Source organism: Miniopterus schreibersii (genome assembly GCF_964146895.1).
Source record: "Miniopterus schreibersii genome assembly, chromosome: 10".
Taxonomy (NCBI): domain Eukaryota; kingdom Metazoa; phylum Chordata; class Mammalia; order Chiroptera; family Miniopteridae; genus Miniopterus; species Miniopterus schreibersii.
The window spans coordinates 60,294,736-60,583,093 of NC_138110.1; the positions used below are offsets into that span (position 1 = coordinate 60,294,736).

At 44.5% G+C, this 288,358-nt stretch overlaps 5 protein-coding genes, 1 long non-coding RNA gene and 2 pseudogenes across 17 annotated transcripts; 4 read left to right on the forward strand and 4 right to left on the reverse strand.

Moving 5' to 3' along the window:
* Positions 1-913: 913 nt before the first annotated feature.
* RALY (RALY heterogeneous nuclear ribonucleoprotein) lies at positions 914-126,456 on the reverse strand. Of its 8 annotated transcripts, XR_013999636.1 has the most exons (10): positions 125,986-126,456; positions 55,420-55,684; positions 54,214-54,286; positions 53,982-54,029; positions 51,841-52,004; positions 51,016-51,129; positions 50,633-50,805; positions 49,370-49,418; positions 47,888-48,048; positions 25,799-26,146 (listed from the first exon to the last, which is right to left on the reverse strand). XR_013999636.1 is itself a non-coding variant. In XM_081148931.1 (9 exons), the coding sequence occupies exons 2-9, from the start codon at positions 55,673-55,675 to the stop codon at positions 930-932; spliced, it is 996 nt and encodes a 331-aa protein (XP_081005057.1). In that variant the 5' UTR covers positions 55,676-55,684; positions 125,986-126,456; the 3' UTR covers positions 914-929. The 8 variants fall into 8 exon arrangements, 7 of the variants coding, with proteins under 7 accessions (XP_081005057.1, XP_081005056.1, XP_081005058.1 ...); XM_081148931.1 differs by lacking the exons at positions 25,799-26,146; positions 49,370-49,418 and adding an exon at positions 914-936; XM_081148930.1 differs by lacking the exon at positions 49,370-49,418.
* On the forward strand, positions 20,543-38,730 carry EIF2S2 (eukaryotic translation initiation factor 2 subunit beta). Of its 2 annotated transcripts, none has more exons than XM_081148935.1 (9): positions 20,543-20,723; positions 25,622-25,799; positions 28,002-28,105; positions 31,213-31,348; positions 31,991-32,091; positions 32,708-32,856; positions 34,849-34,905; positions 37,514-37,599; positions 38,252-38,730. In XM_081148935.1, the coding sequence occupies exons 1-9, from the start codon at positions 20,709-20,711 to the stop codon at positions 38,425-38,427; spliced, it is 1,002 nt and encodes a 333-aa protein (XP_081005061.1). In that variant the 5' UTR covers positions 20,543-20,708; the 3' UTR covers positions 38,428-38,730. The 2 variants fall into 2 exon arrangements, with proteins under 2 accessions (XP_081005061.1, XP_081005062.1); XM_081148936.1 differs by having other exon boundaries at positions 20,582-20,783; positions 25,536-25,799.
* A 107-nt stretch (positions 126,457-126,563) lies between the features above and the next one.
* LOC308562615 lies at positions 126,564-127,539 on the forward strand. Its single transcript, XR_013999638.1, has 2 exons — positions 126,564-126,639; positions 127,219-127,539. It is a non-coding gene; the product is annotated as an uncharacterized lncRNA (long non-coding RNA).
* A 56,709-nt stretch (positions 127,540-184,248) lies between these two features.
* Positions 184,249-220,546, reverse strand: CHMP4B (charged multivesicular body protein 4B). The gene is made up of 5 exons (XM_081150034.1): positions 220,188-220,546; positions 189,431-189,608; positions 187,616-187,730; positions 186,350-186,476; positions 184,249-185,124 (listed from the first exon to the last, which is right to left on the reverse strand). Exons 1-5 carry the CDS (start codon positions 220,375-220,377, stop codon positions 185,057-185,059), a joined length of 678 nt encoding a protein of 225 aa, XP_081006160.1. The 5' UTR covers positions 220,378-220,546; the 3' UTR covers positions 184,249-185,056.
* Positions 197,463-199,707, forward strand: LOC308562801 (small ribosomal subunit protein eS1-like; annotated as a pseudogene). The gene is made up of 4 exons: positions 197,463-197,532; positions 197,774-198,348; positions 198,759-198,860; positions 199,703-199,707. The product of its transcript is annotated as a small ribosomal subunit protein eS1-like (transcript).
* A 7,283-nt stretch (positions 220,547-227,829) lies between the features above and the next one.
* ZNF341 (zinc finger protein 341) lies at positions 227,830-267,054 on the reverse strand (the record flags this gene model as incomplete). 2 transcript variants are annotated; one of them, XM_081149549.1, is made up of 15 exons in its annotated part: positions 227,830-232,112; positions 233,854-233,924; positions 234,180-234,291; positions 237,356-237,488; positions 239,089-239,185; positions 245,095-245,303; positions 248,629-248,819; positions 250,250-250,443; positions 252,122-252,212; positions 253,545-253,740; positions 256,016-256,267; positions 258,667-258,816; positions 261,252-261,448; positions 263,694-263,804; positions 266,969-267,054. In XM_081149549.1, the coding sequence occupies 15 exons, from the start codon at positions 266,997-266,999 to the stop codon at positions 231,583-231,585; spliced, it is 2,565 nt and encodes an 854-aa protein (XP_081005675.1). In that variant the 3' UTR covers positions 227,830-231,582. The 2 variants fall into 2 exon arrangements, with proteins under 2 accessions (XP_081005675.1, XP_081005674.1); XM_081149548.1 differs by lacking the exon at positions 266,969-267,054 and having other exon boundaries at positions 263,694-263,847.
* LOC308562987 (large ribosomal subunit protein eL29 pseudogene) lies at positions 254,309-254,853 on the reverse strand (annotated as a pseudogene). Its single transcript has one exon. The product of its transcript is annotated as a large ribosomal subunit protein eL29 pseudogene (transcript).
* Positions 267,055-273,163: 6,109 nt separating the features above from the next.
* PXMP4 (peroxisomal membrane protein 4) lies at positions 273,164-285,924 on the forward strand. Its single transcript, XM_081148437.1, has 4 exons — positions 273,164-273,429; positions 277,276-277,338; positions 280,957-281,155; positions 283,821-285,924. Exons 1-4 carry the CDS (start codon positions 273,317-273,319, stop codon positions 284,082-284,084), a joined length of 639 nt encoding a protein of 212 aa, XP_081004563.1. The 5' UTR covers positions 273,164-273,316; the 3' UTR covers positions 284,085-285,924.
* The last annotated feature ends 2,434 nt before the right edge of the window (positions 285,925-288,358 follow it).

Consider the following 288,358-nt stretch of genomic DNA (forward strand, 5'->3'; position numbering starts at 1 on the left):
TCAGGTAAACGTCAGTGAGCTTCAGTGGGATTTGCTGGAAGAAAATTCTGTGATTTGAGTGGTAGGAAAGGTGAAGGCGAGAGGAAGCCAGTCACTTCTCAGAAGGAATCAATGCTACTCCGTATAAAGGGGTAAGAGATGGTAACAGGCTAAGAAAAACCTTAATAATTTTGTTTATTTATATAATGCTCTATAATTTTCAGTCATTTGTTTTTGTATCCGGGCCTGTGCATTTGCTGACTTTTCCTCTTGAAATTTTTTTTTTTTAGCAGATCCCCATATGGCCATCTCTTTCTCGTCCCCCAGGTTTCAAATGTCTCCTCCTCAGAAACGGCTTTCCTGGCAAACTCTTTCATGTGATTCCCACCTCACTGCCTATCACGTCACTTTGTTCTCTTCTGAGAATTTATCATTACTTGAAATTACTTTGTTTACTTGTTTTGGTCTAGCTACCCAACCATAATGTAACCTCCATGAAAATATCCCATCTGTCTTGTTCACTGTTATACCCTCAATATCTAGAATAGTGCCTGCAGAGCAGCGGGTGTTCAATGAATAAATGCTGAATGAGGGAATATATGAGTGGAGTGTTAGGGTTGGGAAAGCTAGCCAAAGAAAGCTAGGTAAAATTGGAATGGGATGCATATGGCCAGAAAGAAAAGAAATAATCAGGAGAGGAAATTGAGACCAGTAACCAAAATCTTCTGAGAAGTGGAAATAAATAAAAATAAAAAAAACAACCACATTTTGTTTGATACCTCCCAACTTTCATTATATTCAACAAACTTTTGGTAGGTACTTACATGTGGTCTGCATTATGCTAACTGCTGCGGAGACACAGATGAACAAAGTCGTAGGTTGAAAAGGATGGGGAGAGGAAGTAAAGTCAGGAGTTGCTCTCTCCTGAGTTCTCAAGCCATTCACCGAATTCACCATCTGATAAGGAGACATAAAAAACAGCTATGTAAAAATGGGGCAAGGACCATGAGGAGTGTTGGTGAATTTCAATAAGGGGAACATGTCAGGGGAAACTACAGAGGAGGTAATATTTGATTTGGGCCTTGCAGATAAGTAAAGAGTTCATTAGGTGGAGAGGGAGAGTATTCCAGGCAAGGAAACAGCATGAGCCAAGGCATGGAGGCATGAAAGTACTTGCTATGCTTGGAAAACAGCCAGCAGAACAAATTATTCCCTGTGATGAGAGTAGTGTGTGCATGGGGAAATGACTACACATGAGGCTAGAAACATGGGTGGAATGAAGTGGTGAAGGGCTGGCCTTATTATGGGACATTCCACTGAATGTGCATTTAGCTACATAGGAACCACCTAGATTTTGGAGTGAAATTCTTGGATCAGCCCAGCTGGAATGGCTCAGTGGTTGAGTGTTGACCCACGAACCAGGAGATCACGGCTCGATTCCAGGTCAAGGCCCATGCTTGGGGTTGTGGGCTCAACCTCCAGTAGGTGGTGTGCAGGAGGCAGCCAATCAATGACTCTCATCATTGATGTTTCTATATCTCTCTCCTTCTCCCTTCCTCTCTCTGAAATCAATAAAAACATATTAAAAAAAAATTCTTGGATCCTCATATGATGAACAGTGTTATGTTAGCAAATTCTCTCCATCTGTGACAAATGTCAATCAAAGGCCTCTTGGCTTGATGCCCAGAAATCTCAGTGTACCTCATAGGTGTGGCCTCAATACAGTCCAGCTGAGGGTTTGGGAGAAGTGCTAGGCCAGGGTATAAGGCCCTTAACACTCACCCAAGGTCAGGATGAGATGCTTTCATCCCATCAATGGTCTCACACAGCGAGCCCCAGGCCATTCCCCACATACTCCAAACCACAAGACTTCCAGAAAGCTAAGACAGGGGAAGCAGCCCAGGGACTAGGGTGAGACAACGAAGGCATGCATCTTTGTTTTTTTTTAAGTTTTATTGATTCTTTTAGAGAGAGAGGAAAGGAGAGGGAGAGAGAAATAAACACCTATGTGAGATCGATACATTGATTGGCTGCCTCCTGACACCCCCAACTGGAGATTGCACCTGTACCACGGCGTGTGCCCTGACTGGGAATTCAACCAGCAAACTCTCGGTGCAAGGGACGACGCCCAACCAACTGAGCCACACCGGCCAGGGAGGAAGGCATGCATCTTGAGTGCAAAATTCAAGGGGCTGCTGAAATAATGACATTTTAATAAAACATTAAAAACTAAAAATCTATTCAAGTGAAATCAATGATCAAGTGAACTCTCCTCTGTTATTCTATTATCCAGCTCACTATTCAAAGGTCATATGTGGTCTTGGGGTAAATCTCTCATGGGTTCTTCAAACTTCTCCCTGAGATCAGGAAATGGGAAGCCTAATTAAGCCAGCCCTAGGGAAGTGAAATGTGGAAGTATCAGCACCACCCACCCCAGTTAATCTGGGATCTACACAGAAGATGGGGGAGCCTACATTTGTTGCTTACTTGAAGCACTCCCCTGAAGCTGGAATATCATCAATGTGGATCTCTACCCATAACTTGGCCTACTGCCTTTTCCTGGAGAGGCTTCACACCCTGGGAACAAAGTATGAAATAAGCCTTGCTTCAGTGTTTGATGGGTTAATCTGCTTGAGGAATTAACTGTCTTATTTTCTGTGGTGTCAGCCATTTCTGTACTTCGTGAAAGAATGAACCATTCATATCTTCCTTCACACACCCCCTCCCAAAAGAGCAACCAGGGCCTTTTGTTCTGGAGATCAGACCTTCTTTCACTTCAGAAAAAAGAAAAAAAAAAATCAAGAGGCTTTTGTTTTTGAAAGCAGCCCAAGGTCTTAGAGGTGATAAAGTTGTGCTGAGAGAAAAGGAGGCTTTTAGGATTAGAGGAGGGCAGAAAGAGAATTTCCTGAGCCTGGCTCTGAAGGGGGTGGTGCTAGAGTCTCCTTGTGCGGTCAGATCCTGCTCCTCCTAGTCCCCCACAGACCTCTGGGACAGTAGGACCTTGAATGCAGATGACTGTGTGCTCAGGGAGGTGCGCAAAGGCATAGCTATTTGAAAGCCCCAGCAGAGGTCTCCGTGGCCCCGCTAGGTCTAGAGAAGGAGACCTAGAATAGAACATTGTCACTGGCAAAGAGCACCAAGGGTGGCAGGCACTGACAGGAAGACATCTCCCAAATACCTGTAAGCTCCTGAAAAAGGACCAAGGTTGGACCAAGGTGGATGGGAGCCAAGGATATTTAGAAAACTGAAGAAATGTGACATTTAGATGATATGTCCTTAATGATACAAAGTTATTCCTGTCAACAGTGTTTAACACCATCCTTCATACTTTCAAGTATGTAGGTTTCTTGGCTCAAAGAAACCTCCAGCTTGATTTGTTTAACCCTGTTTCTCAGAAGTGAGAGGCTGGAAGTGTTCCCAGATTTATGTATGTAGGCGTGCATGCTGCTCTGTGAGCGTGCTTCACACCTGAGCACCATCTAGTCCCTCTCCCTCCCTTGCCAAGTCAATGGGAGTCTGAGTCAAAGGTAAATTTGGGCAAGGGATATGCCCCGTAAGTGGGAGGAAAGGGAGCTGGGCAGAGTGGCACACAAGACAGGGATTGCTCATTAGTGGGGATCCTCAAACCTTGCTGTGAAACCCATCTGCCAGTCTGCCCTGCCGCTAGGTTGCCACACCAGAGCTCTGCTCCACACTTTGGGGAGAAGATTGAGATGTCTTCTTTCAGTTGGAGCTCTTTGGAGAAGACCCAGCAGCAGGAAAGAAGGAGAGAACCTAGGACCTATAATCACCAAATTGGGGACTGGAATGTTTAAGGAATGTCTTTTTGCAATGTTACTATGTAGTTTTGGCATAAACTTAAAATATATTCAGAAACATCTATTCAATTCACTAGCTAAAATGCTCAGGGATTTAGAGCAAGAGAATGCTAAGTAACTGAGGTTTAGCTAAAATGATTTTTCAGTTTTTACCATTGAAGACATATTTTAAAAGCTAAGACTACTTTTCTGACATTTGGTGATTCAGTTATTGGGGGCTTAGTTCATGCCATGCACTATACTATGAAAAGGATGTAAGACGCTGTCTCTGCCTGCCACGAGTTAATAGGCCAGTTAACAGTATTTTCGCCCAGCCGGCGTGGCTCGGCGGTTGAGCATCCACCCATGAACCAGGAGGTCACAGTTTGATTCCTGGTCAGGGCACATGCCCGGGTTGCAGGCTCATTCCCCAGTAGGGAGCATACAGGGGGCAGCCGATCAACGACTCTCTCATTATTGATGTTTCTATCTCTCTCTCCCTCTCCCTTCCTCTCTCTGAAATCAATAAGAACATATTAAAAAAAAATTTTAAAGTAGCAGTATTTTTAAAAATATATTTTTATTGATTTTGAGAGAGAGAGGAAGGGACAGGGAGAGAGAGAGAAACATCGATGTGAGAGCAAAACATCACTCGGCTGCCCCCTGCACATCTCTGCATGTGGACTGGCAAACTTTTGGTGCACAGGATGACATCCAACCAACTAAACCACACCAGACAGGGCCTGAGGATGCTTTTATTAATTCTTAGAGAGGAAGCGGGGAGAGAGAGGGCAGGGGGAGAGGGAGAGAGAGGAAGGAGAGAAACATTGATCAGTCGCTTCCTGCACATTGCTTCTCGTACACACCCTGACCAGGATCGAACCTGAACCTAGGTATGTGCCCTGATGAGGAATCAAATCCAAAACTTTTGGTTTACAGGACAACACTCCAACCAGCTGAGCCACCCAGCCAGGGCTAAATCTTTGTTCTTTTTTATTTAATCCTCACCCGAGGGTATTTTTTCATTGCTTTGCAGAGAGAGTGGAAGAGAGAGAGAGAAACATCGATGTGAGAGAGACACAGATTGGTTGCCTCCCGCACACGCCCAGGCCAGGCTGGGGATCGAGCCTGCAACTGAGGTACGTGCCCTTGGCCGGAATTGAACCCAGGACCCTTCAGACCGAGGACTGATGCTCTAACCACCGAGCCAAACCGGCCAGGGCAAAATCTTTCTTCTTCTTAAATGTAAGTACTTAGAGATATAAACTCCCTAAAGACTGCCATAGCTGCATTCCATAAACTTTGATATGTAGTTTTATCATTCCCTTCAAAATATTTTCTGATTTCTTTTTATTTCCTCCTTGTCCCATGGATTAGTAAAAGACATGTTTGCTTAATTTTAAAATATCTGGAGATTTTCCCAGATACTTTTTCACTTGACCTTAGCAAAAGGCCGAGAAGCAATCCCCAGATTCTTTTTCATATTGATTCTAATGTGATTATGTTGTGGCTATATAATAGGTAAAATAGCATACTTTGTATTGTTTCAAACTTTAAAATTGTATTGATACTTATTTTATGGTGTGGCATATGGTCTGTATTAATATTACAGGTGTACTTGAAAAGTGTATATTTTTCAGTTTTGGGTGAAGACTTCAATAAATGGCAATTAGCTCCAGTTGGTTTACACTGTTAGTCATGTTTTCCTTACTGATTTTGTGACTACTTGTTCTGTCAATTACCAAGAGAAGGGTGTTGAGAACTCCAGCTGTAATTGCATGTTTGTTTACATTCTCCTTCCATCTGCCAGTTTTACTTCATATATTTGGAAACTTTGCTATTTTATGAATACACATTTAGAACCACAGCCATTTTTTATACATTAACAAGTGTCCTCTTTATCTCTGGCAATGATCCTTTATCCTGAAGTGTATTTTATCAGATATTAATATAGTCACTTTGGCTTTCTTAGGGTTACTGTTACATGAACCCTCCTCTTTAACTTCCTGGTTTTCTTACTGCTTCTTGCATGGGGCTGCTATTTCTGCTTGTACCTTTATTCCATTACTCCTCTGGAAGGGCCTCTTGAAGGTCTCCATCGTAGCCCTATGATTCCTGCAAGGCCAAGCTCCAATCCTACTTACTTCCCAAGGCCTTCTCCTTCTTCCTTCTCCCTTTCCCTGTGTTATTACAGCTTCCTGCTTTGAAATCTCTTTTGTCACTTTAAATATGCTGCCTATTTTTTCATTTTTATGTTTCATATTTAGATTCCTTTTCTCACCATAGAACAAGAGTTCTCAAACTGTGATCCAAGGATCCCTTGGGGTCCCTACCTTTTAGTGAGTATATGAGGTCAAAACTGTTTTCAAAACAATACTAAGATATTATTTGCCTTTTTCACTCTGATTTTTTCATAGGTGGAATTTTCTAGATGCTGCATGACATATGATATCACAACAGGTTAAATGCAGCAGACATGGGAATCTAGTTGTCTTTTATCAAGCCAGACATTAGAGATCACAGAAATGTAAAACAATGCCAATCTTTTCATTAATTTTCTGTTTTTTGTTTTCTTTTTACATCGTGGTTCCGTTTTGCAATTATGAATAAAACTGCTATATTTCTGTTTAATGGCATAGATAAACTTAGTCTCTTTTTTTTTTAATCCTCATCTGAGGATATTTTTTCAATTTCCATTGCAGAGAGTGGCGGGGGAGAGAGAGAGAAACATCAATGTGAGAGACACATTGATTGGTTGCCTCCTGCACACATCCCGACAGGGGCTGGGGATCCAGCCTGAAACCGAGATACGTGCCCTTGGCCAGAATGAAACCTGGGATCTTTCAGTCTGTGGGCCAATGCTCTAACTACCAAGCCAAACCGGCCAGGGCAATTTGGTCTTTTTGTAAAACTGTACGACCCTTATATTACTGGGAGAGAAAACTTCTGGTCATTAAGTATATTTACAAATTCTGCCTTCTAAATAGATCCTAAAATTCACATTCCAAGTTTTGCAAGACGGCCATGATATGCAAAATGTAAAGTCATCATGTTGAAGTTTCTCTTTTACCTATGCTATCAAAATGCCTCCTTAAAGCCATCTTGATAGCCTTGCTGGTGTGAATGCATCCCATAAGTAAACTGGTGCAGTCTATTCCTCTGCTGCAGGGTTTCTCAAGCTGGGGGAATTTTAAAGGAGATTATGTGTAGTTTAAGAAAGATATTCAGTATACTGAAAGAGACATAGGTTTTAAAAACCGGAAAAATGTGGTCATCCTCACAGATTTTGACCATTTTTCACAATTTTTTGTTTTTGAAAGTATAGTTTTCATAAAACTATGGTATTTATGTTGTTGTAGGCATATTGTTGTTATTTTTAAATAAGTAAATATTTAAAGTTTCTCATTCTCAACTTCTAACATGGTAAATATTACTAGATAAAACTCACATAAACAAAAGCTCTTTGGGATCCTCAAATTTTGTGGAGTATAAGGAGGTCCTGATGTCAGACCGGTGTGGTGGCTCAGTGGTTGAGCGTTGACCCAGGCACCAGGAGTCGCTGGTTCAATTCCTGGTCAGGGCACATGCCCGGGTAGCGGGCTCAATTCCCCTGCAGGGATTGTGCAGGAGGCAGCCCATCAATGTTGATGTTTCTCTCTCACTGATGTTTGTCTCTCTTTCTCCCTTCCTCTCTTTCTAAAATCAATAAAAACATTTAAAAAAAAAGAGGTCCTGAGACTAAAAGTCTGAGAATTTAAAGAGGGCAGGAAGCAGGTCTTATACCTCTGTGAATCTCCATTGCCATGCACGTTGTAATATTTCAATAAATATTATTTGATTATGAAAATGTGGAAATTTGGAGCATAGATGTAAGTCAAAGTAATTTTTTTAAGGGGACATTTTGTCATCATCTTAAATGTTACATTTTTACTTCCTAGGTACAAACTATACCTAGCTATACCTTACTTGTTTCTTCTGCTGCATGTTCGTGGATGAAATAAAAAAATGAGTAAAGGACACTATTAAATCTGAGGGAGCTCCTGGGCTGTCAACATAGGGGAGAAGATATGATTCAGAAAAGTTTGAACCCTACAAAAAATTTACTGGGAATGTTAATTTGCAGAAACCCCCATTATAGAATGAGAAAGCTTTAGTTATGAGGGAAAAACAGTGTCATAAAAAATGCCCAAGATTAAGGAGAAACAGCTGCATTAAAGAGCACCAACAATTTGATTTTAATTGCATAGAAGATAATTGGCCCCAATTGGCCTGTGAAAGATTCATAAACAAAAGAACACCAGGGGGGAAAAACCCAAATAATGGTGCAAGAACTGTTAAAGCAAGACAATGAGATTCATTTCAGCCTAAATTATCCCTTAAGTCACACTGTCTGCAAACTAGGAAAACATTTCAATTAAAGTTTTCTAAACCTATCTTGGAGCTTTATTTAAGAAGCTGTAAATATATGAGATTTTTTTTTTTTACTTTTTAAAAAAATGTTTTGACTTTTTGGAGAGAGAGGGAGGGAGAGGGGCAGAGAAAGAAACATCAATCAGCTGCCTCCTGCATGCTCCTTACTGAGGATCAAGCCTGAAACCTGGGCATGTGCCCTGACCAGGAATCTAACAACCTCTTGGTGCATAGGATGACACTCAACTGAGTCACACCGGCCGGGCTATGAGATTTGTAATTCTCATCCTTAACAGGAGATTTTATATTTCCCTATTCTTTGACCTAAGATTCTCATCATTTTGGTGTGAAAGCTTCTGAAAACATCCAAAAATATTTGACCAGTTTTAGATTACGGGCTTAAATTAAACTGATTGAATCAAAGCCTTTCTCTAAAACCCAATTTTCATCAAGTCTTTACTATCTATCTCAGAGACCAGTAAACTTTCTGTAAAGGCTTTGTGGGCCATAAGATCTCTGTGGCAACTCTGTCTTTGTCAGAAAGCAGCCACAGAAATATAGGGTTTCCCAAAAAATGTATGCACACACTTTGAATAATTATAAAGACAGTGTTTATTAAAATACATTTCATTTTAAAAATTGAGCTATCAGCTGTTAAAGTGTGTATACATTTTTTGGGGCCGGAATGAGCAGACATGCATCCCTCACCAGAAATAGCCTCTTCCCTTCATCCTGCCTTTCCAAGTCCTACCCATCGTTTGGGAACTGGCTATACTTTCTTCATGAAGCTTTTACGGGTAACTCCAGTAAACATGCCTCTCTCCCTTTCCTCAACCCTTCATGATTATCCATAGCCCTTACTATAGCAAAATATTCTGAAATTTTTTCAGATCACTTAGCCAATGACAACACTATAATACATCAACTTATGTAGGTCCCTATCTTCTCTAGGCAAATCTTGCCTGGAGGGCAGGAGCTTACAGAGATAGATTTACTGAAAAGCTAATTTAACTTTCAATTTAGGGAACTTACTAGCTTAGGTCACTGTACTTAATTCTGTAATTTAACTTTCAATTTAGGGAACTTACTAGCTTAGGTCACTGTACTTAATTTTGTATTTATAATTGTAGATTCTTTTACTTACAGAGGGCCTTCAAATTTATGTGTTTCAGGAGCCACAAAACCTAGATCTGCCTCTGGGCCCACTACAAGGTTGGTACAGCAGAGATTCCTTTCATTTTGGGTAGGGGAGCACCTGTGACACCCCAAACTAAATGTGATGCCTCAAATAAAATGACCTAAATAGTTAGAGTTTTATTCTTCTCAAATATCTGGGGATATTATTTTCTAGTATTCCTCCAGAACTTCACTATAAAGAAAACTCATAATGTCATTTTATACCATAGGTATAGATGGACACTAAAGACTTTCTCTCTCTCTCTCTCTCTCAAGGTAATAGATGTAAATAAAAGTCGTGATTAAAAGAAAAAGTCACATGGAAATATAAGGCTCCTAAAAACTATAGCAGGTGTATATTTTCACACACACAGAGTCTTTTTTTTATGAACTTTTTGTTTATTTGTTTGGTTTTGTTGTTAAATATATCTTTATTGATTCCAGAGGGAGGAAAGGGAGAGAGAGAGAGAAACATCAATGATGAGAGATTCATTGATTGAGCCCACAACCTGGGCATGTGCCCTGACCGGGAATCGAACCCTGATCACCTGGATCCCAGGTGGACGCTCAACAGCTGAGCCACGCCTGGCCGGGCACACAGAGTCTTAATAACAACAAAAAAAGCAGTGTTCTCCCCAAAGCCTGAGACACCCTCCAGAATCTTTTCCTTGCTTCTTTTTTTTTCATATTTACCAATATTTTCCTAAATAAAATATTTATACTATTTCTTGATTTGTAAATTTTTTAACATTTTAAAAATTGATTTTGAGAGAGAGAGGAAGGGAGCAGGAATGAGAAAAACATCGATGTGAGAGCAAAACATCGATTGCACACCATTGACTGGGGACTGAGCCCACAACCTGGGTATGTCAGGACCCAGAATCGAACAGGCAACCCTTTAGTACACGGGATGATGCCCAACCAACTGAGCCACATAAGCCAGGGTATTGATTTGTAAATTTTGAACAGTACTTAAAAAAGATCAAGATTCAACACCTTATACTTTTCCTCCCTTCAGCCTCCCAATATTGTTATATCACAATATTTTAAATTAATCAATGTTGCATGTTAACCTTATTGTGGGTTTTTAAGTATGGTTTACTTCTGAATATATAGTTGTATTACGATTACATTTTCCTTCTTATACAACCTTTAGTTCTTCTTGAAATTAATAATTGACTTAGTTTTTGCCAAATTTTCTTTATCAGTATCACTAATTCTTCTAGATTCTCCAATAGAAATGTAAAATGCCTGTATCATTTACAACACTGCCAAATATGTCAGATAATCTATCAGTTTCACTGGAAATACTCCCCTGGAGCACTCCTTTCTTCAGTCTGCCATATAGCTGTCATCTTGGTTTTTCCTTTTGCCTCTTTTCCTAAAACCTGTCTTTGTCTTTCTTGCTCCAGTAGAGCATATTTTCCAAGTGTCCCAGGAAAAGTTAGGGAGGGGAGTAGTAAATTTTTGATCCTAGCATGCTTGAAAATATCTTCAGTTGTCCCTTGTACTTGATAACATGATTTCACATAGAATTCTAGGTTGAAAATACTCTCAGAATTTTGAAAGTTCTATTTCATCATCTTCTAGCCACCAGTGTTAATGATGAATAGTTACTCTTATTACCTACCCTTTCATAATAATCCATTTTCCTTTCCCTGCTCCTCTTCACCTCCTATCACCAAACTTTTTTACTTTCTCTTTATCCCTTGTGTTTAGAAAGTTCATGACGATGCGCCACAGTGTTCTTGCTTTGGGGTTTTCCCCTTCCTTATGCTGGGCACTCAGCAGGCTCTGTCAATCTGGAAGCTCATGTCCTTCAGTTATCAGAGATCTCGTAGTTTCTTTGATAATTTCCTTCCCTTCATTTCTTCTCTATTTCTGGAACTCCTAATAGCTTAACGTTAGACCTTGTGAATTCATCTTCTATCTTTTCTCTTATTTTTCATTTCTGTCCTTTTGTTCTATTTTCTAAGAGATTTCCTTAATTCTTCTATATGTTAATACTTCTATGAATTACTTATTTTTGCTACTATATTTTTAATTTTTCAGTGCTTTCTGATTGTTCCTCTCTTGGAGCATCTTGTTTTGCTTTATGGATGCATTATTTTATACTGTCTCTCAGAGGATGCTTATTGTTTTTTAAAAGACATTCTTCTCTCTATATTGTCTGTTTCCTCTCACTTTTTTCTTTTCCATTTCAATTTGATGCTGTCTTTCTTGGTGAAGGTTTCTCTCAACTACTTGGTGATCCTTTGCTGTCCCTTCTTATTTAAGAGTGAGTCAAGCCCGCCTGGCGTGGCTCAGCAGTTGAGCATCTGACCTATGATCCAGGACATCACAATCCGATTCCCAGTCAGGGCACTAATATCAGTACCTATGGATCTTTCTTCTGGAGTTATTCAATTTTAAGTTTGTCCCAAAATTAATTCTCTGCTATTCTGCCTGAAGAATATAAGCCTTGCTGTTAAAATTCTTGGAGTAAAACAGAGCAAGATGATCAGGTGAGTTCATCATTAGTACATAGACATTCATCTGGTCTCTGCTTTCAGTGTGGTATCCAGCCTCCCCAGCTATAATCGTTAGCTGTGCCTAGTATATCAGTCTGAGTCTTATCTAGTTAAATTTTTCCCCCCACAGAATAAACCCCCAGGATTCTGCCAAGGAGATGGAGAGCTAGTTGCCTCATTAAGCAGGATGAGGAAGGGAACAGGTAGTTTCTTATACAGACTTTCAGTCAACTCCCTTCTTTTCAGCCCCTCACATCTCTCTGCTTCTGTAGTGCCTGCTCCTTCCAATTCCTGACATTCTAGTGTTCTGCACTATGAAACTGCTTGCCTCTTGTTAGTATACCCCTCTCAAGCATTTGGAATTCAGTTTTCTCAGCTCAACTTTCCATCTTCCAAAAATGTGCTGATATCCCTCATTTGCTATTGTCTTTCTTATTCTCCTTGTCCTCACGAGCTGGTAACTTTAAAAATATTAACTCACTGTAATTTCAGTGACTTGAGAATGAGAATAGAAATAAACATGTGTTTAATGTGTCCATGTAAAACAAGAGTTGCAAGACTGTCAAGATGCTCATTCTTTTGCTCCTGTAAAGTGTGTCAGAACTAGAAAATTCAGAGGTAAAATTCCACTCATGAGGCTTATGTGGAAATAGCTTGGTCGGAGAATTGTAGTATCTGTTTTCAAGTCCTGTTACTATCATTTCTTGGTTGGCTGATGTCAGGTTAAGTTACATTTTCTGACTGCTTCTTCATGTGTTAACATGGTGATAATCATCCCTACACAGCCTATCTTACTTGTAATGACCAAATAAGATAATTGATATAAATGCACAAATATACGTCAATATATATCATTTATCATTAACTAATAGACAAAGTCAAATATATTTTGAGAGGCAGTGTAACAGAGTAGAAAGAGTATGAGCTTCAGAGTTACAAAGACCTGGACTCAAATTCCATCTCTGTCATTCACTGTGTGATCTTGGGTCACTTAACCTCTCTGAGCTTCATTTTCCTGTTTATAAAATGAGTATAATATTATTAACCTGACAAGGCTGTTGTGAGGATTAAATGAGATAATACATGAAACACATCTGGTGTAGGATCCTGATACTTGGTATGTATGTTAATTCTTCAGATGTTAATTCTTCCTTATTCCACCAATTTGGGACCAGCTTTCTTACGCTCACATGAAAACCCTGAGCTTGTATTTCCTCAATTAATGCTAAACAGCATCAGTAATTAGCATCTTAGGTCATCAACAGTCCTCATAAAGGCTGTTTTATTTGCTGCTTTCCTGGGACCAAATTATGAGGCAAGCAGCTCAAATTGAAAGAATTCAGCATACATATCCTTTGAAGTGGTAACAGGTTATTGCTGAGGCATCGTTAGGAGTATTTTGTTGTGAAATAAGACGCGAAACTTACAATGAATATTAAAAGATACCAGGGACACTGGAATACTGGAAAAATAATACTCGAAAAATTATCTTAAGAGTAATTGGTTGTTGTTTTTTCCTTTCTATTTGATCCTCACACAAACCCAGAAGCTGGGCAGGCTTTATTATCCCGTTTAAAGATGAACAAATCAAGGCCTGAGTAGAAAAGTGACTTCCTCAAGATTTACTAGTCATCAGGGAACAACCAAGAACTCCGATCTCTCCATTCAATGGTTTTTTTAAACAATATTGTGGTTAAATACACATAACATAAAAGTATTCATCTATGACTGAACATGGGCTGCTTCCACCTCTTGCCTACTGTGAATAATGCTGCTATGAACATGGGTGTACAACTATCTCTTCAAGACCCTGTTCTTTTGGATATATACTCAGAATTGGAATTGCTAATTCACATGATAATTCTATTTTTACCTTTTGGGGAACCACCATACTATTTTGAGGAACAGCCATACATAGAGGCTGCATAATTTTATATTCCCACCAACAGTGCACAAAGATTCCAGTTTCTCCACATTCTTGCTAACATTTGTCATTTTCTGCTCTGTTGTTGTTCTAATAGACACCCTAATGGATGCAAGGTGGTATCTCTCTCATTGTGGTTTTCCTAAGAGTTTTGAAGTCTTCTGTAGAGATTCCAAAACACTAAGTAAACCTGGGTAACATCAGCAATAATTTAAAACATTAAAATGCTACTAGATTTAAGACATTGTAGGAGGCAACAGTACACATAGGACCTGCCCTCAAGGATTTTATATCTAGTTGGAAAGAATACATGCATATAAATAACAATGCAAGATAGCATAGTCAAAATGATATAAATATTAGATGAAGACAGAGAAGGGTAAAATTATAGTAGGCTGGGCTGATTAGAAAAGGCTTTTAAGAGCAATTTTAAAAGGGAGGGTTTAATTTATCCAAAAGAAGAGACAAAGAAATTAACTTTTTATTTCTAGTATTAATTCATGCATTCTTTCAACAAACATTTATTGGGCTCCTAATCAGTTCTAGACACTGTGCTGGGTTTGGGGGTTATTATGACTCTCAAGAGCAAGGCAATGTGTACATGGTGTGCTGAATCACTTCTTTCTTTTTATTGTGGTAAAACACGACATGAAATTAACCATCTTAACCAATTTAAGTGTACAGTTCAGTAGTGCCAGTAGTGCTAAGTATATCCATATTATTGTGCAACCGTTCTCCAAAACTTTATCTTCTTGCAAAACTAAAACTCTATACCCATTAAACACTAACTGCCCATTCCCTTTTCCTCCCAGCCTTGGCAACCACCATTCTACTTTCTGTTTCTGAGTTTGATACTGTAGATACCTCATATAAGTGAAATCATACAAAATTCACCTTTTTGTGACTGTCTTATTTCACTTAGTATAACGTCCTCAAAATTGAATCACTTCTAAGGGTCTGCTAATCTATCAACAAGAATGTTATCACCTCCTTTTGCAGTGAATCATAAAGGGAGTATGTAAAGCACATTTTTCCCCAGACTATATTCACACCCAATTATTTCAAATGGAATATAGTTAGGAAGTTTGCCATTTTCCCTTGGGAAGGAGGCTACGTTCAAGCTAAGGCTGTTGCAAGCCAGTACTCAGCCCTCATCTATTACCTCATATGGGTTCTTGCATTCACAAACATGTGCTAGGCACTGGGAAAGCAACAAAAGATGAGTAAGGCACAGATCCTGCCCTCCAGGATCTCAAAGGTAGCTATAATATATGATATGGGCTGTAATTGAGTAATGAGAGAAGACAAGTTGAAAGGAATAGCTTTTCCCCCACCGCCCACTAAGTAAATCATAGACTTCTTTTAAAAAGTAACATCTAAGCTGGATCTTAAAGAATGGGAGGAGTTCATCAGATGGGGAGAGAAGAGACAGGCATTTCAGCCAAGGACCAGCATGTTCAGGTGATATTAAGTGATTTAGTATAGCTGGAACTTACAACACAAGTATTAAGAAAGGTACAGAGTAGAGTGCTGAGGAGAGCTGGAGAGGCAGACTGTGGATAGTTTTATTCTAAAGGTAAAAGATATTTAACTGATCTTTAGGCAGGGAAGCAGCATGATTAGACTTTTTAAAGGAAGCTCCAGGCCAGATGGAGGATGAACTGGAAGTTAAGAACCAAGACTGTAACATTAATCAGAGAAGGATGTCAGCTAGTTAACCAAATGGGGTCTCACAGACCCTTGTGGTGAGCACTGGAGTTCAGGATCTCAGATCTGGCCTGCAAGACAAGAAATCTGATTTTCCTAATGCATCTAGCATGGAAATATACTTGAGAACTGATTCACAATAACCTAATTTGTAAGAGAATGTGATATTAAGTATAATCCTAATTTACTAATACGCATTCATTCATTCATCAAACACCTATAAAGAATCTACTTTGTGCTAAGCATTATTCTAGATTCTAGGGACACAGCTGTGATGAATAATTTCCTGCCCTCAGAGTTATATTCTAGAGTTTAATATATTTTCTCAGTGTCTAAAATATTTGTGTTTGCTGTCCAGAGTACTTCTTCCCAGAACAAAGGAACGAAGGAATCTAAATTAGTAATCAAAATGTTGTTTGGTGAATGATGAAAGAGAGATGGATGATATTAAGGTCCATTTCATTCAGGAACCAGGTGAAGCCTAAGAAATTATCTATGCTTTAGGACAAGTGTATCTGCCAATGGCTAGTTAACAATGTTCTTTGGGTTTACGATTTCTTGATCCTGAACATTGCTGGATGAAAAAACATGGCCAAATCCTGGCAGATTCCTCTCTTTCTGGGTTCCAGGTAAACCATTTCAATTCTAGTACATTCTTTCAGACATACTGGATTACAATTAATTTTAATTATGTTAGCTTTAGTCATTTTTACTATATATGATTAAATAAAGGTTCCAACTTCAACTATATTACTGTAAGCAATCATGCTAAAATTTTGGACAAAACCAGGCACTCTGCTAGATGCTGGGAATATAGAGTGAACAAGACAGATTTTGTACCTATCCTCAAGGAATTTATATACATTCTAGTAGTGAACTGGGATCACCACTAAACAAATGACCAAAAAATTGTGGTTATGAAGAGGCAAGAGGAGAATGCTGCAGTATCTGAGAGAGATGAAAATCACCTGGAGCCTGGCCGGGCATGGCTCAGTGGTTGAGCCTCCACCCAGGATCCAGGCGATCGGGGTTCGATTCCCGGTCAGGGCGCATGCCGGGGTGGCGGGCTCGATCCCCAGTCGGGGGCGTGCAGGAGGCGGCCGATCCATGACTCTCTCATCATGGATGTTTCTCTCTATCCCTCTGCTCTCCTCTCTATGAAATCAATAAAGATATATTTAAAAAAGAAAAAAAAAGAAAATCACCTGGACTAGGCTAGTGGCATTGGAGATAGAAAGAAATGGTTGGATTTAAGATTTATTTTCAACATAGAATTAACAACATTCGATAATTAATTGAATGAAGGTGAGGAAAAGGAAGGAATCTAGTTAACTCCTGGGTTTCTGACTTAAGCAACTGGGCAGGTAATACCCTTAATTGAGATGAGGAAGACTTGCACTAGAAAATACCCAGAGTTCTGTTTTAAACACAGTAACTTTGAGATCTCAACAAACAAATGTAGAGAAGTAGCACTTGAATATGTGAGGCTGAAACTCAGAGGAGAGGTTTGGGTTGAAAATATGGATTTGGAAATCACTGACATAATGACAGTACTTGGAGATAGTATTTTCATTAGAGTATATATAGCCTGGTCAACTTGCTTAGAAATGGTGATTCCTAAATCTCCTCAGTGACACATTTTCTCAGAAATCTTTTCTATATCTGACTAAATAATTAAGAATCCATTCCTGCTAGTTTAGTTCTCAAAGAATGACTATTCGAGACTCCTTTGGGGGCTCCTCACTGTACCTCTCTGTCTACTACATGAACCCAAAGATAAATTCAATTTCAGAGTTACTAGCTGCTTTTCATTAATATCTCAGTGACTTGTTCCCCCCCCCCCCCCCCCCCCACAAAGTTCGTGGATGCTCACGGATGAAAAGGGTTGAATAGGTCTGGATTTCTATGTGGATTATAATTATGTTTTCTGTAAGTTAAATATCACCTACAAGGATGTATGGGCTTGCTTACCAAGTAGAAAGAGTACTGGGCTAAGACTCATGCGATCTGGGTTCTAGTTCAAGTACTGTCACTATTTAATTTTAAGTCACAGCCTCTATAGGCCTGCTATTTTATGGGTCAAGTGAAGAGACAGTGGTATATTTTAAAGCCTATGAAAACATAAAATTTAGTATACAATTGAAGATTATAATCATTAGCTTACTACTGGGCAGCTGGAGATCTGGGGTGGTGCTAAGCATCAAGAATGGTCCAGAGTAAAGATTCTAGTAGTCTGTTTCTGGATTTCTCACTATTTTTGTGGACTCTATAACTTGGCTTCTGTATCTATAAAAGAGGAAAATCACAATGATTTCCCTCACCATTATAGGAAGAAATTAATAAATGCCTATGTTTTGCAGAGATTCCTAGATGTGACTGATTAGAAAAATACAAATAATGATTTGTATTGATGCTCTTATTAGCTAAGTCTAAGTAGGATCTATCTCTTGGAAAACCTGGAAAAGCTTAGCTACCATAGCTTTGTGACTTTTGCCAACTCCCCAGGAAATTTTGGCTTTACCTGGAAAACAAACTACTACCTTTGGGGAAATCTCTGAAGAAAATCTGTTGCAAGTGCCAGTTTAGGGAGGTCATGCCTTGTACCATGCTGTAAAGGAAAAGAAATTTTTTCACAAAAGTGATCAAGACAATTTGCTAAGCATATCAGCATTTCCCAAACAGGGAATGGAGATACAAGAGGCCCCATTAAGACTCTGTGTATCTTTGTTAGTGTGAACTGAGCAACTTAAGGGTGATTTCCTGTGAGCTCCTCTCTACCTCTATCATTTTTCTCCCTTTGTTTTCCCCTCATTTCACTTGTCTTGTCTCAGTCTTCATTTTCCTAGTTGGACAGGCATTTCAAAAACTTAGGCCACACTGCTTCCTCTCTCCTCCTCAAGGCCTTCCCACTTAAAGTGATTTGGGAATTGTCAGGCCTTAAATATGTTATGCCTCTCCCAGGAAGAAAAAATGGTATATATCAGTGGATTTCGATCAGCGGTGATTTGGTAATGTCTGGAGACATTTTTGGTTGTCACAGCTAAGGGGAGAGTGCCACTGGCATCTAGTACAGCAATTTTCAACCAGTGTGCTACAAGAATTTTTAAAACATGTAGTACCTGTCTATTTAGTCAGGGGCACTGACCTCTTTTCTTTCACACTGTCAAATAAATAAAAATGACACAACAATAGCCATCCAGTGTGAATGAATCAAAGTTATACCCTTTTTTTTGTCAGATGGGAAAAAAATATATTTTTTGGTGTGCCGCAGAATTTTAGTAATTAGTTTATGTGGGATGAAAAAGGTTGAAAATCCCTTATCTCGTGTACAGAGGCCAGGGAGGCTGCTAAAAATCCTACAATGCACAGAACAGCTCCCCAAAACAAAGAATTATCTGGCCCAAAATGTCAACAGTGCTTCTGTTGAGAAACTCTGGTACATACAGATATCAATAAAGATTACTGAGGAGGCAGTACAGCCTCCTTATGGATGCAGATCCTTAGGTAAAGTGGCAGACACTGGCATCAAATGGTCTGGCCTTCACTGCCCAGGTTCCCTGCTTTTGCTGGCTGTATGATTTTGGACGAATTATTCAATGCCATGAAAGCAGTTTCCTCATCTGGAAAAGGGGCTAATAAAAGTATCATTCTGACTAAGCTGTAAGGAACCTAATTTTACCTGCCCATGCTTAAATTAGAGACCAGTACCCAATGGAGAGTACTAAGTATTCGTGGATTGACTCCCACAGGTGTTTTGAGGCCTTAAGCAAAGAACACAAATTAGGTAATAGGAAGCCCAGTGAGGAGAAAAGCAGCCCCTAATAGTGGGGGCTAGGCTGACACTATCCGCTAGGATAGCTGCCCTGTTGAACATAACTTCACAGGACATCACCACCAGCCAACGCCACTCTGTGACCATGATAGATTACGACAAAAACAAAACCACTCTTAATCATGTCTGAATACAAGCAAGAAAGAACTGTCCCAAACACCAAAGGACCAAATATCCCCCTACCCTGCCTTACGTAAGGTAGCTTTCGCTCTCTCCCTTTATAGATTAAGAATAAATACCCCATCACAAAACTACTTCCCTCCTAATAGCATCCAATCCAGAGAGAAGGCCTGCGTCCTTGAATCCTCCCCCAAATTACTTAACACAAGCCCAAATTCCGTAAATTCTTTCCAGCACCCTCTCTACGAGCTACCCACTGTTCCTCATGCAGCCTCCCCTCCTAGCAATGAAACAAGCCCACCTTTGTTCAACTACGGGGGTGTTCTCGGAGGTATTTGGGTGGAGGGCACTGACCAAGTGAGAGCTACCTAGAGGGTAGCTGCTATTATTATGCCTCGAGGGGAATTCAGGAAGCGCCCACAGCGTCGAGCGGACTTCCTAAAGCAGCGTTTCGGGCTTCCCGACCGCCTGCCTCTTGCCAGGCCCTTTTTCCTCAGGCTCCGTCTTTTCACTTTGGTCTGCAGAGAGGAGGCTTTTGGAGTCCGGCCTCCCGAGGTGAAATCCTGTCTTCCTTTCGATTTCCCAAGAAGTAACCTCCCCCCTCCCCAGCTCCGGCTCCAAGTCAGAGTTCCCGAAACACTACAGCACCCCACAGAGGCGCGGCGCGGGTAGAGCAGGAAAATGAAAGCCCCAGCTGGCTCCTACTACGGAGCGCCGGTATTACCCACCGCCCTAACCCGGGAGAAACGGTCCCGAACTCGCTCGATAGGCAGGGCAGGGCAGGGCAGGGCAGGGCAGGGCAGGGCAGGGCAGGGCAGGGCAGGGCAGGGCAGCGCGGCCGCTCCACCGGCGGAAGGCTGAGGTAAAAGTTCGCGCTCGCAAAACCGAATCTTCCCGGCCGGCTTCTTCAGACGTCACGCACGCGCACGGGCGTCTGGGCGGCCGCTGTGGCGCGGCCCGCCTCTTCCAGGCGGACTACAGGTCCCGGCTTGCCCCGAGAGGCGGCGTCGCCGGGGAACTCGCGCCAGAAGGAGCACGTTGGGTCAGCTCCGCCGCGCGCTTGCGCACTGACGGGCTCTGCGCAGGCGCATTTCCAACGCTTGGGAGTGGAGGGCGGGGTGTTGTTCCCTTTCGCTGATGCAAGAGCCTAGTGCGGTGGTGGGAGAGGTGTCTGTGAGATCTGTGCTGCTGCTGAGGCCTGGGGTTGACCCGTCCGACTTCTCGTCCGTGCCGAGCCTTCTGGAGCCGCAGCCATGTCCGGGGACGAGGTGAGGGCCTAAGCCTGGCGTTAGGGCTGGGGACTGAGGCTGGGAGCCGAACCCATCCTCGTGTGGGAGACCGGGTGTGCGGCCTAGCGGCCGGCCGCCATGTGGGACAGCCGGGCCTAGGCAGCCCGGAGCGGTGGAGCCGGCGAGGACTCCGGAGTCGCGGGCTGGGTCGCGTCCCGCTCTCCTCAGGGCGGCGGTGCTGAAGCCGGCGTTTCCGGAATGGAGAGCACATTGAGTCGTCCACCCCGGATGGGGCTTGGGTGCCGGTTAATGTCCCGACTGAACGAGATTGGGGCTGGCGACCCCTGCATTCCTTCCGGTTTGACACTGCAGCTCCAACTCTCCTCGCTGGGATCCTAGGTGCCGAGAGGAGCCTCCTTGAGCTGCGGTGGAGCCCTGGTTAAAAACTTTGGCAGGCTGGCCTGTCCTGGCCGGCATCCGCCGTTCTCATTTCGAGCATTATTTCTTAAAAAGATCAGGGGGTGGGGAGGATAGGACGAGAGGTCAAGGCGCTTCAGCCTCAAAAAGTGTCGAACCTCGGAAAGTTTTAGGGTGGAGTCCGAGTTTTCCTTCAGAGTTCACTGCGACGGGAGCGGGAAGTCAGGGCTGCGAAGCTGGCTGGGTCTTTTTCTACCCTCGTGCTTGTGCCTCAGCAAATTTCTTCAAGTCCCTTTTGGCCAGATTTATGCCAGTTCATGTTAAATCAAACGGCTTAAAATGAAATTGGATTTTAAGTGTCAGTAGGTATCTACGTTGGGGGGAGAGCTACCGCTTCCCGGCGAGCTCTCCCCACCAAAAAAAGGCTCTTGAATTTATAATTCACTTCTGTAAATATTCGAGTGCATGGCCTATACGGACTTGGAGAGAAGGAAGAAGAAAAATGTGAGGCTTTTCGGAGTGTTGGCTTCTGAGGTAGTCCCTGAACGGTCCTTAGCATTTCCTCTTGTAATGGAAAGGCCTGATCACAGGGCAAGGAGGTGGTTAAGAAGGCAAGTATGTGTGTTCACAGAAAGTAGAGTATTTTCCAGTTTGGTTAGAGTTAATTTCTTGAAATGTAGTTAGTGGCTAGTTCATGGAGGAATTTGAAGACCAAATTAAGGAATTTGGGTTTATTCTGGAGGGGACTCAAGTCTCTCATTTGATTTCCACAACAATCTGCTAAGATAGGTATGAAAAAACTATCTTAAGGCCCATTTTATGGATGAAAAAACTGAGGCTTAGAGTGTTGTATCATGCCTGTGATCAGATAGTAAGTGGTTGAGCCAGTAGAATTCCAGATCAATGTAATATTTCCTCCATCTAGGTGAGTAGGAAGCTCTTGCTCTCTTAGGAGAAACTGAGGGTCTAAAGGACGTAGGTGGTCTTGCTTGGAGGTCATGGTAGACATTGCTCTGAGCTACTGTATTTCAAAAGTTGCAAGAGGCAGTGTTTCACGTTTGTTTTTTCTATACATTTTCTAAGCTCTTCATAACCTTTAAAAACTACACTTATGTAGTGCAAAGTACTGTGGAATGCTATTTTTTGTGTGGTTTCTATGGTAAAGTGCTCACAAGTGGTATAGGGGATGTAAGAGAGATCAACCAGTTTCTACAGGAGGTAGAAAGCCATCAACAGAAATTTGTGGGGCTGGAGGATTCAGTTTTAGCAGTGGGATCAGGAAGGAAGTGGAATATGGCAGAACCAGCATTCCAGTAGAGAACTTTTGGAAGCCAATAAAGTATTAAGTAGCTTGGCACTTTTTAGGTCTACCAGTTGAACTTCATTTTATAGACAGGAAACTAGGGCTCAGGAAGGTTAACTTGCCCAGGATCTCACAGCAAGTTAGTGACACTAAAAACCAGCCTTTGACTTCTACTCTGGAGGGATGTGAAGGTTCTGGTTTCTCCAATATTGTTGACTAGGTAAGTATTCTTAGGCCAGTCCTTAATTTCTGACTATACAGACAAATGAAAACCTATCCATGGAAGTAATGAAAGTAAACTGTACACTTTATTTTTTTTAGAGAGAGCGAAACATTGATTTGTTGTCCCACTTATTTATGCATTCATTGGTTGATTCTTGTATGCGCCCTGACCTGGGAACAAATCCACACCTTGGCATATCAGGATGATGCTCTAACTGAGAGCTTCCTGACCAGGGCTGTACGTACTTTTTAAAACCTGGTAATTAAGCCAAAACTCACCAAAACATAATCTCTTTTAACCTAGTGGAACCAAGACCTTTATTTCTGTTTGTATTTGTTTTTTAAAACATATCTTTATTGATTTCAGAGAGAGGAAGGCGGGGAGAGAGAGAGTCATTGATCAGCTGCCTCCTGCACAACCCCTACTGGGGATTGAGCCTGAAACCCAAGCATGTGCCCTGACCTGGAATCTAACCTGTCTCTCCTGGATCATAGGTTGATGCTCAACCACTGAACCATACCGGCAGGGCAGGAACCAAGACCTTTAAAAAGCAGTATTCTAGAAATATGGGTGCTACCCAGTAAGGAAAAATCCTCTAATCTGTAAAGTGCTGGCAGTAGTTAAGATGATTGCTTATTACTAGACCCCGTTCATTAGGTGTCAAAACATTGGGTTTTCACACAACACGGTAATTTGGTTTATGAAAGAAGCTTTAAGCTAAAGAAATTTCTGATTAAAAAGTAGAATGTGTGTTGTACTAAGTGTACAAAATACAGAAGAATACAAAGAGAAATAAAAATCTCCTAGAACCCTATCACCCAGAGATGGCAACACTTGGCATTTGTTCTGTCCTTGCTTCTCTAGGCACTGTTTGCTTCTCAAATTCAAACACGGGTCATAAACAAGACATTTGGAACATGATAATTTGTTGTCATATATGAAAGTCTTAAAAAGAGCATTTTTTTAGTCAAGACTGACAGGGCATTGTGGTTTGGGATAGGACTGCTTTAGGATCCCTGGTTTCCTTGTTTTTAACTCTATGAGCGGTGGTGTGAATAAAATGAGGTGACGAGTGTATGTCTTAAGTATCCAGAGACATAATTAAAAGAGATGTAAATTATTTCAGTGTGTAATTCCTGCATGTTTTATATTTTTACAAGGCTATCACCAAACTGTTAACCTGTAGGCCTAAATACAAATGTTTTTCAGAGGATAAGACAGTTGTGAGGCTGTCCTCTTCTGATTTCAGGATCCCTCCCATGTGGCCTGTCTTGCTGAGTAATAGTTAAAAGATAATTAATATTCCAGGGCAGTTGCTACTTGAAAAAAATGCAATAAATGAATTGTAAGCCCTGCCAGATAACCAGACTTATAGCACCTGGAGTGTTGTCTGTCCTTTTGCCAAATCTCCATATCTGAGGAGTGTGGATGAACTGTAGCTACCTCCTTGGAACAGATAGCAACACTCCATGTAGGATGACCTGTGGCTTAATAGGTCAGCAGTGGGGAATTCCTTCTTCCTGGTTCTTCCATTCTCTTCTTTAAGTTTGCCAAATTAAGTTCTTCAGACTGACTGCATTTCAGAATTAGTCATTTATACAGTTAGGTTCTTATTAAGATCTGAGAGGATAACTTTGAAATGAGGCTGTATCAATTTCCAGAATGTATTGCAGATCCCTACCTTATTACAGACCATAGTTTGGTTTTAGTGTAGCTCAGTTCCTTTAATGTACTTGGGACATAAAGAAATTTAAGTTAATTAGAGTCAATTTGGGGAGTTTTTTTGAGTTTCGTTATGTCTTGGAAGTTAGATCACCCTGAGTTGATGAAATTTTAGTTGTAGGGATCAAGAGATACCCTGCTTTGTGAACTGTAAAGCATTATATAAATTATGGTAATTGCTAACTTTGAGTACTTTTGTGCCAGTCACTATGCCAAGTGTTTTATATTTATTTATTCATTTAATCCTAGTAACCTTTTGAGGTTTGATTTTGGTTCTTTTGCTGATCTCCATTTTACAGATGAGGCATGGAGAGGGCAAGAACTTACCTGGAGTAATACAAGTAAGAGCCAGAGTCAGGATTTGAATTTAGTCAGTTGTGTGCCCAGACACTTCACTGTACTGTCACAGAAGTTCATTGGGGAAAATGCTGAATTTAAGCATGGTAGAATTTAGACAAAAATTGGTAAGGGGCTTAGAGAAAAAAATACTTGGTATTTGAATCCAATTCTGTTTGATTTCAGTGACCTGACTCTTTCCACTGTATTGGCATCTGCCCTGTATGTTGTTTAAATTGTTATGTCTAAAATAACTATATTTCTCCCCAAGTAATCAGTACAAACACATAGTCTACAACAAGTTATAAGTTAGTTTTTCACTTATTCTCCAGTGGACATCAGATAAAAATAACCTACTAAAACTCTTAATGTTCCAGAAAACAAAAAACAGAGTAAAAGGTTGTATAGAAGTCTCTCTTACTCAGATACAGATTTGCTATATGAAGAGTTGCTGGTGGATTTCCTTAAAGATTTGTCTGAACTTCAAGATAAAATTAAAAAAAAATTATTTTACTAGGTCAAGTCTCCTAGTGTAGCGACTCCAGCTTGCCATCCTTAAATAAACATGTATAACCTGTCTAGGTATTAGTTTCTCATCCACAAAGTGAGAGGTGTAGCATAGGTCATTGTTAAGACCCCTTCCCTAAATTCCATGATTAAATCATCATAAAGTTTCCACATTTGCTCATGAAACTAAAAGTCAAGTTGCTGTATCTTGTGATAATTTACAAATTGAAAGGTAGGTGCACGTGTTTAAGGAACCCCCCCTTCCTCATGTTAGTATAAGGAAGGCGGATGGACTTTTTTAATCCTATTTTTGGTATTTTAGTGCATCAAATACTCTTTTAAGAGTACCATTTGAGGATACAGCATATTTGGAACATGAGCATCATTGAAAACAATCACTTGGTCCCTTTTTTATTGTCTTTTAAACAGATGATTTTTGATCCTACTATGAGCAAGAAGAAAAAGAAGAAGAAGAAGCCTTTTATGTTAGATGAGGAAGGGGATGCCCAGACAGAAGAAACTCAGCCCTCAGAAACGAAAGAAGTGGAGCCAGAGCCAACCGAGGACAAAGATGTAGAAGCTGATGAAGAGGACAGTAGGAAAAAAGGTGAGTGGTAGATGTGAAAGCCAATCTTCTGCTGGAACACCTGGTTCTCTTCCATTGGGTTTTGGATTTTGTGCATACATTGACCCCTCAGCCTGATAAGGCTATTCCAGTGAAAGTTGAGGCCATCAACAGTCTCTGTGCACTGGACCTTGCCAAATTTCTGATAGACTTGTTCCAAGGAAATTCCCATTGAATCCACAAGTGGCAGAGGTGACAAAACCTTGTCATTCCAGGGCTGATTTTTCCAGTCTAACCTGTCAGGTCTCTCTGTATTTTAATGGTGGTTGTAGTTGAATGAAGGCAGAAAGAAATAGGACCAAGGTAGGCAGTTTTGTGTCTTAGCAAGTCTGAAAATATATAGAAAAAATTAAAATTATTTTTTAAATGTTTCAGTTTAGACACCAGCATTAGTTTTGATATAGATACCATTTAACTATTAGAAATAAATGATTCAGTAAACGTAATGTCTATTGAATATAAGACACTGCTGGGGATAGAACTGACATTCATTGAACATCTCTCATGTGCTAAGCATCTTGTATGTATTTAAAACAAACTTAGAAAGTAAGTCATTCTTGTAATAAGACAAAATTAATTCATAACTAGCTTCTTGAAAAAAACTTTATAGCAGAGGGATCCTAATATATTCTTAGTGTACAACAAGGCAGAACAAATGGAAAATTTATTGAACAGAACCCATTACTACTCAGTAATGGTAGAAAAAATTTATCGCATATTGTAGCCTCATTTAATGAATGTGAAATACTTTATAAGGCCTTTTGTTGATTGATTTAATAACATGTAGAGCTAGGCACTAGGATTTAGGTGAACAAGGCATATCCCCTTAGGATCTAGTAGGCAGCTAGGTAAGTATCTCCTTTGGGGTGGCAAGGTACTATTGAAGCACCTGGGGGGCACCCAGTTGCGGAAAAGGAGGGATAGATAGGCTTAGAAAAGGCTTCTTGGTGGAAGTAACTAACCAGGATCCTTTGAGATGAAGGTAAGAGCTATGTGGGAGGGTCCATGGCAAGGGTTGGAGGTGAGAGACTGCAGGCACTGCACTGAAGTGGAAGTACTTCATTTGGGTTGGAACCAGGGATTAATGTAGGGGAGATGAGATGGTAAGCAGAAGTGGAGAGGTGAAGCTGGAGAGCCTTAAAAATTGTGTTAAGCGCAGCCGGGTGTGGCTCAGTGGTTGAGCATCAACCTAGGATCCAGGAGATTGTGGTTCAATTCCCAGTCAGGGTATAAGGGAATGCAGGCTGGTGCAGCCACTATGGAAAGCAGTATGGAGTTTCCTTGAAAGATTAAAAATTGACCTGCCATTTGACCCAGTGATCCCACTTCTAGGAATATATTCTAAGGAACCTAAAACAACAATCACAAAGAACTTATGCACCCCTATGTTCATAGCAACGCAATTTACAATAGCTAAGATCTGGAAACAGCCCAAGTGCCCATCAGTAGATGAGTGGATAAAAAGGCTGTGGCACATTTACACCATGGAATACTATGCAGCTGTAAAGAGGAAGGATCTCTTATCCTTTGGCACAGCATGGAGGGAACTAGAAAGTATTATGCTAAGTGAAATAAGCCAGTCAGAGAAAGACAAGTACCACATGATCTCACTTATATGTGGAATATAATAAACAATAAATTGATGAACAAAGTGGATCTAGAGACATAGAAGCATGGAACAGACTAAGGGATCTCAGAGGGAAGGCAGGGAGCGGTGTGTGGGTGGGGAGAGGGATCTCAGAGGGAAGGCGGGGAGCAGTGTATGGGAGGGGAGAGATTAATCAAAGAACTTGGAGGTGGGATGGATGTGGGGTGGAGGGAATCAATGGGGATAAAAAGGGGACATCTGTAATATTCTCAGCAATAAAGCTAAAGAAGAAAAAAAATTAAAATTAAAAAACAATTGTGTTAAAACCCTGATGAGGCATTATACGAGATTCATAAATATTCTCAACATGGTTCCCTAGGGAGATTTTTCCTATAAAGCTTTGAGTTGACCTGCCATTGTGTGTCTCAGAACCATAACCTTTGCAGTTGTGGAGGAACCCGTCCATGGTGCTAGTTAATACCTGATCTCTCTAGTCTGTTGATTTAATTAATGAATAGCTGAACTGTTGGTTTAGCTCATAGTTGGATGCTTTGTCTTCTGTTGGTTAATTGATAATCTCAATTATGTCTTTTTAGATGCCTCTGATGATCTAGATGACTTGAACTTCTTTAATCAAAAGAAAAAGAAGAAAAAAACAAAAAAGATATTTGATATTGATGAGGCGGAAGAAGCTGTAAAGGTAGTATTGCTTTCTTGTTGAAGGTAAAATTTGACCTCTTGAAAGATTGCTCAATGGCTGATGTTTCTCCCTCTTTGTCTCATCTCTTACCAGCTTTGCTTTTGTTAAGTACTTAATTAGCACTGTTAAGGTCATTATGTCTAAGGGATTATGATTTAAAGGAATGTAAATTTAGGTTTTATATATTTTATTGTGCTCCTGTAAAAAGATGACAAGCTGCCCCTTGTCCTTAACTATATTGAGATTGGCTGAGTGAGAGATAGTTTAGTAAGTGAAGCAGATATTCTCATGGTTTCCTCTGTTAAACTTTGATGGCATGTTGAAGATATACAAATTTATGTGTACCTCTGTGGTTGGTGGCTGATGATATTATGGCCTATAGGAGAACCAGAGCACTCGGGCTGTTTTTATGGAGTTCTCTGATCTTGTACGTTGTCTTAATAACTCAGAATTCTTTTGAATGAGTAGATAGATAGATGGGTGGGTAGGTAGATGAATAGGTTGGATGGAGGGATGAGCTGAAAGCCTGTTCTTCCCTTGCTTAGAGCTACCATTTTAAAGACCCTGTCCAGGAACCTTAAGCAGAGCTCACCCATCTGTTTGTAAAACCAAGGATAATAGCAATTTTATATATACACAGAGAAAGAGCAAGAGTTGAGGAAATGTATATTGTATAGTAATTCACTGAATTTTGGAAACAGGGTCACAATTTTGGTGACTTGGGTAATTCAGCAAATGTATATTGTTGAGTGCATTGAGTTGTTAGGTATTGTGTACTAATTGCTAAGGTACTGAAAGAAATAAGGTATTTTTCCTGTCTTCAGGATAATTTTGAACAAGACAATTTTGCCTGGATTTACCTTACTTTCTCCCTGTTTGGGGATTCTCTTCTCTTCCTACTATTGTAGGGAAATTGAGAAAGAAATGCTCAAATTATACTGAACAAGTGATACTTAAATATCCTGAGTAACAAAGTGACACATCAGAGATGTGCCACAGAAAATCTTGGTTAACAAGGTTTTTTTGGCTGACACTCTAACCACTGAGCAAAATCAGCTTTTGTCCTGAAGAGTCACTTATATAAATTCTGTCCACTCTTACTAAGTGATTGAATACTTTTTTCTCTGCTATCGAAGTCATAACAGAAGAGGTTACAAATATCCTTATCAGGTAGGACATTAACTTGAAGCTGAAGTGTTATTTAAGTATCTTGGGTTTATCTCCTGTCTGAATTTTCAGACCACAGGGCTTTTGAAAAAGCTTGAAAAATACTGCTATTCTCTGCCTTTCACCAGGAGCGACTTAACCTCAGTTTGGAAGTAGATCTTAGTGAGATAAAATAAATAGGGTAGAACTAGAAAGCTGGCTGGTGTGTGCTAATTTATATTTGGCATAGCTGAGTTTCTCATTTATTGACTGTCATCTTAGAGACTAGGTTAATAACTGGTTTCTTGTTTATGTGTTATCTAGCTAATACACATGGGCTGATTGGTTTTAATGGCCAAATGTGGCACTAAGACTACACGGCTGGATATGGGATATCAGAGCTGAACTTCATTTACTCCCAGCTATTTAAACTTTTCTGCTGATAAGATTTCCGAAATTACTATAGCCATTGTCAGTATGTAGGCACACAAAATTAGATATTGGTAGGTAATGTTGACAGCACATTTCAGGGTAGGGAGCTGGATAAGTTGGTGAAAGGAGGAAGAGATTAGAAGATGAGACTGAGACTGGCCCTTTCTGCTGTTGGGGGTTTATGATTCATTTCTGGGCTGTGTGATATGCCCTGTTTACATCTATGACTATAGCAACTAATCTTGGGATCAACCTTTACCTTGTCTCCATCCATTCATCATATCCTAATTCTTCATGGGTTCTGCCTTTCTTCTCTTTCATGATGTCATCTATCAAAGTGATGATCAAATACCTTTTCACAGTCTGGTTGCAAGGCTTGACTTTGGTATAAAAAAAATATTTAGTCTTTGTCTCTGGTTCCTGACACACAGCTAATAAAACCCTTGCAATATCTGGAATGATAAAAGTGTCCTTTGAGATGACTGGTGGCTGGGAGCTCCTGAATAGCTTCAGGATAGGGGCTGGTAGTCAGAAAGATTTAAGCCATGATCAGATTATTGGAATTCATAGAACCTCACCCCTTAACCTCCACCCTTTCCCTGGGGAAAGGGGTTGGAGATTGAGTTCAGTCACCAGTAGTCAGTGATTTAATCAGTCATGCCTGCATGATGAAGCCTCCATAAAAAACTCCTAAATGTTGGGGTTTGGAGAACTTCAGGGCTGGTGAACAAATCATGGTGTTGGGAGAGTGGTGTACCTGGAGGGGGCATGAAAGTTCAGCACCAGCCCTTCTTCCCTGTTCATCTCTTCCATTCTGCTGTTCCTGCATTGAATCCTTTATAACAAACTGGTAATAGTTAAGTGCTTTCCTGATTTCTGGGTCATTCTAGCAAATTATTGAACTTTGGGGGGAAGGGGTTGTGGAAACCTCTGAATCTGTAGCCAAGTCAGATATATGTGTGGGTAACCTAGGGATCCAATACTGGCCTCTGAAGTGAGGACAGTCTTATGAGACTGAGCCCTTAGACCTGTAGAGTCTGTCACTAACTACAGGTAGTTTCAGAATTGAAATGAATTATAGGTCACCCAGTTACTGTCGGAGAGTTGAAGAATTGGTGTGGAAAAACACCGTGTATTCGGTGTCAGGAGGAAAAAACCCTCCCACTGATTACATCAGAATACTTAGGAACTTCTTGAAAATACTCCTGACCCTTGTTCCTGCTAAAGATTGTCAGTCAAAAGATTTAAGAATCTTTTAAAAGTTTACCAGGTGGTTCTTACAGAGGCCTGGTTTGGAAACAGACAATAACTTTAAGATCCCAAAGCTGGTGAAGGAAAAGATCCCACAGAACTATCTTAAATTTCTAGTGTAAATGGCATGGACTTGCTGAGCCATTTGGCTCACCTGTGAGACATTTCTTTTATGTAACTTAAATTTTGAATATTAAGTTTTTCCCCCTCTAAAAGGATGTCATTTTTTTTCAAGTCCTAGTATCAAAATATTAAAACTCATATCTTAATTTTCTTAGGATCTTAAGATTGAAAGTGATGTTCAAGAACCAGCTGAACCAGAGGATGACCTTGACATTATGCTTGGCAATAAAAAGAAGAAAAAGAAAAACGTCAAGTTCCCAGATGAGGATGAAATTCTAGAGAAAGACGAAGGTAATATTGGGGGCCTGATTCTCAGGCCTTTGGCCTAATCTCTTTGATAGGTGGGCTCCTTTTTTTTTTCTTGGCCCTATTTCCTCCTGATATGGAAGCTAAAAAGAAACAGTATTTAACTTGATGACAGTTAAAGATTTCATGGGGATAGAATTCGACAATTGTGATTTTTATTAATCATGCAGATTCAGGTGATTGGGGAAATTACTGTAACTGAATTTATAATGCTAAAAAATTTTTGTTGTGTTAAAAGGGCTATTTTATTAGTTTCTAAGTGCCATAGGGTCTTTAAAAAACTTCACTATAGTCAGCAGATGGGTTTTTATGGATGTGAATGTTTCTTAAGTGCTTAAACAATTGGATGTCTTTTCTTTTAATTATCCCAGTGCATTATTTTATCTTGTTTGTTAAATCAAAGAAACAGGTGTGTCTGTGTTATCACAAGTGCCGAACTAGAGAGGTCTCTATTAAGGGTTGTTTATGAAAGTGCTCGTCCTTAAGGAATCAGGTGGTTGTGAAACTTGCTGCCTTTATGCTTGAGGCTGTTGTGAATGCAGCTCTGGGAGGGAAGGCACATGCTTCTGAAGCTTTCACCTCTCTAGCTCAGCCTCTGCCCTTATTCTTCCTCTTTGTTATCTGTAGCTTTAGAAGATGAAGACAGCAAAAAGGATGATGGTATCTCATTCAGTAACCAGACAGGCCCTGCATGGGCAGGCTCCGAAAGAGACTACACATACGAGGAGGTAAGACAAGGTCTATTGCGGAAGGGGGCTAAGCTATTCACTAGAACTCAAAGAAAAGCAAAAGCAAAATATATGTTCCTTGAATTGGAAGGGCCATTGAACTTCAGATTGATAGTGAAGCCAACTCAGAAAGGTTACACAGCAAGTGCACAGCATTGCCTGATGCCATCATATAGGGCAGTCAGTATGGCAGTTATGGTACTCACTGTTCCCATCTGAGTCTGTGAACTTCGAAGGACATGGAGATGGAGCCCCTGGAGTGAGAGGAGGGAGCCATGGGGAGAGGAAGAGGCTGATTTGGAGCCAGGATAGCCTGGAGTTATGTGGGCTTTCTTGAACTGTACTTTATGATTGTATCATATACTTTCCCATAAAATCAGCAGAATTAGTAGGCGTTTATTCATTCATTAACTTTCAACAAGGAATTGCTGAGCATTCATAATAGACCAGATCCTAGTTGAGAATTGAGTCCTGCTCTCAAGGAGCTCCCAGAACACATAGTGATGTGTGTGTATATTTAGTAAAAAGTAAAGTGTGCTCTGCTTAAAGGTAAAGCAAAGATTCAAGTATACCCCTGCTAATAAGAATGTACATGAATACCACTTCATCTCTGTAGCTACTGAATCGAGTGTTCAACATCATGAGGGAAAAGAATCCAGATATGGTTGCTGGAGAGAAAAGGAAATTTGTCATGAAACCTCCACAAGTCGTCCGAGTAGGAACCAAGAAAACTTCTTTTGTCAACTTTACAGATATCTGTAAACTGTAAGTTGGTTAATGGAGAATCTCCATTCCAAATTCCAGATTTTCAGTGGCATTTATGTTAAAGGTTCTTATTGAGGATTTAATTGCAGGTAGAAAGAGAATGCACAGCTGTCAAAGTTGGTTTGAGGGAGGTCAGAGTTCAAGTCTATCAGTTCTTTCTACTTACAGGTGTCAGGGCTTGTATTATAAGACATCCAGCGGTGAGAGAAGCCAGCTCATGCTAATGCCTGAGAGTGGATTCTAACCAGATGGAATGAAGAGTGAGAAAGCTAAATGTAGTCCTCAGACAGGAGCCTGGGCAGCCCAGGGTGGTAGAAAAGCTTTTGAGGCTGGAATGGGCCTGCCAAGCAAGTGAGCTCTGGGAAAGCAGCTAAATTTGGTGTGCCTCTTCCTTGGATGGTCATTGTCAAGACATAGCTTTCTTAATTACCATCACATTCCATCACATTCCATGCTTCTCTCACCCCAAGGTCACTCACTGTCTGGGCCTAGCTCTTCTTAGCACCTCACCTACAACTGTTTTTTGGCAGGTTCCCTAGGACAACAGACCTTATCTACTGTTTGTTCTTAAGTTTCGTAAGTGACATCTGCTTGTTGCAAATAAAAGGGTAAACTGGTAAACAAAAAAGAAAATAATCACTAAAAATGCCATCACTCAGAGATAACCACTTGTTTTCATTGCTTATAGGCATTACTTAAAAGATTTTAGACTTTTTTCATGACAATGCTCATAGAAAAATTAGAAAATAGAGACATGCTGAAGAAAATGAAAAACCATTTGTAAGTCTACCATTAAGAGATAATCATAATTTAACATTTTTATGTTTAGCTAGTTTTATGCATATATTTTAAAATAAATGGTATACTGTTTTTTAACCTATTTTTCTCTTAATATATCATGAAACTTTTATTTACGTTCATGGTCTTCATAAATGTTTTTAGTAGCTACACAACATTCTAACAGTTTTTTAGTTAGACATGGTTGCTCCCAGGTTTTCATTTCAAAGGCAAAGCTTCAGGCAACATCCTTGCCAGTGATTCAAAATAGAGCCTTAGGGCAAAAAGTCCCAAGATGGAATTGCTTAGTTAAAAGGAATGGATATTTTTGTGGCAAACATTGGTAAATTGTTTTCCAACAAGCTTTTACCAATTTATACTCCCACTAGCAATGCAGGAGCTTACCTATTTATATTTTCACCAACCCTCACTCATTACATTTTGGGGGGGGGGGGGGGGAAATAACTGTCTTTAAAATTGTAATACTAGTAGTACCTGGTTACTAGAACAAGTTCAAACAGTGCCAAGTGAGTACAGTTAAAAAGTGAAAGTATTGAATGGCATTGCTCTGTATTTGCTTTTTTTCATTTTATATGGATACTTTTTTTTTTTTTTTTGGTATATGGAGACCTCTTATGTTCTAAAAGCAGGATAGAATGGATGTGACCTAATTTATTTAACCATTCCCCAGTTGGTGAATATTTAAGCTGTTTTCAGTTTTTCTACTATTACGCTACCATGAAATGCTTCTCCATATATTGTTCCATTTTTTAAAATTGAAATTTTCCAACAAGAAAAATATGGGGATTAGCATAAAAAAAAATTCAGGAATCCTGTTGCCTAGTTTTGGTGTATTTGACCTTTTGACACATTTGCTTCAGATCGTTTTACTTCTTTAAAAGAGGGTTTTACAGTTACAATTAAAGCCACCTTGTATCTCTTTCATCTTCCTTTCCAGAAAAAGATGTTATCTTATAAAGTTGTTTACCTTTCTTGTCCATGTTTTTAGACATTTACTCATATGTACACTATTTATAAATAATGTAATGTCTGGGCTTTAAAATGTATCTTTTTATTTCAGAGTTTGATGAAATGTGCACTAAAGTTCACCTAATAGCAGAGTAGTCACAAATTAAAACCGTGAACAGGTTGGTTTTTTAGAAGTTTGGTTATATTTCCATGGAGGATGGTTTATATATTCCACTTTCTTTTTAGATTACATCGTCAGCCCAAACATCTCCTTGCATTTTTATTGGCTGAATTGGGTACAAGGTAAGGAACTATATTCACATTTATATATAGTTACATACAGTATTACTGAACATTTCATAAGGACTTTTCTTAATTTGAAAAGGATATAACACACTTAGGAAAAAAATCATTCACCACCCTAGCCAGGTGGCTCAGTTGGTTAGAGCATTGTCCTGTGCACCTAAAGGTTGTGGGTTCAGTCCCCAGTTGGGGCGGGTATAGGAGGCAACTGATCAATGTTTCTCTCTTTAAAATCAGTTAAAAAACAGCAAGAAAAACATACCTTGGGTGAGGATTTTTTTAAAAAAGAAAGAAAAACATTCACTTGATTATCAGAGCAAAGTCAGTTCATTTCTATGGGAGAGCTTGGGGGCTTGGGAATAGGGAACTGAGTTAACAGTGACTCATCTGACCAGGCCTGCTGGCATACCAAAATGAGGATCATGACAATGCTGTGCTTAGTTTCCTGTCATTAATTGCATTCTTAGATCTTTATGGAGCAAATACGAGATTTTAGAGGAAGTCATTTTGTTAGGTCAGAATTTATTTTCTAAATTGTCAATAGGCTATTGATGAAATACAGCTTACATATTGATGAGTGGCACAGGAGAAACATTGAAACAGGGATCCATAACGAGTTACTTCCCTGTCTTAAGGGCTCACCTGTCGAAGGCACCCCCATTCAGAAGGGCTAGGATCCCATGGAGTTGACCATTAAGTGCTAGGAAGCCAACTTTCTCGTTAAAAATAGGTAGATTCAGGGCATAATAATGATGACTAACACATATTGAGAGCCTTGGGTGCCATTTCAGTCCTTAAAACAGTTGCGTTAACTGTTAGTAGAAACTAATATTATCCCATCTTAAAGATTTGGAAACAGGTTCAGTGAAGTTGTAGTTGGTCACATAATTAGTTAATGACATAGTCAACATACAAACTCAGGTCTACCTGTTTCAGGAACTTGAGCTCTTAAAAAGACTTAATCCTGTGCGTTGCTGGCAGTACAGAGATAACTAAGGTGTCCTGCTCTCTTCCTCCTCTTGAAACTCAGTTTGTTGGAATTGGTCACACTTGCTGTGGGGTTAAGGAGTAATTTACTTGACTAGTGGTAGATTTGTAGGCTCTGTTACAAAAGAATTGTGTTTTAAATGTAAATTATATAATCATTGCTTATTTTTAACTTGAAAGAGTTACTCTAATGAAAGAGTAAAAGCAGTGTTTTTCCTACTCAGAATAATTTAGATTTTGAAGATGTAGGGTAAATTATAACAAGTTGTGAACCGGTGAACTTAAATTAAGGTCATTGGGCTTAATATAGGGTTGTTGAAAAAATTCAATTTCTTTTGACAGTAAATTAAAAAAATTTCCTACAGCAAGCATTGAAATATCAGTATAATCTGGAGATTAAGGGTTCCAGTCCATGGAGGATAATAATAAACCTTTATAGTTAAAGGAGAATCACAGGAGAGATTCTTATAAAAGAAATTTAAAAAAAATTTTATAGAGAAAGAGAGAGAAACATTGGTGAGAGCGAGACATCTTATCTCCTGCCTTCTGCACGCCCTTCCCACTGGGGATTGAGCCTGCAATCTGGGCATGTGCCCTTGACCGGGAATTGAACTAGCGACCTCTTGGTGCATAGGATGATGCTCAACCAACTGAGCCACACTGGCCAGGGCGCAAAAGTCATTTTTATAGAGAGATGTGGAACAAATAGAAATTTAATGCTACCTGGCTGAATTTTGTTGTTTCACTTTGTGATTTGTAATTTTTAACAAAATATGTCTAGCTTAGAGCTTTGCTCTCTCAAAGTGCTTGTCATCAGCTTCTTTTCAAAAAGTTTCCCTTTAAGCACCATTGACAGTATGTAGCCTGTGACTTCAACTGTACTTGGCAGGGGGTGGGAGGGGAGATTAACAGTTTTATAGAGATACATTTCACACATTTAAATGTACAATTTGCCCGGCTAGTGTGGCTCAGCAGTTGAGCATTGACCTATGATCTAGGACGTAGTTCAGTTTCCGGTCAGGGCACATACCCGGGTTGTGGGCTCAATCCCATGGGGGGCGTGCAGGAGGTAGCTGATCAACGACTTGCATCACTGATGTTTCTCCCTTCCTCTCCCTTCCTCTCTCTGAAATCAATAAAGACTTTTTTTTAAAAAAAAAATACAATTCATTGTTCACATGATTAATTGAATACCACCACAATCTATTTTAGGACATTTTCATCAACTCTGTATGACAATATATGTATTTGGTGCTTAGAATTTTTAAAGATAGGTCCTACTTTTGCATATGGTATGCATTCAGTAAAAGTGTTTTTCCTTGTTGAATGAATGAGCCATCACACACAGTTAAGGAATCAATTTGTTTTAGACTTAAAATCAACTATAAATCTGATTTGTTGCTGGAGACTTAATTGGTTGAAATTGGATTGTTAGGAAATATGGGTAGGTCATCAGGTACCAACTACTTAATTAAAAATAATTTTTGAGGAACCAGGTACAATAGGACCACTTATAGAACTTATGCCATTGGATATATTTTAAATTCATTGACTGTAAAGGTCCTGGAATTTGGTTCCTTACAGGATAAAGCAATAATGATATTTTTGTTTTCTTTCATAGTGGTTCTATAGATGGTAATAACCAACTTGTAATCAAAGGAAGATTCCAACAGAAACAGATAGAAAATGTTTTGAGAAGATATATCAGTAAGTGTATAATTTAATCTTAGTACATCACTCTGAAATGTTCTCATCAGGCTGTATTATTTTGGGGAGAGTCATTGGTGGTTAATGGCACTGGAAAGGCTGGCCTAAAAGGGTGAAGGAAGATGATAGGGATGGGAAGGTGGAGCAGAAAGGTGGGCTCTTGGTGGCCGTTTGGGGGTGCAAGGAGAAGGGTTCCGATTTCCTAAGAAGGTCCAGCCAATCAAGGCTGCTGGTTGCTTATAGGCTGAAGGCCAAGCCAGAGATATCTGCATTCAGGCCTGGTCTGCATTTATCTTCCTCATCACTTAAAATTGGCAGGTCTCTTCCCACCTACCTAGGAAAGCTAGTAAGGTCTTTCTGAGTGGCTCTCCTGTAGAAGAACCAGGAGTAGGAATCTGGCAAGCCTTCCTGCTTCCTTGCACATTTGGAGTCTTTTTTTCAACCCATGGTTTAGTACCTGAAGCATCACAGCAGACAGTGTGTGTTTTCTTACCCTAGTGTAGCTATAAACTTACTAATAAGTTTAGCTAAGCTTCCTTGGTCTGGGTGCCAGCCTGCGCTTGTGGAGTTCAGTGTAGAAGTGTTTCAGAGGGAGGAAACCTCTGCCATCTCTGTGGCCACCAGTTAATTCTGTATGTTGCTTTTCCTGCAGAGGAATATGTCACCTGTCACACATGCCGGTCACCTGACACAATCCTGCAAAAGGACACCCGACTCTATTTCTTACAGTGTGAAACTTGTCATTCTCGATGCTCTGTTGCCAGCATCAAAACCGGCTTCCAGGCTGTCACGGGCAAGCGAGCACAGCTCCGTGCCAAAGCTAACTAATTTGCTAATCACCACTGATTTTGCAAAGTGTGTTGTGGAAATTGGCTGGACGGGTTTACCATCAGAGTGGATGTACCATTGTATTAAAAACAAGATAGAAAAGCTGCCAAGCTCTTTGGTGTATGGCTGGTTGACCTGAAATCCTTGCAAGATGCCGATGCTCAAGCTGTTGACATACTCATTACCTACTTTAACAACTGTCAGAGAAACATGAGGGGGTAAGGCGGTGCTTTTTTAAAATCGTTCATAGACTTCTGTAAAATGCAAGATAAATTAAAGTTATTATAACAGTGATTCTTTCAATTTGGTTTGTCCTTCAGTTTTCTTTTGTATAAAAATTGTGCTTAATGAATTCAGCAAAAACAGTTTGTGCCTGGGCTCTGGCGAGGTTTCTGCATTCTTGTCCTAAGAAACTGGACATAGGCAGCAGCCTCAGCTGGACAGCCATTTTCCTCTCAGCTTCTCCTGAGATACGTAAAGTAGACACAGCTTCCCATGAGAGGGTGGTTGGAGCATGAGATCTGGGAGGACAGCCCATTTTCAGTGTCCAGGGAACGATTACACAGATATGAATTCATGTGAGGACTGTTGCTACTACCTCACTGCCAAGTCCTCTAGCTGTCACCATGAGGGGGAATACAAGGTGCTAGGTACCCTTCCTCCTTTGAATTTTCTTTCTTATTGGCCACTAAGAGAGTCTTAGAAACGGCCTTGAAGTGTGTCTCATAATTGGCTCACTAAGAAAAACCCTAGTTGTGCATCTGTTGGTGAGTAAGAGATGTGGCATGTGCAGTACAGAGAACTCTTCTGAGTCTAAACCTTGATAAAAGAGGAAGTTTTTCTTTTTCTTCTCCAACTTGTGTTCCGGGTTTGAAAAGACCCACCACAAATGCTTTTCTATTTTCTGTATTAAAGTATCTTTTGAAAGAGGTGATGCTGCCTATGTGTGGTGCTTCTGGTGCCTCTAGTTCTGCCTTCTGAGGATTTGGCTGGAAGGGTATTTCTCCATTGAGCATGGGGGGAAGGTCATCTTGTGTGTCTGCTGTGATCTGCTTTGCACGCACTGGCCAAGGATAAGGGCATAATGCTGCTCCGACTTTCTTGATGCAAGACTAATCCTAAGCGGCTCAGAAGCAGCCAGTCACTTAGCCCTGAATGTCTTGACCATGTTGTTTTTAATCACTGTGACTCTTAAAGTACAAGCCAAGTGTTGTAAAACACTTTGGCCTTAAAGTGGTGGAGGGAGCAGAGCATCCCTTCACACTGGCGGAGCTGCCACCACTGCCCTGAACTCAACTGCTGTTTATAATGCCATCTCCCTTTTGTGTCTGCGCCTGCACGGTTCCGTGTCGGACGTTACTGAGTGAATAAAGCCAGGATCAGTTCCTCTTGTGTAATGAGTGCGCCCTTACTTATGTGTGTATGTGTTTTCATTCAATGGGACCCCTTAGGGGAAGACACGGGACTTTAGTTTGGTGACAGGTTGGCAGTTATGTTGGCAATTTCAACCCATCTTTAACTTCATTCTCAAAACAGATTCTCTGGACTGATCCTGACCCTTTAAGATAGCCCAGTTGAAGTATTAATTAAATTGGATTGACTCTAATGAACTCATTCAAAATGGTGGGTTGCCCATTCATGGTAACGTTAGCCTCTCTTCTGCCCGCCATCTCACACCACCCACAGCTCAGCTGGAGGGGAACTTTCTGTAGAGTAACAAAGCAAAGGCATTTGCGGGTTCCTGGTCATGTCTTGGTTGCTGCTGAATATTCCTAATTGTAAGGGGAAAAGAAAGGGGTTCCATGGTAAAGTTTGAGACTAGATGAACAAGTTCCACGACTGCCTAAGTTTTAGTATGCTGGTGTCCACTTTCATGAGCACATAAACATGTGATTATCTCGTCTTGAGAAAATGCTTTGATTCCATATCCAACCCCACCTACAGAAAAGCTTAAGCTTGTCCCAAGATGTCTTCCTGGTTCACTCCCACACTTTAGAGGTCCCTGCCCACTGCATGTAAAACAACATCATCCTGCCCACTATAACATTAGCACTGAGAATACGATACTGAGAACAAGCGGTGCCTAGCAAGTTGTAGGTGTTCTAATATTTGAAAGCATAGAATATGCAGACTTTTGTAGCCCCCTCTGCCCCAAACATCTGCAGGATTAGTATTGTGCATTAAAAATGCTGGGCTGGACAGCCTGGAGGAAGTGCTACTGTGGTGTGTGAGGTCCCGGTTGTAAGCTGGCCTTTGCCATCCAGATCTTTTGCCCTGGCAATACAAAGGTTTCACATTTTAGATTTTGTGATGTGTTTTTAGAAGTTGGGCCTTGGTGTTCTTTTTTTAATTAAGAGGATGAACAACAGTCTGGAGTAAGTCTCCCTCTGCCATTGATTATATCCTGTATTCTCATACACGGTTGTCTGTCTCAGAGTAATCCTGATAAACCCTGCCATCCTTGCCAATAGAGACATCAAATTCTCCCAAGGACTGCAACAGAGGCATAGTGCTTGGAGCTTTGTCACACTGATGGTGGTGCTCGAGAGAAGAAAGGACCAAACACCTGCTGGGTCTCCTGTAGCTGCCATGGCCCCTGTCCTTTCAAACCTTCCCTGAGACTGAGATTTTCCTGAACCCTTTTAATCATTGCCCCTTGTTTTAAGCTTGGCTTTTGTCTTATTAACACATCTGAAGCCATTGGAGGACCAGCTGTTCTAAGGGATAAGTATTAATAGATATTCTTCATATTAAACACCATTTTAATGGACATCATTTAAAATTATGAGCTGCAGATTTTTATGCACTTTTAAATGAGCCAGAAACCAAATCAAAGCCAAAATATTATATAGGAAATTGGCCAAACCTAATAATATCATATTGGGCAACAGCTTCAGTATCAACCATTTTGGCCTCAGAATTATGACTGCTTCATTTTTCAGTCCCAGATATACCAATGTACTATGACAGATGACTCATGTGACCCGAACTTGGGCTATTCTTAAATAATCATTTACATAAGTGGTTAGCACCACCAAAGTCCCTACTTTGTGCTAGGACCTGTTCTAGGTGCTTATACATATATTTAAACAGCACAGCAACCCTGAGGTAAGTATACTATTATATCCATTTTACAGATAAGAAAAGGAAATTCAGAGGATAAGCAAGTTGCCCAAGGCGGTCACAGAGATAAGTGGGGAACCAGGATGCAGTCCCTGGCATCTGGGTTCCAGAGCCTCTGCTCTGCCTCTGCAATGTTGCTGCTCAGGGCCACTGTAATCTGTTCAAGAGTATTACCTGAATGCCTGCAGCAAAAGGCAGTCCCCTGCCCTCAGGAACTAGTGAAAAGGAGAAATCAATTGTAAATATAATCTGGGCCCAACTGGCATGGCTCAGAGGTTGAGCATCAACCTATGATCCAGGAGATCATGGTTCGATTCCTGGTCAGGGCACATGCCCGGATTGCATGCAGGAGGCAGTCGATCAATGATTCTCATCATTGATGTTTCTATCCATCTCCCTTCCGCTCTCTGAAAGCAATAAAAATATATTTGAAAATAAATAAATAAATAAATATATATGTATATATATATATATATAAATAAAAGCTGGTAAAAGGTGTGATAGAAATGGCACATAGGAGATGCCACTGTTAACTCAGGCCAGGAAGGTGTCTGCAAAGGGGACTTTGGGACTGATAATGAGGGTTAGCTAGTGGGAGAAGACAAAGCATTCTGGGTAGAGGCAACAGCATGAGTAAAGGTTCAGAAGCCAGTCTGGGGGAGGGGAGAGGAGGGGAGGTGTGCTAGAGAGAAAAGGAAGGAGTTAGATCCTGGAGACTTTATATGCCATGCTAAGGGGTCTGGAATTTACCCACTGGGCAGTGAATAACTGACAGTGGTAAAGAGGGAAGACTGATAGGAGGTAAGAGGAAGGGAGAGTAGTTAGGTTACTGCCGAAGTCCAAGTAAGAGATAAAAGGGCCTAACCTAAGGCAGTGGGATGAAAACGGGTTAGAGCCAAGACATACCATGGAAAAATTACCATGACTTACAATTAGAGAGGAGTGGAAGATGCCGACATGAGCAACAGGGTGGGCAGTGATGGACACCCAAGGGAAGCGATGAGGTGAAGCACCTGTATACACATCCTGGTACTCCTGGGAAGGACTAGGCTAGAGGTAGAAATGGTGGAGGCATGAGTCTGGAGTGTGAAGCCACGGGTCTGGTCAGCCTGGTAGGCGTACAGAAAAATTAGAGAAGGTAGAGAGGTGCTGGCTTAAGAGGAACAGTCAGCAAAAGATACCATGCCGAGGAAGAGGAGAGCCAGGAAGACTTCTCACGAGAATCGGAAGAGGAATTTCTAAGTTGTTTATGACAAAGGCATGTGGAGAGGACTTCCCAGGTTTGCATCCTGCCTCCACCTTTTCAAAGTGATCTTCGACAAATTATACAATCCAAAGTCTCTATTTCCCAATTTGTAGCAGGGATAAGTATCCAACTCTGGGATTGCTGTGAGGGCTAAATAAGATGATGAAGTCTGTGTTCAAGGTCTTAGCAGAGCACCCAGGAAATGCAAACATATACATATATATTATTGCCCACTTTCTATAGAGTCTAAAGCTGTATGGGTGGAGTATAAGTAAGAACACATAATTTGCCTGGCCAGTGTGGCTCAGTGGTTGAGAGTTGACCCAAGCACCAGGAGGTCATTGGTTCAATTCCCAGTCAAGGCACATGCCTGGGTTTCAGGCTCAATCCCCAGGGGTGTGTGCAGGAGGCAGCTGATGTTGATATTTCTCATTGATCTCTCCATCTCCTTTACTCTCTAAAATCAATAAGAACAAAAATACCCCACGATTTGCTCCATAATTCTTTAGTTGACCAAGTCACACGTTGCTTTTGAAAACCCTTACGAGCAAGAATGAATGGGACAGTCTCTGGCCTTAGGGAGCACTCTGTGTGCTCAGGGAGTTAGACACTGGGCTGTGCAAGGGATAAAGGAGATGCTGAAAGTGGGGTTTGAAGGGTAAGAGGGGACCTTACTGTTAGAAGGGACTGTAGGGTGGGGAAGAGATGGGGTCCACGTCAGAAAGTGAGAATGGGTAACCCTGTCAGGTTCTGCCAAACCTATGCACTTGCCCATCAAGACCCAGCTACTGTACCTTTGTGTAAGGACACCCTGACTATCTGGGTTCCCATAGAAAGTGCACTGAGGCAGAGGTGCAGGAGAGGTATGTGTGGACCAGGAGCCCACTCACCAGTCAGAGGAAAGGGGTTGTCTGCTCATACAGGCAGGAGGGCCAGCTGGGCTTGCCCCATGGTCCTAGTGGCCAGGCCCACACACTGCTCCAGACTGAGTAACTCAGGCATCAGAACAGCACAAAAGGCCTCGCTATCACCTTCCTTTGCCTCATTTGTATAATATTCTATTGACTTTCTCTTTGTAGGCTGCCTGAAATACATTTGGGAACAAGGAGAGTATAAAAAGAAGCAGGAAATTGTGGTGTGTTATTTTTTAAGAGAAAAAGTACCTGAATTTGGATTAGGTAAAGATAAGTACTCTCATTTATTAAGTACTGTTATACAAAGATTTGTTCTTCTGTGTTTGAAATGAAGATAAGACTCAGGTTAAGTGACTTGCCTAAGATCATACAACAAATAGTCTAAACAGGAACTCAGTTAAACAGTCTATACTGTTAATCCAGTCCTCCTAAAGCAGAGCAAGCTATGTAACCTCTTTGAGTCTATGTTCCATTGATATGTAACAAACCCACCAAAACTTAGTGGCTTACAACAACAATCATTTGGTGATTACCCCTCATGGCGCCAGGCTCTGGCTAGGGTCTGCGAAGCAGTTCTTACTCAGTTTTCAGTGAGACAGTGGCTGGGCTGGAGTCATCTCAAAGGCTTCTTCGCTAACGTCTGACAGTTCATACTGGCTATCAGCTGGAACATGTACACATGGCTCTCCATGTGACCTAGGCTTCTTATAGCATGGTGGCTGGGTCCCGAGACACGAAAGGTGCATACTGCTGGGAGACCGGAATGGCATGACCCTCACCGTATTCCATAGATCAGTCATGGTCCAGATGAAAGGGAGAAGATACAGACTACTTGCCAATGGGGCCGTGTTTAGAACCTCACTTGTAAAATGGGCATAACCACACAATGAAGACATGTCGTTTCTGTCAGCCCAAGCCTCCTCTTTTCCAGCAAAAGAACTCATATTTCCCTTTTGGGGATTCCTTCTTCTCCCCCTCCACCCTCACATGCCCTGGACTTTTCAATTTGTGAAGCTAAACTTCCTCCTTCCTAAGGAGGTTTGAGTTCAGTTTCTATAACTTGTAACCAAAAGTTCACACATCAACCTAAAGGGTTGTTGTGAAGATTAAATAAGTATAAAATGTGCCTTTTACACAGCAGATATACAAGAAATGGTTTACTGTTACTATGGAATAATTTTATTATGAAGAATGTGGCCACTGGCAGAGGGATTATGATTTACCCAAAGTTAATCAGTGGTCCAACTGCAATTCAAACCCAGGACACCTGGCTCAGAGCTTCAGCCCTGCTCTACCTTCTGTATTTCTGTGGTCTCTAAGACCTGGCCAGGGTTGGCTAATATCTGACACATACCCACATTTCAACTCCTTGCCAATTAAAAAACCACCAAACTACCATGTTACTATTTCCTAATAATCTAAAAATTGCTGTAAGTCCTCAAAAAGCACTCCAGCAGCTACTAATAAATGTTTTGAAGCAGCAAGTGAAAAGACACCTGAGACAAAGAAGAATTTGGGCTTAGCCATGTGACTTGACAACAGGACATAAGCAGGAGCTTGAGGAGCACTTGTGTATTGGGGCTTACCCTGTCTTGCCTGCTAAATGCTGCGAACATGTGGCCCAGTTGCCCCTGTTGCCCAGCCAACCACTTGACAAGTGAGTGAGGTTATCTGGGACCAACCAGCCCCCAGGCAACCTGCCAGCTCACTTCACCCACATAAGGACCCAGGTAAGCAGAAGAACCACCCAGTTGAGCACAATCCAAACTGCCAAGCCACAGAATCAGAAGCTAATTAATGTTTAGGAAAGGCACTACATTTCAGGGTAGTTGTTATACAACAGTTAATAACTGATATAAGGCCCATATTTTCCCTGATCTAGGCCAACCCCTCATACACATGAGGAAACTGAGACCTGGCAAGGAAAAAGACTTGCCTAACGTCACAATCCAGTAAACCAACTTCTGTGATACTCCAGGATGGCTGCTAGAATCACAAATGAGGTTTCGGATCTTAAAAACATCTAGAGATATTGGTCCTTTGGGCACAATCTGGTATCACATTTCTTCACCATCTGTTTTTGGTTTTCAAAGGTTAGACAGAATATTGAAAACTGTTGAGCAATGGAATGGGAGATAACTTCCTTAGCCCCAGACATGGTGAGGGCAGGGATATACATGCAGGGTTTTATGGTTATGAACCTCCCGCTCAAGGGTACAACTGTAACTATTCCCTGGAAAGCCAGGACAGGGATCCCATTCTCTGTCCAGGATATGTTCTGGTATCAGGGCGATTAGGCAGGGCCTCTGGGTAGAGAAGATGCTTTCTGCACTGAAATGGGTCTTCCCTGCTCTTCTCATGGCGCCCTGTGCCTGACATACTACAGAAGCCCATAGCCCCTGCTGTTCTACCTGACCCCCAAGCTCTGAAAAGTGCCTCAGTCAAGTACTACCAAGTAGAGCCTTGCAGAATCTGGGAATGTTATTACAGTGCAATGGGCACAGAGTACTAGGCTCTGGGAACAAAGGAATACAGTGCCAGCCCTCTGAGGTTCACCAGGCTCCAAAACCCCTTCTTTAGACTTTGTCTAATGCAGCTCCAATTCAGGGTAGTAGTTCCCCATCTTGCACAGGTGGGGACACAAACATCTGCCCAGGTGTGCAAACAGGTCCGCTAGAGCTGGGCTCTGGCCTTCTGTACAGCAAAGAAAGATTTGAGTTCAAGGATGGTAGGGGTATGTTCACTGAGGGCTATTCAGGGGAGAAAGGACACTCCCTGTGGACCTAGTACCTTCCTCAGGACACCTTCATCTCTCCAGACTGAAGTCTTTTGTTTTGACCAAGCTGGGCAAGGGCCCAGCCTCGTTCTAAGCGGCTATTTTTCACCCCAAGTCTAGATTTCTGAGAATTCTCAGTGGTAAGGACTAGAATAGCAGCTTAATGATAAGTGGATAATTCCCAGGTAGAGAAAGTAGAAGCAAGAGTATGTGCCAGGCTTGGAGCAAAGTATGTTCGTGGGTGCCTGTGCACCCACAGCCCTATGCCAGTGAGACCAGCCTAAGTGGCCACACTTGAATCACCCAGTTCACTGGACCAGGGGAGGTACCCATGGCTTTTTGTCCTGGTCAGTAATCTATGACTGATTCAAAATGTAACTGCTGTGGCCACTGATTCCCTACTGGGAACCTGAATGCGGAGAAACTGTACAATTTGTGGGGAATATGGGGAAAGGGGGCAGGAGGCGAAGTTGGGACAGAGGTGGAGTTTGAAGGTACCTGGCCAGTTAAAGAACAGAGATAAGTGCAGACAGGCCACGCGTAACCCTGACGCCAAACCCCTGCTGGGTGAGGTAAATGGAGGGGCTCTATTTCTTGCTGCCAGTGAGTGTGAAGGACTTGTTTTGTGTGGCTGCAATGTAAGGTTTGTGTGTGTGGTGACAAAAGAACAGGAGAGACCAGGATCACGTACCCCTATTCAGAAGCTGGCATTTTATCCTGACAACGAGAAGTCAGAAAGGGAAGGGATATGATTCAGAAATAAGGCTGTGGTGGCCTGAGAAACGGGGCAGAGAGAAGCTGGAGGCTGGGAGGCTGGCGAGAAGGCAAAGTGCCCGTGAAGAAAACAGTCTCCTAAACCAGGGCAGAGAGGGGGGACAGTGGGTTCTCGGACTGCTTTAGAGCAGGGAAAGGCCGGACTAGTGAGAAGCTGCAGCCTGGACCTACTATTGACCAAGTGGGTAGCAAACATTCAGCACCCTCACGGGCACTGGCATATCTGGCCTCCCCAACAGCCCTGCTGGCCATTTTATCTGTTTTTGCTGTGGAAATTAAGGCCCAGGTGGATCAGTATTACACACCCTAGACAATGGTCCCTGACAGGTAAGAGTGAAGGAGGGAGCAGAAAGGGGTACAGTAGATCTGCTTTCTGATTGGGCAGGGGGGCCAGGGTACCTTTATGAGAAAACACAAACTATCCCATCTCAGAGCAAGTTGGGATCCAATCTCTTTATTGTTAGGGTCCCCTCTCTGTGCCCCCCCCAACTCCTCTCCAAACCTATAGAAAAACCCCAAGCCTGGGAGTGTCCTGGGCAGAGTGTGGGAAAAACTCTGTGCTCTGCCCTCTGGCCTAGGCAGTGCCAACAGGGAGGGTATGTGGGAAGGGGAAGCTGATAACTCCACCTGCAGAGGATGTGGCACTGGCCAGGATGCATGGGGGATGAGGTGCCTGCTGCCAGCTCTTCTCTGGGATGGGCTGGGGTGGCATCCAGGGGTGGGTGTCCAGTTTGAGGCCTGGTACAGTGCACGCCCTTCTCTTGCCAGTGGCCATCGCTCCTGTCAGACTGAGAAAGAGAGAAATGAGAGGCTAAGGCTGAGAAGAAAAGTCCTGTGCTTTTTTTTTTTTTTAGAATTTTTCTGAGTTTATTTGAGCCAAACTGTCAACAATTGCTGGGAAGCAAAACCTCAGCAGACTGAGATAATGCTCCCGCCCTGTGCTCTTAAAACAGGGGCTAGGAAGAAGCAAAGGCCAAATGATATTGCTACTTGCAGGCGGAGGTATGCCTGTGCTCTGGCTCTGGCCTCCTAACCTTCTGGTCATGGAACTCCGGCCAAGTCTCTCCCCCGTCCTGAGCCTCCACTTCCTCACCTGAGACTCTGCACTTCACCTTCAAACTGGCTTAACAAGGTAAAACTTTCTCTGGTAAAACAAACCATGAAGTTCCAAGAGAAAAAACCACATGTAAGGAATTTCCTACATGTTAACGGTCTGGGAAGCCCTTGCTGGTGAAGCATCTCGGCATGAACGTACCATGAATACACGCCTCTGCTGTTTAGGCGTTCCTCCACCCAAGCCATCTAACTAGAACGTGGCCCCCAAAGGAATGGGGCAGAGTTGGCAGAGCTAGGTAGTAGACACTGGCTGGAGTGGGCTTTGAGGCCACACAGCAGTGGGTTCAAATCTAGACCCCACCAATTACCACCCTTGGGATCTTATGAGATATGTGGTTTATCTCCCTGTGCTCCCGCTTCAGTGCCTCAGTTTCCACATCTGTTATATTATTAGTACAATCACAACCTGTGGGGTACCTCCTGGCACGCAGTACGTTTCCACCTGAGAGGATCAGGTCCCAGTCCCTAAGCCTGGCACAACCTCACCTTCTGATGATGAGCAGCTTCCTCTCCCTACGATGCAGAGCTGGGACTGCAGCCACAGGAGGCCCCTGGGCATTTCCCACACACTGAGGACTGCCGGAGCTCTGTGCCTCTGCTCAGGGTGTTCCTCCCTCAATCCTGAACAGGCTCAGCTACATATCACCTCTTCCACCACAGCCCTCTTTCACCGCCCCTGGCTCCTAGACATTCCTGCTCATACTGGATGGTAATGGTTTGTCTTCCTCTAGAAGAGAGGATTCTCAGAGCTCTTCCAGGGCGCAGGCGGGTACCATGGCTCAGTGTGCCGAGGGAACCCCTGCTGGACTAGCCTGGCTAGCCCATCCATGGCTCCTGCTCCCATAGCCTACCAAGCCCCCACCACAAAGAGGCATGGTGAGATGGCTAGGGATAGAGGGGCCTTCACTGCTGGGCACAGCACTACCCTGCCAAATCCGCTTCACAGCATGTCCTCCACTTCACTTCATCCCTTGCCCACCAGGACCACCATACCTGCTTACTGCAAGGCCCCATCCTCTGCATCTGTGTCCTGGCTGTGCTCCTGATAGGGAGGAGGCAACAAAGAGACCACACATCACTCACTGCAAGCTCTGAGTCCTGCCCTGAGGCCCAGAGCATACCTGGAGGCCAAACTCAGAAAGGGGGAGGGACAGCCAAGGGAAATGGATATGGGACCAGTCTAAACACAGCTGATTTGGGATGCCAACAGGGTGGACTGAGGGCCCCTCAGGAGAAAGAAGGGACCAGTCAAGGAAGTTCTATGTGTGGTAGGGGGCATGTTTCTGCATAAAAAGACCTTCTCAGATTGGACCGGGCTAAAAGCCTAGTAGACTGGTGAGCTAACTCCCCATCTTTGGGATATCTAAGCCTTTAACAGCCTTTAAGAAACCTATGCTCAAGAGAGTAAGCTGAAATAACAGGCAAGGTTGAAAGAAATGAGCTGGACACGAGGAGGACCTCTTACGTGTTGTGATCACGAGCCCAGTCTGTCCTCACACCAGAACCCAGCAGTGATGAAAAGGAGAAAGTTCTAGACCTAGTGAAGAAGTCTGGGGTCCAATCCTGGCTCAGCCCTTATTAGCTATAAGGCCCTGAGCAAGCCACTTGACTCCTCTGAGCCTCAGTTTCCTCACAGGGTAAAATGTGGGAATACTTTGCACAATGCAGGGCTGTTGTTCAGGTTAAATGAAATTAGAAAGTGTGGACTACAGGGCCTGATGCTCAGTGAGTGTTTCTTAGGTAAACAAGTAGTAAGCACACAGCAGATACCTTACAGACTCAGAATCGGGTCTACCTTCCCATTTAGTATCAGCTCCTTGCCAAATGGCCTTCCACCCTCACAGACAGGGAACTCCTTTGATCCCTCATGAGACTGCCTATTTCATGCTCAGGCAACAATCACCAGGTGGAGTGAGACCTACTTCCCTGAGGCTTCCCCAGGAAATCCCAGTGTTGCTCCCTGGAACTCTGCAGACCATATGTGCTTCCCGAGCTCCTGACTCTTCCCCTCTCCAACCCATGTGGAAAACCGAGTCTAGAATGGGCCCTGGGCTCAAGAGAGGTCTGCCCCAGGCCTTGGTGGGATGTGGTACTTCTGACTGACGGCTGAAATAGGCAACTACTCCCTGCTCATTCCCCACCTTCCTCACAGGACTAGAACCCCTGGGAAAAAGGAACCAGCTCAGAAGTTCCCCCTTCCCCTGCTGCAACCAGGAGTGAAAAGCCCGGCCCCAGCCCCTCCAACCACGCCCTCACCAGCTCTTCCTCGCTGTGTGTCAGCAGCCCCTCCTCATCACCGTCATCTCGAGGCTGTGCTTCTCCCTGGGGTGTGCCTGCCTCAGAAGTTGTGTCCTCTTGGGGGGCTGGTGGCCGGCTGCTGCCACCAGTATTGCCACTGCCACTGCCACTGTCGCCTTTCTTCTTGCCATCTTGAGGGAAAAGGGGTGAAGAGGGGAATAAAACAGCCTGGGACAGCTTCCCAGGCAACACCTCAGCAGAAGCTAAGCCTCGAGAAGTGGGTCCAGGTGGGATTAGAGGCCAAAGCCCCTCTCTGCCCCACGAACTGTCCTCCCACCCCCACCCCCCTTGCCCTGGGCCCCTGGTCACCTGAACCAGGGCAAGGAGTCTTGGAAGCTGACCTGGGTTGGCCCTCTGCTCCTCGGCAATCTGTTCCAAGCGGCCCAGCAGGGCATCGATGTTGGACTTGATCTGCGTCAGCTCTGTCTTGATGGCCTGCAGCTCACTGCTCTTTACTGGGAGTGGAGGGAGTACAGGGCTGTCACCTGGGGCCTGGGAGCTCGATACTAACACAAGACCCTAGCCCTATTCTGTCAGTTGGGAAGACAGGCCTGAGGCAGGAATTGTTCTTGTCCACAGCTCTTTTTCTGGCCAGGGAAAAGGCTGTAGCTGCCTGTGGCTTCCCTTGAGACTTTCTGAAGGCCATTCCTAAAGTGACCAGACTGCCCTTCTGAACCTGGATCTTTCCCCACACCCGACTTCTCAATTCTGAAAGGGACTGGGGCTGGATAAAAATGCACTCTGTGTGCATCTGAACAAGTATGTGTCTCTGCTTGTGATATAGAATGGTGTCCACCTTTTGAGGTGTACAAAGGTGGGTGTTTTACAATCTGGTTTCCGGGATGCCTGATGACAGCGTTTGCACACCAGAGTAAATGTGGAGTAGTGGGCCTGTGCAGACCTGTCCTTACTAGAGGAAAGATGACACCATCTCCTCACTGGGTTCCATGTCACAGCACTGGACTCTGTGCCCAACCCAAGCCCCCCTCCCCCCAAATGTCAGTCTTTTCCTCTTAGAAATACATGAAAATACTCACTTGGTTGTGTTAGAGCTGCAGAACTGTGGGAGATTTGTTCCTTTATCTATTTTCCAATGTAAAAAAATGTAATTCTATTATTTTGCTAATGACAAAAAAAGTTATTTAGGAAGAAAATAAGTCACTTACACTTGATCTTGACTGAGCTGGTGGTGATGGCTGTGGAGCGAGCAAAGAGCTTGACAGGTATAGTTTTGACACGGCGGACCAAGGGGACTGTAACCCGGGGTCGCTTCACAGGGACAGCCCTAGGCACAGGCACCGGTGACAGGCGGCCCCGATAGTCGAAAAGCCTGTGAGGGCAAACGGTCCAGAGGCTGCAGCATGGCCTCTGGCCACAAGGGGTCACTGTGTAGACTAACATGTATCTGGCTGATGAAGGGCTGGCCTGAATTACATACCTCTGCTTGCTCCCAACAAGCCCTGGGGGTGAAGAGAAAGGCTTTTGAAGCCCTAAGAGCTGCTGGGATCCTCATTACATCCACCTTTCCTACCAGCCGGCTGGTTAAGGGCAGGTGAGGTGGCACGTGGTAATAGTTACAGCCCCATTCAACATAGTAGTAAACTGAGACCAGCCCCAGAAAGGAGCCTTCCCTAGATTACCCAGGCCTGCTCTATTTCTGACCTAGCTTCTGCTCAATCAACTGCCACCTCAACTCCTGGTCAGAGTTTGCAAATCTTGCCAAAGCAGCACAAACCTTCAGCTGGGAACAGAAAGCTATGGGTCTCGAGGGCCAATCCCTAAGCCTGCCTGAGCCTCAGTTTTCCCATCGCCTAATGAGGATGGCTATTCTGTGGCCCCCTCTCCCTGAGACTGCTGTGAGGGTGGAACACGAGAGAATGTGGTTAAATCCCATGTTAGAAGGCGTGACTGGTGAATGCCCAGGGTTCCAAGAGAAGCATGAGGCCCTTTCCTCATTCTGGACCCCCTCCATCACTCCATCCTTACTCCACCTCAGAGATAGAGGGCAGGAGGCCCAGCAGAGCATCAAGGTTGGGCAATTCCATCAGACCCCCAGGCACCCCACCCATGTGTTCCCCCCCACTCCCCACCCCCCACCACCATCACTCAGCCCTCTCCAGGAGGGTTTCTTTTCCTGTTGATCATGCAGCTCAGAAGGCTGAGTAGGGGTCTCTCCCACCACATCTGCTGCTACCACCTTTCTGTAGGGAACAGCAGCCTCAGGGGTACACTGTGGGATTGCTTTCCTGATAACAACCAGGAAACATGCCATCAACGGGCAATTCAATGCCCCATGCCTTGGCACTCCTTTGTTCAGGGAGCCCCTGTCCTGGGCTGGCAATGGCTGGAGATGGAAAGTCTCTGGGAATGGATCCAGTCCCAGACACTGCACTTCTGTCCCGAAGGGGAGGGGGCGGCTCTGGCCTTGGTCAGAATCACTGAACCACAGAATCCCAGAGCTGGAGGAGCCCTGAGGGATCATTTGGTGCAAGCCTATTTCACAGACTGGAGGGAATTTACCCAAAGCCACACAATCCATTCAGTGGCAGAGCTGAGATTAGCACCCAGGTATTTTGACTCCCAGGCTAGGGCACTTTCAACTATACCATTCACAGGAGAGAAAACCGAGGCTCAGAGAGGTTCTATTCTTCTTGCACAGCCTGGGACAGGCCAAGAGGGAAGGAAGGAGGAAGAGAGAGAGCAGGGAGGTTTGGGCCAGCTCCCATCATGTTTTCCACTCAAGAGTGTGGATGGAGCCATGCAGTGGAGGCCACAGCCTCAAGTTTGGGGTCTGGGTAGGCTTGGGAATCGAGGGTGGGTCACAGCATACCAGGGACTGATTCAGACCTCTAAAGGGCCTCTGGCTCTTCCTATAAAAATAAGGCCCAGCGGCCCAGACTGAGTTCTGAGGTCCCTTCCAGCTGTTCTACCTCGAGAAGTAGAACAGCAGAAGCACAAGGGCTCACATTCCCTACACTGGACCCCTACCATTTTGTATTCCAATTTGCTATGTTTATGTGTCCCTTGGCTATCCAGTCCCATTTAGTCCCACCCCAGATTTAGGAGGAGGAAGGCCAGTCAGAGGGTGGGAGACAGTGTGGGGTGGGGGCGCTCTAGCCTGGGCTCCTGCAGAACTTGACTCTAGTCCCAGCTCTGCCAACAACTTGCGGAGCAGCCTTGGGCAAATGCCTGTCCACACCTCTGGGCTTAGGTTCCACTTTGATGACTGAATGGGCTGCACCAGCAATCTCTCAGAGCCCTTCCAGCTTGGCTGTTTCATGCCTGGGCACGCCCCTCCCCTGCTCACCTGTCGTAGAAGTCGTCCCGGTAGTAATCATAGTCAAAACTGTAGCCACTGGGGAAACAAAGGGGAGAGGGCCAGGGCTTAGGGACAGCTGCTCAGCCCACTCTCCACAGGCCCTCATCTCCAAACGCCTCCCCAAATTCTAGGCTTAGCACACCATCACCACCAGTGTTTACTCCCTCTGTGGAAAGAGGGACCAATCCTACCCAGACATAGATAAGACAGAATGCCCCACCTGTAAATGGCAGATGCTGCTCTCTTTAACCCCTTGGGTCTGTTTGGCTTGGGCTCGCCAGCCATGTTGATGTCTGTGTGAAGGGAAAAGGCAGAGTCAAACGCTGGCAGGACAGCAGGTGCCAGTACACAGATCATCCTCATGGCAAGAGTGCAGCAATTTATGTGTACATATGACGTACCCATGGACTTTACTCACACAGCTAACGAATGTCCTTACACAATTGACTCATACCCATACAACACGTGCATACGCCTTTTTACAACATATTCATATATACTCAGACACATGCATGCAAGCTCACAAACATCACTCACACATATTCCATTTACATCACACATATATGCATTCTCAAGAACACTCATGTGAACACAAATGTGAACAGTCATAGGTAACACGCCCTCACACATTCACATGTGCAGGTAATAAGGTCACACATACACACACACACACACGGATAACATATATACTCTTAAGTACACTCAGGCTTGCTTCCAATATCATATACATAACTGCCAATATACAAGTGAGCTAATGCACACTCACATAAATGTTCTAACAAATGTATTTATGCCTAGCTCAGTGCTTAGCACATGATGGGATCTCAACAAACATTTGGTAAATGAATATATGCATATCTGCTTACGCACTCAATATATTCTGACACATACTACATACATACACACTAAGGTGTATGTCCACATATTCAGTTACATCCACATACCACATACTCAGGAATACATATATAAGTATCCCTTTTCAAACATACACATATACCCAGAACACTGTATACACTCCATGGTAGACCACTAGCATGGCCACATCACATGTATATAACACCAAGGCCAAGGGCAACTGCTTGATTCACCTCGTGCTCCCAGCACCTCCTCCTGGCTCTCAGAAAGGGTTCTAACCTAAGCCACCTGTAGCCTAATGTAATAGACTGTGCTAGTCCATTCTGGAGCCATAAGCCTTATCATTAAGGGCTATCGTGAAAGCAGGGTCAGGACAGAAGTGTTTTCCAGAAGCTTCTAAAATTATCCTCTACAGGCATTGATTTGTAACTACTTAATTCATAACTTAAATATAACTAAGTTGTAACATCTCTAATGGGGATAGTGGGTAGTGGTGGAGGAAACATAAAAGGGGCTAAGAGGGGAGCCGGAGAGTGAAGGCCAGCACCTGCGCAGAATACCAGGAGCTTACCCAGGGTCTGCCCTGCCAGCACCCGCCCATTCTCTCCCAGCACAGCTGCTCGGGCATGGCGCTCGTTGGCATACTGGACAAAGGCATAGCCCTTGTGCACAGAACAGCCGGCCACACGGCCATACTTGGAGAAGATGGTTTCCACATCTGACTTCTTCACCACAGCTGTGTTGAGGTTTCCAATGAAGACCCGAGAGTTGATGGACTTGGGGTCATTCTTGTTGGTTACGTTGCTTGTCTGGATCTTCAAGGACATGGTGGCCACCTGAAGAGAGAGCCACCGTGAGGCTGGGTCCACGGGTTGGGCTGAAGGGCTGCCCACAGCCCACATCTTAGCTAACCGGATTTTTTGTGCCTTCCTACACCCCCACCCCACAACATCCAGCTCCCCATTTTTGCTCATCTTACCGGCTGCTGAGCTCATACCAGGTGCTTTCCATATGTTCCCTCCTGTGGTATTGACAAGCAGAACCAGGATATTTTACAAAGGAGAGAACATGTTCACCTTCAGAGGTCACAATGCTAGTGAATGGCAAGGCTGGGGTTTGAACCCTGGTCTGCTTCATTCCAATTCTTTAAAACCCCGCTCCACCTTTAATGCTCATCTCGAAGATCACCCCCCCCCACAAGATCTAAATTTGAAGGCCTTCCACAGCTTCCGTTCATTCAATGTAGAACCATTGCCAAAAAGTCAGTGGTAATTGCAAGTAATATGTGCTCCAGAACAATACCATATTATGCAAATTGCTTCATCTGATCCAGACGTGGACCTAGCTATGGCTGTCTTTACTGGTATCTGCCATTTTGAAAGTAAGTCTTGCTCAGCACTCAGTGTGGCCTCCGTCTTCTGCTCACTGGTGCAGCTCCCTTTGGAGCATGCCTATCCCAAGACCCCATGATATTATCATTACTATCATTCATATTTTACCAGAAACAGACTTCAATAACTTCATTAACTTGCCAGGTCAGTTAGTCCCTAAGGCCCATTTCTTTCCACTACATCACTGTCCTTCCCAGAGCTAAAGCCCATTTTAATACTATAGTAAGTCAGCATATTTATCTGAGAACTGTTTTTAAATAAAATAATTTTTTAGAGTTAACTATTTTTATACAAATTTTATTCTTTGCTAGAGATGACATTGTACTTATTCTTTGCTCTCTACACTCTGGAAATGTCTTTTACCCCAAAGGGCTGTATAAACCTCTCCTACCCCCTTCTTTAGACAGCTGACATCTGGGCACCGGCTCGAGTGAAAGGGAAAAGGAGGCTCGATGTCAGAGGAAAGGCCTAATGTTAGGCCTTGGCGTTTATACTGCTTGGCCTGGTCTTCTGCTCACTGGCATGGATTGGTGCAACTCCCCTTTAGAGCATGCCTGTCTCAATACCCCACGCTAGAAAGTGCTAAAAAGAAAATAGGTGCTAAAGATCCCCAAACCACATGTATAAAACTCTCACCAACAAAAGCTAACCTACCTATTTACCTAATATATTTGGTAAACTACTTATTTGCCTAATATATTTGGGCAGAGGAGGCTTCTTTTAGTAAAATAAAGAAGAGCTAAGTATAAGCTGTAAAATGTGTATCTTTTGTCCCATTAGGGTAAGAGACCCTCTTTCTAGAATTCTACCAGCCTGGAAGCTGGCATGTTCTGACCAAGAGATGGCACTGTTTGCAAGGGAACCCTAGGCTGGACCTGAGCACTCCAAAGAACTTGCTCCTTGAGTGGGCTTGCAGTAGCTCCAAGGATATAGTGGGGTCAAGTGTGTCATCCTAGATAAGAAAGTCTGAGAGGGCACTGCTATTGATGAAGGAGCTGGTGCCAGCTTTGGAAATGGCCTGGGAGGAACAGATTATTTTTTGTTACATAGTTTCCCTTTGCATCCAATCATCAACACTTACTAAGCAGTGAGGGACACAAGAGAGACCCATGCAAACACCCAATATACTGTCCATATGCAGCAGGAAATGCTCGTATTTGTGGTTTCCCTTGGACTCCCCATTCCTCACAATTCTGACATCCCTCTCCTAGCTGGATGACAAGCCACTCAAAGGTTAATTCCTTTGCCCATCTGTGAGTATACAAGAAGTTTTGAGGGCTCCTCCATGGTAATTAGATAACTCTCCTGGTTGGTTCAGCTCAAAACCATGAAGTTTTGGCCCAGGGAGATGCTACCTGCTTTGGCTAGAGGGGGCCAACCAGGCCTGGGGTATGGACAGAGATAGAAAAAAGGAGGGGGGATTATGGTTCAGAGATCTGTTGATGACTGCTGGCTCTGCCACTAATCTGGAATCTGGAAGGGAGATGAAAGGTGCTGGGTTCCCTAAGAACCTTCTAACACCACTGAGCACCTGTGCTTGTTTTAATAGCGGGATCAGCACTTGCTGCTTGGCTGGTGAGCAAAGTCCTTTTGCTTTAGCCCTGGCCCTGCCGGGTCTTTTCTCTCATCACCTGGGGTTTGAACAATGCACATAAAAGGACTTCGCAAACCATGAAGCTCTTTACAAGATCTAATAATTACTCTGACTAGGTTCAACCTCTCTGTTCTACTAACACTACCATTGTGGGCCGATTCTAGATGAGGGTCAAGGTCAGACTAAAGCACATTCTGAATGATACCAAGGAGAGAGAGCCTTAGAAGCCATGTCACATGAAGGCCAGTTTTCTGATCTGTAGAGAAGAGACTTAGGAAGTGTATGTATGTGGTTGCTCTGGGTGAGGAGTCTGCAGAGCCAAGGAGAAATGTCCACCTGAAGCATGCTCCAGGCACCCAACCCCTACACTCCCCTGTCTAAACAGCCTCCAATCCATTCTCAAGGCCTGCACGCTCCTTGGAGGCAGGCTGCGCTGCTCCTGTATTTCCTAATTCCAAGGGGTTAGGTATCTGGGGGTACGGAAAAGCTCCAGCATCTACATACATGTCCAAGAAGCTCCTCATAGGGTGGGATGGAGTCGGGGGTGGGAAATGGCAAGGAAGCATGCCCAGACTAACTCTCCCAGAACTGCTAGGTTCAGGTACAAAATCCCAGAGGGTCAAGACATGGTCTTCCAGGATGTTATGAACAAAACAGTTTGGTAGCTTCACTTATAACTTTCAAATATTTAGACATATGGTATGTGAATCTCCATCTGTACTCTTGCTCTGCCTTGCAAAAGTTAGAGACAGGCCTGACAAAGTCTGGGGCACAGTAAGTACTCAATAAATGTTAGAGATAGAGGTGAGAATAACGTCCCAGGAGGTGAGGTGAGAGGGGCTAGCTGGTGGCCCTGTCATAAGTAGGGGGTGGGGGACCACTGGGGTCTGAGGTCCCAGGCACTTTCTCTGGTCTCTGACCCAAACACCGCCCTCCACAGATCAACCATCCCCAACTCGATTTTCCCCATGTAACTCTTTTTTTGGCTCTTCCAGGCCTCCCTCTAGCTTAGAGTTGGAGCCCTGGAAAATATTAGCATCCTACTCAACAGAAGCTGCTTGACTTGATAAGCTACCCCCCCCGCCCCCCCCCCCACACACTTGCACAGGATTTAAGCCTCACAGATTAGCTGTGTAATTGAGAGCAAGGTGTCTGCAGCCCCCAGAGGCCCCATGCTTAGCAATGAGCTAAGGAGAGATGGGTAGAGGGATTGGATTGTTCTTGGTGGTGGTGGTGGTAAGGAGGGGAGGTAAGACAGGAGAGGGGAAGAAAAAACCAGACTTGTTCCCAGAGACCTTTGAAATGTCAGATTAACAGGGACCATAGTGAGCATAAAGCTTATATGTCCCACTCTGAGGAACAGAGAGAAATGGACTTGGTCAAGATGCCACAGCCATGAGTAGCACCAAGAAGTCCATGGGTTCTCTGACTCTAAGCCTAGGGTCCTTATATTCAAATTTTCCTTTGGGGCTAGTGTAAGACAAGCCCCCAGGACAATGAAGGGCTGGGAGGGGGTGGGGAGAGGTCTGGATATGCTATGTTTGAGAAAACCAGGGACTGGCTCCCAAGTGTCTACACCTTCACTTGCAGGAAAAACAATTGCTGCAGAAAAGCTGGGTCCTTAAGCTAATTAAAACCCACCAGGGACACAGGCTTTGAAATGCAATTTACAGCTCAAAGGGATGGGCTTGCTTCTCCAGGCTAATAGGAATAGAAATTTGGCAAAAACAGATCATTTTCCCAGTTGAAACATTTCAGATGGAAGCTATGTTTTGAAACACAAGTGCCAAGCTTAAAAACATGGGGTGAAGTGACAGGGCTTTGTCAAGGTAGAAAAGCCCTAAAAGGTACCTCCACCCCTGAACTCTAGGTAAATGAGACCCCCAGAGGGCCATTCCAGTAAGAATAGCCTAATTACTGAGTGCCAACAATGAGTCAAAAACTTTACATACCTCACCTTATTTAATCCGCACAATAGTCCTATGAGGAGGAATTTTAGATAGGGACACGGATGTTCAGAGAGGCAAAGTAGTTGATTAATAGAGCAAAACCAAAACTGGAACCCAGTTTGTTTAACTCCAAAAAACTATGCATAGAGATGCTTTGGGTACTTATTCCCATGGTGAGAATGTGTTACCCTGAGCCGGTCACACCCTCTTTGGTCCTCAACCCACTTTCTACTATAATGCCTCACACACCTGCACAGGATTTTAGTGAACAAAGCCAGTTTGTAGGCTTTGCTGATCCCATTTTGTGGATAAAAAAGCTGAGGATCAGCAAAGATAAGTGACTTACTTAAGGTCACCCAGCTAGTGAAGAAAGTAGCTACGGGACTTGCACCCAGGCTTTTTGTTCAACACTACATGCCACTTTCTCAGAGTGCCTACTCCACCAGCTCTGTCAGCCCTCCGCAGCACTGGATTTCTTCTTCTTGAAATGCTCATTTCAAAACAGGAGCTGCTGCTCTTGACCTTAATGGCTCACCACCACCACCACCACCACCTGTTGGACACCTCTGGTCTTATTTTCCAGCATGGGGATGCGAGTCACACCAGTCTGTGGCCAGACCTGTGTCCTTAAACAACCCTGGGGACATTGGGGCAGTTTTAAGGAAAACAGCTATCAGAGATGAGGAGGCTATTTCTGAAGAAAGCCAAGCAATTAAATTGATCAGTGTCCAGGGCCTCCTTGGTCCAGAGGCTCCTGTTACCAGGAGGCCAGGGATGACAGAACATCTATTAATCTCATTAAACTCACCCGGCCCCAGCTCATTATCATTGCCAAAATGATCATTACTGGCCAGACAGGACTAATTTTCCAAGGAGTGCTCTTTAGTTCCTGACCATTCCCATTCCCATGAGAAACCCCAGCTTGAACATTCTAAACACTAAGGGATCCTGGGATGGGTGAGAGTGTAAGGGGTCCAGGCTGTAGGTCCAAGAAGCTTGGACCTGGCTCTACTGTTATGTGACCTGCAGTAAGTCATGTAATTTCTCTGAGCCTTATCATCCTTATTCTGAAAACAAAAATAATCTTTTTCCTGATTACCTTTCCGATCTGATATAAATATCAAATAGGCTAATCAATGTGAAAGTGTTATGTTGCATCTGTAACATACTATAAAAAAAAGGGGGGGATTTTGACTGTTTCTATTATTACTCAGCTCCTTTCCCCTTCATTCATTCAACAAACATTTCTTGCGTATTCTCCTCTGTGCTGGCTCTGCAATGATGCTGAAAACAGTGCTGATGGGCCTTGTCCTCCAGTTGCTTTTCAGGAAGGCCCTCTCCCCAGGAACCTGTTTCTGGACCACTTCTTAATAACAAAGGAAAAATGCACAGGAAATGGCAGAAACAGCACAGGCTCTGGAGTCAGACAGAACTGAGTTCCAATCCCAGCCCTACTACTTATGAGATGTAACGTTGGACAGGTCCCTTAACCTCACTGAGTGCCTCAGATGCCTCAACTACAAAATGGAAATTATGTCAACCTCCCAGGATTAGGGTAAGGATTAAAGATAGTGTGTAAAGTGCCCAGTATAATGGCTGGGACCAGAAGGTATCTATGTAAGAAACTCAAATGCTCTGTGCCCTTTGAAAACAGAGATCCTCCACACTCCTAATTTTCTTTACCCATGTCATCTCGTAATGCTCCACACTTCACCTGAGAATAAGGGAGTCAGGGGTAGGAGGACTGTGCATGCTCTCCCCCTTGTCCTAGTATTTGGAGCCAAACCTAGAAACTTCATAAAGGTGCCCCCCTCCCCATGCCTGTCAAATCTGGCATGTATGAGACTGGGAAAGGAAAGAACACTGGCTGGGAGGAGTTCTAGGCCTTGCTGAGTCACAGACTCAACCCTCGGCTATTCCATGAGTTCTTCAGTCCTATACCATATAACACTGGTATCAGCATCCTATAGGCCCAGAACGGAGACCCCAAAGCAGAAACAGAAGGCAGAGCTGGGGCCTCAGTCATCTCTCCCCACAGTGTGATCTGGGTATATATACCCTACTTTCCCTGTACCTTGCACCCTCACTCTACCCCTGACTATGGCCTGTAGGCTGAGACTTCCCATCTATGACAAGCAGCCCTTATATGGGGAGAGAGGTAACAAGGAGTGAGCATGTGCAACTTTGGGCCTACAATCCCCAATATTGAGTTAGAGTTAGGGACTCACGAATGATTATTAACTCATTCAATCATAATTACAGATACCCAAACACTCATTGGGCCAACTATGGGCCAGGTGTTAATTAACAAATGAATTGTTCATTCATTTATCCAGCTATTGGTCAGGTCTGGTACCTGATCTCAAGGAGCTCCCAGCCCAGCAGGGGGGCACTCACCACAGCCACAAAGCGCATGCGACCTGTGCTGGAGTCCACTACCCAGAAGCAACCCAACGCAAAACAGCCATGGATATCAGAGAAGGGGTAGGAGCATTATAGAAGGCTTTAGAAAAAGAGAACATTTTTAAGTTGAATTCCCATTGGGTGACATGGAGAAAGGCGATCCCTGGCAGGAGGAACTGCAAGGAACAATATATAAAACATGCCCCTTTCTCCTCTTTGCTCCTTCTATGCTGCTCTTCCTCTTGATTAATTGAAATAGGAGCATTTCTTTAGTGCTGTCTCCCCTTCCCTTGAGAGCTGCATACTAATTCTTGTCTTGAGGAAGAACAAAAAGGGAACACACAACTTAACGTACAGCAACTTTATGCCAGGCACTGTGTTGGAAGCTTTACAAGCATAATCTCACAGAATTCTGATCACAACCTAATGAGAAATAGGTAGTACCATCTTCATTCTACAGATGCAGAAACTGAGGCTCAGAGAGAGCTTAAATAATTTGCCCTGTCACATTAAGTGGCATGATTAGGATAAAACCCCAAGCTTGCCTAGTTCTAAAGCCTGTGCTTTTCCCACTTCACAAAATTGCTCCCACTAACTGCTCCCCCTCCAACAGGAAGACTGGTCCTGGCTCTGCTGCTGATTTGCAACAAGACCTTGGGTTCTGGAACATGTGACCACAAAGGGTCCTTCCAGGGTTAAATGTGTGATCGTGATTATCATTAACAACACTTACTTATGTGCCAGGAGCTACACTAAGTCTTCTCTAAGTCTTCTGCTATGAGGTAGGTGAAGGTATGTATAATGCCCCTTTCACATATGAGGAAACTGAGGGTTGGAGCTTAGTCCTACACAAGTCATGAAATGCCAGAGCTGGGGCCAGTCCCTATGAGACCAGAGCTGGTGCCCTTAACCTTGGCCCAGAGTGACTTTATGCTAAGCATGCCCTGTACCTTCCAGGAGGTGAGCTTCTAACACTTCCTGATCCTTTGGGTATCTCATGGGGCCTTGCTAAGAGCATACTCTCAACTCCAAGAGTCAATAAGTATTTGCTGTAAGCCTGGGGGATGCCCCCCATGCCTTAAGGGCAGGCTCCTCACTGTGATAATGTAGCAAGATTAGTCACTGCTTGCTGTTGGTTGATTATAGCTATTCTTTTCTGTAAATGAAGTTTAAAAGTCATCAAAGGGTTTGTCAGCTGTGACTTATGAGCCTCTTTCCCGCAGGGAAGTCAGGCAGTGACAAATGCCCCTCTCGTTCTGCCATCCATTATGAATCGGAAGGTGCCATGTTCCAATTACGGAGACCCCGATGGAGCTCATGGAAAACCCTGCTCCAGGCTGCAGCCATTACTCAGGCCTGGCATGGCTGCCAGCAGAGCTGCCCTAGGCTCGGGCCCCATTGGGTAAAACGAGTAAAAGCATGTTTCTGACTTCGTAAGCCAGCCCCTCCCACCCCTTACTGGTATTATCCCTGTGAGGTTAGCCTAGACACACTTCACAAACGAGACAAACCACGGGCATCATGGGCACCGTCTCAAAGTACCCAGGATCAAGACTGCCGGACAGACAGACACGAGGAAGTAAGATCATGCTGTCAGGCGGAGGAGGCGGAAACGCGACGCGCAGGAGGGAGGGAAGAGGGTGAAGTACTTGGGGCGCTCAGAGGAGGTGGAGACTGAGCGCCCCAGAGGCTGCCGGTGTGACCAGGACACCCGCGCTCACGGCCCATCACATGGCAGGCCCTGCTCAGCTAAATGCTGGGAACCAAAGGGGAGGAACACACTCGTACCACCGAGGGTACGTGAGACCATCACGGGATAAAGAAGGGGCTTGCCCAAGGTCACAAAGTAAGTTAGGGTCAGTGGTGGAATGAGAAAGCAGGCCCCGGGACTGCTGGTAAGTAGAGAGGCTGGAATGACGGGGAGCCCTGCTGGCGCCACGCTCTACGCAGGACATGACACCATGTAGTTAAGAGCCAGCTCCCGTGCAGATCGCACCCACACACTCACTGTGGGTTTAACTTCCAGCAAGTCCCTTAACCTAGCCAAGCCCCAGGAAAACGGGGAAGACAACAAAACTTATTTCAGAGCTGCGGCGAGGATTAAATAAGGTAACACATGTACAATGAACGCACGGTTGGCAGGCAAATAAGGAGTGTCCCAAAATTTTATTTCTCATCAAGTAATTCCCAAAACAGTAATTTGAGGTATTATTAATCTCATTTCACAGACAAGAAGACTGACGCTCTCTTTCACTTTGTCACACGAAATAAGCCATTACTTCTCAAAACTACTTAACCTTTGTGATGAAGAAACAGTTTTTTGTTTTGCTTTTTAAATCTCCAATCCATTATAGACAAAGATAATTGTAAAATATAATACAAATGTCAAATTATTGTGAAAGTTTCTAAGCACTTAATTCCAACTTATATACTTATCAAACCAGCAGCAGTTTGTGAGCTGGCATCATTCAATGGGCTACACTTTGAGTAGCACAGCTCTAGGCCACTCACCCATCCCATCAACCTCCATAAAAACCAAGGCAAAGATAGAATAGAGTTTATTATATTTCTTTCAAGACCTTTAGCCTTTCTTTTAGACTTTAGTGTTGGACTGATTTATTAAAACTTTCCTAATCTTCTTCCTTTTCACTTCCTTCAAGAGAAAGAGGGTAAACAGGACAAAGATGAGTTCAAGAAGCTGTCACCAAACACTTCAGAGAAGATGATTTATCTTGGTAACCTGCTCTAGGCCATGCCACATCCTTCAAGGGAAGATGATCTAGGCTTAACAGGGATTGAACAACCTTCCTGAGGCCTGGGGGTCTCAGAGGAAGGGATATTCCTGAAGAGTCTGGTACTCCTAGACCCTCTCTCCTCACATTAGATGTGAGGAAACCAGCCGGGAAGGGGAGGCATATTAGAACTTTTCTTTTTGGTATTTCTAATTTTAGTTTTGAATCACTGCTGTTTACAAAGCAGTCTCCTCACTCCTAGGGAATGTCTTGAGAACAAGATGGACATCAGATTCACTCCTGATGGCCACTGTACACCCAAGAGTGTCACTGGCTGGGGCAGATGAGTAACTCTTAACCAATGTGCTGAGACATAGTAGTATACCTTGAATCTTCCAGGTGCCTGGCCAAATGTTAGTATACAAAATTTCCCTTTGTTCTAACTGAGCTTATGTGGTGCTATCTTTCAGCACAACCCAGAGAGGATAGGGTCATGACATGGTAGAGAGAAAGATAAAACCTGCTGCTGTGAATAGGGACCTACCATCAAGCAGGAGCTAAAGACTAAATGTTTACTCCCATGTAAGAGGCCATGTAACATGGTCAAGGGAGTAACCTCCTCTGAAGCTGAAATGCCTTCATTCTGCCTCTGAACTAGCCGTGTGACATGACCTTTGGGATGTATGCTTCAGTTGTCTCAAATGTAAAATAAGTATAGCAGTACATATCTCTAGGTTTCCCAAAGATAAAATAATTCGTGTGTTTAGAGCAGTGTGTGGCATATTAAAAAGTATGCACCCCGGCCGGTGTGGTTCAGTGGCTGAGCGTAGACCCATGCACCAAGAGGTCCCCGGTTTGATTCCCAGTCAGGGCACACGCCCGGTTTCGGGCTCAATCCTCAGTGGGGAGGGGAGGGGTGTGCAGGAGACAGCCAATCCATGTTGATGTTTCTCTCTCATGGATACTTCCCTATCCCTCTCCTTCTAAAAAAAAAATTAAAACATATACTTTTTTTAAAAGTATGCAAATACTAGCTACTATTATTATTGTTGGAACCTGCAAGAATTTTCCTTGTGAGTATGAGAGGGAAGGTGGTGAGTTCTACTATAACACTAACCTAGAGGTGAACTGTGGTTGAGGGAAGAATACTATCACTGTGGATTTAATAAAGTCCTTTCAAGTGTGTCACCAAACTTCTAGAATTTGGAAATGTGTCTTGAACCTAAAATGAATCACAGGAGTAAGTACTCATTAAGTGTTGGGGGCAGGAAGAGAGCCCCTAAGTAAAGGACTCTGTACCTTGAGGACACAGAAGGTATGTTGGACTCCGCTTCTGCGCAACAGGGCCCTAGGAACTGATACTGTAAGAAACCTCTGTTTGCTTACTGTTCCGTGTCTGATGGAACCTCCACACTCGGTGGCTACTCTGTTCTGAGTAAGGCTGCAGAAGGCTGTGCCATGGTAGTGCATGTGTCCCCATTTTCCATCCTATATTAGAGGAAGCAATGGACTCTCTGAGGAACAGAGGGAGGCCTAACCCATCCCTTGACAGGCCTCGCCATAAGTAAAAATAGTAATAGGGTATTATTAGCTTTGGATTCCTGCTTATCTGTGGAACCCTGAGTCCTAAATTCCTCCTCTACTAGCTGTGTGAAATTAGGCACTTCACTTCTCTGAGGTTCCAGGCTTCCCTTTTGTAAAATGGGGATAAAAACCCCTGTCCTGCCCACTTGCAGTACAGGTTGTTGTGAGGGTCAAGGAGATAACATAGGAAAGTGTACTGCTGCCTGGGCTGTGCTACATAAATGTGGACAGGAATATTCCCCGGGATGGGCAGCTGCGGAAGGTCTTCCTAGACAGAGGCACCCAGGCAGGAAACCAGTTGGCTGGAAGCAGGAGATGGAGGGTGTACAGCTTGGCACTTCAGCCAAGCACTGTGCCCCTCAGGTGTAAGAGCAGTTGATTAAAATCCTTTCATGTGAAACCAGTATTTTTCTCATTACAACAATCCTTCTCCTTGAAAACACCAAATGCCACCCCTCACATCCCCACAAAGGCTTGATCCTGCACACACTCTAACAGCTGATAACTCACTTGACTTTCACTCCTTTTCAGGTTTAACTGATTTGAAAGAATGGGTGAAGCCAGACTAAGCTTTGAACAAAGAAAATTTATCCACTAGACTTTTTTTTTTATGGGGATACATAAAATATAAAGTTTAAGGTGCAAAACTGGCAACAGCCGACAAATTGAGGGGAGCTATTGAATGAGAATGGGCACAAATACTGAACAAAATTACTCTTGAAGTTTGCAATTCCATCACTTCGCGTTATCAGCAGTGCCTGGATCAGAATGGTCACCAGTTTGAAAATAGGCATTGACAAAAAAATTATTCACTTCTGCAGATTCTTTTAAATTTTGAAAATAAACTTTTTTGTATGTTAATAAACATGACTTTATAATCATTCCAAGTGTGTATACATTTTTTGGGACACATTGTATGTATATGTATATGTATATGTATATGTACATGTATATGTACATGTACATGTATATGTATATGTATATGTATATGTATATGTAATTTCCCACGTTCTAACAGGAGAAGGAAGAAGCTGACTTCTCCAGAATTCTAACCTAAACCTAACTTAGGCCTCGGCTCTAAGTATTATCCCACAATGTCACGTTTGGCCCAAAGGGGACTAAGATTGTTGACACCAGAGTTATAGCCACATTGCCTTCATCCCTCTGGTAACATTAACTCCACAAGCATTATTAAGCATGAGCCTTTTGAGTGACTGAGCAAGTGTGTCCCTGTCACCTCCTGTGTAAGACCTGTCAGTGGCTTCCCACCACCAGGAATCAAGTCCAATTTCTTTAATGTGGCTTACAAACCCCTTCATGAGTTAAGGCTACCAAATCTACACACAATAATCCTCAGAGATTATAAACCACGCTCATTTTACACATCAGTAAACCCTAGTGCAGAGAGGCCAAATCAGTTGCCCAAGGTCACACAGTGAGCAAGTCAGAATGAACTCGGTTCTTCCTGAACAACTGGGTATCAGACTCCAAAGTATAGGTTCAAGTTTGATCCCACCTTTTCTTGGACTAGTCTATGTGTGTCATGCATGGGGATGGGGCACTGTATGGCTCAGGTGAACCCTTCCTTTCAGTGAGCTGCTTAACACTGGTTATAAGTTTGGGTGGTCATTTAGGCTTTTTCCAATTTCTCACATTACAAATAATAGCACCTGAGGGAAAGTTTATTCTATGTATTGGTTTATTACCTTAGGACAGATTCCCAGAAGTGAAATTACTGTGTCAAAATGTATAAACATTTTTATGGCTCTTGAGGTACACTGCGTAATTGCTTTTCAAAAGTGCTGTACTAATTTACACTGCCATCACCAATGAATGCCACTTTCATGGTAACCTCACCAGAATCATGTATTATCATATTGTGTGGGGATAGGGATCCTAATTAGCAGAGAGAAAGCAAATCTTCATCGTGCTTTTACGTATACCGACTGTACAAATTATAGAAATGAAAAAAGTACAATCCTACCTCAGAGAAATTCAGAGTCCAGTGGTAGAGACCTCAGGAAAACCAAAATCTATGTTTCATATATATATATATATTTAAATATATCTTTATTGACTTCAGAGAGAGGAAAGGAGAGGGAGAGAGAGAGATAGAAACATCAATGATGAGAGAGTCATTGATCAGCTGCCTCCTGCACACCCCCGACTGGGGATCGGGCCTGCAACCCGGGCATGTGCCCAGACCGGGAATCAAACCCCGATCACCTGGATCCTAGGTCGATGCTCAACCGCTGACCCACGCCCGCCCGGGCTCTATGTTTCATCTTGATAGGGACTTTGACAGGAAGACTTGGGAACCTAGAGACATGTCACTTACCAAAGGGACAGGAGAGAAGGGAAAGGAGGGAATCAAAGAAGAGGGGTCATCAAGTTCTGATCTTGTCCAGAAGGATGAGTTGAAATAGCCCACACACAAATGAGATAACATTTAGAAAAGAGGAAAGAAAACAACATGAGCAAAGTTGTGAAAGCTGGACAGAGTTTCTATATTTAGGGAACAATATGTATTGTGGTTTGGGCTGGAGTATAGAATGAATGATATAGGAGATGACAGCAGAGGGCCTGGCAGAGGACAGATCAGAAAGGGCCTTGTGGGCACTAAAGAACTTGAACTTATAGGAGTTATGACCCACTCCTATGTCACATGCAGGACAGTGATCAGTGAGGAGGTACTCATGAGTTCCTATAGCTCTCGAGAGTCTGAACCACTCAAGTCAACGCCTGATTAAAGCATCATGTCTGTGTTGACTCCTTTTTGTCTGTCTTAGAAGAACTTTTGGGGATTTTTCACATGACCTAACACATTGTTAGGCGCATGGCAGGAGCTCCAATAATGCTCATGGATTGATTAATTGAAGGTACCTCATGCAACAATACACTGATGAAGCCCTTGCTGCCTTGGCATAGTCCCTGCCAATCTCAGCAGATGCTCAGCCAATGCTTCTCTTGGCAGATTGTCCTGCCTCAGAAAGGCTACCTTTCCCTTCTTGCTTATTCTGCCAAATTAAAAAAAAAAAAAAAAAGTACAAGCTATAAAATAAGTGGTAGCTAAGGAGCACATTGGGTGGCCAGGGAGGAGGCCTGAGGGATATAAATCCTTCCCCATAGTATGTTCCTCAAGCCAAGAACTCACTAGCCTACCAGCAGTTTAGGAGCCCCACTACCTCCCTCCCATAAGAATAAAATTGAGCATGCTGAAGGTCTCCTTTGAGTAGCTGCTGACCTTCTCTAAGATATTACTACTTTCTACATTAATAACAGCTGCTTTAATGATGACAAGGATATCAATAGGATTATTATTCAACAATTAATATAACAGCAAGTCATTCTTGCTTTTCTAGTTGTGGTACAAGCTGTGGGCACTGCGGTCTGATGTGCTGCCTAAGATCCATTGGAGGAGACCACATTAAAAAGATCTGTTTATGTGTCATCTCCCCTCCTAGACTGACTGTGAATTCCTGGGTGGCAAGGACGACAATCTATTTCATCTTGGCATTCCCCTCGCCTTTCAAAATAGGTCCTGGCCCAAGATAGGAGCTCAGGGAGTATCTGATGAACTGAACACCATGTACCGCTCATTGACCCCGTCCCCTGCCCTATCCATTCTTTTTAAAAAACAAAGAAGCAGGCTACACAGACAACAAAGCCAGGAGAGACCTGGGAGAGAAAGGAAGGAGGCATCTTTCCAAGGGCCCAATCCACCCAAGCCTTTAGGAAAAGCTGTTTTGTAATATAATATATGATCATTATGATTTATTAATTGCTTATTATATGGTAGATTTATTATTCAGTATATTACTTCTCATTTTTACAACAACCCTTTGAGCTTAGAATTATATCCAGGTCACATAGTCCTTTCTGAGGCCCTTTTAGACTGTCTCTGAAGTCAGACTGCCTAGGTTCAAATTCCAGCTCTGCCGTGTATCAGCTGTATGATCTGGGCTAAATGACTTAACCTGTATGTGCCTTAGGTTTCTCATTTGTAAAATGGGAATAATATCATAGTACCTTTCCCACAAGATTGTTGTGAGAATTCAATGAGATAACGTACCAGCTTTTCTTTTTCTTTCTTTTTTTTTAAATCCTCACCCAAGGATATTTTTTCCATTACTTTTCAGAGAGGGGGGGAGGGAGGGAGGGAGGGGGGGAGGGAGGGAGGGGGGGAGGGAGACAGACATTGATGTGAGAGAGACGCATTGATTGGTTGCCTCCCACATGTACCCCAACTGGGGCCAGGGATGGAGCCCTTGGTAACCGAGGTACATGCCCTTGGCCACAATCGAACCCCGGACCCTTCAGTCTGAGGGCTGACGCTCTAACCACTGAGCCAAAATAGCTAGGGCTCAGGAATTTTCTAAATAAAAGTATTATTACTCTTGGCCCCATTCAATAGATGGCTCCAAATACCACACTCTTACCTTTGAGTAAGGTTAAGACAGACTGCTGCATCAATAAAGCAGAGCTGGGACCAATTTCTGACTTAGTGATGGAGGCTGGGGGCAAGTTTTCTGAGCACAAATCCATTCATGTGGCGCCCTGGTAGAAACTTTTCAGGAAAGTGTTCTGCTTCCCATCCCTCGGGCAGACCCAGTCACTGCCTCCTATGGACCCCAGAACCCTCTGCAGACCTCTGGCACAGCGCTTATTTGCTACACGCTTGTGTTCACACATCTGTCTCTCCCCATTAGACTGACTCCTTAAAGGCAGAGACTCTTTTATTAATCTCTCTAATCGCAGCCACCAACACCGACCGCCCTGGCAACCAAGAGATGCTCAGTGAATTTCAGCTAACGGGGAAGAATCCTAGGTGAGCACTATTTCAGTAAATGGTTTCTCAATGTGCCAGAACATGGCAACTCCTTAAAAGTGAACTGTATAGTTAGTGTTTATGAGATGAGGCCAAGTTCCTCACTCATCAACAGGACTGAAGGACAGGCAAGTGATGAGAAAAAAAGCAAATAAGGGACAGAGTCAGAAGCTGGGGAACACTGGTGTCTTTGTTCAGTAGACTACAGGGAGCAGAGGCTCAAGGAGGTTGAATCTGCAGCCCAGAAACTGCCAAATCTGGGCTTCCTGTGGTGGGGAAGATGTACAAGGCCCTTACCAAGAAGAGAGCAACGAAGGCTAGAAACCACCATCCATGTCCGTAATCAAACAGCAAGGGAGACCTAGCCCTCCCTCTCAGACATATCTGGTGACCCTGAGATGAGCCCAATTACCAAGCCCCGCCATGCTAGCTTAATGGAAAGAACATTGGATAAAGAGCCCGGCCGGGCGTGGCTCAGCGGTTGAGCATCGACCTGGGATCTAGGTGATCAGGGTTTGTATTCCCGGTCAGGGCACATGCCCCGGTTGCGGGCTGCAGCAGATCAATGACTCTGTTATCATTGATGTTTCTGTCTGTCTCTCCCTCTCCTTTCCTCTCTCTGAAATCAATAAAGATATATTTAAAACACACACACACACAAAAAAAAACACTGGATAAAGAGTTCGAAGACCTGAAGTTCATTCCTAATAATGTACTAATTATTCAATTGATTAATATTTCTTGAGGATCTACTGCCAGGCTTACACTAGGTACCCGAAATACAAGAATGAATTTGCGCCCAGCCGGGCGTGGCTCAGCAGTTGAGCGTCGACCTAAGATACAGGTGATCGGGGTTCGATTCCCGGTCAGGGCACATGCCTAGGTTGTGGGCTGGGCAGCTGGTCAATGACTCATCATTGATGTTTCTCTCTCTCTCTCACTCCCTCTCCTTTCCTCTCTCTGAAATCAATAAATTTTTTTTTTTTAAAAAGAATGAATTTGCTATCAGACCTTGGACAAGTCACCACACCTTCTCTGAGACTTAGTGTCCTCATATGGCACATGAAAGATAAAGTCTATGTCACAGGATTGTTTTGAGTATCATATGTGTTTTGAAAAGTCTACTGTAGGGGGCCCGGCGAGGCTCCCAAGCAGTTTGTCATACTGGCTGAAAGAAGACCTTGGGCCCAGTCTTCTTGTGGATCTACTTCAACAAAGAACATAATAAAGTTGTTTTAGAGTATAAAAGAAGAAATGGGTTGGAATAAACTTTTTAAAAAAATGTTTTTTATTGATTTCAGAGAGAAGAAGGGAGAGGGAGAGATAGAAACATCAATGATGAGAGAGAATCATTGGTCAGCTGCCTCCTGCACACCCCCTACTGGGGATTGAGCCTGAAACCCGGCATGTGCCCTGACTGGGAACCAAACCATCAACCACTGAGCCACACCGGCCGGACAAGAATAAACTTTTAAAATACTAATACAGTATGCTCCATATAGCGATTAAAGCAGTTCCAATCTGTTCAGTTGTAAATGTGAGAAAAAGTTATATGTGAATGTTTCAGCATTTGTTTGTATCATTAAATGAATACATGAAAATACTTCTGTATTCTTAAAAAAAAAAAAGTCTACTGTACAACTTTGCAAATGTAAAGGTAATATTTTTACTAGATCTGAACTAGAAGGCTTAATAAAATGCAAAGACAGCCCTCACCAAATGCCAAGGACAACTCCCTCTGCCAGGGTGTAGATAGAAATCCAGCAGTACATTCCTACCCACTGAATTCAATGATGAAGATGGTGAGGAGCAGAAGTCTGACACATTCTCTTCAGGCCCCTCTCAAGATTGTTCCCATAGTTACTGCTGTCAGAGTGCTCATCACTGGGAACTGCACTTTGGGCCTCTTAGATGAGCCTGTGGATGCAACTGAAACTTCTTAAAGCAAGAACAGACTTTAAACTGTGTGGGATAGAGGAACCTTTCCAGGCACTGAATTACTCAACCCTCGGTCCTTCAATTGTTTGGAATCATTTGTTAGTCATTAAGCCTGTTTTTTCCTCATTTTCCTGTTTTCTGGGATAAACACATCAAAACAGAAAGCTTGACTCTCTAACAATGCTCTCTGATTAGTGGTTTCCAGAATGCTCTGTAATTTTATGATTTGCTGGCTGGAAATGGAAAAATGGTGGAATGCAAATAGTGCTGTGGCCCAAGAGGGAGTCAGGCACCCTGAACTTTAGACTTGGTTCTACCGTGGACTGCCTCTAGAAACTTGGTCACAGACCTTAGTTGCCTCATCTAGAAATGGAGAAACTGGACCAGATCAGTGTTGCATGAACTGTTCTGCAGAAGACCAGTGCTCCTCAAGATGTTAATAAGAGTTCCTCAGAAAAGAGGCCCCAAGGTCAAATGCAGACAGGAAAGTTGACATACTCCATTTTCCCACCCACCCCAAGACACATGCACACTAAAGGCCCTAAGAAGTGGGCAATAAGGAAATGTACCTTGTATTACTCGATCTGACTTTTCCAAGATTATTAATATCCCTTCTGAGAAAGACACACTGGAATAGATCTCTAGGGTCCCTATTAGCTCAAACCCACTGTGATTTGTATCAGAAGTACTTAGCTAGTGCCTGGGGCACCCCGGCCTCCCCCTAATCCAGTTATCTTAACCTATTGAGGCACTTAAATGATACTCTGGTTAATAAGAATTTATTACATGTACTTCATTTTACTGGAGTGAGAGTAGTAATTTTCAAAAAACTCAGAATACAAAACATTTTAAACGCTAAGGGGAAACGTACAGTTATTGAGCTTCTAATACTTGCTCTAAACTGTGCCAGCATTTTCCATATATTATATCATTTAATCCTAGACACTCATAAGAATGCTGTTATCCTCCTACTACAGAGAAGGAAACTGAGGCATGGAGAGGCTAAATAACTTGCTCAAGGTTATGCAGCCAAAAAGTGGGGAGAGCCAGATTTTAAACCAAGGACTATTTATCTCCTATAAATCTTGATTCTGTGATTGGGGCCCTGCCACTGTGATTAACCTTCCCTGGTCTCAGCTGTCAAGTGGGAATAGTAATCCTCACACTGCTTCCCTCACAGAGTTGCCCTAAGGTTCAAAGGCAATAACAGGTATGAAAAAGCTCTGTAGTGTATAAAGATATGAATATGAAGGGCATTTGAAACCTTGTGAATAGTTTATAAGATACTTGAGGTCTTGCAGGCTTCCCATCATGGAAGTCAGTTGTCATCCCAGTCATCCCCCTCAAATAGAGCTTTGTAAAATTTTCCAGTTAGGATTTTGGATAAACAGGAAACATGCTGTATCAGTATCAGTACTGATTACTCCTTAGGCTGCTTGTCAGTCACACTAAACAACCAATCTCCTTAAGGAGTCAGGAGTAAAAGCAGCAGAGTGGGCGGGAGCCTGGTAGAAGGTCTATAGATAGAGAAGCCAGACTGGCTGTGGGGTGAGGCTCCTTAATCTCATCTTGGAACATGCCTTGGGACAGTAGGTCCTAGAAGTCTTTGTATGAAATCTATCCAGGAGACCAAAAAGTATGAGAGAGAGAGAGAGAGAGAAAGAGTGTGTGTGTGTGTGTGTTGTGGGGAGCATAGGGAGGTGGTGGGAGATGGGAGCAGAGTTGGCAGCTTCAAATTGTTCTGGAATAGTCCTAGCCAGTTTGGTTCAGTGGCTAGAGCATCGGCCCGTGGACTGAAGGGTCTCGGCTTCGATTCCAGTCAAGGGCATATACCTCAGCTGCAGATTCAATCCCCAGCCCTAGTCGGGGCATGGGCAGGAGGCAACCAATCAATGTGTCTCTCTCACATTGATGTTCCTCTGTCCCTCTCTCTCTGTCTCTCCCTCCCCAGCCTCCCTTCCACTCTCTCTGAGAAGCAATGGACAAAATATCCTTGGGTGAAGATTAAAAAATAAAAAATTGTTCTGGAATAAAAAATACCTTGGCAGGGAGCTAGGCAGCAATAGATGAGTCTAGGGCTCTCAACTCATCCTCTAGCCCTGCCTGAGATCACACCCTCATGATCCACATTGCTGTGGCCATCTGCTCCCTTCAGCTTCTGGCAGACTGAGGACAAAAACAACAGCAAAACATTCTTGGAACTGGGCCCTGGATGGGGACAGAGAAGTAAATAACAAAAGTCCTTGCTCTTAAGGAAGGAGAGCCTCTCTTGTACAGCAAAGTCTCTACCTCACAGGGTATATTCAAGAATTGTGTAAAGTGAGCTGAATCAAAGAAGCCTGCATTCTATGACTTAGTACCTGTTTGGTTCCAGGAGCCCTGGATTCTGCCATGAATAACTCAGTGACTCTGGGCAAATTACTTACCTTCTGTGGATCTCAGTTTACCCATCTGTAAAGCAGGCTCTGCCTACCCCACAAGTTGCTACGTGTAGCCAATGAGATAGTGGTTAAGACAGCACTCTGTAAATGGCATGAGACGGAATACAAGGAGCTAAAGGAGCAATGGGGCGCATGGTCTTAAAAAGTTCAGAGCCCAGTCTGGGGAAGACTTAAAATTTGTCACCAAGAAAGAAAGCTTGTCATCTGTCTTCTTTTCAAAGTTTGTTCGAACCACTGTACTGCAAAAGACAGCACAGGGTTTGGATTTACAATCCTATAAAACCATGAATAAACCTCAACCTCTCTGACTCTTAGTTTCCTCATCCATAAATTGGGAAATTGCCTGTCTTAATATTATAGTTAAGAGTCAATTAATTGATGGTGGAAAAGTGTTTCGTAACCCACAAAATACCAATCATTACAAAGCTGTCTTCCCATCAGCTCATGAGCTACATAGGACAGTAGTTATCATTATCTGACGGGTGGGATCACCAAAGCCCAGAAAATATACTGACAGTAACATACAGCTCAACTCTGACTTCCTCTAGCAGAGGTAATTATTCCTTTGATTTATTATAGAAGTTGTTTCTTAGTGTGTTTGCCTCATTAAACTGACAGGTCTGAGGGAGGGGACTACATACACCTTACACATTTTTGTACCCCAATGCCCAGCATAGCACACCTAAAGGATGTTAAATAAATGTTACCCGAATGATGACTAGCATACTGGTAGCAGAAACACATCTGGAACCCAGAACTCCTAATCCCAGGTCTAGGGTTCTCATATCCAGAAAAAGTGGACCAAACCACATAGACTGGACTTGTTTTAACTTCTCATCTCTTCCACAATTCCTCTACTCCAACAACATTCAACTTTCCATTCCTGTAGAGCCTGGTTCTTTGTAGGCACTGGTCCCTCAGCCTTGAACACTGTTCACTAGCTTCTTTGCCAAGCTAATAATTCCTATTCACCCCTCAGGTCTTTCTAATCTCCCCTAATACTGTGGCTCCCTTCATATCTGTTTTGTTTATCACAGAATCCTGGCACACAGAATGTGTCAAAAGTATCTGCTAAGGGCTGAATGAAATACTGGGTCTAGAAATCCAAGGGTGATACAGGGGAAAATATTCCTGGCCTGCAAGTCAGGAGGTTTGCCTGATTTTAATGCTAGCTCCACCACTATTGTGCCGGGTGATCTTGGGCAAGCCCCATTTGTTTGGACCATCCAAAAATGAGCTATCATCTATGAATGATCTCAAAAGCTACTTTCAGCACTCACAGTATGTGAGATGCGGCCTCATTCTAAGTCGTACGGGTGAGGAACTTTTGAAGCCAGCTGTGTGCTCCACAGTATGAGAGACCCAACATCCCCATCCCACGAGCAGCACTAGGCACACTGGACTCTGCTCTCAGCAGTCTCCCAGCCTGTTGGTTTACTTAATTTCTCCTGATGGAGTGCCAAGAATAAATCCTAGGTGAGCAGCAGAGCATTTTAATGAGCCCAAAGCCTAATGAATCTTTTCCTTCCTGTGTCAATTAGAATTTCAAAGCTAGGATCCCCAAGGACCAATTTATTGGGAACAGAGAGAAGCCTTTGTTCTTTAGCTGCTGCCTGAGCTACCTGCCCTGGCCCTGTATGTCTACTATGTAACAATCATGCTTACTCAGATATTTCACCTGGTCAGATAAAGATGTATGGGAGGCTCCTTCTTGCCCAGCATTTCTGGGGCCTGAACTTGGAGGAAGAAAAGGAGGGGTCCATGGTATTTGGAGGGGGTGGGCAGAGAATCAGAGAAGCTAAGACTTTAATGCCACCTCCTAAGTATACTGGTCTCTAAAGAGATAATATGCCCTTCACCCAACTAAGTATCAGGTGTGACACCTATTTACCTAAGGTATTTTGAAGTCTCAGAACAACCCCAAAAGTAGGTATCAACAGCACTATTTTATAGACAGGGAAACTGAGGCTCTGAGAGGTAAAATAAGAATTAGCCTAAGGAACACAATTAGTAATTGGCAAGCAGGGATTTGAATTCATGTCTGTGTAATTCCAGAGACTGGGCTCTTACTATCAAACCTTTTCCAGGGGCCGATACAGGGCCAGAAGCTGATTCCCTGAATACCAGAGATAGCCTATGGGTAGCCACTGCCATGCTGGACACTTGGCATCAATACACTTTTTGCACAGGCACAAGCAAGAGTGGCTGTGCATTGTTGGTCCTCTATTCAGCGAAGTTTTCAATCCCCCTTATTCCCTAGAACATAATCTAAGCAGACACGACCCCATGCCCCTACCACAGAAATCTTTTGATTTACTTGATTTGTGATGAGTTGACAATTCTGGATCTAATGACTCTCGGGCACCTAGTTCTTTGCCTCCTGTCCAGTCCTCTCCAAGTAACACAGGGTCAGCCCTGTGCCTGCTGCTCTGTCAACAGAGGAACATTTTCCAAGGCAAGTAGGTAAGCAAGTCAGGTTTCCAAAAGGTTCTGGAATGAAATTTAATGGCACTAGTGGGAAAAACACTTAAGAGTGAGGTCAAGAGGTTTGTTGAAGTTAACATAGTTAGAAAATGGCAACAACTGGAGCACAGGTATATACTGAATCCTAACCTGGAATCTATCTACATAACTTTTTATTTTGAGATGATTATAGATTCACATGCAGTAGTAAGTACTTTTTTAAAAGCACTTGGCACAGTGCCTAGCACACAGAAACCCACTCAATAAGTGTAGGCTATGAGGTAATTAGGAAAAAGAGAGAGGGTAGTCAGGATGGATCTTTAAGGAAGAGTAAGTTTCTCTTTATAAAATGCTTCAGGTGTACACATATAATACCTTAAATAACCTTTCCAATGACCCCATCTAGCAGGTAGTAACATTCCATTTTACAGATGAGAAAATTGCTCTCAAGTTACTTGTCCAAGATTACTTTGTCTCAGTATGTGCCAAAAGGGGGATTCAAATACAGATACAGTCAAACCATTTCTCCAAAGTCTCCCATCTAGAATAATTCGGTTCTTGACCAAGTTGTTCACGGAAAAAAATGTCTCGGTTGTCAAACCAAACTTCAGTTTTCAACCAGACAACCCTCTCATGCTGATACCTCAGCATGACAAAAAGCATCTCTCAGGCAACAAACAAAAGAGAGAATGCTTTTGTTGCTGGAGAAATCAAGGATTAGCACAATTTTAAAACATAAAGAGGCCATCAAGAGTGCTGATGTTGCTAAGGGTGTGAAAGAAGCAATGATCATAGGCAATTGAAGAGGTAGAAAAACTGTTGATTTGGATAAACGAAAAGCGGTTAGCCAGTGACAGCATTTAGGAGACAGTGATATATGAACAAGCAAAGATGCTACATGCTGGAAGTGATTCCTTTAAGGCTAGTAAGGGGTGGTTCTATAAATTTAAGAAAAGAAACATTTATTTATAGATTAAATAGTACATTAAAAATGTACTGTATATAAGAAAGGTTAAAACAGGGAATCATTTTGGGGTGTGGAACAGATTAATTCAATTTACATTATTTCTAATGGGAAAAAATGATTCGGTTTTTGTACAAATCACTTCTTGAACAGCCCTCCAGAATGAATTAAGTTCAAGAACCAAGGTTGCACTGTATATCCTTCCTGCATTGCTTCTTCAGATATAAGACTGGAGCTGAGGTCAAAGACAAGCCTGGATATCACCTGGAGGTTAAGAGCTGGCTGCCAGTTCAAGTATGAGGGTAGCATGAAGAAGGGTGAGCAACTTCTGGACCTGCTCTCTTTCCAAAGGGTAGTTCAAAGGCCCTGGCCAGAATAAAACAGTAAATCCGCATGACAAAGACCAAATAAAAAGCTAAAGGGCAGGTGGAAGAGGGCGACTGAATACTAGCTCAGTCATATGGATCAAAGCTTGACTCCCTTTTGCTAGATACTAAAGAGAGAAGTACCATGAAGAAAATGAAGAGCCAGAAAATGAGAGGCAAAGAAAATCAAGTTCTGCCGCTAATTAGATAAGTGGCCTTGGGCAAGTCACTTGTCCTCTCTGGGTTTTTAATGTTGGGGGTTGAACTAAAAAACATCCAAAAACCTCTGTGACTTTGACCTTCCAGAAATCACTCTATTACCTGGTCATGTGTGCAAATTTGAGTGTGGGAAATGCTAATGTTGTGATTAAGCAAAGAAGCCTGAAATAAAATAGAGCAATGGTGTGACAGAAGTGCTGGTCAGGGGGAAGAGAAAAAGAGCTGAAAGAGGAAGAGAAGAAAGGAATTAAATGGGGTTAAAGTTAATCTTGGGTAAAAGCCAGGAGACATCAGGGAAGCGAAGGAAGGGAGGCTGATGCAGGACGGTACCAGCCCTGGCTATCCGTCAGCCTCATTTTCTCACTGGCCTAATGGACCTCAGGGCCCTGTATGTTCTGGCCTCAGCTGCCCCCTCTCCAACCTCATCTCCTGCTTCTTTCCCCTTCAGGGTTCTGCTCCAGCCACACAGCCTGCCTTCTAGTTTTGGGGTGCTTTTCTCCCTACAAACACACTCTTGCCTTGAGGCTTTTTCACTGGCTCTTCTCTCAGCTGGAAATCACCTTCCTCCTCAGAAAAGCCAGTCCCTGGCCACTTTTCAACCCTTTACCCCTGCTTCGCTTTTTCCCTAACACCTATGAAATGATATAATAACTGGTTTACTCATTTTCTGTCTCCCCCACTAAAACAATTTCCATAAAGGCAGTCTGTTTTGTTCACTACTGTGACGCAGCTCCAAGAGCAGCAGCCGGCGTTTGTTGAATAGATAGATGTATGAGCTACTGGTCCCTAAGGTCGCTTCCAATTCTGGCATGCTATAATTTTGGGACTTGTGGAACTGGTAGGTATCTTGGAAGTTCAAGCCCAGGTGAGCACAGGTCTAACCTGTTCTTTTAGCTCCAACTTCTGATACTTGTTTTGCTTCAATGGATCTTCAAAAATGATCTCCAAATGTAACACACACACACAGCTACACACATGCACAAAGAGACAAACACATATCACTTAATTCAAGCACCGTTATCACGTTATGTGCGAAACATGATACACGCTATTTCCTTAAGCCTGGAATATCAGGCCCAACAGTTTAGCCCTAACTTACTTTGATAACTTTAATCCTAACCACACTCTATTCCTGAAATCCTATATTCTGGCTACACTGAACTGTTCACCCTTCTCTAAGATCCACGTGCAAGCTTCTTTGCCTTTGTCCTCACTGGGTCTCATTGCTTGGAAGCTACAGATTACCTTTCACAATTGCCAAATAAATACCTCATCTTTGAAGCCCAACTCAAATATCACCTCTTCTGCGAAGCCTTCCTTGATCTCTCAGGTAGTTAGTATCCCCCTCTCCTCCATGTTCCCAAAGCACTCCACACGCTTCCATTATATTGATCACCACTGTAGGCTACTTGCTTTTACCTGCCTGTCTTCCTTAATCGACGTGGCTCCAAAGGCCTTGACCATGTGCTTGCCTTTCCCTTATTCCTAAGGACCTATCCCCAGTGCCTGGCACAAATGTTTATCAAACTGGAATGTTTGTCAACGAAGAATGCTTCCTAACCTTCGCTGGCAGATTTGATCAGGTAGTTAGTTCTTCCTTTATACTGTCCAAAACAGTTGGTTTTCCTAATATCTGTACCCACTAGCATGAACTCCTATGGGGGCAGGAGAGGCTGGAAAGATTGAAGAGAAATAGTCTTTGGAGAGCCTTGAATGTCATGCTAAGGAGATTGGATTTATTCTAGAAGTTTTATGAGCAGGGAAGTGATAGGATAAGATTCACATCTTAAAACCTGTGGAGAAAGGAAGTTGTATTTCAGGAACAAAGACTGGAAGTGGGGAGATGAATTAGTTGACAATTAAAATAGTCCAAATGCCCAGCAGTTGAGCATCAACCTAGGATCCAGGAGATTGCGGTTCGATTCCTGGTCAGGGCACATGTCCGGGTTGCGGGCTTGATCCCCAGCAGGGGGCATGCATGAGGCAGCCGATCAATGACTCTCTCATCATTGGTGTTTCTATCTCTCTCTCCCTCTCTCTTCTTCTCCCTGAAATCAATAAAGACATACTTTTTAAAAAAATAGTCCAAGTGAGAGATGAATGAGGTCTGGCCTTGGGCGGTAGCAGTGGGGTGTGAAAGATGGGCAAAACGTTCAGGGATAAAACCATATAATGAAAAGGCTGTTACCTACTTTGCCTGAGTAGAACTCTGCTCAAAAAAACTCATCTTTTTCCACATGTAACTCTGTAACCTCTTTGCATCCAAGATGACCCTGAGGATAACGAGAGGCAGGACAAAAGCCTCCTTGACCAGGGAAGAAACAAATCTAGGATTAGCAAAAGCCAAGCTTCAGGCCAGTGAGCAGAGCTGCAGGAGAGCTCGAGATCTTGCTGATGGGGACGACCTGCAGAAGCTTTAGCAGGGAAGTCGGGTCTACACAACTGAGCAGAAAGGTCCTTTCCTGGGTTGGGCCCGCCCTAGCTCGCTTTAAAATAAGAGGCTCTGATGACTTTCAGTAGTGGTATGTTAAAGAAACTTATCCAAAACTTGGAAGGAAGGCAAAAAATTATTGTGTGACCTTTTAAAGTCATATTAGAACATTTTAAAATATGTTATCTGAGAGTTATCTGATACAACTGGAGCTTTTTGGAAGTTTTTTGACTTATTGTTCACAAATGGTTAAAGGCCAAGTGTTTAAAAACTCTGCAAAGTTAGAGGTTAATGTGCAGAAAAACTGAGACAGTGCACTTTTTTTAAGCAGAGAGGATAACGCCAAAGGTTACATTTTCATTAGGACATTAATCAATGTTGGATCTAATTTAGCAATCTAATTTCAGCAATCCTTTTTCCACTAACACCATAAATCTAGTCTCAGCTATTCTCTTTTTGCTGGTTCCCACACTAATGAGTTAAACAAAACTTAAAATATGCTCACCATATGTATGGGAATTACGCACATCCATAGGCCTACTTCACAGGAACCAGATGCCAGGAGGTAAGAGAAGTCTGACATTACAGGCACAGGATGTTAGTGAAGTAGTACAGGTGGTCACTTATGAACAGGGAACCAGGCTGAGTCGGGAGTCGTACCATTAATTCAATGTGCAACCTTAGGCATATTTTTTACTGCCTCTTGCTGGGTCTCAATTTCACAATTATGAACTGGGAAAGTTTGTCTAGGTCAGTTGGTCAGGGTCCTGGGAACCCTGAAGGTTTAAGGCAGATGCCTCAGGGGCTATCTTTGGTGAGGGTAAGGGTGAGGCTGAACTGGAGGGCTCTGCCCCCCACCCCCACCCCTGCAACTCCAAACCGAGCAGCTCTGTTCAATTTTTTTGCTGCTGTTGTTAATCCTCACGCAAGGATTCTTTCTCCATTGCTTTTCAGAAAGAGTGGAAGGGAGTGGGGGGGGGGGGAGAGGAAGAAGCATAGATGTGAGAGAAACACGTGGACTGCTTGCCTCCCGCACGTGCCCTGACCAGAGGGACCAACCTGCAACCAAGGTACGTGCCCTTAACCGGTAATCGAACCTGAGATCCTTCACTGCACAGGCTGACACTCTAATTACTGAGTGACACTGGCCAGGGCTGTTCTATTATTTTTTCATTTTACTTTTTATTATTATTTTTAATCCTCACCCGAGGATGTTTTCATTGATTGAGAGAGAGAGAAAGAGGAAGAGAGGGCGAGGGAGGAGAGGGGGGAGAGGGGGGAAGGGGAGAAGAGGGGGAGAGGGGGGTGAGGAAGGGGAGGAGTAATGGGGAGGGGGAGGAGAGGGGGAAGGGGGAGAACGATTGATGTGAGAGAGAAACATTGATTGGTTGTCTTCCATACACACCTCAACCAGAACTGAACCCACAACCTAGGTATGTGCCCTAACCGGAATTGAACCCGTAACTTTTTAGTGTATGGGACAACGCTCCAACTGACCAAGCCACCTGTCCAGGGAAGAGCTGTTTTAGATGTTGAATTTTATGTTTAAATATAGGGTTCCTCGGTAAACTTGATGACATTACTTAAGATCCATTCCCACTCTGACATCTAAAATTCCATCATTTTACTGCAAAATGATCTTGGACAAAATGCAAAGCCAATATCTTCTGTTACTCCATGCCTAAAAATACATTATAAGAGGGTCTCATTAAGAAGGCCCTAGCAGTTGAGAGGGAAAGGGTGAGGAAGGGGACAAGTGGCAGAGGAGGGCTCAGAAAAGAGCAGAGACTAAGGGCCTGACCTTTTTGCAACTTAAGCCTGGGTAGGCCTATACCAGGGACAGAGCCCTCTCAGAGAGGGCTTAGACTCACTGGCCTTAACAAGACTAAAGATCTGGGTAGGCCTATACCAGGGACAGAGCCCTCTCAGAGAGGGCTTAGACTCACTGGCCTTAACAAGACTAAAGATCTGGGTTCTAGCCCCCGGCTGTCACGTAAAGGCAGGTGTGTTGTTTCCTCACTGTAACAGCTCTGCAAGTGCTTTGTAAACTGAAAAGTGAGTACAGATTCGAGGACCTATTTGAACAACTTTATTCCCAAATCCTTCACATGTATATGCCCCCTCTCCTGCTGGGTCCCTGAAGGATGTTCACCAAGCTTAAAATGCACAGATCTTCTTTCTTTCCTTGTACTTCGGAGTTGGACATACAAGTAGGGGCTAATTTCCCTCATTCAACTTTGAAAACGACAAGTACATTTTTCACTACGGACTCGGCCTCTCTTAGTGCTTGGATCTCTCGACCATACACCTGAGTCCCGGAGAAGTTGGTTTGAGGCGGAAAAGAGGAGAAACTTCTAAGAAAGTGCACTGAAGGCATGAAAGATATTCCCATTATATTAAAGCCACTGAATGCCCCTTCCGAGGCACTCCTGAACACACTACCCTCCTGGAAGACTTTGACCGAGGCCAGACTGCAAAGTGCATGGGGTCTACTGGTTCAGAAGGACCTGAATTTAAACCTCAACTCCTTCTATACTAGATATATGACCTTAGGCAAAATAATTTACTTCACTAAGCCTCAGCTTTTCACTCTGGAGCTATTAATAAACTTACTGAGTTAAAAAAATTAAGGGAGATAATCAATTTAAATACAATACCTGGCACATGGTAGACAGGCATTCAATAAAAGTTACTTCCATCAAGAGGAAAAGGGCAAATAGCAAGACTACTGAATGTGACTCACATGACAGGTAGGGAGGACTTGGGGACAAACCCCAGCCAGCAGCAGATCAGAGCTGCGACTGGCTCAGAATGGGAATGGGCTCATTTGGAGAGTCTTGTGCTATTCTAAGAGCATCTGGATCCTGTTCCAGCCACAGCAAATCAAACAGGAGTGCTTATGGAGTGCTTGTTTCTAAAACAAGTACGGGCTGTGTTATTGACACACGCCACAGGGGAATTGAGAAGGCTGTTGGCAAAGATGTTAAGAAAGCTGACATGCTTTCAGTTCCAATCTTTGCTAGTATATTCGGATGGGTACAACTGACCTTGGCTCCAGAGAAGAAAACCCTGGACTCAGACACAGAAAAACCTAGGTTCTGGTCTGAACTTGACCCTGAACAGATGACTTCACCTCCCCGGCCTGTTTTTCCCCCTCCTCCACATAACTCTCTATGTGCCTACTCTATTATTACTATCCTAGTTTTCAGATGATACTACAGCTCAGAGAGATTAAGTTAGTACTGGCAGGAATTTGGATTCAAGGTCTGCTGTCAAGGCCTGTAGTCTTTCTACTCTGCTGCATTATCCCTCAGTGTTAAATTAAGGGGATTGAACCAGGTGGACCAAGGCACTTCTTGACCTGAAAATTTGTGACTTAGTGACTTGAAATTTTTATTTCAAGAGCATTTGAAATACTCTAGGGCTAAATAAAGCCTGGCTGGTTAAGAAGCCTTCTCACCACCAGCAAAAGCTGGGTTACAAACACAACTTGACAGCCAGAAGAGAGTGGACAATGAAATTTTAGAAAGTCCTGAAGAGGCCCTTGGAGAATGTATCGCCTGACTAATTCATTTTATAGATGGAGATATAGAGGCTGCAGAAAGAGAAACAGCTTGACTGGGAACACCCAGAAAGTAGATAATAGAGCACAAACTAGATTCTATGCCTCCTGGTCTCTCTCTACTTGTTATCTACTCAGTCTCCAACCTTCTAGGCTATTCTGATCTTCTCTCTGATATTTCTTTTTCAAATGCTGGGTGACAGGCAAGTCATTGCCCCTGCAGCAGATTCCCAGACACTTCCAACACCTTCTCTTTGTAGATAACGGCTCTTTCTTTGTAACCGTCCCTGGTGCAGCTTCAGCAGGTCTGAGGCTAAGGCTTCTCCTTTGGCCCACTCCTGACTTTTCCTCCCCCTTTTAACTCTGATGCCTTTGAACCACAGTCCAATGTGCCTTTGAAGGCACAGAACTGGAAGGGATTTCAGCAATTACAGATCAACTTTCTATCTCATTCCCCCTTTTTAGAGCTGAGGAAACTGTGACCCAGAGATATTAAATGCTTTCCCAAAGTTGGGTTAGTAGAACAGGGTTAAGAGCCTGGATTGTAATACTCACCTTCTACTACAATCTGACAATGAACACATGGTATCAGAATTACTTCAGTTACAGTGGTTGAACAACAATCCAGGCCAGGCATTTTTTCCATCATCTCCTATTAGCATCATAATAACCGCACAGGCATTATTGTTTCCATTTTGTAAATGAGAAAACTACAGCTCAGAGAGGTTAGTCACACAGGAAATAAATGTCAGAGCAAGGACTCAAACCTTTGGTTTTAAAGCCTCCTCTTTCCCCAGCATCATATGGTCTAAGGTTTTTAAGATTATCTACAATGGTCGGAAAGACACAGTTAAGTAGTCTTCCAGAATATGTTATACTATAGGTAACTTTTATCTCTTGACCTATGCACTTATTACCATAACTCTTAACTGATGGTGAGAATTGGGGAAATGGTGAGGGGGGTGAAAGTAGGGGAGGAGGGTGGAGACTCCAAAAGAAGCAACATTAACATTGCTTTTAACACGGTATTCTGTAGGATAGCTTTGTTTTTCTGCATTTGCCCCATCATAAAATCATAAGTCCCCTTTATTCATGCCCTGCTCTTCTCAGGGTTCTAGCACCACAGCTGCTGATAGACCTTGGTTTCCTGACCTATTATTTCCCAGTTTCCCAACTTGGATTTTTGATCTCTTGGCCTTAACTTCAGGCCCAAGACCCTGCTTCTCTGCCATGGCCGACATCCTTAGAACTGCCCTCTGACTGATCTGACCTGTAGGATCTATCAGTCCCTCTTCTGTCTGGCCTGATGTTCCAGTAGGACAGAAAGATACTCTTTAGTTTTAATGAAAACTGGGAAAGGAAGGAGGGAGACGCAGGGCCCAAGGGGGCTCGCAGCCCTCTGCACACTATTCCTTCCTCCCTAAGTGAGCTTGGCTTTAATGCTCTTCCGTGACAGCAACCCTCAAGAAAGCCAGCTGAGAAACCAAAGTAATAAAATGTGGGCAAAATTCCTGGGGGGGGAAGAACCAGGACAGCTGCTTCTTTTTTTAAAAAAAATATATCTTTATTGATTTCAGAGAAAGGAAAGGAGAGGGAGAGACAGAGATAGAAACATCAATGATGAGAGAGTCAATGATATTGAGCCCGCAACCCGGCCATGTGCCCTGACCGGGAATCGAACCCTGATTGTCTGGATCCTAGGTCGATGCTCAACCGCTGAGCCACGCCCGGCCGGGCATCAACTGCTTCTTATATGAGCTACTCTGTCAGCCTCCCTCAGATTTCTGACAGAATTCTCTTGGGGCCATCGTATGATTACACTAGCAGACAATAAACGTCCTGCCTTACTAAGCTGCAAGGTCCACTTTGAGCACACGTTCAGTCCCACATCCTGAAGGACAGATGATGAGGCACTGCTACTACTCCTAGACCTTCTCAGACTCTGTCCTGGTCCCTATCAAGATAGTTACTAGCATTAACAGTCCCTTCTATTTATATATAACACTTATTTGAAATATGCCTTATACAGTAGGCAGGGTAGAAACTGTTCCTTGTTTATAAATAAGGAAACTAAAAGTTACAAATGGGTTCCCAGTTAGCTTAGGCACTGCTCAGAGCTCCTGCCACCTCAGTATTACCTATGGGATCTGAATTTAAGCCTTATTTCTTTTTTTCTCAAATATTCCCAAGTGGCCTTTATTTCACAAAAGTATTTCCAAACACCACTTTTACTATATGATACCTTAAATGAAAAAAATTGGCAAATTCACAAATTATGTTCTTTGAAAAGTAATTTCTTATACTTTGAGGCTCTACACATAGATAGCATTAGTTCTCAAGGCTAAGTCAGTGAATTCTTAACTCTCTTACATTAACCTGAACTTGGACTTTCACATTAGGTCAGGTATACATATACCAAAGGAGGTTCTGAGTCATGTCACCTGCCCTGGCAGAGGCTTAGATTTTATATGCTCTTGTGTAGTTTTCCCCAGCCCATTACCAAGTCAACTGGCTAGTCTCTGAAAACCACAGCCTACAATTTTAGTATATGCGCCGCCACTGTGAACACAAACACCACTAAGCCTTATTTCTTTGATGGAATCAAATCTCTGCTTTGAATCTCAGTCATTAACAGACGACTGAGACATTCTGCAAGGCCTTCAACCATCTTAAAGCCTCTGAAGTCTGTGACGTGGGCAGCTGTCCCCTCCAGCTTTGTATCAGGCAAAATCTCCTCTGAAGCCTGGCGAGACTCTGGCTTTCCACATGTCACGTGACTTGCTGCTGCACTGCCTCCATCTCCTATACAGAGCTCAGGCCTGCCCAGTGCTGACAGGCAGGCAGGATCCAGGCTGCCCAGTACTATGGGTCTAAGCTCTAGCCCGCTCCTTGTTGGCAAGGCATACATTACAGACTACTTGTCTCTCCCACTGTTGCTGAGTTTGTTCCTCTCTGAGGCTCTAGATACTTCTCCAAAGACTACTACATCAGGAGCAAACCACCAGCCCACAGGTCAGTCAAGCATGAAGAAGAGTTCATTTGGGCTGCACAGTGCCTTAAAAAAATAAATTAAGCCTTAAGAAACTAGAAAAAAGAAGAACAAACTAAACTCAAAGAAAGTTGAAAGTAGGAAATAATAAAGATTAAAGTAAGAAATCAATAGCCCTGGCTAGTCTGGCTCAGTTGGTTGGGTGTTGTCACGTGCACCAAAATGTTGCTGGTTCAATTCTTGGTCAGGGCATATGCTGGGGCTGTGGGCTCAGTCACTAGTAGGGGGAGTGAAGGAGGCAGCCAGCAGATGTTTCTCTCACATTGATGTTTTGCTCTCTCCCTCTCCCTTCCTCTCTCAAAAAAAGAGAAAGAAATGGAATAGAAAAAATGAAACCAAAAGTTGGTTCTTGGAAGAGATCAACAAAATTATCAAACCTTTAGCAAAACTGACCAAGAAAAAAAGAGAGAAGGTACAAGTTGCCAAAACCAGGAATGAAAAGGCAAATCACTTCTGACTTTACAGAAGTTAAAAGGATTATAAAGAAATACTGGGGACAACTTTAAGACAAGAAATTAGACAACTTAGACAAAACAAACATATTACAAGAAAGACACAAATGATCAAAAGTGACTCAAAGTGAAATAGAAAATCTAAGTACACCTAAAACAAGTAAAAAAATTATTGAATTAGTAATTAAGAGAAAGCTACTGACCAATATCCCTTACGAATATAGATAAAAATCTGCAGCAAAATATTAGCAAACCAAGGCCAACACCATATAAAAATACAAAGGATTATACACTATGACCAAGTGGGATTTATTCTAGGAATATGAAGTTGCTTTAATATCAAAAAATCAATTAATGTATGCCATATTAGTAGAATAAATGACAAACACCACACAACAAAATCCAACATTCACCCATAATAAAACCTCTCAATAAGCTAAGAATAGAAAGGAACTTAGCCTGATAAAAGTCATCTACAAAAAAAGCTAACACCATATTTAATGGGGGAAAATTGAGTATTTCTCCCTAAAATTGGGAATAAGGCCAGAGTGTCTGCTTTTACCAATTATATCCAACACTGTACTGGAGGACCTAGCTGGTACAATCAGGCAGAGGGATTTTTTTTTTAATGGAATCAGATTATGTCATTCTACTCAAAACTCTCCAGTAACTTCCTATTTCACTCAGAATAAAACCCTATATGATCTGGGTCCCTCTACCTTTGTGACTTCTCCATATTCCACTCATACATACACCCTTGCTTACTTTTATCTCTGGCCACATTGACCCCTTTTGTCCCTCAAACACAATAAACATACTCCTGTTTCAGGGCCTCTGAACTTGCTGACTCTATGCCTGGAATGTTATTCCCCAAGATATACAGTATATGTTAGCTTACTACTTCAGTTACTGCATATTCCTGCACAAATTTTATTTTCTCACAGAAACCTTCTTCCATCACACAGACCCTCCCTATTCCCTTGCCCAACTTTATTTTTCTTCCAAGTATTCAGTTATCGGTTTCCCTTCACTAGAATGTAAACTACAAGAAAGAAAATAATTTTCTTCACTGCCACATACCAAACACTTAAAACTGTGCCTGGCACATGGTGGACACTCAATAAATACTCACTGAATGAATGTCTTTAAAAAGAAAATGTCATATAGAATGAATAAAGGGAGTGGGGGAAAGAACCACTAACCCAAGGGGCTAAGAAGGGCCAGAGGAATGAGCCAGCATAGGACAGTAGAAAAACATGGTTCTCTGGAGCCAGATTCTTCTGGGTTCTAAGCTTCTCTCTTCCAATCACTGCCTACTGTGTCCCTCTCTGAATCTCAGTAACTTAGAAAATGAGAACATCACCACCTAACTCCTAAGCTGTTATGAAGATGAAGTCAATTTATGTATAGCATTCAGTAGCGCATAATATAGACATTATAATTAACATTTTCTGATACCTCTGGCCTTCAAGAGGAACCTAAAACTACTTTAAAAATTACCTACACCACCTTACTAAAGCACAGACATGTCTGTCTGTAGGGCTGTTGCCTGTAAATTAAATGGCTTCCAGACTCATTTTAACTTCTTTCTTATCATTCCTCTTTCACCCCCTCCCTTACTGTTAGTTTTCAGCTCTCACCACTAGCTGCTATTAATAGAGCAGCTCCTCCCTGCTTTTTTATATGCTACCTTTAATTTTATGGGGATATAGAAACCAAACTGCTAAACCTGTTACAATAACATGTAACAGTAAGAATAAATTAGTGCTGTGCAAGGGCTTAAGGATGAAAATGACTTGCTCCCTTTTTTTTTTAGTTGGGCTCTACAAAATTGAAGATGTTAGATAAATATGCTACTATATATGGATATAAGTATTTTAAGAGGAAGGGAGAGGGAGACAGAAAGATAGAAAAATCAATGATGAAAGTCATTAATCGGCTGCCTCCTGCACACCTCCCACCGGGGATCGAGCCCGCAACCCGGGCATGTGCCCTGACCAGGAATCGAACCACAATCTCCTGGACCACAGGTCGATGCTCAACCGCTGAGCCATGCCGGCTGGGATATATATATATATGTATATATATATATATATATATATATACACACACACACATTAATGTGGGATCATTCGTATTTTAAAACAGTTAATGGTGGAACTTCACAGAGCAGTTGTTACAAGAACAAGATCCAAACTTGGGCCCTGGCCACTGCGGCTCGGTTGCACCAAAAGGTTGCTGGCTCAATTCCAGGTGCAGGGCATGCAGGAGGCAGCCAAGCAATGTTATGCTCACATTGGTGTTCCTCTCTTCTCCCTTCCTCTCTCTCTAAAAACCAATAAACTATTCTTAAAAACAAACAAAAAAAGACCCAAACTTGGCACCCAGGACATGGAAAAGCCAGAAGCTATAAAACTTTAGATTAACCAGACAAAAAGAGGTGGCAAGCAAGAGACTGGAGATTCAGAATAGGAAGGAAGGTTGGCCAACCAAGAGCACCAGGTAGGAAACAAACCCCTCTGTGCACCTTCAACCTTCAGGTAGACAGAAGGAAGAACAGAATGTCTTTGTTACAGTGTGAAGAGTGGCCTATATCACAGGCCAAGGGTGAGAAAGACGACCTGATAAGATGAGGCTACATGCTTAAGTGCCTTTCTCACTAGCAGTTGGGGGAGGGGGGCAGCGAACCTAGGGTCAAAATAGGATAGCCTTCCTCTTCTGAGATGACAGCAGGGAACAAGGCAACATATTAGTAGAACTAGTCATTGAGTGCAAACACACGCTGGGGATGAGCTCTTGAAAACTGCTTTAATATCTGTGTCAGCAGTGGCCTTGGAGCCAGGCTGTGAGTGCATTTAAACCTGCACTCTGCAGCCAACATGCTGCAAATCATGGCTGCTGCTGCTGCCTGGCTTTGTCTCTGTGCCCCGGAATCCCTTCCCTTGTGAAAGGATTGAGCTTTGTGAAGGGCCTGCAGGACAGGAGAAGAGCATGAGAAAAGATTTACAGCACAGGTTTCCAAAGGAAAACCCTCCCTTTTACCTTTGGGGAATGGAATGGCAAATAGGTCAGGGATACTTATGTTTTCTTCTCACTTTCTCTCATTTTGGTCATGCTGCTTTATAATTCACAAAGCTTCCCAACTTGCATTTCTCACTTGATTCTCTACAACATCCTGCATAGTTGGTGTACACACAATAGGCAGGTGGGGGTCTGGGGAGGCACTCCACTTTTACAAGTAAGAGAATGGAGACTGTCCAAGGGCAGATGTTGAGAGAGAAGATAAAAACCCATGATTCTCAACTCCAACCCAGCTCTCCAGATTCCTGTCTGTGCTGGTCCAAGTGTTTATAGGACCCAATGTGTTACAGGCATTTTCTTCTGTATTTAGCCTGGGCCTCTCCCTGCTTGAAGGGTTCTTCCTATCTTTTAGCCTCTTGGCCCCTCACTAGAAATGCCATTGCTCAGAAGGCACCCCTAACTGCTGCCTGCCCTGCTAGGCCCCTCAAATAACAGGACCTTCTTTCTGAATCCCTAAGGAGGTCTGTCTCCTTGAATTTTATAAGAAAAATCAGGATTCCAGGGAGATTAGCAATCCAAGGAAAGCCTGCCAAGTCAGGGAGAACCATGGTATTAAGACTGACCTAGGTTCTAACATCAGCTTTGCCCAGGTAGGTACCCTAGGCAAACTGTTTTAGCTTCCTGAGCCTCAATGTCCTCATCTATAAAATGGGGTTTTGTCTAGAATAAATAAGATACATAACACAATTGGTTCTTAATATGATTTCCTGCCCTGGCCAGTGTAACTCCGTTGTGTTTCTCTCTCTCTCCCTCCTCTGTCTCTAAAAATCAATTTAAAAATCTCAAAAAAATAAAAAGAGGCTGATTGCCCTTCCCATCTGCTGTCTTCCCTCTAAGCTCCCCCTTCACACAGCTCCACTCTATCCATCCTTACCACTGTACATGATCACATTTTGCAGGACTGATAAAACTACAGGATTTTCTAAAGACCTATGGGCTTGGTAGGGCACAGGCAAGACTGAAATCAGGAAAGTATCTAAGGGCTAAGAAGCCATGTTAAGAGAGCTTGTGGGAGCTGCTAGGTCAGAAGACCCCCAGCACAAAGCAGCTGGCAGAAGCCAGAAAGGATTGAGCCTGTTTTGCCTTGTTCATGGAAAATGACCCCAGACCATCTTGTGATAACTCTAGTAAAGCAAGTTCCGTTTTCTTCCCAATACAGGTGCTGCCTATGCCAATCTCTTAGACATGGAATAGGACAGTAATCACCTGTAAGTTATCTGTAGTAAGGGTAAAAATAAGCCCCAAACTAGTTACTCTGTATCTTGGCCCAAGCTTGCCCAGTTTGCCTCACTCATGGAGGCTGAGCTTAGTCAGAGATTTCCTCTTTAGGGTTACAGGGTCAGCACCACCAGCTGCTTCTGGGAACAGGATTCACCTATAACAGAGGGAATTCAGTTAGGGTCCTGCTCAGAATTTAGGTAGGTACAAGGCATTCAAAGTCCCTGCCCTCGCCCTGGCCAGTGTGGCTCAATTACAAGGAGCATCATCCAGTACACTGAAGGGTCATGGGTTCAATTCCAAGTCAGGGCATATACCTAAGTTTGATCCACAGTCCTAGTCAGAGCACACGTGGGAGGCAACCAATGGATGTTTCTCTCTCTTCCCCTCTCTCTGAAAATCAACAAAAATGTCCTTGCGTGAGGATAAAAAATAAATAAAGTGCCTGCCCTCACATATCTTGCATCCTAGCAAAAGATAGGTTAATAATTAAATATATAATTTCAGGTCATAGTAAGTGCTATTTTAAAAACGCAGAATAAAGGAAGAATGAGAATGAGGTCTATTTTATTTGCTTTAATTTATCTTTATTGTTGAATGTATAACAGATGTCCCCCTTTCCCCCACTGACTCCCCCCCCACACACACATCCCCTCCTCCAGACCTTCATCAAACTATTGTCTGTGTCCATGGGTTATGCGTATAAGTTCTCTGATTAATCTTTTCCCACTCCCTCACCCCCCTTCCCTTTGAGATTTGTAAGTCTGTTCCATGCTTCCATGTCTCTGGATCTATTTTGTCATCAGTTTATTTTGTTCATTAGATTCCACATGTAAGTGAGATCATGTGATACTTATCTTTCTCTGACTGGCTTATTTCACTTAGCACAGTATTCTCCAGGTCCCTCCATGCTGTCAATGAAGTCTATTTTAGATAAAATGGTCAGGAAAGGCCTCTTCAAGGGGTGACCATTGGACAGAGACCTGAATAAAGTGTGGGGTAAGATGTGCAAAGATCTAAGGGAAGAGTGTTTCTTAGAGAGGTGGAATAACACATGCAAAGGCCCTAAGGCAACAGGCAAAAATAAGTTTATTATGCTTAAGGAGAAAGTAAGTCAATACAGCTAGAATGTAGTGATGGGAAGAATAAGACACTAGATATACAGGGAGAAATTACTCATTCTCCTCATTTTACACATGAAAAAACTGAGGCTCAGAGGTTAGGTGACTTGCCCAACATCAAAGTATGTCAGTGGCAGAACAGGGAATGAAACTCTAGTCTTTGGGACAACTCTAATTCTATCTCAATCCTGGGTCAGGTTCCACCAGGTTTAGATAACCTGGAACTGGGCTGGGACAAACTTTTAAGTATTCTGAGATTAGTTTCAGATTTCTCTGATCATCCCCTCCTCTGCTGGGTGAGGATGGCTGAAGAACAGAGAAACCCTGTATGTTACCTAGAATGTGGAGCAGACATGACTTTGGGGTAAGGAGAATAGGAGCACACGCCAGGCATTGTTGAAAATCCTTTGTTCGTATTAACTTAATCTTTTTTTTTTTAAACATATCTTTATTGATTTCAGAGAGAGGAAAGGAGGGGGAGAGAGAGAGAGAGAAACATCAATGATGAGAGAGTCATTGATCGGCTGCCTAGCCTGCAACCTGGGCATGTGCCCTGACCGGGAATCGAACCCTGATCTCCTGGATTCTAGGCCGATGCTCAATCGCTGAGCCACGCCCGGCCGGGCTAACTCATTTAATCTTTACAACAATTTTATAAGGTTGATGTGTTGTTATACTTCCCATTTTACTAATGGGAGAACTGAGGTTACAGAGAAATTAAATGTGCCCAAGTGGTAGAGTTGGGACATGAACCCAGAAAATCCAAACTCCAGGGCTTGCCCTTCTAACCACACACTATGCTAAATCTCAAAAACAAAAGAAATAAGTCAGGGCCCATGTTCTCTAGTCCTAGATGACACAGTTCAAAGCCCCCATTTACACCCAAACCTCTCCATTTACTTGCAGTCCAGGCTTTTTACTGAATACTCGCTGAATGACTCCTGAATCCTTTAGCCAGGTGGTTCCAGAGGCTTTTCTAATTCTGTAGCTACTGTAATCACAAAGCTATGATGATCACAACTGTCATTTCATAGCCACTAACATTTAACACACACTTTGAAATTAGACCAGGTACCAGGCTAAGCACGTTACATGTACTAGCTTATTTCAGGAAGGGAAAAATAATTGTTGTAAAACATAGGTAGAAGGATCTGTGGGGACTCCATGCCTGAAACAAAGCAGAAAACACATGGAACTGAAGAATCTCCGTAGGCCTGGGTCAAAGAACAAAGGCAGAAACATTAGGGAGTGGGAGGTAAAGGGTATAGACTAAGGGCATCTCCAATTCAGCATGTCAATAAACTGGACTCATCTCCTGTTTCCCAGCCTCCATGGTTCAGTAAATGATATAGCTATTCTCCCAAGTATTTAGACTCCAAATGTTCATGCTCTCCAACCCCTCCTTCCCCCATTCCCACAACTGCGAAGTCCTTTTTTGCTCTAAGAGCTCTACACACACACTGTTCTTCATTATTCCCTACTGCGTCAACTTCCTCTTGGTTCAAGATCTCATTATCTCTTGCCTGCATGGCTAGAATAATTCTTAAAATTTATTGACATTATAAAGACAGACTGCTACAGTAGCCTCTTTCCAGGTCTTTCTTTCACTAGTCTCCCCTCACCCTTCCTGTTCCAATCCATTGGGCACACACTGCCAAACTAATGTTCCTAATGCCACTCCCCTGCTCAAAAAAAAAAAAGTCATGGCTCTCAGCCTCACTCCATAGGTATACCATGATCTGGTCATCATCTGCCTTACATCTACCATGGCCTTTCCAAGCTCTCATACTTTTTGTCCATGCTATTGTCTCACCTGGAATGCTCATCTTCAGGCATTTTGTGTGTGTGTACTTTGTACATGTATTATGTACTTTGTACATATTCAAATCCTTAATCTTCAAAGCCTAAAAAAAACAATGAAGTTATCCTAAACCCTTTCTCACTGCTCTTTCTGTCATGTTCTTGAAACATTTCTGGCTGTGACTACATCTGGTTCTGGCCTTACCATTAGCTAAGGCATCAGAACTACAGTTCCCTTGTTCCTTCCTGCTTGTAAAGATTTGTACTGTTCCAAAGAATGGAGATCTAGTCATTTAGGATTTCTATTCTCATTCCTGTTACTCCTATCTTATACTGGAGCTATGTCCTAACAAGAAACCTGGATTCTAATCTGAGCCTCAGATTCCTCTGCTACAAAATGGGAATATAATTCCCATCCAGCCTATAACAGAGGGATTTTGTGAGAATCAGTGTAGTAAAAGGAGAGAAAAGGGGGAGAGTTAAGGTGGAAGACTCCCAGCCAGATCTTTAACAGCTCTTTCTGTCAGCTGCAAAACACTAGAGTATATATAGAAGGCTTCTATGCAATCAATCAAAACATATTTCCTGGGCCTAGCTGGTCATGGTCACAACTCTGGGTTAGGGGTTCTAGAGAATGCTGGGGTGAATGAGAACAGTCTTTATTCTTGGGCTTCTTGCAGCTCAGGATGAGACTGTGTCAACTTCCTGCAAAGAACTACTAACAGGCAGATCTAACAGTTCAGAGTGCCATGATTTGTAAAAGTGGAGAAATGTCGGACGGGGTGTGACCTCGGAAGCTTCACAGAACGAATAAGGACTTAAGTCAGGTCTTGATGCAGTAGACAGAAAAGCTCGGGCTACTATGCACTAGGCACTGAACTAGGTATTATGCTGTTAACCCTCATATCATCTTGAGAAGCAGGCGATGGGCATGCCCGTTTTATAGCAAAGGTAACTGACAAGGCTAAGTGTGCCATTCAAGGTCAAACAACTAGTAAGTAGCAGAGCTAGGATTTGAACCTAGGTCTGCTTTACTTTACTTGAAAGCCTATGTACTTCTTACTTACTTCATGCTCTGCCGTACTTCATTACATAGCAACATGAAAGGAGGAAGAGATAAACTCCAAAGTTCTTTCTACCTCAAAATCCAATTATTTGAATGGGGGGAAGAGGGAAAGGAGGTTTACTGCTGCTAGGTCTTCCCCATAAGACTATTATCTTATGGCAGGTTTAGGGTCTTATTAACTGGAATAGTCCAAATATCTGGCAGAGAGCCTGGCAGGTATGAGATACTAAGTATGTGGGGAACATGTGAGTGAATAAATATTTAAATGAATGAATGAATGAAAGGTGGTGCCCCACCACCTTTGTTCTGAGGTCTAAAAGGTCCAAAATCTCAAGCTCCATGTTCTGACTCTCAGGCCCAGTGCCTATAATATCAGAATCTACTAATCTGTTAGCTAGTCCCTGTTCTCATTCTTGTTTTCAGGAGTTAGGTTAACAGAGAAAAGAGAGGGCGCCCAGCTGGAGTGGCTCAGTTGGTTGAGTGCCGTCCTATGCACCGTCCTGTGCACTGAAAGGTTGCCAGTTCACTTCCCTCAGGGCACATACTTAGGTTGCAGGTTCCATCCCTGGTTGGGGCACGTACAGAAGGCAACCAATCGATGTTTCTCTCTCACATCGATGTTTATTTCCCTCCCTCTCTGTCCCCCTTCCTCTAAGCGTGTCCTCGGGTAAGGATTAAAAAAGAGAGAGGGAGAGCAAAGCAGTGAAGGTAGAGGAGACAAAAGGAAGACGGTGCCTGGGCAGCACTGAAATGTCTGAGGCCCAGACTTTGGGAAAGATTTCTTTTTCCTTCTAGTTCCAGATCCAAGGTTTTTTTTGGTTTTTTTTTTAAATGAAGCAGTAGGAATTCTTCTTTATAAATTTTAAAGGAAGGGAATTTACTTGTCTAAACCCCAGATTAAATCTGGAGGCAGAAATAAAGCTCCTCAGGGTTCTAATCCTGTCCTCACCCCTGTCCTCCCAGAGCCCACCCCTCACCAGGTTTAGGCTGAAGCCCGCAGAGGTCAGAAGACATGCAGGTTCTTCCGCTATTCCTCTGCTCCTTCTACAAGGGTTACTCCAGGCTAATAAGCCCTGGGAGTCTAACCGTCCTATGGATACGGGGATACAGACATCCTCTGGACTCTTCCCCACAGCTCCCTGTCATAAAAGCTTTATTGAACTCTAAAAGAAAGTGCTTCTCCCTTGCTGCTGAAGTCCTCAAACGTGTATGAATGAACCAGGAGGAAGATGGAGATGGAGGGGGCAAGGCCTCTTCTCAGCACTCTCTAGATCCTAGGTCCTAATACAGATCAACCCTCTTTAGGTCTGATCTGCATATTGTTCACACATACCTCTCCTTCTTACTAAATTAGTAGAGCACACTGGGCTAAGAGTCAGAAAACCTAAAGGCTAGTTCCAGCTTTAGCTCTAATTCCCTGTGTAACCCTGACCAAGTCATTTCACTTTCTAGAACCTTAGTTTCCATGTCTGTAAAAGGAGGGCGATAGTACCTACTGTTTTGAAGGATCTGCTGATGGATCAAACAAGATTGTTAACAAGAGTTTAACTGTTTAAATCTATTTGATGTGAACAGTAAAAGAAGAAATGGGATGGTCTCTTTTTCAAAAGGGGGATGCTATACCACCTTTCAGTTGAAGGGATCTGCTCTAAGTATAAGAGTTAAGAAAAGCTGTGGCAGACACAATGTCACTGTTTGTACCTCCATCAAGACAGTCAGGCACTAACTGTGGGTAAAAAAGCTCAAGAACCACATGTACACAAATCCCAGCAGGTCCAAGTAGAGAGAAAATTGCTCAGGGAAAGTAACAGAAAAGTAGTAATGACCAATTTTTTTTTTTTTTAAATATATCTTTATTAACTTCAGAGAGTTGAAGGGAGAGGGGCAGAGAGAGATAGAAACATCAATGATGAGAGTGTCATCACTGATTGGCTGCTTCCTGCACACCCCTGACTGGGGATCGAGCCCGCAACCCGGGCATGTGCCCTGACTGGGAACAGAACCGTGATCTCCTGGATCCCATGTTGATGCTCAACCCCTGAGCCACGCCCGGCCGGGCAGTAATGACCAATTTAATGGTGAAGAGCTCAGGCACTAGAACCAGACACCTGGGTTTGAATCCCAGCTCTGTCTCTACTAGCTTTGTGACCTTAAGCAAGGTGCTTACCTTCTGTGCCTCAGTTGCCTTTATTTGTTTAAAATGGTTCCTGCTTCACAAATGTTATAAGAAGAAATAAATGAGAGAGCACAGGAAAGTCCTCAGCTTAGGGCCTGGCAAAAGTGACTCAATGACAGGAACTGTTATTCCATTTAAGTATTAGGAAAGTATGAATAAGAAGCGATAAGGAGGCCTAAGAAAAGGAAAGAAATGTATATTTGCCTTACTTATTATGTATCATACCCTGTGCCCAAAGCCTTAGTTATTCTCATTTATTCCTAATACCTCTGAGGTCAATAGAATTATCCCCATCTTTCAGGAGAAAACTGAGTCTCAGAAGAAAAATAACTTATCTAAAACCACTCAGCTAAGAAATAGAACTTACTGGAACCCAGGTCGGATTCTGAAGACCGTCTTTTCTCCTATACACAATGCACTTCCTTATGCTCAAAAATAAGGAGTCCTCGCATATTAAAGCAGGCACCAATAATAAAAGTTTTAGGAAATGGACCAAATTCTTCCATTTTGCACTTGATGAAGCAACTGTTGGTTTTTGCATGCCTGGGAAAAAGATGGGGAGGAGTGGAATGCAAGTGCACCATCAAGTTACAGAGTTGCAGGACTTGACTTACCAGGCCCTCCCCAAAGGGCTCTCAGCCCATTGCTGCAGTAAGAGAAAAGCTGGGCTTTTACTGAACTGGATACCATGCCCCTAAAGACAAAATGTTCTAAGACTATATAACAAACAGGCAAGAAGTCATGAGAGGTGCCTGGGCTGAGCCTGATCAAAATACCTTATCCTGGGAGGGAACATGATGCTAAGAACACCTTCGCAGGATCAGCATGAACTGTGTCCCTGGGTGTGTATATCGCCTCTTTCTGGGAAGCACTTTACTACGTCCCAGATGCAAGTTAGTCTGGAAAAAAGTACTCCTTCCCTTGGGCCAGGCTATTATTCTGGAGCATTCCATCAAAGAAAATAATAGGGCATGCTCTACAGGAATATATGGAAACCAGGAATCTACAACTGGTGACGAGAAGAAACAAACCAGGAAGTGAATTAAGAGAAAAATTTGGGAAGAACTGAGACCTGGACATTAAAGGCTTTTGGTAGGGTGGGGAACCAAGCAAAAGGCCTGGGACAAGAGAAAGTGAGTGCTTCAGGGGGCTGAGAGATTCTGACAGAGGACGTCATCTCCTACATTTGTAAAGCATATTTTTAAAAATAGCATGTCCCTATAGAACCTTTGCTGTTTAGAGTAGAGCAATCTCCAGGGCCTGCAGGATGACTGACTGAAAGGGGTGTTGCTGAAATGGTATCTTCCTCGGGAAAGGGGAAGGAAAATGGAAGCTGCATTCTATGGGCCTCTCAGGTGGCAACCAAGGCAGGAGTGAGCAGCCAAAGGAGATAATCAAAGCAAAACAGCTCCAAGGCTCACCTGCAGGTGGCCTCAGACCCACTTCTACTACAATCAGCACTTGAGGGTGCACAATGGCTCACATCCATCAAAGAGTACAATAATGGCCATAGAGCCTGGCCAGTGTGGCTCAGTGGTTGAGGTGTGGCTCAGCGGTTGAGTGTCGACTCATGAACCAAGAGGTTGCCAGTTTGATTCCTGGTACGGGCACAGACCCAGGTTGTAGGCTAGACCCCCAGGAAACAGCCAATTGATGTTTCTATCTCTCCTCCTCCCTTCTTCTCTAAAATCAATAAAAACATTAAAAAAATAAAAATAAAAAGAATGACTATAGAGCAAACAGCTCTTGTCCCAGGAGCCACACTTGCCAACCTATTTGTTAGTTCTGTTCCAGCTGCCCCTAACCTCAAAACTCCGCCTCAACCTTCAGAAGGCCTGCTTTCCCTAGCTTTGACCAAATCCCATGGTCTTGCAGTTCTACCACACTCCTCCCACTCACAAGGATACTGGACCTAGGCTCTTGCGACTGACTCTACTGTGTGGTTGACTGTACCCTGGCATAATAAACCAACTGGTTGTGTTGCCATGGGAGATTAAAAAGATAATCTCACAACATAATAAAAATGCAGCCAGTCAAAAATAGCTCAGTAAAACCCTCCTCTATACTCCCCAACAAAGACAGGTCTCAGGATGCCAGCACATCACAAAAGGAGGCCCTGGAGGGCAGCTGGTTTAATGACAAGAGACATTAGGATTCTGAGCCCAATCCATGTCCATGTATGAGAACATTATGCATGCCATAAATAGATGAAACTCAATCCAGGCAGTCTCTAGGCTGCCTGGAGGAATGTCCAGAGAATATAACAGATGTGCAAGACAATCATTCTTGCCTCTGCATTTCTCCTTCCTCAGCTGAAACCATCTCGTTTCCCCTCCTCCTTCCCTAGAAGAACCAACCCACAGGAATCATCAAGGGAGGCACGAGTAATTACTGTTTTCTTTTCTCCATGCTAATGAGACAGTTGGATAGTTCCCCTTCCCCCTCCTGAGCTGGAAACAAGGATCTAGGCCTTTATAATCTGTAACCAACACACCAAAGCTTGGGCCAGATAGTGCTCTGCAAACTGAACTGTATAGAAGATAGCTTTCTGTCCCTGATGAGACCAGAGCTGGAAGAGGCCAACCATTTTTCAGAAGGGGTGGTAAGACCAAAGTGCGGAGAGGATCTGTCCAGAGTCATAAAAGAAAGTAAGTGGTGGGCCAGAATTAGTCCACTTACTCGGTCAGGGCACTTCCCACATCATCCAGATTTCTGACAGTACAGAAACACTTTGGAGGTATCCTCAATATGGAGACTGGAACTCCAAGTTTTAAGTTCACATATTGTTTTTTGAATAGGTACTTAAAAAAGCAATGACAATGCAGCTCTGGCCAGGTGGTTCAGGTGGTTAGAGTGCCATCCCGTGCACCAAAAGCTGGTGGACTTGATTCCCAGTGAGGGCACATGCCTGGGTTGCGGATTCAATTCCCAGTCAGGGCACATGCGAAAGATGACTGATCGATGTTTCCCTCTCTCTCTAAAATAAAAAAAATATGTGTGTGTGTATTCTCCCGTAAGGATTTTAAAAAGAAAAAAAAGCAATGAAAGTGCTCTGCAGACGTGGACTCAATCCAAGAACCTCAGTCCAGTTCCAGTTAGAAGGCCAGGATCTGAGAGATGATGACAATTTTACCCCAAAATTAAAATCACAAGTAGATGGTCAGGCAAAAAAAGAATCTGTGAATTCTAGTAGGGATTCAGTTCAATTACAGGTTCAGTTCCCAGTTGGGTTGCAGGTTTGATCCCTGACCTCGGTGTCCAGGTGCATGCGGGAGGTGGCCAATCGATGTGTCTCTCTCACGTTGATGTTTCTCCTCCCCCTATTCCCCTCCACTCTCTCTAAAATCAATGGAGAAAATATCCTTGGACGAGAATTGGAAAAAAAAAGACTGAATTTCAGATCTGGTGGAAAAAGGAGCTCCTGAGTATAGAACATTAGGACCTCATTCTGGTAGCCCAACCCCTGTATTTCACAGATGAAGAAACTGAATCTAACACTATCAGGGGCTTCGCAGAAGAGGACCCAAGGTGAAAGAGCAGGACTGAAGGATGCTATGGCCCAAAGCTAGCCATGGCCTGCCTGCCTAGCCAGAGTCAGAGAAAAGGAAAGACAGGGTCTCTGGGGAAAGGAGGGAATATTTGCAAAGGCTGTGCTAGGAAGAAAATGGTTCAGCCCAGGGCTGGCGTGGCTCAGCGGTTGAGCATTGACCTAGGATCCAGGAGACTGCGGTTTGATCCCTGGTTAGGGCACATGCCCTGGTTGTAGGCTTGATCCCCAGTAGGGAACATGCAGGAGGCAGCCGATCAGTGACTCTCATCACTGATGTTTCTATCTCCCTCTCCCTTCTTCTCTCTGAAATTGATAGACATATAAAAAAGAAAAAAGAAAATGGTTCAAAATTTTAAGCTGGAATGATTTGTAGAATCCAACAAGACTTATTTTTTTTAACCTGGACTGGCTCTTGTCAGTCTCTAAAATCCCTTCCCTTCCCTCTCACTGTCTATCCTAACTCTATAATTTCAGGTAGGATTCAGCAACTCAAATCCAGTCCTCAAACTAATTCTGACTCTAGGCAGGAAATATTTAAAAGTCTTAGCCCTAACTCCCATCCCCTACCCAGAGGCCCTGGATATATCAACCATTCCTCCCTGTTCTCCTGTACCACAGAGTTGAATCTGTGGTTCCTCGTGATATTCCAGGATATTGCCAATGCTGACCACCAGGCTTTACTTCTAGAGGGCAAAAAATTATGGGCTCTTCTATAAATGGGCCCAGGTCCATGTGAAAGCCTCTGCCTTTGTCACCTGCCTAATACCTCAGGCTTCCTAGGACTAAAGTCTAGCTCTGAATTCCAAGGCCAGACCTCCCCACCAGTGACCATACTCCAGAGACTGCCTGCCAATCTAGACTTGCACTTAAGTTGGCCAACTCTCCCTACTCTTGTAGGGGAAGGCAGCATGGTATAGTAGAAATATCACGCAGACAGACAGGGGTTTGAGCCCTGGCTCTGGGTATCCTTAGAATTGTTACTTCACTGCTCTCAAGTATCCTCTTAGAGCTTTGACCACTCTGTTTACTTGTCTATCTCCTCTGCCACTCTCCCCTACTTGGGAATAGGAATATTTTGTTATTTCCCTGTATCCTCCATGAGTCAGTCTCTGAGTTCCCACATCTGTAAAATAGAGGTATCATCTATATCATAGGTTATGAGATAAAATGAGGGGGGAAAGTATGTAACTTGCCTGGATCAGTGCCTGGTCCTTCTTCCTCTACTGTATCACGGATGTCCAGAGCCAAAAGTTTGCCTGTACTGAAATAGACTGCCCATTGCAGAGACATGGTGCTTTGCTCAACACCTCTAGGGTCAGCTGACCCTGACCCCCAGGGTCTGTTTTATTCTAATAATTAGACTTAGTGCCAGTTCCTAGAACCCTACCAGTAAAAACTGCTAGAGATATTACTATGAAGGTAGTGAATTTCAAGTAAATGAGGTGTGGGTTTATACTAATATTCTAGATTGAAAGGAAAGGGATAAAGAAAAAAGGAAAAAAAGGTTGTGCTCTGAAGTTGGGTCTTAGAGAAGAAATCTCAAATTCCAAATAGTGGCTAAAGTCATTTGTACTGGAACCTACAGAAGGACCAGAACCTTGAAACAAATTGGCTGAGATTACATAGTAAGCTGAAGGGAGAAATGAGTTTGGAACCCACCACTGTGGTCTCCTTATCCAGTGTCTTTTTTTTCTATTCTACAGGGTGGATGCACGATGTTCTAGGAAAAAAGGAGTAAGGTATAGGGAATACAGTGTAGTTGGCAGAAAGAAGCACATAAGAGATGTCAAGGGGTACTTACACAGTTTTTGGCTAGGATAGGTGATCCAGCCTTTAGTTCTGCAGGGGCCTAATATACTCTGGAGGTTGAAGGCTAGAAATAAATTCAATTAGGCCAGAATAAGTACCAGCAATTAGGGAAGGGGAAGGGTAGAGGGTGTCCTCAAAGTATCAAGGAACCCCTCTCCACACCAACTTCTCTGGGTGATGAAAACTATCTGCACGTCCAGCCCCAACTTCTCAACTATTTTACAAGTTTTCTAGGATCTCTTTCCCATTAGAGGACCAACAGATTTTTAAACTGGGGGCGAAGTACAGAGAAGTGGTAGACTAAGAGCTTGGTGCCAAGAGGAAGAATCTGATGATTCTTATTGTTGCTCTATTCATGACATTCACCGGGACTTCGAGGAATTTAAGTGATTTATCCAAGGTCACACAGCTAATAAGAGCAAATCAGGACTTGCCTGCATCCTGTGTCCTTTTGTGACTGTGGTGACTTTTAGCATACTTGACCTTCACGGAGTTTTGAGAGAGAGGTAGATGGGGTAGGTGTTCTATGATAAATCATGCTCTTCTTCTGAAAAGTCTCATTTGAACCTTCAATCCATTTCAAGCCTAGTCCCGACATTTATCATCTCCTACATAACTAATAATTTGCTTCTAACTCAGAGGTCAGCAAACTTTTCTGTAAAGGGCCAAATTGTAAGTATTTTAGGCTTTGTGGGCTTCTATCAGTCTCTGTAGAGTCAACTCTACCACTGTTATATATGAAAGCAGTCATGGATGAACAAATGAATGTGGCTGTATTTTAGTAAACTTAACGGAGAGAGGCAGTGGGCTGGACTGAGCCGATAGCCCACAATTTGCTGACACCTGTTCTAATCTATGTTTCCAATCACCCTGTCTCCCAATCTATCATGTACACTCATATCATAGCCTTGCACCCTCAATGGTAACCTTCTGCCTACAGGGTAACGTTTAAACTCTACCCTCATCCTCTATCATATCCTTCCCTGCACATTGTACTCTAATCACAGTGAGCTGTCACGTAACAACTTCCTACCTTTCCCCATGCTGTTCCCTAACACCTGCAACGTCCTTCTTCCTTCCTCTGCAAATATTGCCTATTCAGTGACAAACTGAAATGCCAACACCTGTGAGAAGTCTTTGCTTGTTCTGCCTTACATAATTAGTCATACATATATGGCTGTCAGTCGCTCAACACTGCCTCCCCATTTCCCCACAATTCTAAGCTTCTCAGAGACAGGGATTGTATCTTACTCAATTCTGTATCTCTTACAGTACCTAACATAGCAGCCAGTGTCCACCGACAAATCAGGCTTCTATTCTAGGCTGACCAGAGGTCACTAGAACATAGGGATATTTGGTTCTAACAGAACCATGAGATGACTCACAGCATCAACAGGGACTTCAGTCTGCTTTAAGGGCTGCCCCTCTTCCTCCTCATGTTCCTTGGGTCTGGTCAGGTAACTAGTTAAGGGCCAAGATCAAGCATTTCACTAGATGACTCTAGCCTGTGCTGAGATGTGTGAAGAGAAGATCTTATTTTCAGAGCTCCTTGTCCCAGACCTCAAACTGTATCCTTAATATCAGCCATAAACTGAACCCAGATCCAGATTTAGCCCTAGAACAGCAGACAGCCTTCTAATAAGAGCAGATCCTTGGTTCCCAAAGGCAGGGGATTTCACCCAAGGAAAGGCACAGGTATTCAATGCAGTCTGACCTCAATTGGAGAACACAAAGGTATGTGGTAGGAATCATCACCTCTAAATGCAAAGGGACCTCTATTGAGATTAGGTGTCCTGAACAACCCTGTAGTGCACAAGTATGGCTATCCTAGCTTAGGGAAGCTGTGAGGTCAAAGACTAAAATCTGATGGTGAAAAACAAAACAAACACACATAAGAATTTTTCTCCTAAGCCCAGAACAGAACAACATTCCATCTGGGTAGGTGAGCTTGTCACAGGCATGGGGTACTTAGCATATCTGCCATTCCAGGATTATGGCTGTCAAGTTTTAATTAGAGTAATTAGAGTTAAAAAATGTAATTTCATTTCAGGGGTATTTTGAACAGATTCCATTAATTTCTTTTTTAAAAGACCATAGAAAGGAGGGGTAGGCTGAGTGAAACAGAGGATTTTGCCATTAGAGAAGGAAAGTCATGTGCCCGAGCTAGATGAGCTTTCAAACCACTGCCAAGAACCCCCCATTCAGCACCTTTGCAGGCTTGGCTCAGAGGACAGAGACCTGCTGCTCATCAGCTTTCCTCACTTAGTTTCCTCCCAGGAATCTGCTAATAAATTCACCTCCTTTTCTCCACCTGCTTCTCCTCTGTTACTGCCACTCAATGGTTACTATTACAGCCCTAAGTCGGGCAAGAGGCCAGGGCTCAGGGCTGCCAATCTGATTTGCTCCATGCTAGAGGCTGCTCTAATGTCCACCCCGTTATCAAGAGTTCCTGGACACATCTTTATGCTAGTTCCCTGGTCTGGAGTACCCTCCTTGCCTTGCCTTGCCTGCCTCAACTCCTACTCTTCCTTCAAAGCACAGATCAAAGTTATTTCCTCCAGGAAAACTCACCTTCATGCCTCTGTAATCCCAGAATCCCTTGCACATGCCTCTATTAATGCATACACACAATACTGTGATTTATTTCCGTTTGGCTCTGATACTAGACGGTGAGGTCTTTCAGGGTAGATACTGGGTCTTCGCCTGGGAATCCTTACCACTAGCATGCTCTGACACATAGGAGATACTCAACAAATATTTGTTGAATGAACCAACTATAGGGGACAATTTTATCTGACTACACTGATAGCTGAGCATATTAAGCACTCAGGTTCTACAGTGCCTAGAAATATCCAGTCATGAGTCTCTTCCCCCCTCCTCCCACAGGGCCAGGGCCAGTTCAGATTCCTGACTCTGCACTGCACGCAGGAGGAAGCCTTCCCATTGATCCCAAATGATGATTGATCTCTCCCATTAGAGCCTGCTCATTCCTTAGGGACCTTGGAAAGGAGATGAAAAAGCAAAAGCAAGCAAAGGGTATACCCCCGATCCTCCTCACCACTGATTTTAAAGAATTTCCTTCAATCTTTGAAGGGCTCCAGCCTAGAAGGATAAGGATGGTCCTGGTTGAAAACAGGTCACCAGCTTGGAATCAGTGTTGCAAATAATCAGAAATGCTGTAGTGTAGTAAGTACAACAGAGAACATGCTATGTGACATAGGGCAGCCAAGTCACTTCACTTCAGTTTCCTTTTCCAATGTCTCCCAGTAAGTAGACTGTTAGAAGAAATAAACACACAAAGCAGCTTAACCCAATATTTAACACTTAGTAGGTATTCACTAAGTGGTATTTCCATCTGAGGAGAGGGGGTCTGTTCTGTGTACCTAGCATCATATTGCATAGGAGTTTATACAGGTGAGGAAAACACATCAAAGGGAGACAGATACAAGTTAACCATTTCCCCATTTGCGCAGAGCAGCCCCGCCTGCCGGTCCCATTGGAGGATGGCTACACCAGCAGAACTGTTGTGTTGACAAGTGTAACCAGATCCATTTCATGGTAATCAGATTCTTCCTAGCTAGGAGCACTCCTCAGGCCTCCTTCCAGGCTCCCCAGGCCTGGATGCAGTCCCATATCCACCTACTTCTAATTAGGAGCTGTGTCAGTGCTTCTGACAGAAGGTCAGGGCCTAGGCTGCCTCTGTTGGCCTCTAGCCGAAGACTGAAATGCCCTGCTCAGGGAAGACGCAAAGAAGGAACACTTTTTTGACAGAAAAGAAGCCCAGACTGGTCTTACCATAAAGCAATCTGAAATTTTAGAGTTGAAAGGGTCCTTTATGAGAATGAGCTATGTTATAATACAGCTGAAATCTAGAAAAGAAAACTTGTCCAAGGTGATACAGGAAAATAATGCAGATCTTACTTCTAGTTCTTTTCTCTCGATTAAGAGTTTGCAACCTGGCTACACAACTAAAGACTCAGGGCACTTGTTAAAAAGTTTTCTAGCCCTCGCCGGTGTAGCTAAGTGGTTAGAATGTTGGCCTGTGCACTGAAGGGTCTCGGATTCAATTCCCAGTGAAGGGTACCTTGCGCATGTACCCATGTGGGTTCACTCCCTGCCCCCAGATGGGGCAGGGCAAGTGCAGGAGGCAACCAGTTCATGTGTCTCTCACATCGATGTCTCTCTCTCTCCCTCCCTCCCTCCCTCCCTTCTACTCTCTCTGAAAAGCAATAATAAAAAAAAAAAATCCTCAGCTGAGGATTAACAACAACAAAAAACAGTTTTCTAGGTCCCACCCCAGAGAGTGATTTGGAACATATGCAATGGCTCTGGCTCTTCTGCTAAGTACATGATCATCTTCTAATAGAAGGGAACCTTAAAGTACAGGATCAAGTTTGGACCTAGGCTCAAATCCATCCTGGGTCAGAAGAGTGCCATTTAAAAGCAACCCACTACTATCTGATCCAACCCTCCCCTCCCCCAACCATAACAGGGTTATTCTATTGGCCTTAATCAAAGCATCTGTCATAAATGGTTCAGACTTCCTAATGGTTTGCTAGCTTAGCTGTCAGCAAAGACATTTCCTTTCAAAACTGGTCTGAAACTAAAATGTCTCTTATGAAGATTAGAAATACTTAAGGAGGGGGTGTAAGGAATAGCAGGAGATGGTGTGATAGTGTGTGGGACTTGAGGTGCGTTTGGGTAGGGAACGACTTGTGTGGATATGTAAGGGAGTAGAAAGTGTGGTTTCTGTAAGACAGTCTTACAGATACTCTCGTGGCACTCACAATTCTGGGTATCTGGGTAGAAACAATGGGACTGGGGTATGATTTGAAGGTATAAGGGAAGATAGTATCGATGTGTATGGAAGAGAAGAAATGTGTGCACCTTTGTGACTCAATTGTGTGTATATGTATTGCAAAGTATACCAACCTATAGGAAAAGGAGGGAATGTGTGGCCTAAACACCTATATGCATAAGAAAACAAACCATGAGCACTTCTGACTCATCCAGCCCTGGCTTTGCCTAAAGGCTCACACCACTTAAGGGCAGGCCTATCTGCAGAAACTTCTCATTAACTTTGACATTTTGACAACTACTAAAAAAATAATAATAGTAATGACACTTCCAGCATTGTGGGGGGAAAATCAGACAGATGAGAAACAACTATTGCACGATTACTTCTCAGTTTCACAGTGAGGTGTTACCTGGAGTTAAATATTGTATAGCTGATTCACATCTCAAGCCAGCCAAACGCCTGGATTTCCTGCATGACCTGGGGAAGAGGGCAAGAAAGAAGACAGCTAGACAGAGATACACCAAAAAAGTTTTTTCTTTAAAAAGGACTGGAGAAATGGGAAGATGAAAGAAAGGAAAGGGTTGAGAAGAAACCAAAATAAAAGGCAAGTGGATCTCAAGAGAAGAAAAGCAAAGCAGAGGAAAAAGAAAAAAGGTAAAAAAGACAGAAGAAAAAGAGAATTTCCTTTAGGCTAGCCTAGAAATTTAGCACACATTCTAGCAGGAATCTGGCTGAGGGGATGGATGAATTAGTAGGTGGGGACTGACCTCTGTACTTCCTCATTGCTTTTACTCCAACCATTTCCACCACTGGGAATGTTAGTCCCACCATCTTAGCCGAACTGAACTTCAAGGGCATATTTAAATACTACCAGCTTATAGAAGCTTCCAAGACTTCTACCAGTTAGAAGGTATCTCTCAAGAATTCCCGTAAATTTCCAAAAAGCTTTGTCATATTTCACCTATAGCATTTAACATTTAACTTCATACCGTGGGTACTGACACACATATATTTCTGTCATTCATTCTGCAAGTACTTTTTGTGCAAGGCCTATTACAGAGACAAAAGGAAAACAGGGATAAGCAGCACACTGTCCCCTAGTGATATGGTTTCTATACCACAGATTTTCAACCTTTTCATCTCATGGCACATAAACTAATTACTAAAATTCTGCGGCACACCAAAAAATATGTATTTTTTGCCGATCTGACCCAAAAAAATGGGTGTAATTTTGATTCATTCAGACTGAATGGCTACTGTTGTGTTGGTTGTTGTCAGTTTTTAATTTGACAATCTAAGGGAGAAGAGGTCAGTGCCCCTGACTAAACACTCAGGTATTGCATGTTTTAAAAATTCTTGCAGCACACTGGTTGAAAATCACTGCTCTATACCATGAATGAGAGCAGTTTTGGGTGTGATAGAGCCCTGAAGTACAACTATAAAAGTAGAAGCAATATACAAAGATCAAAATCAATTCTGCTTATGGAGCAATGAGGGAAAGCTTTATTGAGGAGGTGGTAACTGTATGAAAGAGTAGGAGTTTGTCACATAAAGAGGAAAAGGAGCTGACAGAACTTTCTACTCAGAGGGAATGGTCAAAACAAAGTCATTCTACTGAGCAGGAGCACAGGGAAACAGTGGGTGTTGAGCACCATGCTGCTGAGAGAAGGCAGCAAAATGAGGGGGCACCAGATGATGTGAACCCTGTAGCCAAGTCCAGAGCTGAGGTTTTATCCTTCCAACCTGGAGGGTGGAGAAGAAGAGACAGCAAATTAAAGACATCAAATCTTCCTTATTTAGTTGCCCTACTTTAGAGCAAGTCTCCTCAAAAACCCTGGAAAACATGTCCAATTCCAGGCTGTGCTACTGCACCGGCATTATAAGAATTTCAGTGAGGAGAAGGGCAACAGCGAAAGAAAAACAAAAGATAAAGGGTGGGGAGGGGTGTGATATACAAAGGAGGGTAGCAGGGCTCTAGGAGGAAGGAGCTGGAGGGGAGGAAACAGAAGAGGGAGAAAAGCAAGGAAGGCACAAGGTGGGACAGATCTAGCTTGGCATTGAAGCTCCTTTTGCTGAGCTGTCCTCTACATCTTTCTAGGTAGAAAAAATAAGGTCAATCTGATGCTAATGGCAGAAATAGACCCTTTGTGCCAAGATGAGGCTGAGCAGGCTACTAACTGTCACCTCTACCTTTCCTTAGCTCAGGGTGATAGGACTGTATCACAAAGCGAAGTTCACCTAGCTCTACCAACCATCCTAAAGTATGCCAGGGAAGTCCCTTGCCCCATACCCTAAGAGCAAGAGTACCAAAGGTATGGAGTATAAAGCGAGGCCTGCTTGGGACCTATGCCTGCTGCTTAGGGTTCTAGAGGAAAGCTCTGCTTCCTTCTCTGGACCTTTGTTCATCTGCAAAACGGGGAATAAATGAGATGCTCTCTAAGGGCTGAGATTGCCTGTGAGCTCAGTAGTTGCTTCCCACAGATGGTGATGTCTAATGTGGGAATTTTCCTAACCTATCAAGTCTTTTTTTTTTTTTTTTTTAAATATATCTTTATTGATTTCAGAGAGAGGAAAGGAGAAGGAGAGACAGAGAGAGAGATAGAAACATCAATGATGAGAGAGTCACTGATCGGCTGCCTCCTGCATGCCCCCGAATGGGGATCAAGCCCGCAACCCGGGCATGTATCCTGACTGGGAATCGAACCCCTACACCTAGGTCAACGCTCAACCACTGAGCCAAGCCCGGCCAGGCAACCTATCAAGTCTTAACTTCACTCTTTCCATTCCAAGCTATATGGCCAGTTTGAAGCTAAAGAGGAGCCATACCCAGAATGGCAGCCATCCCTGACACCACAGTCCATTGGCCTGGTCCAAAGTCTAGTTCCTGCCCAGATCTGTTATTTCATAGGTCACAACAGATGCTCATGCCCAAAAATGTGTTTTGTCTGACGCACACAGGTTTATTTAAAAACCTCTTAAGTTAATTGCCAACATTGAAAATCAGATCTCATTTTTTCTAAAAATTAGATTTCTAGCTTCTCTTTAAAATATCGGTGATCTGGCAACACTAGACCTTCTGTAGTAAAGGTCAAAGGACCTACTATAATCCTGTAATTTATTTGATGCTTTCTCATTTTATCTAAAAAAATCCATGCTAACATTATCCATTCCATAACATTATACGAGTAAATTTTTAAATTACTAGTTATAATATTTTAAACCAATCCAAGTCCAAAAAATCTGAATACACTGACAACTTTAGGAGGATATGTTTTATCTTGTAACTTCATGTATCATCTGATATGCAGCCATGTACCTCAATTTTAGAAACTCTAACATTTTATCCATTCACTCAAAAAATACTTAGGTCCTATGGTGGGCACTGGGATAACATTAACAAGACAAACATGATTCCTGTCTTTGTGGAGCTTATGGTCCAGTGGGATATAATGGAAAGAAGCCATATAGAATAGGAGGCACGAAGAAACACTATAAACTGAGGATCTTGAGCATATTCCGCAACACAGTGACCCCTTAGGCAAGGTATTTAACCTCTCTGAACCTGTTTCCTTGTCTGCAAAAGGAAAAGGTTTAATTAGGCAGTTGCTCCTAAAAAGTCCTTCCCAGCTCAAAATTCTACTAGCATCACAAGGACTTAGCCCAATACTGTTTTTTGAGTTCCTAACACTTATTAGCTTCCTCCCTTTATCTGGGAAATCATGATCAGTTGTCATGGAAATTACCATGGTGCTCCACATACTGGATGACAATATTACAGTAATTACAAAAAGCCAAAGGGAACAGGCAGCAAAAAAGAGTCAATCAGAAAGTCACCTACTTTCAACACGCAGGAGCTGCTGCTCATTTGAGCTAGGCGGGGTTAAAAAAAGACCAGGCACAGACTCCTAAGTAAAACAGTTTTGATCTGTATCGTATGTCATGGTTTCTTTCATGAGGCACCAGACCCACTTTTCCCCAGCTTGTGGGTGTTAGAGGATGCAAAAAAAAAAAAAAAAAGGTTCACTGAGCCTTGACTAGTTTGCTGTCCTTGTGAAGTTCTAAAACAAGCCAAGACAGACTTCCTAGCCAACAGGGGCACCAAAAGTTCACAGTAAAATGAAGATAATTTGTCTAGTCCCAGGAGACTAAGAGCACTGTAACTGGGTAAAGTCCCTTCGATGTTAGCATTTACATTTACATCTTCTATTTAGAGGCCCCCTCACCCTGCCCTGACCAAGCAGGTAGAAAAACGTAGTAACAAGTGACGAAGTGTTTTAAAGAAAAAAGTGCTAGTCTGATGATAAACGGCAACCGGCACTGGGCTAGGGTACCAAAGAGGCAATAGGAAATGGTGTGAACTTTGGCAAACTTGAGATCAAATATGCTCTGCCTAAAAGAACCAGCCAATGAGGAAGTAGCATGTGGAATAAAGGAGAGAAATGAAAGACATGATTCTCCAAGAATTTTGCCAAATTGGGCTGGTGCTCCAAAGGCTCCCCAAAGATCAGAGCCATGTGCCCCAGAGTCCAAAAAAAAAAAAAAAAAGCCAAGCTACAAGCTTCTTTAAAATGGACAGGCCAGTGCTGCTACTTCCTCAAAAATCCTCCACCCTCTTCAAGAGAAATCAGTCTCCCTTCATAGCCCACATGCCAAGGCCTTTGATCTCATCATACACAGCATCTCCACGGAATGGCAGCACCAATCTCCCCAGGCTGGGGTCCAACTCAAAAACACTGCATGCCAAACAAAATAGGTATGCAGGCCAGGCACAACCCAAGGGGCTGTCAGTTTGCAACCTCTGATCTAGAGGGTAAGACCTTTTGAAAAGATCTGGAACTGAGAGGATTTAGAAGTCCCCTAAGGACTCTAACTTTTGTCAGAGGAACTGCTTTTCCAAGGAGCCATCCAGGGTCCTATACCACTTGGATCCTGAGCTTTAGAAACCATGATTCCACAGTCTTCTTTGGCTTGATCCATTGTCAAAATATTTTTTTAAAGAAATATGTAAAAAAGGTATTAGGCATCTATTATATGCAAAGCACTCTAGGGGTACAAATGCCTGAACGTTACTTCTCTTGACTTTTGACTTTACTACCTATAGTAGCTATATGTCAGCCTAGACCCCAGTGCTGCCTGTTTGTCACCCAAATTACTATAGATCCAAAACACTGCTCTGCTTGACTTTACTCCTATATACCACATTCATTTTAATGGCTTGGCTAGCCAGTGAGATAAAGGTCCAGCAGCCTGGTTTCCCTCTAAAGGGATACCATTAAAACTCTTCTCCCTGGATTACACAACTAAAAGTTCCTTTTCTTTACAAAAGAGCATAATTTGCCCCATTACAGTCAGATGTCTTTGGGAGTAAACAGTACAATACTAAACTTATGTTCTCCCCTGAATCAAGATGGCATTCGCCATGCTTCACTTCATCATTATTCTATCATTTCCAGATTCCCTCAGCGTTTCCATAAAAGCAGTAACACCTTTGCCAAACAGAAGGCTTACTGCCCTTGAAATAGTAACTGAATTCAAGGAGAAAAGGTTTATTGCTGGAAAAACTTTGTTTTTTATTTACCAGGTCCTCAAGCTAGATTTATGAGCAGGGAGAACACAACAAAAACGGTTTTTAGGAAGAGGTGCCTGGCTGCAGTGAGTAGGGTTGAGGTGAGAATATGATTTTTTAATACAAAGATTTATATAATATATAAAAGTTTTATATATAAATTTATAGATGTAATATATTTCTATGTAATATTTATATATAATGTAGAAACATATTAGAATTTTATATACAAATCTTAGTAATATTTATACATAAATTATATATTATAAAGATTTCTATACAGAGACACAAAGAGGGCTTAAAACATAGTAACCTTCAGTATGTATCACCTCTGTTGGTATGAACACAAGATACTAACTATGGTATCTTGACACAGTAGGTACCCAATTCACAATAGTTATTATTAATATGAACGACAGAGTTAAGTCCAGAACCTAGGTCAGAATTTTAATTAAGTGCTCGACTAGTGTCCTCAACAGAAGGCCTAGATACCCTCTGGTGAATGGCAGCTCTAACACCTACCCCACCCCCACCCCGTCTCTCCTGACAAATACCCCAGAACCTGACATAGGATCAGGAGCCAACTAATGTTTAACATGAAAGTGCCACTCTCTGGGAGCAGGCATGGCCACCTTATTTCCCCTAACCAGGTAATTTAAGGTACATTTTCTAATATTTGCTGACAGAACAAAGAAGTAAGGCTCTGAGACATGATCAATATTCATGCCAGCCTTCAAAGTGATTTGGTAAAACTACAGAAAATAAACACCCTGCTAGAGTCCACCCGGCAGGATAAAAGCTGACAAAGAAATGGCAATTTTTCCCTGAGCAAATATACAAGTAATAGATGGGCTCTGAAAAACTAAGCTCTTTAGGTCTTGGTATTCCCCTCCCTCCCCTTCCATTTTAAGAGAAGACAAACTCCCTTTCGACACACTGCAAGTATGACTGTTTGCTGGATTAATTTCTTCCCTGAAATGACATAATTATAGGCAAACTTATTCTCAAATTCTATCCAGTTTAAATACAAATTGGCTTGGGAACAATATGACCTTTTCCACCTGCTCCAAGAAGCTATGCATCAGCTACCCCTAAAGTATGGGTCACATTCTCCCCCTCTGCTCATTAGCAGGAATAAGTCATCTAGCCACTCATCTGTGTTTCTGCTCAAGTTGTTCCCATTGCATAGAATGTCCTCTCTCCACCTCTGCTATTTAAATCTCATGTGAATATACTTTCTGGGGGAAAAGGGGAGGTAGGAGAGAAGAGCAACAACTAAGAAAAGATCCTTGGGTGTTGCTTTGGGTAGTCTGGAAGATATAGTCCAGACACAGAAATATTGGTGTTTCATAATTTATAAGCACAAGACCAGGCAGAATATTAGAAATTCGATGACCTGGATAATATACAGTCAGTATGCTTATCCTACAATTCCCAGCTCAAATACTCCTCCATAAATGTTCCATGGGCACCACACCCCAACAAATTAAGCAATCCCTCCCTCTTCTGAACTTCCCAATCACTTTACCCCTTTATGGTACTGCTACCTGAGAATTCATATTATGGTATTTAAAATCACTTTTATAACTACACCAACCAAAATGGCTTAAAATGAAAAAAGATGAACAATGCTAAGCGTTGACGGGAATATGGAGCAACAGGAATTCTCTTATGTACAGCTGATGAGAGTGTGATCTGGTACGCCTTTGCAAACTGACAATAACAACTAAAGCTGAACATACACCTACCCTATGACTTGAGTATGAAGTCAGAGAACACTCACTTACTGTTCCTCCTAAACAGTTTGCCTATAGTCTTTTGCTCCAACATTGCCCTGTCTAAACGCTTTCATCATTCTTTCTTCTAGTCCCAGAGACAGGTTCAGACCACTCTTCACAATCACTCCAACCCAGAGGGCTCCCCTTCTATTGAAAACTCTGCCTTTTACCTATTACCTTTGACAAATGACTCATGGATTCTTCACATATAAATTATGTCATCTGATTTTATAATATAGTTTTAGTAACCTTATAAACTTGCTTCTCACAATAACATTGTGAAGAAGGCAAGATATAGCGTATTAACCCCATTTTATAGATGGGCAAATCCAGTTTACCAAGCAAAATTAGTTCCAAGGAACAAGAATAGACCTTAGGCTTCAGAACCAAGCTCTCTACACCAAATGCCTTAGTATTAGCCATACCTTCATAGTTATCTAATCTCCTCAAAGAAGTCCATAGGTTCCCTGAAGGCAAGAGTATGCTTTAGACATTTATATCCCTCACAGCACAAAGGAAGGCACTCAGTGGGCTCCATACAGTTTGGCCAATTAATTTCAATATTGTCTCCAACCTCTGAGTACAAACAGGCATATTTCCTTTTTTCTAGACCCCACAGGCAATGCTAAATTGTTGGAAGAAAGCATCCCAAATGAACATTTCTTTTTGAGGGTAGAGGCGAGAGAAGAGGAAGACCCTTTCAAGATCAGGGTAAGCTCAACATTCCCTCAATTTCCTAGGGCTCGTGTTGCAAAGTATTCAAAGAAGGCTAGCAGAGACAATGGCAATGGGCTTCAAGAATCACAATTTAATCGCAATTAATGTCACAAATTGATCGAATGCCAGAAACCAAACCTCATATAATTCCACTTGCAAGCAAAATAGAGAGCTATTTTATTTCAAAACTGAGTATAAAACTTAAAATGATTCAAAATAAAATTTAGTTTTCTTCATTCCTAAATAAGAAGCTAGACAACATCAAATCTTTCTATAATTCAGCCAGAGAACTGATGTGAGAAGAGTGAAAGCACTAAGCAAATGTTTGAACATCCAAACCTAAAGGGGACCTGAATGTTGTCCCCTAACCTAACATTCTTGATTTTACACACTGGGTGTTGGACACAGCAATAGAGGATAAATATCTAGGTAACAGGCCGAAGGGAGAGAGGGAGGGAAAGCCAAAAGTAAATCTAAATGCTGAAGTCAGATATTCAAACAGGTCTTCTTGCCTAGTAATATATCGATCAATTCTGCTATTTCCAGTCTGCACTCTCAACCCAAATATCTGGGCCAGGGCAGCAGGGTTAAGCAGCAGCTAGGTTGTCTTGTATTCATCTGTCTCCCTCTTACAACTGAAAAGAATTTGTGGGCAGCAATCATGTCTTGCTTAGTTTTTATGTTCTAAGGAGAACACATAGTAGGTGCTACAAATTCCTGGAATGAATGGTTGAGCTTAGGAATGGAAAGCAGTTGGATTTTCAAAGCATAATCATATTATAATAGCTAAGCAACCTACTTAGCATGGTAACTCTACCTAAAACCCTAATTTTAGTAAGAACTGATTTTAACTGATGTGAAATCAATTTAGGGTGAGTCTTTAAGGTCTGAAGAACAGATATTCTTCTGTTCAACTGATTAAGGCACAGCTATCATTATTGTATTGACAGTACCGTTCCTCAGTGCCAGCTTACAGCTATGTGCAAGAACAAAGTCCCAAAGCTTTAAAATGGTCTATGAAAGCAGGGAACGTTTGATTTCTCAGTGCAGCATGATCGTACCTTCCAGAAAGGAAATCCAGACCTAGAGAAACAATGAGCTATCAACAGACACCATGCAAACAGTACCTTTAACTAGGCTTAGTAAAATTCTTATTAATAAAACAAATAAACAGAAGACAGCTAAATGCCAGATAAATGCCTCTGGAATGAAGGAAACCTAGCCAGTAACATTAAGTTTCTAAACCAGCCTTTTAAAAGAGAATACTTAGTTAGAATAAAGCAATGATTCTTACCTTAACAAACAGAACTAGTATTCAGTCTCTACAGATGGCATGTCAAGGGCCAGGTAACCTCAGTTAGAGGTATCTACCTCATAAAGCTAAAATTCTAAGGAAATGCAAATTTCTGGTCTAGTGTTTTTCCAGTCCTAGTACTGTTTGGAAATCCTTATAGTGTTTTTTAATTTCCCTTTATTATATGATTTTAAACAGTTTGCTACATATGTAAATGTAATTTTTTTACAGTCTTAGATTCCAAGTTCATCCCATGGGAAAACAGCTCCAAGTTTATAATGGAACTCAGCAGACAATTTGATAAATTCATCTCGCAAGCAATTTTTCAGCAATCTGTCCATTGTAAAAAGCAATACCCATCTGCTGGTATACTGAAAGGTATCTGTGATCCCAGAATTTAACCCTCTGGCATTCTCAATGCTCTAGCAAAGCCCTTTCTCCTTCCAGTGATGAATTCCTAAAAAAAAAAATTCAGACTGTTAAGAGGTAAAAATATCATTCAAGATTATCTAGTCCAACCCCCTTGTTTTACAGACAGGAAGACTGAAATCCCAGAGAGTATTAGGCAATTACAATTAATGTGAGTTTGGCAAGCATCTAAAGCCCACTGAATGCTATTTCCCCCAGTGGAACTGCACTGGGCGTATTGGGAGAATGGCCAGATTTGCACCTTAGTGAAGCACTCCAAATACATGTGTCTGAGCCTCAGGAAATCTGAGTATTCAACCACAAACTCTCCACCCTTATCCCAGCATAGAGAACAGGGGGCAGAGGACAGCCTAAATGGCTCTTTGGGGATGTAGACTAGAACTTAGGGATAACATCCCATCCTTCCTTTCCACCTCCCAGGAGGTACAGCACATTTATTCACAAGAAGGCCATTATGAAGTTACAGAAAGACACTAAAACTCAGAAGAAAAAGGAAGGGCTGTAGAAACAGTCAGAAAAGATAACTAACAATGACACTTGGCAGATGCCTGACTATTACTCACTTAAGTGAGGAGGTAAAAGTGACTAGAGAGAAACCTCCAATCCTTTTCTGCCCCTAGCCCCCACCTTTTGGGCTGTTACAGAATTTCAGGACCTCCCAGATTATTTTATGAGGAAACAGGGCAAAGAAGAATAGGGGCTTTGCCAAGCCCACACACTGAGTTAATAGCAGGGACCAGATCAAATGACCCTCGGGCTCATGACTAGGCTCACAATTTATCTCACTGCTCCCCTCTCTCTAGTCCTGAGCTATATACCCCATTACAGAACTGAAACTTTCCTTACAGTACCTAGGGGGCAGTTGTAGTACAGCGGGCTAACATTACTGCTGTCATCTTCTCCCCTCCAGTTGGTCATTTTATACATAAATCTAAAATTGAATAAAACTAGGTTTTAGACACTCATGTGAAAACCCTCCTATCTTCACCCCTACTCCCCTATCATAGCCTAAGAAAAAAGGAAAAAAGGGAGGGAAAAAGAGAAGAGAAAGGGAGAGGGGGGTAGATAGAGGGGGAAAAATTACCTCCTCAAGAGATATTTTGTCTAAATCATCATCTAGAATCATAAAATGTTATTGCTAGAAGGGACCCTTGGAGTCTTCTTAGTCATTATTTTCTATCATTATTCAGATGAATAAGCCTGAATCTTTGCCACCTGACAAAAAGACTGAATCACAGAGCAGTATCTCCTGACTCCTGTCCCTAATAAAATCCCTCCTGGTCCCTCCCCATCCTGTCCCATCATGCCCTGCCCTCCCCACTCTCTCCTACCACCACTGTAATCTAAGCTACTGAAACCTGCTGCCCTTGTGAATGTGAGCTCCTCAAGCCATGTTTTACTCATCTTTGTCTTCCCAGTGCTTAGCAGAGAGTAAACAGAGTTGACTTAGAGAGGAACACACTAGTGCATGGAGAACAGTGCCAAAGGAAACTGGAGAAAACATAAGGTTTCCTTGGCTTAACATAAGCAGTCTTCAGAGCTGTGCAGGGCCTGGATGTCTAGGATCTAATATTTCCATTCTTTCAAAACTAGTGTTTACATCATCCAGTTTATCAAGGGATAGTTTATCCAGGAGTAGTTACTAGATTTGCTATGCCATACTCTCCCTCACTCGTGCTCTCCCTGGCCTCCCCATGAAGAACTAGGGTAGCAGTAAAAAGAACCTGCATGAGAAACCTCCCCCTTACATGCTCCTTCTCCTATGTCCTCACCTCAATAAATAGCATTCCCATGTATATTACTGCACCAAGTAGAAATCTAGAAGCCATCCTTGATTTCTTCCTTACTCTCCACACCAACAATCTTTGATTCTCATCACTCAATTCCATTTTCTTCCTACAACCCCCAACACACACACACTTCATTTGAAACACCATCACCTCTTGCTTGCTATTACTGCAACTGGTCTCTAACTTGCTATTACTCCTAACTGGTCTCTTTGCCTACGGTGCTCTAGCCCTCAAATTCACTCCCAAATAGGTAACCAGAGTTATCTTTCTAAAATGCACTAAGGACCATGGCCTCCTCACCTTGAAATACAGTCCAAACTCCTCAACCCAGGCTACAAGACCCTTTCATAACTTGGCCTCTGTTCTCCCTATCTTGCCAGTTTCATCTCTTGCCACAATCACCATTTCACGCCTTATGCTTCACCCAGGAATCTTGAGAAACTTATTTGTAGGTCTATTTCTTTACCTACAAAATGGGAATAATAATAGTAGATACTGTACCTCTCAAGGTAATGAGAAGAAATGAGTTAACACATGTTAAATGCTTAGAATAGTACCTGGTACATATATAAAGGGGCAAAAAGTCTCACCTATTACCACTACCATCTCTAGACTTGCTATTCCTTCTGTCTAGAACAGTCTTATGTCTCCTCCTTGACTCCCCATCTCTTTTCCTGAGGTCTAGGCTTAGCCAACTTCTCTGAGAAAGCCTTCCCTGATCCTCCAAGGCTGAGTTAGCTACCATTCCTCTGTGCTTTCATGGTGCTTGTCCCTGTTAAAATACTTTTCATACTGCCTGTTTCCTTGCCTGTATTCCCCACCAGGCTGTATATACCCAAATCCCCAAGCTTAAATACCATGTGTGGCATGCTTAATAATTGTTCAGTAAATAGAAAACTTTCCAATAACGAGATGCACCCAATAAAAAAGAATCTCAACAGATAGCCAATCCAAATGTTGGCCAGGTGGCTGGCTGGCGAACATGACTTTAAAGTTCCTGAATTCCAAAATGCTATCCAATAAACAATTCAGCTCACTCTGACCTCATTATCCCACTTAGGGGCTTGGACTTTAATAGGGAGGAAATGTTGGGCCATTAGATTTTTTAAGGAAAGCGCAATATGCTTAGATCTGTTTGATGCCCTTTTACCCACCTCTAAAACGCCTCACACAACCCCCCGCCCCCGCTGGTATCAGGACAAAATTCCAACTACCCTCCACAAACATAAACACCACATCCCACCACAAACACACAGACACAGAAACAAGGAATTTCAGGAGGCTAAATATGGCATTTAACTCCATCTTAACCATGCAATGAAGATCCATAAACACCCTCTAGAAACCACCAAAAGCTAATTCCTCTTGTGTGCCTTTATGGAAAGAGAGCACAAAGAGGGAACATTTCATAAAGGTAATCCATTTAATTGTCCTGAGTAGTTCTGATCCCAACTGCTGTCATAACACTGCTATTCCTGGTCACTGCAGCCCTATCCATATGCCCAAACCTTGGATAGCCAGAAAGGCAGGTGCAAACAAAGCAAGGGCAGAGCCCTCTTGTTCTATTTCAAGGGTAGGAGGTCTCTTTGGAAGATAAAGAAGGGGCAAGTAGAAATCTCAAAAACGCTTCAGTGATAATGAACTTCAATGCACAGAGTGGGAGGAAAAGCAGGAGGAAGCTCAACCAGGGTTGCAACCAGGCCCAGGCTCCTGCTCTGGGGCTGCGCGCCACACCTACTCACATTCGGACTAATGATCATTGTGCATTTACAGAGCACCCTGAGGTTAAGGGAAGCACTAAGAGGACCAGCTTTGCCAGTCAAAAGGGACAAAGATTCTACTTATACGAGGTACCTAGAGCAGTCAAATTCCTAAACAGAAAACAGAATGGTGGCTGCCAGGAGCTGGGGGGAGAGGGGAATAGGGAGTTAGTGTTTGATGAGTACAGTTTCAATTGGGGAAGACAAAAAAATTCTAGATGGATGGTGGTGCTGCTTGCACCACAATGTAAACGTACTTAATGCCACAGAACTGTACATTTAAGTGGTTAAAATGGTAAATTTTATCTTATGTATATTTTCAGAAAATAAAGTACACCAGCTTTAAAGTTATTGTTTGCACTTACCAAGTACATGATCCTGAGAAAGTCATGTAACCTCTCTAAGTCTGTTTCTTCTTCTGTAAAACAGGGATAATAACACCTAACTCACACAGTTCCTCTAAGAACTAAATGAGATACTCACAGAATGTCCTTAGTCCAGTGACTGGGACATGGTAATAACTTAATAAATATTAGCTACTATTCCTACTAACTCACAACTACTACAATGCACTTTCCCAGCCATTTTTCATAGTCCCTACGCAGCCATGTGAAAGTTCATGGATAAGGAAATTGAGGCTCAGAGAGCCACAATGAGAGGCTGAGATGATTTTACATCAAATCCTCTGCCTAGGAGAGGTGTCTGTCCTGTCCTCACCACTTATTAATTCGGTGATCTAAGTAAGGCAGTGTGCCCTTACCTTGCTCTGTTCTCAATTCTCAATGATAGCTGTAAAAATTCTTAACTCCCTCATAGGACTGGATTAGAAATGAAATCAGACAATAGTTACAGAAGAGTGCTATAAAGTACTAGACAATAAAAGTAGTGGCTTACGGGAACTACCCTATCAGTGCACAAAACCTGGTCTCCTTCTAATGCTTACCCTGGGCGTGGAGCAGCTGGGACTAAACTTTGCGATTTCAATGTACTCAGGATTCCTGGTCTTAAGGCCTGCCTAAGTAATGCAGTGCCCTTTCAAAAGGTAGCAAAGTATGGTAGAAATAAAAATATTACTGGACTGAAAAGCAGAAGATTGGGAATTTTAGTTCTAATTCTGTCACTAAGGCAGTCTGTGAATTTAGATTTACTTTCCCTTTCCGAAGTTCAGTTAAAAGGGAGGGGGAACAGATTAAAAAGTTGTACCAGATGATCTATAAGACCCCTTCCAGCTCCTACACACCACAACTCCTAAATCCAGAATATTGGAAAGGGTGAGCACAGCAAACCTCCAGGCTCCAAAGAACTAATGCAAACATCAAGAGACTCCTCAAGACCTGGCCTAGGAACTGCCCCACCTGATTTTTAGACACTCCCAACACCAGGATCAAACACACTGAAAAACTGGAACACTTGCCAAAGTTAATTTTAGTTCACTTTTACCCCTCTGGGGCTTATCTGAAAATAGAAGAAACAAAACCCTATTTGAAGGCAGGGAGCTGAAGTAGTTGACTTTAGCCACTTCCTGGCCCCCCAGGAGCTATACATCTACACGCCACAGAGAACATGCAAGGTTTGGGGGGATGAACATGCCATAAATAAAGGATGGACCTCACTGTTCATAATGACTTAAGCTTTCCTTGAGCCAAAAACCCATGGAACTTCAGTGTGCTTCAAATCTGAAGTCTTCCGCATCCATCAACTTCTAATGGGCACTACTAGGGAAAAATTTCATAGCCACTTCCGTTTCCCTTGGACTTTCAGTAGCCCCAAAATGGGGTTCCATCGGTAGCATAGTGGACACTGGCCCAGGATCCAGGGAGAACGGAGTTATGTGTTTAAGGGCGTGACCCAAAGGTTAAGTCAAATACCCTCTGCACAAAGAGACTGCAGAGGCTCACACTAATAAACAACAGGTACTAGCACCACGGCTTTACACTTACGTGGCTATTAACTGTTTTGAAGCAAATTATTTAACCTCTCTACGCCTTGATTTCTGCGTGTGTATTGGGGATAACCCCAGAAGGCCGCCATGAGCATTAAATAAGACTTGTGAAGTTCCTGAGTCAAGTCCATTAAATATTACCTGTTGGTATTAAACATTTCTCTCACATACTAGTTTCCCTCCCGGAGCCTACAAACACCTTCGAGGCGACTTTCTTTCCTCCATTTCTCGGAGGGGCAAACTGAGGCTCGCCTGCGAAGGGGGCGGCGTTAGGTGCGGATCACAGACCCGGCTTGAGGACCGGTGGTTGATCCTCTCGAGGAACAAGGTGTGCAACGAGCCCAGGACCCGCATAAGTGGGGGCCGAGAAGGCGCCCAGGCTTGTGGGGACGGAGGCAGGACCAGTTGTGCGCGCCTGCGGGAGCCCGCAGACCCAGCCCGGGAGGGAACGCCTAAAGAAGCCCGGGGCCGGGCCGGGCCCGCCGGGGGCCTCCCCCGCGCGGCCTCCAATTCCCCCTCCTCCCCTTGCGGGGCGGGGCGCGAGCACAAAAGACTCCAACTTCCTAGCGGGCGCCGGCCCACCTCGCCAACTCCCGACCCAGGCCGGGCCCGCGGGAAGGAAGCGGCCGGGGAACGCCAGGGCGGCCCGGAGCGGGCGTGGATGGGCCGGGCCGGCGACCCAGGGCGGCGGGCCCGGGTTGGGGTAGGTTCTGGGGCAGGGACAAGGAGTTACTCTGGCTCACGGGACTCCCAGAACGACAGAAAAAATAGTTTCTAAATATAGGCAGCGGCCCGCGCGAAGAAGTGGGCGACCGAAAAGGAACAAGGAACACCCGCCCCGGACACCCCTGAGGAGACGCCCTCAGCTCCCACTCACCCGTGCCGAGGTCTGGAGGCAGCCGCGAGGCGCGGAAGAAGGCGGTGCCGCCGCACTCGGGGGCGGCGGGGAGGAAGAAGGCGGGCCCGGCCGCGGCGTGAGGAGCTGAGCACTCGCGCGGGAGGCGCCCCCGCCGCTTCCCTCAGACCTGCCCGCCCAGCGCCCGCACCACTCGCGCGCCCAGCCGCACTGACAGCGGCGCGGGCCCCGCAGCCGCGAGTCCTTCCCCCGGCCGGTACCACCTAGGCGCGCGGGGGTGGGGGAGCCAGGAGCGGCCTCCCTCGACTCGGCCCCGCCAGCCGCTCCAGCCCTGGCCCCCGGCTCTCCCTCCCCTCCTCCTCTGTCTCGGGGGAAGGACAAGGTGACACCAACTCCCGGAGCCCGCAGCCCCGCCCTGACACAGCCCGGCTTCCCCGGCGCTCGAGCTCTCGCCACCGCCCCAACTCAGCTTTGGAAAGGTCCTCCCAGGCTGGGAGAGGAGGAAGGAGGGGCCGGGGCGGGCCCAACAGGGAGGAGGGGCTGAGGGCGGGAGGAGAGGCTCGCTAGCCAGTGTGGAGCCGGAGGTGGGCGGGGACCGAGAGGGTGACGGTGCCAGGACGGAGCGCACGAGGCAAGTATGGATGACGGTGGAGGCCTCGCAGAGCTGGGGGCCAGGTCAGTATGTGAAAGAAGGGGCTGTGGGTGGAGATAAAAGGAGGCCGTGCCCAGAGGGAGAGGCAAAGGTGGAGGGAAGCTCGGGTGAGGCTGGGCTAAAAGGAAGCCCAGAAAGGAGGAAAGGTTGAAGCGAGACGCGAGGCGAGCCCGAAAGGGAGCCAGGAGCCCCAAAGTGGCCGCTCAGGGGAGGCGCCGTAAGGAGGCGTAACTCAGAGGAGGATCGCGGGGGCGGCGCTGGGTGGGCGGGGCCTGGAGGGGGGGCCCAAACTAATCCGCGGCGGGCGGTGCCCTGGGGAGGCGGGAGAGACCCGGTACCGAGGAGCGCGAAGTTGTTTGACTTTCGAGGAACCAGGTGCTTAGCCTTCGAAAGGTTCGCTCCTCGCTGCCTAGGCTGGGATTGGGCGGAGAGGCCGCCGAGAGAGTGCGTATGGGAGGAGGTGCCGCCCCCACCCCCAAATATAGGTTAAATCAAGTACCTTTAGCCTTCTGGCGTGCAGGAAATGTTTTATAACTTGATCTGGGTGGTGGTCCTCCGTCCTGGATATTTCTCCTGTCGGAAACCCTCACCTCCACTTCCAGCCTCCACGACACAGACAGAGGCGTCTTTCAAGAGCACACGAGGACTGTTGCCCTTCAGTCCTCAGCTATAGACTTCCCTGAAGGCTGGGAATTTTCCAAATTCTCCATGCGTCGTCCAACGTGTGATATCGTGAATGGATTTTCACCTGGCTTCCACCAGAACCTGCCAAAGAGTCCCGATTCCCGAGAGCCTGGCAAAGCTTGAATTGAACCTTGGCTCTGCCACAACAGCAGTTATAGCTCCACGTGTGTTTTTTGTTGACCTCCGTGTCTCGCTTCGAAAGGAAAATAAACCGTATTAAAGAGATGGTGACACTAAGACCAACGCCAGCGTCGTTCCTCCCCCACCTCTTCTAACTTCTGGTTCCTTATGCCTCAGGTCTCTGCCTAAATATCACCTCCTGGAAGAGGTTTTCCCTGCACACCGCCTCCCTTGCCTTGAAGGCTGGCTTGATTTCCTAGGCTCCCTAGCAGGTGACAGAGTTCTGGTCAATCATATGCAAGTGGAAGTTGGTTAGTTACTTAACCAAAAAAGTTTTTAAAGAGACAGGCTCTACTGGCATTTGTCAGCCTTTTGCACTTACCCTTGTGTTCTGCCTGGAACAGAGATGTGATGCACAGAGGCACAGCAGCCATCTTGAAATCTTGAGAACAAACACTGTATTGACTTGATCAGAATGGTGCAACAGAAAGAAAGCCTGATTCTTCCAGGCTTCTTATGTGAGATAAAGTTCCATATATTTGTGCCGCTGTTACTTTTGATTTTTGCTTCTTGCTGTCAAGCATATTTCTGATTCATACAGCATAATATCTGGTTCACTGTAGTACTCAATAAATATTAGCTATTGTTATTCTGTCTATATTAATTGTCACAATCATAACTACCCTGTGCTGTGGGTATTAGTACCCTCAATTTAGAAGTGGGGAAAGTCAGACTTCCTCCCAGAGTAGGTTGTAAAGTTTCAATGAGATGAGTAGCCATAATAAGAGCCAACATTTATTGGCATCTGCTATGTTCCTGGCACAGTTCCAAGTGCTTCACATATATTAATTCATTTACTCCTTCCAGAAACCCTGGAAGAAAATACTGTTATTACTCCCACTTAACAGAATGAGGGAACTGAACATCAGAGAAGTGACTTGCCCAGCGTCATACAGTTAACAAGCAGCAAATCCATGATTCAAACTCAGCAGTCTTAGAACAGTGCCTGGCATCTGGGGATGTGTGTGTGTGTGGGGGGGGGGGGTGTTTAATTAGAACAAAGTGCAGCTCACAACTGTTAAGTGACTTGTCTGAAGCCACACAGCCAGGAAGAGGTGATGAATTTGAATGCAGGATTTGGACCCAGGTCTGGCTGACTCCAGACCCACATCATTAAGGGAATCCCTGTGGGTAAAGAGGTATGTGGCCTGCAAGTTGAAGAGTCACATACGTTTTTACCATGAGGAGGGGCTATGCAGAGAGAAAAGCCTAGAGACATCCTCAAGGCTGCTGCACCATCCAGATGAAGAATCTGAGGCTCAGAGAGGGAACACAACTCACCCAAGTTCGTCCAACTAGAAAAGGGCATTGCTGAGCCTAGGATCCAGCTCCATTCCATGATTGTGGGGACATAAGGAGTTGGAGGAGCACTGTTCATCCCTGATCATAATGAGCCTGGGAGACAGCAACAAGTCAAGTGGCAGTGAGGGACAACCCAGCCATTATACCAATTAAGAGGGCATTAAATTAAGGGGATGCTTGCAGCCCTTCAGTTAGCAGCCAGTGTTCTGACAGCCTCACCATTCTCTATGAGTCCAGCAGGGCTTGCGTGGGGCACAGAGAGCAGCCCCTCACACCCTGGCTCTCTACTAAAGCACTTAATTGTCCAAGAGAAAATAACCACTCCTGCCCAGCTTTGAGTGAAGCTACCATAAACTAATTGAAATTAAATGGTTTGGAACTGGGAAGGGAAAGGGCCACTAGTAGGAAAATACGGAGCATACATTCATGCAACAAATATTTATTCAGCATCTTTCTGTGCCCAGCATAGTGCTGTGAACTACAAATATAGCAATGATCAAAACTGGTAAAGGCCCTGTCTTCGTGGAGATTATATTTGTGATAGGATTGAAATCTACCCTCCACAGCTCATAGGCACAAAAAAAGTATAGGTTTATTTTTTATAACTGACATTTTTTTCTTGTGCCCCCCCATCTATTATTGAGAGAAATATAAACCTAGTTATTAACAGTAACTTAGTCTCTTCCAGTTTAAAATGGTCTCACTTAGAGAAGTACAGGCATACCTCATTTTATTGCACTTCACAGAAGTGTTTTCATCAGCAATGAGGCAGGATCCTCTACCAGTGAAATAACTACAGCTCACTAAAGGCTTAGATGATGGCTAGCATTTTTAGCAATAAAGGTGTTGTTTTTTTAATATGTTTTTATTGCCCGGCTCAGTGGTTAGTGCAGCAGAGAGAAGAGCCTGATGACATTTGGATATCAAAATCCAGTCAGCTCCACCCTGTGCTTCCATGGTTTGGTTATGTGAACCAATAAATCCCCTTCTCTTGCTAACTAGTGAGAATTGGGTTTCTGTCACTTCCAACAAAGAATCATTGATTGATACAGATATCTCCAGCAATGGAAAAGTTGAGGAGCCTTCAAGTGGCCTCCCAGGCAATAGATATTCACAGGTAGAAGCTGGGACAAGAAAAGAGGGGCCACATAGGGATGACTGCCAATAGCTGGTTTTGAGCCTATAAGAAATACCTTCTGGGAACTCCTAGGAATGCACATATCCCCTGCTTACTACTACTACTACTACTACTACTACTACTACTACTACTACTTCTCTCTCATCAATTGGTTGCCTCCCATACATGCCCCAGGCAGACCACTGATCTCCCAAATGTCTCAGCCAACAAATATAAAGGGACTAACTCCTTCTAGGAGGGGTGAGAGTGGATGGTGGAGCTTAGAACTGCATGTCCAATACAGTAGCCACAAGCCACAGTAATTAAATTAAAATTCAGATCCTTGCCTGGCCAGCATGGCTCAGTAGTTGAGCATCGACCTATGATCCAGGAGATTGAGATTCAGTTCCTGGTCAGGGCACATGCCCACGTTGTGGGCTCGATCCCCAGTGGGGGGTGTGCAGGAGGCAGCCGATCAATGACTCTCATCATCGATGTTTCTGTCTCCCTCTCCCTATCTCTCTCTGAAATCAATAAGGACATTTTTAAAAAAATAAAAATACAGATTCTTAGTCAAGCTAGCCACATTTCAAATGATCAATATCCATCTGTGGCTAGTTGGCTACTGAATTGGACAGCACAGAATTATAAAACATTTCTACCATCACAGGAAATTCTACTAGACATTGATCATCTGGAGAATTACGTTTTACTAAATGCTTCCTATAAAATATAGCAGTCTGTTGAAGCATCTCAGAGGACATATTCTGCAGTTACTAGCTGTGTAACTTTGAGCAAGTTACTTAACTTCTCTGTGCCTCATTTTCTGCAATTGTAAATTGGGAGTCATAATAGTATCTACCTCATGAGGTTGCTCTGAGGATTCAATGAGATAATCCGTGTAAAACACTTGGAATACTACTCGCCCATAGTAAATCCTCAGTTCCTGGTTAGTTTTTTGTAATTATTGTTTTTTATTTTTATTTAAGCCTCACAACACATCTATTAGATGGATACTATTATGATCCCCATTTACAGATGGGAAAACTGAGGCTCAGAGACCTGAAGCAACTTGTCCGAAGTCATATGGTGAGAAAATGACAGAGCAGGCTTTGAACTCCAAAGCCTACAGTTTTCTAGACTTCTTCCTTTGAGGGTTGGGGATGGATCTGCCCCTAGGCCAAACTGGAACTTGGTCTAGTTCCACAGTCCTCTTTGCCAAGATGAGTTCCTGCCAACCCTACTAGAGTCTCCAAGCACTTGACTGATGCCCCATCCCCATCAGCAGGGCCTCCACCATCAGCTGGCACCCATCAGAAAGCCTTCTCCTTCCTGCTGCCCTAGACGAGGTGCTGAACCCTGGAGCAGAGTGCAAATAGAACATGAATTCTGCTGACAGGGTAATAATAAGGCTCCTAAATCAGCACTTGGGCTTTTTGCTTTATATATATTACTCAAATTACATGTCAGGGATTAATATACATTATAAACCAGATGTGTCGGTTACATATTTCTCTCTGGAACATCTCTTGGGTGCCTCCTGAAACTGCTACTCTGATTAATCACACATTCTTCCCACCATGGTGGGGCCAGACTGACAGCAGGAGGGATCAGGAAGGATGGGTGACCTAGAGGAGCTGTAAAGAACCAGAGGCTGATTTTCTCACTTTGGAACCAGGCCCAGCTGCACTGGGTTTCACAACCACCTCTGTATCTTTCTGCTGTGCAAGTTGTGGCTTTCAGCCTGTTGTCCCCAATGCTTAGCCACCTAGTGTCCCCAATGCTTAGCCAGGGTAAGCATTGGGGACACCATGGCACATAGTACCTATTCAGAGATGCGTAGAGGCTGCTCATTGCCTACCACAGGTCTATTCTTGTTTCCAGTGAGCAAAACCCTGATATTGTTTAGGGCTGCAATGTACCAAGCTGAAAATAGCTTCCCAATTTCCTTGTGGCTAGGTATGGGTGTGTGAACCAGCTCTGGCCAATAAGATGGAAGAAGTATTTGGGGGATTCTAGGACTATCACTTCTCAATTCCTTTTCTCCCTTCCTGGAACATAGTCATGATGATCACAGCTGCAGCCATCTTGCAACCATGAGATAACAAGCATGAAAACAAAAGCTGACGTGCTAGATTGGAGGTGTAAAAAGATGGAAGAATTCTGGAATCGTGGCTATACCTGAGCTTTGGTACCAGACACATTGTTATATAAGAAAAATAAGCCCTTACCTTAAGTTTGCAGTTATTGGGGCTTATTGCATTCCTGATACATTTGCTTTCTGAGCCCCTGCTATCCACAGAGAAGCCACTCTTGGTGAACCTCCTCAGTCCTTGCCTTCTATGAATTGTGCCTATCATGACATTCTTGCCCACATCTGCTTCTCAGAGAGTCTTCACTACATTCCCTGCTGGGTGGGCAGTGTACCACAGCCATAGCTGATTGATTCAGTGGATAAACCAAACCCAGCTGGATTCTCCCTGAGAATTTCAACTGAACCCAGAGATTCACATTCAGAACACATAAACTGGCAACTGCAGCCCATCATGGCCCTGGGAGGTATTTGTTTGGTGTGTATTTTTTTAGATTTTTGATATTAGAAAAACATGAGATTTCTATAAAAATCTGGATTTCTGGCTTCTCTTGAAGTAGTAGAAGTCTGGCATCACCAGGCTCGGCAATAAAGGAAGGCTGTGAGATGTGGCTATTCTCTCGAGAGAGGCACACGCTCTTCCATATTCCATAGTCTCCATCCTGTCCCAGTGCATTCTTACACATGGCTCTACTCCCACTTATTCCTGTTACCTGCCTGGCTCCTGTACACACTTGAGTTTAAAGACATCTGCTCTAGCCCAGCTGGGCGTGGCTCAGCGGTTGAGCATCGACTAGGATCCAGGAGATCACGGTTTGATTCCCGGTCAGGGCACATGCCCGGTTGCGGACTTGATCCCCAGTGGGGGGTGTGCAGGAGGCAGTCGATCAATGACTCTCTCATCATTGATGTTTCTATCTCTCTCTCCCCCACTCCCTTCCTCTCTCTGAAATAAAAAACACACACATCTGCTCTAATTAGTCTCCATTAGGCCCTCGAATCATGATAATGAAAATAATGTTGCTGATGAAGATAACGATAGCAACAATTATTGATGGTTACCGTGAGCCAAGAAGCATGGTAATGGTTTTACATGCATTATCTTATTTAGTCCTCAAAGCAAGAAGACCCTGCTATGATCAGTGTATAGATGAGGAAAGAGGTGCAGTAACCTGACCAAAGCCTCACAGTTTGCAAGCTGTACGGTAGTGGGCGCTCTCCAACCAACAGGCTATACTGATTTCCCATGAATTAAAACAAAGTTATAGCTGAAGAAGGACATGGCCGATGCACAGAGAGAGTGGGAGGCAAGAAGTGGTTGCCTTGGCCCCTGGCTGTTTTCTGATTCCTTGTGAGGTCTAGATGCACTCCACACTTGGACTCCAAGGAAACAACTACCAGTTGGGATTCATAAATGCAAGCAGCAGAAACTAACTCTGGTAGATTTAAACAGAAGAGGAATCAGTGGAAAAGATACTGGGGAGCTTTTGAATTGTTGGGAAGTCTGGAGAACCAGACTTGGCTGCCAAACTGGCAGAAGCATGGGGCTAGTCTGGTGAGAACATTGCTGTCCCCACCACAAAGTACCAGACCCTTTAGCTTGCCTCTCTGACCCTGCTAATGATTCACACCTGGACACTAGGGACTGCCACTGGCCTTGTTGCTTGGGCTGCGCCAGATACAGGATATTGCTTCTATGGCTGCCACCACCAGATTTGACCTCTCCTCGGTCCCTATGTCTTCATGTCACTGGCTTCTCATTCAAAGTCCAGTGTAATTCTCTGACTGAGCCCAGGTCATGCCCAAAGCCTAGCTGCAAGGGAGGCTGGGAAAGCAAGTAGCTAGCACTTCTACGTTCTACATTGGGAACTGAGCTCTACTTCCCAGGAAGATTCACGTGGTGGAAATTTCTCCAGACATAAGTATGGGTTTCTGTGTCTGGGCAGCCAAAATGGACAGATATCCATGAAAACTTTTAAGCTAGCTAACTCAAGTGATATATTATTCAGGGGTGCATTAGGAAAGGGATGACACACTCAAGTGGAGGAATGAAGGAGCATTTAATAAAGGAAGAATTTATAAAGGTGCAAGAAGAATTAAGGGAAACCAGTAAGGAATGGGAAGCACTCCATAGTTTGCAACAGTTGGAGAGGTATTATTACTCCAGGCCTGAAGGGGCAAGGAAAGGGAATGCATATGGGAATGTGGAAAGAGGGTCCTCTAGAATGATTCCAGTTCATGGCCCCAGTGTAGAGAGAGCTGGGGAGAAGAAATACTCTCATTTCTCTAGTCACCTGCTGATGTCTCCCACTGGGCAAATCCAGCTAGAAGCTAGAGAATAAAGGATCCTGTTGACATATTTCATAGCTGTGAGCCTCTATGACACAGCATCCCCAGGTGGAGAAGGGTGAAGAGTAGGTCTGTAGAGCTCTAGAATAGCCTACATCCCATGGTGTGATCTCAGTTCTATCAATCACTCTGAACTGGTCTCTCCACTTTAAATTGGGGGGCCATGATAATTTGTGGTTCTCTCAGGCCTTTCTGCTGACTTGTAATTTCCTCCTTTTTTCTATGTGGCCGTAGGGATTCTCCTTTGCTACAGGTAGAAACAGTTCTCCATCCAGCTCCCCAATTCTGATTTGGTGACTCCTCTGGAAGTTTGCCATACCAACAACTTGTCTTTTTGAGTCATAAAACGTTTGCCAGATCTCAAGAGCTGCACCGATGGGCTGTTTCTTTACCTCACAATGTGATCCTCCAGCTAAACACCCATCCTGGCTTCCCACACGCCCCTTTGAGTAGGCGTTTCTCCATGACCCAGATCTCTCCTACTGCAAAGGACAACATCATGTCTCTACCTTAATTTCCTTTTGTGACTCCATTGCCAGCATGGTTTGAAATTGTTCTTGCCTAGATTTCTGAGGGAAAAAGCAAAGTTTCTTCTCATTCTTTAACGTTTTGATTGGATGACCTAAATAACTGAGCAATGAAACTATGAAGACTGAGCTCAAAGGAGTGACATTTAGCATTGCGATCCAGTATAAAATCTATGCATAGTTTAGGCAACACAGTTAATAAGTGATCACAAATAATTAATGCATACATATATAGCAAGCGACAAACAAACCAAAAAAATAGATCACAGTTCTCAGGGAGATGTGGCAGTGTTATGGACTCTGGTATTCTATTCTATACAGATAGCCCACCACCACCACCCTTGAGGAATGAAGGACTCACTCCACCAGTTGCTAGGAATACTGTTGGCAAATGCCCCTAGATGCAAGGCTTTTTGGGGGATTTCCTTCACTGCTGCTTTTTTGAGGCAGCTTGCCATACAATGATTGATCAACTTGGAAGCATAAAGGCCTAGTCCTCTTGCCCCAACTCCGGACAACTTTGAAAACAAATTTCAGTTTCCCATGGGGTCAGTAGAAGCCTTTGTTCTGACACCATAATTTAGACTTCTCCCTCTTTTCCCTTCTGTTCCTTCCTTTCTCTTCCACAGGTGTTGATCCCAGGAGTACTCCCTTAATAACTTCCTGCCTGCTAACCTTCAGAATCCACTTTCCAAAGAATCCAAGCCTGCTGTCCTCCACTTACCCCTCTTATATCCACACCCATTGAAACGTGACGCTGCAGCTTCTCCAATCAAGAGAAGGAGACGACTTTTTCTCTACTCCTTGAATCTAAGCTGGCCTTGTGATTTTCTTTGGTTAACACAATGAGGCAGAAGTGATACTGTACCAGTTCTGAGCCTGAGCCTTGAGAAGTGTAGCATGCTTCTGCTCTTACTCTTGGAGCCCTGCCACCACCATGAGAACAAGTCCAAGCTAGCCTGCCTGGAGCATAAAGACATATGGTCAAGACATCGCTGTTCCCCAACCAGCAGCCTACCAACCCCCAGAAGCAGAGCACCTGGCTGACCACAATGCATGCATGAACTTAGCCAGGACCAGACATACCACTTAGCTGAGCTCAGACCAAATTGCTGAGCCAGAGAATTGTGAGCTAATAAATAGTATTGTTTTAAGCCAGTTAAGTTTTGGGTGGGTTTGTTATATAGCAATTCCTAAATGATTCAAGAGGAAACTGTATTTGAGAAACCACCTTGACAAGAATAAAAGAAAGTAAAACTGTGGAGCCATGGCAAGTTTGGCTCAGTGGGTAGAGCGTCGGCCTGTGGACTGAAGGGTCCAGGGTTCGATTCCCAGTGAAGGGCATGTACCTCGGCTGCAGGTTCTATCCCTGGCCCTGGACAGGGCATGTGTGGGAGGCAACCAATCGATGTGTTTCTCTCATGTCAATGTTTCCCTCTCCCCCTCCTGTCTTCCTCCCACTCTCTCTAAAATTCAATGGAAAAAATATCCTTGTGTGAGGATTAAAGAAGTAAACAAATAAAATACAATATAAAATAAAATAAATAAAATAAAATAGTGAAGACTCCTAAAAAAAGAAAAAGAGCCCTAGCCGGTTTGGCTCAGTGCTTAGAGCATCAGCCTGTGGACTGAAGGGTCCTGGGTTTGATTACGGTCAAGGGCATGTACCTTGGTTGCAGGCTCAATCCCCAGCCCCAGCCTGGGCACATGCAGGAGGCAACCAGTCGATGTGTCTCTCTCACATCTATGTATTTTTTTCCCTCTTTCTCCCTTCCACTCTCTGAAAAGCAATGGAAAAAATATCCTCGGGTGAGGATTTAAAAAAATAAAATAAAACAATAACAACAACAAAGTAATACTGTGGAAGCAAGAGCATCAGGCCCCAAACACCACAAGGGATGACTGATTAGGCAGTTTTCCATGAAAAAATAGGAGGAATTTATATCTGCCCCTGTGAAGGAGGTAGAAAGATGAGGGGGTGGCCGCGTAAAATGTAGATAAGAAGGAGAAAGTTGATAAGTGACTGGGCACAAGATGGTTGAGGCCCCAGCTGAAACACCCCAGAAGGTGTGAGTCTGTATGAGTGGAGGAGGAGTGGCAGAAGGACATTTAAGCAAAGATGAGCCTAATAGTTATTTTGAACTTCTCTGCATTTCTCTGATGTATCCACCTCTCTGTTTATCGGCACCCATTCAGTCTTCTAAAATCTTACAAAATGGGAACCCTTCTGCTTTGCTAGTGGAAGTGTAAACTGGCACATCCACTTTGGACAGCAATTTGTTAGTATTTATTTAGTGAAGTACAACATGTGCATGCCCTTTGACCCTACAATTCCATTTCTGGGTTTTTACAGAAACTCTTGCACATGTGCACCAAGAAATACATATAAGAGTGTTTGCTCTTTGCAGCATTGTCTGTAATATGGGAAGTTTGGAAAAACTTTAATTGTCTCAAGTAGAGCTATTTAGGTAGATGAATTTATAAATATTCATATAATGAAATACTATATAACAGTTAATATAAATGACCTAGATGTGTATGTGTATATATACACATACATATACATTTATACATACATAATCAAAGGTAGATTTCAAAAACACATTGCATAAAAAAGCAAGTTGTGGAAAATAAAGTATGATACCATTTTTGTGCATTTTAAAATACCACATAAAACAGTGTTATAAGCATTTGTGGGTACATTATATACAGTAAAAGTATAAACACATGATTTGAAAGGACAAATACCAAATTCCTGATGGTGGTTTCCTTTGGGAAGGGAGGTGTACATACAAGATCTGACTTTTAACCCTATTAGATTAAACCCTGGCTGGTGTGGCTCAGTGTTTATAGGGCATCAGCCTGTGTATCGAGGGGTCACGGGTTTGAGTCCTTTCAAAGGCATGTACTTGGGCTGCAGGTTTGATCCTGGCCCTAATCAGGGCTCATGCGGAAGGTAACCAATTGATGTGTCTCTCACATTGATATTTCTCTCTCTCTCTCTCTCTCTCTCTCTCTCTCTCCTTCCCTCCCTCCCTCCATCCCTCCCTCCTTCCACCCCACCCCACTTCCACTCTCTCTAAAAAAGCAATGGAAAAAATATCCTCAAGTAAGGATTAACAATAACAACAAAAAAATTGGAGCAAATACTATTAAATGATAAGATTAAATTCTGAGAGAGGGCATGGGTGTTTGTTAGACTATGCTCTGTTATTTTCTGTATTTAAAATTTTTTACCGAGAAAAAAAAATCTAATTATACCCATGAATGCTTTTTGTGATGAGTGGTTATTTGTTTGTGTGTGTGCCTGAGTTTCACATCTGGGTCACAGAGATTCATGCCAGAACCAGGCCCCCAGAGGCAAATGTTACTGAGCATGTGAGCCCCCTGGGGTCCCTAGACTCTTGGAGAGAGCTCTGTGGACCTATAGACCATGGACCTGGAATCCAAGTCAATCTTACTGAGATCACCCACAGTGAGAGACTTGAGGGTACATCTGGATTACGTGTATAATTGTTACAGACACTGATACCAATGGCAAGTTGGTCTCATAAATTAAATGAGCGGTGAAAAAACTTCTCACTTTGCTAATTTTCCAGTGTCTATGATCAGGCTAGATAGGAATAGTTTCCCCTAATCTATGTATAATCTCACACGCTTCTAAAGGAAAATTTCTGGAAATGACTGAATTGTGGGCATTGGTTGATGAAACAGACAGATCTAAAAACGAAAACCAGGGGCGCAGTGGGCGAGTTAAGAATGAAGAGAAGACTCACAATAAGAGAGCTCCTGGGAGTTCCCTGACCTCCCTGGTGCTATGCTCCAGACCCATGCCTAATTCATTCTCATCTACTGTACCTCTGGCTAAATGTTCTTTCTAAAAACTCTAAATGGAACCATGCCTCACCTTGATTCCTGTTTTGGACACCATTGTTTTATAGACAGAGTTGGCCATTAGCCAGCATACTAGCTGTGTGATCTGAAGTTGTTGAACTCCCCTGAACCTCAAGATTTCTCACTCATAAAGTATGGATTATAATCATTGCCTCCCCTACAGAACTGTTTTAAGAGATTAAATAATGTATGTGACGGTGGACTTGCAACTTATAAGGCTCTATTTGAAACAGTTGTAAATGGTTCCTCAACTCTAGAGAGCAACTTCTATGGATTCTCTTTTATTCTTTTTTTAAATATGTTTTTATTGATTTGAGAGAGAGGAAGGGGGAGGGGAGAATGTGAGAGAAACATTGATTGGCTGCCTCCTGCACACCTCCTTATTTTAAATTATATGTTTTAATTTTGTCTATCTCCCCACTTTGAAAAATGATGACACTAGAACTCTTTACCTCTTCTCTTTTACTCCCAGTTTTTATTTTTATTATGTTTACATTTTTTTACAATTTATTTTTACATTTTTTACAAAGTTATTTTTTAAACAATATTCATAGTTGTTTTTTAAGGGTAGTTTGTTTATTTTTAGAGTGAGAGGAAGGGAGAAGAGAGAAACATTGTTGTGAGAGTGGAACATCAATCAGCTGCCTCCTGCATGCCCCCTACCAGGGATGTCCCCTGACTGGGAATCACCAGCAACCTTTCAGTGCACGGGACGACACCCAACCAACTGAGCCACACAGGCCAGAGCTACAAGGTTATTTTATAACTTACAAGTTTTTAATCAATTTTACTGTGTTCTAAGTCTCATGGATTTCTTTCAATGCATGTATTTTTTTATTAAGCTATAATTCACATACCATAAGATTTACCGTTTAAAGTGTACAGCCCGCCTGGGCGTGGCTCAGCAGTTGAGCGATGACCTAGGATCCAGGCGATCGGGATTTGATTCCCAGTCAGGACACATGCCCGGGTTGCGGGATCGATCCCCAGTCGGGGGCATTCAGGAGGCAGCAGATCAACGACTCTCTCATCATTGATGTTTCTATCTCTCTCTCTCCCTCTCCTTTCCTCTCTCTGAAATCAATAAAGATATGTTTAAAAAATAAATAAATAAATAAATAAATAAATAAATAAATAAATAAATAAAGTGTATAATTTCATGGGTTTTAGTATATTTATGAAATTGTGCAACCATCACAACAAATTCCCATTTTCATCAGGCCAAAAAGAAACCCTGTACCCATCTGCAGTCACTTCCCATTAATAATGTTTATATTGATAAGATGTTGAAATGATACTTTTGATATGTGGGGTTAAATAAAATATATTATGAAATTAACATCACCTGTTACTTTGTATTTTTATGTGACTATTAGAAAATTTTAAATTACATATGTGGTTTGCATTTGTGGCTCATGATATTTCTATTTATATATTTCTAGAAATATATGCTCTCTTTCTAGTGCTGACCTAGACTTTAGAAACCAAAATGTCTGATATCTTCCCTGGTGGTGGCAGTGGTTAGGGGTGTCATTGCATGCCCTTCCCAAGAACAAGATGATTTGCTGGTAACTGTTTTGTTGAGATAGAAAACACACAAATTAAGTCTTCACCAGGTCACTATGCTAGTGAAATCATCAGTGGGGCATCTTAGTATATGTCTACAAGTTCAAGTTATCATGACCTGGTGTGTCCCTTGCCTCCCCTGGTCTCACCTTCATCATTTATTTTGGAACAAAGCCCCCTAGCTCTGGTACCTACCAGCTGGGTCTGCAGCATCACTCGGAGGCAGCTTGCATCTGAGTAATAATTTATTCTCAGAATTGGCTCTTCTAACCTTTGCAAAGGATTTGCCAAATGCATCTCAAGATGAAGACAGGCTCCCCGACCCCTTTTTTTCTTTCCCTTCTATCATTTTAGAATTTGTAAGATGATGTAAATTTCCCTTCATCTTCTCCAAGATGAAAGTGTAAATGAGTAATGCCCACCAAAAAATATAAACCTTGAGGAGCCCAAACCATTTATATGAGAAAAACTTCAAATATGCATTCCAGGTCACATGCAGGCCACCCAGAGGGAGGCATCCATTGTGAAATTCAATTACCAGCCCTCATTCAGCTGTTCCCTGGAAGACCAATTAATTTCTCCCCTTTTCTGCATGTGGAGCCTCTTTATAAAGCCGCAATTGAGGGTTTTCCAGAGGCAGAGCCTGTTTTCCCTTTTAGGTAAATAAAATGAACAGGAAAGGGACCCTTATCCTTTTTGCTATGGGAGAGGCACCCAGGGATGACAAGCAGCCCACACCTTGTAGACAGAACCCCCCTTTTAAGTCTCTACCAGGCAGCACCTTGGGTTTGCCAGGGGAGTAGAAATCTTGGCATGATTCCTTCTTCCACATTTGGTGAGGATCTCCTCTGGGCCAGATGCCGGGGGAACCACGGAGAACAAACCCCCTGCAAGCCTATATACGGTCCAGTGGTGACGAGACAGGACTAACAACATAATTAGCATCATGGGCTGCTGTGAGGGAAAGGGACAGCTGTGTGACAGGAATTAGACATCTCATCTAATTGTCACTTTTTGGATTCACATTTTATTTATTTTTTCTTTACTTCATTGTAGTTTATTTTTTATTATATTTTGCTACAGAACCCTTTTGGTGAAGCAAATATCATGAAGGAGAAGCACAATATGGAAAAGAATTGGTGGAGCTGCTCTGGTTGAAAGGAGGGTGGGCGAGACAAAGCCTCACAGAGTGAATCTTCCCCTTACTACCTAGTGCAGCCCCTGAATTTCCACCAGGCACAGTTTAAAAACAACTGGGCTGAGAAATTATCTCCAGAATGCCCCTCTTGACTATTCCATGAGAGCCTGCCTTCCCAAGGGTGGAGCCAGTAGGGAACTACCTCTATAAGCTCAGCCTCCCGGTGGACAAATCAGTAGTACCTATCTCAATCAGTGTTCAGAGAATTAAATGTAAAGTGCTTAGCACAGTGTGTGGAACATAGTAGGTGCACAATAAATGGCCATTCTCACTATGCTGATTTAGTCTTGTACTCTGAGACACAGCATCAATTTTTCCCTGATTGAGCCCGCACACTGACAAATGGGCTGTGCCCTGCTCCATGTGTCTGGATTCCTGGCCTAGTCAACTGCCCTGTCCCCAAGCCTGTTGAGTCTGATTCTGGGCTGGAGGACTTCTGATCCCCTTTCACAGGGAGGGGAGTCTTTCCAGGTTCCAGCTTCGATTTGAATGGGTCTTAGTTCTGGATTACTTTTTCACAGGACCCCAAGGCCACATCTCCTGACCTGTCTGGATATGAAAACCTCTGTCCCTAGTCTCTGAAGTGCACAGATGTACCCCAGGAGCTGCTGCAACAGTAGCGGATAGTGTACTGTTCTTGCTTTAAGATCACTCTGATTTTCAGGCACTTGGGGGATTTCCCTTTTCTCCTTTTAAGCTCAACTATGTATTTAAAAGATATGTTTTAAGACTTTTATCCAGCATTTCTCTACACATGTAGTTGAAACGAGGGTCTACATAAACTTGGTAGGCCACATTGCCAAACTCGGAGTTCTCTCTTTCTAATAATTGTGTAAGGATTTCAGGTTCCCTTTGCTCTACTAAGAGCCTGATTCTCTTTCTTCTAAGGAAAAGCCGTCAACACTTATTCAGATGTAGATTTCACGTGGGGGTTCTGTCCTCACTTCAACATTGTAAATCGAAAATTACTTATTGTCAAAATTACAGTTGAAAATTCTGCATAAATTGCCTTTTAATCATCAGAACCTGGATCTTTGGGAATTAACTTCTTCGGTTTCTCTTCCCATTCAGCTGTGACTCTCTTTCCCTGGTCCAGGTCCATGGAGAAAGGAAGTGAGGAGGGTAAACCTAAAATAATACGTAGTATCTAAAAATGGAAACTATATAATTTCTACTGTATCTATTAGAGTCTTTACATAGCACTTTTTAAAAAATATATATCTTTATTGATTTCAGAGAGAGGAAGGGAGAGGGGGAGAGAGAAAGAGAAACATCAATGATGAGAGAGAGTCATTGGTCGGCTGCCTCCTGCACGCCCCCGAATGGGGATTGAGCCTGCAACCCAGGCATGTGCCCTGACCTGGATTCAAACCCCGAACGCCTGGATCCCAGGTCGATGCTCAACCGCTGAGCCACGCCCAGCCGGGCTCACTAGCACTTTCTAACAGGTACTGTTCTAAGCCCTTAACAAGCATTAATTTGCATAGAAGGACAAGTGGAAGATTTGAACTCATCCTGGGCGAAGCTCAAGGGGCTGGCAGGCCCAACTAAAATACTGGATTGTACCTTATCTCACTCTTCATAGTTACTGTATATGGCTGGCACTATCCCCAAGAACAGATGTGAAAACCCAGGGTCAAGGAGGTGACATGCCCTACCCAAGGTCACAGGAATGGGAGAGATTCACATCAGGAAACAAGGACATCCAACAGCAATGGACAAGCATCCAAGGGAATGCACAAAACCAGTCTTCAATAGCTACACCGTGTGGCAGTGAGAAGCGATGGCTATAGCTGACTGACCAGACCGTAGTTCTCTGTAACGTGGCATTGGAACTTTATTGATGTCCTAAACCCAAATTATCCCCTAGGCTCAGGGGCCCCACTCAGATGACACTGCCAGCCCTAGCCACTCCTAGCCCCAGAGGAGCTCTTAGAAAATTTTGAGGTAGATGTTTCTGGCAACCAGGACTCAACACAGGACTGGTTTTGGGCTTAGGGCACCAGACTTGAATAGCATCACTAGCCCCATCTGGTCCAGACACCAGAAAGGGACTTCCTTTGAGGAAGGCACTCCGTGGGGCCCTTGAGGCATGAGCCTGGGAACCCCACTTGCCTGGGTCTCCGGGAAGTACTAAGTGGGAGCCAGCTATGTGTGGAAGCCAGATTCACAGTTCAACCTGACACATTTACTGAGTACCTGCTAAGTGCCAGGCACTGGGTGGGGACAAATTAGAAATGCGTGAGGCCACAGTGCATTCATTGCATATCACGGTGCTGCCAGAGCAATTACCTACTGGTTGCATGGCATTGCTCCACTCCCTTCCAATAGATTCCAAATTGCCTGAAATAGAGAACAGCCCCATTCATCTAGGGACCTGTTTATACCTCACTGCATCCACTATTTCATTCCATTCCATAAATATTAAATAACAGAAAACATCGAGGTTTATTCCATGTATTCCAGGCATTTGTTTATACCTCATTAGTTTCTGGACAGAGCTCTTGGGTGAAGGGTGGGGAGAGTGGAGACAGTGAGAAACCCAAAGAGGTGCATCATGAGGGACCCAACCCAGGACTAGAGTTCTCAGTGAAAACAATTTCTTTCTAGCCTCCTTCCATGTGGGTTCCTTTCATGCCTCACGCCTTAATAAAGACTCCACTGGTTATAAGGAGAAAACTATTTAAAATATGAGACTCCCAAGGTCTCCCCTGAGGAGGCAGAGATCATCGTTAGCCAAATAACTATTGGCACTTTTGTTCAGCTGAAAAGAGACAGCAAAGTGAGGACACGGGGTTTTTCTTGAAGAGCATGTCTCACATTCCCTAATAAAAGACAATGAGAAAATAGGAACCAAAATTTGACACTGGCTTTGTGAGCCACCTTTCAAAAAATGCATTGCAAAGTTTAATAAACATTTACTTCTCACAGAGTCATTGTCTGAAAGGACAGCATGTCAGTGACGCAAGGCACAGTTGAAGGGTCACCCCAGGATGGCTGGTCCAGGGGGAATGGGTTGGGAATGAGAAAATGAATAAGCTTAAGGTAATGTCCTCGAGTCTGGCAGAGCATAGAGTCACCTCTCAAAAAAAAAAAAAAAATAGCCCAGACCCCACCCCAGACCAATTACATGGGAATCTCTGAGGGTGGGTCTGGGCACCTGTATGCTTTGAAAGCTCCCTGGTGACTCCACACCTGTCTTCATCTTGCTCCTGGGTACAGAAGAGAGAATATGACTTTAGGAATACAACAGACTTGGGTTCAAATCCTTCCACTTGTACGCTGTGTGAACCTGAGCTGCTTATTTGACTTCTCTGAGCCTCTCATGCCTCATCAGTATGTAGGGGGAGTCATACCCACCCCGCAGGATTGCTGTGACGATTTAGTGACGCAATATCAGCCATGTGCCCACACAGGGCATGCTGGACAGTGGGGGTTCAGTACATCTTCATCCCCTCCCACCACTCAGAATCACACAGAAGAAGGAGCACCACTAGCAAAACCTCAGCTCCTGAGAGGGGTTGGAGCGTACAAGTTTGAGTTGATTATTTTGGGAGAGTAACAATGCCCATGAATCAGATCCTTAATTCATTATTTTTTTTTTTTTAAATCCTCACCAGACAATATGTTTTCACTGATTTCAGAAAGAGAGGAAGAGAGAGGGAGAGAGAAACATCGATGTGAGAGAGAAACATCGATTGGCCTCCTCCTGAACGTGCCTGGCCAGGGATTGAACCTGCAACTCAGGCATGTGCCCTGACTGGGAATCGAACTTGCAACCCCTCGGTACACAGGATGATGCTCCAGCCAACTGAGCCACACCAGCCTGGGCCATTATTTTCTATTTTTAATTAGTATTTAATTATATCAGTTCTAATCAAGTCATTGCTTTTTAAAAAATAGAACATTATAAATAAAGCATAAGTCTTCTTTGCCCACCTTTCTAGTTAGCATCACCTTTCCCAATATTGAATTTGGCAGGTGCCTTCCAGACCTTTTAAAAATACACTTGTATATTTTATAGAGACCCATAGAAAATGTGTAAGTGTTTTATGTAGTTTGAGTGAATAAATGGGTGTTTTTTTTACAGTGTATACAATATGAAACTTTTTTATGCAACAACATATTCACAAAACTTATCCATGTTATTACATATAGCTGAGTTCATTCCTTTTAGCTCCTCTATAGTATTCCACTGTAAGGCTAAGTTACATACTTTCCTATTGGTAGACATTTAAATTCTTTCCAACTTCTTAACATCACAAAGCTGCCAAGAACATGCTTGTACCTGCCTCCACACACTCCTGTGTATTTTTCACTTCAGAATTATACTTCATTGCCCTGCAGGGGAATGAGCACTAGATTGGGAATCAATGAACTTTGGGCTGGCTGCCTAGCACCTCTGAATCCTAGGCTCTCCATCCTAGGCACAGCCTCTGCCCCCTTCTGCCATGATTCTGTCACTTTAATCACTTCACCTGCCTTGTGACTGAGCTCCTGTCTCTGGTTCCTCCCAACCCACCCTAGAGCCTAGCCCTAGTGAGGGCAGAGCCTGCAGGATGAGGTGTGGGTGACCCAGGGGTGGTGGGACAGGCAGTGGCATTGAGAAGGGCCATAAGGGACAGCACAGAATCATGATGACCTGGAAATGAGCTTCCTACAGAACTCTCCACTGATCACTCAGAAACTCCTACCCATAATGTCTACCTGGGCATAACTGCTCCCCTCCACCTTTCATGGTACTATGTCCTACTACTGCTTCACACTGTACTTTGCACACTGAATTTTAGCAGGTTACTTTCCTGCCTGTCTCTCCTTTGGCCTGTGAACTCTTTGGAGGCTGAAAGTATGTCTCTGAGTCCTCAGTGGCCAAACAGGACTTGGTTCAAGTAGTAGGTACAAATCAGTGTTTGTTGAATAAGTGATGCACTTGGGCTTGAAGTTTGATGGGTAGCAGAGCAGCTCTGGCAGACAGCCAGCATTCGGAGGCCCGATGCATGTATCAATCAGCAGTCCTGAAGTTGGCAGAGTATAGTCTGCAACATCCAAAACGGCAGGGGGAAGCCAGACTCCAGTCCTAGAAGGGTTGGTGCCTCCATTATCTATCACTATCTCACAAGCCACTCTAAATCTTAGGGGCTTAAAACATGGATTATTTCTTACAATTCCAAAGGATGGTAGCTGGGCAGCTTTCCATGGGATATTTGCTGGGGTCACGTAAGCATTCAGCAGCTGGCTCACCTGGGGTTGGAACATTCAAGATGGCAGCCAGGGCGACGAACAGCTGGGGGCTGGTTGGGCCTCACTCTCCAGCAGGTTAGTTGGACTTCTTTCTCAGTGGCTCAGTCTCCAAACGAGCAGAAACTCCCAGGTTCCTTAAGGGCGAGGCCTAGAATTGGCACAGCAGCAGGTCAAAGCCAAGTCACAAGGCCAGGCCAGATCCCAGGGAGGAGAAATGGCACCACCTCTTGACAGGAAGAGCAGCATGCATGTCAGGGTTGGGAGACATTGCTGGTGACCATCTCTGGAGGCAATTTTCCACAGGAAAAGAAAAAGTCTGGGCTCTTTTTTCCCGGGTGCCAGCCTGTAAAGTTACCTCTATCTAGCTCTTCGATGGGGGACTGATGGGACAAGACAGGTGGTTGGTGGTGCCTGTTGGAGAGTTCTAGCACTTGTCGAAAGAAGTCCGTAGTAGTCAAGAACTGCCAAGGCTTTCAACAAGACGGGGTAGAAGGGGGAACACAGAGGCAAGGAAATGGTAGGAAGGTCAATGTGAGCTCAGGTTCAGGACTGAGCCTCTGGCTGGGGGAGGGGCAGGAAGCCCCCCTCCCCCCACATGCACACAAATGTGTCACAGAGGTGAGCCGGTGACAGTCATGTCAGGATGATCATCCATAATCTGCTTTCAGGGGAAAAGGGAGAAGCATCTGGAGACCTTGCCCCCCATTCTGATCTGCCTAGGAAGCCATAGATCTCCTCACTCCCCACCCTCCAGGGATGGCTCTGGTCCTCTCACTCCCTGGAATTACTTCTGAGCCCGATTTTCCCGTTTAGGACCAGACAATTCCTTGAGTTTCAATAGCCCCCAGTCATAGAATAAGGATATCCGTCTAGTCCTTCCTGCTAATAAATATTTGAGCAACGGTTTGTTAATTTTTCTTACTCTCTGCAAGAGATTAATTGTTATTTTACATTACACTCAACTTCTATTAGTTTAGGATTTACTTCCTCAGTGATACCACCAGCATTGAGCTTGAATAAAACATTTTAACCTAGACAAGCTTATTAAATTCTTGAAGGTGAGTGGACAGAAGAGAGGGAGAACCAGCCCTAGTTCTGCAGTTTTGAGAGTAGCAATTTAGATCCATCAGGGGAGTGTCAAGCCTGGTGGGAACAGGCAGTGCTGGGTGATGAAGAATGGAAACCACTGGAAGAATATTCCTGTTCAGTTCTATTGGGCCTCAGGCCACCAGAACCAGCCCTTTCCCAAAGCCAGTCCCACCTCTAAGCTGCCTTCTTACCCCCCCCAAAGTGTTCACAGCCTGGGTCCCCAAGCAGGTCACCTTGGCCCAGTCAGGACTCTGTTTCCTAATGTGTTCTCCATTATCCTCCTTTCTGACCATTGGCTCATGTCTTACAGTCTAATTTTAGTCCTTGGACCTGACAGCCCTGCCGAGAGTGGTGAAGTTTTCTCATCTGTAAACTGGAGATGTTATGACTATTACCCTGGTCGCCATCATTATCATTTAAATATGCTATCCCTGACCCAAGGGATGGACGCTGCTTTTGAGATCTTTCCCATCACCTGGGACATACCTCGTCTGGGCGGTGGCACCCTATGAGAACCCCTCTAGCCTCCAGAAGCCAACTGCCCCCTCCTTCCCTCTGACCCCAGACCCTGCCCATTGGTTCTATTCCACCCCCTCTCCCCTGCAGGGGATAGGTACATACCCACCCACCCCCAAATGCTGTTTGAATGCTAAAAAGTCTAAGGACTTTCTATGGAAAGTGTTAAACAATTGTGTGTTTGGATTTTAGAAATGTAGTAGTGATCATACTCTCATTTTCCCAAAAGACTTCAGACTCCTAGACCTTATTATTATTTTAAATATATCCTTATTGAGTTTAGAGAGAGAAAGGGAGAGGGAGAGAGAAAGTTGAAACATCAATGATGAGAGTCTCGTCATTGATCGGCTGTGAGCCCGCAACCCAGGCATGTGCCCTGACTGGGAATTGAACCTCGATCTCCTGGATCCTAGGTTGACGCTCAACTGCTGAGCCATGCCTGGCCGGGCCCTAGGCCTTATTTTTTAGGGTCTGATCTTAATCCTTCAGCTTAACATTCAGCTCTGCTGATGTTGGCAAAATAACATGCCCAGGGTCACGGGCAGAAGGGAAAAAGTTTGGAAAATTCTCATTGATAAGACCAGATTCCTTCATTCAAGGAACCCCACAGCAACCTTCCTAGCATCAGGTGCAAAAGCTACTGAACAAGCCTGTAAGATGCAAGAGTTCAAGTTGACACTGGACCCCAGGACACACTTCCCCTTCAGCTATAGCCAGTTCCTTGTGCGTCTCTATGTCCTTTTTTCAGGGCCTTGGTGGGACTCATCCCAATCAAACAGAAAGGTTGTGATCATGTTTCCTCTCTAAAGAAAAGGGCGCAGGGCCAAGAGGACTGACCTGCCACTTTCAATGGGAGCTCGATGCTACCAGAGAACTCTGGAGATGGTGTAGAACGTGGGCCAGAGTTACCCACCCAAGGGACTGGGGAGCTGGGGTGTTTATCCCCAACTGCAGTCAGTCATTGGTGGAGGGCTGCTCCCTGGGCGTTAACCCTCTGGCACTTTGGCTTTCCCTACATGTAGGTTAAGTTCCCTCAGCAGAAAGCAGGCAGATAAAATCCCTCAGGCAGAAGGTGGCAGGTCCCAGGCAAAAAATGGCAGGTCCTAGGTGTTCAGCACAGGATGCCTCACGGTTATGGGTGCTGCACCAGCCATGGCTGCTCCCTCGCCCCAGCCCAAGTGCTATGTGAGTTTTCATCACTAGTGCTTGCCCTTTGTTATGGACTCAATTATGTTCTCCCCAAATTCACTCTTTTAAGTCCTAACCCCCAGTACCCTAGAAAGTGACTATTTGGAGAAAGGGTCTATGAAGAGGTGATGGAGTTAAAATGAGGCTGTTAGGGTGGGCTCTAATTAAATCTTATGGTGTCCTTATAAAGAGAGGAAATTTGGATGCCAAAGACCCCAGGGATGCTCACACACAGAGAAAAAGACATATGAGGACACGGAGAGAAGAAGGCAGCCATCTGCAAGCCAAGGAGAGAGGGCCTCAGGAGAAACCAACCCTGCCAGCACCTTCATCTTGAATTTCTAGCCTCCAGAACTGTGAGAAATAAATTACTGTTGCTTAAGCCACCCATTCTGTGATGCTTTGCTATGGCAGCTCGAGCAAACTAATTCACCCTTCCCTGGTTGTGTTTCCCCATTCCCAGAGTTGCCTCTGGTTGCCTCAGTTCATCCTTTCAAGCCAGACCACAGGTCAGAAGTGACTGAACCATCTTTGAGTCAGGCATCCATCTCAATCAAATCAGCTACTCGGGGGGAGCAGGGCCACATGACTAGGATTGTGAGTGAGGACAGATCTCTGCAGAGGGAGCATCACTGGGAAAGGAACCTCAAATTAGTCTGTGCCTTGGTCTTCTTGGATGATCCTCAGTGAGGTGCCCAGTCACCCATCTGCTTGGTTTAATCTGGGGCATCTCCAAACCACTGTGTCTTTGTCCTGGATTTAGATCAACCAGGGAAATAAGTCAGCAAGATGCTGAACATCTAGACACTGCTTCATACAACCCACACCTCAGGCCACATGATGGTTAGTTTCCTAACTTGGAGATTGTGACCATGAAAGCCCCAAACCTTGTCCACTAGGGCTGAATCAGAAGCTGAGCACAGCTCGCCTTGTCTGAGAACCAGAAGGAAATGAGGCTGACAGTTAATTAGATTAATTAGGAAACCATGCCTTAAAATGTAATGTTGTTTTCATGAGCTTTTAAAGCCTATCAAAATGTTTGCTCAGCTTTATGGCTGGTAATTAACAACCTTGTAAAAATATGCAAGGAAACAAGGAGTTGTCAGGGAGCTATTGAATGTGACAGCTGCCAGACACACAGAGCCTGGTTCTGGCCTTCACATGAACTGGGCTCAAATCCCAGCTCTGCTTTAACTTGCTGTGGCCTCAGACAAGTTCCTCGCCCTCTCTGGTCTCATACCCTTATCTTTCTAATGAGAAGGAGATGGATGACCCCTAAGCCTGGAATCAGCCATATTTCTCTGCCTCTCCCTTTCTTGTGCCTCAAAGCTCAGTCCTCCTGCAGGCTCCATGGCTCTGTGGGCTATGTAATCATCAAGACCTAAGTGCCACCCTAGCCGGTTTTGCTCAGTGGTTGAGTGTTGACCTATGAACCAGGAGGTCACGGTTCAGTTCCTCGTCAGGGCACGTGCCTGGGTTGCTGGCTCTATCCCCAGCAGAGGGAGTGCAGGAGGCAGCTGATCAAAGACTCATCACTGATGTTTCTATCTCTCTCCCTCTCCCTTCCTCTCCCTGAAGTGTGTATGTATGTGTGTGTGTGTGTGGATGGGGGCAGGGAAGAGTTTGAAAAAAAAGTGAGCCTGAGAAGTTGCAGCCGCAAGACTAGGAGAGGAGCCAGCAGAGGTGGGTCCACCAAAACCCAGAAAAGAGATGACTCCAGAAGGCAAGATCTCTCACTGAGGGCCTACAAGGCTGAACATCCCATCTTCAATTTCCCTTTCATGCTGTTAAAATTTTTAAACATTTTTAAATGATGAGCAATTTTTCAGGGCAGCAGTTGGCAACTAAGCTGGATAAAGAGAAAAAATATTAGCATCTTTTGACTGGTCATTTTTCCCCCCTTTTCAGCATAAGCAAGCCAGAATCAGTATCCATTATTAATAGATACATGTTTTATTAAAGGTACAAAGACCAAAGATTTGTAACTTTAATAACCTAGATTCTTATTTTAAATTCTCCAACATTATTATTTATTGATTGGCTCAGGATGTTTCTTTTGCAATCACCAATCTGACAATTCCTGGAGGGGAAACAGAAGTGGTGGAATTAGGGGATCTGGTATTGACCCTGACTTACCTGAGATGTGCAACAAAACTCCCAAGAAATGAGCACCCCCTCTGTGCCAGGCCCTGGGCCAGACATGGTGTGTAGGAGGCAGGATGACAAAGGCACAACCCTCCCCTAACTGGGGATGCAGAAAAAGAAACACTATATGGACAATGCAATAATTTGGGGGGGGGGGGGGTGAGAAATAGAGTTGATTGGTTAAAAGCTTTTCTCTGGAATGAGGAAGGTTTAAGTCTCAGTGCCACAACTTCCTAGCTGAGTGCTCTTGGACATTATAACTGAGGCCCTCTCTGAACCTCAGTTTCCTCATCTGTAAAATGGGGATGATATAGGGTTATCATGAAGATTAAATGGACTACTGATGCATATGCCTTGCTTGGCACAGTGCTCAACACATAGTAAGCCCTCATTAAATGGTAGCTAAGGTGGTGATGGTAGTGATGTAAAGACCGTCAGGGGGACACACTCTGGGCATTAATTCTTCCTAGAGGAGAGGGGGTTAAGAGAAGCTTTCATCGAGGGCACATTTTGAGCTGTTTCTTGAAGGATTATTAGAATTTCAAAAGGCTGGCAAGCTTCAGGGAAGGACACTCCAGGCAGAGAAAACAGCCAAGGAAAAGCTGGTTGGTGAGCAATGTGAGCTGTTTGGGGAAACTGAAGAGCTTGGTAGGGCTGGAGAACAGGTAGCTGGAGGGGACTGTTGGGAGGTGGCTCTGAAGGAGGGTTTAGACTGTGCAGAGGGCCTTAGAGGCCAGGCAAAGGGGTGTAGTTTCACCCTAAAGGCTATGGGGAGCCTTGAAGGGTTTTGTTTTAATTGTGGGGAAAAATCTGCAATATAAAATTTACCATCTTAACCATTTTAAGTGTACAGTTCAGCAGTGTTAACTATATTAACACTGCTGTGCAAAATATCTCTAAAATGTTTTCATCTTGCAAAATTGAAACTCTACACCCATTGAAAAACTACTCCCCATTTTTCTCTCTCCCCTGCCCAGGGCAACCACTATTCTACTGTTTCTGAGTTTGACTACTCTAGATACCTCATAAAAGTGGAATTGTTACCGGCATTGGGATTCCTGGGTTCCCCAAGATAGTAATTGAGAGGGAAGTCCAGAGAAATTTCCAGACAAATTTCATTGAGAGGGAAAGTCCAGAGAAATTTCCAGACAAATGTCATTAGGCTTATGCTTCAGCACAAGGGAGGCAGCACAGAAGGAAGGTCCTCTGACCTGGCACAGGGCTGGCTCTGCTTGCCTGCTTCTATGAACTGAGGACAAAGAGGGCGGGCTTTTTGAAAAAGGCGGGCTTGCAGAATTTCCCATTTCAGGGTCAAGTGACTTCCTTTTCCAGCTGTGTTCCCTGGCGCTGTGGGGGCAAGATGGTGGACTGCTCACCCTGGCCAAGAAGCCCAGTTACTTAGAGCATCGCCCTGGTATGCCATGGTTGCAGGTTCCATCCTGGGTCAGGGCACATACAAGAATCAACCAATGAATGCATAAACAAGTGGAACAACAAATCGATGCTTCTCTCTCTCTAAAATCAATAAATTAAATAAATAAATAAAATGATGGCAGTCCGCTCATACAGCCACCCTAGGAAGGTCCGGTAGCAGTCAAATCTTGATCAACTGAGTATGAAGGTCAGTAGTTCAAGCAGACAGTTAGAAGGGAGATAAAATCAGCTACCTCTGCATTTAAAAAATATATATATCTTTATTGATTTCAGAGAGAGGAAAGGAGAGGGATAGAGAGAGAAAGAAACATCAATGATGAGTCATTGATCAGCTGCCTCTTGCAAGCCCCCAATTGGGGATCGAGCCCACAAACTGGGCATGTACCCTGACCAGGAATCGAACCACAATCTCCTGGATCCTAGGTCAATGCTCAACCACTGAGCCACGCCGGCCCTGGGCTGAACCATTTTCTTCCCAGCACAGCCTTTGCAAATATTTCCTCCTTTCTCCAGAGACTCTGTCTTCCTTTTTCTCTGACCCTGGCTAGGCAGGCAGGCCATGGCTAGCTCTGGGCCACCGCATCCTTCAGTCCTGCTCTTTCACCTGGGGTCCTCTTCTGCAAAGCCCCTGATAGTGTTAGACTCAGTTTCTTCAAGTGAAATACAGGGACTGGGCCACCAGAATGAGGTCCTAATGTTCTATACTTCACTTGGAACCTGACTGCACTTGAGTCCTCTGAAGAGCTAAATTATTCTTTTTTTTTTAACTGGGGGCAAAAGGTGCATACTATCATGACAGTATTAGATCCACAAATATCTTGGCGTTTGGTTATTTTTTTAAAAGAACGGCATACTGTCAAAGTAGATACCAATAACCAGTAATCACTAATCACTTTTTAAAATCTTAATCTAAAAAAGAGTTCAAGCTCGGCTGGTGTGGCTCAGTGGATTGAGCATTGTCCCATGGACCAAGAGGTCCCTGATTCGATTCCCAGTCAGGGCTCATGGCTGGGTTTCAGGCTTGGTCCCCAGTAGGGAGCGTGCAGGAGGCAGACCATTGATGTTTCTCTCTCTCCCTCTCCCTTCCCTTCTTCTCCCCCTCTCCCTTCCTCTCTATCTAAAAATCAATTAAAAAACATATTATTGCCCAGCCAGGCGTGGCTCAGAGGTTGAGCATCAGCCTAGGATCCAGGAGAACGCCGTTTGATTCCTGGTCAGGGCACATGGCCAGGCTGCGGGCTCCATGCCCAGTCAGGGGCGTATAGGAGGCAGCAGATCAATGACGACTCTCTCATCATTGATGTTTCTCTCTCTCTCTCCCTCTCCTTTCCTCTCTCTGAAAATCAATAAAGATATATTTTTTAAAAATACAATAAATATACTATTATAAAAAATAATTCAAGAACACTGCTATAGGCACCAAGAATGAATCTCATTAAACACAGCAGATGAGCAAAAGAAGCCAGACACAGAAAACTAGGTACCAGGTAATTGCATTTATATGAAATTCAAGAACAGACAAAACTCATCTATGGCGCTAGAAATCAGGATAATTGTTATCTTTGTGGGGTACTGACTGGGAGGGAACCTCCTGGGGGGCTTGAAATATCCTGTCGCTTGACCTAAGTGGGGATTACGTGGATGTACACAAAGTAAAGATTTGTTGGGTTGTATGTACACTTATAATGTATGCACTTTACTGTGTACAACTCATGCTTTAATAAAAATGTTTCAAAAGGTTAGATTGTTTCTTTCTGCTTATACAGGTCTTTCACTGAAATTTAGATGATGACTCAGCACTGACTGAGGGCCTACAGTGTACACAGCCACTCATGCTAGGCAAGTGGCAGAAGCAAAGAAGGGTTAGGGCTTGGCTGTATACCGACAAGGAGCTGGCATGTGGCTCTGGACTTAGAACAAGACTCACAGCTGGAGGGGGCTACCCAGTGTCAATTGTGCTTGATGCCATTGAGTCCCCTGCTCCCACATGCACCCCAAAGAGCCTGCTCCATCAGGCCACTGGACAAATCAGAAGACAGCCAGATTCAAGAGGCCAGGATGGGCAGGGTCACTTTAGGATGGCAACCGGTGAGGCACAAGTCAGCAGATGCCCTGGCCACAGGGGCCTGTCTGGATAAAATGTAAAATGGGCTGGGCCCACATGGCAAGGGTGAAGCCAGAGCCAGCAGGAACAAACATTAGGAAGGATATCAGGTCAGGTTGGACAGTAGCTCAGAGATCATAGGATTCTCACCTCTTACTTGAGACCACGTGCAAGGAGGTGAGGGCTCACCTTGGGGGCAGGAGGCTGGATGAAAGATGTTCAACCAGACCAAATGGAGACCAGAGACTTCTAGTTCCCCCCCAAGGTTATACAGCAAGTCAGGGACTGATCCAGGTCAAGACCCTACACATTCTGTACCCAATGAATTTCTCCCCATCACCCTAGAATAACCCAAGATCATTTCTATTTCTCCCTCTAGACGCTCCACATTATATATACCCTGTGTTTCAGCTTAAAAAAAAAAAGACTTCTTGATTCTTATGACAACTTACATCATCTTGAAAGTAGAGGTAAAATCATCCTACACCACCCACTTTTAATACAGATCTTTGCTGTATCAGGAGACTAAACAAACCAAAAGAGCTATAATTAGTTCTAAATTCAGGCAAGGTTTATGGAACGTGAACCATTTGGATAATCAGCTGGGGTGGTGCCATGAAGTGGTAATTAATTTGTTTTTTTCCCTTAAAATGTTTTACTTAATTAAGGGAGGTGCTGATTTATAAACACCCATCCCCTAGGGATGGTTTGTAAGGCAAGAGGAAATTCTGACTGTCTCCTTGCCACATTTCTCTTCGAATTATTTCATTACATACAGATACACTTTTGCAACACTGATTGTGACAGATCCTGGAGTTATTAGCTCATAAATACTGGGGGGGAAGCTGGGGATGCACACTTAATGGGAAATGTTCTCATAATCAAAAGCATATTTCAAGCTGTGACAATGCTGGCCAAGAGTGAGAGAGGAAGCCGCCTTTTCTTCAAAGCATAACAGGGTGCTGAAACCAACCCAGCACCTGCAGCTCTGTCTCCTTTAGAGTCAGCTGGGCGTTGGACTCTCAGCGTGCAGAGAGTGGAAGTCAGGAGGATTTGGATATAGTCTTGGCTCCACCACAACTTACTTTGAGTTGATAGTAGCTTAAGTTTGTTCTTTCATTTATTCAATAAATATTTATTGAGCACTGACTATGTGCTACGCACCGTGGAACACATTTGGAATACAGTGGTGAAGGTGAATGGCCTAGTCAGCCTGAGTAATCCTCTGAAAAAATCTCCCATGTGCGCTGTCCAAAGAAAGAACCCCAAATCTGGAAATGGGCATGCAGAAATAGGAAAAGGATCTGAGGGGATCTGAGTGTGACTCCACTCCATGAACTGTGCAGCATCCACCAGATATTTGCTACCAAGGCTAGAAAGGGTCAAACTTGAGAGGATAGCCCTGAGATATAGTAGCCAAACAATCTGGGTTTTAATCCTGGATCAGACTAGCTGTATTACCTTAGGCAAGTTACTTTACCTCTCTGATCCTCAGTTTTCTCATCTGTAAATTGGGATGACAATAAATCTCCATCTCAGGGTTATTATAAAAAAGCCTGAAAAGAATCTGACTTGGGCTTTCATTCCATTTTTCTTTTCTTTTTTAATTTTTTTTGTTTTTTGTTTTTTTTTTAATATGCTTTTATTATTTCAGAGAGGAAGGGAGAGGGAGAGAGAGAGAGAAACATTAATGATGAGAGTCATTGATTGGCTGCCTCCTGCATGCCCCCTACTGGGGATCAAATCCACTACTGGGCATGTGCCCTGACTGGGAATCGAACTGTGACTTCCTGGTTCATGGATGGACACTCAACCACTGAGCAACACTGGCTGGGTTATTTTTCAAAAATTATTTGTTCCTGTGCTGGTCCCCACACTTTCAGAGAGACAAGAAATAACTGGAACTCATTCCATTGGTGATTAAGTTGGTGGAAGTATCCCACACCATTTTATGTGTAATTGGTTTACTATTTGGAAATTTTAAGAAGAGATTCACCTAGATCCTCCACTCAAAATATATACAAAACTAAACTCCAGGTGGAATACAGTTAATCAGCAATCAAATGTTTAAAATTGAGAAGAAAATAAAAATGCACACTCATCAAGTGGGGAAAGACTTCCTAAATTCAAAAACAGTGGGGGGAAATCACAAAGAAAAATACCGATAGATATGAAGTGTGAAAGTTAAACCACCTCTACAGAAACAACTCACAAATAAAACATATAGGCAAACAAGAAGTTGGGATGATAGTTGGCAGAAACATCCTTAATATATAGAGAGTTCTTACGAATCAACAAGTAAAACACCAAGACCTCAGTAGATAAATGGACAAAGAGCACTGACAGTTTACACAAGAATACAAATGGCCAATAAATATCAGATTAAAATGTTCAGCATTACTAAAACTTAAGAAATTTGAAGAGAATAAAAAGTGCAGTATTCATTTTTACCCATCAAGCTAGCAAATATTTAAAATAAGTAACATATAATGGATACTCTCATAAGTGTTAGTATAAGGAAAATTGGTTTTAAAAAATGGATTGCTCTTAGTCTTTTCTCAGCAGATTTTTCTGCCTCTGCCTCTGTCTCTGTCTTTCTTGAGGCACCTCAGTCCTACATGCTGCCTTGGGATTGCTACTGCTGTTATGTAAATGACAGGATATGTAATCATTACAGTAAGGGGTCTTTGTAAAAAACTGAAAACAAATAATAAAGCTTTATAAAATAATGTATGCATTTTTATAGTCTATCCGTTTGATATATTGAGGGCAATATGTTTTTGCATTTATCATTTCATCAAAAATGTTAGTGTCAAAAAATGGGGGCTATCATCACTAAAATGTTTACAACACTGGACCCCTGGTTTCACTTCTAGGGTGTGATTCTAAGGAAATAATATGAAATACAATAAAAGGACTTTATATACAAAGTCCGTTTTAATCACAGATTGTGATGTGGTAGTAAAAAAATTAAAAACAACCCAAATGTCTAACAAGGGAATGATCAGTAAATTGTTCAAACAATGGTGTATCACACAATCAGTAAAAGTAAAAATCATGTTTGCAATAAGATTTTAACGGTAGGGGAAAATATTCCTGTAATAATGTTAAGTGGGGAAAAAAGCAGGGCACCAAATTATATATTCACTATGCACTCAATTATGGAAAAAAAAAGAATAGGAAAAGCAGAAGTAAAAGTTAATAGTGGTTCTTTCTAGGAGGTGGGATTATGAGTAATTTTTTATCTTCTTTCTACTTTGCTATAAATATACCAAATTTTCAGCCCTGGCAGATAGCTCAGTTGGTTAGAACACTGTCCCAATAAACCAAGGTTGTGCGTTTGATCCCCCGTCAGGGGACATATAAGAGTCAACCAATGAATGCATAAATAAATGGAACAATAAATTGATGTTTCTCTCTGTCTCCCTTCCTCTCTCTCTAAAATCAATCAATCAATAAAAAATTTTAATTTACCAAATTTTCCACAGTACACATGGGTTATTTTTCTACATTTTTAAAAAAGGTGTATTTTTACAAAAGGAGTGATAGAGATACCTTGTCCTATAAGGAAAAATTTATCCTTGTGGGGGTGGAAATGTGGGAGGAGCAGATCACTTCTAGATGATGGTGGGGAGGCAGTCCCAGGACCGAGAGTGAGAAGCCTCAGAGAGGCAGTTGTCAGCTGAATATAAGAAACAACTTCACAGTGAACAGAGCTGTCCTCTGATGGATCAGGCTGTTTCAAGAGGGAGGGAGTTCCCCGTAGCTAGGACTATTCAAGCAGAGACCAGACAATTACTTGTCAATGGTGTCATAGAAGAGATTCAAGTGTCTGAAGGAGGATTAGAATAGCTGGGGAACATTTCAGCCTGAAGTGAGAGCGACAGTAGTAGAATCTCAGTCTGTGGAGCAAGGTGGGAGAGAGAGGTTTTTACTCAGAGAAGGAAACTTGGTTGGAGGATTGGGGTCCTTCCAGCCTGGGTGCAGGAATATCCTGGAATGCCCAGGGTGCTTTAGGCTTTCCATCCTGGAGTCTCAGCTGGCTGGAGATATAATGGGGAGGGGCTCTCAGTGTGCTCTTAAACTTATGCTACCTTCACCATCTTCAAGAGTGGAGCCTCTGCTAGTACCCTGGGGAAATAATCCTCCAGGTCAGTGCCTGCCAGGCCTCCCCTTTGGCCAAGCATCTATCTGCCCTGGCCAGGTGCTCAGTTGGTTAGAGCATCGTCCCGCTACACCAAGGTTACAGTTCAATTCCTGGTGAGAGGTACATACAAGAATCAATCAATAAATGTGTAACTAAGTGGAACAACAAATCCATGTCTCTTTCTTCCTCCCTTTCCTTACTCTCTTCCTCTCTAAAATCAATCAATAAAATTTTAATAAAATAAAATTCTGCATCTATCATGTGCCAAGCACTTTACCTCCACTCTCTCCTTTCAGTGCCACAAAAAGTCCCAGACACCAGTATTACAGATGAGGACACTGGGGTTTAGAGAGGTGGCAAGACTTGCCTGAGTTGACCAGCTGGAAAAGTAGCAGAGCAAAAACTCCAACACAGGTCTCCCTGCCCACCTGGAATGACAAGACACCACCCACTTTACCTCCAGTCAGAGATGGCTCAAAGCCAGGCAGACAGACAGACAGTGACTGCACTGACAGGTCTGCTCTCAGCCCAGGCTGTGAGCTGCTCCTGGCACACGTGGGGCAGTACACAGGTTGGCCTGCTTCACATGCCCTCGCTCATTTTGTCCTTATAAAACTCTATGAGCTGGTGCTATTATTTACCCATTTTACAGACAAGGAAACAAAGAAAAGGGGGAAGAAATGACTTGTCCCATTTACAAAAACTGTGCATCTTAGGATCAATCAAGTAGGGCATGTCCCCATTTTGCATATAAAAACACCAAGGCAATAAGAGTTAATGTTTTGCCCAAAGTTACATAGCTAATAAGGAGCAGAACCAGGATTCAAACCTGGGTCCATCTAATCCCAAAGCCTGGCTCTGAACTTCCTGCAGAATAATTTGCTGAGTGTTGCTGGACAGGTTGAGCACTGGCCTGTGACTGGTGCCCCTGGGAGTTGTGCAGTGCCCGTCCTGGGCAGCTGTAATTAGGTGTCCTATACTTACTTGTTCACTGAGCCCAGAAGAGATGGTGGGGTTAGAATGGTGAAGAACATTTCAGGAGGGCTGGGGATATACCACAAACCAAGGCACTAGGTTGGGAACGAGCATGAAGCATTGGGCTGGAAATCGGAGGATGTGGCAAAGGATGTACACTGGGGAACCCAGGGAGATATGAGTCTATAGGTGAAGTGGTCTTGAGTAACAGGCCACCTGGGAAATGTTCTCAACCTCTCCCCAGGTCCTCCAGGGTTCAGATTCTGGCATTTCCAGTTACCTGATGTCAGATGACAAAGCAGTCTCCTTAAGCCTCACCTTGCTTAAAAAAATCTAAGATCGCCTGACCGGGCGTGGCTCAGCGGTTGAGTGTCAACCCAGGATCCAGGTGATCGGGGTTCGATTCCCAGTCAGGGCACATGCCTAGGTTGCAGGCTCGATCCCCGGTCGGGGGCATGCAGGAGGCAGCTGATTAATGACTCTCTCATCATTGATGTTTCTATCTCTCTCTCCCTCTCCTTTCCTCTCTATGAAATCAATAAAGATATATTTTAAAAAAAAAGTCTAAGACCATGTCCACTGCTGCTCCCATTTCTGGGGGATCTTCCTGCAGTCGCACAGATCAGACATCCAGCTCACTCACTGCTTATCTGGGTTTGTAGCTGAGCTATTGATATTCCTGCCATGATCCATCCTGGTGTCTTTTTCTTTCTTCTTTTTTTCCCAATGACATTGGGTGAGTTCTATCAAATGTAAGAAATGAACCCTTGTCAAAACACATGACCTTAGAATGTTTGACACCTAGAGAGGTTTTAGGATGGTCCCTGGAAATGACATTCTGCCTCACACATTAAGTATATCCTGAATGTCCACAGGGTTTGGGAAGAAAGCTGATGGAATTTATTTCTGATCTTTTCTTCCACTCTCCATCATTCCCAAATCTCCAGAGTGGTATTACTCTGCCCTTCCTCAGCTCCCCACTGGGCAGAGGGTCTTTTCATCTGAAGCCCAGGCCTCAGGAACAGGGAGGGTATAGCTACATCTTCAGGTTCCACAAAAGCGGAGAAGGCTCCAGCAAAAAGACAATTTAGGCAGCACTTCTCATCACACCCGCTCTGAGACCTCACATTCCCCCCAGCCATAGCTATTGAGTATATTATCTAGAACAAGCAACAGAAACCCAGTCCACACTGGCTGTGACAGTTAATTTGATGTGTCAACTTGACTGGGTGAAGAGATACCCAGATAGCTGGTAAAACACTATTTCTGGGTGTGTCTGTAAGCGTGTTTCCAGGTTTGATTAGCATTTGAATTGGTGAACTGAGTAAAGTAGATGGCCCTCCCCATTGTGGTGGGCATCATCCAATCTGAGGACCCAAACAGAACACAAAGTGGGAGGAAGGGGGCATTCGCCCTCTGCTTGAGTTCATACAATGGACATGCACCTTGTTAAATGACCCTCTTGGGACCTCGAGGTCTGAATCAAGGATCAAGTGCAGCTTTTTAATAGAAGTCTTGAAAACGTAGCCTGGGCCCTGCGAGGAGGTCCAGAGGGGCCATGCCTCTCTCCTTCCCCTGCAGCCTTCCCTCTTCTCAGCATCACCCCGTGACAAGACACAGCCCACCTCATTCTCCCAAAACACCTTGAACACAGACAGTCATATGTACCAGCTTTTACTAAGGGGTTTTGTGATAATGGAGAAGTTAGAATCCAAATTAGGAAGCAACTTAAAATGGAGTACCAGATGAGGACATTCCATATCTTCTGTTCTAAAAGATCTTTGAAATTAGAACTCCCTGGACCCAAGATGCCAGCTGGTTACAAACTTAGGCTCCTGGGCTTACGGACTCTCCAGCTCCAACCCAGCCACCTCTGTCAATGGCAATGTTCTTTCCTGCTAAGCCTGGGAAGAACCCTCAAAATCCTTCTCAACACAGCACTCCAGATTGCCACTACCGCTGGATCAGGTTTATCACATGAGATAAAACCATTAATCTAAACTTTAGACCCTAAATCAATAGGTCACAGAGGGATCGTCAAGCTCCAAATTACTTTGAATCCACCAAAATAATTGAAACTTTAAACAGGACCTTATAAATAGATGATCAAATGAGCTGTGACAAAGATTCCAGGATTTCACCAAATCCCTGGGAGTTTCTTCTCAGCTCACAAAAATAGCTGCTACCCATCAGATGTCATCTGTCAACTAGTTAACTTAATACACTAGATGGCTGCTATTCCTGATGATGACAGTTGGGCCCCACAGAGCAGTCTGAGTATAGCTCTGTTTTCCCCTGTTCCTAAGACTAGCATTAGAGAATTTGAATGGCTATTTGATGTGCCAAGATAGTTAAACAAAACCATCATGTCCATTTGCTCATACACCTGTCCTTGGCCAGGCCCTGGCAGAATGGGAAGAAGCTGCCTTCATTCTTCTGAAGGGGCAGTACACTCCTCTGAATGTCTCTTATTATTATTGATCTCCCTGGGTTTCTTTATGGCCAGAAATAAGGAATCCAATTTGATTAGGGGCTGATTTGTCCTCCAAGGCAAGACATGTCAATACAACAGATGAGAATCGTGCAGGCACCAATTTGGTTAGAGTTGATCGAGCACATTCAGAATGGTAGCAAGACCCACCCTCACGCACCCTTCAGGCATCCCTTCCAGTTGTCAGCTGCCTCCATCCTTTCTCTGCTGGCCCCCAAATCAGATAGGGGTCATAAAGTAACAAACAGAAGGCATTCCCAAGGCTCGAACATTCTACATCTCCATATCTGAGCTCCCATACCCCCACCTCTCTCAGAATTGGGAAGAGGTGGAGTCAGAGTAACTTGGGTTCAAATCTTTGCTCTACTACCTACTGCAGGGCCTTGGGTAAGTCATTGCTCTGAGCCTCAGTTCCCTCATCTGTAAAATGAGAGTATTAAATCGACACCCCTTTAGGTTGCAATGGCAGCAACCCCGCCACATCTTTTGCTTCTCAGACCCTCACCATATCATTCAGCTTTATCAAGCCTCTTGCAGGTCCCTTCAAAGTGCGACATCTCTTGCCCAATGGCCTTCTAGTCAAAGTTATTCTCATGGCTGAACTCTCCTGTCCTTTATTCTTCACCTTTCAGGTCTCAGCTTAGGAGTCACCTCCTTCAGGAAGCTTTCCTTCCCCCTCCCTCCCCATCCAGGCTGTGTCAAGGGTCCTAGTTCTGGACCTCACAGCCCCCTGTGCTCCCATCACAACACTTATGTTTCTGCCTTATGATTGGCTGTGTTCCTGGGAGTCCAAAGTGCTAGCTCTGCCTGAAGTAGTCCAGTGTTTCCAGCTTCCCACAGGACAATAGTATTTGTGACTTAATGATGCATTGCTAAAGCTACCATTTGTGAAAAAAGGTGGGGGGTGGAGAGACAAATAAGACTATGTATTTGGCTTTTCTTACATTTACAGAAACTCTGGAAGGAGATACAAGAAACAAAGAAACGTGGTGGGTGATAAGAACTGGGTAGCTGAGAAAGATGTAGAAGTGAGATTTTTTCACTTTTTAATTTGTGTATTTTTAATTTGATTTTTGAAATCTGAAATCTGTAATTGTATAAATCTTGGGTGCTTTTTCCAGCAACACCAAGCAATTTTCCAAATCTCAGGGGACACTGACTGAGTGTCCTACAGTTTAGCTCTCCTCTGACACTATCTATTTGGAGATAGCATCAGATCCCACAGGTTAAGGGCTCAGCCCTACAGCACTGCCCCCACTTCAGACATTGATCTCAAGTCCAGGTTGTTGCCTGCGTTTCTGAACAACCAACTATAAATCAGAGGTTCCTACGACTCTCTCCTCAGGCTTGATTAATTTGCCAGAGCAGCTCAAGGAAACACTTGCTTACTTATATTTACTAGTTTATTATGAAGGATACAGATGAGCAGCCAGATTAGGAAGTACATAGAGCAAGGTCCAATAGGTCCTGAGTGCAGGAGCTTCTGTCCCCAAGGAACTGAGTGTGCCAACCTCCCGGCATGTGGGTGTGTTCACCAGCCCAGAAGCTCAAGGTGTTGTTCAAGAGTTTTCATAGAGCTTAATTTCCAGCCTTAACCCCCTCCCCAGAAGTAGGTGGGCAAAGCTAAAAGTTCCCACCCTCTAATCACTTGGTCTTTCTGATGGTCAGCCCCATCCTGCCAGGCTTTCCAAAAAGTCACCTTATTAACATAATGAACTCAGGTGTGGTGAAAGGGACTCAATATGAATAACAGAAGACATTTTTATAGCTCTTATCACTTAGGAAATTCCAAGAGTTTTAGGTATGAAATAAAGACCAAATACATATTTCTTACTATAAATCACAATATCACATTTTAAAAAATTGAATAGCAAGAGTAACAAGAGTAGAGAGGATGAGAAGCTAGCTGAGGTCTACAGGGCTGTTTGTTGTTTATTATGCAGGCAGGAGGGAGCCATGGAAGGATCTAAAATCGGGAGGAGGTGTGTGTGACATGACCAAACTTGTCAGTGTCCAGTACAGAGGGTGGTTTCCATGGGGCTGGGAGAGCAGCATTGAGAAGGCAGGTGAATTCAATCAAAAAAAAGTGCATGGCCACTGATCCAGGGCAAGTGGAACAGAGTTGGAAGAGTAGAGGGACAATCAGAGAGGGGTGGATTGGAGGGTAACAGGTGAAAGGCAGAGCTAAAGAGGCCTTCACTGTGGGGCAGGAGGGTGTCAGCCACCTCAGAAGAGATGTGGATGTCAAACCCTGAGCCCCACCCAGCCATGCTGGCGCCTGATAAACCCCCACTCCCTCTCCAGTGGCTAGTCATTATTCTTCCCATGTGCAGCCCCCTAATTGCTGAGAGATGAAGTGACTGGGTCTGCCCTCTTCCATAGCTGACAAATGCCTGTCTGAGCAAGAGCCAGGGTACTTGGGGAACAGGACAGATGGAGTCCTGTTCAGCTTCTCTGCTCCTAGATCCCCAGGCCCTGCTGCTCCTGTGGACTTTGGAAACAAAAAAACTCCTGTGCTTAATGAGGCAGCCCAGTCATCCATCACACAAGGCCAATACTCTGTGACAAGGGAAAACCCAGCAGGCAAGAGTTAGGACAGGATCCCTGAGTCAGAACAGGGTGAGAGTGGTGAGGGCTCAGCAGAAAGAACATGGACTCAGTGCAGTCAAATCTGAACTATAAGTCACCATACCTCTCTGAGCTGCAATTTCTTCACCTAAATGAATAACATTCTGTGTAGCAGATGTTACAAGTTAACAGCTTCATACCCACTTGTTCTACTACCTTACTAAGAGAACAGCAATTGTTTCCTGGTGGGAAAGAAAGGGGCCACCAAAAAACTCTTCCAGTTTCCCTTGCAACTAGGGGCCACCATGTGACCCGGTTCTGGACTATGAGAAAGGACAGAAGCCCTGCGGGGATTTCAAAGATAGGATACCTGGAAGTGCAACAAGAAGGTAAATGCCATACCCTGAGGGTGATGGAGTAGAAAAATCAAAGGTGTCTGAGTCCCTGGCAGCATCATGGGGACACCACACCAGCCTGGGGCTGCCATATCTGGACTTCCAGTTGGAAAAAGTTGGGGTTTTGCCCAGCCAGGCATGGCTCAGCGGTTGAGCGTCAACCTGGGATCCAGGCGATCGGGGTTCGATTCCGGGTCCGGGCACATGCCCAGGTTGCAGGCTCGATCAATGACTCTCTCATCATTGATGTTTCTGTCTCTCTCTCTCCCTCTCCTTTCCTCTCTCTGAAATCAATAAAGATATATTAAAAAAAAAAAAAAAAAAAAAGAGTTGGGGTTTTAATGACTCTGTGAAGATGAAAGATAAGGCTCTAGACCCTGTGAGAGGCTGGGAGCTAGAACTAGGTTCCCTAAATAAAGCAGATGTTGGAAATGAGCTGTTTTCTTCCCTGAATGGAGACTGGAAAAAAACTGCCAGTAACCCCAAACTGTAACCTTGAAGTGAGTTTCCTGCCCTGGGCCTTAGAAGAATAAATATCATCCAAAATAAATTAAAATAAATTGAAATTAAAATAAACTCAGTAGATGGCTTTGACAGTAAGTCTGGACCTAGAAGATCTGTCTGAGGCCATTGCCCAGAATATAACACACAGAGATAAAGAGATGTGAAATATAAAAGAGGAGTTAAGATGAAGGATGAAATGAAGCAATTCATCATACATCTAAAAGGAATTCCATCAAGAGACAATAAAGAAACATGGAAAAGGCAATATATGAAAATACAATATATAAGAATTTCCAGATTTGAAGAAAGATATGAGTCCTCACAGAGTTCAAAGTGGGATAAATAAACAGATCCACACTTTATTGCAGTAAACAACATTAAGAATGAAAGAAAATCTTTTTTATATATATATATATATATATATATATATATATATATATATATATATATATATATATATATCTTTATTGATTTCAGAGAGAGGAAAGGAGAGGGAGAGAGAGAGAGATAGAAACATCAATGATGAGAGAGTCATGGATCGAGCCTACATCCTGGGCATGTGCCCTGACCGGGAATTGAACCCCGATCGCCTGGATCCCAGGTCCACGCTCAACCACTGAGCCACGCCCAGCCGGGCAAGAAAATCTTTAAAGATGCCAGAGGGGGGGAAAAAGAAGATCTCCTTCAAAGAATCAACAATTAGACAATTAAACAAGCAGAGTTCTAGTTAGCAACAATAGGAGCCAGAAAAGAGTGGAATGATATTTCCAAATACAGTGAAAAATTCTTGTTAGCCTAGAGTTCTATACTAGCTAAACTATCATTAGAGAGTAAGACTCAAGTAAAGATGCTTCCAGATGTGCAAGATTAAAAAAGGTTACTACTCATTGGTTCTTGCTGAAAATATTATTAAAGGGCACACTTAAACAAGAAGGAAAATTATGCCCTGGCTGGGTAGCTCAGTTGGTTAGAGCATCATCCTAATATGCCAAGGTTGTGGGTTCAATCCCTGGCCAGAGCACATACAAGAATCAACCAATGAATGCATAAATAAGTGAAACAACAGATTCATGTTTTTTTCTCTCTCTCTCTCAAATCAATAAATAAAATTTTTTAAAAAAGGAAAGTGAACTCACAAGGAATAAATGGAATGCAAGGTGCAGTGGTCAATAAAGTTTTGGTAAAGCATGATGGCAAGTCTAAATAAGTTTTTATTGTAAAAAATAATACTAAAGCCCAGCCAGCATTGCTCAGTGGTTGAGCATCAACCTATGATCTCGGAGATCTCAGTTTGATTCCAGGTCAGGGCACATGCCAGGGTTTCGGGCTTGATCCCCAGCAGGGGGCGTGCAGGAGGCAGCCAATCAATGACTCTTATCATTGATGTTTCTATCTCTCTCCCTTCCTCTCTCTGAAATCAATAAAAATATTTTTTTTAAAATCAAGTTTTATAAATAAGATGAAACTAAAATACTAAACAATAATAAGAAAGGATCTGGGACAAGGACGTTCAGAAGGAAAGCAATGCATTCTAAGATGTTCTTTAATTAACTATAGATTTTGTTAGAAACCTATGAAGTTAAACAAAAATGAAATTCAAGTGTGGCCTCTAAAATAATATGTGGTCCTGTCCTCGTTATATACAGAGGCAGGGGGAAAGGGCTCTGGCTCTCTTAGCATCATTTCTTTGGTGCCAACAGTTTCCAGTCCATCAGTTCTATCCTCAAGCACTGGGGCATGGGTAAAAAAAAAAGTTTAATTAAAGGTGGCCACAAATTCTTTATCATTCCTCTCATTACCTGATGGAGTCTGTTTTTCCATCCCTTGAATCTGGGCTGGTCTGATGATCTGTTTTGTCCAAAAGAATGTAGAAGTGAAGCTGTGTAACTTTCAAGGTTGGGCCTTAAGATATATCTACAGCTATTAGAACATTCCTTCTTGAAATCCAGCTGCCATGCTGTGAGGAAGTTTGAGCAGCAATGTAGAAAGGCTCAGTTGAGAAGAACCAAGGCCCTCAACCAATAGCCCTAACTAAGCTCCCAGCTAGCAGCCAACACAGATTGCCAGTCATATTAGTGAGGCTTTTAAAAACCCTTTAGCTGTCTCATTGCCCCAGTCACGTGAAGCAGAAGAATTAATAATTGTTGTTTTAAGCCACTCAGGTGGGATTTCAGGTTTGTTATGCTGTAATACCTGAAACAGAGTAAAAATATTTATAACTTCCAAGCAAATAGATGAAATTAGCTAAATAAAGAAAACTTAATCAGGAGACTTGATTTTGAGTGGTGAACACACAATACAACATACAGATGACGTATTATAGAATTGTACACCTGAAACCTATATAATTTTATTAACCAATGTTACCTCAAAAAATTCAATAAAAATTAAAAAGAAAAAAATCCTAAAGGAAGCTCTGAAGAAGAAAAATGAAAAAACAGAGAACAACCCAGCCAGTGTGGCTCAGTGGTTTAAGGATGACATATGATCCAGGAAATTGAGGTTCAATTCCCAGTCAGGGAACATGCCTGGGTTGCAGGCTTGATCCCCAGTGGGGGATGTGCAGGAGGCAGTTGATCAATGATTCTCTCTCACCATTGATTTTTCTCTCTCTTTCTCCCTTCTCTATGAAATCAATAAAGACATATTTTTTTAAAAAACAAATAGAAACTTTTTTTTTAAATATATCTTTTTTGATTTCAGAGAGAGGAAAAGAGAGGGAGAGAGAAAGATAGAAACATCAATGATGAGAGAGTCATTGATTGGCTGCAGCCCGCAACCCGGGCATGTGCCCTGACCGGGAATCGAACCCCGATCACCTGGATCCTAGGTCAACGCTCAAACCGCTGAGCCACGCCCAGCCGGGCACAAATAGAAACTTCTTACAGCCCCACATTACCTCTCACAAAAGGCCTTTCTGGAAAAGTAATGAAGATTTAGGGTTTATTATAATTTGGGCCAGACATCATCCCTCCCGGTTTTCAGAGAGGCACAGCCTGGCTGTAGGGATGGCATTTGAAGAATGAGAGTGTTTGTGTCCTTTCTCTGCTACTTTCTGGGCTTCCAGCTGCTGGCCACAGCCTGACAGCAGAGCTGCCGAAACCCTCTGGCCCAACTAAAAAATAAAATAAAATAAACTTTTTATTACACTTTCCTAATGGTGGAAAATAGTTTCGGGCATAAAAAAGCATTCAGCTGGCTACTTCCCAGGCGTCAAAAATTAACAGCCACTACATTTTATTTTGAGGAATTAATGGAAAATTTTACAGAGTAGCATAAAACGTAGGGGACAACATGAAGGACACGATTCCTCATTGAAGAACTCACTCCCTTGCTTGCAGCCAAGACACTGGTTTGGCCACCTGCTCTGACCTGCAGCTGTAGGCTCATAGGAGACCAAGCGAATTACAGAAGACCTGGAGGGGGAAACTGGGTACAGCCTTGGTGGGAAGGTAATCTAAAGCCTCACTGCACACAAATTCAAATCCTGTTCGCGTCCTGCCTTCCAGCCACTTCCTCTGTGCCACTCAACCCTCCCTTCCCCCTGAGTAATTGCTGATGGTGAGAACATAAGACTCAGGGGCAGTAGGCCTGGGTTCTAATCCCCCCTATACAGCCATGGGCTTGCTGGTGGTTCCTTTTGGGGGACTCCGTCTCTCTGTGAAATGGACACAAGAACTCTGGGATCCCTCTAGATCCTGATATAAACCAAACTTGGTCTTTGTTTTCAGCTATAGGTATAGGTACGAACCTGGGCTTTAGAGTCAGGTATGGCTGGATTCAAATCCTAGCTCAGCCACTTATCAGCTTTGTGGTCCTAGGCAAGTCACCCTCTGAGATTCAGTTTCCATCCTCCCCCCTTTTTAAAAAAATAAGCTTTTATTGATTTTAGAGAGAGAGGAAGGCAGAGGGAGAGAGAGCAAGAAATATCAATATGAGAATCATCGATCAGTTGCCTCCTGTATGCACCCCAACCAGGAATAGAACCCACAACTTGGGTATGTACCTTCATGAGGAACTGAACCGGCAAACTTTTGGTGCATGGGATGATGCTCAACCAACTGAGCCACCCAGCCAGGGCTCAGTTTCCATTTTTATAAAATGGGAACAAGAGTACATCCCCCTCAGGTTGATTGTGGATCTAGATGTCAGCTTGTCCCATCTCCTCTGCCTCTGGGGACTTCCCAGGTAAACTCCCAATGACATAAGCCCAAGACCCTTTTCTCATTTCCACAAAAGAGTTCATTCTAGCCTGGCCGGGCATGGCTCGGCGGTTGAGCGTCAGCCTAGGATCCCGGCCTAGGATCCAGGAGATCGTGGTTCTATTCCAGGTCAGGGCACTTGCCTGGGTTCCGGGCTCGATCCCCAGTTGGGGGTGTGCAGGAGGCAGCCAATCAGTGACTCTCATCATTGATGCTTCTCTCTCTCTCTCTCTCTCTGAAATCAATAAAGATATATTTTTAAAAAAAATAAAAATAAGAGTTCACTCTATAAACCATACCAGTGAGCAGTGAACACTTTATGGAAATCTCTGCAGGGGTGGGTGGGGAGGGTTTATATCACTCACTTTACAACCAACTGCAAACCTCCTTTGGAGTAAACACTAGTTATTCTCTGGGGAATGGGGTAGAGGAAGCATAGGGAGGGTTTTTGAAAAATAATTTATTTGGAAAAATGCAGCACATAATTGATTACTATATCATATCTGTTATTGTTCTTTATTTGAAATATTTCTGAATCCAAATTTTAAATGTTTAAATATATTTATTTTTAAAATAAATATTTCTATTTCAATAATACAAACAATTTATCAGAGGAACAGTAAGCCTGGAGTAAATCACACTCTTCCTGGAGTTTCTGTCCAGTTCACAACCTCAATGTCCCCTCCTTGCTGGCAAAAAAGACAGACATAAACACAGATGATTAAAATCCTATTTTGATGATGCTAGAATGAAGGACTCAGATGGGATTGGATTCCAGAAGAAACCCCAACACAGCCAGAGAGACTAAGAAGGGTTCCTGAGGGAGGCAAGCTTTGAGTGAGGCCTAGAAGAGAAGGAGGTATTCAGGCAGCAGAGAAGGGCAACACAATAGGCAGAGAGCTCAGCATCTGCAAAGGCTGGGGCTGCACTTTCCAAGAGGCCTAGCCCAGCCTCTAGAAGTCTCCTCCCAGCGGCTTCTTGGACATAAACCTGGGCTGGGAGCATTTCCAATTGTTCAGAGTACTGCCCAGAGGACAGCTCTCAATGAGGATAAAGATTTATTTAGTTGGTTGTAAAGTGAGAGTCAGGCTGGGGTTGGGCATAAAGCAGAGAGAAGGCATAATAAAGACACAGGCAGAAGATGACCATCGTCTAGCCCCAGGGACCCTGAGCCAGTAGCTCTTATCAACTCAGTCTTTCCCCAACAAAGGTGCCTCCCACAAACACATAGTGAGTGCCTGCTGTTCATGAGCCCAGTGCCAGGTGCTGAGATACAACCACGAACAAGACTGCAAAGGCCTTGCAGTCAGCCAGAGACAGACATATCACTGAGGTGGCAGGAAGCCTGAGAGTAGGGAGAGTCCAGAAGGCCTCTGGTCCAGCTTGGCTGATGTGTGTAGGGGTGGGGGGGATGAAAGAGGGCAGGCAGAGACAGCTTCCCAGAGAAGAGGGCCAGGAAGAGGAAAGGTGTGTGTGAAGATGCTCCTCGGGCATGCCCTGAGCCCCTGGGTGGGAACAGGTGTGCAGTCCTTGGGGGTCCTGACATGGAACAACCCCTGTGGCTCTGCCCCTTCCACCCCTCAGCTCCTTCCCCTGGCAGCCCACCCCAGTCCTCCTGCTGCCCCTTGAGTTCTTGCCCCAGCAGACAGCTCTAGCCAGCCTCCTCCTCCTCTGGGGTCCACCTGACCACAGCCTCCTTCATGCAGCCCCTCCCTGCCTACCCAGATCTCGTCCAATGAAGAAAGGCTGGGAAACTGCCTAATCAGACCCCCAATGTGGCACAAGATGTCTGCCTGCCCTTCTAGTGGGCCCCATCTCTGCCAGTGCTCCCTTTGGAAATCCCCTCTCGTCTTCCACAGGGAGGGGACAATAACCCCTACCTTACCTCCAGGGCCAACAACTTATAATCCAATAGTTCTCTCTCTGTGTCTCTCACTGCTTTTCTGCTTATGGAGACAGGACAACGGGTTAAGGGCAGGGTGGAGGGGAGCAGTTGGGATAACAGAACTTGCTGGACTGTCTTTAATAAGCCCTGAAGGATGAATCTGGCCCCAATTTTTACTGTGCTCTTTAGAATGTGGGTATTTGATGCCTTTGCCTATAGCTTTGGCCTCAGTTGTCACTGCTGGGACAACAGGAAACTGTTCCATGCCTCATACTGATATGTGTACAAAAATGTTTACTGCCCTATATCTGCAGTTGTGAAAAACTGGAAACACCCCAAGTGCCTAACAGTAGGGAAGGGTTATAAACCCTGCAAGAATAGGAACATCTGCCTTATTCATTATTATATCCCTCATGCCTAATGCAGTTCCTGGCATACAGTAGGTGCTCAGGAAACATTTGTGGAAGAAACGAAGAGGGGAAAAAAAAGGAAGGAAAGAAGAAAGGAGGGGAAAAAAGAATAAACTTTGAAAGGATATTCCAGAATCCCAGAAAGCAAACCCTCTCCCCTTCAGCCAAGCTGAAGAAGATGAACTTTAGGGGGGCTGTTATTGTCCATTTCTAAAACCTCCATCAGATGACTCCAAAATTCAATTCCCTCTTGAATGCTGCTTCTTTTTTCATTTTCATCATCCCCATCTTTTTAACACTCGTTGAATTTCCTGTTTGGAGCAGTTGATTGAATTGTGGCTCCAGGGACTTGCAAGAGTCACTTTAGACACTTAGAGTTCCAATCATGCAGCCACCATGCCAATCCACTCTTTAGCTCCAGAGAAACAATCTCTTATGAGAGCCGATTATATTTTTACAGCCCAAAATGCTACACTCTAAAACATGGACTATAAAAATCAGAATTCTCCATGACTAATGTATGTCCAATGCAAATATAAAATGCCTAGCAAATGGGAGAAGGCTGACTGGAAAAATCCACATGCAGGTGAAGTTCCATAGCTGATGTCATATGGGGCCTAAGCCTGGAAAAGGCTGGGAGCTCACCTATCCAGGGGCCAAGCCATCCAATCTTTCAGGTTCCTGTAGGCTCCCACAGTCCTCCTGCGCAGGGAGTGGCAGCCAAGGGAGGCAGATGGAGGCAGGGACTCATGTTGATTAAGTACCCCCTGTGTGCCAGGCACTGACCTTGTGGAATCCTGAGAACAAGTGTGTGAGGTGAAACTTATTCTCACCCATTTGCAGAGGGGGCTTCCTGTGGGGTCTTAAAGGATGAAGAGGAGTTAGCTGGGGAAAGAGGAGGGCCCTGGAAATGAATTACATGAAGAGGGAACAGCCTGTGCAAAGGCAAGAGGTAATAAGTAGAATAAAAGCAGTTTGGTACTGCTGAAGCTTGAAATGCCATCAGGGAGAGGGGAAGGACAAGGCTGGGGGAGTAGACAGGGGTCAAGTCACACAGAGCTTTGTGGACCTTGCTAGGTGGGAAAGGGGCTAGAGGCAAAACTCAGAAGCTGGAAAATGCCAAAGTGAGCTGTCAGTCACCTGGGCAAGAGATGATGGAGCCTGGAGAGATGTATCATGGTGACAAAGTCAGCAGGACTGGGTGACTGAGTGGGTGCCCATGGAGGATGAGGTGAGTAGACCCAAGGATGACATCCAGATTCCATTCTCCAGCACTGATGGTGGGGCTGCCTCTGCCTCGGGGACCTATGGGAAGCACTGGCCAGGGCAAAGATACTATATTGCACTGTGGGCAAGCTGGGCACATGGTGCTCACAAGATGAGAGGGTTTGGCTCAGGAGCAGTTCTGGGCTCAACTTAGAGGTACAGCTATTGGTTGTCAGCTTGGTAATAATCTCTAAAACCAGAGAACAGTGGGGTTCACCTAGGAGAGTGTGGGTGGGAGCCTGCAAATGAACAGCCATGGGCTTCATCTGTCTCACACAAGTTTAGTTAGGCCTGCATAGCGTTTTAAAAATCTTTGAGCCAAATTTTAAGAATCAAGCACACTCACTTAAAAATGTAAATCTCTGGCTTCTCTTGGAAAATCAAAAGATCTGGCAACATTATCCTGAGAGCAATCATTGCTGAGAAGTAGCTAAGAAGTGATTTCTCCCTCAGACAGGGCATGTGCTAGCCCAATCACCACAGTCCCCAACCCTCCCTATTGTCTTGCAGAACCTGGAAGCTAAGTAGTTCTGTTGTGGGTTATCATTGCACTTGCAGTGATTTTCATGTCCCACACCTCTATCAAATAAAGGGTAGCCTCAGAGTCATAACTGAGTATCTCAAGCATAACAGGAGAACCTATATCATTGCAGATGCCAAGACAATTCCTTTGCCTTTAATATGCAAAACGAGGCCACACCCTCTTCTCTCATTCACAAGGGCTTGCTGGCAATGGTTAGAGAACTCTAGAAAAAGAAAAGAGGAACACATAGGAGAGAGGGATCAGAGGGGAAGTAGCCAGGGAAGACTTTTAAGGAGAGTGTGATCAGCAACATCTAATGCTGATAGGAAGTTGAGTCACATAGGCATGAAGGGTTTGTGACATACAAGTGCACACAAAGCTATACGTGCATCCACACCCAAAGAAGAGTACACATGCACACAGATGTATGTGTGCAGGTCCACCTACACTCATGTGTACATGCCTCTGCACACACTGAGACGCGTGTGCATGCACAGAGAAGAATGTAATAAAGGTGTGTGCGCATGAGACCGTGCATGTGAATACACATGTGCAGGCAGGAGGACACATGCACTCAGGCACAAAGGTGTCTGCACAGACATAGGCACATGTGTGTTCACAGAGCCACCTGGATCTGTGCACACTCCTAGAAATACATGCTCACACCTAATGAAGCCCTGCCAGTTCCAAACCAGCAACTCGTAACTAAATAAATATGATAAACAACTCCCTCCAGATGGCTCCACACGCACACCCACTCCTCCTGCTCGGAGGGATGGCACATTCTATGCCAATAAATCCTCCGGTTTGAAAACATTTGCCTTCTTAATTGGCCTGTTTATGGGTAAAATATGTTTCCGCGTAGTGCTCTGCCAGAAAGGGATTCCAAGACGCCCACCCACCCAGGGTTCATCTCAGAGACAGGACCAGGGTGCCGGGGAGGTCCAGCTTGACCCACTCACAGGGATAAGACCCAAAGGGGGAGAGCATCTCGCCACTGCCAGGGCAGCTCACGCAGTGCCTTTTCCTTCCCTGCCCCCGTTTCTTTCTTTGGATGCACCCTCTGCATACCGCACAGTCTAAGGTCCTCAGAGCAATCCTCTGCTTCTCACTTCCATTTCCCTGGCGGCGTGCCTGCGAGGTGTGATAGCACGACGCCTGTAGTGGGCTGAAGGGTGGTCCCCACAAAAGACACCTCCACATCCAAATCCCCGGGACCTGTGACTATGACCTTATTTGTAAAAAGGGACTTTGAAAATAAAGTTAAATTAAGGATCTTAAGATGATATCATCCTGGATTCCCCAGGTGGGCCCTAAATCTAACGATAAGTGTCCTATAAGAGATAGAAGATGATACGAAGGCGGGGCAGGGAGGAGGCTAGAAGCCAAGGCTTGCTGGCGAAGCAGGCAAGGAAAGGTTCTCCCTCAGAGGCCCTGCCCGCATCTCGATTTAGGGCTTCTGCTCTGTGCCGCGCGAGAATAAACTTCTGTTGTCTGAGGTCACTTCACCTGCGGTCAGCTGCTGCAGCAGCCTCGGAAGCCAGTACACTCCCTCTTTCTCGTGGGGGGACGGCACAGAGCTGGGACTTCAGCTCCCCCTGCTCTTCTCTCTGACGCCTCACAGGTTCCTAAGGAGAGCCACCGCAGAGATGGGTCCACTGAGGCCCAGGAAGGGCAGGGGGTCAACCAGCGGCAAGGACGGGGTCCCAACCCAGGACGCTGACTGTCCTCGCGCCACACCCGCGGCCGTTTCCCCATCAGGAGGAGAGTGGGCAGGACGCGCAGCACGGGCAAGCCCTGAGGTGACGGTGCCCCTCAGGAACCAATCCTGGGATCCACTAGGGACGGAGAGAAAGGAGGCCCCTCGGGGGCTCCGTTTTCCTCCAGTGCGGGCCCAGGGTGGGTGAATCCTGAGGCTCCCTCACAGCGGCTCCCCACGCGGCGCTCGGGACCAGCCACCTCTCCTGCCACGTGCCCCGCCCCACAGAGGAAGGCGGGCACCCGCACCTCTCCTCCCTGCGGAGGTGGGCGGAGGCCAGCGCTGACCGGAGAAGGAGCGTACCTGCCAAAATGGACTCCATGTAGTTAGCCGGCCCGAATTAATAACCAGAGGCCGGCCGCCGCCGCAGGCAGAGGCCTCTCCCGCAGGCCGCGTCTCGTGGGGCTGCCGGCGGCTCAACCAGCTTTATAGGGCAGTTTGAATGTCTTTCGCCCAATGGTCTGAGATCTGCCCATCCAATCAGAACTGCATAGCTTTCCTGACCAATCAGAGCAGCTCCATAATGGCCAATCAGAATGTGTGATTCTGACCCATCAGACTGTTGATCGACCAATCAGACTGCAAATTTGTATTCCTCACATTCACAAAAATGGACCAATCTAGGACCAGGGTGGGAACTTTCTCTACAAAAAGCTGTCTCCCCCTTATCGCAGAGGAACGAACTTTCAGTTTCAACCGCTGCGTTTCCCTGATTTGCAAACTGTTTAACTGAATAAAGCTTCTCCTTCTACTCACCTCAGATTGGGGACTCCTGTTGGCATTAGATTGGTGGCATCAAACTTTTGTTGACACCAGAGAGAGGAAGCCACACACCAGGCCACACAGCTGGTTAGTTCCAGAGTGGGGATTCGAACTCAGATCTTTTGGCTTCAAAGGCCATGCTGCCTCCCAGGTAAGAGCTGTGATGTTTCCCAGGGCCAGGCAATGCAGCCAGGCCACCAGAAGCAGAGTGAGACCCTGGTTTCTCTTTCTCACCCTTAAAGAGCCAGTTTATGACTCAGCGGCCCCAACGTGCCCAGGTTGGAGTAGGTGTACAGTTTGAGTCACCCACTGTGTGACCTTGGCCAAGTCACTCTCCCTCTCTGAACTTCCATTTTCTCATCTGTAAAATGGGAAACATACTAATAGCCACCCCTAAGGGTTATTGTGAAAAATGATGGAAATAAAACCCAGAAAGCCCTTAGCAACACACTGAGCACCCAGTAAGTCTTTAATAAATATTGGCTGGTGTTAAAGTGAACTTAGAGGCCAGTGAGAGGACCGTGGCCATGGTAGGTCACTTTATAACCAAAGTGAGGCCAGGACAACAGCAAAGTGGGCTGAGCCAGGTGGCCCTGCCCCTGTGCTCATTACCATTTCTCCCCAAAAGACACCAAATCCTCTCCTGGTGACTCAGCCCAGGCACTGTTCTGAGAGCTGAGAGGTGGCCAGGAGTGATCTACATGGACAGGGACAGGGAAGCAGACTCACCCCACCTCAGCCAGCCCACCTTTCCTGGAGGTATGCAATAGATACTCAGAATAGGCAGCTTCAGTACCTCTTCTTCCCTCTTCATAGGAACATCATCTGGATTTATAACCAATGTGACAGCTACGAGTTCAGAGCCTGGCTAACATGAACAGAAACCAGATCATCAACATTAGCCAAGAGGGGTTGGCTAAGGTTAAATGTAGGAAGAAAAGGAAAGTGGCAATATTGTTGTCACTAAACCAGGTCCATTGAACCCTCACTGTTCTGCAGAGACACTGACCACATGGGGTCTGGGGTCAGGGCTCTGGTCCCCCACCTCCACTGCAGACCAAGCAGCTACGCAATGGTCTTCCCTGTAAGATCTCATTTGATTAAATTATTCTGTTACCAAAAACAGTTTGAAAACCCCTGTCCTGGTCCAACTATCCTTTTCATCAATTAATTCATTTATTCAACTAGCAAGTGTGAAGCACCTACTAAGTGCAGACACACAGCAGTACTGGGCACAGGAATACAATGGTTGCTGCCAGGAATGCATGGGAAGCAATGACAATATATAGCTGGAGAGCCACGGGTGGGAGAAGCAGGCCAGGCAGAAGAACCTTGTCCTCACTCTTAAAGACAAGAGGCAGCAGGGGAGTGACAACATCTTGCCTAGATATTAAAAGCTGCCTTTGGTAGCTGAGTGGAGAATGATTTGTAGGGGGTCAGGGAGATAGAAGGGAGGCCAGTGAGGAGGCCTTGACAAATGAATGATGCTGGTGGCCTGGACCAGAGCCATGGCAAGCGTCATAGGTGTGAGACCTGTGCAACTTCATAGGGCCCTCACTCAAAAGGGCCCCATACTTGGTTTAATAATCTGTTGTCACTGGCTTAGAATTCTTAATACTTTTTGAACAATGAACCCCATATTTCATTCTGCACTGACTCTGGCAAATTCCATAAAGGGTCCTGACCAAAGCAGAGAAATAATCTTTCTTAAACACTCAAAGTCATAAACAGACCTTTTCCCACTGGTGTGCTAGAACCAGCTTCTACCAGCTCTAAGAGCCAATTGTTCAATTTTGAGGAATTTTGTTGTCATGTTGGTAGCTTGAAATTGGTCATGGTGAAAGTATTTACACTATGGAAATCAGCAAACATTACACTGATCAGGATATTTTTTTAAAAGACATTTCTTCACCAGGGGTTCCCCAGAGTGCTTCCAAGGGCCACCTTGGCAGTGTGCTAAAAATGATAGTTTTGGGGCATTCTTCCCCAGGCCTATTGGGTGACCCTGCAGGGTGTAGAGTGGGGCTCTGGGTGATTCCGAAGCCCCTTGAGGCTGCAGGGCCAGATCAAGAAGGCTGAGGCCCTACTCAGTGGGTCCACAAGCTCCACTGGAAATAGGGGCAGAGGAAACCGGTTTTGTGGAGTTAGAAAAGGAAATCCGTCTGAGGTGTGGGGGTGGCAGGTCACTAAGAGAGCAAAGGGGCAGCAGTTTGGGGTACCGAAGTTCCTGGCCTGGAACCCAGCCCTCCCCTCCCACGTGGAGGCCAAGCCCAAGGGGGAGGTGTTACCTACAGTGCTGCCCTCCTTTGCTGGCAGGGACCTTCAACAGAGAGACCTTCTAGAGGACCAGTGAGCTGCGCACAGCCTCAGGGCTCCTAGCAGAGTGGGCACATGGTAAATAAGGACTATTATTATTACGAATGTTGTTACAATGGCCCCACCTCCTGGCTGGGTTGCCGGCTGTCTCTTCCAGCCTCTCCTCTCACCCTCCGCCCGCTCCCCAGGCTCTGACAGCAGCTGGGGCCACCACACATCCATTCCCCACCACTGTCACATCAGGGTCCCCTGCAGCCTCGCATCAGAGAACCCCAGCAAGGGGGCAGGTGGAGATGGCGGGGAGGCGGGTGTCGATTCACCCTCTCCACACCCCCTCCTCCCGCCCACCCTTCCGGGAGCGCAGACCACCCAGGAAGAGCCCCTCCTCTCCGCGCTGTTGCAGCGAAGCGCAGGGTCTCACTGCCTGGGAGATGGCGCCACCTGCAGACCCCCCTGCGCACTGCGGCGTCAGCCCCTCAAACCCGGGAGGAAGGAGCAGATAGGACCCCGACTCTAGGGGCCTGGGCGGGGCTCCCGCACGGAACCGCAGTCAGCATCACACTGCCCCCCCGCTGCCTTGGGGCGCGGAAGGAGCCCTCCCAAAACGTGTTCGGTAGAACCCACACCCTGACCAAGGAGTTTGGAAAATGCCCCTTGAAGATTGTCCCAGTCATATTTGACCCCAAAGTCTGACTTGAGTTAACCCTTCAGTTCCCTAACAGGAACACAGACCACGGTTAAGTTATTTTTTTCTAGGCCTAAGTTGCCTCATCTGCAGAATGGGGGAGAGGGTATTTCACTAGAAGAGCCTATCTCAAAGCCCAGGGGGGATCCTCAGACTTTAATGAGAAAGAGAATCACCTGGTAGCATGTTTAAAATGCAATTTCCAGGGCCCCACCTCCCAATAAATTCTGATCCATACATTAACCTGCGGGTTGAAGCAGTTTCTGAGAGATTCTGATGCAGATGTTCTGCCAACCCCAGCATGAGAAACACAGAAGGAACTGGACTCAAAAGCAGGAAAAGCAGGCAGGGGCTGCCAGACCATGCCTCAAATGTGGAAGCTGTGACTCTACCCAGAGGGCAGTAAGAGCCACAGGAGCTTTTATTTGTTTGTTTTTATTGATTGATTTTAGAGAGAGATGAAGGGATGTGAAGAGAGAGACACTGATTTCTGTTCCACTGATTTATGCATTCATTGGTTGATTCATGCATATGCCTGACAGGGGATTGAACTTACAACCTTTGTGTATTGGGACAACACTCTAACCAACTGAGCTACTGGGCTAGGGCATGGAGCTTTTAGATGGGGAGTGACAGCTCTTTAGAAAGATCACTCTGGCACTGGCTACTACGAAGAAAGGGTTGGTGGGGGTTGGATGAGGTGACTGGCAGAGATCAGGGAGGTAACTGCTTAAGTCACCCAGATGAGTCAGTGGTGTCCTGGACCAGGTGGTGACAGTGGAGGAGGGGACGTATTTCAGAGATAAATTCTTTAAATCCTTTGGAATATGAGAATACATTAGAATTTGATTATGTTTATTGCTTATCCCAGCCTTTTAAAACCTCAAGGGATTATGTATTATGTACATAATATAATGGTACAGTGGTATATACTTATTGAGTACAGGCCAAATCACTTTTACAGTCCTGCGTTCAGACTACATTGAGGCCCTCACACTGTGAGGAAGCTCAATCCATATGGAGAGGCCACATTCTCCTGCTGACAGCCCAGGGGAGGTCCTAGCTTACTACCAGCATCAATAGTCCCACGCACCAGAGGACTGAAGAGGTCTCCTGGTTATTCCAGCTGAAGTCATCACTAGCCTTCAGGTCTTTGTGGGTGAGACCCCAGTTATCACCGAACAGAGATAAGTTGTCCCCACTGGGCCTTTTTACTCTTAGCAAAAAGATTTCCAAAAGAGTTGGCCTCCCTCTTTGGACCCTAGTATTAGGTCACATTCACATTCAGTTGGCACCTTTTAAGGGAAAAAAGGAAGAGTCTCTGCCCCTCCCAAACCACCATGGCAGGGAAGGTCTTCCAGGGCTGAATCTTTTTTTTTTTAATGTTTTTTATTTTTACAGAGAGAGAGAGAGGGAGAGAGAAACATGGATGAGAAACATCCATCAGCTGCTTCCTGCATGCCCCCCACTGGGGATTGAGCCCCACAACTGGGGCATGTGCCCTGACCTGGAATCCAATTTTTAGTGCATGGGATGATGGTCAACCAATCAAGTCACACTGGCCAGGGCAAAGGCTGGATTTTTGTGGATCAGCTGCTCATAGCTCTGTGACCTTGGGCAAGTCACTTTATCCTTCTGAGCCTGTTTTTTCAGCTGTAAAATTGGGCAATGAGTGGTCCTGCCCTAAAAACAGTTCTTTTATGGATTAAATAAAATGAAGCAGACTAAGTGCCGTTTTAATAAATGCTCCCTTACCGTTTGCCATTCTTTTGGGACTATTGTTCTTGTTGAAAACCAAAAGATCCAGACAAGTAATGTCACTGTGAGCAGAACATTTCTGCTTCAGTTTGTGTCACCTTGTGGGAATTTGGGCCCAGTTTAGCCACAGCCTCATAGAAATCTAGCTTGGGACTGGCACAGAGTCTGGGCTGCAGGACCCAAAGGTCTGTGCTTCTATCCCAGCTCCACCTGTCTCCTCTGAGTAAGGCCAGGATGCAGCTCAGCAGGAAGGAAGGAAGCTATTTCTGCAGGGTGGGTACCCAGTGTAGATAAAGACCTAGCCAGGAAAACAGGGAAGTTTTCATGTCTTAGCTCTGCCAGTACTTGCTATAGGATTTGAAGCACCTTGGTACTTCAGTTTCCCCATCTATAATTCATTTCATAAATACTTACCAAAAGTCGACTGACTCTATCATTGTCCAGCTCAAGCCCACAAGGATGCCCAGGCCTTTGCACATGCTGTTAAAAACTATCCTCCCAGCCCTGGCCTGTATGGCTCAGGGGTTGGAGCATCGTCCCGCACACCGAAGGGTCAGTGGTTGGATTGCCAGTCAAGGGCACTTACCTGGGTTGCAGGTTCGATCCCCAGCCCTGGTCAGGGCGCGTGCAGGAGGCAACCAATCGATGTCTCTCACACTGATGTTTCTCCCTCTTCCCTCTCCCTTCCATTCTCTAAAAATCAATAGAAAAAATATCCTCAGGTGAGGATTAACAATAAAAAAACTACACTGTCTTTCCCCTTCCTGAGTCCTTAGTGCCTCTCAATCTTGGATGAGACAGTGCTTCCTTCCACAAGCCCTTCTGGGTCAGTCACCCTCTTCTCAATGGATTTTACTACCTTGATTACCTGGTGTGTGGCAGCAATGGTGATGAAGGGGAGGATGACCATGGCCTAATTTTCCCACCAAACCATGAGCTTTGTGAGAGCTGGCACAAAGGTGTCCAAAATACGGTTGTTGAGTAAATCGCCTTCATGAGACAAGAAATTCATTCGCTTGTTCTGTCACTTACTAGCAGTGGAACCCAAAGCTTCTCTAAGCTCTGGTTTTCCCATCTAACAAGTGGGGCCCATATCTGTTTCCGCCCTCTATCTCAGAACTTTCTAAACCCTGCTGGGTGCTCTACAGGCGTGACCTTATAGCTATACGAGGCAGCACAGGGGAATAAATAGTGTCCCCCTAAACTCATGTTCACTTGCAATCTCAAAATGTGACTGTATTTGGAAGTAGGGTCTTTGCACATGTAATTAAGTTGAGGATCAAGATGAGAGCATATTAATTTAGGGTGGGCCCTAACAATGACAAGTGTCCATGTAAGAGACAGAAAAGGGGGTCTGGCAGTTCCCGTCATCCACACCTGGTTGAGAAGCCCCTGAGGCAGCTGATGAAAAGAGCTTGATGTCCATTCTACCTCCCACACCAATGATGCCCAGGGACTTCCACCAGCTGAGAAGGTGGAAGCTGGCAGCAAGCATTGCCAGTAGATTGTTCTTGAGGTAGAAAGAAAACTTCTGACAATAGCCAACCTCATAAAATTTCAAGCCACTGGTCAAGTCGTAATTCTATGCATGGCAGCCCTGGAAAGAGAAGCAATGAAGGGTAAACACAGCTTCACAGACAGGTCCCACCCCCTTGTTTCACAGATGGGAAAATGAGATTCAAGGCAGGGGCAAACTTGTCCCAGGGCACCCAGTGAGCAATGGTAGTGTTTACTTGTGAACTCAGGTGGGCTTCCTCTCAGTTCTGCCAATCTGTGTGCAGAATTAAGGATGACTGCACAGACCCACTTTTATGAGGGAGAGGGTCCAGAGCATTCATAAGATTCTCACGGGGATATGAGACTAAAGAAGAGAGTGGAAGAGTCCAGGCCAAAGTCACATGGCAAGTCACAGTAGACCTGAGACTACCAGCTGTGTCCTAGATTCTCAGTCATTGCCCTACACTTGCTCCTCATTGGAAAGGCCATTTTCTTCAATGCACCTGATTGAAGGGCTAGACAGTAGGAACACCATGGTTTCCAACAGGTGGAGAATCTGTTGTCCTGCTGGCACTGCCCACAGACACTGATGAGAAGAACTAGGGAAGACCCTGGAGCTACAAAGAATCAACTCACTCTTAAACTGTTCCCAAAAGGACCCCAAGCAAGGTGAAGGCGACAGGTACATGGCTTTCAGGGCCTAAACACATTTCTGGTAAGTCATGCTCTGCTCTTTGGTTCAAATTGTTGATTTACGTCATGCTCAAGTTTCCCATGTTTCCACAGGCTCCACTGGACCACACTGACCTGGAAGGGGTCAACTCCCAAAGCAAATGAGAGACTGATTGAACACAACAGCAAAGTATGAAAATTAATTGAGATATTTAATAGACAGTGCAAACCATAATTTTATCTGAATATAAATGTATGCACATGTTTCCAATGAGTTATCTATCAGTTATCACAAACAGCAACAAGGACCTTAGAGCTATGTTAGAAAAACATATAGCTGGAATTTAACTCTAACAATCTCGCTTGTTCTCAAGAGAATATCATCCATTTCAAATCAGTGTCACAAACTCCAAAAGACCAGGGGAGTGGAAGTGAGGAGTGGGCTAGAATAGGAAACACAGGGGTCAGTACACAGGTGATGGACAGAAATACAGCTCTCAAGGAAACCAAAATCAGATGCATTATTACAGCTAAGGACAAGGAAAAGCCTATGGCTTTTAAAAAACGACTTTTCTGCCAGTACCATACAAGTCTTACAAAGAGATGTGTGACAAGTCAACTGACTTAAAAGGACAGAGGCTACATTTTCAGATCATTTCAACTGCAAACGGTCGACCCTTTCCATTGAGGTTCAGCAGTGGAGTTAGCGTAGTCCAGAAGCTCAATGTTGGATTTGCAAATACAGTTTATTTTACAGAAATTCAACATTATAAACAGCAGGCACCTCCCACCCCACCCACCCGCCCCTACCACCCGCCCATCCCGCTGGGTGCAGACCATGCTATGCAGAGTGAGCAGTGATGCAGCCCTACTGCTCTGGAGGGAGATTTGAGAGCGATGGAACCTGCCTGCACCACGTCTTGCTTGCCCTGCACACGCACACGCCTGGCCATTTGCAGGCCACCAGAGTCTGTCTGGGCCCAGCTCGAAACGGACCAGTTAATTAAAGGTCCCAGCCCACTTCTCCAATTCCTTCATGTCCTCGTCTTCCTCTTCCTTCTTCTTGGCTGTGTGATAAGAAAAAGGTAATTTACAAGGGCCGGTTGCAGTCCTCTCAACACATTCTGGCTGGGTGCCAGGGCCGTCCTACATGGCATCTGCAAAAGCGGCCCTGCCCTTGCAGCCACCTCAGCTCCAGGCTATCAGCAGACTGCTTCTCTGTGCCTAAAAGCTGCAACATAAAACTCCAGATAACCAGGCACACTTTCCCCAGAACCTCCCCTCCACCAGCACCGGGCCAGACAAAACAAGGATTCTACACTGAGACTCAGGATTCGGGCGAGGCCTCAGTCCCAGGGCATCCAAGGTGGGGGAGAGAAGGAAAAATACCAGAAGAAATCAAATCCTCGCTACCCTCCTTCCCCCGCAAGGGACTTGACCCGCCTCTCCATAGCCGCAGGCAACTTGCTGGACATTCGGACTTCCTTTGCCCCTATCCCGGCCACCTGAGCAGCTGACTCAACTGGAGGGGCCCTCTCTCCTTGAAACTGGAAGGGTGAGGTGAGTACCCGCTCCTCTGGTGCTCTCTATCAGATCAAACTGCTTCCCCTTTTCCAGTTTTGTGTGGAATGCTTCCACCCAAGCGTAAAATAATGGGGGAGGGGAGGAGGAGGAGCAGGCAGAAGGAAATGAAGGTTTTATAGAACCAGGTCTTTTAAAAAGCCAAGCTGTTTCCTTCCCACGGTGACTGCCTCCGCGCCCCAGGCTTTTACAGGTGTGCACAGCACAGGATTCTAGACAGGGAACAAGAGCTATCCTAGAATTAAACTCTCACACCTTCTCCCAGCGCCTTGGTTGATGACAGAGGGAAAATCATTCCGGAGTACGGATTCTCAACTAGGGGTGACCCCCTACCCCCCCCCATCCCCAAAGGGACATCTGGCAATGTCTGGAGATATTTTTGGCTGTCACAACTTAGGAAGGGGGTACTGCTGGCATCTAGTGGATAGAGAGGCCAGGGGTACTGTTCAATATTCACAGTGCGCAAGACAGGCCTCCTACCCATGCCCAGCCCAAAGGACGATCTATGTTAACAGTGCCGCGGTTAAGAAACCCTGATCTAGAGAGAACCTAGGAAAAGGCAGGTGACACTGTCTCTGGGGCCATCACAACAGATTCCACCTGGTTCTCAACCCTGGGCAACTCCAGACCCAAAGTGAGGCCAACTGACCATGAGAGCACCCACCACGTGGCATCATGGGTGTGTCAGGACTCTGGATAAGAAATACTCACTGGGTTTTGATGGTAGAGCTATAGAGGGAACATTCGGTAGAGGGACTGTTTCAGGTCCACTGATTTCCAGCAAATTCTTGTCTAGTTCCTCCTGTTCTAGCTCTTCTAATTCTGCCATGAGCTCATCCTGGTAAAAAGAAACACAAGAATGAGAGAGATACCCCTGGGAATCCCAGCCCCCACCTCTTGCCTGATGGCTGACAAGACACATACCCCTTCTGAGATCAGAGGGGAGGTGAACTCCAGGTCCACACACTGTGACTCAAATATCCCAAACTCACTTCTACTTGTAAATATAGCATACAATCGAACAATACTGATGCCTGTGTCCTGTACTGGGCTATGCACATCTTGAGAAAACAGATTATATCTTCTCATCCTACTTCTTTATCTCAGAACTGGACAGACCAAGTGAATGTGCAGGAATATTTGCTGAATTGAAATTAACTTGACTAGTCCATCAAACTCCAGTCGGAAAACATGAAAATCCATTCTGGCAGCCAAGGGTAGGAACCACAGGCTGCTTTATCAGCTACACCGTGGGAATCAGACAGCACAAAGAATCAGGTTCAGTGGAGAGGGCCTGACCTCAGTGGACTCAAATCTAAGGCAGAATGGAGTGCCTTCAACAGGGTCTATTACTGTATTTTAAAAACCTGAGAGACTCAAAGCCCTACTTGCTACAGTAGAAATTGGTAGGTGGCCAAGTTCCAGATGGATTCCCTCAAGAGTCAGATGTGCAGGGTAACTACTTGTTGAAACCAATTATTGACCTAAAGCCTGCTCTGGGGTTCCAGCAAAGGTTCCTTTACTTCACCCTAACCTTCTACCGCAAACAGTAAAAGCATCCCTCAAATTAGAGAGTTAGGGAGGGTTAATACCATGCCCTGTTTGTACCAATCTCTGGAGGGATGAGAACTGGTGATTTCCATGCCCAGCTGGCATAGGTCAGCAGTTGAGCATCGACCTATGATCCAGGAGATGTTGGTTTGATTCCCGGTCAGGGCACATGCCCAGGTTGTGGGCTCGATTCCCAGTAGAGGGTGTGCAGGAGGCAGCCGATCAATGACTCTCTCATCATTGAAGTTTCTGTCTCTCTCTCTCCCTCCCTCTCCCTTCCTCTCTCTGAAAACAGTAAAGGCATATTAAAAAAAAAAGAACTGGTGATTTCCAAACCACATACTGCCTGCCAGAGTCTTCAACAGGATATCAAAGGGTAGCTGGTATCATTTGTGAAGCTTGTATGACCTGCATGAAAACACTCACTTCATCAAACTCTTCTCCAAACCCTACAGGTTTTGAAATAGCTGTTGAAATCTCTTCTGCAAGTTCTTGCTGGTCAGCAATGTCCTGCATTAACTCGTCAACTTTATCAATGTCCCTGTAAATGAAATGGACAGATGTCATATCAACGATCAATCTATGTAGAGAGTCTGTGAGGCAGGAGCAGAAACCCTGCTCCACACAATCTGCTTCCCAGATCCACCCCCTACAATTACTCCCTGTGAGGAATTACGTTTTTGTCTTTATTATCTTCCTCTTACCCTTTGAAATACAGAACCACAGAATCAGAGGATGGAAGTATCCTTAGATACCAACCTAATCCAACACTCTAAGGAAATAAGGCTTAGCAAACTTAGGGATGACAGTCATGGTCTCTCATGTAAGCTAGTAAACATGTCACATGAAACCACAGGACTTTAAACTCCTGGGCCAATAGCTCTTCCTCAAGCTCAAGGGAAACTCTGTACAGGGGGAATAAGCTCTTTGTGTTACAGTGGAAACAAATCATAAAATGTAGCTGTGCCACTGACAGGTCCTTCCCATCTACTCAAATCCACTTGTGGTTCCTCTATCAGACCCCAAAGAAAAGGTAAACATGCAGAATTATTTTCTATACCCTGTCAATCTCAATCATAAACATAATTAACATAATATGTACACATATACTTCAAAGTGTGCACAGTATTTATTGAGATGTGCTCTGTACTAGGCTTTCTGGAGTACACAGAAACAAAGCAGACATGGACCACACACTTAGGAAGCTCAGTCCAATGAACATGCACCTTCAGACAACACCTCACTTATTTGAACGCTACTTTTTCCGCAATCCCACATTTCTAGAGCAAAGAGCAAACTTTTCCTATAAAGGGCCAAATAGTAAATTAGAATTTGTGGGTCATTTGATCTCTGTGGCAAATACTCAACCCTACTATGTGGCACAAAAAACAGCTATAAACAATATGTAAATTAATGGGTACAACTGTGTTTCAATAAAGCTTTATTTACAAAAATAGGTGACAGGCCCATAAGCTGCATTTTGCCAATCCCTATTCCACAGCATGGTTGGGTACTTAAAAAGGAGCAAGAAGGGGCTCTAAGCACCCCCATATATATGATGCCAAGTCCAAACACTAAAACAAATACAGAATTTTGTTCATGGGAGAGGTCCTCATTTGAAATCTATTGTTATCCTGGCCTTTAATTACAATTGTAACAAGTGTGATTACCTAGTTTCTTAGGCCACCATATAAGAGGAGTAGCCACATAAAGGAGGGGCTGCTAAAGTCAAGAACACTATCAATATGACAGCCAAAAGCCCAAGGGCAAGGGGGAGGCAGAAACTTCCACCAGAAGCATTCATAAGAATATAGAGATCCAAAGCCCTCAGATGTACCACTTTTCAGGGCCCCAGATAGCATCAGGAAAAAGTCACAGGTATTGGTTCTAATCCCAGTTCTATTTAAGCTCATATAACCCAGGGCAAGTCTCTGGGAACATGGCTTCCCCACCTTGATAATCAGAGGCCTGGGTGAGAGGACCTCCTAAGGACCTTCCCAGCTTGAAACTCTGCTCATCACAGTAACTCTGAATCTCACTCCATGAGATGTGCTTCCAAAGGCAGCAAGATACATAATTTGTTTTAGAAGGAGTTCCAAAAAGAATGTAAATTAAAACAAACTCAGATGCTTGGGTGGGTAAAGGGATTTCCCAAGGCCATGGCGTGAGCTCCAAGCATTCCAGGGCAAGCACTGCCCTGCCACATGGGTGCCCCCCCTCCACCAGCGGGTGGCCACATACATGTTGTCGTGGGCAGCTTTCATAGCCTTGGCGGCATAGCCCATGTTCTTGAGCACCTCAGTGTTGGTGTTGGCATTCTCTAGGGCCTCTCGCTGGAATTCGATGGTTGATAGCGTGCCGTCAATCTGTGCCAGTTGCTTTTCATACCTCTTCTTGCGCTTCAGTGCCTGGAGGGCCGCTGCATGGGGAGAAAACAGGGTTTCAGAGAGGTAATGTCCTGGGGTTCACTTGAGTCTTTCCTCTAATTTAAAAAAATATATGTTTTATTGATTTTAGAGAGAAGAGGAAGAGAGAAACATCGATAAGAAGGAAACATCAATCAGCAGCTGCCTCCTGCATTCCCCTTCAGGGGACTGAGCCAGCTACCAGGGCATGTACCCTGACTGGGAATCAAACCAGCAACCTCTTGGTACAGGAACCACGCTCAACCAACTGAGCCACACTGGTCAGGACTCTTCTCTAATTTTAATGGATGCACCTCAGTTGTTGCTTCACTATAACACAAAGAACACATTCAGTTTTCTGAGAAAACTATAGAAAATTCACAAGCAAATAAGCACATAAGCAAAAGCTCACATTCTCTGGTAGACACACATACACACATACACACACAAAAATCAAAGCATAAAGAGGAATTCAGAGAAAGAATGTGCTTTGAGGTCAAACTATGTTAGGTTCAAAACCCAGCTCATAGACTTTGGTGAGCAGCTTAGCTTCCCCAATAGGTTCACTGTGAGAAGTAAATGAGAGAATATATGTAAACACCTACCATAACATTAAACAGTAGACACCCAAAAAACAGCAGCTCTAATTATGATAAAGCAATTTTAAGGTAACACTTTATGTCAACTAAATTATAAAAATAATAAATGATGACTATACCCAGTAATGGATCACTTGGGGTAAAAACGCTATTTCACTGTACATAGCTGACAACTGTAAATTGTTATAATGCTTCTGAAAAGTAACATGGCAACATACAGCACCAGGCATAATGACGTTTCTGCTCTCTGACCCAGTAATTTCCTTCTGTAAATGTATTCAACAAAAGTAGAAAGTCCCATGACTGAAGATGGTTACTATAGCATTCTCTATCATAGAAAACACAACAGAATAAAGACAGAACTCCCTGCCAGGGACAAATCTAGAGTGTGACCATTTGGTCATGTCAATGTCATCACCTATCTTGGTTCTGGCATGTTAACGCTATAGAGGTCATTTTGTTTTAAGGCCCAATGTTTTACATAAATATGTGCTGGCTCTTAGTGTCTTGCCTTGTACTTCTCCAAATTCCTGATGGCTAATTTAAAAAAGTACTAGATTTTCATCACAAGGAAAAAATTAATAACTATGTGAGGTGATGGGTGTTAACTAAACTTATTGTAGAAATCATGTTGTAGTACTATATATGTATATCAAATCAATATGTTATACAGCTAAGACAAACAATATTATGTCAATTATATCTCAATAAAACAGGTGGAGATGGGGAAAAATAACCCAAGTACTGAGTTAACAAGGCGTTCATCTAAACCAAATGTTCAAAAAAAGGGCATACAAAGAGTTCCCTTTTCTGCCAAAGAACCTCAGTGTCATTCATAAACACAATGGCTTTACTGAAATCTAACCCAGATCAATAGAAGTTTAAAAGGCTGCTTTTAGATGGAAAAAAATAGTCTTTGGCATCTCCATATTTAATTATGCCTCTGCTGGTTTCAAGAGAGTAATTACAGCAGCAATTATAGAATCTAATAACCAGCTTTATTGGCTCTGAAAGCTGAAGCAAAAACAACTCCAACCATGTTGAAATAAACATTGGTCTCGAGACAGTTGCTTCATTTGCTTCATTAGACACTCTGAACAGCTACTTGAAGGAAAAATACAGAAGACATACCTTAAAAAGCAGAGAGAGCAGTGGAAAAGACATTCACCCAGGACCAGAAACTCCTTCTGTGAGACATGTTAGTGACTGTACATAAACCATTTTCAGAGAACACATCAGTTTAATACAACTAGGCAGGACGTTCCTTTCTTCTAGGCAAAGACAGACTTGACTTCTCTTTGAAGAGTTTCTGAGGAGTGCAAGTTTGCTTGTCTGACCTGGGGCATTCAGTATAGGGCCATTAGCCCAGGGCATCTCAAAAGATGCTAAGAAGTCATAACCGTACACTCATTACTTGTATACAGAGAGACTGGGCATGGGCGGGAAGGTCCAGTAATACCATACCCTCTTACTAACTGAATGACGGTGTCTACAGTTCTTTCAAAGACCCAAGGTTTTACATCTGAATTCATCTAGCAAAAAGCACAAGGGCTGTGGGGGAAGGAAAAGAGTGCTGCTTCTTTATCACTCTCAGCATGAACTACATAGCAAACAGGAATACACTCCAGAAGACACTTACACACAAGTGCAACATTGAGAATTCTGAAGAACCCTCCACAGCCTGGTCATGGCAGGGCTTCTGGCAGGCAGGGAGTGAGTGAAGCTGAGGGGATAATCATTTAGATCCTCCTTGCTCATCACATTCATAAAGAAACCTTAGATGTTCAGGGTACCCTCGGCTCAGGGTACACAGATGGGGCCAGTTAGCTATAGGGCCTGCTCCTTAGCCATACCAGAAAATCTCATAATTCATGGGTTTGGAGTCGAGTCTTCAGAAGGGTCTTGTCTCAATAGTAGGGAATAGCTAGCCTTACACTAGACAAACACTGCACTGGGCCCACCCAACGAATCTTAAAAATAAAGACAAACTGTTATTGAGGAAATTATTCCCAAACAAAGCTTAGAATACATATAGAAATACATAAATATCCAGTACCCAACAAGGTATAATTTACATCAACAGCCAATCAAAAGTTACCATGCAAAGAGGCGGGTGAATACTATCCAGAATGCAAAGAAAAATCCATCAATCACAAGTCACCCAGAACTAATACAGATGGAAAGTTAGCAAAGACTAATGTTTACATTTATAAACTCAAAGACACAGCAATAGAAACTACCAAAATAAAACACAGAAAAAAGAATTTTTAAAATAAACAGAGGGTCCAATGAACTGTGCAGTAACTCCAAGAAGCCTACATAAGTATAATTGGAGTCCTCAAAGGAAAGAGGTAGATGAAAAAATATTTCAAAAAATAATGGCTGCCAGGCCATAGTGGCTCAGTGGGTTGAGTGTCATCCTGTGCACCACGGGGTTGCAGTTCAATTCCCAGTCTCGGTAGTGCCTGGGTTAGAGGTTAGATCCCCGGTTGGGGTATGTGCAGAGGGCAGCCATTGGATGTTTCTCTCTCACATCAATGTTTCTGTTTCTCCCCTTCCCTCCCTCCCTACCTCTCGTTAAGCATGTCCTCGGGTGAGAATTAAAATAATAACAATAATGATAATAATAATAATAGTAATACTAATACAAATAATGGCTGTTTTTCCAATTTGAGAAAAAGTATAAACCCACAGAACCAAGAAGCTCAATGAACCTTGAGCATAAGAAACATGAAGAAAACTACACCAAAACACATCATAATAAAACTGCTCAAAACCAGTAATAAAATCTTAAGGCCCTGGCCGGGTAGCTCAGTTGGTTAGAGCATCATCCTGATACACCAAGGTTGCAGGTTCAAGCCCCATTCAGGGCACATACAAGAATCAACCAATGAATGCATCAATAAGAGGAATAACAAATGTGTCTCTCCTCCCCCAACCCGGGTCTAAAGTCAATAAATAAAAATTTGGGGAACAAATACCTTAAAAGTAACCAAAGGAAAAAAATACACATTACACACAGAACAACACAGAATAACAGATTTCTCACAGGAAACAATGCTAGTGAGACAGTGGAACACTATTTTTTTAAGTACTGAAAGAAAAAAAGTCAACCTAGAATTCTAAACCTAGTGAAATCTTCTAAAAATAAAAGCAAAATAAAGACAACATAAAGATCTTTTCAACAAGGAAAAGCTGAAAGAATTCATCACCAGCAGACCCACACTACAAAATGTTTTAAAAAGGAAGCCCTTGAGACAGAAGGAAAATGATACCATATGAAAATATAGCTCTACACGGGTATGAAGAGCACCAGGAAGGAGAAATACTTGGGTAAACATATAAAATTTTAAAATTATTTAAATCTTTTTTTTTTTTAACAAAAATAATAATATAGTGTGGGGTTTAGAACATATGTAAAAGTAAAATGTATGACAATAATAGCACATAAGCCAGGAGAGGAGAAATGGGAGTGTACTGTCATAAGGCTCATGTACTATACATGAGGTGATAACAGTATCACTTGAAAGTAGACTGCAATAAGTTAAAGATGGAGGTTACTGCCTGCATTCCCCTCACTGTGACACTACCAGGCACAGTTCTGCCTACCAGGACTCTCCATTCTCAGGAATCTGTACATCTGCAGTAGTAAGAAGAAAAAGATTACCACATTTAAGAAAGCAGTGATATTCAAAAACATGGCTGTGGCCCTGGCCGGTGTTGCTCAGTGGTTAGAGTGTTGGCCTGTGGACTGAAGGGTCATGGGTTTGATTCCTGGTCAAGGGCACATACCTGGGTTGCAGGTTCGATCATCCCCTGCCCTAGTCGGGGTGCATGCGGAGGCAACCAATCAATGTGTCTGTGTCACATCGATGTTTCTCTCTGCCTGCCCCACTTCCACTCTCTCTGAAAATCAATGAAAAAAGTATCAGATGAGTATTAATAAAAAAAAAACAAAACACAAGTGGCTGTGGTCTTCACAGAGGAGGAGCTGGGGCTGCTGGACTCTGCCCAGAGGAAGCTGTGCAGAGACGTTACGCTGGAGAACTTCAGGAACCTGGTCTCAGTGGGGCATCAATCATGCAAACAAGACATGGTCCACTTAGTAAGGGGACATATCCCAGGCAGAAGGAACAGAGAGGCATGAGAGAATGGGAGAGGGAGCAAAGAAAGATAAAAACTCCAGAAAGAAACTCAAGAATAGTTTTGTATGTCTTAATAAGGAACTGTTGGATTTTATCCCTGGATTACAGGGAAGCCACTGAAAGATGGACAGGAACATAATCAGATTTGCATTTCGGAAATATCCTTATGGCTGGTATGAAGAGAAAGGAATGGCAACCACTGTACTAATCCACAGGTTTGGATTTCAAGGGCTTGAACTAAGGCCACAGCAGAGGGTCTAAGCAGGAGAGGATGAACTTGAGATACACCAGGAGGGAAGACTCCACAGGCCTGGAAACCTGTTTGAATGTGCAGGGTAAGGAAATGGAGAGGGAGTCAGAAACAAAGTCCAGGCTCCTGGTAGGAGAACCTGGGTGGCTGAGATGCCATTTCTCTGAGACTAGTGACTTAGAGGAGAGAAGTTGGGTCAGGAAGAGAGAAACCATTCTCACCAGATCTTTCTGTGGTGCTATGGGCTTCAAAATTTAAATTAGTACCTGAAATTTGAACTAACATTCTTTAAATCCATATGATTAAGATAGAAGAGTCTGAATGGGTCAAATCTAAGTAATTCCTTATTAAACTGTAAAGAACACAGGATTCAAAGGTAACCTAATTGCTACCATGGATGCATGTATGTGTCAGGAGAATATATAGGTATGTATTTGTAATTTACAGAGACTATCTCTGGGTCTTATAATTGGTTACTCTGGGAGACACAATGAGTGGCTAGGGCAGGGATGGAACTTTGCAAATTATGTACTGTTAACAATAAATACATCTAATCAAATCAAACAAAAAAGTAACTTAAATAAAACAGCCAATACCTAGATATGAAAAGGCAGTTATACTTAAAAGAGCAAACATTTACTAAGAATAACTTAATTATGCCTGGCACTGAAGCCATGGACTGGTCTTACCAGGAGTAAAGGCACTGACTGCATTCCTCTCCCCAGGCTCCCAACCCGCCAGGTCCCAGGCTGGAAGCTCTTAGCTGGGCTTACTTGGGGTGACCAGGTCCTTGGCTGGGAAGGGAAGCACAGCGTGCCCTTGGTTCCCATTCCCAGGCTGGGATGAAATGTTTCTTTTCTAATTAGCTTTTCTTTCTCTACTTCCAAATGAATCCACACCAAGAGCCCCCTTCTGCCTGAGCAAACATGAGAGCACCCTGGCAATTGCAATGACAACAGAGGTCTGGTAGCTGGGGTCATTTGTAGGGAAGTCGGGAGAGGGAAAATGCCAGCAGAAAACACTTTCCAATGTTGTTCCAAAGCAAAAGGAAAACCAAACCAGCCTTTTCTCCTTTTAGAATCAGACAGACATGACGAGGGTGGTAGAGACAAATCACCCTCCTTGCCCAAATAACAGCAAGGGATGAAGGGCAAGAGGAGCCACAGGAAACTGGTGCTCTTCGGAGGAAAAAATCATTCCTTGGTCCCCCCAAAATGGGAGCACACAACCTATACTAGTGCACATCTTTATTTTCATACTGCTTGTAATTTAATTAGAATGTGAGCTCTTGAACAGAGGGACCGCGTCTCCCTATCTCAGTATCCTTGGTACATAGTAGGTGCTCAGGAGAATGGTGGCTGGACAAACACACTCTTGGAGAGTAAATCTGACCTTGTTTGTACAGAGGAGAAAACTAAGGCCCAAGGAGGTACAGGCAGAGAGAAAGGTATTCAGTAAACCCCTGCAGAATGAAAGCTTGGTAGATGGGTGGGCCTAGGACCGGAATGCGGGTCTCTAGTCACTCCTCACAAGCCCTGCTGGGACTGGGGAAGAATGGAAGAGCAGGAGCAGTAAGCTCTATTAGTGAGGAGGAGAAAAGTGCAGGCAGCAACTGTTTTCTTAAGGAGCAACCCTCTCAGACCCCAAACCTCCAGAAACAGACCCTGCCTCCCTGGCCATAGGGTGGAGTAGGTTTGTGATCTAAGCTGGGCCAAAGAACTGCTTCCTCCTGGATTATGGTGATTGATCTAGTCATAAACACATGACCCAAGCAGCCAATCAGATTCCTTCTCTAGTATTTTTCTAACAATGCTAGGAGAGAAATGGGGGTAAAGGGAAATACAGACTTCCTCCATGCCAGGATCCACAGCTATAAGTCAGAGCAGCCTGCAGTCACGGCCCAGACTCACAGAGAAGTCAATAAGAGTGAGTTAACATGCAGAAAGACCAGCTCCACCCTGCCCTTCCCCACAGTCATGTGAGTCAGTAAACCCCCCTTCTGCAGAGTAAGCTGGTATGAGCTGGCATTCTGTCTCCTGCAGAACCACTGGCCATGCAAGGAATGAGGCAGAACAAAAAAGAGAAGGGGAGAGAAGCTGGAGCAGGGATCCTCAACTGGGGGATCTGTGGATCCCTACCACAACATGCAAAATTTCAACATGTAGTTTTCTGAGGAAACGGCACTTAATAGATTTGCAAAAAAGAATGATCCTACAAAGACTTAAAAATGAGGGAGCTAGAGAAAAAGGAGATATTCCAAAAGCCAGGGCCTCCTAATGAGGATCTCTCATGAGGCCTTGATTGGTCCACCAAGTTTTGTAGGTCTACTTCCTCAGTAATTCCATCTCCCAATCCTCCTGCCTCAACTTCCTTTATACCTTTCCCACTGCAACAGCCTTTGCACAAATAACAGAATTGATGTTTTCTTCTAGCTACTCTGCCCTTGGCAACTTCTGTGCTGGGTTTTTATCCTAAGTTCTGAGTAGAGTAACCATACATCCTGGTTTTCCTGGGATAGTCCCAGCTGGTATCTGCTATACCAAAATTATTAATGGCACACCCTTTCATTCTCGTAAATGTCCTGATTTGGATGATATAAAGTCACCCTACCGCCCAGGAATCATGAGAATCTCCCTCTCCCCTTTTCTTTCTAGCCACAGATTCTGTCCTACAGTGAGGAGATTCATAGAGTGAAGGTTCTGGGGATCTCAGGGAAAAAAGATTTCTAGAGGACATGGTCACATTTTGGCTCTATGAGCAGCACCATGGTGGTCAGCAAGAACAAGTGCCTTACAAAAGGGGGCAGAGGGAGCCAAGAAGAAGGCGGTTGACCCATTTTCTAAGAAAGATTGGTGTGATATGAAAGCATCAACTATGTTCAATACCAGAAAGACTGGAAAAACACTAGTCATGAGAACTCAAGGAAGCAAAATTGCATCTGATGGTTTCAAGGGTCATGTTTTTGTTTTTTTGTTAATCCTCACCTGAGGATATTTTTTCCATTGATTTTTAGAGAGAGTGGAAGGGAGAAGGGAGGAGAGAGAAACATTGACGTGCTTCCCACACTAGCACTCACCCCGACTGGGGCGAGGCATCGAATCTGCAACCCGGGTACGTGCCCTTGACTGGGAATCAAATCCAAGACTCTCCGGTGCACAGGCTGATACTCTAACCACACCAGCCAGGGGTCAAGGGTCATGTTTCTGAAGTGAGCCTAGCTGATCTGCAGAATGATGCTTTATTTCGAAAATTCAAGCTAATTACTAAAGATGTTCAGGGCAAAAACTGCCTAATTTCTATGGCATGGATCTTACCTGTGGCAAAATGTGTCCCATGGTTTAAAAAAAAAACAAAAAACAACAACAACAAAAAAGGCAGACCATGATTGAAGCTCAAGTTGATGTCAAGACTACCAATGTTATTTGCTTTGTCTATTCTGTGCTGGTTTTACTAAAAAACACAATCCCATTCGGAAAACCACTTATACTCCTCGGCATTCAACAAGTCTGCCAAATCTAGAAGATGATGGAAATCATGACCCAAGAGTTGCAGATAAATGACTTGGGAAAGGTGGTTAATAAATTTATTCCAGATAGCATTGGAAAAGGCATAGAAAAGGCTTGTCAATCTATTTATCCACTCCATGATGTCTTTGCTAGAAAAAGCAAAATGTGGAAGCAGCTGAAGTTTGAATTGGGAAAATTCATGGAATTCCATGGTGAAGGCAGCAGTTCTGGAAAAGCTACTGGATATGAGATTGGTGCTAAAATTGAACACACTGGTGGATATAAGCTCCCCAGTCCAAGAATCTGTGTAGAATTCAGACTTTTAATAGTGACAAATAAAACCTATTTGTGATGTTTAAAAAAAAAGTACCCTGCCAATCTACCTAGGTAAGAGGGACAAGGCAGGAGTTTGGCTGAAGTCCTAGTGTCTCTGTCTCTGTCTCTCTCTCTCACACACACACACACTTTCCCATCTTTGGGAGAATCTGCCTATTTCTACACTTACCCTCCCTGGCTGAGGAGCCAGTTAGTTAACAATTCCCACCTCCTCTCCCATAGCCTTTGCCACCCCTCCCAATTATGGGGACCCAAATCAAGGCTGGAACCTGGAAGGCAGCTTCAGCCTCTCCCTTATTAGGGGCTGGAAAAGCCTCTCTTCCCACAGATCACCAGCCTAAGCTGCAGCTCCCAGATCTTCAGCATACCAAGGGAAGGCCGGTCCAACAGCTGGCAATGAAGACTCAAGGGCAAGAGGACTGTGTCCAAGGTAGGGCCTTGCGTGGAACCAGCGAGGTATGTGTTCTTGGGGGCAAGGGGCTGTGCTAGGTCCTTGTTCACAAGGTTGTGGGCTAGGTTATGTGAGCTGGGGAAGGAAGGGGGAAGAGAGAATGTATGTGGATTCAGGTGGAGTTGTCTCTTCCGGTCCCTTCTCTACTTGTCACCAGTGGTTCTTCTAAACATAGACCTTAGGCCCTGGTCAGGTGTCTCAGTTGGATGGAGCATCATCCTGTACACCAAAAGGTTGTGGGTTCAATTTCCAGTCGGGGTGTGTACAGGAAGCAACCAATCAGTGTTTCTCTCTCTCATGGATGTTGTTCTCTCTGCCTTTCTCTCTCTCTAAAAATCAATAAAAACATATCTTCAGCCCAGCCAGTGTGGCTCAGTGGTTCATTGCGTCGACCTATAAACCAGGAAGTGATGGCTTGATCTCCAGCAGGGGGCGTGCAGAAGGCAGCCAATCAATGACTCTCATCATTGATGTTTCTATCTCTCTCTCCCTCTCTCTGAAATCAATATAAACATAAAAAAAAAAAAAAAGAGTTTCTGAGCTTAAAAAAAAAAAGTCCTCAGGTGAGGATTAAATAAATAAATAAATGGAGTGGAAAAATAAGGAACTGAACACTTTGCGGGGGGCGGGGGGGAGGTAATAAACACAAGCCTTAACGTTCCTCTCCCCTGCCTAGAAAATCCTGCACTGGTTTTCATTCGCTAAGCTTCCTCAGGCTTCCAGTTCTCCTGGAATGCCCTTCTCTCTCCTCACCTGTGTAGCTCTCACTGGTCTTGCAGGGCTGTCCAGGCAGCAGCTTCTCAATCACCCTATTCCCCCAGGTTAGGCTAAAACCCTCTCCTGCATGCTCCTGCACCACATGCTGTACTGTTACTGACAATGCAGTGAGCTTCCTGGGGACACTTCCTGGCATCGATAAGGTGTGCAAGCCCACATTTGAATGAATGAGGAAGCAAAGCCTACAGTCTGGTCAATCACTCTGCCTCAGCCAGTGGTTTTCAAGGATCCTTGGGCTTAAGAAAAATGTTTTAGAGGTTCTTCAAATAACCAAGCATTTTCTACCAAGGCACAACCAGCCATCATTGCTTCTCCACATAGGAGTTTATTTAATGGAGTTTAATGGCCACCTCTGGCCATTAAAACTATCTCCATGGACTAAAACCCCCAACAGCAGCCTGAGATCCTCATAACTTTGGGAGAAAGCTCTAATGGGATTTTTATCCTTGCCAGTCCTCACTCTGTTTATGAAATCATAAGATCCCACTGGTCTACTTCCCAGGGTCATGAGAGAAGAAATAAGGAATCTGTTCCTGGCTCCATCCTCCTGGGAATATGACAAAAAAAGTGATGACAGTTCTCTAGTTCTGTTCTTTGAAAAGCTTTTGAGAAGATATGCTAATAATGGCTGGGAAGATTCCTTCCTTACACACACACCCCCCATACCTTTTATTATTTTGTGATTTAGACAAAATCTCATTGCAGTTAATTTCCTGGGACTAGCCAAATTGTACTGCTGGGATGAAATTCATTTCTATATACTGCTTGAAACAACTGGGTCACAGTCAGATAATCCTGAGGCACCATAAGGTGGGAGTCAGGCAGACTTGAGTCCATATCCTGGCTGTATCATTTACAATCTGAGCAATCTTGGGTGACCCTTGAGCTTTAATTTCCTCATTTATAAAATGGTAATAAGACAGTAAAATAATCCTAGCCAGAACCACAAAGTCTATCACCTAAGAAGGGTTCAGGAAAACATTAACTAAGTCAGAATCTTTTTTGGAGGGGGGGGACGACGACTTGGGAAAGTCACTTAACCTCTCTGGGCCTCACTGTCCATGTGTGTGAAATAACGATAATAATACCTGTATCTCACTGGACCATTGTGAGGAGCAAAGCAGCATGTGCAAGGCACTTATGTAGCACAATACCTGATAGTAGATACTCAATAAATCTTCATTCTTTTCCCCTTCAATATGGCAAGAGAACTGAGGCTTAAAAGCTAAGTAACTTCCCCAAGACTGCAGCTAGTAATTGATGAAGCCTAAATATAAATCCAGTTTGTCTGACTCTAGAGTTATTATTATTATTATTATTATCCCTATTTTACAAATGAGAACATAGACTCAGAGAAATCAAATAGCTAATCTTAATGGCAGACATCAAATTTAAGCACCCTTCTGCTCAACAATTAATCTTGGTAGAAAAAAATCCGAAGAGTAAAAACGGATTGGGCACAACAACATGAATGTACTTAAGTATACACCCACAAAACTACACTTTAAAATGGTTGAAATAGTAAATTTTATGTTATATATACTTTAATACAGAGACAAAACAACCAGACCAACTCGTGAGTTTGCTATCTGGTCTCCCCCCTGAGCAATGCAGCTTATAACCATGTCTGTGGGAATAATAAAACCGGAGGACTAACTCCAATCTGCGCAGAATAACCAGAAACTAAAATACTGGGGGGGGGGGGGTATTCCTTTGAAGGTGCAGGGTTATAATCTGATTGCTGATTGTTTGGAAAAGAAAGAAGCAATGTAAGCAAGCAGGCTCCCTACCAAGGTCTCAGGACCCCCATGCAGTCAGTTAACAAACAAAAGGTGAAGACAAATGCTGAAAAATTCTCCAGCCAATTAAAATCCCTTATCCTGGCTTCGGTAGCTCCCTTACTGTAGGGCTCTCAGGGCCCTCCACACAGATAATTGACAGACAGCCTCAGAGTCTTCTCTGTCTCCCCACTCTCACCTCCCTGGCTCCTTCAGCACTTTGGTTTTTCTGGCTCTAAATGCTGAGGGGAAACCATCCAATGCTCCTGCCATTTCACTCATCCTCTGCCTTCTGCTTCACCACCACCCTCTCCCAGCCAAGCTTCCTTCCAACTCCCACTGAGCACTCCCCCAAACCATCTCTGTAACCCACCAGACATGAGACCCAGTTCTGGTTCCAGCTCTCTGGTCAAATCTGTAAAATGGAGGCGAGGAATGGACCCAGATGAAACAAGGCTCATGTTTCCAAGACAATGTGACTCATCAGAACCTGAATAAGGTCAGCTAGGCTGAGCCACCCATCCTTCTTTCTCTCTTATTTACTGTCTACACATGTACAAGATATAGCTCTGTAATGTTTGGATGTCCTAGTGTGTCTTCATGCTGACTGTCCCAGGAGCTGGTCTTTACGACTTTAGAGACTATTTCTTTAAAGAAAGGCATCACTGCATCTACTTTGGACATGGCCTTTTCTTTCCTACCAACCACAGAGCCACACACCTTTATTAGCAACTAAAACAAAACCAAACAAAAATTTCTTTCTCATACATGAAAAAGATCAGGAAAGTCCTTCTTGGGTCTGTTTTCACTTAAGATACAGAAAATTATGTTTTTACACTACTGGATCAAAGGGGGCAGAAAATTTCAGGCCAAAAGTAACACAGTAGACTGACTTGTGGTCTTATGTGTCTTATGAGTCTTAAACCCAAGACAGGAGGAAGTCAGCTCCTAAGAGCTTGGGGGCCAAAGAGGTGGAAGAAAGTGCCTCTTGTGTTTGCTTTCCTCCATATTGCCTGTGTTCTCTCCTGCTTCCCAAAAGAGAAGGCAAGACTGAGCAAATACTACAGATGTGGGTTTTGAGCTGGGTTTGTACCTCTCCAAGTGTCCATGGTCTGAGAATGCAAAGAACTGGCTAAGAGGTTGAAAATCCATATTCTGGCCCCTTTCTTGTATTTATAGACAGTAAAAGGACTGGGGAAAATTCTGTGTTTTCATAAATATAAACACCCTCCCTCCTCCAAGCTGCCTCTCACAGCCTTTCTCCCTTGGACGCTAGTCATAATCCCTTGTGGGTTGTGAGACTGAGACAGAGGCCAACAATTACCAGTTTCTGTACTCCCAGTAATACCTAGCACAGAGCCCTGCACTGCTAAGTGTTTGGGAAACATGTAGAATGAGTAACAGAAGGAAAATATAATAGCCTCTGAGATTCTTAAAGGGTCCACAGTAAACAAAATTGCTCTCTCTCAAGTCCTAAGCAACTCTAAAAATCATCAAGACTGCTAGAGTGCTAAAAAGATCTATATCTTAATCTGGGTGGTAGTTACACAGGTATATACATTTGTAAAAATTCACCAAGCTGTAGCTATGGCCTGTGTGGCTTGGTTGGGCATCATCCGGTGCACTGAAAGGTTGCTGGCTTGATTCCTGGTATGGGCTTAATCCCTGGTAGGGATGTGCAGGAGGCAGCCAATTGATATTCCACTCTCACATCGATGTTTCTCTCTTTCTCCCTCTTCCTCTCTAAAAGTCAATTTAAAAAATATTTTTTAAAAAAAATTCACTGAGCTGTACACTTAAGACTTGTCTGCCTTACTATAAATAACTTATACCTCAATAAGAAATAAAAGCAGCAGCACAAAAAATTGTTATTTATATACCAGCTCTTTCCTAGGTCTCTTTATAGACATCCTAATCCTCCCTCGAGTCCTATAAAAGGGGGAAAAGTGGGAATTATTCTGAACCCTTGTATGGGAGGCCCTGGAGCACAAAAAAAGACAGTCTGGTTACACAGAGCCTCAGGATTGTAGCAACAAGACCCTGGAGTTTATGATCTTCCACCCAGGCTGTGTCAGTCCGCCAAACCACCAACAGCCAGTTATAACTCAAAAGAAAACCACCCCCTAAAATAGAAACTATTTGCTTCATCCCTCCTGTCAGCTAGCTTTTTGCAAGGCAACTTTATTTTCAAAACTATTCTGGCAGGACTAGGAACATGCCATCACAGTGTCGACTGAGAAGCAGAACTCACTGGAATGAGGAGGGAGAAACCATGGGTCTAGTCCCAGGTCCGCCTTCTTCATGAGCTGTGTCATTTTTTTTTAAAACTTTTTTTAGTCCAGTCGGGTGTGGCTCAGCAGTTGAGCATCAACCTAGGATCCAGGAGATCAAGGTTCAATTCCTGGTCAGGGCACATGCCCGGGTTGTGGGCTCGATTCCCAGTCAGGGGCATGCAGGAGGGAGCCAATCAACGACGACTCTCTCATCACTGATGTTTCAACTCTCTCTCTCCCTCTACCTTCCTCTCTCTGAAATCAATAAAGATATTTTTTTTTTAAAAAAATTTAATCCTCACCCGAGGATATGTTTTGTTGATTTTAGAGAGGAAGGGGGAGAGAGAAACATCAATGTGAGAGAGAAACATAGATCAGCTGCCTCCTGTACACGCTCTGACAGGGGAATCAAACCCATGACCTAGGTATGTGCCCTGACTGGGAATTGAACCCACAACCTTTTGGTACATGGGGCAATGCTCCAACCAACCAAGCGACCTGGCCAAGGCTGGGACTTGAGGTTTTAAAGACCTTAATTTAGAGCCAGGTGGGCAAATGTCTTCCATATTCCTAAAATGCTTAGCTGCTAATGGTGGTACCAGGATTTACACTAAGCACAAGAGGCCTTCTCAGAGAAGCCTGCTGCTCTCCCCAAGATTTCCAACATCATCTTCAATCACCATTCTAAAGAGATGATTTAATTTAAATGACTCAAGTCAGACCAGCCCTTAGCAGTTTCCCTCACATAGACAAATCACCTTTGTCCTGTGGCCCAAAGGTAGGTTGGTGAGAAAGTCAAGTCCTGCCACATGGAAGCACTCCCAGTATGCTTAATTGGTCACTACTGAGTTTCTGTCCAGCAGAGCTTGAGCATGCTCAGCCCCAGCAGAAATCTGTGACTCTGATTTGCCAGAAGTCTGGCAGTCAAGTCAGAGGCAGGCTACTGATCGAAACAAGGCTCAGATGCCAGGGCAGATCCCCTCCAGCATCTGTGTTGCTTGCCTGGACAAAGGCTTAGGGGAGCAGCTAAAAACCGCTATTCAGCTCTGGTCTCTAAACCAGGGAATCAAAATGGAAAATGTCCAGCACCATCTACAAAATAGTCTGTGGCTGCTCTCAGCTTTTACAAAGAACAGGAATGTACCCAAACTGTTAACAGACAAAATGAATGCCAAGCTGCTCCATCTTTTTATGCAGCAAAACTGCTTGGAATACCACCACTACTCTTCACCCATACTGCATAATCCCCTCACCTCTCTCTGGAGGGTTACTATACAGTGGACACTTGTTGACTCAGAGAATGTTAGAGCAGAACCAATCTTAGCATTCATTTAATCCATCGTTCTCATTTTACTGTCAAGAAAACAAGGGCCCAGAGTTGGGAATATACCTGCCCAAAGATACCAGTTGACAGAGTCAGAACTAGAACTCTGCCTGACCATCCTGGGTGATGGAAGGAGCACCCAGAGAATAGGAAAGCTATCAGGAAACTGGGAGGTCAGGAAAGGGGGGTAGGGTTCATTTTCAGATTTTTCTGATTAAGATAGCAGATAGTCTAGGCTGAACTTTATGTATGGCCTCAGAAACTCAGGTCCTTGTCATCAGCCAAGGGAAGCAACTAGCTCTCTCTCTTGGATCAAAGATAAACATGAAGCGAAGATTACATAATCTCAAAGATCACAATTAATTGAGTGAGCCGGCCAGGCACTGGGAGTGAAACACACAATATGAGGCAGCCAAGGACCTGATTAATAAATGAGGTTGGGTCAAGCTAATTTAAATAGGGAAGATGTGCCTGCTTACCTTCAGCATAGACCGAGATACTCTCTAGTAGAGAAAAGCTGCTGTCCCTTCCCAGCTGCCCAGGATGTGCTGGGCTTCGGGCTTCAGATAAAGCAGAAAGGGAATCTGGAAGAAGTAACTAGAGAAAGGGTGGTGTCCCCATGGGTCCTCCCTTATAAGGGAATAGCCCCTCTACCCACCTAATTCTCTCAAGCAGTAATGGGTAGAAAGCCTACAAATGGGAAACTTCACCAGGGTGCTGCAGGAAGATGGCTGCTGGTTCCCAGCAAACTGCTCTCTAGAGACAGAAAGTGTCCATTCAGTATGTGCCTCACTAAATTCAACCTAATATAGATTCCTCAGCTTGGAATCCTGGGCCTCCTCAGAGAAGCCACAGCCTACCTTTTCAACTCTCACTACATTTGAGCCACCACTACTCCTCACCCATATTCCATAATCCCCCCCACCTCTCTCACACACACAGCATATGCTAATCTTGGTTCCTATAATCCCCCTGCCTGGAATGGCCCACCCTTCCTCTGTCCCAAATCCTGCTCATCTGTGTCCCATCATCTATGTGCCATATAGTCCCTTCACATGGAGTCTTTCACAGTGGACACTCAAAATGTTGGCTGAATTGGGTGGAACTTAATCTAACAACCTTTTTCCTTTCCCACCATCATCTGACAGAAACAAACAGCCCTATTCTGGAATGCCAACCAGAGTCTCAACTCTGAACCTGGGAGCAGCTGGCTCTTTCAGGGACAACTTGTGTGGCCTGGCCTCTCTGCCTCTTACCTCTGAAATAACAGTAATAGTACTTGTCAGAGATGCTGAGTGCTTTGAGATGAGAGACTCTAGGAACACTGATTCTCAAGTTCAAGGCCATTATTTTAAACTCCCCTTAGACCCATGCACCATTTACCAACTAATGCTAGGAACGTAAAGCTTGTTTCCAGCCAAATGCTTCTTCTTTTATCACAAACACCCTAGTGTACAGCTGTTGAGAGAGCTACACTGAGGACTATGGGTAACCTGTTGGCTTTTTATTTCCACAGTGTATGGAGATTTCGAGTGTGGAGATAGTTTATGGTTTCAAGAAAAGCTGAGTTTCAGGCTTGCTGTTCTCTAAAATCTCATGGTATAATGCATCAATTCGTCACCAACTTACAAGCTGTGAGCCCATTGGGTTCAGAGTTGTCATCCACTGCTCTGTGTATATGGGGACCCAGCACACTGCCTGCGCACCACACAAAATAAAGAAAACAACTACCATGTGGCCTCTTATTACCATTCATGTCAGACACAGTCCTAGAATAGAGACACAAATAGTGGGCATTCAATAAATATTAGTTGAAAGGAATTATTTATCTTCTCAATTAATGGGTACTAAAAATACAACTATTACCACATGGCCATCCCTGATATTTTTTGGAATTAGAAAAGGGTCCTTCAACCTGAAAAGACTGAGTACCTCTAGGTTGATTAAAGAGTCCTGGTTGGGAGGGATTCAGGTCTGGGTCTGAGTCCTAGACAGACTCTCAGAAAGTAGAGCCAGAAGGCCCTGAGCTATCTCTAGATCTTGGTCTGCTCAGCAGAACAATAAAAAGGTAGGATTAAAAGTACTCTCCTGGGTCATCCCAGCTCTGCTCTTTAAGACCCTTCACCCTTAGGCTAGCTTCTGAAGCTCTAGAGCTGCACCTGTGGGTCTTCACCAGCCCTAGAACAGCGGTTCTCAATCCTAGGAGCTCTTGTCCCCCAGGGGACAATAAGCAGTTTTTGGAGACATTTTTGGTTGTCAAAACTGGAGAGGAGGAGGCCCAGCCAGCGTTTGCTCAGTTGTTGAGCGCCAACCTATGATTCAGGAAATCGCAGTTTGATTCCTGGTCAGGGCACATGCCCAGGTTGTGGGCTCCATCCCCACTGGGGGGTGTGCAGGAGGCAGCCTATCAACAACTCTCTCATCATTGATGTTTCTATCTCTCTCCCTTCCTCTCTCTGAAGTCAACAAAGATATATTAAAAACAAAAACTGGAGAGGAGGTGCTATGGACATCTAGTGAGTCTAGGCCAAGGATGCTGCTAAACATCCTGCAATACAAGGAACAGCCCCCCACAACAAAGAATTATCCAGTCTAAAATGTCAATAATGCCAAGGTGGAGAAACACTGCTTTAGAGGCCATTGAGAAAACTAGCTTATTGTGGTAAAGAAATGGAAACCAGCCTGGGAAATACACAGTGCTAATGTTGTAGCAGACTGTAAATGATACAGTGAAAAAGGTTTTCAAGCCATTCTGGACACATATGAACAGTCTCCACTTGGTCTTCTCTCTGGCACTAGTCCCACGTGTATAAGATGAGCCATTCACTCTAAGGGCCCCCAATCTTGTCCACTTTGACCTGACCCACAACCATTATTGACACATAGCCTTGCTGAAGCTGGCAAGGGAATATGAGATTGCACATTAATAAGAGGTAGGCAGTACAGTACAGGAAAGCACTAGAATTGGAGCCTAATGAAGGGTTCTAGCTTTGAAAGTCCCTAAGAAAACCACTTAATTGCTTTGAGCCTTAGTTTCCTCCCCTGCAAAATGGGATTAAAAATCACACCCTGCCCTATCTACCTTATAAAGCATCCCAAGTTTCAAAATAAGGTCATGTATGTGAAAGTGCTTTAGAAGCCATAAAACCCTGTACAAATGTGAAGTATTTTCCCTGAAGAATAACAGGTGTTCACATTGTGGAGGGAATGTTATAAAAATTAATTTCCAATGACAGGATTTTGTCCATTGATAAGTTATAAGCACTAAAGGCTACAGAGTCCTGGCCTTATGAGAACATCAAAGATACCAGAACCCATTGTGATGCAGCCCACCTCAGGGTGCCCAAGGCTTCTGGGTCAGCACTGTGACTCATGTAATCTGAACCTCAGCTTTCTCATCTCTAATGGGTGGGGGTGAGGTGTAATACCACTTAATGCATGCAACTGTAGAAATAAATCAAAAGTGATCAAGTTTGTAAAGTGCCTGGCATTTCCCGAAGATGGGGGAATGTTTTCATTTTCTGAAGATTTTTCTCCCCTCAAAAAATTTACTTTGAAATATAACTTTTTTAGAATGAAGAAATAACAAGAAAATGTGTTTCTACACTACCATCTGTCCTTTATACCTCCAAAATTACCTCTAAAATCTAAGCATGAGAAGAGCTGTCTACAGCCACCAGCCCTACAGCCCTGTCTGCTAAGAGCAAAAGCTGAATGCCAGGCTGATACTAGTTCTTTCCTTGGACATGGTCACAGAAGACTATCGGAGCCCATTACAACTCAACAACCAAATCTACTCCAGACTTGCTAAGAACCTGCAACCATTTACTGCCCAGATTCTAAAGGGAGATAATGCTCTGGAGAGGAGAAAGCAAATGACCCACCTGAAGGAGAATTAAGAAATTAGAAATCATTTGAGATTTAAATGTCACCCTTGTCAGTCAACGTTTCCAAGTCTAATGAATTCTGGGAACACTGAGTTGATCAAAATCTTCACCCTAATGGGGATTCTTTCAGGTGGCCTCCTCTAAGTAACAACCCCTCTCTTCAAACCTCTCCAGAGAACAGCAGCCAGGCTACACACATGTACAAGTCTTATTTTTGCTTTTACAACTATCAGGTATTATAGAGATTACAAACAAGAAACTTACAATTCTTGCATATGCAGATAGTAAAGAATCCACTCCTCCTGTTTATTAGTCCCTACTTCTTTTGAAGGAAGTAGAGAAGCAAATTTGTAATAATTATCAGAATAAGCTGTCCTCTAAACTTAGTATTCTAAAGCTAATTGTTTTATGACTAACCCCAGCCAAACATTTATCCATTCTTATGTCCCCCCCGAAAGGGCTTCTTATTCAAATAAAATGCTTTTTAAAAGTAATGTACATGCCCAGGCTGCAGGTTCGGTCCTTGGACATGGTGCATATGGGAGGCAATTAATTGAAGTTTCTCTCCCACGATGATGTTTCTCTCTCTCTCTACCCCCCTTGCTCTCTAAAAAAAAAAAAAATCAATGAAAACGTACTTAAAATAAATAAATAAACAAAAAAATAAAAGTACAGCATGTATTGCCATGTTCCTGGTTTTTCTTTCTCAAAATCTTTCCTATTAACTCAGTCTCAAGCACTCATACATTTTGAGCTCCCTTCTGTTTGAATATTCTAGAACTCTCCAAAATGACTATTTACTAAAACACAGATTCAAGCAATACACACATACACACACTCCACTGTATATCCTATACTCTGAACTCTTAATATGCTTCTAGAACAGATCACACGGTATCCTGATTACATCTGTTTACCCGTCTGTCACTCTAGATTGTGAGCATCTCAGAGGCAATGACCTGTCTTCATCTGCATTTACCAAGTAAACTAGCACAGTATCTGGCACACAGCTCAAGTTAACATATACTTATCAATCAACTTATGAATGAAGCAAGTTTCTAGCTACCTACTTTAAAAATGGACCATCTGGCCCTAGCCAGTTTGGCTCAGTGGTTAGAACATCGGCCTGTGGACTGAAGGGTCCCAGGTTCAATTCTGGCCAAGGGCACGTACCTAGGTTGCATGCTCGATCCCTGGCCCGTCGGGGTGCATGTGGGAGGCAACCAATTGATGCGTCTCTCCCACGTCGATGTTTCTCTCTCTCTCCCTTCTACTCTCTCTGAAATGAAATGCAAATGTCTATACAGCACTAATACCCCCCAAAATTAGGGATCTCAACATCAGAGGCCCTAAACAGTGCACAATATCTAAATCTGTTTCAAAATCCTAGCTTCCTTTTCTCAAATACACTACTTTTTACGAAACACAACTAGATGAAAGCAAATGTTCTTCTGCAACTTTCAGTTGTAACTCTAGATTTGAGGTGATGTCATATACCAACATGAGTGTTTACACCCAACCCCTACCCCACCCCACCCCACAGCTGCCTACTCCTTTAAGGACTAATTGGAAGGATCACATTGTCACCCCCAACCCTAAACTGCTCCCTTCTTCAAATCTTTACCAAGCTCCATTTAGGGTGTTCCTGTGGGTGGTGCTTACAGCCAATTTTGGACTCGAATTACTCCTGCCCTGGGTTTATCCCCCACCAAGAGTACAGGCCTCCTGAGAGCAGGACTGTAAGGCAGGGCCTCACACTTGGGACTGATCTGGGTCTCCTAGCTCTGAGCAAACTCAACTGCCCTTGGTGTTCAACGGGAGGAAATTTCCTCAGCAGTCTGTGCCAAGCCCCCAGGCCAAGCACCCTTGATGCCCATTTTTTGTTTTTTTTGGTTTATTTTGTTTGTTTTGGGGGGAGGTGTTTCTCTGGTTCTTTTTAAGGCTGAAAAGAAGATAATGTTCTTTGCTGGATTTTAACCCAACTAGGAATCCCTGCTCAAAAATTCACTATCATCCCAAAATCCAAAAAAAATGTCATCTTATAGAATCAAACAGGGCAAGTTTGATGACGGAATGTCCTTACTGCCCGCTCTCCCACCTGAGAAGCTACTTGTGTTAACTTTTTCCTCTGAGAGAGCCAGAGAACCACAGATCTGTTCACTGTAAGATCCACTGGGTAGGCTGTCTTTTTCACTGCCTGGAAATTCACATAGCATCTCAGATGGCTCCTAACACAGAACAGGCACTCAAGAGAACACCTGGCCCTCCTGATGTAGAAAACTGGTGGATCAGAACAGTAGCAATGTCATATAAACAGAATAGGAAACAACCACAAAGCTGCTGAACAAGGAAATCAGACCTCATAAAAAAAAAAAAAAAATCATTTCTGCCCAACAGGCATGCTCAGCTGTTAAGCATCAACCTAGGATCCAGGAGACCGAGGTTCGATTCCTGGGCAGGGCGCATGCCTGGGTTTCGGGCTCGATCTCCAGCGGGGGGTGTGCAGGAGGCAGTCGATCAATGACTCTCTCATCGATGTTTCAACTCTCTCTCTCCCTCTCCCTTCCTCTCTCTGAAATCAATAAAAAAAATATTTTAAAAAAATCACTTCTGATAGAAAAATATGTAATTTTTAAAAAAGCATTGCCTAGCCCCCCCCCCCCGCCGACACGTCAGGGATGTTAATTCCTCTTCCCCTATGGTTCTTATGGCACTCTACACAAGGCTCACTGGGTGGAAATTCTTTCCTTAGTAACTGGTACACCCCACCAGGCAATGGTACTCCCTGAGGATGGGAATTTTCTCTAACTTATTATTGGGGTTGCCAGTGCATGATAACCAGTGGGTCCTCATGACAGAACGCTTGACTGAATGTCAGTTATCCCAATGACTGTCATCTTTCATGAAAAAGGTTGTTACCCAATCAGCAGGACATGTGCTTCAAGTTATTTTTCAAGAGGGAGAAGATGAACTTCTACTAAAACCATCCTTGTTCTGAGGTCACATCAGATTTGGAGGTAATTGAAGGTATTTGGGAATAGGGTGAGCTGGATTAGAGTTCAATCTTTGAGTAACAAAAAGAGTGAGCAAACTGATCAGGGAAACATCATCTTGAGTGCCCAGGAATAAATACTGGCCTGGACATGTGAAAAATGCCCAACATTCTCATTTAATCCCCACAATAATGACAGAGAGGTGTCTCTCAAACTTTAATGTGTATACAAACGACCGGGGAATCTCATAAAAATGTAGCTTCTGCTTCAGGTCTGGGTGGGGCCTGACAGTCTGCATTTCTAACAATTTCCCAAATGTTCCCACAGACCACAAAGTTGTATAGTATCCTGGTTTTGCAGCCAAAGAAGCTGATACCCAGAAATATGAGATTTGCCCCAGCTCATAAAACTAGTAAGTGGCAGAGGTGACATGTAAACTCAGGTCTTCTGATCCCAAGCCCAACACCTTTTCTACCATACCATACCACTAACCTTTTGAGCTAAACAGCCACAACCACAGAGAAGTATGGTTTTCATGAATTCCTCAAATAAGCCTTCCAGCCAGCTTTGCCCTGCAAGGAAGAGGGAGGAGACAGAGCTAGAAATATCAGCTATGGGAGAACCAACCCAGCCAGATGTTCTTGTTAAGAACTTAAATCCCTCAGCTAAGACTCCTGAAGAAGAACCAAACAATCTTCAGGGGCTGCCAGATGCTCGTTCCTTTACCAACGAAAGGCCACAGTGAAGTATAACTGCTTTTCAAAAAAACCAAAAAAAATGATTAAGTGATATGGGAATTACAGCACACAGAACCAAATTAAATCCTAAACAAATGGCTAGTCCTGCATGTTCTGAGCTGTGCTGATCAGACCTTGGCTGGAATATTCAGAGTATTCGCTATGCCCACTACACACCTTAAGAACAACACTTATGAGAAGGAGAACGTCCAGGGGAGGGTAACAAGGAAAGAACAGAAACACCAGGCAACAGAACAGTCAATGTAAGAGAGAAGATCTGTCCTAGGGAAGTGCAGGCTTGAGAGATAAGCACCATCTTCCTTGATCTGTCCTGTCAAAGGAGTATTAGACGTGCTCTGAGGTCCCCAAAAGCAGAACGAGCAATCTCTTTTCCCAAAAGAAGAAACACAGTTCACTATGTCAGAGCTCAGAATTGCCCCCATGCTTCTAACTCCAGATCCCACCTTCTCTCCAACACCCCAAGCTGCTTCTATGGAGCTACCACCCCAATCTGTACGGGAGGTAGCACTACAGGAAGACAGATCTCAGTTCCAAATAAGGTGATTTTATACTCAAAGCTGTCCAAAGACAGACTATGCTGTAGTGTGGGCGGATAGAGCTAATATAAATCCTGTCAGTGGAGAGGTTCAATCAGAGATTAATTACTTGGCAGGAATACTGCAAAGGGAATTTGGGTATTGGATGGGTATCTTGGTGAGATGAACCTGCCAACCCTCAAAGATGAATTAATCTCTTCTTGCTCAGTGTTTTCCTCTAACACTTCATCTCTACACTTACCACAATTTGCCTTTTAGCAGTTACTTGTACAGGTGTGTGTTCCTCATTGAACTGTGAGCCCTTATAGGGAGAAGGTAGTGTCTCAGCGATCTTTACATCCCTTATTGTGCCTAAGACTATACCTGGGAAACCAAGGAAACATTTATGTCCCTCCTATGTGACAGGTACTTCACATATATCAGTATGTGATATATGTGACTTATTCCATATCCTCACAAGAACCCTAAGAATTGCTGTTATTCCTTTTATAGATGGGAAAACTGAGACTCAGAGTGAGTAAGTAAATGCCAAGGTACTGCTTGTGAGTGGTTAAGCTGGCATTCAAATTAAGAAATCTTTGCCTACACCATACAATATGCTGCCTCTGTCCTTTCAGAAGAAACTCAATAAACATCTGCTGACTTGAGACAAATACCTTAAAACAGGGTAGTACTATATCCCACTACATCTGTAGTTGTTTCCCTGTTATGATGCTTAAATTTTCCGTCTAAATATAGCCGTCCTCAAAATGATCAATATAAAGTTGTTTTTTAATATCCTCTCTCTCACTTTTTAAAAGAGTGGCACAGCATAAAACAATCCTGGGCAAGAGGGCTATGTTTTCATAAATCTTTCCTACCCAAAGTAACTCCTCAAGGCCCCAAGAGCTCCGCCCCTCCTCCCAGCTGGCCCTGGCTCCATTTAAGGGCTCTGGATGACTGTAAACAAAGCAGCTGGTGGCTTTCTGCCTCAGAAATGTACACTCACACACATCCTCACAGGCTTCATTCTTCACACTCAAACCTGACTCAGGACAACTCAAAAGTTCCCTGAGCAAAAGAGTCCAGTTCAAAGGTCCTCACATTTAGTTAAACTTCCAAACAAAATCTATCTTGAATTTCAAATCATATTATAAATCCACTGGCAGGCACTTAAAAATATTTGATCTCACTGCCAAATGGGGCAAAAAAAGATTTTGTCATTTGAATCAAAGGCGCCAGCATGTTTGGACAGACAACACATAAGGCCTCTCTGATATTCCATCTGTCTTAAGTAGTAAACCAAACCCAATCTAGCCAACCATTTCTTCAAACAAGAAACTTAAGTGTCACCAAGGGAAATTCCCACTGCTCAATTCCCCAGGTGGGTTTCAGGTTTTCCATCCCTGAGCTTCTGGGAGAGGAGATCCTGTTGGCATATGTACCATTAAGATGCTGTGATTTTCAACCTGATACCTTGATTCCAGAGAACCAAAAAGCTACGTTCACTATAAATTCAACTTATTAAGATATCTTCCCACATATTAATGTTTTACAGCAACTTTATTAAACATGAGCGAGCCACCTGGCTCCAGCAATGAGCAGGACTTAATGAAGACAAATTTCCCATGAGCTCCTGGCCTCTCTGCATCGATCAGACATTTTCAGCTGAACCTAAATTAACCTGTAAATGAACTGATTTGCATCCATAAATCCAAAGAAATGTACCAGTGTAGGGTGTTTGAGATACCCAGTCTCCATTTCCCAATCTCACACAATTCTCTTGTTAAATTAAATTATGATCCTTTTTACAAACTGTTTTCATCTTTATTAAAACAGGACGAAAGGAAAATCGGAACCACCTAGGGTAGATATTTCATAGCTAGTTACAATGCCTTAAGAAGAAACAAATCTCTGATATCTGATCATCCCTCTTAGGAAGGAAATCTATAGGACACTGTTTAGAAAAATACCAAAAAAAGACCTAAGTTTGAGTGATTTTGTCATTTCACTTAGACTGTAATCCTGCTTTCCATCTAGTTCTTAGTGAAAGAACATTTCCATTTTCATAATCAAACCAAAGAAGTCTGATCAACAATAACTTTATTACAAAAGTATACTTACTCAATATCCATAAAGTACCACACTCTTTCATAAATTATCTTAGCTAATCCTCGCCATAAAGTCATGTGAAATGAATATAATTTCCACTTTATGTAACAGGAAAGTGAGCCCTGGCCGGTTTGGCTCAGAGATTAGAACGTTGGCCCAGAGACTAAAGGGTCCTCAGTTCGATTCCAGCCAAGGGCACATACCTGGGTTGCAGGCTCGATCCCCAGCCCTGGTAGGGGCACGTGCGGGAGGGGAGGTAACCAATAGATGTATCTCTCTAACATCTTTCTTTTCTTTCTTCCCCTTCCTTCCTTCCTTTCCTTTCCTTCCTTCCTTCCTTCCTTCCTTCCTTCCTTCCTTCCTTCCTTCCTTCCTTCCTTCCTTCCTTCCTTCCTTCCTTTCTTTCTTCTTTCTTTTCTTTCTTTCTTCTCTCTCTCTCTCCACCCCTCCCTTCCATTCTCTCTGAAAAGCATAAATAAATAACAAAAGGAAAGTGATGATATAAGTCTCCTGGATGGCAGGGAACAAACATGTCTCGCGTCTCTACATTCCTAGTACTGAGCTCCCAGCACTGAGTATGTGGCCTAGGACACAGTTTAAGAGCCTACCACATGCTTCGTGCTTAAGAACAAATGCTTGACTGTCTGGCTGGTGTAGTTCAATGGTTGAGTGTCAACCCATGAACCAAGAAGCCACCAGTTCCATTCTCAGTTAGGGCTCAATCCCCAGTGGGGAGACATGCAGGAGGCAGCCAATCGATGTTTCTCTCTCATCGATGTTTCTCTCTCTCTATCCCTCTCTCTTCCTCTGTCTCTAAAGATGAATAAAAACAAACTTTTTTTTTTTTTAAAGTAAATGCATGACTAAGGGAAAGGAAAAGAAATTTGGAAAAAATTTGCAATCCAAATTTTGCTCTAATCCTCTAACTGAAACCACTGCCTGGAACACACCTGCACATTGTAAATAATCTACTTGAGCTTCAGAGGTTTGTTTCAAAGGACAATTTATCATCTTTCCAACGTGTATGCCATAAAGATAGCATCCACATTTGGCTATACTCTCCACAGGGCAAGGCCTGGTCCTACTGCACCTTTTTTTCTCCCACTCAGCACCACACCTTGCACAGGTGGGTGTTTAATGAGCTGAGCAATGACAAAGGTCATAATGACACCTTTAGCCAACATGGGAGTACACGGAACACAAGATGCCCACAACCACCAGAAAAACTAGTCTCTGAGTCACTACGCTGTCTCTCCAGCCTCATTTTCCTCTCTCTACAATGGGAATAACAAGAGAACACACAAGATTGTTTTCATTCATTTAATACTACTAAGTATTAACCACATGCCAGGCACTGTGCCAGGTGCAGGACACACAGCCATGAATATGACTATCACATCGTTCCTCATGGAACTCAGTCTCAGTGGGTGCTGAGACTCATGTCAAAATGGACTTTTACAAACTTCAAAGAACTAGACCATTATGAAGTGTTGCTCCTCCTCTGTTTCCCATCTTGGTTAATGGTATCACCCTCCAACCACTGTCCAAGCTGTAAACTTGGGAACTGTCCTCAACTCCCTCTCCTTCATCCTGCCCCCAGTTCTAATCTACCACCAGGCCTCTTCCGATTCTCCTTCAGAAAAGACTCTGACGTGTATTTCTTCTCATTTAAGTTTTCCATGCTTCTACACTAGGCACTTTGTTCCCTCCTGAATAATTACAAGTCTTATAATAATGATAACGGCAAGCATTTATTGATCACTTGCCATATGGCAGGCATTGTACTAAGCGCTTTGCATGTATAGCATAATTTAACCCAATAAGGTAGATACTAGTACTTTATTTATAGAGGAGGAACCTGAGGTGCAGAGGAACCTGCCCAAGGCACATACAGCTAGTAACAAAGCTACTGCTCAAATCCATATCTATGAGACTGTACCCTTATGCGTTACTGGATCCCTACCTCCAGTCACTTTCCGGTTGGTCTACACTCCCTACTTTATGCTGTTGCTGGAGTGTTCTTTCAAAAATCCAAGCTGATCTGTCTCTTCAAGACAGCCAATGGCTCCTCACCATCTCCAGGTCAAGGTCTGAAGGCTACAGGCACTCCCGTATTATCTACTTATCCTGCTACTCTCACAGCTCCCCAAATTCTTTGCTGACCCAGCTCACATCTCCCTCCCCTGTGAAGCCTCCTTTGCCCTCCCCCTCCAGACAGGAACCTTCTCCTCTTTAGCATTGGCCCCAAGTACACACTCATGTTTCAGCACTGATGTTTCCTTCCCCTTTCTCTGCCCCGCCCACCCCTCCGCCCACACACAAAAACAAAACAAAACTACACACTTCCAATCCTGAGTCCCTGGAGGACAGGCACAGTGTATTTTCATCTCTGGTTCTCTAGGTCCCAGCACGGTATCAAGTCAATAAGTGACTAAATGAGTGGTATGTAGTGGTGTTAATACCCCACAGCACTATCCCAATAAGCAGGTAAGACCTTTCCCCCAGAGGATACCAAAAAGAAGGGCAAACTCAAGAAGATAGACTGGTTTCAGCAAAGTTATAACTGAGATTGGTGCTCCATAGTCTGCTGGAAGCCTCTCTCCAAGCTTCTTGAAAGCCAATTCAATCACCTCTAAAACTGCAGAAAACTAACTCCAGACCAAAAGATCACAGGAGAACTGCAACCCTGCAATGAGCAAAGCATTCCCAAATGCAGACTGGTAAAAACAATGACTCTAATTACCGTGAACAACAGAGAATCCTGATTGAGTCATCCAAGAAAAAACCTAGAGACAGCAAAATCTGACCCTACTCTCCAACTTCAGAGCTACAACTGGAGTGTAGGCCACAGATGACTGCAACCGCTTTCTCACTCATCTCCCTGCTCCCACTCTCATCCCCTCCACAGGTCTATTTCCCAAGTAGCAGCCAGATGGTGTTTTTAAAACTATTATCAAGACTGGCCAGGCATGGCTCAGCAGTTGAGCATCAACCTAGGACCCAGGAGACCGCAGTTCTATTCCCGGTCAGGACACATGCCCGGTTGTGGGCTCAATTCCCAGTCGGGGGTCTGCAGGAGGCAGCCGATCAATGACTCTCATCACTGATGTTTCTATCTCTCTCCCTCTCCCTTCCTCTCTCTGAAATCAATAAAGATATATTTTTAAAAAAACAAAAAAACTATTATCAACAATTAGGACAGGCTCCTCCTGCAGAACACCCTCCAACAACACCTTTCCATCCACTTGAAATAAAATCCAAACTCTTTATGAGGAAATTCAAGATCCACTCCCCATACCCTTATTTCACACCACTCTCCCCTTCAGTTACTACATTCTAGAAACAGAGGACTGTCTCTTAAAACAAGCCAACCTCTGGGCCTTTTCCTATGCTGCTCTTCCTGCCTGAAAGGCCCCTCCCCTAGATTTTTATAGAGCTGGTTCCTTCTCAAGGAACAAACTTACCTTTCCAAAGAGGACTTCCCTGACCACTCTATCTAAAGTGGCACCCCTTCCCACCCCATCACTCCCCATCAGATATTTTTTCCCCCCTAGCACATCACAAGTAGACAATAGTTTCTTCGTTTATTTTCCTGTCTCTGTCTTCGCCCTCATTTGAGTGGAAGCTGGGTACTGTTCACCCTATGAATACTGTATATGCAGTAAGGACATGGAAAGAATTTCCAAAGGATTTGTTGACTACTGACAGAGCAGCATCCTCAGGATAGGCTATTTTGTTCTTCTGTTAAAAGGAAGAAAACATCTATTTAGCCCCTACTATGCGCTGGGCACTGTAAATTCATGATCTTCCTTTCAGAGAGCTAAATTAACTAGCTCAAGGTCACAGGGCTAAGGACTACCAGACTTGGAGTTAAATAACTTCTCTGTAGAGATCCTCAACCCCTCTCACCTTTACCCCCTTAGGGGGAGGGTCTCACCCTATGTGTGGTTCACTCTCATATTGCCCTGACAAGAAAAATCACGTCTAAATTGCTTCACAGTTATTAAATCATTTTCACATTCGCCTCACTTAAGAATACAAAGCATACCCAGAAAACCACACAACAAGAAGTAAAGTGCCTGGAGGTTCAATATCTCTGCCCTTAAACACAGCAGTGGGGACGGGACAAGTCCTGGCCAATGGCGGAATGGAATCCCTATTTCTGGTAGAGAGGGATGGGGAAGCGGTGAGTCACACACCGGGTGAAGACTTGACTTTTGAGAAACTCTGATAAGACCTGGCTCTAAAGCACCATGAAGTGAATCACTGAGCTGGAAGGCACTTTAGGCCTCATGGAGGCCAAACCCTGGCTGATGGATGGGGCAAATGAGACAAGACGAAAAGTAACTTGTTCAAGTACACTCAGCAAGTGAAGAGGGCCGGAAGCAGCGCTCTCCTCTCCCCCAGTTCCCTTTTATCTCCGTCAAGGAGGCTTCTCAAGGAAAACTCTGAGTCAGACAGCGGAAGGAGGCCAGGGTCAGCTCATCGACTCCGCAGAGGGACTGGGGTGGGACCAGCAAACAAGTGTTAGGGAGGCGGCAGTAGTACCTGGGAAGGGTGGGTGAGGGCAGTCCAGAGGGAGGAGGAAGAGGCAGAAGAGAAAGAAAAGGAGTGAGGGCAGAAGAAAGTGTTGTGGAAACAGGGCCTGAAGGGGCCTGGTAAAGCGGGGAAGCCTGAGAGGAGAGGGCTCGGAAGGAGTGTGATGGTGAAGTCCAAGGCCCGGGGAGACACTGACAGGAGTCAGACCGGGAAAGCCCCATACGAGGAAAGGCTCCGGAGAGGTCTGACGGGGATGTCTAGGATCCTAGCAGATTCCGGGGCGCGTCGGACGAAGGTGGAGTCCGGGCCCGGGGAGCTGAGAGGAGCCTAAGGGGGCCGGGCCGACTCACCGCGTTTGTTTTTGGTGCCGTGTTTCTTGGCCGCTGTCAGCTCCTGCTCGATCTTCTTCTCCAGGAATTCTTGCTTTTTACTTAGCATCTCCTCGGTGTCCCGCAGCCGCTGGATGGCCTCCTGGGGGGTCGGGCCGCCCTTGCCAGCCTTACCCCCTCCCGCCCCAAACAGCTTCCCGAACACCGACATGGTTGCTGCTGGCCGCGCCGGCCTGCGCCGTCCCCTCCGGCTCGGCTCGGCTCGGCTCGGCTCCGGCGCCCGCTCCCGGCCCAGTAGCTCCCTGCAACCGTAGGCCTCTCCACCGCCTCCGCCCCGCAGCTGGGCCCGGCTGTGCCACCTCCCATAGGCCCCCACGCCCGGCCCGGCTGGCGTCAGGGCAACGCGCCACCTACTACAACTCCCGGTGGGCAACGCGCTGACTGTGCGGCAAATCTGATGGAGAAAGGCGCGCGGGATGCCGGGAGGCTATAGTCTTCCGGTTTGGGGCTGCCGGCGGTGCGTAGTTTTGGTCTTTCTAGGGTCAAAGGGCGAGGTGGCATGCTGGGAAATGTAGTGTCTTTCGGAACCCTCTCTGTAGGAGAAGGACAGAAAGAGAAATAATAGTATTTTTAAAAAAAGAATAATTAACATTATGCACATTCTGTGATCCAGGCATTATGAAAATTGCTTATATACATTATCACATTTAATTGTCACAAGCTTATGACAGATAATACTATTCCTATTTCGTAGGTGAGTAATCAAGACTGAGAAATTGCGTGATTAACCAATTTAACTTACTGGCCTTCTCTTTGCATTTGCTGTGCCCTCTCCCTGGAATGCCTTTCTACTTTTTATTCACCTAATAGGTTCTTCGAAACCTAGTAGAGGATAACAGCCTTGGGACTGGAGTTAGATTGCAGAGGTTCAAAACTCACTTTGAATACTTTATTGGGCAGGTTGCTTCCTCTATTCTGTGTACCTCTTTTGCGGAAACTGTAAACCAGCCACGATAACGGGACCACATTCAAGCTAGGGAATGTAAAGTGTTTACATAGCATAGCTCTAGCATAGTAGGTGCTCAAAAATGTGTATTCATTCCTGCATATTTTGGGTCATCATTGTGCACAAAAATTAAACCAGGAAGAGACCCAGAACCTTCAAAAGTAGCAGAAGTATTGAAGATCTACCCCCCTACACCCCGCATTACGCAGGCCCAGCTGGATGTGGGGCCACATTTCATTGTTTTCCCTTCTCAGTTGCTGTCAAGAATCACTTCACCATCCATTAGCAGGGAGGCTTCCAGTAATAGCCAATATTTCCCCAAGCCCACCATTCTAATTTGCTGCTTCCAATTGCCAATGAAGAAAAACATGACTTCTCAAAGGCATTTTTTATTCCTTCCTGAACCTCTTAAGTATGTGAAGTTTCTTGGGAACAGAGTTTCAACTAAATGATAGCTTAACTGAACTTTTTCTCTATTATTTCACATATGAGTCTTGTCTCCTCCCCAGACTTATGATCTATACGTGAATAAAAACACCTCTCAGATGTTGTTGTTCCTGTTGTAATCTACCATAATCCCAGCCTGCATATATAGGTAACCATTCTCAGAGAATGGGAGAATTTATTTCACCCAACATTCCAGGATGGAAGAAATTTTTCAAATTGAGAGTCATGCTGGAATTGTCAAGAATTCACAGCAGCATAAATTGTAAAATATAAGTCACACTTGTGTTTGTTTTGTAATTAAGACATTGCAATGTTTTTATCAAACTAAAAACTAGGAGGCTTCAATCAAGCCGCCTTATGGGTACAATGACCCCTCCACATCTAAGCAATTTGCTCTCTCCCCTCTTTTTTTTTTTTTTTTTTTTTTAATCCTCACCCAAGGATATGCTTAGAGAGAGAGGAAAGTGGGGAGGGGTGGAGAAAAACATCAACATGAGAGAGAAACATCAATCGGTTGCCTCCCCTACTCCCCCAACTGATGATCAAACCCAAAACCTAGGTATGTGCCCTGAAGGGGAATCAAATCCGCAACCTTTTGGTATATGGAACGACGCTCCAACTGAGCCACCCAGACAGGGCCCCCTCCCCTCTTATCTAAATCATGCTGCAAACAGGCATACAGGTAGCAAAACATTTGCTGGGCTTGTGCCATGACCCAAAGACTATATGAATAGGCAGAGCCTGTAGGCCTTATCACCATCAGTCTTATATTGCTGGAGGGTAAACTGAAGATAATAGTGGAGCCCCTTGTCATAACTTTGGGAACCCAGAAAAACATCTTGGCGATATGATAGCAGAACACTCAGATTTAATCCTAATTTCCAACCCCAATCAGTTGGTATGGGCCACTTGGATTGCTGGGTTGAGAAGAATTTTGAGGCTGTATCAGGACTCCTTGTAATAATATGCTGAAATAGATCTGTGATGTCTGCCTAGAGCCTGAGATTGGAAGGGGTGAAATTTGGGCAGGGTAGCTGCCATCTTGGCTGAGGATCCAGCTGCCTTAGTAGTGATTTACAGGATGAACTGGCTCCGTACTGGAGAGCCCTAGGTTTCCCTGGCTTTCATTTTCCTGGTCTCTTGGGCAAATGCACAGCTTTTCAAACTGTGACTGACTGGTATTAGCTCATTAAAAACTATGTGAAAAGAATGAACATTGCATGCAATGACTTGGATGACTCCCAGATATTATGCTAAGTGAAAGAAATCAAGACACAAAAGCTGTACAATTCCAGTTATACAAAATTCAAAACCAAGCAAGACAAATCTATGGTGGGTGATAGGAGTTGGATTAGTGGTCACCTGCAAGGGTGGTATAGCCCAGGTAGAATGACCCTTGTGAGGTCCTGGACAGGTTCTATATCATGATCCAGTGGTGTTCACATAGGTATATACAACTTTATCTGTTTTTATACTTGAGATCACTGCCCTTTATATACCTTATGTACTTTACTAAATACATGTTATATCACAATTTTAAAATTTTCTCTGTTAAGAGTGGCAAAAGAAACATGCAGGTTTTTTTGTTTGCAAAGTATCTTTGCATACAAAAATCCCATCTTATCTCCATCCCCCAAAACCCCATGAAATAAGCATTACTATGCCATCTCCATTTTACAGTTGAGGACCACAGAAGTAGGAATTGTGGAAGGTCACATGGCTAAAGACATCCAGCCATATGTTTGTAAACTTCTTTAAAAACATGTCAAGCCCGGCTAGCGTGGCTCAGCGGTTGAGCATCGACCTATGATCCAGGAGATCATGGTTCGATTCCCAATCAGGGTATATGCCAGAGTTGTAGGCTTGATCCCCAGTAGGGGGCATGCAGGAGGCAGCCGATCAATGCCTCTCTCATCATTGATGTTTCTATCTCTCTCTCTCCCCTTTCCTCTCTCTGAAATCAATAAAGATATATTAAAAAAAAAAAAAATCAAAAACATGTCAAGAGGACCCTGGCCAGTGTGGCTCAGTTGGTTGGGCATCATCCCTCCCGTGCACCGAAAGGTCGTAGGTTCCATTCCCTGTCAGGGCACGTAATCTGATTGATGTTTCTCTCTCTCTCTCTCCCTTCCTCTCATTCTAAAATCAGTTTTTAAAAAAACATTTTAAAAAGTCTTGCCTGCCCAGGTGTGGCTCAGCGGTTGAGCGTCAACCTAGGACCCAGGTAATTGGGGTTCTATTCCCAGTCAGGGCACATGCCCGGGTTGTGGACTAGGAGGCTGATAAATGACTCTCTCATCATTGATGTTTCTGTCTCTCTCTCTTCCTCTCCTTTCCTCTCTCTGAAATCAATAAAGATATATTAAAAAAAAAAAAAAAATGACCCTCTCATCATTGATGTTTCTCTCTCTCTCCCTCCTCTCCCTTTCTCTCTCTGAAATCAATAAAGACATATTTTAAAAAATAATAAAAAAATTAAAAAGTCTTTATTGAGCACTTCATGGTAAGCAAGACACTGAGCTTACCTCATTTAGCCTGCATGTTTTGCCTACATTAAGTGGGCATTATTATTGTCCCCGTTTTATACAGCAGGTACTAGAGAAACAGAGAAGTTAAACAGCTTGCCCAAGGTCACACTTGTAAGGGCAAACAGCTTGTAAAAGCAGAGCTGGGGTTCTTACTGTAAAGACAAACTGCTTAGCTGTGTGCAGTATTGCCTACATCCAAATGAACAAATGAATGTGAGACAGTATAGTAAGAAGCTAGGAAAATTCCTTGGCAAATAGAATGGGGAAACTGAGACAGGTAGCTGAACAAACTGGTCAAGCAACTTACAGCCAGATACAGGTCACCTCCCTCGAGTTAACATCTAGGCCTCAGTTGTATTTCAGCTCCGGGCCCAGAAAAGCAGCAAAACCAGGTGGGTGACATCTGGACCAGCTGCAATGGCCAATGACTGAGCCCCTGCTCTGGTGCTGACTAATTAGTATAGACCATGACCCTGAAAGGGCACACATGGAAAGCTAATAAATATTTTGCTGAAATCCTCTCCTGAGATCTCCCCTAAAATTCCCACCTGCAAGAGAGAGATAAAATCCTTAAAACAAAGGGCCTCAGAGTGCAACTGTCTCTCTGAGGAGCACCCCGGCACCATCCCCTCCCTTCTCTTCTTTCCCCACAGGCATGCATCTCCTAAGCTGTGAGGACCCCAAAAGACTTGCAACCAGGGGAGCAATGGCAGTGGCAGCTTACCCTGGGCTAACCACCTGAACCTGTCTCCAAGGCCCCCTTTTCTCTGAGTTCCTTGTGAGCTAAAGCAGCACAGCCTAGGCTCTCCTGTTGCTTCTTCCATGTTAAGCCCTTCCTTGTTTCACTGTCCCAGCTTTAATAAATGTACCCTCAAAGTCACCTGGACTTATATTGTGAAATCTTTCCTACACGAAGCCAAGAACCCACACACTACTGGCTCACCCTAGGCAGACCTGCTCAGAGCCAGGTCCCCTGTCCAGTAACAAATAGAGATACACACACACAAACCCATAAATAAATGAAGTGTGATGGGCCTGGGAGCAGGTATGACCTCCCTGAGGAATAGGGGTAGGAAGGACCTGGCAGAACCTGATAGGGGCGAGTGGGGAGTGGGAGATTTTGCACTGGAGGGGCCCCTGCACTTGAGCTAAGGGGGGGGTTACAGGGCCTACTCCATACCCATTTATCTGAGCATGCGCAGGCCATACAACAGGCAGTGTGCCCTAGAGGGCCAATGCTTCCTTCTCAGTGAGGCTTTCTATAACTTGCGAGGCTTTCTAATTCTATAACTTACCCCACCCCACATTCCCAAGACCTTTATTTTCCTCTATTTTCTCCTTTTCTACAATATTCATCCCTTTCTAACATATTATATAATTTGCTTATTTACTTTGTTGGTTATCTTCTGCTTCTTTCACAGGGGATCTCTACAGATCACTGTTTGGTTTATGAAGTACCATGAATGCCAGAACTATACTTAGTTTTCAGTAGGTGCTCAATGAATATTTGTCAAATGAATAAATGAATGGACTGAGGTAGAAGTGACCTGGGGGCAGCAGAGCTGGGTCTGGACTCATTCTTACCATGATGAGACCTTGGACAAGACCCTTTCCTTTTCTGGGTCTTATTCTAATTCTACACAGGGCTAAAGACCCTGAAGTTGGGTCTCTGCCTCCTGCCTCAGGGTTTTATGCCTGACCATACATCAGCAACCCTTGGAGAGTAGGGGGGTCACCCCCAACCCTGAGGTGGTATCTGCTAACCTCCCTGACCACCACCCTTCAGGTCCTTGAGAATCCATGAGGGTCACTTGCTGGCAGCATTGGGGTTTGGGAGCATCTGTAGTTGCCACCTCCACTCCTTCCCAGGGGAGTCAAAACTGGTCCAACCAGTTCTCCTGGGCCACACAGGATACCTGCTCTGTCAACTGAGACTTTCAAGCCACCTCCAGTCATTTGTCCCATATGGTTTCAGCTCCCTCTTAAAATGGAAGTGTCCTTTATAGCAGACATTAACTTCCAGAGCTTTGGGTCAGCGGTTTCTCAGCCTACATTCCAGATCTTACTGGGGAAAACTCACCCTTGGCCCCTGTGGGACAGGAGGAGGGGGATGGTAGAGAGGGCCTTGTTCTCTCAAAGTGCTGTTGTTTATTAATTCAACAAATATTGATCTAGCAATTCCTGGGCAGTTCTAGGCACTATATAATTATCAGTGAACAAAACAGACAAAAGACCTTGTCTTTATGGACCTTTTGTTTTTAATGAGGGAAACAGACAGTAAAGACATGTCTAATGTCAAGGATGCTGAATAAAAATAAAGCAGTGTAAGAAACTAGAGTGTGATGGGGGTGGGATGGGAGCTATTTTAGACAGATTGGCCAGGGAAGGCCTCTCAGAGGGAATGACTTTTGGACAAAGGTGAATGGAATGAGAGACAGCCATGTGAAAATCTAGGGGGCGGGAAACATTCTACACAGAAGGAACAGCAAGTGCAAAGGCCCTAAGGCAGGAACTAGCTTATATGATAGAGGAGCAGCAAGAGGGCAGGTGTGACTGGAGTGAGAGAAGAAAAGATGGTAGGAGACTAAGTTCGCATCATATAGTACCTTGACATCTACAGGGAAAACTGAATACTGTAATTCATCTGGGAGAGATCAAAAGCCACTAGACGGTTTTAAACAGGAAAGTGGCATAATCTGATTCAGGCTCTAGAAAGATCCCTCAGGCTGCTGTCAAGAGAATGGATTATGGCCCTGCCGGGCATGGTTTAGCTGTTGAGCATCAACCTAGGATCCAGGAGATCGAGGTTCAATTCCCTTCAGGGCACATGCCCGGGTTGCAGGCTCGATCCCCAGTCAGGGGCATGCAGGAGGCAGCCGATCAATGACAACTCTCTCATCGTTGATGTTTCAGCTCTCTCCCTCTCCCTTCCTCTCTCTGAAATATATAATATATTAATAAAAATATATTTAATTTAATATATTTAATTTAATATATTTTATTTAATAAAAATATATTAAAAAAAAAAAAAAAAAAGGAGAGAAAGAGAATGGATTATGGTGGGGGAAAGCAGGGAGACCAAAGAGAGGGCTGATACCGTCACCTATGCAAAAGAGGCTGGTAGCCTGGACATTATAGTGGTAGCCAAGGAGATGAACAGGGATTGGAACTTTGAAGAAGTGGTTCCAAATAAAACGCCAGCTCATCAGAGCAGGTGAGAGCTTTAGAGACCCTAAAACAAGGCAGGAACTTTGGAGTCCTATGTTTGAAGCCCAGCTTTACATATTCTGGCTGTGACTCCTTGGGAAGGTTGCTACACCTCTCTGAGCCTTGGTTTCTCCATCTATAAACTGAGAATGATGAGAGCTTTTTTCCAAGAGATGTTTTGAGGACTCAATGACAGGTAAGTAAGGCACAGAGCACAGGGCTTGGTGCTCAGTCAAGTTAGCCACAACTCAACTCCTCACATTTAGTGATAGAGAAACAGAGGCGAGTTAGGTTAGAGGCAGATAGAGGACTGGAAGGGGTAGGGAGAAAAGGAAGCAGGACTTATAGGGTTCCTAAAGTCATATACCCACAGAGTTCAGACAGTAAGATGGATGAGTAAATTGGTCCAGAATGAGAAGTCATGTGATCTTCTCTAGCCAGCTTGTTTTCTACTTTTTTTTTTGTTGTTAATCCTCACCTCAGAGTATTTTTTCCATTGCTTTTCAGAGAAAATGAGAGGGAGGGAAAGATGGGGAAGGAGGGGAGGAGGGAAGGAGAGAGAGAGAAACATTGATGTGAGAGAGACTCATCGCTGGTTGCCTCCTGCACTTGCCCCTATGGGGGGCAGGGTGCGAACCCGCAATTGAGGTACATGCCCTTGACCAGGAATCGAACCCAAGACTCTGTGGTGCGCAGGCCGATGCTCTACCCATTGAGCCAAACCAGCCAAGGCTGTTTTCCCACTTTTGAGAGACATGGGAAATTAGAAATATTTCTCTCTTCTTAGATAAATCAACATAAGTACAGTAAGTAGCAATTGACACTCAGCTGCAATGTCAGGGAGACACAGTGAAGAATAGCAACTATGGCTATATGGAATGCATGTGCCTACTGAAAGGGCCTGGCTAGCAGCTTCACCTGACTGCTACCTCACTGTGAGATACCCCAATTTTAATTTTAGAAGACAGAAATCCATATTTTTAGGTGAAATCTCCCAATTTTAATTAAATTTTCTAAGTGCTTCTGGATATGGGAACATAGTAAAATTTTATATGTTCATCTTGCTATTATTTCACTCTTTCTGATCCTTATACCATTTCTTTTTCTTGCCTTATTGCTTTGGCTAGGTCTCCAACATAATGTTGGTGTCATGAGAGAAGGCATCCTTGTCTTGTTCCTAACACAGAGGAAATGCATCTCACCTTTCACCATTGCAATAGGTTTTAAATTTCATTATTTTTAAATGTTGGTTCATTTTTTCAAACACTGTGAAAGCTAAACGAAGTTTCTCTGTAGGCTGGAATCAACCTATGGGCTGCAAATTTGTGATCTTTACTTTACCTGAATTCTCTCTCTGAACTGTGAAAACACTTCATTGGGTAGGTACTATTTATTCTCCCCATTTGACATATGAAGACAGGGAAGTTCAGAGAGATGAAGTGACTTGCCACAGTCACACAGCTGGGAAGGGGCAGAGCCAGGATTCAAACCCAGCTCTTCCTGATGCCAAAATATGTGGGACCCTGGATGCCCAGGACAATCATTTTACATTATACTCTGTCCAGTACCTTGGAGCTCTGTAAGGAACACTGGTGTCCTGAGTGATCCTTGACTAAGGGCTTCCCTTCTTGGGCCTCAGTATCCCTACCTGCTATGAGAACCCCAATATTGCCCCAGCTTTCTCCCCTGTGGTCCAACTCTGCATCTATTAAATATTAGACCTGATCTTGATATGTTCTGTGACTTGGCTCTGCCACTTACTGCTGTATGACTTAGAGTTGCTCAACCTCAATGTGCCTGTTGCCTCATCTCAGCTATAAAATGGGATTAAACATAGCACCTACCTCAAAGTGCTTATGACATGCTAAGTGCAGCATAGTGCCTAGTAAACATTAATTCTCATGATTCCGGTAAATATGCACACGTGTGTACACTGACAGAAAGAAGAAGAAATATAACTTAAATAGTTGTAGTAGGATGAAAATGTGGCTTTTAACATTTCCTTTAATGTTACAATTTTGAAAATGTTTAATGCCTGCCATGACTTGTCCATTATATAGAGAGTAAAGTCCAAAGTCCTTAACCCCACATCCAAGGATCTTCGATTCATTATCAACCCATATTTCAATAGAACAAAGTAGCTAACAGCACAAGGAGACAGGCCTCCTCAGCCTGAATATCAGCTCTGTGACTCACTAGCTCTGAGCTTGGGCAAGGAACTTTCCTCTCTGTGCCTCTGTTCCCTCATCTATAAAATAAGGAAAGTAATAATTCTCACCAAAGGGAGCTGAGTGATGTGAAACACGAGGCTTAGTACAGTGTCCATAATATGTCCATGTGGAAGCTTGAACATATTAGCGAGTATCATGATCTACTCACAGCCTCTAAATCTCTGGTCAGCCTGCTGGGTCACATTGCCTCACTTATAGAAGAAACCTTGCTTTCCCCCAACTATTCATTAAGACACTCTGTATTGCCCTGGCCGGTGTTGCTCATTGGTTAGAGAACTGGCCCACACGCCAAAGGGTCATGGGTTTGATTCCCAGTCAAGGGCATGTACCTGAGTTGCAGGTTCATTCCCTGGTCCCTGTCAGGGTGAGTGTGGGAGGAAATCATCGATGTCCTACCCTCCCCCCATGCCTTCCAATCTCTCTAAAAATCAATGGAAAAAATATCCTCAGGTGAGTATTGGCAAAACAAACAAAAAATACAGTCTGTATCAAGGCCCAGCTCACATCCTCCGAAGAGGCTTCCTGTCTCCACCAGTCCTTCTTGGCTTTTATGAAGCCTCGGTACACTTTCAGCTCTCACCCCCTCAGCAGTATACTGACTCATTTGTCCCTCCCATTGCATCCTACCTTTCCTGTGGATGTGAGGAAGTTGGGCTTCTTGCTCTGAGCCCCAGCCCTGGGCCCCAGCACAGACGTCTGAGGGATGTGCCAGCATTCAAGGAAACTCAGTTATCACACTGAGTCCCACAGTTCTGCCACATCCTCCTCTGTCCCCTCCTGAGCCTGTTTCTTCTCCTGTAACTGAGGCAATGTGGCCCAGTAGGGTGGTTGTGAAAATAAATTAGGAAACTCAGCCAAGGCCTCTTTTCTCTCTCCCAGCCTCCCAATGAGCCTGGTTTGCTTACCCCTGAACTAGCTGCAGATGGGGAAGGGGAAGCTGGATGCAGGGGCATTTATGGCCATCCAGAAGCTGCTCAAGATGGACCTCTGGCTCTAGTTAGAGTTTCTGATTCCAAAGGGTTTGGGGGCAAGCCCCAGGATCCTGCATTTTCAAAAGCGAGTAGAAACTCCTTCTTCTTGGTGTTTCCAAGGGCTATGTTCTAAAACGGCCATTTTGGGAGCACAAAACCTCTCCATGGCTAATTGGGCAGCAAAGCCCTATGTGAGGGGCCATGGACCCCTCAGTCCCCACACACTTTGGAGGGGAGAATGCTGCCATGTAGGGACAAAGAAGAAAACTGCCAAAGCTAGGGCCTGAGCCATGTGGACACACATTTTGATAAAAACATTTATTGGGCACTTTCCATAGTGGGCCAGATACTATGTGAACCCTTTGTATATTTTATCATACCAGATCCCCATGACAGCCCTATGAGGTAGTGTTGTCATAAGCCTCATTGTACAGATAAGGAACACAGGGCTCAGAGAGGTGAAGTGACTTACCCAAGGTCACACGGCAAGTGAGTGGCAGCGCTTGGATTTAAAGCCAGATCTGATTGACAGCTGCACTCTAACCACAGCACTGGAGGGCCTCCTAAATGCCTACATCACAGAGTCCTCTGAAGATGCTGTGAGGAATCATACGTAAAAAGGTATAGCAGATAAGGGCTCTGATCATGTCAGGCTGCCCAAAGAACAACCTGACTGTAGGCCACCCCCAAGGCAGCCCAGAGGGGGTGGGCAGGACCATCCTGTCTTCTCTATTAGGCATCCGAACCACAAGCCTGGACCAGCCAGACCCTGGGCCACTTAGGTTCAGCCATTTCTCTTGCCATCACCCCTGCCTGGAAGCCATAAGCAGCCCTGCCCCAGGTCCCAGAATGCTACAGGGCTTTCCAGAAGGATAGGGGACACAGCCGGGCAGTCACAGGCCAGGGTTTATAATTGACATTTCAAAAGGTTTTCCGCTGTCAGCTCACTTCCATTGGGAAGGATCTCCAGTTTGCCTCCAGAGGCTGTGGGCCCAAAGGTGGCCATCAGGCTGGGCCATGGGTCCATCACTCTGAGGCCTGGATATAGACAGGCACAGCAAGCATGGCACACGGGCCATCAGCCCCTGCCTGCAGTTCTGCCAGCGCCAGGTTGGGGCCCAGACCCTCGGCATGCCCAGGTACTACTAGCTCAGGTTCACTGCCCACTGTGCCACCCACTACAATGGACAGCACAGCATCCGGCTCTGAGAATGGTGGCTTGCCTGGGGCAGTCTCAGGCACTGGCCCAGTCCCTGTGTCCTTCAACTCCTCCAGGCCCAGTGGGTCAGGCAGGGGGGTCACCACCTTGTGCCCACCACTGCTGCCACTGCGGGGGGCTGCCCTCCTCCGGGGTGGCCGCCGGGCTTGCAGGTCCTTATCCTTTTGGGGGCCAAGGCGGCAACGGTGATCCTTGAGGTACTTGTGGCGAGAAAAGCCCTTGGCACATCCAGCACAGCGGAACTTGTAGTTGCCCGTGTGGGCACGCTGGTGCTCAGCGAGATGGGCCCGGCGGCTGAAGGACTTGCTGCACAGGGCGCACTTGTGGAGCTTCATGCCTGGTGGGGAGGGGAAGTCAGTGAGAGGCACCCAGACCCTTACCCTGCAATGGTGCCCCTGCGCTTGGAGTAAATCCCAGTCTCTCAGCTTGCCTACAAGCATCTGTGTGATCTGGGCCCTGCTGCCTCCAGTCTCATCTCCCACATTCTCCCAGCCACACGCTCTCCTCAAATGCATCAAGCTGGTTCCTGCTTCTGGGCCTTTGCACTTGCTGTTTCCCTCTGCCTGGAACAGTATATTCAGCCCCTAAACCTTGGCTAAATTTCCCAGCTCCATCATCTCTCTCCTCTCTGGTCTGCCTGCCTCACGCCAGCCCCCTAAGACCATTCCCTACAGGGCAGCTAGTGACATCTTCATAAAACACATAAAGGATCATGATATTCCCTGCTCTAAACCCTTTAATAATTCCCCAAGTTTCCCACAATGCCCCATGCAGTCTGACCACCCCTTCACCTCTCAGCACCACCCCTTCCCTCTCCACGCCTTGTTCTCTGAGCTTCAGGCTTCCCTCCTGCCTTTCCTTGTCTCAAATACGCCCAGTCCCTTCCTGGCCTCCAGGCTTTGCATTTGCAGCTCCCTCACCCTAAAAGCCATTTCCTAGCTCTTTTCATGTCACCTCCTCTCTTCATTCTCTGCCCCATCACCCTGTTTATCTCCGTCTTTGTACTCAGCATACTTTGCTGCTATATACTTATTTGTCTGCTGCTCATTTTTTATCTCAGCTACTAAATCTAAGCTTCCTCAGGAGGGCAGGGTGAGGTTCTGCCTGTCTGATTCCCCCATGGAACCCCCAGTGTCTCACACATGGTAGGTTCTCAATAGTCACTCATTGAATAAGTCACTGGTGCCTCCATGTACACATGAAGTCACTCCAGCCCACACTCAGCCTGAGCCCTAGCCCCTCAGCCTCCCTGGCTTAGAGAGGACAGTGACTTGCCTGAGGCAAGTGGCAGTGCCAAAACTCAAACCCAGACCTTCTGTCTCCAAGTCCCTGATCTACTTTCACAGTTTGCAAATTTTCTTTAGCCCCTAAATTCTTTCTATAAACCAATGGCTCTTAACCAGAGGTGATTTTACACCCCCCCTCCCCCCCAGGAGACTCTTGGCTTGTCCCCTGGAGACACATCTGGTTGCGATAAATATGGAGGGGATGCCACAGACATCTAGCAGGTAGAGGCCAGGGATGCTACTAACCACCCTGCAGTACACAGTGCAGCCCCCTATGACAACAAATTATCTGGCCCAAAAAATCAATAGTGCCAAGGTTGAGAAACCCTATTCTAGACTAAAGAGTATGTGAAAAGCCAGCCAACCTGCTCTGGGGAAGCTCTGTGAAGCCCCAGGAAACTGAGAAGTGGTGTGGAGACCCCTGATCCACAGCCCAGCTGCCCTGCTCTGCCGAGGGGACCAAAGAACCTCCCTGGCCTTATCTTGGGCTCAGTCAGAATCTGATCTCACTCCACACCTGATCCACACTTCTATCACACTGGGAACCTCTCTGACTTACAGTTATTTCCTCTCAGATTGGCTCCTCCCTCAGCCCGGGGGACTGTGTCTAACTCACCCCTGGGCACCCTGAGGACCCTAACACAGGCCAGGCTCATGGCTCATATGAGCCAATGTCTGTTGGCTGGAATGTATCAGACAGGAATAACAAGCCTCATGGGAGGTGTCTGGGGAGCCTGCCCCAGGGGTCTTAAGCTGAATCATACCCTCCTGGCAGGTCCAAAAGCCACTTACCAGAGTGGGAGAGGATATGAGCCTTCAGCTTATCTGGCCGGTTGAACTCCTTACTGCAGCCTGTGTGTGTCCTAAAACCCAAAGCCACTGGTCAGAGGGTGCTCACCAAGTTCAGGACCCTCTTGCTGGTCCCTCTGTTAGCCCTCAGCATGAGGACACTCTTCTCCATCCTAATGGCTGGGCAAAGAAGCAGGGTGGGGAGTGAAACAGGCAGGTGGGGCCCAGGACGGGATAAAAGGAAGGAGGGCCTTCAGTCCTCAGACCTGACATCTTTCTGTCCCACCACTGGGTAAACCTGTGCCCCCTCCATGCCAGTCTCTACTCACGAGAAGGGGCATTTGTATTTCTTGAATGGCTCATGGATCAACATGTGTCTCTTCAATTTGTCCTTTCGGTTGAATGCGGAATCACACACTGAGCATTTGTAGGGCTTCTCACCTGCAGGGAGACGCAGACACGGGATGGGGACACCAGGAGATGGAGTCTGAACATGGGGAATGGGGGGGGGGGGGTCCCCCACTAGAGGGCAGCAGCTCCTCAAGGGAGGTGGCCTGGGAGAAAATAGCCAGTCCCATTCCTCATGACTTTGTTTTGCCCAGAAGAGGGAGCCATTTTAGATAGGGTGGTCAGGAAAGGCCTCTCTGATGGGTGAGGCCTGGGCCATGTGGAAATCTCGGAGTGAGGGTCCCAGAAAGGAGGAGAGGAGGGGCACTTAGGTTGTTTGAAGAACAACAGGGATGACAGCGTGGCTGGAGCTGAGTAGGGGGATAGACAGTGAGGCAGGAGATGAGGTCAGCAAGGCTTCCTGGCCCAGCAGGGAGGGCCTAGAAGGCCAAGGAAGGACTTCGGCTTTTACCCTGAGCCAGGTGAGAAGCCACCAGAGGGGCTGAGCAGAGAAGCGACAGGATCTGACTGAAGAGTTTCTCTGGTTGCATGGAGGGGATGAGGGAGGAGAAAGGAAGGAGGTTGGTAGAAGGAATGGGAAGACATCAAGTACAGGCACAGAATTGGAGCACAGAATTGGCAGCCCTTGCCAATGGACTGGCTGTGGGGTATAAGAAGGGAAGAGTCCAGAATGAGACTAAGTGACAGGGTGGTCATGGCATTTACTGAAATGAGGTACACTGTAGGGGAGGGAGGGAATTACACCTTATCCAATTGGATCCTTGCAACAACAAACCATGAGGAGAGTACTACCATTATTCCATTTTACAGATGAGAAAACTGAAGTTCATGGTCTATACCTAGTGGCTGAGGGAGCTAAGATTCTAGCCCAGCAGTGTGATCCGGAGTCCACCTTAGTAGTCCCAGATAGTCCAGCTGTAGAACCAAAGGGGGGCGGGGGAGGCAGGGAGGAGACAGCTCTCACCTGATAGCTCACAACCTGCCCTTAGGAAAAGGCTATTACTGGGTTGTTTTAATTTCCTGCCATTATTTCCTCTCTATCCTCCCTCTGGAATGAATAAATTACTTTTGAAAAATGCCACCCCCGCACACAGTGATTAAGAAAATTCTGGTCCTTAAAATGGAATGTTCTGTAGTTATTAAAAAGATTAAGTTCCACCTATGTTTCTTGATCTGGAAAGATCTCCTGGACATATTGCTAAGAGGAAAAGAAAGCTACAAAATAGTTTAATAGTTTAATATAGTCCCATTTTTGTTAGAAAAAAATACAATCCCCACACTCCAAAAAAGTCCAAGCCATATGTGTTTGCATAATATACAGAATATGCACGAAGAACAGTGGGGGAGGGTACACACCAAACTGTCTGTAGCAATTAGGATTTGAAGGGGGACTTTAACATTTGATTTTATGTATTTCTACACTGCTTCCATTTTTTTTACAATAAGCAAGTATTACTTTTGAATAATAATTTTTTAAATCCTCACGTGAGGATGTTTTCATTGATTTTAGAGAGAAAGGAAAGGAGGGAGAGAGAAACATCTATGTGAGAGAGACATCAATCGGTTGCCTCCCATGTGCACCCCCACCAGGGATGGAACCCACAACCTGGGTATGTCCCTGACAGGGAATCGAACCCACGATTTTTCAGTGTATGGGATGACATTCTGACCAACTGAGCCACCTATCAAAATTACTAATGCATAGCCCGGCCAGTGTGGCTCAGTGGTTGAGCATGGACCTAGGAACCAAGAGGTCACGGTTTGATTCCTGATCAGGGCACATGCCTGGGTTGTGGGTTCGATCCCCAGTAGGGGGCATGCAGGAGGCAGACCATCCATGTATCTCTCTCGTCAATGTTTCTCTCGCGCGCTTCCTTTCTCTTTAAAAATCAATAAAAACATTAAAAAACAATTACTAATGCATATACCTACCCTGTTTCTTCTTTTATTATGAAACATACCGAACATAAAATTTACCATTTTAGCTTTCTTTAAGTGTACAGTTCAGTGGCATCCACACTGTTGTGCAATCATCGCCATCATCCATCTCCTAAACATTTTCAGGAGCTTACCAAGGGACCCACGCAGCATAGCGTGTACAAATTAACAGCCTACAAATAATTTTAAGTGTCCATCCACAGGAAACTGGTTAAATAAAAGATGGTAAATGCAGAGAAATACTACAAAGCTGAGAAAAAGGTGCTATTAAGGAACATCTTCAAGGTATATTGATAAGTGAAGAAAAAAGGTGCCTAATAGAATTATAGCATGTGCTCATTTGTGTAAAGGTAAGCAAGTGTCTTATAGAGATGTAAAATTAAACTAGAATGATGCAGGCTATGCCACTAACAGCTATTGTCTTTGCGGAGCATGTTGCCTTTGGTAGGAGTATTTTTTAAACTGTAAACTGGGAGTCACAAGCTGTTGGTGTTCTGTTTTCAACTAAAACTGAACAGAATAGAACAGAAAATATTGCTTTGTGAAACTTTTGTTTCAATATATTTTATGTATATAGATGTGTTTCATGAGTTGCAACACAAAATGTATTTTTTAGCATAGGTTAGAGAAGAAAAAACCTGAGAAGCATTTGGGTTGTCCCTTTGAGGCGAGAGGGGCTTCATTTTCACTCCGTATGCTTTTGTATTGTCAGAGTTTCTTCTAAGGTTTTCTCAAGTTTTTGGTCCTCTTCGAAAAAAAGAACCAGACTTTTTCAATTAATAAAAATTTTAAAGATAAAAAAAGCCAATGTGTCTCTACTGGGGAACCAAGGAGAGGGGGTTTTGTCCAGGTCTGGGTGCTGATTTTGTGGTGAAAAAAAGCACCCTACCCCCAGGGGCCCACAATGGTCTGAGGGGCTGACTCTCAAGGGGCGAAGCCAAAGGACCCCACCAGCTTCCTGGGGCTGCTCTCTGCTCTACTGTTGGTGGGTAGGCGGGTGGGGGCCAAGGAGGAGATGGGGGGAAGGGGGCCGGAGGGCGAAGGGGGAGAGGGTAAAGGGAGATGGCAGGAAAGCCAGGCAGGGACGGGAAGGAAAACGGAGAGGGGCTGGGGCTGGGGGAGTGAAGTAGGCGGGAGTGGGTGGGAGCCGGGGACCCACCTGAGTGGATGTGAGCATGCAGTTTGAGGTAGTGCTCCCGCCGGAAGAACTTCTTGCACACCTGGCACTTGAACCTGCCCCCGCTGCCATGTGTGGGCAGGTGACGCCGCAGGTAGCGTTCGCAAGGAAACACCTGGCAGAAGAAAGGAGTCAGTTTCAGGTCTGACTCACCAGCCCTTGCCACCTCCTGAGCTCAAAGGACCTCACATTTCCAGGCTTTCCTTATGGAAACAACTGCTTTTCTGCTCACAGTGTCAGGCACAGCCCTTAGAGCATCATGGCTCCCACTACTCACCCATAAGCCCAATCAAAACATGCCTGCTCTGAGCTTCTGCCCAGGCTGTTTTTTTCCTACCCAGGGACCCTTTCTCTCTTAGCCTAACAAACTCCTTCGCATCCTTCAAGACCCAACTCAGGTGTCACTGCTTCTGTGAAACCCTCTCTGACTCCACATTGCCACACCAGGCAAAGCAAATTCCACCTTTGAATATACACCTACATTTTTTAAGTCTGCATTTAGCCCACTGAATTACATCCCTTTGCTTCCATGGGATCTCCAAGACGACAGAAAGGGGCTTTCATTCCCCAGCACAAGGCCTGAGTCAAATGACTGACAAGTAAAAGAATAAATGGGAAAAAAATGAACAAATAACTAAAGAAATGAATGGAAAGGTAATAAAAAGCCAGAAAACACAGAAGCCAAAATCTCCTTCCTCCCAGATATAGGATAGGCATTCACCCATTTTTTTCATTCTCTTGATATAGAAAAGTGGCCAAGGGCACAGACCCAACTGCCCCACTACTTATTAGCCCTATCATTTCCTAGTTGGGTGACCTTTCTATGCCTTGGTTTCCCCATCTATAAAATGGAAGAGTAATAATATGCCTACCTCCTAGGGTTAAATTAATCAATTCAGATAAAATGCTCAGAACAGCACCTGGCACATGGTTCTTGCTCAGTTCATCTTTTATTTGAACCACAAATTCCAAAGCTCAAAATTAGACTATATAATTAGAAACATCTACAATGGGGCTGAAGTGAAACCAGGGCTGTCCTGGAAAATCTGCCATGTAAGGTTGTAAGAAAATGAGCAGAACCAAGAAATAAGTTAAACACACCAGGGGATACAATCAGCAAAATCCAGATTTCAGGAAACGCCACAGTACCAATGGCCCAGTTTCTTCAACAAATAAATTAAAAGAGGAACAAAAGGACCAATGGTGTGGGAAACCTATATGTTAAAAGAAACTTCTATCATATCAATCAACTGCAATATATAGACTTGATTCAAACAAACAAACTTTACAAACATTATGATGTTATTGAGACAACTGGAAAATGGAACACAGCCTGGATATTTGATACTAAGGGATAGGCTTCAGTGAGGCTTTCCCGATTTGCTAAAAAGAACCAATGACAACAAGGATAATAACACATCAGGAAACTGGTGGCTGCCTGGGCCTGGGTCTAGGACAGGCCTCATCCCATGTCAGTCTGGCACGGCCTGGCCTGGCCCAGCCGAGCAACAGCCCCAGATGGCCATCTGTGGTGTCTGCTGGGTAAGAGAGGCCAGGCAGAGCTCTCCCTCTTCAGAGATACAATGTCATCTGTGGAAACAACCCCAAGCTTTGCCTGCATGAGGTTAGGAGGGGAGCAGGGGAGAAGGAAACAGTGAGGTTTTCACTCTACTGCCTGTCGCCCCCGATTGCCCGATTGTTGCAGGGGTACCCACCTTTTGGCAGTGCGGGCAGGGGAAGTTGTGAGTGGCGGTCTGTAGGTGGTGCTCCAGGGCCTCAGGGGTAGAGTATTTGTTGACACATTTGGCACATCTAAATGGGAAGGAGCATGAGAAGTGAGAGAGTAGTGTGTGGGGGCTGGACTCACCCAGCAGGCCCAGAAACCAGCCCCTCCCCTCCCCCAGGGCCAACATTAGGAGGTAACAATTCATTTTCAGATTGGTCTACTCTTCTCACTGGCCACTGCCTCCATCCTAATCCAAGCTGCCATTCTCTCCCTGGGACATGTGCAGTAGCCTCCTCACTGGCCTCCCTGCCCTACCCCACCCTCTCTAAGGTCCATTACCCACAGGGGAGCCAGCAGTGCCTTTAAAAATCAAAATCAGACCGTGTCACACCCTTGCTTAAAAGTCCTCACCTTGGTCTCAAGGCCCTACTGACCTAATCCACTTCTACCTCTCAGACTTCATCTTTCTCCACCGCCCAGCTCACTCATTCTGCTCCAGCCACCCTGGCCTCCTTAATGTACCTCAAACACATCAAGCCTGACCCCACTTGAGGGCCTTTGTACTTGCTATTTCTATGATCTGGAACACTTCCCCAAGTCTTCCCCTGGGTAGCACCTTCTCATCCTTCATGTCTCAAATGTCACCTCCTCAGGGAGGCCCTCCCTGACCATCCTATCTCAGTTGCCCCCCTCTGTCAGCCTCCCACCTCTTCCTATTATGTCACCCAGGTTTATTTTCCCCCCAGCACTTATTATTTGGAATTATTTTACCTGTTTGTTTACTCAGTTATTATCTGTCTCCTCCACCAGCAAATGCGCTCTGGAAACAGGGACCATATCTGTCCTTTTCACAAACTGCTCTGAACAACAGTTATAGGAAAGTCAGACAGACAAGGATCCAGGCCTGGTTCTTCCCCATCTCTGACCCTCAGTTTCCTCATCCATAAAATGGGCTGAGAATCTCAAATGGACCTGCCTGTCGTTCATTCTTAAGATTGTCATGAGAGTTAAAGGACACAACTGTGCTAAACAGTTCATAAGCCGCAAAGCACTACAGACACAGTCTTTATCGTAAACAGTCTTTATATCACTGTGGCTAACACGCTTTCCAAATAGCAGTTTCAGGCCACAAACCTACAGAAAACCCCATTGTCTCCCTACCGTGAAAACACTTGCCAGCAAATAAACCCGTTTATGATGCAGTACCAGTGAGGAATGCTACGGGTAAGCAGGCGATTCATGCCCAAAACGAAAGCATGGGTCCTGCCATCTGTATCCCAGGGCCACCATGAGAAGCCAGCAGGCAGGCTGCACCCATGGAGGGCCCAGGGGACCCCCTCAGACCACACACTAAAAGCAAGCTAAGTGCTTCCGAAGGAAGAAAGAGGAGGTGGGGAGGGAGGGGAGCTACCAGGAGGGCAGGGACCTCACAAGCGGGAGGAAGGGAGAGGACAAAGATCGCACAGGTTTCAGCAGTGAGGATGCAGGCTTGTGCGCGAAGCAGTTCAGCAACAGCCACTAAAACCAAAACTCCCTGCCAGAAATGCCACCCTAACCGTTATCCAAGGCAGCGTCCCCCGCAAAGAAATAAACCAAGTTCGCGTACCTCGGGACATAATGCACTGAGCAGGACACAGTCACCTGGTGACATTCCTGCTGAAGTGCCAATCCTGGATCTAGACAAATCCAAACCCAGCACATTCTTCAAAATAACTGGCCCATACTCTGAAAATATCAAGGTCATGAAAGCCAAAGACAGACTGAAGAAGACCTGTTTCAGCTTCAAGGAGAGTAAAGAGACATGACAACTGCCCTGGCCAGGTAGCTCTCAGTTGGTTAGAGCGTCATCCCAATGTGCCAAGGTTGTGGGTTTGATCCCTGGTCAGGGCACATACAAGAATCAAGCAATGAGTGCAGAGATGAGTGGAACAGCCTGTCCTGCGTGGCTCAGTGGTTGAGCATCGACCTATGAACCAGGAGATCTCAGTTCGATACCCAGTTGGGGCACATGCCTGGGTTGCAGGCTCAATCCCCCGTAGGGGGAGTGAAGGAGGCAGCCGATCAATGACTCATCATTGATGTTTCTCTCTTTCCCTCTCCCTTCCTCTCTCTGAAATCAATAAAAACGTATTTTAGAAAAAAAATAAGTGGAACAACAAATCGATGTTTCTCTCTCTCTCCTCCTTCCTTTCTCTCTCTAAAATCAATCAATAGAAAATTATTTTTAAAAAGAGAGAGAAAGACATAACTGAATGAAATATGTGATCCTGAATTGGATCCTGAGCCAGAAAAAAAATTTTTTTTCTTTGTCTATGAAGGATGTTATTGGAACAATTGGAAATTTTTTACTATGGTCTATAGATCAGGTAACAGAAGCGTATTGATTTGACTTCCTGATTTTGATAACTACACCATGCCTACGTAAGAGGTTATCTGTGTTTTTAGAAAATACACATGAAAGAGAAAGGGTAAAGGAGCATCATGTTGGCCAACTGTTCTCAAATGGCTCAGAATAGGATAAAGCAAATGTCAAACATTAAAATCTAGGAAGTCTGGGTGAAGACCATCTGTGGGAATTCTTTGTAATAATCTTGTAACTTCTCTGGAAGTCTGAAATTATGTCAAAATAAGTTGAAAAATAACACTTCCTGAAAGCAATTGTGTGTAGGATGGGGAAGTGGGTCAGGGTGGACAGGGAATTCCTTTTCACTCTACGCTTTTTTGTAGTTTTTAAATACTGCATTATATGCATATAACAATTTTTTTTGTAGTAGGTAATTAATCTTTTAAAAACCCGCTCTTTGACCTGCAAAATTGCTATCAGGGCCCTGGCCGGTGTGGCTCAGTTGGTTGGGCATAATCTGCACCAAAAGGATGTCAGTTCGATTCTGGGTCAGGGCACATGCCCAGGTTGCCAGCTCGATCCCTGGTATCCCTATGGCATGCAGGGGGCAGCCAATAGATGTTCCACTCTCACATCAATGTTTCTCTCTCTCTCTCTCCCTCTCCCTTCCTCTCTCTCTAGAAGTCAATACAAAATATTTTTTAAAAACACTATCAGGAATTTATTCACAAATGCAAGAAGATGTATCTTCAAAGTTGTTCCCTGTAGCGTTGTCTGTAAATGACAAACTAGAAATAACCCAACTACCCCACAATAAGGAACGGGTTCAATAAATTACAGTATATCCACATACAATGGAATACTAAGCAGCTGTTTAAAAGGATGAGCCAGGTCTGTTTGCGCTAAAATGCACAGATATTCATATAGTTTTATGTGTAAAAGTTTTAAGTGGTAACATCAAATGTGCTGTAATCATCAAGACTGATTTTTTTTTTTTAATCCTTACCTGAGGATATGTTTAGAGAGAGGAACAGAGAGAGAGAGAAACATCAGTGTGAGAGAGAAACATTAATCGGTTGCCTCCCATATCGGTTGATCCCGACTAAGGATCAAACCCGCAACCTAGGTATATGCCCTGACAGGGAATTGAACCTGAAACATTTTTGGTGCACGAGATGATGCTCCGATGAACTGAGGCACCCAGCCAGGCCAGAGTGACCCTATTAAGTTTTAGTCTGTTTGTGAGAAGTTGTGCAATAGGAAGATGGTGTAATAAATTTTTACCAAATTCGGTAACTGTGTTTGGAACAATCTGACTCAAATATAGCCTGTGATGTTTATATCTATATCCATTACCTATAACAGATATATACCAAAGGGCATGTACCAAGAGATTAACTGGGGTTATCTTGGGTGATGGGGTTTTGTTTCTTGTTTCTTTGTGGGTTTCTTAAAAATCCTTTTCTCTGCATTAGACATGAATTTTGTAATTATAAAAACAATCAATAAATCTTATTTTTAAAAGGAAAAAGTAGATATATAGCATATGTACAGTGGCAAGCATGAATTTTACTGAGCCCTGGCCGGTATTAAGCAGTAGTTGGAGCGTTGGCCCACACACCAAAGGGTCACAGGTTCAATTCCCAGTCAAGGGCACATACCTGGGTTTCAGGTTCACTCCCTGGGGTGTGTGCTGGAGGCAACCAATCAGTGTGTCTCTCTCACGTCAATGTTTCTCTCTCTCTCCCTTTCTCTCTCTCCCTCCCTTTCACTCTCTCTCTGAAAAGCAATAGAGAAAATATCCTCAGGTGAGGGTTAACAAAAAAAAAAAAGAAAGAAAGAAAGAAAAATGTTTCTCTCTCTCATGTGTCTATGGTATTTTGTTATAGCAGCCTGAGCTGACTAACACAACCTATCTCCATAGGGATCAATGTCCCTAAGTCAGAGCTTGGCATATACTGGGTGCTCCCTTCCTTTTACTTGGCATCTCAGTCCAGAGGGCCACAAAGCCAAAGGAACTTACAGATAATCCACACACTTGAAGGGAGCAAAAAGCAAATGTCCTCTAAGTACAAATCTCCATCCCCTTGGCTGATAAAAGCCTCACTTGGCTTTCCTGTCTTTCTGGCCCCATTTCCCAGTCTCCCCCAGGGCCAGTTGCCCTACATCCCATTTCATGAGTCCCAGTCCCCCTGCCAACTTCTCAAATCTCTTGTAATTTCTATAAGGCCCTCATGCCCTGGCCCCACTTCCTCCCCTAGCCCTCATCTAAATACCACTTTCCACTTCTACTCATACAACAATGGTCCTAAACCACTTGCTATTTTATTTTATGTCTCTATACATGTTGGTCTTCCTGCTAGGAATGCACTCCACCCTATCCACTGACAACCTGGCAAACTCCTACTCATCCTTCAAAACCCAGTTCAGATACCATTGCTCCTGGGACACTTTCCTTGCCCTACCTCCCACTGTGGTACTTCTGTATCACATATATTATAGACATGCATATATAATAGCACTTTATTACAGTATTTGGTAAAAATATTTATACATTTGTCTCCCTAAGCAATCCATGCATTCTAAACTCAAGGTCCATATTTACTCATCTCTGAACCTCAGAAGTTCACCCAGAAATTACAGCAGGGTCCCCTTAACAAAAGTTATCAGCCAGGTCCCTGCAGGTACAGTTTTGTACAAAGAAGCAAAAGCCATTTAACATGAAAATATTCACTAATGACTAGAAGGATACCTCAAGCAAACCTTTGTTTTCCACTAAGCTCTATCTGCATGCACTATTTGCTGGGCTTTGTGAGGTGGCAACACAGGACAGATGTACAGCAAAACGACTGCAGGGCAAAAATGCAGTATTTCACAAAGTTAGTAAAGTGAGGCTGGACATCTGCAAATAACACCATCAACAAAGGAGAGTCTGGAGGAGGGGCCGGGAAACAGCCGAGGAAGAGAAACTCAAAAGGCTGATCACAGGAATGACAGCTTCAAAGAAAATGATCTGATGATCTAAGGATTAAAAGCATGTGGCAAAACTGAGGGAGTCTTCCATCATTTCTGCCGAAAGAATCCTCTATGACTGTCATAGAAAACTAAGGTGACATAAAGGACAGTCAGAAAAAAATACCCCAAATCAAATCTACGCTTGATGCATTCCTTGTTCGTACTAAGAATTACCATATAGCTTCAACTTTAACCTAAATCTTATACATTACAAAAAAGGCATCTTATTTTCATGATTTTTGCTTTCAAATGTGCTTATTAATTCTTTTCTTCATTCTAAGAATCTGTGTACTATTCCAACTGTAACTTAAATTTTCTAGATTATCAGACAAAATAATATTTTCATGATATTTTTAGTATAGAAAAAATATTTTTTCTACTATAACAAGGAAAGACTGATTTCCCATTTTTAGGATTTTTTTTTTTTAGGATGTCTGTCAAATTAAAGAATGCTATAAGAAGGGCCAGTATCTTTTGTCCCACCAGTGCTAAGGTCCAGAACCCATTCTGCCAGGCTGGACCCCAGCCTGGAGAATCAGTTTCCCCTCTGAGGTATCTGTTGGTCCTGAGCATGAGAACCACCGAGGCCACAAACCCCTGGGCTCCCTGTGGGAGAGGAAGTGGGAGGACACATACTTGTAGACTGTGCTGTCCTTCTTGGGGCTGTGCTGCGGCAGGAGGCTGTGGGAATACTGGTGCACGCCCAGGTCGTACAGTGAGGGAAAGTCCTTGCTACAGAGGTGGCAGCGGTAGCTCAACTCCTCCTGGTGGCTCTTGATGTGCTCCAAAAATGTGTCGAGCTTTGGGAACGTCTGGGCGCAGCTTTTGACCACACACTTGTACACCTTGATGGCAGATGCGGGGAAGGTAAGGGGAGGCAGGAGAGCTGCCTCCACTGCCGCCCCCTGCCCTGTGGCATCTTCCTGGAACACTGCTGGTGAATGACGCTACCTCTATTCCCCGGCTCCCCTGCTGCTGGAGCCCTGGTTTTATTTTGATTGGAGGGTCCTCTCCTCTCAGCCAGTCAAAATGACCCCACTACCCTTTCCTCAGGCTCTGTGTGGCCTGAGTATATTTAGAAAAATTACCCCAAATCTGAAAATACAGTAAGAAGATGACATTGTGTCCTTCCAATGTCATACTAGAGTAGTGGCTCCCCAACCTGAGCGTGCACGACAGTAACAGATTGGGGGTGCTGGGCAGCACCCCCGGAGTATCTGATTCAGCGGGTGTGGTGGCCTGAACATGTGCATCCTAACAAGACCCAGGTGATGCTGGTCCACCAGTACTGCTGTCTAACAAGCCTCCCCAGGGTCATATGCTCTCTGGAGGAATGCGCATTTCTTTGGCTATTTACCACTGATTAGAATCCAGACTCTAAAGTTAAATATTAACTTGTACAAAACTGATCTAATATAAATTATTTGTGTCAGGTAGAGAGGATAACCCCAAAGGTCATGGGTTTTGTTGCCCTGTAGGACATTAATCAGATTTGTATCTAACTTAGCAATCTTATTTCAGTGTTCCTTTTGCCCCTGACAGTTGTATATAGGTATAAATATCAGTGCCTCATGCCTTCTTTTGAACTGACTTTGTTATCCTTCCAGTTCCCTCATCAATGAGTTGTGTAAAATTCTGACTCATGCTCACAATGTTATTTATATGAGAATTATATTTTAACATTTTGAAAATTATACTTTGACAAGTAGTACACATTCCTGGTTGTCCACAAGATTCCACATGCTCCTTCTTCCTAACAAAGTGAAGCATGATTTGCTCAGGGTGGCCACATGCTCAGTTAAAGCTGGGGTGGCTCAGGTGGTTGGAGAGTCACCCTGTACACCAAAAGGTGGCAGGTTCAATTCCTGGTCAGGGCACATACCCAGGTTGCAAGTTCAATACCCAGTCGGTGTATGTGTGGGAGGCAACCAATCAGTGTTTCTCTCTCACATCAGTGTTTTTCTCCCCCCTCCACTCTCTCTGAATAAGCAATGGAAAAAATATCCTCGGGTGAGGATTAAAAAAAAAAAAAGCCAATCTCAAAAGGCCACACACTGCATGACTCTATTTATATAACATTCTCAAAATGGCAAACTCACAGAGATAGAGAGCTGATCAGTGGTTTCCAGAGGCTAAATAAGTTACGGAGAAGGGTGAGTGTATCTAGCAAGGGGCAGCACAAGTGAGATCTCAGTGGTGACAAATAGCTCTGTACTGTGATTGCAGTGGTGGCTACATAAATCTACACAGGTGGTAAAATGACACAGAACTACAGAGACACTTTATATCAATGTCAGTTTTCTAGTTTGTTTAGTTGGTTTTTTCTTAATATGTTTTATTGATTTCAGAGAGAGGAAGGGAGAGGGAGAGACAGGAACATCAATGATGAGAGAGTCATTGATCAGCTGCCTCCTGCACGCCCCCTATTGGGGATCCAGCCCGCAACCCGGGCATGTGCCCTGACCAGGAATCAAACGGTGACCTCCTGGTTCATAGGTCGACACTCAACCACTGAGTCGCACTGGCCAGGCAGCTTCCTAGGTTTGATACTGTGCTGTAGCTATGTGAGATGAACTACTGAGGGAAACTGACCGAAAGGTATGAGGGACCTCTCTGCACTGTCTTTGCAACTTAGTGTGAATGTGCATTTCTTTAAAAATAAAAAATTGGGGGAAAAACTATCTCAAAAAAATCACAATTCAAAATTATGTGTATATAGATCCTAATTATAATTTTTTAAATTACAGAAACCCCACAAAATATACTGGATTATGTGCTGCATTCTTGGGAGGATGTATTGCAAGGGGGTAAATGTTGTGGGGTTTGGGGTCAAATGAACCTCACTTTGAACCCTGACTCAAGTCACTTACTGGCTGTGTGATTCTGGATGGGTCATTTCACCCCTCTGGGCCTCTGGATATACTGAAAATGCCTATTTCTAAGGTTGTTATGAGGAGTAAATAAAATAGTGAAGCTAAAGCATTTAGCAGGGTGCCCAACGTATAATAGATAGTAAACATTAACCTTTTTTCTTTTTTCTTTTTTCTTTTAATCCTCACTGGAGGACACCTTTCCCATTGCTTTTCAGAGAGAGTGGAAGGGAGGGAGAGAGAGAAACATTGATGTGAGAGGGACTGCAACTGAGGTACGTGTCTTTGGCCAGAATTGAACCTGGGACCATTCAGTACACGGGCTGACGCTCTAACCACTGAGCAAAACCAGGTAGGTCTAGACTTTTCTGAATTTTCTACTTCTACACTGGGCATGATACTTTTATAAGAAGAAATAAAGGTTATTGTAAAAAATAAACACTGGAATAGAATTACCATATAACTCAGCAATTTCGCTTCTAGGTTTATACCCAAGTGAACTGAAACATATGTTCTTATAAAAACTTATACATGAATGTCCATACAGTATTATTCACAAAAGCCAAAAAATAATCCAAATGTCCATCACCTGATGAAAGGATAAACAAAATGTGCCATATCCATATAATGGAATATTATTCTACCATAATATTAAATAAATATTATGGTAGAAATAAAGTACTGGTACATCCTACAACATGGATAAACCTTAAAAACATTATCTCAAAAGGCCACATACTATATGATTCAATTTATATTAAATGTCCAGTATAGGCAAATCCATAGAGACAGTAACTAGATGAGTGGTTACCAGGGACTGGGGGCAGGGGGTGATTGCTAATGGGTACAGGGTTTCTTTTCAGGGTGATAAAAATGTTCTGGAATTAGATAGTAGTGATGGCTATACAACCTTATGAATATATTAAAACCACTGAACTGTACACTCTTAAAAGGGTGAATTTTATGGTATATGAATTACATCTCAATTAAAAAAAAAAAGACTGTAGTCCTAAGTCCCCATAGGTAGGTTTTTAGACATTAGATTTTCTCAGGGCATTAAGAATTTTTCCTGTCTCTGAGTCCTTCATTATCTGACCTTTAGCACCCTAAGGCCCAGTAAGCTGGCCCCACCCAGGCAGAATAGAGGGGGAAGCTTGGCCTATCATGAATGGCTAGACAGTAGCTCAGACCAAATGAGGCCCACTTCTGTCCCCTTTCTAGGCCACGTTCAAGACCCCAGTACCAGCTAAGGCTCATGACTAGGATGGAAGTGCACCCCCGCTATCCACTAGCCACCTACCTGCTCATTCTTATGCTGGGTCATGTGGGACTTGAGCTGGAAGTAAGTGCTGAACTTGCTGGGGCAGAACTGGCACAGGTAGGAGTTATCGATGAGGACCACCTGCTTGGCCTCCAGCTTGTCCCCTTCATCCTCACCTGCTGTGGGCAAGGCCTGCGGCTGTGGGGCACTCGGCAGGGTCTGGCCCAATCCTGAGGAGAAAGCCAGGGAGAAAAGTCACTAAGAAGGGTAGAGGAAGTCAGGACAGAGAGCCACACCATTTAGGAAGGATTCTCGGATGTTTACTGTGTGCTCCACTGCGTACACCCTACCACCCACCACCCATCACCCACCACCCACCACGTGCTTGGTGCTGGACACTGTACTCAAGGACCTGCACTCACATTCAGCTGGTGTGCACTGATACTGCCCTTCCAGGTGCTAAAATACTGAAATACTTACATTCCGATGGATGAATAGCTATTGCCTCAAGTCTCCCCTCCCTGGCCTTCCACTGGACACTCTAGGCCTTTCCGTAGTTAAGAATCTTGAACATGGCTCCTAGCTGTACTCATTATGCCTCCCCCGCTCCTTGTCCTAATTACACTCATTTGTTTAGTTGCCCTTCCCTCACATTCCCTGGGGACAGGAGCCTGGCACATAGTAGGCCTCCATAAATGTTTGCTAAATGGTTGAACCCTTGGTGCTAGGCACTGCAAGAGTTTCAAAAGAAAGAGAAAAAATGGTTTCTTCTCCAAGGTACTCACAAGGACTCAGTATGCACACATAGAATGGCTAAATACACAGTAGGGCTAGTTCCAACAGGGAGATCATATAAAAGTGGCCATATGTTTTTGACAGCAAAACACCCCCTTCATTAGCTGGCATGTAGCAGGTGTTGCTCACCCATGGGGCTGCACAGGAAAGCCCCAGCCTTACACTATCCAATACAGTGGCCAAGAGCCACATGTGGCAACTGAGGACTCAAAATGCAGCCGGTCCAAATCCAGATGTACTATAAATGTAAATGAATTTTGGAAACTTACACTAAAAAGAATATAAAATATCTCATTAATAATTTTTTTATATAACATGCTAAAATGATACTATTAATATACTGAGTTAAATAAAATATATGATTAACATTAATTTCAGCTTTTTTTTTACTGTTTTTATATAGCTATTAGAAAATTTTAAATGGCATATGTTGCTCATATTATGTACTAATATTAGGGGAAAGGTCATTAGCTCAGGGACAAGTGATAGCTTTGATGACAATTTTACAAACTATAAAGAGCTTTGGAAATCATCTGCCCACAGAGGCCAAAGAGATTTCAATTTCTGATCACCTGAGAGTGACTGCCTAGAGTAATATATTGAAAATAAATTCTGAGGTGGTATCCAACCTCAGCAAAAATGACAGGTGATTGACTAGTGATGTCTGTTATGGGTACAGCATTAGAGTAACACCATACATATTTTATATTTGTCATCCTACCTTTCATCTTACGCCCCATTTTATAAATGAAGCAAATTGAACCCCAAAGAAGTCAAAGAGGTTGCCCAAGGTCATACAGCAACAAAACCCATGAAGCTGCAGAGAAGGAGTATAGGGAGAGTGGCGTTCCCCCCTTCAACCCACCTGAGCTTTCCTCGTCCTCCTGCCTGCTGGGGTTCAGGGCCATGACCTGTACAGTCACTGAGTTGCGAGAGACGGTGCCACCACTGCGCCCTGGAGGCCACACCTTGTGAGTCTGCATGTGTTTCTTGACATTAGACTTCTGGGCAAAGGCACGGCCACATGCAATGCACTGGAAGGGTTTCTCACCAGTGTGGCTGCAGGAAACAAGGCTTGTCAGCACCCTTGTGTAGAAATGGAGATGTGGCCTCAGCCCAGGAGCTCACGGCCACCAGGAAGGCCCAGACAGAACATCTAGATGTTGCTGGCCACCAGATACAACTGGCTACCATTCTGACACCATGAGGACAGGCCCACTTGCTGAGGTAAGCAGACCAGAGACAGAAAAACCCTGAACTCTTGGTGACATTACTGAGCTGCTGAATCAACCAGAGCTAACTGTCTCCATGGCCATCCCATACTGTGAGATGAAACATTTCCTAACTATTCAAGCTCATTTAAATAAGGATTTGTTATTTGAAGGAGAAAATATCCTAGCTGTCACAGCATAGCACTTGTATCATTACTTACTATTTTCCTTCAAATCAATTCTGTGTTTTAAAACTTAAAATATTTTAAAATGAAGCTTCCTTTTGTTATTGTATACAGAAAACCACCTGTCATAAATATGACATAACCAAAAATGTAAGAATTTATAAAACAATATTAAGATCTAGAGCTGTACTGTCCAATAAGGTAGACACAAACCACACAGACTATTGTAATTTAAATTCATTAAAATAAAAAATTCAATTTCTCAATCATACCAGCCACATTTCAAGTGCTCAATAGCTATATATGGTTAGTGGTACCCCATTAGACAGTGCCCTTTGGGGCATTTCCATCTTTGCAGAAAGTTCTATTACACAGCACCAGTATAGACCAGTGGTTATCAACTGTGATTGATTTTGCCCTTCAGGGAACCTTTGGCAATATCTGGAGACATTTTTGGTTGTCACAGCTGAGGAATAAGGAGTGCTATTGGCACTCCTTTAATGGTTAAAGGTCAGGAATGCTACTAACCCTTCTACCAGGCACTGGTAAGACCCCCACAGAAAAGAATGTTGTGATCTGTGATCTAAAATGTCAACAGTGCCAAGGCGGAGACACCCTGTTCTAAAGAAAAGACTGCCTGCCATGGTTGGAATCTGATGTGTGCTCTCCCTCTTTCTCTCCCTCCCCCTCCCCCTCTCATAAAACATGAGCTAGCAATGTGAGAGGCATTAGGACAGACTAGCACCAAATTGAGGCTTTCTCCTTTGACTCTCCAAGGACTCAAAGAAATTGAAGAGAGTAATTTTCTCACTATGTCTTTCAAAACTTTTCAAAACCATGTCCTTGAAACACCTAAAATTATCTCATGTCCCAATTACCCCACTCTGAGAAACACTGAACAAGTCCACCCCTCAGAAGAAAAACCTGAGTACCAGAGTGGTTCCCTGCATGCTCTTGGGACAAGAAGTTGGTCCTGAGTGAGCAGACAGAGCCATATTTGCAGAGCATGGCAGCCCTTGAGGCAGAGGTGAGGACTGAGGCACCCTCATGCCTGCAAAGCCCCTATCAGTTCAAGTGCATTTCTCCTCCTACCTCACCCTATTTGGACCTTCCCCATCAAAGTGGGCAGGACCCACAGCTTTCACAGACCCTCCACTGCTTCTGGAAGAGAAGAGGGAAAACCGTCCTGATCTGGACTGAAGCTCTGAGAATCACAACAGGACAGATGGGGCCTTGGTCACCACCCAGGCTAGGGGGCTGGGAAGGGCGCCTTACTTCCACTGCAGATGGCTCCCCAGCCAGGGCTGCCCGGAAGCCACCTGCCCCATCATGCCTGGGTACCTTCGGATGTGCTGCTGCAGGTCGAAGTTTTTGGTGAATGACTTGTCACAGTATGAACACTTGAGTTTCTGAGCCTTTGGCTTCCCTGCAGCTGAAAGACAAAGTGGGAGGAATGGGATGGTGAAGCTATGGGTACAACTATGCCAGGGCAGCCTCCAACCGTTCTACTCCCTGGACCTGGGGCCAGAAATCCCAGACCCTGGGAAGTATACACTCCTGGACAGGCAGAAGAGGCACAGGTGAGCCTCTCCCAGTGCTGCGGGGAGGAACGCCCAGGACATGCTCTGGATGGGAAAGCAGGACAAACCCCTCAAAGGTTCCCCTCTGGCTTAGGATAAAATCTAGCCTCTCTGCTGTGGCCTACAGGGCTCTGAATTCTCTGCTTCCTGCCAACCTCATTATTCTCTCCACCTCGCTCTAGCAGACTCCTTGCTAACCTTGGAAGACCTCCAACATGGCCGCACCTCAGGACCTCTGAACCTGCTGTTCCCCTTGACCTGGCATGCTTGTCCCTCGGATAGCCACAGGGCTGCTCCCTTCCCATCCCTAAGTGGATGGGTGGCACCGTTTCACCCTCTCTCCAGTATTCTCAATCACAACACCCCATTAACCTCCTTCCCAGAGTAACCCATAAATATTTCTCTGTCCATCCTTCCCATTAAACGGTGGGATAGGGAAATCCCAGACCAAGAGGCTAGATCCCCGGTGCCTGACACCAAACTCAACACACGTTTGTGAAAGAAAGGCAGCGTAAAAGTAGTTGACTGGAAGGCCCTGAAACATTCTCAATTTCTCTGCCCTTCTCACCCCCAGCACTTTCTGATACTGGCCCCATCCCCATACCTAGCATCTCCAAAGCAGTGGCAGACACTGCTTCTTGCCTGCCTGATATCCATTCTCCCCTTCTTTCCTCACATGTGCTCCACTTAAGAGAAACATCCATGTTCTTGGATAAAAGAGACATTTCCCAGCTTCCTTTGCTGCTAGATATGCTCACGTGACTAAGTTTTGACCAATGAGATGTAAGCAAAAGCATCATGCAGAACTGCTAGAAGCTGGGCGATGCCCCCTTTACCCTTCTTACTGCCTAAATATGAAAATGCTGACTGGAGCTCCAGTAGCCACCTTACGCAATGAGGAACCCTGAAAACAGAAGCCAGACACTAGGGATGGCAGAGCAGAAAGATAGAAGAAATGTGGATTCCTGGTGACCATACAGGCACACGATCCCCTGATTGCCTACCTCTGGCCTTGTTTTGCACAGGAGAAAACCAAAATTCTATAATTTTCAAGTCACTCTTATTTTGGATTTGTCATTACATGCAACCAAATGTAACCCTAATCATCATAAAAGGGAAGACTAGATCTAAGCAGCCTGTGGCTGGACCAATGCTGAGGAAAGATGCTCAGGCTGTGGGCCCACCTTCTGGGAGTCCACTGGCACCTTTGGCCCGTCGGGTCTTCAGCACTGGTGGGGAGTCAAAGGTGGCCACCGTGCCCCCAGTGGCGCTGGTCATGGGGGCAGTGGGGTTGGGTCCTTTTGGTTTGAATCCCTGTTTGCCGGGGCTGTACACTGGGGGGGTGGGGTATACTGGAGCCTCCACACACTGGTTTGGCACCTAGAAGGACAGCAGAGTCAGGGAGTGAGCTCTGGGAAAGGAGGGGAAAAACCGCCCCAGCCAGAGAGACCCTCATAGTGGCCCTGGCTGATCTCAGCTACTCCCCACCTACAAAGCCATCCTAATTCCTCCACCTAGCTCAGTCACCTCAGTCACTCCCAAGACCCCAGAAGGCTGGAAGCAGCTTTGGAGCCAGGTTGTCTGGGTTCAAATCCTGACTCTGCCATTGATTTTTTTAAAAACAAGGGAAGTGTGCATTTTAGAGAGGAAACTGAATTCAGAGGGCCCTATTTCAGACACCTTCTATAGGCCAGGTATTCTGCTAAGTGCTAAGGATGCAAAATCAAAGACTCAGGCTCCAACCTCAAAGACCACCCTCGTCTACATGGAAAATAAAGAGTAGCAGCTCCCCATGTGCTGGCCCCTCTGCCTACCAGGCCACGGTCATCCTCTCAGCATCTCACTTACTTAACTTTTCTTTTCTTTTTTTTTCCTGACTCAGGTTTATTTGTACAAATAGCACAAGAGGACACCAGCTCCATGCAGACAGCAGCTCAGGGGTCGCACCAGTCCTTCTGTCCTCACACCCGCAGACAGAGGACTCTACTGTGGAGCCTTCGTGGGGGCCTGGGCACTTTGGTAGCTGGAGCCTGAGCTGAAGCTGGGGCTGCACCTGCACCCGCAGCCTGGGGCTGGGTTGGAGCCTTGGCCTTGGCCTTGGCCTTGGCCGGCACAGCTGAGACCCTTGGCGATGTGGGCACGAGCACGTTTCCCAAGCTTGGGGTGAGCGATGTAGGCAAGTCGACTGAGCTTGTGGCTGCCACCCTTTGGAATTGTGGGCTTGACCTCCTTGGGCTTTACAAGGGCCTTGACAGCCTTGGCATGTGCACTCATGGCCTTGGCGTTGTTGGCCTGCATCTTCTTCAGGCCCTTCTTGTGCTTCTTGTCAAAGCACACATGTTCCTTAGGAACTTGGGGTCTACCCGCTTAAGAGATTCGTATCTTTGTGATCAGGGTTTCTTGATGCCATTTCTGTACCATTTTGGGGACTGGTTGTGCGTGGTGTGGTTCTTGGACTTGGCCATGTCTGTGCCCAAGCCCACGGCTCCTGAAGAGACTGGGACCAGAAGAGCTTAACTTTTCTTTTTTAATTCAAAAAGTCCTTAGAGAAGCTTGCTTTAGTCTCCCAGACTAGGGCAAATCCTCTTGCAGGCTCTCATAACATCACATAGCTGGTGGTGGAACTTCCCCACTGGTCTGGTTCTCCTTACATTTAGATGCTACCTGACATAGAATGTCTATATGGCCGATTCCATATAGACATGACTCTGGGATAATGCCCTGAAATGCAGGCAGGCTCTTTCTGTTATAACCATGCCCCTAGCACTGGTATCTTGAAGATTCTGAACTCTTACCACCTTGAGAGTAGACTGCTTGTAGCCCAGAGCTCTTCAGCAGGGCGTTAGTACAGTACGTACGGTGCGTTGATTACATAATGACCTCAGTCCTTTACCTCTCCCTGTTCTCATGCCCTTTGCAATGTGACTTTGAAGCTTTTCCCATTAAGAGATGGCATCTATTTCCTTATTTCTTAAATCTAACCTGGCCTTGGACCTACTCTGACCAGCAGAAGTGACACTGTGTCACAAGCCTAAACCTCAAGAAGCCTTGAGCATTTCTGCTTGCATTACTATATCTCCACCACTGCCATGAGAACATTCCTGGGTGAAAGATACATGGGGCAGAGCTGGGTCATCCCACTCACCCCACCCCAGGCCATGCTAGAGCAGCCAACAGCCAGTCAATCTCCAGACACGGGGTGAACCCAGCCAAGATCAGCAGAGTTGCCACACAGATCACTATAGATGTGAGAACAAGAAACAGTTTTTGCTACATACCACTGAAGTTTTATGGATATTTTTCACAGAGCCACAGCTAACTAATATACCTAGCTAGTTAAAAAAATGCAAAAGACACACAGATATTTTTTGGAATCCTCTCCCCAAAACCAGGCATTCTCTGACTGTCTGAGCACTCCCAAGGGCAGCTTGTATTATGTATGCTACACCCTCTATTTCACATCTTCACATGGCTTGCATTTGACACAGCTGTGATGGCCTGATTAAAGTTCCTCTTTCCCCTGCTGTGGTCCCCTGGTCATGGTATCTCCAGCACAGTGTCTGACTCACAGCTGGTGCTCAGGAAAGGTCCAGGTTACCCATGATGACCATGACCAGTTTCTCCCCCTCCACCCTAACCCCCAGCCTCTGCTCACCTCCAGGGGTGGGTAGGGCTGCATTCCCAGTGCCTGGATCTCCACTGTTCCACTTCCAGTCAGGGGGGCCGTGGCACTGTACACCTCCACCACGCCATTCCCGCCAGGGTTGGGACGCCCAGGGGGACCCAGACTCTGAGGTGGGGGTGGTGGGGGTTGGGTGGGTGGAGGTGGGGGCAGTGGTGGAGGGGGTGGAGGGGGTGGCGGAGGCTGGGTGAGGTAGCTGGGCGCCGAATGCATGTTCAAGCTGCTCTGAAATCAGAAGAGAAAAAGTAAAGCATCACAGTCTCTTGACACCAGCTGTCTTGTTCATCAGTGAGGAAGGACAGTTGCCTTAGCCATGTGGAAAGAACAGCCACTCACAAGGCAGCTCAGAGGACGACGCTGAGTGGGGCCATGGACACAAAGTTTGGGAGAATTCAGAGGAGCCATCAGCCAGGCGCTGCTATTCCTTTCCTTTATGAAAGTCGGCAAAAATGGCCGTTCGTGCAGGAACGAGTCCATATAGCAGGCCTAATGTCGCTGTCTTTAGAAAGGCTTGCTTGCAGAACTGGCTCTTGATTGGCATCTGAGAACTAGCCTTGTAGAAGATTCCCTATGTTGATAAGGCTCTTTTGCCCACCTGGGGCACTGACTGTACTGTATCAACTCACCTAGATTGTCTGTACAAACAATGTGACTTATGGCAAACGCCTCCTTCCTATCGGGAAATCTGGAATTGTGGTTGTTATGGCTGGGCATCTGTGACCAATCCCCAGTAAAAGCCTGAGCCCTGGAGTCTTAGGTATGCTTCCCTGGGCAGAAACACTGCACCTGTGTTGCTGCTCTTCACTGCTGGAGGAAGACATGTGTTTTGTGTAACCTCTCCCTGCTTCCCAAGGAGAACTTTGGAAACCTGCAGCTGGATTCCTCCAGACTCCAGCTGATGTGTCTTTTCCATTTCTGACCCTGCTATGTATCTTTTTGCAGTAATAAACCGCAGCCATGAGTACAACCATCCTGAATCCTGGGAGTCTTTCTAGAGAGTCACGAAATGGGTGGGTGGCCATGAAGCCCTGAAACACAGCCACTGATTCTAGAAATTTATTCTACAAAAATTATCAAGCAGGTGGGCAAAGATATGTACACATGGCTGTTACTCCAATAAATGGCAACGACCTACATGTCCACCCACAGAAGCCTGGCTACACAGAAGATGATCCATCCACGTTACAGCTGTCAAAATGATGATGCTGAGCAGTATTTCATAAAGGGTGCTCCTTTTAATTGTTCTTTCTTGGGTTCCACAGTCAAATATGTTTGGGAGAAAATCTGGGATGACAAAATTAAAAGTATTTCTTTACTGTAGGAAAAAAACAGGAACAAACCAAGGGAAGAAATAGAATGCTTCCAGCCTAGGCGAGTTTGACCAGAGATCCTTATTGTATTGGGAAATTCCAAGGGGCCAGTGTTCCAAGGAACTTTCTGGGAAATACTGATGCAGAGTTGTAGGCATAGAGAATGAGGTCAAGCCAAGGCAAAGTAAGAAAAGCAGGTTCCAGAACAGTGACTACAACGACCCTTTTATATAGGTGTGTATATTATAAATGTGTTTATTTTTTAAAAGCTATTTCTATTTTTATTTGCATTCAAGGTCAGGAAAACCAACATTTTGATAGTATTTCCTTTGAGTGGAAGGAGTACAACTGTGTGATTGACTGAGTGATTTCCCAACTTTCATTCTGAAAAATTTCAAAAGACAGAAAGGTTGCAAAAAGAATACATTGAACAACCTTTTTTTTTTTTTTTTTTTTTTAAATATGTCTTTATTGACTTCAGAGAGAGGAAAGGAGAGGGAGAGAGAGAGAGAGAAACATCAATGATGAGAGAGCCACTGATGGGCTGCCTAGCCCGCAACCCGGGCATGTGCCCTGACCGGGAATCAAACCCCGATCGCCTGGATCCTAGGTCGACGCTCAACCGCTGAGCCATGCCCGGCCGGGCTACATTGAACAACCTTTAAACCTCATCTGACTCACTCAGTTGTTGCCATATTGCCACATCTACAATACGTGTATGTTGTTTCATCAAGCCATTTGAGAATTAGTTACAGACATAACACTTTGTTCCTCAATACTGTACTCAATGCATCTCCTAAGAACAAGAATATTTTCCTATATAACCAAAATTCAATCACCACATTCAGGAATTGAACATTAATATAATATTATTATCTAAAATATTCAAATTCCTCCATATTCTAATTTCCCCAGTAATGCCTTTATGCTCCTACACAACCCAGGATCCAACCAAGAAATGCACACTGTAGTTGGTTACCATATCTCTTTACTTTCCAGATTATGAATAATTAAACTTTTTTTTTTTTTTTCTTGTGTATTTTCTAATGGACAAGGGACACTTTTGTTAAGAATAAAAACAGGAGGCAAAATAGCTGGACTGTGGCTATGAAACTCCAAGTCACATTCTGGGCCCCCACTAATGTGGCAGCTTTCCCACCCACAGCAGCGTTGGGCAGGGGGAGGCTGGCCATCCTCCTCAGTGTGGGGGAGAGCAGAGTCCACACTCCCTTCTTTCTACAAGATTCTGAATCTGCTGGAGTCAACATGCAGGCCTGGAATCAAGATCCTGTGAGAAGCCAGTCCCCTCCTTACCTGCACAGGCGGGGGGCCCTGGGGCATGGGTTGGTCCAGGGATGTGAATGCCGACATGGCAGACATAAGCACATCATCGCTCACCAAGATGTTCCCCTGCACCAAGGTCTGGATCAGTGGGGATGGGGGCACTGTGATGTATGTGGAGATCTGGAGAGAGAAGGAGAGAGAGAGAGAATGAGAGAAGAGAGAGAATGAACATGTGTGAGGCTCTGGAAAGAAGCAGAGAGCATGAAGCAAAAGATCTGGGTTCCAAAGTCCCACAGACCTGAATTCCATTTCTACCTCTGATGCTTCTTGCTGCTGTGTGACCCTGGGCAAGTCATTCCACCTGTCTGAACCTCCAGTTCCCCATCTATCAAATGAGAAGAATAAGTCACACCTCCCTGTAAGGCACATACCCTATGACCCAGCAATAATACTTCCTGGCACCTATCCTAGAGAAACACATGTCCACAGGGAGTTCATGAAGAAGAGTATTCTGCACAGTGTTGTTTCTTATAGTGATGTTTCTTATAACCTCAATGAATTAAAAAATACAATATAGTCATAGATAGAGTACTATATAGCAAGTAAAAAGTATTGATGAAAAATCAAATTATATAATAACATGTACACTATGTATTCTTATTTTTAAAAATCTAAAACAATATTACGATATAATTCCTGTGGATACTTAAGTAAGTATGTGAAAGTATCTTAGAAGGTTGAGAGGGATACCTATCAGTAGTTACCTGGGGGCAGGGGAGAGGAATAGTGCCAAAGGGGATTTGCTTTGTAGCATTCTTTACAAAGGAGAAGGGAAACATGTATTATTTGCAAACATACAAATGAATAATAAAACTAATAATACATTCTCAGGTTAACAGCGAGGATGAAAGGCAGACCTTACAAGAGGGTGTTAAAGGTGCAGTGACTGTTCTCAGTAGATGGAAAGGGTGTTTTGTTTACCTGTTGCTTTTCTTTCTTTTAAATTTTCATTTATTGATTTGAGAGCGAGAGTGAGAGAGAGAGAGGCAGAAACATCAATTTGTTGTTCCACTTACTTATGCATTCATTGGTTGATTATTGTATGTGCCCTGACTGGGGATCAAACCCACAACCTTGGCATATCAGGATGATGCTGTAACCAACTGAGCTACACGGCCCGAGCCAATTGCTTGTGTTCTGAAGTTATTTTCTTGCCCAAGACTGGAGGAATTTTCCCTCTCTCTTTTAAATGAAGAAAAAAAAAAGTGTGGGGGGTAATGTTTTCTGCTAACGAAACTCATAATCAAACTGTTCTGTTAGAAGATGTGCATAGCAACTTGAAAAGTTTCAATCTGCATGTCCCATGGGCCTGGGAGTGAAGGCTTTAATTTTGATAACAGGAATTATGTCTACTACAATGGATGAAGATAATGTTTTAAAGAAATAAGGAGAAGTCAGAGGGAAATTCGATTCCTTGACCTGGCATCCTGAGACGTGCCCAGCTCCCATTATGAGGATTCTTTAATCCCTCTAAGAGACCCCACCCTGGGTATCTTTGCTCCAGAACTGTGTTCCTGACTGAGGACTCTGGAAGCTGCTCCAGATACCTCCAGCCTGGCCCTCTCCCCTGACCTCCAGACTTCTGTATCTGTCTGCATCTTTATTGCCTGCACTTAAAGGTCTAAAGGGCATCTCAAATCTAACATGTCCAGCTAAATACCTGATATCCCCCCAAATCTTCTAGCCATTTTCCCCACTTTGGTTAATGGCAACTCCAACTCTGGTATCACCCTTGACTCCTCTTGATCTCACACCCCATACCCCAATCTACCCACAAACCCTGTTGACTCCATCTTCAAAATATTTCCAAAACCTCATCCTTCTCGCAACCTCTACCACCACCACCCTGATCAAGTCACCTACCACCCTCTGTCTGGATTTGTACAGGAGCCCTTTAATGGATCTCCTGGCTTTCACTCTAGACTGCCACCAAAATCTATTCTGTGTACAGCACCCAGAGTGACCTAGTTAAAGTATAAATCAGACCTTATCCCTCGTCTGCTCAAAACCCTCCAATGGCTCCCATCTCTCCAAGTAAAAGTCCACAAGTCCCAGATGATCTACCAAGATCCCCTTGCTGCCTCTCTGACCTTATATCCCACCCTCCTCCTCACTCATTCAGCTCCAGCCACTTACTTCCTTGCTGTTCCCAGAATAAACCCAGCACATGCCTGCCTTAGGACCTTTGCACTTGCTGACCACATTTCCAGGAATACTCTTCTCCAAATTGGCTGCTAGACTCATTCCCTCACCTCCTTAGGTCTCTGGTCAAATGTCACTTCTTCACAGAGCCTTCCCCAAACACCATATACAAAAATGGCAAAAACTGCTACCCCTGTCAAGGCATATCCTGTCTCTCTGCATTTAACATCCTGAAAAAAGTGTATCTCTACCAACTTGTTTGGGTACTGTCTATCTCACTCAACTCCATGAGGGCAGTGACTTGGTCTGTTTGTCCATCACTGTACCCCTAGTGCCTGCACCATGCCTGACACATAAAGGGTGCTCGAAAAGACTTGCTGAAGGGATGAACAAACAAGCAACTGAGCGAATACCTGGCGATTCGCTGGAGGAGGGGCCTGCTGGACTGCTGTGGGTGCTGCCGACGGCGTGTAGATGCTGTTGGTGGCCAACGAGACTGTGGCCAGCGGTGGGGCATTCCCCTGGCACTGTTCCCGCTTGTGGGTCATAAACGCCGGCAGTGAGTTGAACTGCTTCTTACACTTCCCGCAGAGAAAGACATCCTCATCATCTAGGGGTCACACGGCAGAAGGCGGGGGATAACCAAAAAAGCAAGAATAAAGGAGGGGGTGTTACAGTGAGAAAGGGGAGGAGACCTGCGTCTGGGTCAGGAGGACGGCAAATCTAACAGCATTCTGGGATTCCATGTGTGGGGGTTAAGTGCCAATTCTGTGCTTCCTAGGCGCTTTCCAAACCATGCAGGCACCTGTGGAAGTATCCAGCCATGTGCATGAAGGTATTGAAAGATTACAATGAGGAAACAATCAAAGTTGAGAACTTCAGAATCTTTATCCTGTCTGAATTTACTCATCAGTCACCAGATAGGTGACATGATCACACTCCTCTGTGGCTCTGCATCCCGTATCCCTGTCAAGCTGCCTCACTCATTCTATAAGGCTCAGCTCAGATGTCCCTTCCCCCAGGAAGCCTTTCTAAAGCAGTGGTCATCATTTCTTTCTCTAGGCATGCCCCTCATGTCACACTTTCCCCAACATCACTAGACTGTAAGTCCCCTAAGGGAAGGAAATGTCTTATTTTTCATCATAACTGCAGTATCTCCAGGGTACACAGGAGGCCCTCAGTGGATGTTTGTTGAATGAATGAAAAAAATGAGTGATTAGCTACAGTTAACACCACCCATTATTGAGGGCCTACCACAGGCCACTCACTGTGCTATGCTGTGGCAGAAATGTCTAATTGTCACCATGGCCAGTGTGGTTCAGTTAACTGAATGTCATCGCATGCACTCAGAGGTTGCCAGCTCGATTCCTGGTCAGGGCATATGCCCAGGTTCGAGCTGGATCCCCAGTAGGGGGTGTGCAGAATACAACCGATCAATGTTTCTCTCTCCCTCTCTAAAATCAATAAAAACAATCAATAAAAGGAAGAGGTATAACTTCCACTTTCTTCTTTCTTCCCTTCATGATCGCTGGAATGTGGACATGAAAGTGAGAGGATGGAGCAGCCATCCTAAGCAGCATGTTGAGAGCAGTATGGACACAAGAAAGGAGTCTGAGTCTCACCATACTCACCCCAAATGCCCATCAGTACTTCATGTAACAGAAAAATGTTAATCTTGTACAAAATGAAACAGGTAGAATAAAATGTTCCCCAAAATTGCTCCATCGAGTTAAGCCAAGCCAAAACTATGGCAGTTATCATAAGGCAGCTATAAAACAGTGGCCCAGGAACTAACCTTCTTTTATGCTTGTTTTTCAGATCTAAAGCCAAGTCACAAACCCCAGAGACAAACTCAATATCTGGTTGGGAAAGTTCCTTCCTGCATTCCATAATAAGTCTTGCACAGTCCCAGAATGCCTCGCTTTACTGACATGTGCTCAGATTTCAGTGGGACCCCAGCATTCCTAAAAAGAAAAAACCCAGCTAACCTACACCCTGGTTGGTTAACTCCAGCAACTTCCATGTTCCCAAGGAATAAAAACCCCTAAGCCCCACATTCAGCATGCAGAACCTGGGACCCTATCTCAGTGTTCTTGCCTTCCACAGAATCTCAATAAACCTGCCTTTTGCTTTTATCAGTGTCTCTGGTCTAAGTTATTTTATATCAGGAGACAAGACACAAACGCATTGATAACAAAACTATAAGAAACTTGCACTTCTTATTTATAACTGCTAAAAACATATTCCAAGTATCCTCACAAGATTCCTATGAAGTAGGACTATTATCCCCATTTTACAGATGTGAAAACTCAGGCACAGAGAGGTTAACTCACTTGCCCAAAGTCACAGAGCCAGGAACTAGAGGAACAAGGATTCAAATCCAGGTGTGTATCTCTCTGCTCCCAGTGTGGTTCCCAAGTGCTCAGATATGTTTGTGGAATAAATAACTGAACACAGACTCACACAGGGCTCTAAAAGAAGTTCTTTGCCCTCTCTGTGTCTTAGGGGCATGGTCTGTAAATTGGAGAGATTCATGGTCAGCCTGTTCTTTCCATAGAAGGGAGGCTTAGAAATGACTTTTGGGTCAAAGGTACAAGCACTGCCAAGCATCAGAGCTCTTAGCCATTGCTGGTGTCAATGATCCCCACATTCACTAAGTGATTGAGAGAGGGTGTCCTCAGAGCTAAGCAGAGAAAGGCATTAGCCTGAAGATCCAGACTGGGAGGAAGGGGAGAAGGTTCAGACACCTGGACACCACAGTGGGCAGTTCACTCCCACATCCCCTCATGAGTACCACTTGTTTTTCACAGGGAGCCACTCAGCTTTCTCACTGGTGAACCTGAGCAGATACTCACCCAGTGGCTGGATAGCAGGGGGTGCACTGACACTCTGGCCTGTTGGATCTGGGACTGCTCCTTGGCCATCCAACAATGACTGGACAGCCAGGACGGTCTGATTGTCCATTCCTGAAGAAAGAAATGCAGCCTCTTTGGAAGAAGGGCCCAGCATCCTGCTCTGACCTCACCCTTACAACCTAGACCCACTGCAAGGCCCCCATGGCAAAGACAGCTGTGCCCCAATATACATGCTCTCCCACTTCCACTGCAATAGAACCCAAGACTTTGGCTGAAAACATGGTTCTAGAATAAAGATTATACTTCCCAGCCACTCCTGCAGCCAAGGAATATCTAAGTTCTGGCCAATGGGATGAGTATAGCAGTTTCTGGGAAGTTTCCTTAAAAGCTGGCTGGTATATGCCCCTGGTCTTTGTCCCACCCTCCATCCTACTTCCTAAAACAAGAATATGATGGCAGGAACTCTAGCCACCATCTAAGATCATGAGGACAAGGGCTATACCCTAGGGATTGCAAGGCAAAAAAGTGGGAAAATCCTGGGCCTCTGATAGTTCTGCAAGATATTACATTGGGGAAAACTACATAAAGTGTACATGGGATCTCTCTGTATTATTTCTTAAAAGTGCATGTGAAACCTCAGAAAATAAATTATTTCAAAATATATATTTTAATTTAAAAAATATTGGTTGTCAAAAGTAAGGAGAAAATAAAAAGATCAGTGCTTGTCAGGGGCTGCAAAAGAGGAATGAACAGGCAAAGCACAGAGGACTTTAAGGCAGAAAATACTTTGTGATGTTATAACAATGAATACATGCCATTACACATTTGTCCAATAGAATGTGCAACACCAAGAGTGAACCCTGAGGTAAACTATGAACTCTGGGTGATTATGATGTGTCAGTAAAGGTTCATCCTTGGTAACAAATATACCACTCTGGTGAATTATGTTGATAGTGGGGAGGCTATGCATCTGTTGAGTTAGAGGGTATACAGGAAATCTGTACCTTCCTCTCAACTTTGGTATGAACCTAAAACTGCTCTAAAAAAATAAAATCTTAAAAAAAAAAATGCTGCCTATCTAAACTGAACTCAAACTGTCCTGGCCGGGTAGCTCAGTTGATTCGAACATCGTGCAGATATGCCAAGGTTGCAGGTCTGACTCCTGATCAGGGCAGATTACAAAAATCAACCAATGAATGCAAAAATACGTGTAACAATAAACCAATGTTTCTCTCCTCTCTCTCTCTAAAATCAATACATAAACATTTAAAATAAATAAATAAATAAAAACTGAACTCAAACTAAATGTGTTACCGCCACCCCTAAGTTTGTTCCTCTTTCAGTAATCGTCATCAGTAAGACCAGGGTACCACTGTCCACCCAGCCACAGCCTCTGGGGCACCCCTTGATTCTTCTCTCAGCCTCTCTCTCCTCCCTCCCCCCATTTCTAGTCCTTCAGCAAATCTGCCTATTCTGTCTCCTAAATACCATTCAGATCTGCTCTCTCTCCAACCCCACAGATGTCTGCCCCCCCTCCCTCCAGGCCCACGCCACCATCAATTCTCAGCAGGACAACCGCAGTCATCTCTCTCACCTTCCTGCTGCTACTCTGGCCCCCTCCAATCTGTTCTCAGAGTAGCTGGGGTGAACTTTATAAAACATATATCACATTGCATTGCTCCCCTGCTGGAAATCCTTTCTTAGCTCCACAATGAATCCAAACTAAAAGTTCACAAGCCTCATCTCTAGCTGCTCACCCACATGAACTTCCGTGAATCCTAGAAGACCTCTCTCCCCACCCCCAGAGCTTTGCGAATATAGTTCCCACCGCCTGGGACATCTCTGGATCCCTACAGTTCTGCTGCCCTTCCCCTAGCCCAGCATGCATCACACTATCCTAAGAACTTATTTTTCCTTTAATTTCTTCATCACTCAATACATGAACACATTCTTGCAGTAAAAATTCAAACACTGAGGAAGCCCATGGAACCTAAAGAGAAAAATAGGTCTCACCACATCATATTGGCCTCCCAGTGGGAACCACCACTGACCCTGGCCCTCTACATCCATCACCATCATCACAGTGAATGCCAGCTGAGGTTATTTTCCTTTACTGTTTGTCTTTTCTGTAATTCTATAATTTCTCATTCTATCATTTCTAGCTGTTCCCCACCAGACTGTGGGAGAGGGACTGTCTGGTTCAATGAGTATTCCTGAAACTGAACCTTTCCGATGGAGGCAGGGCTACACCCCATTTTTCATGGTGAGAACTCTGACCATCCAAGAAGTGAAGGCACAGACCTGAGATGCCCTGGGGAGTTGCAGCACTCAAAGCCTCAGTCACATACTATTAGTCCAGCCTACTTTCAGCCTGCACTCTAATTATGTGTATACTCATCCTATCACATCCCTCCAAGAACACTTGTGGGTCCGTCTCCCCCCAACATCAACTCTATGCCATGACCCTGAAGTCACTGAGGCTTCCTCCAGGACTTCCAGCAGGCTCTCTCAGTGTTTGCTGTCTCCAAAGCCCACTCCTCCCTACACCTGAGGCCCACTCCCATTTTAGGATTTTGCAGAGCACAGGACAATCAGTCGGTGCCCAGTGTTAGCTGGTTTGGGTCTGGGAGCATCAAGTCCCAGCCAAGTACATCTTTGACACCCATACTTTCTTGGTCTTAGTTCATAAACTGCACCCCAGGGCGGGACACAAAACAGGCACCCGGGGTTTGCTGGCTTTGTGAGTACCAAGTCCTGGCCTTGCACGCAGATGGCAACTATCCTTTCCTGGTCTGAATTTGAGGCTATGTCACAGCACGAGGCACACAGTGGACGCTCAAAACCAGCCCGTGGTTAGACGCCCGGCGTGGCGCCCACAGCACCGTCCGCAGCAGGCGGCTCCAGTCTCCCGTGGTTCCAGCCGGGCTGGCCCCACCCTCTCCGGCTGTTCCCTCCAGGAGCCCTCCCGCGCCCGCCCGCAGCTGTGCTATTCCCGTCCGAGGCCCCCCTCCCCGCCGGGCCAGCCTTCCCCGGCTGTTCCGGTCCCGAGGGCCTCCCCGCCACCGAGCCTCCTCTGCCCTGCCGTTCGGTCCCGGTGCCCCCACCCCTCCGCCAGGCCTTGCCTCCCGCGGCTGTTCCCGCCCGCGCCCCTCCCCCCCGGCTGTTCCGGCCCCGGCGCCCCGCGCCCTCTGCCCCGCGGCCGCCGCGCGCCCTGGGCCCGGCGGGAGGGGGCGCGACGCGGAACAGCCGCTTCCCTCGGCACCGCGGCCGCTCACCCTCCAGGGCCTCGAAGATCGTCTGCGCCATCTTGGAGCCGCCGCCGCCGCGGGAACCCAAGCGGAGCTACGCGAGCATTGTGGGAGCGGCGGTGACGGCGGCGAGGTCGAGGCCGCCAGGGGGCGCCCGGGAGCCGCCGCGGAGACCCCAGTCCTGGAAACCCAGCATCGCGGAGCTTCCGCAGCTCCTCCTTGATGATCCAGTTACCAGCGCGTGTGGACCCCTATTCCCGCTTCATTTGAACCCCCCAACTTTGCACATGGACTCATCGCTGTCACACTGGACCTGACTCCAACTCTGTCACACACACGTCCCCGCCGCAGCTCCGCAACAGGGACCTCATACCGCTGCACACAGTATCCCCCACTTTTGCACCCCCCTCTCACCTCACCCGGACCACCCATTTTGTCACAAGGGCCTCCCAGTCACACATGACCCCTGCCCCAAGTGTGCGCGAGTCCCATTCCTTGTGAGACTCCTCATCCGCCTCCCGCATGAGCCCCGACTGTGCCCGTTGGGAGCAGCCTGTGCCTCCCATCGTGGGCTCCCGATCCCTCGTCGTCTCAGAGGTTCACCAGTGGCTATTGCTTAACCCCCATCTACGCCTTTTGGGATCTCCACTTGCTCCTCACACAGACCTCCGTCCCTGCTTCTCAGGGACCCCATTTCTGCCACGGAAACCCCCAGTACCCGCTTCAGCAACCTGCGGCCCAGCCGCGTGGAAAGCGCACTGGGCTCTCCGGGGTCCTCCCGCCCCCTCCAGGCCGGGCCAGGCGCGCCCGTCGCCCGCCGGTGCCTTCGCCTCCGGCCGCTCGGCAGCGCTTGCTCGGCGCCGTCCCCCGCGTGGGGGCGCCGGGAACACAGGGGCCTTTCCCGCGGACACGGGCGGGAGGAGCGGGCAGACACCTCTTGGAAACTGTTTAGTTGTAAGGTGCGAGAGCGGTTTCTAAGACGGACGCTTGGGCTGCAAGGAGAAGTCGGGGGGCGCGCGGGGCCGGGGGGGGACCCGCGCGGGGCCGCCAACTATGATTTCTCTCCTGAGCCAGATCCTCCAACAGCTGGGCTACCACCGATTTCGCTCCAAATGCTTTCGTTAGCCTTTAGCCTCATCCAGAGCAATAATAAAAGTCACAATTTTTATTTTCTTATATTTACTAAATAAATGCATGACTCCTAAAAGTAAAAAAACAACCATTTGTTCCAAGTTCCTCTGTCCTTCTGGAACACTAACAGCCACTGTTCCCGATAAGCTGCCTTACAGACCCTCTACTTACACATGCTTATTTCTACCAGTAACCCCCCACCCTGCCCTGAACACCACCCCGTGCCCCACACTACCACCTCCTTCCTGCAGACATCGTTCAGCAGGAGAGATGGGCTGTAAACAAGGAAAAAAAGAGAGAAATGTTACATGACTTTAAATTTTTTTTTCTGGGAGGAGGGGAGCCTCGTTTAGACAGGGTGGTTAGGGATGGCCTCTCTGAGGTGGACCTGAGAAACGCGATGGGATCAGACAGAGAAAAGGGAACAGAAAGGCAGCACTTATTAGTTATGTCGTCTTGGGCAAGCACAAAGGCCCCAAAATGAAAAGAGTCCAAGGACTGTGAAAGGAGTAATAGAGTAAAAAGTGAGGTATGGGTACAGGGGGTTGAGGAAGGAGAGATGAACAGGGCCATTGGGAGGCACGGCACAGTAAACGATTCCACCAACACAAGCCTTGGCAGCTTTCCACGTATTTTTATATATCCAGGTGCATATACAAATAGTTGATTTTTATCTGTTCTTCAGGCCTTTGCACTTTCTTCTCTCTTGCCAAAATGCCAATCTTCTACCCTTGTTGGAACAGTAAAAGCTTGCCTTCTTGCCTCCTCTAAGAAGCTTTCCCTGATTTCCTTAGATGAGATCCCATCCCTCCCTAGCTATTGTAGTTCTTCACAGTACTTGGTAGTACCCCTGTATGTGATAATGTTTAGCCCTTGGAAGCTTGTCTTTTCTCTACCCCCTCAATAGGGAGCCCTCTGAGCAGGAGAGGTGCTTCATCCATTCTGGCTGGAACTCAAGTCCCAGAACAAAGGTAACCTGGGAAATGCTTGTTGACTGACTACCTGACTGATGGGACAACCAAATGAGCTTTCAGGGAGGTTCTCCAGCAGGTCCCCCAGTCAGGCTTCCCCTGCTTCAAACTTTTGACTCCTTACCTCCATTTCTTTCTCCACCAAAATCTGTCAGTCCTTTGTCCCATTCCCTCAAGTCCGGGTGGTTGGCACTGAACCTAACCCAATCACTTAGAGACTCTTGGAGTAAGTAATGTAGTAATTACAGGCATAGAGCCAAACAGGGAGGAGGGAATGTTTGAGAAACTTCCAGGGTCCCCCTCCACAATGAGTGCTCCAGCTACCCCAGAGAAGTTAACTTCCCTGTGGGGAGGGGAGAAATCATGAGCAGCTTAAAGCAGACTCCCAGCTGCAAGGGGAAGAAAGTAAGGACACACAAAAGCAAGGCTGGGCCCTGACATCTTGTTAGATTTGTTGGTACTGGTGGGAGGCAGCAAAGCATGATGGTTGTTAGGGGCTGAAAAGCATCCCCCAAAATTCATATGTTGACATCCTATATGTTGATACCCTAGTGCTTCAGAATGTGACTACATTTGGCGATAGGACATTTAAAGAGGTAATTAATATTAAATGAGGTCACATAGGTGGGCCCTAATCCAATATGACTGGTGTCCTTATAAGAAGAGATTTGACAACATAGACTGAGGGGCGACCATGTTAGGACACGGTGAGAAGCTAGCCACCTGAAAGTGAAGGAGAGAGGCCTCAAAAGAAACCAAACCTGCAAAAACACCCTGATCTTGGACCTTTAGCCTTTATTGTGAGAAAATAAATTTCTGTTGTTAAGCCACCCACTCGGTGGTATACTTGGTTATGGAAGCCCTAGCAAACTCATAGTGATAAAGATCAAAGACTCTGGAGCCAGAAGTTCCAGATTCCAACCCTGGCTTCATGACTCATTTGCTGTATCATCTTGGGGAAGTTACTTTGCTTCTCTGCATCTCAGTTTCCCATTCGTTAGGTGGGTATTATTATACTCCCTACCTCATGGGTTACTGTGAGAACACAATGGTTAATAAAGCACTTAGCAAAGAGTTCCTGGAACATAGCAAGTATTATATAAGTGCTTGCTAAATAAGTAAATTCGATTACTTGGGTAAGGTGAATAAAAAGGCCCTGCCCTAAGGAATTCAGAGTTAGGTACAATTAAAAAGGGTCATCAGGCCCTGGTTGGGTGGCACAGTTGGTTGGAGTTTCATCTGGTACACCAAAAGATTTTGGGTTCGATTCCTGATCAGGGGACATAACTAGGTTTCGGGTTTGATCCCTGGTCCAGGAGTGTGCAGGAGGCAACCAATCAAAGTTTCTCTCTCTCTCTCTTTCTCTCTCTCTCAAAATCAATAAAAATATATTCTCAGGTGAGGACTGAAGAAGAAGGGGAGGAAGAAGAAGAGGGACCATCAGGGGATAAGTGTTCCTATGTGGCAACTCTTTACTTTGGGCTTCTTGAAGGCAGGAACTTATTTATCTCCAGGAGAAAGCGTTTAGCAAAAGGTAACAACCAGCCCAACTGGCATGGCTCAGCAGATGAGCATCAACCTAGGATCCAGGAGATCAAGGTTCGTATTCCAGTCAGGGCACATGCCCAGGTTGCGGACTCCCTCCCCAGCCCGGGGCATGCAGGAGGCAGCCAATCAATGACTCTCATCATTGATTTTTTTTTTTTTTCTCTCTCTCTCTCCCTCTTCCTTCCTCTCTCTGAAATCAATGAAAGTTTTGTGTTGTTTGTTTTTTTTTTAATAAGATAGCATCCAGGAAGAACTTGCTAATCCAAATATCCAAATAGCTTTCAAACATCCTCTCCTGATACTGGGCCATGTGTCAGGGTTTGGTGACTGATCTTTCATGGGAGTATTAGGTGATATTTCTAGAAGTCCTGTTTGGTTCCTTTTCAAATTCTACATATTTTAAAATTATTTTTGTTCCCTGTAGCTATTTTCTAGTCTTGTGTGCACAATTTTTAAAAACCTGTGTCTGTGAATTACAATGCCTGAGGTCTGTATTGTTCTGTTCCTCCCATCTGTTGTGTCTGGTTTTTCTTGTTCATCAAGGCTTAGGTGCCTGGTTTTCTCTATGTGCTGATTATCACCCTGAAAAATTATTTGTGGTAGTTCCCTGAAGTCAAAGATAGATGTGCCTTTTTAAAATATATATATCTTTATTGATTTCAGAGAGAGGAAGGAAGAGGGAGAGAAAGAGATAGAAACATCAATTATGAGAGAGTCATTGATTGGCTGCCTCCTGCACGCCCCTGATGGGGGATTGAGCCCACAATGCGGGCATGTGCCCTGACCAGGAATACGAACCTCGGTGTCCTGGATCCTAAGTCGATGCTCAACTGCTGAGCCACTCTGGACCGAGCAGATGTGCCCTTCTTCATAGAGACTTTGCATTTGCTTTTGCCAAAGGTTTGGGGGCACTTCTAGTCAGTTATCACCTCAAACCATGTTCCCAGTCCATGGTTTGAGATTTCTTGGGCTACCAGGCTCTAGTCCCTAGGGTGCAAAAGGACATATTAATGGTTACAGCTTCCCAAGGAAGAGTTATTTTTAAAACAAAAATGAAAACAAAAACAAAACCTTTTCCTTTTCCTTCAACTGTTTTTCTCAGCACCAAGGCAACCTTTTCTGAACTCACTTGGGGCTAGTAGTGTGGGGTATGCAGTAGGTTCATATCACATGAAACTTGAGGGTAAAACACTTTGGGGTCTCAGCTTAATGGGAGGAGGGATTTCTTCTGTAAGACTCCCCACCTTGGGCAGGCCCTGGACTTTCAGTTCTGCCCCTCTTGCCCTATGTGGTTAATGAACTGAAACCCACAGATTCAATATTGGCAAATGCCCTTCTGTCATAAGTAGCTTTGGCCCTCCAACAATCCAGTCTTCCTGTTAACTGGTTGTCAGTTTTCAACCAATAATTGATCTGGGCATTCCCCAGGCTTTTAAGCATTTCAGTGTTTTTCAAAGGATATTTTAATATTTTACTTGACATGACCACTATTTTCAGAGGAAGGATTAACCAGTCCACCATTACTGAAAAAAAGAGAAAGGAAGAAAAAAAGAAAGTCCAGTTTCAGTGATAAAATAGGCCCAGCATAATTTCTCCTTCACTGACCTCTGACATCATTCCATGACACTGATGGAGGCAATAATATCAGAGATAAATGCCACATGGCCCAAGTACTACCGCTCAATGCGGTGCGACCTCTTACCAAATGACAACTCCACAGAGTGGCATCAGACATGGATGTCACTTATCAATGCTCTGGGAGATGATAACCCAAACTGCATTGCCTCAACAAGCATGTATTGGGCACCTACCATGTGCTAATTGCTGGGTTACAGAAGAAAACAAGGCAAAAGAGTGAAAAGTTCTACGAAGAAAAATAAGAGAGGATAATGAGTCAAAGAGTGGGTAGTGCTCCTTTATATGGGATATCCAGGAAGGCCTCTCTGAGGAGGTGGCATTTGAGCTGAAACCTGAAGGTTGGGAAAGAGCCGGCCACGGGAAGAACTGGGAGTGACGCATAGCAGGGCAGGGAAATAACGACTGCAAAGGAGCTGAGGCCGGAGCGCTCTTGGAATGCTCAAGGAGCAGCAAGGCGGCCAGTTTGGCTGGAGAGGAATGAATGAGGGGGGCGAGTCCCCCGACATGAGTTTAGATACGGAAGCAGAAGCCAGATTATAGAGTCTTGTGGGCCGTGGGAAGGAGTTTGGATTTTAAAAACAAATGGAAAACATTGGTGGTGCCAAAGGATCTATGCTCAGAGAAGATCGCTATGATCACTGTTAATCAAAACTGTCACTTGTAAAGCTGGCTCCTCCCACTGTCACCATCCCAATTCTAGGGAGGGCGGCCCCTCTTTCGGGAAACTTTGGAAACTCACGGGTGACAGGTCCCCTGCCAAGCCCAAAGGCAGCGTGCTTTCCGACTGGACAAATCCAGTCGCGAGTCTAACATTCCTCAGGCCGAGTCGGGCGGAGCCCGCTGTGATTGGTTACAAGCTCTCCTCTTCCCATCAAACCTCTACCCCGGGGAATGCGTGTATCCTGCGAGGTGAGTGTGCCCTGTGATTGGGTCTTAGTATCTGAGTGACAGGAGAAGCAGCCTATGGGCGTAAAAATGCGGGGGCGCGGCTGGGAGCTGCGGGGTGCCTTGGGCCGTGCAGCCAGAGCCTGGGGCTGTCAGTGCTGGTCGGACGCGCAGTGACCCCCGGCCCCGCGACACCCTGGCTATGGCAGCCCCGCCGCAGCTCCGAGGTCTGCTGCTGGCAGTCAACGCGCTGTTGCGTAAGCGTCGCTACCACGCCGCGTTGGCCGTGCTGAAAGGCTTCCGGAACGGGGCAGTGTGAGTGGGGCCGTGGGTCGGACGGGAGCTGAGGGTCCGGCCTGGCTCGGGTCTGCGGCGCGGGTTCCCGGCCTGGCGCCGCTGCGCCGTGTGCCCTTGAGCAGCCGTGGTGTATCTCTAGGTCTCAGTGTCCACCATCTGCGCGCCAGGCGCTGGATTTTGGGTCCCAAGTGCCTTCTGAGCCGGGGCTCCCACTACGTTTTTTCTGGATCCTTCCGGCTTTGCTTTGGGGCCTTCCTCACCTGGCCCTCTTGCCTTGACCACCTCCCATGCCAGTCTCTGTATTCCCTGCTTTGGGTCCAGTTTTCCCGTTTCCCTCCTGCCTCCGCCTTGTGTTCTCTGGCTTCAGTGGCCCCATCTGCACCATGGGAAGCTGGCCTCTGGCCTCTAGCAGACCTCTGCCTATGCCCCCCTCCCCTCTCCTCCCCTCCCCTCTCCTCCCCATTAAGCTGGCTTTGGGCTCACATCCCGTTTTCTCACTCCCCATCTGTATAACTATAGCGCTAAGTCCCCATTTGGCACAGGGGTCTCCAGGCGCATAAGCCTCAGGAGTGACAGCGAATGTTTTAAAGAGCTGCAAATACAGTACTTGCTTGGCAGGTTGATTCCACCCTGGCTATCAGACCTGCAAAAGAGGGCGTCTTGGGGTCATTTCTGCTGCCTGGTGCCTGGAGAGGAGCTCGGCCTCCTTTAAACCTCATGCATAACAGCTATCATTTATTGAGAGCCTACTCTGTCAGAACTGGAGATGCAGCAGAGAACAGACTGAACAAATATTTCTGTCCTCCTGGAGTTGGCATCCTAGTGGCAGCTGGCATGGTGGTAAGGGTGTGAACTGTCTCAGTTTGAGTCCTGGTGCCACCTACCTGTGTGATCTTGAGCAAGTTATTTAGCCTCTCTAAGCCTCAATTTCTATAAAATGGGGATAATAGTACTTATACTGCCAGAGGATTGAGTCAATATGTATGTAATGCTTAGCACAGTGCCTGATATATATGTATTATTGTTGGCTGCTGTTATTCACATGGGTTCTGCCTGGCTCACTTTCCTCACCTTTTTCAAGCCTCTGTTTGTGTCACCTCCCCGATGAGGCCACCCCTGAACTCCCCACCTTCTTCCCTACTTCATTTTTCTCCATAGTACTGGTCACTATCTAACACTAAGTAGTTCATTCATGTATCCTGTTTTTATACTGTCTCTCACTAGAAAGTGAGCTTAATGGGGACAGAAATTTTTATCTACTTTGTTCTTTTCTAGGTGTATTCCTCGTACCTAGTACATAGTAGACTTTCAAATGTTTATTGAATGAATAAGTGTGCAAGATAAAAATTGTCATTGTCCCCATTTTCCAGATGAGAAGACTGGCTCAGAGAGGTAAACTCATTGCTCATGATTACATTACTTGGTCAGGTTCCAAGCCAGGATTTAAACCCAAGGATACCTGACCCCAACACCAAGCGCTTGGCTTCCTTGGGCACCCAGAGTTTCAGGTAGAAGTTGATTCCTGCTGAGTCTAACCAGATCATATCAGCCATGCCTTGGTATGACTAGGATGGAATGGACCTTGAAATAACATCAGTTTCCCTTTGCCAAGATATTCTCAGAAGTCACACAGGCCCTGGTGCCAGCAGGCATTGACCAATGCTGGCTTTGTACACCTGCTCCCCCTCAACTCTTCCTGTGATCTTAAAAACCTCCCCGGTTAGGGCAGACACTTGCTAAGGTTAAGCCCTTGGGCTCACATCCCAGTTTCTTCATTTCAAAGCTGGGTTCCCTTCATCTCTTCTGGCCTCAGTTTCCTTCTCTGTAAAATGGAAACAAACTCACCTATGCAGGGGTTCTCTAAACGGTGATCCCATTACTGGTTAGTGCTAAGACACCATGCCCATCTATAAGGATCTGGAGTCCAAGGGGCAGCCTGATCTTTAAACTTTCATGGCAATGCCAAGTGATTGGGAGTGCTGTGCAAAAGGGGTGATGGTGATATTTTGAAGACTGAGCTGGAGTTTACCAGGGAGAGAAGGGTACCCCAGGTAGAAGGAATGGTTTGAACAAAGGCCTGGAGGTGAAAAGGAATATGCTATTTGTGAAGAAAGTCCATCCATTTAGAGAGGGAGACCTGGACAACTGAGACATGTGAACTTTGTAAAATGTAACTAATTTTGATGTTCCACTCCTAAATATATCAATGTGCATCTCTACAAATAAGAGCACTTTCTTATATGGCTAAATTATCATGATTATATTTAATACATTAATATTAATCCTGTAATGCTGACTACTGTCCAGTCAGTAGTCAAATTGTTCCAGTTGTCCCCCAAATGTTTCCTATAGCTAGTTTGTCCAGACCAGGATCCTCCAGGACATCACATTGCACCTGTCATTATGTACTTTAAGTCCTTTTAAATCCAGAGCATTCCCCTTTTCAGAACACGGAGTAATCCTGTGAACGGTAGTAATCAGCTCCCCCTGAGTTGGAAGACTTTGGGAAGGGGGCTTGGCTGATGTAGGGAGCTGGGGCACTGTTCTGCTTGTGTCTGGGGCATGAGGAACAGTTCTTATAGCTCTGTTCACCGGGAGGAGGCTGAGGGCTTCTTTGTTCAGGAGAGAAAGAGATGACTTTGGATGAAGCGAGGCAAAGAACTTTTTGGGGTGAGGATGGGGGTCCTGCCCACTGCAAGGCAGGGGAGAAGACCAGCTTTAACTTGTTAACGTTTTTATTTTGTTAGTTTATATTTTTAGTTAGGTAACATTCACAAAAGGCATAAAAAGTTAAATGCTAGAAAGTTCTGCCCACCCTATCCTTCTGTCACCTAGTCCCTCTCCCTGTCAGTGACCCCTGTGTCAGTCTCATATTCCCTCCATAAATATTGTCTGCATAGACAAATAGATACATTCTCCTCCCACACCTTTTAAACCAGTTTTATATTGAAATGCTCTTAGGTTTATAGACGAATTTCCTCGTTTTACACAATTTTACATTTTACACACCCTGCAGTGCACATAAAGCTGCCTCACTCTTTTACTGCTTAGTATTCCACTGAATGGAGGGCCCATTATTTATTTACCCAGTAACCCCCCCTGCAGACAGACACCGGCTTGCTTCCAGTGTTTTGCTATTTCAAACAAGCCTGCAGTGAACATATGACAATATATGCCTCATTACCATTGTTTCAAGGAAGCTGCCATGGATTTTTAGACCTCGTAGCCTGGTTAGATCAGGGCCTGGCAGCTGGAGAACTTGGTGGTAGAAAGGGGAGTCCAGTAAAGGAGAATAAGAAAGAGAGAGACATTAACATTGGTTGAACTAGGAACTTTCACCTGCCAGAAGCAACTGTGAAATGGAGAATACTTCTTTTTTTAAAAAATGTCTTTATTGATTTCAGAGAGAGGAAAGGAGAGGGAGAGAGAGAGAGAAACATCGATGATGAGAGAGTCATTGATCGGCTGCCTCCTGCACCCCCCCCACTGGGGGTTGAACCCACAACCCTGGGCATGTGCCCTGACCGGGAATCGAACCTCGATCTCCTGGATCTTAGGTCGATGCTCAACCGCTGAGCCATGCCGGCCAGGTGAGAATACTTAATAATGGGAATAGGGCGGCTTAGAGAGGTTAAATGATTTATCCAAGTTTATACAACAAAATGTGGCAGTACTTTGACAAAAATACTATTCCCTTTCCACGACCCACTTTGAACTTAGATCTAACTCAAAAGCTAACATTATTTCCCCTCCTAAAATGATGTTAGGATTAGGGATAGGGAGAGGGGGGACAAGGGGTCAAAGTGATAGCCCAGAAAACTGATACGGTGATGCTATAGTAACTGTTTTCTTTTGTTTCTGCAGCTATGGAGCCAAAATCCGGGCCCCTCATGCACTGGTCATGACCTTTCTCTTCCGGAGTGGCAGGTACCCAACCCCTCTGCACACCCCTCAAACTGGGAGAGAATGTGGTCAGCCCTCAGTGCCAGGGCTGTTGTATCTCCCTAGCTGGTCTAGCCTGTCCTCATCACTACCTCCTAAAGTACAACTCTGATTCTCTTATCCCTTCTGGAAAACTCCCTTGGATCCCACTCCCTCCAAAGAAGCCCAACTTCCAGGTGTGGCCTTTAGGGCCCTCTGCAGTTTGGCCTCAGTTCAGCCCCACCCTGTTCTCCCATGTTCAACCTGGGATGCCTTTGGCACACAAAGCTTGCTGTCATTCCATGCACATGCCACATGTGGTTCTACCTCCATATATTTGCTCATGCAGTACCCCTGCCAGGAGTGCCTTTTCCTCTTCTCCCCAACCTTTATTTCCTTTTTAGCAACCCATACCAGTTCTCTGAGGATCACTTTCTCAGAAAACTGTCCATGACCTCCCTTTGTTCAAACTTCTTGGCCTTCCTCTGGTCTCTCATAAGTCTTCCCTCAAGGCACTTCTCAGAAACCACCTTGTGATCTAGTTTTTTTCTTTTTTTCTTTTTTTTAATATATCTTTATTGATCTCAGAGAGAGGAAGGGAGAGGAAGAGACAGGGGTAGAAACATCAATGATGAGAGAGTCATTGATTGGCTGCAGCCCGCAACCCGGGCATGTGCCCTGACCAAGAATTGAACCCTGATCTCCTGGATCCTAGGTCGACACTCAACCACTGAGCCACGCCTGGCTGGGCATGATCTAGTTTTTAATGTATGTAGTCTCACTTGGAGTTTATAAGAATTCCACATGGACAGCCTTCTGGCCACATCCAGCTTCAAGATTTTCTCTTTTTGTATTTTTGCTTTTTAAATTTATTTCTGTTTGTTTTGGCTTTTGTGCTCCGAATCTTTTTTTGTTTTTGTTTTAAAATTGAGCTCAGTCATTCATTCAGTAGGTATTTATTGAGCATTTACTGTGGGCCAGATGCTGTTTTAGGTGCCGGGATACAGCAGTGAACAAAACAGACGATGCTCACTGCCCTCATAGAGTTTGCATTCTAGCAGTGAGTGGCAGAAGAAAAACATAATAAATAAGGAGAGAATAGGTCGAAAGGTAACATGGGCTCTGGGAAATAAAAATTAGAGCAAGGAAAGAAAGAGGACCAGGAGTGCTGGAGGAGGGGCAGGCTGCAGAATTAAATAGGGAAGGCCTCAGTGAGAAAGTGACATTTGAGTAAAGACTTTAAGGAGACTAAACAGCTGGCCAAGTGGGCATTAGGGGAAAGAGTGTTTTAGGCCAAGGGAATAGCCAGTGCAAAGGGCCTGGGGTGGGATCATGCCTGGTGAGTTTGAGAAGGCTGGAGGGGAGGGATTCAAGGAGAGAGCACAAAGAAGAAGGTCATAGGGGTAACCTGGGCCCATCCTGTCCAACTTTAGACAGGAGTTTGGCTTTTCCTTTAAGCGAAACAGGAAAGTGGAAGATTTTTGCAGGGATGTGCTACTATTCGCCCTGTCTTTTAATAGTGTTAGAGTGAGGAGTTCGCTGCCAGATTAAGAACAGGTGGGGGTGGGTGCCAAGGACAGAAGTAAGTGTAAAATAGGAGGCTGTGGCAATAATCCAGGTGAGCAACACTGGTGGCTCAGACCTTCGTGGTGGCAGTGGAGATTAGAAGTGGTCAGATTCTAGAAACATTTTGAAGGCAGGATTAGTGTTAACACTTAAAAACTGGGAAATCTAACTTGTCTTAGAACTGGCAACACTGGGCTCATGTTCCTATGGGGCAAGAACCAGCTGATTCCTGGCTATGCCCACTCACCTGGCAGATTTCCACAGGTCCTAGTAGACCAACTCCAAAGTCCTCATCTAGCCTTGAGGGCGCTTGGGTTTACCATTCCTGAATTGATCTCCTGGAGCGCACTCTGTTCTTCTCCCTGTGTTCCTCTCACTGCCCCCAAATGTTTAACTTTATTTACTTTTTAATTTTTATTGATTTGAGAGAGAGAGAGGAAAGGGGAGGGAGAGAGGGAGATATCAATTTGTTGTTCCACTTATTTTTTTAAATTGAGTTTTAGAGAGAGAGGAAGGGAGAGGGAGAGAGGGAGAGAAACATCAATGTAAGAGTAAAACCTTAACCGACTGCCCCCTGTACTCCCCCTACTGGGGACTGAGCTCACAACCTGGCCATGTGCCCTGAACAGGAATGGAACCCGCAACCTTTTGGTCCACCAGGCAACGCCCAAGCAACGAAGGCACACCAGCCAGGGCTGGTGTTCTACTTTTTTTTTCAAATACTACCATTACAAGAACACTGAGGAAAAACATCAATCAAAACAAATTTTAGGTCTCTTGAAGACTTATGTTGCCTTACTTCTAACAAGAAATTAAATGCATTATAACATGTGATTTTTTATTTTTGAATGTTCCACTTATGTATTCATTGGTTGATTCTTGCATGTGCCCTTACCGGGTATTGAACCCACAACCTTGGCACATCGGGACAGCACTCTAACCAAGTGAGCTACCCCTCAACTACCTCCCCTACTTAAATGTTTGCTTCTCTCAGGATAAAGACAAAACTTAGCATGGCTTTATCTGCCACCCTACATCCCCTACTTACTTTGCCTATACATTCTCTGCTCAGGTTTCTTTCTGTTCCTTTACTCTCTACTCTCTGTCTCTCCTCAGGATCTTTACTGATCCCTCTGCCTGGGATGCAACTCCTCTCCCCTCTTGACCCCATTGACTCCTCATCCTTCAGATCCCAGGATTATCTCTTGTCAAGGTCAAAGTTTGACCCTTGCTTTGTGACTATATTTCCCTCTCCCATTAGGGCAGCAAGCAGATCTGTTTTTTCCCCAGAATTGTATTCCCAGATCCAGCACCTAGTGAGACACTAACTCCCTCATTCATTCATTTCTCCACATGTTCTGTCCAAAAAATATTTATTGAGCACCTACTCTGTGTCAGGCCCTCTCCTGGGCCCTAAGGATGAACAAGTTAGTTGTAGATACCACTCTCTGGTACCCTCTGCTGGGATGGGGCGGGAATGGGGGAGATAATAAACAAGCATATAAATGTCAGGTGGAGATAAGACCTATGAAGGAAAAAAAGGTAGGGTAAGGAGACAGATATGATGGGCATTCTTTTATGTAGGGTGGTTAGGGAAAGCCTTTCTGAGGAAGGGGCATGGAGTAAAGGCCTGAATCGAGTGTGCCAGCACCTCCCAGGACATGGAGGTTAGAGGCCTGGGGTTGAATGTGCATTGACTCTGAGCCCTGACCTCCTTGCCTGGTTTAGTTGTTGTTGTTGTTGTTGTTGTTTTAATATATCTTTATTGATTCAGAGGGAGAGGAAGGAAGAGGGAGAGGAAGAGAGAGATAGAAACATCAATGATGAGAGAATCATTGATTGGCTGCCTCCTGCACACCCCCTGCTGGGGATTGAGCCTGCAACCCAGGCATGTGCCCTGACTGGGAGTCAAACCTCGATCTCCTGGATCATAGGTCGATGCTCAACTGCTGAGCCAGGCCTGGCCGGGCTTGCCTGGTTTAGTTTTGCATGCCCAGTGGGTGAATGCCCTCCGAACGACTGGGCCTGCTCTCATGGTGGCTCCCTGTGTTTGTGCAGCCTCCGGGAGAAGCTTCGGGTCATCCTGCAGAACACGTACACCCACTCTTTTAACCTGGCCCTCTTTGTGTTCACCTACAAGGGGCTCTGCGCCCTGCAGTCCTACCTGCAAGGCGAGACCTACCAGGTGCACTCATTCCTGGCTGCCTTCATCGGGGGTTTGCTGGTGTTTAGCGAGAACAATAACGTCAACAGCCAGGTAAAGATCCTCCCCAGGAACGTGTGTGGGGGCTGGCTGGGTTTGGAGTGGGATGTGGTTAAGGTATGAGTTGGGGGTGGGGTCAAAGAAGATGAGTTCTTGGCTCCCTTCCGAGTTTGAGGGTCTGTGATTCACAGTCCCTCTGTGACCTTGGGAAGGTCACTTCCCCCGCAGTTTCCTCATCTGTAAATCAAGCAGCTTGTTGGAATTTTATGGTTCCCAAAATCAGTGTGTACTGCTCTCTGGGGCAAATATTTTTTTATTTTTTTAAAAGAGAACCACTTTGCAGTGAAAGAATTGCCTCTTACTTTGTAACTTGCCCTTTTTCTGGGTTGAAATTCTTTTTATTTTTTATTTTTGCTGATATCAGAGAGAGGAAGGAAGAGGAAGAGAGGGAGAGAGAGAGAAATATTGATTGGTTGCCTCCTGCATGTGCCCCGACCCAGGGATTGAACAGAAAATCTGGGTATGTGCCCTGACCTGGAATCGAACTTGCCACCTTTCAGTGAATGGAATGACACTGCAACCAGCTGAGCCACCCGGCCAGGGCCAGATTCTTTTTTTTCAAATGAAACTAAATGCTGCTTGTTTTAAATTCCTTCTTGTGCAACATGAAAAGTTGGCAGCCCCTCTATTTGCTTCCCTCAAATTTATTAAATGTTTTTAAATGATAAAAATAGTTTTATTTTCACATTTTAAGAAATGCAGGTTAAGCAGCCTCTATGTGCCTAGCACACGTTTAGGTGCTTGGGATACATGATGATAAAGTAGAAAATAAATTGAAAAGCACTTAGATGTGTGCCAGTCCCGTCGTCTTCCATCTGTCAGGTAGCTGTCCAGGGACGGTCACTGTAACTTCGTCTTATGTAGCCCTTCAGAAATCACCTGTGCTTGTGTCAGTGTACATTTCACGAGTTTTCCACCACGAGATCACACTGCCCTTTTTTTTCACGGGACAGCGTACCTTGGGGACCTTTCTTGTCCGTCTCCATCCTTTTGAACCTCAGCGCTCTCCACTGCTGGGTGGGGCCAGCCTTGGCCCCACTGATCTCCTCTGAATGGCCATGGAGAGGGTCTGTAGCCATTTGCCATTATACACATGCAGCCCACATCTTTGTTCGGATGTCTCCCTGCGCATGTGTCAGTCTGTCCAAAAGTTCCTAGACGTGGAATTGTAGAGTCTGTGGATAGGAGCATTTTGTATTTTGAGAAAATTTCCTCAGTTTTATATTTGTTAGAAATTTCACTTCCAAAGGCTAGGACTCCTGGTCTCACCATCTCCTTCCTCCTCCCCTGCTTTCCTTGACCCCTGGCAACAACTGTTCTGACCCCCATTTCTAAAATTTTGTCACTTCAACAATATTATATAAGTGGAGTCATTACAGTATGCAGCCTATGGGGATTGGCTTTTTTCACTCAGCATAATTTGCTGGAGATTCGTCCAAGTTATTGAGTCTGTCAGTAGTTCATTTCTTTTTATTGCTGAGTGGTGTTCCATTGGGCGGATGTACCACAATTTGTTTAAACATTTACCCCAGAAGGGCATCTGAGTTGTTTCCAGCTTTTGGCTATCAGGAATACAGCTGCTAAGAACATTCCTGTACAAATTTTTGAGAGAGCATTAGTTTTCATTTCTCTGAGATAACTGCCCAAGAGTGCAGTTGCTGGGTCAAATGGTACGTGCATGTTTAGTTTTATAAGAAACTGGCAATGCCCAGCTGGCGTGGCTCAGTGGTTGAGCGTAGGCCGGTGAACCAGGAGGTGAGGATTCGATTCCTGGTCAGGACACATGCCCGGGTTGTGAGCTCAGTCTGCAGTATGGGGTGTGCTGGAGGCAACCAATCAATGTTTCTATCTCTCTCCCCCTCCCTTCCTCTATCTTTAAAAATCAATAAAAACATATTGAAAGAAAAAGAATGAAAGAAAGAAAGGAAGGGAGGGAGGGAGGGAAACTGACAAACTATTTTCCACAGCGACTGTACTATTTTACATTCCCATCAGGAATATATACAAGTGACCCAGTTCCTCCACATCCTAGCCAGTATCTGGTTTATCACATTTTTTAAAATTTTAGCCATTTTGATAGGTGTGAAATGCCATCTCATTGTGGTTTTAAATTTGCATTTCCCTGATGGCTAATGTTGAACAGCTTTACATGTGCTTATTTTCCATCTGTATAACCCTCTTCAGTGAAGTATCTTCATGTCTGTTGCCCATTTACTAACTGGGTTTTTTTTTTTACTGTTGAGTTTTGAGTTTTTAAAAAATATATTCCAGATACTAGTCTTTGTCAGATTTTTTTTTTTTATAAATATTTTCTCCTACTCTATAGCTTTTCTTTTTGGCCTCTTCACAGGAGCTTTCACAACAACAACAACAAAATTTAATTTTGTTGAGATACAGTTTATCAAATTACTTGTTATAGATTTTTTTTTTTTGGTGTCAAGTTATGTTTTAGTTTTGAACCATGTAAATATATTCATTTAAAAAAATTTTAGTAAGAATAATAAATTAAAGATATGAAATAGTACTATTGAAATGTCTGATACCACTTCAGATCATCTTGCATACCAACTTTGAAAAATACTGATCCGTGCAGAGGGGTGGGCAGAAGGTTCCTAGTGGCTGTGCACACCTGTAATCCCCTGTCACTCCCTTCCTGCAGATCAACATGTACCTGTTGTCACGCGTCCTGTTTGCCCTCTGCCGCCTGGGAATGGAGAAGGGCTACATTCCTGAACCCAAGTGGGACCCATCCCCATTGTTCGCCGGGACAGTGTGGGGGCTGGTGCTGTGGCTCTTTGAGTACCACCGGCACTCGCTGCAGCCCTCACTGCAGTCTTCCATGACCTACCTATACGAGGACAGCAATGTGTGGCACGACATCTCAGACTTCCTCATCTACAACAAGAGCCGTCCCTCGAAGTAGCACGGCCCTGAGGTGCTTGTGGGGGCTTCTACCCGAGTAGGCTCTGGACCATGTTCAGCTATGGCTTGAGATTGGCTCCATCAGTGAAACCTCTCAGAGGATCCCGCTTTCTCAAGATCATGGCTCTCAGACTCCAACTTTTATTATCTCTGGGTTCCACTGTCCAAAGCAAAAGCACCAATTTTCAAATCCCATTAGGTACTCTTGAATGGTGGAACAAGAGGCCGAATCAGGCTGAGGAGTCTTGGGCATGGTTCTAGCTGTACTGCTAACTTCTGTGAGACCAGGGCAAGTCACCTCCCCTCTCTAAGCCTCAGGGGACATGTAGCTCAGTGCAGAGCCCTGAAATCTCTTTCTGGTGGGTATGTCCTTTTGACTATTCTTATGCTGGTGGGCAGTGGGTTTGCAAATACGTTTTTACAAATTATTAAGTTCCTTGTCTCGAGTGTTCTATTGGAGAAGATCTAGAGTCCCACTGTCCAAAGAAATATAATGGCAGTCATATATGTAATTGAAATTTTTCTAGTAGTCACATTAAAAAAGAGTGGAAAGAAGCAGATGAGATTAACCTTAATGATACATTTTAGCCCAAATTTCTAAAATATTATCACTTCAAGATGTAACTAATTAGGAAATTAATGAGATCTTTCATACTCTTTTTTTTTTATACGAAGTCATCAAAATCAGGTATGTGTTTTACACTTATAACACACCTCAATTTAGACCAGTCAATTTCAAGTGTTCAGTAAATAGCCACATGTGACTAGTGGCAACTGTATTGGACTATACAGATAAAGAACACTTCTATCATCACAGAAAATTCTAGTGGACAGTGCAGATATAGAGCTAGAGGACATGGGTTTGAGTCCCCACTCCACAACTGTGTAACTTTTTAAAAAATATATTTTTATTGATTTCAGGGAGAGGAAGGGAGAGGGGGAGAGAGAGAGAAACATCAATGATGAGAGTCATTGATCGGCTGCCTCCTGCACACCTTCTACTGGGGATCGAGCCCGCAACCTGGGCATATGCCCTAACCAGGAATCGAACCTCGATCTCCTGGATCATAGGTTGATGCTCAACCACTGAGCCATGCCAGCCAGGCCACCACTGTGTAACTTTGAGGAAGGCTCTTGACCTCCCAGAGCCTCAGTTGCTTGTAAAATGAGGATAATTGTAATAATACCCGGGGTCCATGTTGGACTTGCATAACTACCACAACGAATCATTTCCATTTAATGAGCTCCTACTTCTTCCTGGGTGTTTTGCACATAAGATTTTTAATCCATGCAGTGACCTTACAGGTCTGTATTTTGATTTCCATTCTACAGATGTGGAAACTGAGAATCAGAGAAGGGAAGTAACTTGCCCAAGGTATACAGCTAGTATGGTAGCCCTATCAGGGTTTGAACCCAGATCTATCTGATTTCAAAGCCTATCTATCTAATTTGAAAGTGTTTTTCAGTGCCTTTAAATTTAGAAACCTAAGCTAAGCTATGCAAATGTTAACTAGTTCTAGGGTTTGTTCCAGAGAGGGTACAAACTCAAATGCCTGCAGGGGCCTAGCAGTGACATAAATGATCATGTTCTGGGTGCTATGCAGTAGGGACAGATGGGGACATGATGAACTGGAGACTCATGTGCCAGTTCAATATTTTAAAACCAAGCTGGACAATATTTTAAAACCTCAGTCAGGTCTCCAGGAAGATTTGGTCCATGGCCCACCAATTGGAGGCCCTTGGCCTAATAATATTTCAGTCTCTTTATATTTTAGAACTTGCTGGTAGAAATGTGCACATGAGTAACTGGAGATCTTATTAAAATGCAAATTCTGATTCAATGGATTTGGGGTGGGTCCTGAATATTCTGCACATCTCTCAGACTCCCAAGTGCTGCTGCTGCTGGTCTGAGCCATACCTTAATAACAAGATACCATTACCCCATGTGACAGATGAGGAAACGGAATTAAACAAAGCTGAGCTGTTAGGTAACAGAGCAGGGGGTAGGTCTGATTCTGACAGCTGTGTTCTCAGCCACGATGTTGTACTGCCAACTTGGAGAAAGTGATCTTTTTTTTTTAATTTTAAATTTTTATTTTTGTTTAAAATATTACAGATTTCCCTTTTTCTCCCCAATGACCCGTTCCACTCCATCCCACCCCCCTCCTGGAGAAAGTGATCTTGAAGGCCCCTTAGTTCACTCTGTGGAGGCTGAATGAGGTCCCAAGGTTACGGGGAGGGGAGGGAGTGTCCATCAGCAAGCGTGTTTTATAGCAGATGCTGGGGGTGCCCTGCCCATATCTCCTCTAGCTTACCACTTTAGTGCACACCAGCCAGCTTTTCCAACTGCCACCCCTTGTGTCTTCCTGCCTGAGTGCTCTCACTTGCCACTGGCACCTGCTTTGCCACCCTGTGGCAGACTTGCAGTGCTGGAGGATTAACACATCCAGGGCGCAGCTCTCAACGAATGACTGATAAATAGCCCCACTCCAGCACCCCTTGCCCAGGAGGCGTGCTCCACTATGGCTCCCAGAGCTCCACTGAGCTTCGCTTGTCCACAGTGGTCACTTGCTTGATAACACCCCCTTCCCTGTCTCCCTTCCTCATGCCCCTACCAGTGCTTCCTGGGACCACTTCCCATATAAACCACTTGCACTCAAATCCTTGTCTTGGGGGAACCCAAACTAAAATTGGCCTCTGGTGTAGCAGGTTGAGAGATAGTATAACATGGTGGTTGGGGACATAGGCTTTGTAGCCAATGTCTGGGCTCTGCTTTGGTTCTGCTGTTTCCTAGGTCAAGTGATTAACCATTCTGTGCCTGTGTTTCATCTGTGAAGTAGGCATTCTCTAGGTGATCCAGAGGATTAAATGATAGGACACACATAAATAAGCACTCAGTAAATGTTTGCTGTTATTTCTAATAGCATCTGAATGTAGAAGGAAGCGTGGTCCTGAGAACTGAGTATATCCTGCCTTCAGCCTGTCCTACCCCTCAGCTGAAGGTAAAGCCTTGGCTGCCTGCCCTCTCCATGTCCCCCTACTGCCACTGGGGGTTGGCCGGCTCCACTACCGACTGTCTCTGCTCTCTAAGAATAGGTTTCCCTCACAGATGGCATCTCTCTGGATCCTGCCAGAGCATCTGGTGCCTCCAACTGCTCACTCCGGGGAGGAACGTGGTGTGGTCCTTGCTGAGGAGCAGAGTGCTGGCTTCCAGCAGACCTGGAAGGAGTCCCCACTCGGCTCCCTCCTAGCTGAGCCTCCATTTCCTAAAATCAGTAAAAAAGGCATAGCCAAAGGCCGTTAGCACACAGTAGGCACTACATAAATGCTAGTTCCTTAAACAGCACAGTGGTTTAACATGTTTGTTTATTAAGCACCCATTACATTCCTACAGAGCCTTCAGACATGCAAGACTGTAAACAAAAACTTTATTTTTAGAAGATTTTTTATTGATTTGGGAGAGAGAGGAAGGGAGAGAGAGAAACATCGACGTGAGAGCATGATAGCGAGTGGCTGCCTCTGAGCCTGTAACCTGGGCATGTGCCCTGACTGGTAAACTGGCAACCTTTTGGTGCACTGGATGATGCCCAACCAACTAAGCCACACCAGCCAGGGCTGTAAACAATAACTTTTTATTTAATAATACATGTAGTTCAAAATTTAAATGATACAAAAGGTGTGTAACAGAAAAGTCAGGTTCCATCCTACAGCCCAAGCTCCACTCTTAACCCCCTCCCTTGCCAGGGGCACTCACTGTTAGCATTTTCCAGGACAGCCTCCCAGAGATATTCTATGCACAGCCACCTATCCTAGTCTCATAAGAACCGTTTACATTACACTGTCATCTCTTTTCCTCCCTGTCCTCTGCACGTTTAGTGTCTCTTTAATTAATAATTTTATATGTGAGTCCTTTCTTTGAACTGGCTACCCCCTAGCTCCACCGCCACACCCCAGATATCTTGGGCAGATTTTTACTGTGATGAGCATGAAGGTGAACCACCCTAGATATCCTGACCCTATCATAGATGACGCCCCACATGCAGGCCCACAGACACCAAGTGAAAGGGGAAGGACAAAACTGAAGTTAATTTGGGGCCCTTCTGTTGCTCTGCTTCCAAATTAGAGGTCGTTCAGTGAATCCATCTGAGAGTGATGATTCACAGGCCGAGATGCCAAGAAATTGCCTCATGATTCTCGCTGCTCCCGCCTTCTGCAAGCTCTAGTAGGGATCCTGGAGATGGTGTTTCTTTCTGTATCTTCTGTATCCTTCACGTC

What these genes read in the sequence shown, in the direction of transcription:
- PXMP4 (XM_081148437.1), top strand. Translation starts at nt 273,317, where the DNA reads ATGGCAGCCCCGCCGCAGCTCCGAGGTCTGCTGCTGGCAGTCAACGCG. An exon ending in GGCTTCCGGAACGGGGCAGT is followed by an intron (nt 273,430 to 277,275) that starts GTGAGTGGGGCC and finishes TTGTTTCTGCAG; the next exon opens with CTATGGAGCCAAAATCCGGG. An exon ending in ACAATAACGTCAACAGCCAG is followed by an intron (nt 281,156 to 283,820) that starts GTAAAGATCCTC and finishes CCCTTCCTGCAG; the next exon opens with ATCAACATGTACCTGTTGTC.
- CHMP4B (XM_081150034.1), bottom strand. Translation starts at nt 220,377, where the DNA reads ATGTCGGTGTTCGGGAAGCTGTTTGGGGCGGGAGGGGGTAAGGCTGGC. An exon ending in TTGGAGAAGAGTTTGATGAA is followed by an intron (nt 186,477 to 187,615) that starts GTGAGTGTTTTC and finishes TCTTTTTACCAG; the next exon opens with GATGAGCTCATGGCAGAATT. An exon ending in AGCTCTACCATCAAAACCCA is followed by an intron (nt 185,125 to 186,349) that starts GTGAGTATTTCT and finishes CTTATCACACAG; the next exon opens with CCAAGAAGAAGGAAGAGGAA.
- RALY (XM_081148928.1), bottom strand. Translation starts at nt 55,675, where the DNA reads ATGTCCTTGAAGATCCAGACAAGCAACGTAACCAACAAGAATGACCCC. An exon ending in CAGCTCAGTCAAGATCAAGT is followed by an intron (nt 51,130 to 51,840) that starts GTAAGTGACTTA and finishes CTCCACTCCCAG; the next exon opens with TAAAGAGCAGTGAGCTGCAG. An exon ending in GGAGCAGAGGGCCAACCCAG is followed by an intron (nt 50,806 to 51,015) that starts GTCAGCTTCCAA and finishes TTTTCCCTCAAG; the next exon opens with ATGGCAAGAAGAAAGGCGAC.
- EIF2S2 (XM_081148936.1), top strand. Translation starts at nt 25,568, where the DNA reads ATGAGCATCATTGAAAACAATCACTTGGTCCCTTTTTTATTGTCTTTT. An exon ending in AATTCTAGAGAAAGACGAAG is followed by an intron (nt 31,349 to 31,990) that starts GTAATATTGGGG and finishes TGTTATCTGTAG; the next exon opens with CTTTAGAAGATGAAGACAGC. An exon ending in TTTACAGATATCTGTAAACT is followed by an intron (nt 32,857 to 34,848) that starts GTAAGTTGGTTA and finishes CTTTCTTTTTAG; the next exon opens with ATTACATCGTCAGCCCAAAC.